This window comes from Hirundo rustica, chromosome 19 (assembly GCF_015227805.2).
Source record: "Hirundo rustica isolate bHirRus1 chromosome 19, bHirRus1.pri.v3, whole genome shotgun sequence".
NCBI lineage: Eukaryota > Metazoa > Chordata > Aves > Passeriformes > Hirundinidae > Hirundo > Hirundo rustica.
The window spans coordinates 1090590-1313578 of record NC_053468.1 but is presented as its reverse complement, the minus strand read 5'-3'; the positions used below and the strand labels follow the sequence as shown (position 1 = coordinate 1313578).

The 222989-nt window shown below is 53.4% G+C and overlaps 10 protein-coding genes and 2 long non-coding RNA genes across 26 annotated transcripts in view; 5 read left to right on the top strand and 7 right to left on the bottom strand.

Moving 5' to 3' along the window:
• Positions 1 to 782: 782 nt before the first annotated feature.
• Positions 783 to 3592, bottom strand: LOC120761369 (uncharacterized). 4 transcript variants are annotated; one of them, XR_005703614.2, is made up of 3 exons: positions 3380 to 3592; positions 1238 to 2930; positions 783 to 1103 (listed from the first exon to the last, which is right to left on the bottom strand). It is a non-coding gene; the product is annotated as an uncharacterized LOC120761369 (long non-coding RNA). The 4 variants fall into 4 exon arrangements; XR_005703616.2 differs by having other exon boundaries at positions 783 to 2487; positions 2597 to 2930; XR_005703613.2 differs by having other exon boundaries at positions 783 to 2721; positions 2815 to 2930.
• A 784-nt stretch (positions 3593 to 4376) lies between these two features.
• TADA2A (transcriptional adaptor 2A) lies at positions 4377 to 25994 on the top strand. 2 transcript variants are annotated; one of them, XM_040082366.2, is made up of 16 exons: positions 4377 to 4425; positions 5475 to 5650; positions 6297 to 6403; positions 6668 to 6727; positions 7274 to 7365; positions 8011 to 8168; positions 9511 to 9599; positions 10560 to 10632; positions 15748 to 15811; positions 17155 to 17198; positions 17697 to 17807; positions 19103 to 19174; positions 19783 to 19915; positions 20737 to 20780; positions 22956 to 23029; positions 24376 to 25994. In XM_040082366.2, exons 2-16 carry the CDS (start codon positions 5626 to 5628, stop codon positions 24559 to 24561), a joined length of 1332 nt encoding a protein of 443 aa, XP_039938300.1. In that variant the 5' UTR covers positions 4377 to 4425; positions 5475 to 5625; the 3' UTR covers positions 24562 to 25994. The 2 variants fall into 2 exon arrangements, with proteins under 2 accessions (XP_039938300.1, XP_039938301.1); XM_040082367.2 differs by having other exon boundaries at positions 4389 to 4425; positions 5408 to 5650; positions 24376 to 25939.
• Positions 25995 to 32080: 6086 nt separating this feature from the next.
• DUSP14 (dual specificity phosphatase 14) lies at positions 32081 to 43626 on the top strand. Its single transcript, XM_040082368.2, has 3 exons — positions 32081 to 32205; positions 40215 to 40311; positions 41624 to 43626. The coding sequence occupies exon 3, from the start codon at positions 41726 to 41728 to the stop codon at positions 42320 to 42322; it is 597 nt and encodes a 198-aa protein (XP_039938302.1). The 5' UTR covers positions 32081 to 32205; positions 40215 to 40311; positions 41624 to 41725; the 3' UTR covers positions 42323 to 43626.
• Positions 43627 to 44637: 1011 nt separating this feature from the next.
• SYNRG (synergin gamma) lies at positions 44638 to 81053 on the bottom strand. 7 transcript variants are annotated; one of them, XR_009208430.1, is made up of 24 exons: positions 80983 to 81053; positions 77353 to 77393; positions 75920 to 76038; positions 74570 to 74700; positions 74199 to 74304; positions 73808 to 73919; positions 72389 to 72679; positions 71434 to 71661; positions 69899 to 69976; positions 69030 to 69226; positions 67964 to 68260; positions 67085 to 67212; positions 65007 to 65125; positions 64750 to 64812; positions 62375 to 63316; positions 54941 to 55534; positions 54420 to 54583; positions 53651 to 53704; positions 52860 to 52956; positions 52444 to 52592; positions 49707 to 49817; positions 49137 to 49172; positions 47495 to 48206; positions 44638 to 45375 (listed from the first exon to the last, which is right to left on the bottom strand). XR_009208430.1 is itself a non-coding variant. In XM_040082218.1 (23 exons), the coding sequence occupies exons 1-23, from the start codon at positions 81051 to 81053 to the stop codon at positions 48075 to 48077; spliced, it is 4260 nt and encodes a 1419-aa protein (XP_039938152.1). In that variant the 3' UTR covers positions 44638 to 48074. The 7 variants fall into 7 exon arrangements, 6 of the variants coding, with proteins under 6 accessions (XP_039938152.1, XP_039938155.1, XP_039938156.1 ...); XM_040082218.1 differs by having other exon boundaries at positions 44638 to 48206; XM_040082221.1 differs by lacking the exon at positions 49137 to 49172 and having other exon boundaries at positions 44638 to 48206.
• A 1398-nt stretch (positions 81054 to 82451) lies between these two features.
• Positions 82452 to 88428, bottom strand: DDX52 (DExD-box helicase 52). The gene is made up of 15 exons (XM_040082428.2): positions 88322 to 88428; positions 87967 to 88183; positions 87545 to 87675; positions 87160 to 87345; positions 86789 to 86932; positions 85907 to 86018; positions 85580 to 85652; positions 85300 to 85503; positions 84838 to 84928; positions 84542 to 84664; positions 84165 to 84315; positions 83829 to 83904; positions 83586 to 83657; positions 83375 to 83467; positions 82452 to 83130 (listed from the first exon to the last, which is right to left on the bottom strand). The coding sequence occupies exons 1-15, from the start codon at positions 88406 to 88408 to the stop codon at positions 83043 to 83045; spliced, it is 1848 nt and encodes a 615-aa protein (XP_039938362.1). The 5' UTR covers positions 88409 to 88428; the 3' UTR covers positions 82452 to 83042.
• Positions 88429 to 95356: 6928 nt separating this feature from the next.
• Positions 95357 to 117411, bottom strand: HNF1B (HNF1 homeobox B). Of its 2 annotated transcripts, none has more exons than XM_040082464.2 (9): positions 117074 to 117411; positions 112629 to 112828; positions 111136 to 111400; positions 110269 to 110510; positions 103619 to 103782; positions 100242 to 100374; positions 99963 to 100154; positions 99450 to 99568; positions 95357 to 97171 (listed from the first exon to the last, which is right to left on the bottom strand). In XM_040082464.2, the coding sequence occupies exons 1-9, from the start codon at positions 117409 to 117411 to the stop codon at positions 97151 to 97153; spliced, it is 1674 nt and encodes a 557-aa protein (XP_039938398.1). In that variant the 3' UTR covers positions 95357 to 97150. The 2 variants fall into 2 exon arrangements, with proteins under 2 accessions (XP_039938398.1, XP_039938399.1); XM_040082465.2 differs by having other exon boundaries at positions 111136 to 111322.
• Positions 117412 to 126965: 9554 nt separating this feature from the next.
• HEATR6 (HEAT repeat containing 6) lies at positions 126966 to 150078 on the bottom strand. 2 transcript variants are annotated; one of them, XM_040082146.2, is made up of 20 exons: positions 149957 to 150078; positions 141567 to 141674; positions 141062 to 141202; positions 139857 to 139972; positions 139363 to 139477; positions 139040 to 139141; positions 138498 to 138635; positions 137349 to 137632; positions 136879 to 137056; positions 136387 to 136593; positions 135638 to 135737; positions 135107 to 135453; positions 133812 to 133934; positions 133217 to 133303; positions 132317 to 132451; positions 131163 to 131285; positions 130023 to 130147; positions 128971 to 129067; positions 128386 to 128590; positions 126966 to 127973 (listed from the first exon to the last, which is right to left on the bottom strand). In XM_040082146.2, the coding sequence occupies exons 1-20, from the start codon at positions 150041 to 150043 to the stop codon at positions 127423 to 127425; spliced, it is 3369 nt and encodes a 1122-aa protein (XP_039938080.1). In that variant the 5' UTR covers positions 150044 to 150078; the 3' UTR covers positions 126966 to 127422. The 2 variants fall into 2 exon arrangements, with proteins under 2 accessions (XP_039938080.1, XP_039938079.2); XM_040082145.2 differs by lacking the exon at positions 149957 to 150078 and adding an exon at positions 142311 to 142438.
• A 1426-nt stretch (positions 150079 to 151504) lies between these two features.
• DYNLL2 (dynein light chain LC8-type 2) lies at positions 151505 to 158446 on the bottom strand. Of its 2 annotated transcripts, XM_040082144.2 has the most exons (3): positions 158311 to 158446; positions 154970 to 155108; positions 151505 to 153384 (listed from the first exon to the last, which is right to left on the bottom strand). In XM_040082144.2, the coding sequence occupies exons 2-3, from the start codon at positions 155099 to 155101 to the stop codon at positions 153247 to 153249; spliced, it is 270 nt and encodes an 89-aa protein (XP_039938078.1). In that variant the 5' UTR covers positions 155102 to 155108; positions 158311 to 158446; the 3' UTR covers positions 151505 to 153246. The 2 variants fall into 2 exon arrangements, with proteins under 2 accessions (XP_039938078.1, XP_039938077.1); XM_040082143.1 differs by lacking the exon at positions 158311 to 158446 and having other exon boundaries at positions 154970 to 155122.
• A 13899-nt stretch (positions 158447 to 172345) lies between these two features.
• SRSF1 (serine and arginine rich splicing factor 1) lies at positions 172346 to 175875 on the top strand. 2 transcript variants are annotated; one of them, XM_040082351.2, is made up of 4 exons: positions 172346 to 172694; positions 172895 to 173079; positions 173293 to 173465; positions 173721 to 175875. In XM_040082351.2, the coding sequence occupies exons 1-4, from the start codon at positions 172501 to 172503 to the stop codon at positions 173913 to 173915; spliced, it is 747 nt and encodes a 248-aa protein (XP_039938285.1). In that variant the 5' UTR covers positions 172346 to 172500; the 3' UTR covers positions 173916 to 175875. The 2 variants fall into 2 exon arrangements, 1 of the variants encoding a protein (XP_039938285.1); XR_005703593.2 differs by having other exon boundaries at positions 172352 to 172694; positions 173293 to 174452; positions 175371 to 175875.
• Positions 175876 to 186755: 10880 nt separating this feature from the next.
• VEZF1 (vascular endothelial zinc finger 1) lies at positions 186756 to 201717 on the top strand. Its single transcript, XM_040082737.2, has 7 exons — positions 186756 to 186833; positions 192377 to 193074; positions 193775 to 193838; positions 194829 to 195012; positions 196476 to 196697; positions 198787 to 198831; positions 199192 to 201717. Exons 1-7 carry the CDS (start codon positions 186801 to 186803, stop codon positions 199617 to 199619), a joined length of 1674 nt encoding a protein of 557 aa, XP_039938671.1. The 5' UTR covers positions 186756 to 186800; the 3' UTR covers positions 199620 to 201717.
• A 1572-nt stretch (positions 201718 to 203289) lies between these two features.
• LOC131378681 (uncharacterized) lies at positions 203290 to 206364 on the bottom strand. The gene is made up of 2 exons (XR_009208432.1): positions 206330 to 206364; positions 203290 to 205539 (listed from the first exon to the last, which is right to left on the bottom strand). It is a non-coding gene; the product is annotated as an uncharacterized LOC131378681 (long non-coding RNA).
• An 11666-nt stretch (positions 206365 to 218030) lies between these two features.
• CUEDC1 (CUE domain containing 1) overlaps positions 218031 to 222989 on the top strand; it is a 7191-nt gene continuing 2232 nt past the window's right edge. Inside the window, exons 1-6 of the mRNA XM_040082738.2 lie at positions 218031 to 218364; positions 218862 to 218989; positions 219661 to 219787; positions 221162 to 221345; positions 221888 to 221971; positions 222757 to 222846. Of these exons, the coding sequence (XP_039938672.1) occupies positions 218074 to 218364; positions 218862 to 218989; positions 219661 to 219787; positions 221162 to 221345; positions 221888 to 221971; positions 222757 to 222846 (904 nt within the window). The 5' untranslated portion in view covers positions 218031 to 218073. The remainder of the gene's footprint in view (positions 218365 to 218861; positions 218990 to 219660; positions 219788 to 221161; positions 221346 to 221887; positions 221972 to 222756; positions 222847 to 222989) is intronic.

Genomic DNA, 222989 nt, shown 5'->3' with positions numbered 1-222989 from the left:
CGGGAATACCCGGGATACCCGGGACCCCCGCCCCGCCAGCTTCGGGAGCAGCGCTCCTGGGAGGGAAGGCCGAGAGGGCTGGGCCTGCTCAGCCTCGCCAAGAGGTGACCGAAGGGATCTCGTCGATGCCCATCGGTGGGGGTGCCAAGCTGGACCCGGTTCTTCTCGGTGGTGCCCAGCAACAGCACGAGAGAAAACGGGCAGGAAGCGATGCACGCAAAGTTCCACCTGAACGCGAGGGAGAACTTCTCTCCTGTGCGGATGGTGGTGTGCGGGAACAGAGACCAGGCAGGGTGAGGAGTGTCCTCACTGGAGATATTCCAGGATGGTCTGCACGCAGCCCTGTGCCCTGACCCTCCTGCAGCAGGGAGGTGGGAGCAGGTGTTGCCCCCGACCCGTGGTGTGAGTGTGGAGACCCCGGCCCGGTCCCTGCGCACGAGGTCCCCGCGTGGATCGAGGACACTGCCCTGTCCCCGCCTTGGCACGGGCAGGGAGGACAGAGCTGATAACAGGTGCTGAGGGCCAGGCACTGCCAGTGCCTCTCCTGCTTGTCTTTGACCTTCAGCGGCTTGTTCTGTCACAGGACAATGGCTTAAAGAGCTACCCCTCTTCCTTTTTTTCACGCTTTGTGTTTTATTTAAACTCTGCGGGTCGCTGAAATTTCAATGAAATGAGCAACGCAAGTTTAAATCGCAGTGCTGCTGGATCTGGTGATCTGTGCAGGCTGATCCTGCTGGAGGTGCCAGGGACCCCAGGGATCTGCACAGAAGTGGGATCCACTGTTCCAAACTACAGATAATCTCCACCACGGCACTGGATAGGAGGTGTGAGACCCTGCAGGAAACCACACTGACCTGGGAGCACGTGGTGGGATGGGTGCCCACTGCAGGCGAGAATTACCCAGCCAGAAAATCCGATTTGGGGCTTTATAGTTAATAAAATTATTGGGGGAACAGACCATAATCTCGCATCCACTTGGCCTAAATCTGGAAAATCTGGGGGCACAGACACTTTTATTTATACCTGTGTAATCATAAATACATAGATATAGATGTGCCTTTTACATAAAGAATCTTCCTCTGAGTAAGCATTTCATGAAGGAGCTAAAGAGAAGGGGTTTGGTGTGAGTTAATCATCTGCAGCGCTAAATCCCAGCTCCTGCAGAAGTGAGGGGGAGTGCGTGGCTTGCTGAGGGGCTGGTCCCAAATCACCGATAATAACTATATACAGAACTTACCAAACCAGGAGGTTACGACAGGTGCTGAGTTCATCCTGGCCGCTGTTCCCAGAGCTCCAGGCGTGCTAAAACCTGCACCTGCACTCTGCCTGTCTGCCCAGCCCAGCGCATCCATCCAGGTACAAACGCTGTCCAAACACTGCTGGGGGAGGGATTGCTTCATACACCGAAATCCTGCAGCAACGCTTCCACTCAAGGGCAGAGAGAGGCTCATGCCACGTGGAAAAGGGCAAGTTAAACACATTAACCTTAAAAATCCAGCATGGATTTGGAAGGAGCTTTTTTTTGGGCTATGAAGACGGTGAGGGGAAGGCATGTGAGGAGAGGCTGAGGGCACCTGGAATGATCAGCTGAAAGTAAGGGTTGATCCTTGTGGGTCCCTTCCAAAGCAGGGGATTCCACGATTCCATTAAATTAAACTATTAACAGTGGTGGAGTCCCCATCCCTGGAGCTGTCCAAGGAAGGCCTGCATGTGGCACTCAGTGCTCTCAGTGCCAGGTTGGACTCGATGATCTGGGAGGTCTTTTCCAACCTAAACGATCCTGGGATTCAAGTCTAGGCAGGAACAATCTGTGTTTCAATTGTTTCACAGGGTTCAGACACACTTTCCAACAGTTTTCTTTTAAATTTTTGAATCATAACCACGTTCTGCTTTGGAGGAGGAGTGGTAACTGCACATCCTTTTCCTGTCCTTCTCCAAAACTGGACGGGGTTATATTTACTCTCACTCCATGACTTCCAAGCATGTGCACACTGAACTCATGCCACTCTGTTTTCTCAAAAAAAAGAAAAAAAAAAGAGGAAGTTTAGCCTTAGTTAATAAGCTCCAAAAAATACAGGGGAAATGTTTTTACGTTTCGTGACGCCAGGGGCCGGTTCCACCTCTCCTGAGCAGGCTCTGCTGACACCCCCAGTGCAAACACAGCACAGATCACCCCGGGTGAGGGGTCGGTGACACTGCCAGCCTGGCACCACTCCTGCCCTGGCAGCCAAGGAACACAAAGGTCAGATTGACTTTAACGTGAAATACCGACACACCGGCCCTCCAGGCTCCGTTTGCTTGCTCTTGTTTTAAACATAAACACCTTAATTTAAAGAATATCAGTGCTGAGGAGAAAGTTTTCTGGATTCTCTGGAGCCTCGGCCACTTGAAATGTCAGCGGTTTTTCGGGATTGTGCAGAAATGTTCCATCCTCCCGTGCTCTGGGACACTCAGGTGTGGTTACTTCGCACTCCAAGGCCCGAAGCTCTGGAGGAAAAGGTGATTTCCATCGCCACCGTGTGTCCGAGGCAGAAAACGCGGATGCCACAGAAAACCCAACAGCGTCGAGAAATCCCACCAGGACTTCGTGATTCACCTGTAGGGTGAAAATCCTGATAACGCTCCCACTGATTTCTCTGTGTGTGGCCTGGGTTTGCTGGGCACAGCTGCCCCAAAACTGTTGTGTTTCACCTGGAGCTCAGCCTGCACTCCTGCACTGGACTGCGGGTGAGCACAGGGAAGCGGAAATTATCAGCAAATAATTTCAAATAGCAAATGAAAATGACCTCATTCGCTTCAGGACAGCATTTTTACCTTGCAGATGCATCACCTTTCCTGGGAACAGCAGGAACCAGCTGCTGAGAAGGCTCCCATATGCTGATTCCTACCATTTACCACCCAGAGTCCTAATTCCCAGATGCAGGAAAAACCTGTTAGCAGAAGCAATAAATATTTCATTGACATTCCAGACTTTGCCTCTCCCAAATTCTTAATTTTTTTCCCCGTATTTTTTTCACATGCACTTGCAGCCTGGGCAGAAGGAAAAGGAAATAATCGCCAGCATTTTTAATCTTGTTGGTAAATAGTTCTGACAAGGAGCAGAGATGGAGGAATGGCTTCAGACTGCCAGAGGACAGGGTTAGATGGAATACTGGGGAGGAACTCTGCCCTGTGAGGGTGGGGAGGCCCTGGCACAGGATGGCTCCACATCCCCGGCAGTGTCCAAGGCCAGGCTGGATGGGGTTTGGAGCACCTTGGACAGTGGAAGGTATTCCTACCATAGCAGGGTGTGGGGCTGGCTGATCCTTAAAGTTCCTTCCCACCCAAACCTCTCCGGGATTCTCTTATATCCTGTTCTAATCCCCCACGAGAGCCCTACCTGCTTCACAAGGCCATCCGCAGTGCCATGGAGAGCCCTTTCCCCATGGGAATCACCCCTTTGCCACCCGGAGAGCTGGCAGGATGCCCCCGCAGGCCGAGCCCCGTCGGGAACCGGGGGAAAGCTGCTCGGGTCACTGTGGGAAGGAGCGCGGGGCTCTCTCGAGCGGTCAGCGGGGCCCTCGAGGGCTCTCCCCCGCGGGACACCCGGCTGGCACGGCCTCCGCCGCTTCCCCCGTGCGCCGCCCGGACCGTGCCCAGACCCCGGGCCCATCCCGGGACCCCCGGCCGGGCCCATCCCGGGACCCCCGGCCGGGCCCATCCCGCGACCCCCGGCCGGGCCCATCCCGGGACCCCCGGCCGAGCCCATCCCGCGACCCCCGGCCGGGCCCATCCCGGGACCCCCGGCCGGGCCCATCCCGGGACCCCCGGCCGGGCCCATCCCGCGACCCCCGGCCGGGCCCATCCCGCGACCCCCGGCCGGGCCCATCCCGGGACCCCCGGCCGGGCCCATCCCGGGACCCCCGGCCGGGCGCATCCCGGGACCCCCGGCCGGGCCCATCCCGGGACCCCCGGCCGGGCCCATCCCGGGACCCCCGGCCGGGCTCATCCCGGGACCCGCGGCCGGGCCCATCCCGGGACCCCCGGCCGGGCCCATCCCGGGACCCCCGGCCGGGCCCATCCCGGGACCCCCGGCCGGGCGCATCCCGGGACCCCCGGCCGGGCCCATCCCGGGACCCCCGGCCGGGCGCATCCCGGGACCCCCGGCCGGGCCCATCCCGGGACCCCCGGCCGGGCCCATCCCGGGACCCCCGGCCGGGCGCATCCCGGGACCCCCGGCCGGGCCCATCCCGGGACCCCCGGCCGGGCGCATCCCGGGACCCCCGGCCGGGCCCATCCCGGGACCCCCGGCCGGGCCCGGCGCCCTCAGCCCCCCGGAGGGGCGGGGCCAGCCCTGCGGAGAGCACCGGGCCCGCCAGGGGGCGCCCGCCCCGGCGCGTGCGCACGGCGGGGCGCGCGCGGGCCCGACCCGCCGCCCCGAGCGAGGTGAGAGGCGGCCCCGGCGGCCGCGGCCGCCCCCGCCGCCGCCAGCGGGCCGCAACGGGGCCGGGCCGGGCCGGGCCGGGGGCGGCGCGGAGAGCGGGGCTCGGGCAGCGGGGGGGGCGGGCAGCGGGGCGCCGGGAGCGCGCGCTCGCCTCACGGAGCCTCGCGGGCCGCGGCGGGGCCCGGCGGGGGCGGGGCGGGGGCGGGGCCGGGCGAGGGCGCCGCCTGTCGGTGATGGGGAGAGGGGGCAGCCGGGGCTGGAGAGGGGAATGGGATATGGGATATGGGGTATGGGATATGGGATATGGGATATGGGGTATGGGATATGGGGTATGGGATATGGGGTATGGGATATGGGATATGGGATATGGGGTATGGGATATGGGATATGGGATATGGGATATGGGATATGGGATATGGGGTATGGGATACGGGATATGGGGTATGGGATATGGGGTACGGGATATGGGATATGGGGTACGGGATATGAGATATGGGATATGGGATATGGGATATGGGATATGGGATATGGGGTACGGGATATGGGATATGGGGTGTGGGATATGGGGTATGGGATATGGGATATGGGATATGGGGTACGGGATATGAGATATGGGATATGGGATACGAGATATGGCATACGAGATATGGCATATGGGATATGGGGAGTGGAGAGTGGGATATGGGAAATGGGGATTGGGATATGGGAGAATGGGATATGGGGAGCAGGGACAGGGATGTGGGGGAGTGGGAACTGGCATATGGGAATTGGGATATGGGAGAGTGGGGTATGAGGGAGTGGGGATATGGGGAATGGGGATTGGGGTGTGGGGATTGCTTCTGGGAGGTGCAGAGCACTTCCTTGCCCACCAGCTGCTCATAACTCTCCGCTCAGCACACCCTTTCCTTTCCCACTGAAACCCTCACTTGGGGGTTGCAGCCCCGTCACTCCACATCTCTGTGTTTAATTTCTCCCCATACCCAGAGAGCAGACTCTGATCCGTGTGGAGTGGGGTCTGAAGGCTGCTGACACCCTTCTGCTTCCTGCTCAGGACATCCTGGGAGGATCTCAGCTGCGAGGGCTGTGGAAGAGGCGGCTGCAGGGAGAGAATTCCCTTTGGGATACACAGTTTGGGACAAGGCTCACGCTCCAGTTGCTCAGGCCAGACGAGTTTTACTCCAGACCAGCACCAGGGGGGAGGGATGGAGCGCCTGGCCTCCTTCAGCAGTAAGTGCCATCAGATAAATCAGCTCCCACATCTGCTCATGAAAAACTGGGATGGTACAAGGACTTCTTGGAGCAATGGGATTTGGGGGGTCACCATCCCTGGAAGTGTCCAAAAAATGTGTGAATGTGGCACTTTGGGGACCTGGTTTAGTGGTCACACAAATGATTCGGTGTGAGATTTGTCTTATTTCTCTCTGCTTACAATTGAGCTGGTTCAAATCCATTTTGTTGGAAAAAATCAGAATCCCAGAGTGGTTTGGGCTGGAAGAAACCTTAAAGCCCATCGATTACGCACCCTGCCAGAGCCAGGGACACCTGCCACTATCCCAGGTTGCTCCAAACCTGTTCAGCCTGGCCTTGGACACTCCCAGGGATCCAGAGGCAGCCACAGCTTCTCTGGGCACCCTGTACCAAATCCTCACCTCCCTCACAGAGAAGGATTTCTTCCCAATATTCCAATCTAACCCTGCTCTCTTTGAGTTTATAACCCGACAGTCGTATTTATTTTGAGTTCCTTTAAAACCCATAGAATCACAGAACATCCCGAGCTGGGCCCACAAGAACCTGGGCTGGGCACAGGTGAACTTAGGGGCTGCCAAAGCATTGCTGTGCTTGTGTCACGGGAGATTTGCTTCTGTTTTCCCAGGTGACCCTTTTGATAAGCCCCCGTGCCGAGGCTGCTCCTCGTACCTGACGGAGCCCTACGTGAAGTGTGCCGAGTGTGGCCCTCCTCCCTTCCTGCTGTGCCTGCAGGTGGGTGCCAGCAGCAGGGCAGAGCCTCTCGTGGCTCTGAGACAGCCCTCCAAGGCCTGCCTGGTGCCAGGCTGTGCAGGGACACGTGAATTACTGCCCTCTCCAAACATGGATCAGCACATTTTGCTCAGGGACAGGGAAATGACAAACGGGGTTTGGAGGGTGAAGGATTGAGACGTGGGCAGAGAATGAAAGTTTAAAAAGGGACCAGTCAAAAATCTTCTCAGGGCAGAAGTAACACAGTTCTGGTCTTTTGTTCTGCAGTGTTTCACCCGAGGATTTGAATACAAGAAGCACCAAAGTGATCACACTTATGAGATAATGGTAAATATTCCTTTTGGATAACACCTACTCAATCCTGGGCTCTCACAACTTCCCAGGAGTTAGGGACACTTGCTTACTCATATTATGTTGAAAGGTAAAGTGATGCAATTCTTTGATTCAGAGGTTCAAAAATATTAAAAAAAAAAAAAAATATCCACCTGGAACAGAGTGGAGTAGTGGAGTAATTTACTGCTGCATCTTTTTGTTGTGCCTGGATAGCACAGTGCACCTCACTAGACTTACAGTACATTGACTTCTGTTTCTCTAGGCTTGGTTCTTCTTTCTCAAAATTAATAATTGTTAAAGTCTCCAGTCATTTTACTGTGTTTCATAGTACAGCATTGTGGAATTGCAGCTGGGAGACACGACATGTACCAGCATTTGTGTACTGTGGTTGACGACCCAATGCCCTAAGTAATCCAATAATTATTCAATCGGGTTTTGTGAAAGTTTGAAACTATCAGAATCACCTCCTGTATCACTCTGCCCTTTCTGAGGTGGGTTGGAGCAGAGGATCACAGTTTGTTCTGCTTTTCTCTTCTCCAGACATCCGACTTCCCTGTCCTGGATCCCAACTGGACAGCTCAGGAGGAAATGTCTCTCCTGGAAGCTGTGATGGACTGTGGATTTGGGAACTGGTGAGAATTCAGTGTTCAGCCAATTTCAGCCAATAATGGGCAGTTTTTTCCTCTCTTTTCCCTGGATCTCACTGTTGAATTCATCAGTGCACATTGACTCTTCAATGACTTATTGTGAGTCAGACACTAACTCAGCAGCTAAAGTGGAAGGCTGGAGTATCAGATCCTGTTTTCATGAGTTATCTGTCTTCTCCTTTATTAAAAATAGCTGTGTTAAAAGTACAGAACGCCAGAATTCACAGAAGCAGAACTGAGAGCTCTTAGATGCACATTGACTGATAACTGGTTACAGAGTTTATCATTACCTGGAGTCAGTAAAATGTGTAAAAAGCTCTCAAATAACATCAGTAAATTTCAAGCCTGTTAAAGATGTGGTACATTCCATCAGCCAGAGAGTTTCCCGTATGAAAACAGTGAACTTCATTGTTCATGGACACCCAAAAATGCTCCCTGGCACAAACCATGTGAGTGTTGGTGCTGAGAGTGTGAGTTCAGACACCACCACAGGCCAGTTCTCTGCACACAACCAATCTCTTGTCCAAAATTATCCTTTCCCATTTAAAATTTAAAGAAATTTAAAGAAATTTTAAAAACCCCAACATTTCTGTGTTGCTCACACGAAGCCTCCCCCTCTCCCCGCTCCAGGCAGGACGTGGCCAACCAGATGTGCACCAAATCCAAGGAGGAGTGCGAGAAGCACTACATGAAACACTTCATCAACAACCCCCTGTTTGCCTCCACCCTGCTGAACCTGAAGCAGGCAGAGGAGGCTCAGCACCACGAGACAGCCATTCCCTTCCACTGTGAGTATCCCTGCCCTGGGAGCTGCCCTGCCAGCTGGGATCAGCAGCTCTGGGAAGGACAGGCACCACAGACCCTGTCTGCTTTCATTCCCAAAGGGATAACCTGTTCTGATAACTGGCTTGGAGAATGTCAGGAGTAGGGTTCTCTTCACGCTGGATTAATTCCTGAGTGCCAGTTCCGTGGGAAAAGGCAGGACACAGCAAGGTCTGACACAAACATCAGGGTCTCAAAGGCAGAAGTTTCCTCCACAGCCAGAGCACACAGGAATCACCCCAGCAGAAACCTGGATGTTTTATCCGTTGGATTACAATCCACCCCGAGCTCCTTCACGTGTGTCCCTCAGGACAGATACCAGTGTGGGTCTCACCCTGTCCAGCCCTGCACAGCAAAGGCAACTGAGAGGGGATTTCTGCCTCCAGACATTTCCTCTGATCGTGTGCACACTGCCGTGTACATGCCGTGTCCCAGGCCTAGCTGCTGATTTAATTTGTCATAAAATCATTCCTTTCAACGGTGCTGATTTCACACCTCTCTCTTGAAAACTGCCTGTTCAAAGTGTCTGCAGCAAGTTAACAAATTCTCAGTTTTCCTTGCATTTCACATCTTTAGCGTTCCCCCAGTCTGGCAGCTGTTCATTCCAGAGCTCCCCAGCCTCTCTGGGCGAGGCAGTTGCTGGCTGTCTGGAGGTTTCCATCTCCCAGTAAAGTGGTTAGAGCTAAACAGTAGGAACCGGGCAATTTTGGTTCTGTCCCTGGCTGTTACTGATATTTTTATGTGCCCCGGGCCAAGACAAACTCTCTGTGCCTCAGCCTGCTTTATCTGTGCCGTGGGACACACAATGCTCAGCTCCTGCACAAGTGCTTTGTGAGCCTCAGACTATTATTGTCTGTAAAACACCGAGCTCCTCAGCTGGGGAGTGCTGTAAAAACTGGGAGTTCTCTGGCTTTAATTGCAGCTCTGTCAATAGCCCCCAGAAGACGGCAGATTTAACACTCCTGTTGCTATTAGCTAAAAGAACCTGCACGCTGAGCCCCAGGGATCTGCAGAGGTTTAGAGGGGGATGCTGAGCTCCAAAATATAAAGTTTTACATTTTATTACCTGTTTATTACCTTGAATTTGTGTGTGACTCCTGAGAATACTGCGGAGATCTCAGATTGCTGCATTTTTCTCAGGATGAACTCTGTCTTTTCTGACTATAACACTGAATAAAAGCCCAATCAGGGTATTTTTCGTCAATTAATTATTCCCACTTTTCCTCCAAAGTAAACACTTATTTATAGATCCTTAAAAAAAAATACTTCAAGCCCTACTCACCAACTGAAAACCTTTGTTTTTTTCAGCTGCTGATGATCCCCCACGGCCCACCTTTGACTCCTTGCTCTCCAGGGACATGGCTGGGTACATGCCAGCCAGAGCTGACTTTGTTGAGGTGAGAATGACTCTCCTCCCGTTATTTTAAATTTGCTGCTGGGAGCGAGCTCAGCACACACAGCCCTGTTTTGCCCCTGCCTGTCTTTGCTCTTCATTTAAAAGCGTCACAGGAGGGCACAGGACTGAGGGATGCGCTTAGTCCCGGGGTTTAACTGAGGGTTATCCCGCGAGGAGCAGGGAGTTGGGCTCTGATCCTTACGGGTCCCTTCCAGATTGAGATTAAACCTCTGGATTATTTGAATCTCGCGATTAAACCTGGGGATTAATTAAGGGTTTGATGCCAGAGGTGGCGCTGGCGGCCTGCAGAGCCGGGGGAGGCGGCAGAGCTGCAGGACGTGCTGCTGCCGCCAGATGTCCGGCTGTCCGTCTGTCCGGCCGGGGCTGGCCCTGCAGCGGGCTGGGCGCTGGGCATTGGCTGCTGGGCCAGAGGATCAGCTCCAGCACTGTCCCCTGCCTGAGGAGAGCACACACAGCCCTGCTCCAGACATCACCTGCGTTGCTTTCCGTGCTCTTGGCTGGGGCCCAAGGCCCCAGTTCCTGCTGCTGTCCATGGAGGAATGAGTTCAGCCCTAGAGGGGCTTGTTTGTGTACCTCTGAGCAGAATCAGCAACCCAAAATCACACTCAGGGCTCTCAGGGGACTCTTGGGGCTGTCCTGAGCCAGGCCAGGAGCTGGACTCGGTGATCCTTGTGAGTCCCTTCCATCTCAGGACATTCTGTGACTGATGTCCAGCAGAGTCAGGGAGTCATGGCCCGATTCATTCCCACTGTCCTGTCACAACATCCTGCTCCAGCTGCAGCCATAGGGTGCATTTCCACACCTTTTCCCCTTGTTGCTCGAGGATGGAATCTCGTGCCCTGAGTGACTATCTCTGTTCCCAGTCCTTCTGCACGTTCTGAAACCCGAGGCCAATATTTTTGTGCTCGTTAGTGACAATGTATTAATCACCTCTGAACAGGAGTTTGACAACTATGCTGAGTGGGATTTGAGAGATATTGATTTTGTAGAAGATGATTCAGACATTTTGCATGGTAAGTGCCGTATTTTTGTACCCAGTCTGAAAATTGTTTCAGGTGCCTGTGCAGCTTTTCATTTGCTCTCTTTCTCCACACACTTCAAAAGGGAACCTACACTTCTAATGTATGGGGTTCAATGTTTGGGTTTTTAATGCATTAAATCTCTCAGTGTAGGTATTAATGCAGGGAGAAAGGAGGTGTGTAGTTATGTGAAACACATTAAAAGTGTTGGACTCGAAGCTGTGTGATTTTTCCCATGTTCAGCATGCCCTGGGTTAGAGTAGCATCAGCTGTGTGTGACAACTTCCTTTTTATTGTCAAGATTGTATGAGCCCAGTCCCTGCTCTGAGTTTCTGTGAACGTGGCTGCCTTAATAACACAAAATACCATGAGTTACTAAAGTGACATTTTAATCCCCAGAGAGGAAAAGATCCTGCTTTTCCCCACATCTGTAAGTACACGCAGGATTTAAAAGTCCTGTGTTTATGCCTCAGAATTCTGCCATCTGTGTCAGGCAGTTCTAAGCTAAAGCCTTTGCATCCCTTGGAGACAGACAAATCCTGTTACGTACAGACAGTCTCGGCAAAGTCCAAAACACCAGTTTGAAGTTGAGCAGCGTATGCAGCAGCTTTGGGAATGCAAACTCCCCTGGCTCAGGGAGGGTTATGAGAGTCCTGTGTCAGCCTCTCCCCTTCCGGCATTTATTGAGAGGGGGACTGGCTTGAGGCCATGGCAGGGATTCCTCGTGCCAGCCCTCTGCTGTTTCATCCTATTCTGGGTCCCGGTGAACTGAAAAAAGCAAAATAACCTCCTGCTTGTGCACGTTAACCGACAGGTTCACGTTCAGTCGAGCGGGTTTTGCAGCGCTCCCCCTCGCCTGCCTTCCTCCCAGGCACAGCTCGGCCATTTGGGGTCTCTCCTGCCAGGTCCCACCCTCCAGGAGCTCTGCTACCTCCAGCCGGGGCTGGATCAGCTTGTGCTCCTGCACATCCTGCAGCAGGGACCTCCACAATCCAATTAGGAGTTCACAATTCAATTATGTGTTGTGTGAAAAAATACTTCCCCCCTGTCCGCCCGACGTTTTTGCCTGATAATTTCATTGGGTGCTCTCTACTCCATCCTTCAGTCGTCTTCGGCGTTTGGGCAGAGCTGTCAGGCATTTGCTCCGTGCAAACTGCTTGGCAGAGGTTGTGGAGCGTGACCAGCTGCGTTTTGGATCTCTTAGCCCAGGAACTCTGGCATCTGCCTTCCCACAGCTGGCCCAGATCTGCCCACGTGAAGAGAGAAAGCCTCGCAAAAATGAAGTCCCAGGCTGCAGCCAGCTTCCTCCCTTTCACATGTGGCGTCTTGGGGAGAGAAGGAATTCTTTTCTAAAGAATCTGGAATGAGATCTTTCACTTCTGCGATTTAATACCAGAAAAAAAGGAAGGAGCCACATCCTCCCTGTCCTGCAGTTTTAAAGGGCTCCGCTGCCCACTTTGCTTGAGAGAATTTTGCAACCCGAATGCAGGAGCCCAGGGGACAGGAAATGGCTCAACACGTGGCTCCTGAGAGCTGGGGTGGTTTAAGGAGCCTTTGTGCTGTGTAGCTGATGGGCAGAGGGGCTGTGAGGCAGCCTGGGTGTAAAGGTGAAAATGTCACACGGGGGTTTGGCACATTTTATAGCCCAGAGAAACCAAGTGGGGCCTCACAGCCAGGAGTAAGGCTCAGCTTGGGAAGAAAACCCTCGGCTTGTTTTCCTGCCTCTCTGGGTTCAAGATTAATTCCAGAAAACTACTTTCATATTGCATTTGCTGTAGTCACTCAGGCTGGGCCCTGGTGCACCAGTCACTGCTCGGTGCTGCACATCCCACAGGAATATTTGTGCTTCCATTGGAGTGGAATTCCCCCTTGTTCCCTTTCTCCCACATCGCTTTCCGTAATATTTTGTAAAAATATATTTTTTCAGAAGTTCTAGGTCTGAGCTGCTTGACCTCTGTTTCCTGATGTATTATATATTTTATATTATTTATATATTTATATTTAGATATTTATGGCTTTATCTCATGTATTTTACCTGTTAGATTTTCCCTGTGTCACTCTGAACAGGTTCTAGGTATTCCCACAAGAAAATGCTCTTTAATACAAGGTGGGAAGGCTCCCAGGCAGCTTTTGTGAGGAACACAGAACCTGTACCTGCTGCCTCCCCAGCTCTCCCCACCTCACAGGAGGTCACAGGCGTCACTCAGTCACTTCTTGGTATTAGTGAGATGGCAAAAAATTGTATGAAATCTATCACATTTTCAATTAAATTCTGGAACTGTTCTCTTTTGTTCACCTCTGGCAGTACAGTAAGGGCATGCAAATATATATTGCAGTTACACAAAAAACATAATGGACAGATCAAAAGCACCAACCAGTTACAACCCTAATTCAGCCCACAGTGCCTGAATATTTCATGAACTACAAGTTTTCATCAGGCTGAATTAGAACCTTGGTAATTTATCTTTTTCCTGGCTTTTTTTTTTTTTTCCCCCCTTCTCATGTAAATGATTTTTTCACTTCTAACACTGCAAAGTAATTGCTGAAACCACAGATTTAGAAGTGAGTGGAAATAGGCTGCAACTGGCAGGGAAATTTGATTTTAAGCAGCGAGGCAGTCAGCGTCCTTCCTGACAGAACGTGGTGTTTGTTCTGCTGGGGAAGCTGCTGCCGTGCTCCAAAGGCAGATAACCACGGGTCCTGCTCTGCTCCAGGGTGGGTGAATTTGGACTGCAGCCCTTCAGCTTGCCCCCAGCCCAGCACACACTGGTCCCACAGGCTGTTTACTGGGATCACTTTGCATCCTTCCCGTTATCCCTGCCGAGGCATGGATATCGCTCCCGTGCTGCAGAGCTCTCACTCATTAGCGCTCAACGAAGTTTCCTGCAGACAAGACCAGAGGAATGAAAAGCAAAAAAACTGTTTTGGACTGTGGAGAAACCAAAATATTTGGAGGTTTGGTGGGTTGTGTTTTTTTGTTGGGTTTTTTTTCTTTTTTTTTTTTTGGAATGGAGGAAGGAGCCTTGAATTGCTGCCTATCAGTGGGGCCTTCAGAGCTGCAGCGAGCACGGCAGAGAGTCTTATCAGAGCCCAGAGTGGACACTGAGCACGGTGTCAGCCTGGATTATCTCTCACTGCCAGCACAAACAGCTGCCTCCCCGCCAGGATCCGTGGGGAAAAGCGCAGGCAGGTCATTCTCATTCCCCCAGCATCTCCTCTCTCATTTCCATGCAGTGTGTAGCAGCGTAGTAGTCGGAGTTATTCATGCATTCCAGATTTGGTAATCGCCTGCTCCTGTGTGAATATGCCTATTAAAAACAAAAGCCCCTCCAAAAGGCCATGTGGCAGCAAATACTAATTTCACTGGAAGCAGAAGCTCCATTTTTTTTTTCCCTTCATTTGTTCCTTCCTCTCCCCAGCTGATCATCATTTCGTTAGAATATTGTGCACGCAGGTGAAAGCATCAAAACTCCGTGGTTAGAGGTGCATAATTACTTGTGATATTTATAGAGGTTCTCCAGTGCAGTTTCTGCATGTACTTATTAAGTTCTGCCCACACAAACCCCAGAAAATAACAAGTTGGCTGAGCCTGCGGTGGGTTTCAAAACTACGAAAATATTTTCCATAAATTGGCACCAATTCCAACCCTTCCTAATGGATTTCATTCATGTTTAACTTGCTGCATTCCCAATTTCTCGTCCCCACATCTTAGCACGAAGGAGAATTTGCTATCTCTGCTCCTTCTTAAATTAGGAAACTTAAAATCCCTCGCTACGAAAACACACGATGATGCTGGAAAACGCAAGAAATTTGGAAAAATAAGTAGGAATATTGCAGCACCCCTCCTATCTCATACAGAATCCTTTACTCTTAATGTCAGATCAGTTTGGGATGAACTGAAGGGTTCTTTCTTGGGATCAAGCTCCTGAGCCAATCCCCACAGCCTTTGGGCTTCAGCCGTCCCTGTTTGTATGAAATTTGATTACCCAGAGGGATGCAGGGATGAATTTCCCAGAGGCTGGGGGCTTCCTGGTGTTTACACCAACATACATATTTAAAATCGACACATAACCACACTTCTTAATTGCATCATTAATTATTAATCCAAGAGTACAATCAATAAACTGCCGCTATCAGTTTTGCTCTTTTTGTGTAACTACAGAGAGAAATTGGATCCTGGGTTCTGTTCTCCTCAGGCCACCCCGGTTCCCCTTTTTCCAAAAACTGGTTGTTGTGTCACAGCCCCTAAAAACCAGTGCCCAGCCTTGAGCCTCTTCCTCCTGAGAGCACATGGAAATTATCAATGTAAAGTTAAGAAAATAAAACACTAAAAATCAACCTCTGCACTCAGTGCCCTAGAATTTGTGTGTTATCTAACAGAGCGAGGGAAGGGAAGGTGATAGGTGTCTCTTTATCTTGTCTTTCCAGATTTTACCCCCTGCAAAAAAAAGTTTATTAAGCTAATGGCTGCAGGAAAAAGGAGCTGCAGGCTCAGCCAGGCTGCAGACAGGTTTGATTTTGGGAAGGATGTGATTTCTAACGAGCCTGGCTTTTTCCTGGGCTTTTTCACATTGTCCTGAACTGTTCTTTGTTCTCCTGGCAGACAGATGAGTTTGGAAGTTAACAAGCTGGAATTTTCCAGATGTTTTTAACAACTGTAGCAAAGGCTACTTACTTTGAGTCCTCACAGTTCAGAACTGTGTCTGCTTTTTGGAGTTCCTTGTTCTGGGCAAGGAAGCCTTTGCCCAAAGATGACACCTGAGATCCTCAAATCTTTTATCAGGAGGAGGAATCGTTGGCAATTGCATGTGTGAAGGAACAAGTGAGTGCTGATAGCAAAACAGCCCAAGAAGGAAGAGGAGAGGAGTTCTCAGGGTCTGCCCAGGTTCATGTTTACATGAGTGTGTTTACAGTGATGAATTTGGCAGGAGCAAGCAAAAGAAACCTTCCCCAGGTTTGTCTGTAATGAGCTGATGCCACTGGAAAATTGCCTCAGGATTTTTAAGCCAGCAGAGCAGTGACCGTTGCAGCCTAATGTGAACATAAAAGCTTGAAATTCAGCCTCCTGCAGTGATTGCTTATGAATTCTTTAATCTTTGTGTTTTGCAGCTCTGAAGATCGCAGTTGTAGATATCTATCATTCCAGGTTAAAGGAAAGGCAGAGACGGAAAAAGTGAGTTTTGAAGCAGGGACTGTTTTTTCCTTCCCTGTGCAATGCTGATGGATTACACATCATTAATTTCCTACTTCAGGGGAAAAAAAAAAAAATCCTGCCAGACTGTGACTGATTGCTGGACCCCCACTTTTCCCCCAGAAATATTTGCATCAGTATTTTTAATTCCTGGTGTCCCCAAGTTCTTTTTCCACACAGAAGATAACTCTACTGCTGACGTGGGCTTGAATAATTTATTCTGCTCATTTGACAGCATTCTGGGATGACTCAATCTATTAATTAAATTAAGTTTTATTATAACTTTGAAATACTTTGTTCAATATTTAAAATTATATCTTGCTGGCAGAATTAGTGATTTGAAGTGAGGCTGCTCCAGTCCTTCTGATGAAACTACACAGTTCTGCTGAGTGACAGGGAGGATTGACCTGGTTCTTTATAATTCATAAATAAAAAAGTATTTATGTGGTGTAATTTCCACGATGATCAGTCTTGTCACACTGAAGGAAAGTGCTGCAGGGCTCTTCGTAACTCTCATGGTTACATCAGTGTCAGGTTTCGTGAAGTTTCAACAGCAGGATGGGACAAAAATCTGGAAAATTAACACAAAAAGTGCTGCTGTCACTCTCAGAAAGGTGACTCTGCACGGGACAGGAAGGGTTTGTGCACAGCAAAGGAAATGTAATGGATTTTATGGAGCAAGTTCTGACCTGACCTTGACAGCCCAACTCCGTGGTACGTCATTTGCCAAAGTGGAGTCGCCACAGAGCCATGAGCACGTGGCACTGCTCACACTGGTGACAGAGGGATTTTTCAGGCACCTGCTTTTCCCTCTGCTCCTTCCCCTGATCCCGTCAGGAGCAGTTCAAACCCAGAGTCACCTCCATCATCTCTTCAAAACCCGAGCTGCCATGGGAAAATGCCTTTCTCTTGTTCCCAGCGCTGGCGTTTACAGTCCAGCTCTACCCTGTGCTTTAGCAGAGGGATGTTTGTCTCTCTCTGAAGCTGGAAATCATGTTCATGACACATTCATTGCCTCTGAATTTGGAAGGACAAGTTATAAGATGTGAAATCTGTGCCTAAAGAAGTAATTTCCAGACCTTGAAGTGATTGCAGCTCCCTTTGTGCTCAGGGCTAATGCACACCGCTGTCCAAAATGTACCCTGATTAAAGACACACTGCATCATGTTTCCATCCCAGCCAGCCCAGGGCTTACGGAAATTTCATTCATGTTTAGTTTCAGACCCCTCTGATGGTCTAAATCAAAGTTTCTTCTGAAGCCTTTGTGTTTGTGAGGCAATGCAGGAGTAATGGCCTTTCTTAATATAATTTTCTTTCATTTCCAGAATTATAAGAGATCATGGCCTGATCAACCTCAGAAAATTTCAGAGTGAGTATCAGGTGTAACTGCTTCGCTTCAAAGTGGCAAAACTTCACTCATTCACCATTTCCAGGTCACCGGTGTGGTTTGTTCATACTGGAACATACTCAGACATTCTAAATTCCAGCAGATTTCCTGCCCCAGCTGTTTCCAGCCGTCTGCTTCTACCTACTCCCAGCTCAGTGTTTTAGTTATTGCCTCAGAATCGCTCTTCAGAAGCGTTTTGGGCTCTGCTGAGCGGGGAAAAGGGGGAAGGTGAAAGCCAGGCCTTTTAAGCGCACCTCTCTCTTGTGAGCAACGACCGAACAACGTTTAAATATCACCTTTTACGCCTTAAGGATTTTGAGGGCTGTAACTTCCGTTGCTTTTTGCCCAGCAGTTCGTAGCTGCGACACCAAACCGTGGGGTTTTTAGGCAATCCCGAGGCCGGTGCTCGCTGCAGCCCCCACAGAGGTGCTTTCTCCTGGCAGCAGGAGTGGTAACGTGTGGCACTTTGCCCCGCTGCAGTTCTGGAGAGGCGCTACCCCAAGGAGGTGCAGGACCTGTACGAGACCATGAGGAGGTTTGCCCGGATCCTGGGGCCCGTGGAGCACGACAAGTTCATCGAGAGCCACGCGCGTGAGTCCCGGCGTTCTGGCGCGGCTTACATCACCTGTTTTCCTAAGTAGATCCCTCTCCCGGAGGGCAGGAGGTGGTTTTTCTCCTCCTCCCCCATCTAACCACCTCAGGAAAACAAATACATTTGTGGTTTGATACGTTGAATGGGCAGCAGAGTGGGTTTTTTCCACTGAACTGTGTCCGAGCTCTTCGTTTGAGTTCGCAGCCGACTGAGCATTCTGCTCATGTGTTAGAGGTGATATTTTTTTTTTTTAAATCTAAAGACCACTGTTTATTTACTGGCACTCTATACTGGGGGAAGAATAAAATCCCTGTATTGCATCTGTGTGGAGAGATGGGGAGCTGGCAGCAAACTGAATTCTTTGAAAGACACAGGTTAAGCTATTATATGTCACATAATTACATAGTGCAGTGGTCATTATGTCCTTACCTTAGGGGAGAGGCATTGTTCCATCCCTGAATCATCCCACAGCCTGCATTTAGGCAGATTCCAGGCCGAGTCACCACATCCTGCTTCCATCTGTGACTTCAACCGGGAGAGTTGTTGCTCGTTAGAAAGAACAAAGCGTTTACGCAGCTGTGCCCGTGTTTTCAGGACAGCCTGTGTGAAATACCAAAAGCATGATCCTGCAAAATCATGAGTCCTACCTGGGAGTGCTGCTCCTGGGACCTGGTTTTGTTGTTGTAGTGGCTGCAGATCCTCAGGTGAACCTGACAGTCAGGTGCAGGCACTGCACGGGTCTCCTGAGCAGCAGCAGGAAACAAATTCACGAGGAAAAACTGGGCAATGCAGGAAGGCAGCTGATGAAAGCAACAGACAGGAAATATCTCTGAGCAAAAGAAACATTTCATTATTTCATCTTACCGACTGCAGGAAAAAAAATTGCCTGCAAGGAAAAATTTTGGAAGGTCCAGCTCGGAAAATCATAGTTCCAAGAGAATATTTGATGTATAAGGAGCCTGGTTGGAGTAGTTCCTCAAACCAATTGAAATGCCTTCTAGAAATGCCACATTATTGTTACTTGCCTTGTCTAGGGTATGGCAAAGGGGCTGTCAAAGCATGAAGAGAAAATGCCTTTTCTGAGCACACAGATGCTAGAAACCAGCTGAAATCTGTGACCAAGGAGCGTGGGGACACGGAGAGATTGAGATCTCGTGGAGGGAGGTTAACCCTGGCTGTGGTTTGTGTGTCCAGAGCTGACCTGTGCAGGCAAAGAGCCGCGTTCCCAGTCCACCCCACTGACCCACTTTTGCTTTCTTGGCTTTCCCTCCTGCCACCTCGTGGGGTCCAACAGTGGAATTTGAGCTGCGCAGGGAAATAAAGAGGCTCCAGGAATACAGAGCAGCAGGCATCACCAATTTCTGCAGTAAGTACCTGATGCATTATTCAGCCCATTCCCATCCATCAAGGAAGGGAAGGATGATTTTACAACATTCAGGACGCGTTGAATAAAAAGACACTTAGTTCAGAGAGGCTCTGGAGCTGAGCAAGGCTTCAGCAATGATGCACAGTCCAGCTGGGCTGGTTTAGAGCTGATTGGAGCCAGCAGCTTGGAGATCACAGTGTCTAACACAGCTGTGCTCTGGGCACCACTCTGCAAAAGGCTTCATTAAAAAATATTTATGGCATGGCACAGTGGTCTCAGGGCTTTATCTTGGGACACTCTCACTGCCTGTCAACTCATGTGCTATTTGGAGAGAGGCCTGAGACCTCCACATCAACGAAATGGCCTGTTTTATCCTGGGATTGGATCATGGAAGCCTTTTTTGTTTGTTTTTGGCCTGAAATGACCGGGGGGAAGGGTGCGGGGTGGAATCTAATCCCTTCTGGTGCCAAGTACTCATTGCGAGGGGAGAACAGCAGAGGTTTGGGCCAGAGCTAGAGAACTCCCCAAGGTTTCCCGAGGCAGGGAAAAGCCATTCTGGCCTTTCTGTGCCAGGCAGGCGGTGAGGGCAGGGTGTGTGTGTGCCACAGGTGCCCGGACCTACGACCACCTGAAGAAGAGCCGCGACGAGGAGCGGCTGAAGCGCACGATGCTCTCGGAGGTGCTGCAGTACATCCAGGACAGCAGCGCCTGCCAGCAGTGGCTCAGCCGCCAGGCAGACATGTAAGCACTGCCACGGGGCGTCCAGGGAGCCTGCACCATCCTGGGAATGCTCACAGCCAGCTCGGATGGGGTTTGGAGCAGCCTGCTCCCGTGGAAGGCGTCCCTGCTCGTGGGGTGCCGTGAGCTTCACGGTCCCTTCCAACCCAAACCTTCCTGGGATTCTGCGGTTTCGTTTGCATCAAACTCATTTTCCCGCCTGACAGTAACAAATCCATTCCCAGTTTATCAAAGCAAGAGCAGCCTGCAGAATTCAGAAGGGCAGGGAAGTGGGTGACAGCAGTAATGCCTGTTGAGAGCAGGCGAAGGAGGGACTCAAACCCCTCCGTTTTACATTTCAGGAACTGAACTTCTGTTCATAAAGTCACGGAGGGAAATGAGCTCTTTATGGATATTCATGAGGGCACAGCTGACACCTGAAATATTTCAGATGATTTTAGATGTAGCAGCATTATTAATGTGTCATCACCCTGCACGAGCACTTGGATTTAAGGAGCAAGCTGCAACGTAAAGGAAGTGCATCCTGTGTGCAGGAGATGGTTTGGAATTTCCCCACTCAGTCTCCACTGGATTTTTAATTGTGTGCTCTTCCACGTTTCTTTGTTGGTTTTTTTAACAGACATAAACAGACAGGTTTCAGACATATTTTTCAATGTGGGAACACTAAATATTTATAAATCCCATTGACTCCTAGTCAGGGTTTGGGTTATGCAAGTTGAGTTGTATAATTATTACAAGTTGTGGAAGAAGCACTTTCAGGGCCAACACATGCAGTTATTCTTAAAAAACACGAAGGCAAACTGAAAATTTCCTTTCTTTTTCAGCGATTCTGGCCTGACTCCCACAGTTCCAGTTCCTTCAACTACAGGTAAGTGTTAGGTGATGTCTGCTAACAACCCAGTGATCTCTCTGTGACAGCCTTTTCTGACTCTTTTTCACGAGTGCCACAGTGTCAGTCCTCAAGCCTCACGGTTAAGCGCTGCTTAAGTCAACATTACATCAATCTGCAAGTCATTCCACTCGCACATCCTGCAGGATTTTTTGCTGAATTTCTAGATTTTTATGACTAGAGGTCAAAACCCATCCTAAAGCTACATTGGCAAGGCAGGAAACAGAAGAAATTTCACAGTCTGTGAGCACAAATTAGGGGTTTTTTTCCGTCGAGAGGATCCCATCTTCTTTCAGTGCCCAGAGAGGACAGATTCCGGGGTCAGTCAAGGTCCTCATGAACAAGGCTTAAATAAATTCCCATCCCGTTTGTTGAGGTCCTGAGGTGACTGAGGCTGGGATAAAGTTTTACTACGAGGTTGTTAAATGTTGCCAGGGAAGATGGCTTTTGGCCTACACCCAGTTTTTATGGGGATGCTGTTAAACCACTTGAATCAAACCTCTCAGAGGTGGACACTGGGTCTATCTGTTCTTCCTCATTTCTTCCAGGAGCCTCAGAAATTTGGGTCAGGATCCCAAGCAGTGAGTCAGGGCACCACAGACTGTTCCAAACCTATCTGGTGATTGCTAAGATCTGGTATTTTGGAGGAAAACCAGCTTTGTGTATCTCAGAGTCCATGAAGGGAGGACAGTGTCTTCCAGCTGAAGGTCTGGAATGAGGGATGCACTTCCTTTTTTCCTCAAGGATCCAGTGTCCCATGAAGGGGATTGTGTTGCCTGTGGAGCTGTGATAGCTCAGAGTGTTTACAAGCAGCATCACATGTGGAACAAGACCCAAACAAAATACCATAGAGTTGCTAATTAAGCAAACATCCTGCCCAGGGATGCTGGGGAAGAGCTGCCACGTGGCTCTAATTAAAGGCTGCATCACTCTGAATATACAAGAGGGCAAATTAATGCTTCACTTCTAGATTCTAAGCCCTTGACTTTGCGGCCTCGATATGTTTTCTCTAACGTGGTTCGTGTGCGTGTGTGGCGTTTTCTGGGTTCATAAAAGAGTAAAACTGAATTCTGTCGTGTCTCCTCCTAGCACAGTCGCCCCATGCCACGGGAAGAGGGAGCAGTGCTGAGAAATAACTTCCTTTACACCTCCCACAGACTCACACTGCAGCTCCTCCCCAGTCCCTCCGCTCTCTCTGCTCAGGCTCCTCACACCCAGCCAGATCCCGTCTGTTCCTGCAGATGCCCAGCAGACACAGAGACTTCCCAGTGCCAGGAGCAGGGCCTGGGCAGGGCAGGGTCCTTGGGAAAAGCAAGGAAAACATTTCCCAAGGTCTCATCGCTTTGCCGAATTTGGGAGGTTATCCTGGGATAGAGACCTTCTTTAACAGTGCTAAACACGCAGCCCACAGCACAGGGGTGGGAGACTTATTCCAGTGTGAATAAATAACCCAAACTTTGTCCTGAGCTCTGCAAGTTACAAAAAAAATTATATATATACAATCAGGAGAAAAAAAAAACCCAAAGCTGCAAGCAGACAGCCCTTGTGAAAGTTTAGGCTGTGCCAGGTAATGTCCAGCACAGTTACAAACAGAAATGAAAGTGAGAAATACCAGATGACCTTGTGATAAATATTCCTTCAGAACTGTTTACCGTAACAGACAAAAAATAAATCCCCAAACTGCATTTGCCTTGCAGTACCTGCATCATATTTAAAGGCATTTGAAGAAAGCTCTGCCTCATGGAAGTTGTCAGTAATGCCAGAGAGGAATTGGCTGCTTAATCACGCCAATAAAAAGTCTCAGCATCCTTACAAGGTGCCGGTTTCAGCACACCTGGCACACCCTCCCTGGAGCTGGGGTAGTCAGGAGGCTCAGCCCAGCTGAGCCATGCCCAGTGCCAGTCTGACACAAAGCTTTTGTCTTGCAGTTCCTCCCAGAAATCAACAGCTCACGAGTCTCATGCAACGTTCGCAGCGGTTGAAATTGCAAAACCAAACCTTTTGTCGCATCAGCAGAGCTTTGTGCTGAGCCCTGAATGACCCTGCCTGTAAACACTTGGCTCAAACTGGGTTGAATTTCCTCCCTAGCACCCCCCAGGAGCAGCCACCTCCAAAGTGCTCCAGTTCTCCAGCATTTCCCTTCTCATCCCACAGGCCGACGGAGCGCCCCACCGCTGAACCTCACAGGCCTGCCAGGCACAGAGAAACTCAACGAGAAGGAGAAGGAGGTGAGGAAAGGATGGAAGGATGGTCTCTGTAAACTGTGTCTCCGCAGCACAGGGCTGCCCACACCGCGTCTGGGGAGCTGTGAATATCACCTCACTTACAGGCCCCGACTACTCTTCCTTTCTCACAGAAATCATTCAGGTTTTCCACTTGGCTTCTGAATTTCCTGTGCTACACATGCAGCACAAACTGGTTTATTTAGCAGAGAAAGGAGCAGAGCACCAGGGTGTCGCTGGGTGCTCTCACAACATCCATCTCCCTGCCTGCACTGTCAGCCTGGGCTCTGCAGAGGGGTTAATTTTCTTAATGAGCACTGGTTGTTTTTCAGCCCAGCGAAGGCCTGTCCTCTAACTCAGTGAAAAACTACTGAAACAAGAGATTGTTACTTCTTCACAGAAGTCCTAAGGTGTCCTTAGGCTGCCCCAGGCAGGTTGCAGTGGCCATGGAGCACAGCTGGATCTCAGCCTCCCCTCCGTGTGTGTTTCCCTTGGCTGGGGCTGGCAACATTGGGAATCGGCTCGGCTCCGTGTGGAACTGGCATTTCTGGCTCCATTCAGCACGGGAATAATGGTGGCAGGGCTTCAGAGTGTGTGTGTGTGTGTGTGTGTGTGTGTGTGGAATCTGATTTCCTGGTCAGCTGAGACAGAAAGTCTGAGGTCTGAGGAATTCTGCAATTTCCTATCCGTGAGGAACGAGCATGAAGCATTTCCTTATTAAAGGGAGGAGGCAGACAGTTTCTCCAGCGGCAGCAACGCCGTGCTCCTGGAAGGCAGCTGGAATTCGGGAGCTGAGCAGGAGCCGTGCAGCCAAAGAGCTCAGGGGGCTGTGCAGAGCCCCATTCCTTAGCAAACCTCCGAGCACGGAATGCCTTCCCTGCACAGCCTCCGTGCCGGGCTTCTGGAGGGGGCCAGCAGAGCTGCTTCTGTGGAAGGTATTGGAGCCTGAGTCTGCAGGGGATTGGCAGCCAGATGCCCTCCCTGGCTCCCGGCCAGCGAGCCCAGTTGCTGCTTCCAAGTCTGGCATGTGTGCTTCCCGAGCTTTGGAAGGAGCGCCGCCCACACAGGACACACTCAGAGCCGTGCTCCTGCGAGCCCAGGGCTTGCTTCCATCCTCCCCCTTTGTTTTTCCACCAGGAATGTTTCTGAACGCAGCAGCCAGCAGGCTCCTCCCCTCCCTACCTGTGGATCCAAACAGCTCCTCGTGGCATTCCCGAGTGCCTCCCCTGTGCAAAGAAACGCTGGAAGTGTTCTCAGGAAAACATTCCCTGTGTTCCTCCCCCGGCAGGGCTCTGGGAGTGGATGAACATGACGAGTGTTGGTGTTTATTAACTTCACCTTTTGTCTTGCAGCTCTGTCAGATGGTGAGGCTGGTCCCCGGAGCCTATTTGGAATATAAAGCTGCTTTAGTGAACGAGTGCAACAAACAGGGGGGCCTGAGATTGGCGCAGGCTCGAGCCCTCATCAAGATTGACGTGAACAAAACCAGGAAAATCTATGACTTCCTGATCAGAGAAGGGTACATCACAAAGGCCTGAGGACAGGCAGCAGTGCTTGGCTGGAGCAGGCAGATGTGGAGAAGCTTTGAAGTCGCTTTGACAGCGCTGAAAGATTTTCACCAGTGTTGAATGAAGGACATTTCCTTTTGTTTAAAACCTTTTCGGGGCTTTTTTTTTTTTTCCACTTTTTCCTTTTTTTTTTTTTTTTTTTTTTTTTTTAAACAAGCAGGGAGCTTTGTTAAATGCTATGAATGCTGACATTTGTCTGGGCTCCTTTAGACTCTGCTGCTGTCAGGATTCCGCTGCCTCGCAGCGCTGGGAAGGATCACACGCCGTATAAGCTGATCTCAAACCTGAATGGGCATTCATTCCTCACACCTCCTGCGACTGCAGACGGGATCACGGTACTTTTGTGCTGATGGTGACAAAGAATAAGGACAGAGTCACACTTTGTGCGGTACAGGGCTTAGAAATGCAGTTCCTCCCTCCTCGTGTTCCTTCCTAAATCAGCAGCAGCTTTCAGAGCACGTGCCCGAGGGTGTAAAAATACATCTTGCAGTGGTCCGGTCTTTTTTAACTTAATTGTGATAAAGGATGGGGAAGGACGTGGCAGGGAAGCTCCTCGGCGGTTGGTACTTTTATGTGGTATTAGCACACATCCCAGCAGGAGGGCTCTGCACAAACCCAGGAGCTTCAGCTGCTCCCCCGTGATTTGGGGGTGTCAGGTTAGGGATAATCCCTCGCTTTCAGCTCGTTGGGAAGGCTGGAGGCTACAGCCACTGCAGCTTTTGGGAACAGCAATAAAAAAGTTCTGGGGACCCTGATGTTCCCCCACAAAAAAGGAGTGCAGAGCTCCTGTTTGTGGGGTTTTATTCCCTCGGCATGCCTGAGGAGGTGCCACAAGGAACTGAGCCTGAGCTTCGGCACCACACGTTTGGATTTGGCAATCAGCTGGAGGATGGAGATGGTTCTCTGCAGACGCAGCTTGTCTGTTTATTGAACAGTAAATTCTTTGTCAGGCAGCTTCCTGCTAAGGTGTAATGCTGGAATAACGTCCTGCAGGAAACCCGGGAGCCAAAGCAGGTGGGGTGTTGGATGCTCCCAAGTTTGGGATCTCATGGAAGAGCCTGACTGAGCTGCAGCTGCACCAGTACCTGTCTGAGGCGTTCAGGTTCGGGTTGTTGTTTGTTCCCCAAGAGTAATTATCCTGTGCACCCGAGGTGCCATTGAATGTGAAGTATTTTGGTTTGTAATAAAATCAAAATGACTTGAAACAATCTTACATCCACATCCCTGGGCTCGGAGTGAGACTGTAAAGGTCACACAGCTGCCTGGATCTATATCCATCAGCTCCTCACCAGGAGAGAGGAGAAAAGCGCCCAGCAGCGGCCGTAGGGATGCGGCCGCTGCATTTCCGAGCAAATACTACTATTTAAAGAAAAGCAGCAGTAATAAACTACGTGTTGAAGATTAAAGTCTAGCAACTGAGACTGGGAATTCCAAGGGAAAGGGCACAGTAAGCTGTAAAACCTCGGGAATGCTTTTCCCACTTGCCTTTTAACATTAAACAGCCAAGCCTCCTTTCTCGTGCCCGGCCTTTCGGGTGATTTGCACCGAAGGCAGTAAAGGAGTGCCCTGGAACCGTCCCGGGATCGGCCGGGGTTGGGTTTGGGTTTGGGTTTGGGTTTGGGTTTGGTTTTGGTTTTGGTTTTGGGGGCTGTGCTTTGGGAACGCCGGCCCTCGCTGCGCTCCGAGCTCACGGCCGGGGGATGCAGATCCTTGATGCCAGCCTGGGGTGGACATGGGACATTAAATGCGGATCAGGGCTGGAGACTGGCGCTTTGGGACCTGCAGAATCGGTGACACCGGGGCCGGGGTGACGCGGGGAGGCTGCGGCTGCTGCAGCCCAGCGCGGGCTTAGTCACAGCGCTGAGGAATGAGGAGCGAGCGGAATGAGTCTTCCCGGGGCTGTGTTATCCGCCCGTCATTAAAGCATCAGCGCTGGGGGGTTTTTTTTGGGACTCACAGCTGCCGTCAGCCCAGCAGCAAGCGCGCTGGGCCCGCGGGTGACTCAGCCCGGGAGGTGGGGGCTGCCCGGAGCTCCTCCGGGGGCTCCTGCCGCCCCACAGCGGCTCCTGCTCCCCGCCGAGCAGATAGCGCCGATAAGGACGGCGCACAGGGAGCCCTAGTTCTAGTGCCTGCTCGAATTCCCATCGGGGAAACCTAAACCGCCTCCCTGGGAGAGAACACCGGCCGGAGCGGCAGCTTTCGAGCCGTGCTTAGAGAAAGCCCCGGCTGCCGTCCTGGTGGGAAGGGAAAAGGGGAAAATCCGAACGGTGATGGCCCGTAGTGATCTCTGGCCTTCGGCAAACTGGCTGGGTGAGCTTCCAGGAAAAGCCAGCACGGATTTGTTAGTGGAGAAAGCACACGCAGTGGCACAGGCAGAGCAGATACGCTCCCACAGCCCTCCCTGTGACCGGAGCCGATGGACAGAGCTGGGAGGGAGCCCATCGGCAGCACCAGGCACAGGAATTCCTGCAGCCCCCAGCCCGCTCTTCCCCCCCGGCTGCTGCCCAGGGAGGAGAACACGCTTCCACAGGGGACACACGGCCAGGACACGTCCCGGCCGTGTGCTGTCACACCTGGCAGAGCTGGGTCAGGACCAGGGGAACCCAACAAGGAGCAGGAAGAGCACGAGGAGCTCAGAGATGGGCTCAAGCAGCAGCTCAGAGTATCCAGGTGTCCAGCATTTTGGGTCTCATGGAGTGGGAGCTGTTGGACGATGCCTGCCCCCACCGCAGGCCCTCCATGGCCACAAGCGAGGACTGTGAGCACCCTTAGCTCCAGGGAATGCACCCTGGCATCTCCTGGGCTCTCCATACAATCACCAACACCTCATTTCTTTTGCAAAGCCTGTCTGGAAAGTCAATGTTGTATGAACCAGGCGCCAGCACTCCCCAGTGGGAGTGAAATGGGAACGGATGGGAGCTCAGAGCACCTCATGCAGCGCTGCAGGGGCAGGCACAGCCCCAGGTGAGCCCCCAGGGGATGGCCGGGGTCCCTGCGATGGGCCAGCCCCCAGCTCCGCTGCCCAGGAGGCGGGCGGGGATGTGCGGGCCGGGATGGGGAGGGAGCAGCGAGGGCCCTGCGGAGGCTGAGCTGCGAGGCCGTGTCCGTGTGCCAGCCCTCGCTGCCAGCCCAGCCAGAGCCCGGCCCCGCGCTCGGGGCGGGATGAGGAGCATCCCCGGCTGGGCTGGAGGCGCGCAGGGCACGGCTCAGCCCCTGACTCAGCGGGCCAGCGCAGGGTGGAACTCACCCCACCCTCCCGACACAAAGCAGCACCCCGGCACCCCTCTGTGCCCTGTGTCTCGCTGAGGGAGCTGCCAAAACACTGCACTACGCAGCATCCCTGCATCCCTCTGCCGAACGAGGGGCCGGTCAGCGCGATAAGGGGATCCCAAACGCAACAAACACAAACGGCAGAGCTGCTCCTCCTGACCCTGGAGAGCCCACGGTCACCCAGAGTCCATCAGAGGGAAACTGGCCTTGGGGGACAGCCCTTTCCTGGGTGGGCAGGAGCAGGCAGGGGTCCTGGCACGCAGGGCAGGGCACAGGGATTGCCCCGGTGGTGACTGAGCTTGTGGCACACGTGTGGCTCCCCACAGCCCAGCACAGCCGGGCTGTGGAAACACTTCCCATTTCACCCACTGGCCCCACGGATCAGAGCACCCCGTGGATTTGGAAAGGGTCACACCCTCATGGTGACATCCTGGGAGCCCCTCAGCCAAAATCCTCCTGCACAGGGAGCTTGGATTGGAATACGCTCCCCTCCTGCTCCTTGTGCCTCTGGAGAGCGAACAAACCCCTGCCGTGCTTGACACCCCTGCAGAGCTGTGACATTCCTGCCTCCTCAGCGAGGCCTCTGCTGACCCACATTCGGCCACTGAAGCCCCACGTGGTGACCCAAGCTCGGGGTTTGTTCTCGCCCATTAGGGAGCCGCAGCCCGAGCGCCTGCTCCGGAATCTCTGCTCCGCGCTGTCACCTCGCATCGAGCGCCAGGCGGCCGATGGCCCCACGCTGGGATTTATCCCCAGAAGATCCTTCCTGCCTCCCCTGGGTCCCTGCTGCCGTCAGGGAGGAGAGGAGGGGAGGGCAGCACCCCAAACCAGCCCCTCCAAGGCTCCCTCAGCTGGGCTGGGGGTGCTGCCGGGGCGCTCAGCGCCTGTCGCTCCACGGTTCCACCACCCTGGATGCAGCTGTGCATCCAAAACAGGAGGTCCCAGCCCCTGGGCTTTTCGCCTCACACAGGGACCTTTTTTACATCACCCCGGTGCAGGTGGTCGAAGGCAGGGAAGAGTAAACTCTGGTGTAGCCATGGAAACTGGAGGGGATGGATGGATGGATGGATGGATGGATGGATGGAGGGATGCAGGGATGGAGGAATGCAGGGATGCATGGCAGCTGTGTAAAGCTCCCCTCTCAGCAGTCCTGACCCTGAGCACACCCGGAGCAGGGGAACACCCGTGATTAAGATAATAGCCCTAATGACCAGCTAATGGCCCGTGGTCATGCGCACCCTTCGGGAATGTGCCCGTGCTCACCCCAGCAGGTATCTGCCAGGCTGGGCTGGGTAAGGTGTGTTCACAGAATCACAGATTATCACGACCCACAAGGATCAGAGTCCGAGTCCTGACCCTTCCAAAGCCATCACCCCCAAAGGCACCGCGGGATGTCATCGGCCACCACTCCAAGCATCTTGTCCCTACACAGTCTTCAGAACTTTTCCAAGAGATGCACAGTTGCTTTGGAAAGGGGGAAAAAACAGTGTCTGCTTTAGAGGAGAGCTGCTGCTGCCCCACAACCCCTGGGCTGTACAGGTGGGCGCTCAGGCTGCCTTCCCAGAGCTGGGGGTCCCACAGAGTCCCTGCTGTCCCCCCCATGCCGGGGCAGAGAGTGAGCAGCTGTCCCAGGAAGCACCCAGTGCCTGACACCTCCCCCGTGCTCAGGATCAAACCCTCATGGTCCCGCCTGCCCCTCAAACATCCATCCTGGACAAAACAGCTTTTGGCAGGACATCAGCCCTCAGCAGCCCCAGCCACCCACCGAGTTCCCCCAGCTCCTGTGAGTGAACCCCTGGCCAGGGCTAGGGTGGGAAGGAGCTGACATTCCCTTTTAGCCTCGTTCCCTGCTGTGTCCCCGGGTCAAAGGCCTCCCAGGTTCCCCTCTTTGCATCCTCTGTCGCACACCAAACGCACATAAATCTCCTGGCAGAGTGAAGGTTAAAAGCACAAAATGTACCAGCATCAAAACCACTTTTAGCTGTGTGACTAGTTAAAAACTGCCCAGGATGAGCAGTGCAAGAGCCTTTTTCTCATTCCGTGGCGGTGAGGGGGAATGAGGGGTTTAGACGCTTGCGGAGGGAATCCCACAGGCTGCCACTCAAAACCCATCCTCGTCTCTCCCTACGCTGCCCGTGGCCAGTAAACACCACCCCAGGCTTGCCCTGCCAGGGACCCCAGCTCTGGGGGACACCCCGGGGGCTCGGCTGTCTCTCGGCTCCTCACACACTTGTGGTTCCCCGGGGATTCATCGCTGCCCCTGAGACGGTGCAGCTCCAAGGAAGGCAGCAGAACTGATGCAACGCGGAGGCAAAGCAAACCTTGAGCACAGAGAGCCAAAACCCTCACATTTTCTTCTTTTTTTTTTTTTTTTGGCCTTTTGAGGTTTTCTTAATTTGTCTATTTTTGTTCCTCGCCCACCTCCGCGCTGAGTGTGACGCGAGCCCTCGCTGGAGAGGCAGGGTTTTAAGGGAGAGCTCTGGCTGTTACAAAGCAGCGAGGTTCTTGGAAAAACAGCCTCTGGAGCAATAAACAGATTTGGAGCTGAGGGCTGTGAGGGACGGCTCCATCTGGGCTGCTGAGTCATGAAACCTGCCCGAGCGAGATACCAGCCGAGGGCTCGGGCTGGGGGAAGCTTCCTATGAGGGATCTGGGCTATTTCAGTCGGAGCGTGCGACAACAAAACCAGAAAGGGAACAAAAGCGGGCTGGGGTGGCCACGCTTCGCTCCAGTAGCAGCGGGGTTAAGGCAGAGGCTGCCCTCCTCCTCCTCCTCCTCCTCTGCCAGTGCCAGCCTTGTCCCGTCCCTGCCATGGTGGTGAGGTGGTGGGAGCAGAGTCTTCACCTTAATCCCACAGTTTGCAGCCAAAGACAAGCTCTCTCTCGCCTTTGCTGTGTGGATCCCCTAAGCCATGGCATCCCTCCTTGGGGATCCCAGCCCACGGCGGCTCTCCACGGGGACCTGAGCCCAGGCTGCCCTGGGCACGGCTCCAGCCTGGCCCCCAGGATGGTGCCACAAGAAGCCCTGGGAGCCTCAGGACCACCTGAGCTTCCTTCACTGTGCTCCCGGCGTGGGGAGGGGCTGTGGCTTGGGATGTCCTGAGTCACAAAAAACAGGTTCCTCCCTCTTTCTCTCAGGGCTGGCCCCCTCCCCAGTGAGCACCCATCGAGCCGAGGGACTCTGGCACCCCAAAGAGACCCCTTCTTGTCCCCACACACTCCGGCAGGGTCCCCACGGGGACATGGCACATCCCACCCCTCACAAGGGATGTCCTGGGCCCTGCCACATCCCCACACGCCGTCCCATCCTCACTGGGACCCTGCCACATCCCTGTGCCCACAGGGACCCCCTCTCCCTGCCATGTCCCTCCACTGACTTGGACACATCCCATCCCCACAGGGCACCTGCCGTGTCCCCACCGAAACCCTCCCTTCTTTCCATTCCCACTTGTCCCCACACATCCCCAGCGGGACCGCGATGCGCCCCGCAGGACGCCGCACTTTTCCCCTTCCCTGCGTTCTCTCCACGGGGACGCTCAGCTGTCCCCATCCCCGGGGCCACTCCTGCCTGACCCCACACACATCCCTGTCCCTACACCTACACACAGCCCTGTCCCCATACACACAGCTCTGTCCTACACACACAGCTCTGTCCTACACACACAGCCCTGACCCCACACACACAGCCCTGTCCCTACACACACAGCCCTGTCCCCACACACAGCCCTGTCCCCACACACACAGCCCTGTCCCTACACACACAGCCCTGAACCCACACACACAGCTCTGTCCCTACACACACAGCCCTGACCCCACACACACAGCCCTGTCCCTACACACACAGCCCTGTCCCCACACACAGCCCTGTCCCTACACACACAGCCCTGTCCCTACACACACAGCCCTGTCCCTACACACACAGCCCTGACCCCACACACACAGCCCTGTCCCTACACACACAGCCCTGACCCCCCACACACAGCTCTGTCCTACACACACAGCCCCGTCCCACTGTGAGCCCCCTTTTTCCCATCCCCACAGTGTCCCCACAGTGTCCCCGCAGTGTCCCCTGTCGCCCACGGCGTGTCCCGTCCCCACAAACACGGCGGGCCGGGCGGCGGCGGCGCCTTTAAGCGGGGCCGGTCTCCCGGAGCCCCCGCCCGGGGGCCGGGCCGGGCCGGGCCGCCCCCCGTAGCCTGGTAACGGCGGCTCTGCGGGCGGGGGCGGCCCCGGCAGCCGCGGTCAGGTGGCACCGCCGAGACGGAGCCGGCCGAGCACGATAAAAGTCCCGGCCCGCCGCCGCCACGGCCGCGAGGGAGCGCGGAGCTGCGGCCCGGGAGCCATGGTAGGGACGGGCCGGGCCGGGGGGAGCCGGGGCGTGAGGGCTGAGGGGCGAGGGCTGGGGGGGCCCGGCCGTGCTCGCTGTCCCCAGCCTGCCCCGCTCGCGTACGGAGCCCCCGGGGCACGGGACGGGAGGCGGGGAGGTTCGGATCCGGGGGTAGCGGGGCCGTGCCGTGGGACAGCGGCTCGGTGCCCGGCCGGACGGGGCAGCGGCGGCGCTGCCGGAGGTGCCCGGAGGAGCGGCGGAGAACGCGGCGGCCGCCGCTCGGAGCCCGGCGGGGGAGCGCGGGGCTCCTCCGAGCTGCCCCGGAGCGGCCACGGGCGCAGCTCCGGGGGTTCCTCGGCGCGGAGCCGGCCCCACCGCGGGCTGCGCTGTGGCAGGGCTCCATCCCTGGATCCTGCTGTCGGCACCCGTTCCTGGCTCAGCGCCTGTCCCCTCCGCACCCCCGGCTCCCGGGGCACCGCCGTGCCCCCAAAGCCCGGCGGCTGCCCGGCCCCACATCCAGCCGGGTTGCGTGCACGGCCCTTGACTCAGCTCCGGAGAAGCTGCTTTGAGCAATACCAGTAATCAATGAGCGGCATTTGGCTGTAGGGAGATGGGGCAGGATTATAACCTGTTCGACTGGGCAGCAAATGAACCTTTTATTCTGGAGGTTTGAGTGCTGGCGGATGCCCTAATATCATGTTGCAGGTTCAGTTTATCCCTAATGCCCCTGCCTCAGGAATGGTGGAGGATTAGCACTGCCAAAACACTGTTTTCCCTTATGATACACCGGATCAGCTGCCCCTGCTCTGGCAGGGAGTAGATTCCTCCCCCGGGCCTCGCTGTAAACCTTGGTGTTTGCTGTGTTCCCGGTGGCTGGGACGGGCTCTGTGGCGCTCTGCTTCCCCAGGAATGAGAAGGAAGGATCCCTTATTTGGGGGACATGTGCTGTTCCCCGCTGGCTGAGAGATCTGCTGCCACGACTTGGCTGACGTGACCCTGGTGAACGTCTGGGGAGCAGTAATGCAGCAGGTTTTAATCGATTTATGCCTGGAAGGTGTGAACGTGCAGCTCTGCCTGTCCTTCCTGCCCCCGAGGGCTCGCCTGAGTCCTGGACAGGGACACAGACATCCCGATTTCCTCCAGGAACAAAGGTGAAATCCCGGGGATTTCATCCCAGCCCTGGTCGCGCTGCGGGGTCTGCTCGGGGCTCTGGCACTGCTTCCTCGTTGGTCAGGGCAAGATGGGAATTTGCATGGCTTAATTCAATACCTGATCCCAGCTGGAACCTCGGAGCTGGAAAGCCAGAGAGCTCGTGCTGCTCTGGTGCTAGAAACGTACAGGGTGAGGGGGGAGATCTGCCTGAGCCAGGCTCTATGGGAGGGAGGAAAGGGATGCAGAGCCGGCACAAAAAAGTCTCAGGTCTCTGCTCTGGGGGCCAGAACCGGCTTTGTCCCAGGGAACCAGCTACCCGCTCGCCTGGGCATGCAGGAGGAGGCTGGGAATGAGGAGTGGGGAGAAGGCACCTGGGCAGGGCAGTGGGGTCTGGGGGCACCACACGCTGACCCCACCAGAGCCATCTGCTAAAGGCTGTTCACCGGACAAGCCTTCCAGGACCTTCCTTCCAGGGTGGTTTTCCCTGGAGGAGTGGGGTAACACCTCAAAGCAGGCACGGGAGCTTCTCCCAGCCCCTCCTCTCCAGGTACACAACCCTCAGAGCACACACACACCCATTTATCACTTCGAAAACACTCCGAGCAACCGTAGCACGAAGGGAAACATCTAGCAGAGAGGGCTCTGGCATTTGGAAATAGCTGAGGAATCCCTGAACAGGAGCCCCAGCTCCCTGGATGTTCGGGAATAAAGCCAGGAACTGGGAGGCAGAGGCACTGCCCACCCTTCCCAGGGCACCTGTAGTGCAGGCAGCGCGTGGGCTCGGCTCACACAGCTACTCCCCTGCTTTAAAAATAGCATAAAACCATAATAATCAGGCAGGTTTGGGGTTCCCAGTGGGAAGGATCAACAGGTGCTGCCGCAGTCACCCCAGGGCCAGGAGGGACAGGGCTCCCAGGCTCATGAGAATTAATTCTCATTTATTTTCACCATCCCACCCTGCAGTGTAGGGGGGGTTCAGCAGGTCCTTCCCTTCGGGGGCAGGAGTCCTTCATGGAGGAAATGTGAATTTGCACAGCATTCCTGAAAAAGGGAATTTCCCCAGCCAGGAGCAGCCAGAGCGACCTCCTGGGAGCTGAGGGGCGCTGGCCCCGCGCTGCTCACAGGGGAAGCTCCACACCTCAACTCTATTTCCCCCTGATTGATTAAAATTGGCCTTGCTTTCTGTTACCCTACACAACCCCACGGATGTGCTCAGAGGTGACCTCATTCCTTAAGCTGCTGCGGGCACGTCCCGCTGCTCCCACCCTGGTGCAGCCAGGCCTTGGGAAGCGTGGGGAAAGCGTGGGCAGCCCCTGCCCGCCGGGAATTCCTCTGGAGGAGAATGTGTCGCCATCAGATTCGTCAGGGTGCCAGCTTTGAGACCCCCTGAGATGCCGGGCAGCTGAGAGCACGCAGCAGTTGGCACTGCCCCTGGAAGAGGCCCGGGTGAGGCCAGCACCGAGGCACCGGAGCGTTTCCAGCACACGTTGCAGTGAATTTGCAGCTGCCTTCAATTTTACGGGCTCTGGGGCAGAGCCCCACGAGCAGCAGGCACAGCCCTGGGCCCGGCAGGGTCGCTACACACGAGCAAACGCACCAGGTCCCGGTGTTTTGTTCTGCTAACAGGGGAGAGATTGTGTCCCTCCTGTCAGCTGTGACTGCGCAGGGCACGGCTCCGGAAAAAACAAGGCTCCATCTTGCAGCACCCCGGGAGCCGGAGCCAGGCGTGCTCCCTGAATGTGCCCCCCCTGCTCCCCATCCACGTCCCCCGGGGTCACACTTGGACTCAGGCAGCAGGGGATGGAGCTTCCTGAACTCCACCTGCAATCCAGATGCCATCAGCTGGCGCTGGAATAACCTGTAGTGCTCCAGGAGAGGCGGTATCTCCACTCGGGGCTGGAAAACAGCCCTCAGTGCTCAGCCGAGTAGGGAACTGATGCTGCACGCAACTGTTGGGCTCCCGTTCGTGCCTCCTCGCAGCTTGGTTGCGGTTTTTAAAGCATTTCATGCACCCACCAGGAGTTTTTGAGCAGGATGCAGGTGGCTCCGTGCTGGGGAGCCCCGTGCCCCCGCTGCGCTCTGCCAGCGAGCAGCGCGCAGAGCGTGGCGCGCAGAGCCCGTGGCTCTGAAAGCACAGACGTGGCGTTTAGAAGAAGCGGTTTGTTTTTCTTGCATCAAATCCTCTTGCTGCTTGCCGAGGGAGGCTTGTCCTCGGAGCAGAGCGAGGATTTATAAATACCAGCGCGCTCCGGGTTGCGCCCGCTGCCCGTCTCGCTGCGTCCCTGCGGCCGGGAGCTCTCCCTGTGGCCAGAGGTTTGGCTGGCAGCTGGCAGGATCCAGCTGGGGAGGGAGCGGTGCCCGCTCCTGCTGCGGAGGGGGTGGCTGCGTGGCGGGATCGCAGCGGGGCCGTGGGCAGCTCCGCCGTGGCAGGAGATGGTGGCAGCGGGAATCCAGAGGCGGCCGAGCTGCTGCCCTGCCTGGCAGCCTGGCGCCCTGCCCGTGGGGCCGAGCGGCATCCTCAGACGGATCTTTGCATAAACCTCACCGCCCGTTTTTCCTGCTGGGAGAATGGCAGTCGGGGAGCGAGGCGGCAGAGCGCTGGCCGGGCACCCGGGGCCGGGTTAGAGTCACCGCCGCTGAGCCCGGTGCCAGCCCCGGGAGGCTCGGAGCTGCCGTGGGGGCAGAGCCCGGCCGAGCGGCGAGGGCGGCTCATCCTCGGCCGGGGCAGCGGCTGAGCCTTGCCCGGCCCTGGCCTCGCCCAGGGCACCGCGCTGCTGCCGGCGGGAGGGACGCGGGCCGTGGCGCAGCAGTGTCGGCTGTCACCCCTCTGAAGGCAGCGGGCTGGGACCGCTCCCGAGGGATGGCCAGCCCTGCCTCGGCTCTGGGAGCAGCCTGGATTCCGGGCACGGGCGGAGGCAGGACTCCGTGCTTGCGGACTAAACTGCCCGATCTGGGGTCGTTGAGCTTCCCGGGAGAGCCCGGGACTGTTTGCAGGGTGTCTTGTTGTGCGTTTTGGGCACGATTCCCCTCTTTGTGGATCCTCTGGGAAGTTGCTGGTGTGTTCTGGCGAGCGCGGGGACCCGGCTGTGCTGGGAGCTGCACAAGCAGCCGGGGCTGCTCGGAGCTCCGGGCAGACAGATTATTATCTTGATTTAACATCTGACAGCTCCCATCCTGCTCGGAGAGGCCAGCACAGGCTGCCAGCAGAATCAATCAGGGGTTGGTCACAGCATCCTCTGTCTCAGCCCGCATCACCCCGCCTGCTCCCCTTCCTTTCCCATTCCAAACCTGAGCCTCTCGACCTTTCCATCGTGAGGATGTGCTGATGGCTCTGACCCCCACCAGAGGAGCCTGTAATGGCTCCAGGAGCAGAAGCAAAGGCAGGAGAGCAGAGCCCCGGCAGAGCAAAGGGCTGGAAGAGGAGCCGGCCGCTCCCACACATCCTCTCCCCTCCCGGCTCTGCTTTGGGCTCCCTTGGACTCAGCACAAGCGAGCCCTGACCCGAGAATGGCTGCAGTTTGTGCTCTCTGCTGAAATTTATTTGAAATGCCACTCTCCAGGACCATTTCTGAAGCAATTTGCTGTTCAGCCTGGCTGGGAAGAGCCCTGAGCAGGCTCGTTCATTCAGCGCCTGCGATATTGACTCTTCTCTTTACTGCAGGATTAGAGAGCATTTGTCATCTCCAAAATGAATAACTTTTCCTCTCCCGGGAGGGAGGGGGGAGAAGCCTTGCCTCAGTACTGACATTTTGCACACCCAGCCCACGAACCTGCTTCGAATCCCAGATGATGATCTGGGAATTAAACCAGGGGCTTCAGTGTCTCTGCTCCTTGAGCAGAGCAGGGCCCACCCTGCACTAAACCCACGTTCCAGAGGGACAGAGAGGCCTGGGGGAGCTCTCACCTGCCCAGGTACCAGCCCATGGTTGTGTTACTGCCACACAACCCAACAGAAACTCAACTCCCTCAGGGACAAGCCACAGCCTCTGCTCTCAAGCAGAGGAGCTGTGTTCAAACAAACAAGCAAACAAACAAAACCTTAAAAATCAGAGCAAGCCACCCAGCAGCAGCAGAATAAGAAGGCAGAAGCTCAGACTTGCCAACTCATTGTCTAGAGCCCAACCAGTTCTCCCTCCTGTCCTGGAGATCACAGTATTTAACTCACAAACTCACCCTGTTTGTCATTTGAGCTTCCAGAGGTGTTTTCAAGTCTTTCTCAGGAGGCCCAGGAAGGAACCAGCAGTACGTTCCCATGGGAATTTCAGCCTTTGTTAACAGGACTGCGTTCCCAGGAATGAAAGCAAGAGAAACAAACTCCAGCTGTTGCAAGATTTGGAAGAGCAGAGCGTTGCCAGCAGCAACCTTTCCGAGGGGCTGCACCACCGAAACACCAACCACGGCATTGGGATTGCTGCGCTGCTTTGGAAATCCTCTTACCTGGAAAGGAGCTGCTCTGAGGCCAGGAGATCCGGCCCTGGTGCGATACAGCCGGCCTTCCGTGGGAGCAGCTACCCCGGGCCAGGCACCTGCACCTCCTCCTGAGACTGGGGAGCCACAAAACAGCCTGGAGGTGCAGCAGAAGGACCCAGCGGAGAGCCAGGGGTGCAGGATGAGATCCAGGCTGGGTGGGTGCTGGAGAAGCATCCCCTCGCCATAAACCTGAGGATGGTGCTGGCCAGGAGCGCTGCGAAAGGACCTGGAGGCTTTGAAGAGCAGAGTGTTCTCCAGGCTGTAATTAGCCACTGGCTTCCCCCACCCCTGATTATGCAGAGGAGGGAAATGGCAGAACCCACCAGTCTGCCGGCGAGGGAGGAGGCTGCTCCTGTCCTGCCCTCGCTGCACCAGGGTCCCCAGGGTCCCGCTGCCACCCCGGGGTCCCGCTGCCACCCCGGGGTCCCGCTGCCACCCCGGCATCCCAGCGCATGGGCAAGACCAAGGCACAGTGTGGAAAGGGATTTGGTGTGGGTCAGGTACGAGATGAATTCATTCATTAGCTGGAGTCAGCTCAGAGAAGGGAGGATGTGATGGCAGGAGCTCCTGGTTGGTACCAGCCCACTGCCAGCCAGTCTTCTCCCGAAGGACCCTCTGCACCCTCTGGGGGTGCTGGCCCTTTGCAGGAAAAGGAAACCCCAGTGACATTCCGGCTCCTTTGGAAGGGGCTCCAGTGCTGCTTTGGGGACAGTTGTGGGTCCAGCCCCAGGGCAGGAGAGTCAGCACCGGCTCCAGCAGCCCGGGGCACCGGCTCTGGGCTGCTGTGACTCCCCAGCCAACGCCATCGCTCAGAAACCCCAGCCAAGGAGACGTGGGAGAAGAGGTGGGGTTTTTATTTCACGTGAGGTGCTGCACCCTGGCAGTGCAGAGGCTGAAGGGGCAGCTGGTGCCCTTCCCTGTGCCCCTCCAGGAGCCTCTTGTGCCATCGGCCTTCCCAGGCACAGCCACGCCAGGCTGCGTGTGCGCTTTGTTCCATCTTCAGCGATTTTCTTCTTTTTTTTTTTTTTTCCCCTGTGCTCAACAACGGCTGGGCAGAGGCTTTTCATTCCTTTTCTCTTTCTCTGCCCCAGCACAATGACGGCAATGGCTGCGTGAAGAGCAGCAGTGTTGGATTTCAGCGGGGTGCGCTGGGAAAGGCAAAGGGGCTTTCACGGGAGCCAAAGGGGGCTGTGGGGCAGGCGGGAGGGATGCAGGGGTGCAGCCAGGCAGACGAGGCCCCTTCCATTCGCAGCTCCCCGCACGCCAGCAGCTGCTCAGCCCCGTGTGTGTGGGCAGCAGCGTGGCTCTGTCACATGCCCGAGACAGCGCGTCGCCGTCGGTGCCATCCATCCCAGCCGGCTCCCGCTACCAGCGCCGGAGCACGGGAGGGGACCGGCACCCACATCCCCCAGCGCCGGGCACAGCAGCCTCATCTCCCACTGAAGTCATGAGCTTCTCTCCAAAATACTCCGTCCTTCTGGCTGAGAGCTGCTCTGGACTGGGGGGGAGCTGTGTCGGCCGTTCCGAGCCCTGGGGATGTCGGTGTAACTGGGATTAGCAGGTTGGATGGAGGAGCTGTGGCTGTCCCTGGATCCCTGGAGGTGTCCAAGGCCAGGCTGGACAGGGCTTGGAGCACCCTGGGACAGTGGGAGATGTGATGGGATGGGATTGGGTGGGATGGGACGGGATGAGCAGGTGTTTGCTCCTTTGCTGCTGGCGTGGCAGCCCCAGAGTTTGCAGAGCGAGCCCAGCCTGTCACATGCAAATCCCCGGATAAGTTCCTGCCTGCAAACAGGAATCACTTTATGGAAAGCAGCAGAGCCCTTCCCAAAGCGCCTCAGGAGCACCCCGGCTCCCCCGGGAGCAGCTGGAGGCTCTGCCTCGCTCACAGCTGCTTTGGGCCAGGAGCTGCTCTCTCTCTGCCCAGGTCCAGCAGCGTTTCCCAGGTGATTCACCTCCACTCTGGGGGCTCCTGGGGAAAGAAGGGGATGTTGGCCCCTTTTCGGGAGCAGGGTGCTGTGGCTCTGGCATCAGCTCTGCCCCTTCCCACTCACAGGGAACAGGGGGCCCCAGTTGGGCACTGTCAGAAGGACACAGACCTGCCCCAGCTTCTGGGCCTGGGTAGATGCTAAAAGAGACATTACAGCAAATTAATTACTTAAATGACTTAATTTTTTTTTTGCGCCGTGATTTCTGTGCCAGCCTGAGATTCCTCCGGGTTCACCGTGATTTTGAGCGCTGTGTTGGCAGGAATTGGTGACATCGCGCTGCTGGCAGCAAATGCCACCCCGAGTCCTCAGTCTCTCTGTGGGGAAGCTGTGGTCCTCCCTCCCAGTTCTTGGACACCCACCTCATTAAAGTCCAGCACAGATCCCAGTAAAATCCATGCTCTTTTCTCTCCCCAGCTCAGCGTTGGACACACTCCGTGAGCCATCCCAGCCCCAGCAGCCCAGAGCGCCCAGGTGCCACTCGGTGATTTAGAGCAGGACTTTGTTACCAAGCGTAAGTGCCTCAATCCTTTGCACTGTCAGTAAGAGCTGCTTGAGAGCAGGGATTTCCCCTGCTCAAAGAACTTTATTCCTTTGAAAAAACCACACCTTCCCTTGCTGCTCCAGCTGGGTGACTGCAGTGGAGAGGAAGCTGAGCGCTTGTAGCTGCAGCAAAAACCTTGTTGGGGCAGGAACTTTTGCAGCTTTGGGTCCACAGCTCCAGGAGCTGCTCAAGCAGCCGGGAAGAGCCACGGAAGAGGCCACGTTATGCTCATTAAGTTTCTGTACCACAGAGCCAAAAATCCTCTGGCAGCACCACCAGCCACTGCTGGGACCTGCCAGTGCTTCCCTGAGCATGACATGAGGGCAGACAGCTGAGGGGTGGGGAAGCCACAGCCCCTTAAAGGACCCTCTTAACATAATTAAGAATTTCCCAAGGCCCTGAGCATCCCCCAGGTGACCTCAGGTCTGCCAGTGCCACCAGGGTGGGCTCAGAGGTACCTGGCAGGGACTGCCCAGCCTGCACAGACAGGAGCCTTTCCTGTGGCCCTTCTCCAAACACAACAGACTGGCAAATGATTGATTCTGCAGGGCTCATCCCCTCACCTGCAGCTTCTCCCCTGGCTTTGGAGGCGCCCCAAAGGCTCAGGGGGGTCAGAGCAGGGACCCTCCCAGGCCTCTGCAGCGCCTGTCTCTGCCGAGCATTAGTCAGGCATTAAAGCAGGACAAGAGCCTCCCCTGTCCCAGCCTCTGCTCTTGGGTTTTACTCCCAGCTTCTGACATAACCAGGTCACTCTTTCCACACTTGCCCTGCCTCCATGAGAGCTGAGGACTGATGAGGATGGACGTGACTCACCGCCTTTCCTAATGAGCGACTTTCCTCTGTTTATGTGCTTTGGCGGGGCCTTTCCTACACCTAAAAAAGGAGAAGGGTGGCACTGGTAAGAGGGCAGCGTGCTGGAAATTGCTGGCATCTGCTGTTCTCACCATCCCTTTGAACTGTGGCCAGCTGTGAAGCTGTTGTGTTTAAGCATGGAAAAGGTGTAGCTCATCTTCCACGTGCTGGTCCGGGTGAGATGCTGTCCGGGCCCACAGGTAAACCCTTGGCGAGTAATTGGAGCTAATTAGGCTGGAAGATTTTTTTTGTTGCTATCTGTCCGGGCAGCGCCTGGGGGACCGTGGTAATGAGCACTGTGAAAGCAGCCCCACGTTCCCCACGGAGCCGTGCCAGGCCACAGCAGGGCGAGCTGGGCTTTCCTGTTCCCCGGCACAGACGCGGGTCAGGGACGGCTCCCCGCTCACGCGGCCTCACTTGTGTTTTGCAGTGACTAAGTGTCCTGCCACCACCAGGCCAGACGATCCCTCCCTTGGCTGAAGATCCCCGTGGCTCTCTTCCCATAATGGAAGCCTGAGTGCCGAGATCCTCCATGACCTCCAGAAGCCACAACTCCCTGCCGAGAACTCTGATGGCTCCGCGAATGCTCTCCGAAGGCGCCCTGGGGGGCATCGCCCAGATCACGCCCTCGCTGTACCTGAGCCGGGGCAGCGTTGCCTCCAACCGGCACCTGCTGCTGTCCCGGGGCATCACCTGCATCATCAACGCCACCATCGAGATCCCCAACTTCAACTGGCCGCAGTTTGAGTACGTCAAAGTGCCTTTGGCTGACATGCCCAACGCCCCCATCTCCCTGTACTTCGACAGCGTGGCCGACAAGATCCACAGCGTGGCGCGGAAGCACGGGGCCACCCTGGTGCACTGCGCCGCCGGCGTCAGCAGGTCGGCCACGCTCTGCATCGCCTTCCTCATGAAGTACCACAAGGTCTCCCTCTTCGAGGCCTACAACTGGGTCAAGTCGCGGCGCCCCGTGATCCGGCCCAACGTGGGCTTCTGGAGGCAGCTGATAGACTACGAGAGGAAGCTCTTTGGGAAGACCTCGGTTAAAATGGTACAGACGCCCTATGGCATCATCCCAGACGTTTACGAGAGAGAGAGGAGACCCCTGATGCCTTACTGGGGAATTTGATGGGACTGCAGACGGGAAGCACAACAGAAGGGACGCGCTGTTCCGAGTCGACCAGAGACATTCCCTTCTCCTTCTACAGCCAACCTTGGTTCTTTACCATACAGCAGAACCTCAGTTCCCACCTCACCAACCTGCAAGGCCAACGATTCCCTTCGAAGCATTTTTCTCTATGGGGATTTCCCATCTGCATCTCTGATTTAGCAAAACCAGGTCTCATTACAAGTTTATTCCTTCCATAAAGCCTCCGTCTTTTTTTCTTTCTTTTCTTTTTTTAGTCAAGTTTATTAGGATCCTCCGAGGAAGGGCCCAAGAGGCATTGGGCAGAGTTGATGACCCAAGTGCGCTTCGTGCTGCAGTAGTAGCCTGGATATTTTGTTATAGCTTGTTTGCTTCCTTGCAAAAACCCTGTAGTGGCTCAGGAGCAGCACTAGCGAGGCCCTGCTCCACAGCAGGTTTTCCAAGCACCAGGGAGGCAGGAATACAGGGGCTGTGGTGCTAGTGCTGGTGTTTTCTTTAACATCCGTAGTGACTCTCGGTATATAGTGTTTGAGATCTTTAGTCAGCTCTTAATCATATTCAAAGTTAAGGGGAAAAGGGAAAAAAAAAAAAAAAAAAAGGAAACAAAAAGAAGTGAATCAGTCCACAAGTAAAATAAAAATCGAGCAATTCAAAACAAAAAAATACAAGATCTTTTTTCACTCATTTCATGCCAGGAATGGTCCTGGAATACACTTCAACTCCTGGAAAATGCCAGTGTGGCTTGTGGGTGGAAAGTTGCCAGATCTTGTCCAGATGTGGCTCAAGACAGAAGCGAGAGGGTTGAAGCCGCTGGGCAGCCCAGGAGCTGCTCAGGAATTGTTGGTGGCCCCTGCCCGGGGCTGGGCTGTGCGTGCCACATTCCAGCAGCCAGCCCAGCCCCAGGGGAGTGCGGGATCCGCGCAGTTCCTCAGCTCCGGCTCCGCTCGGGACCTGCCTTAGCCCACTCCTGCCTCTCTCCATTCCGTCCTCAAGGTTATGCTGCATCCCAGGGTTGCTCCTCTCTGTCCCCAGGGTGGGTGACGGAGGCCTGGCCTCGCTCCAGCCCCAGCCCTTCCCTGGGAGAAGCCTTCCCGTGGCTCCAGGGGCAGGGACTGGTTCCTTGGAGCGTGACTGGAGCCCGGGGGAGCCCCACTCCTGAGCAGGCACCCGAGTTTCTGTTGCCTCTGGAGGAGGAGCAGGCAGATTGCTGCGATCGCTGTCTGATTTAAATGAGATTCTATACTTGTAAAAAAAAAAAAAAAATCAATAAAGATTAAACCAGAACATGTGTTGGTTTCCTGTTCCAAACGGTGCCAATGGAGCTCCAGCAGCAGCCCAAGGCCCAGCGGTGCCTTTAAACAATTCTGGCTGAAGGATGTTTTCTCCTGCTTCTCCTGATGAGTGTTTGGCCGCGTTGAAATAAAGGTGAGGTTTGCCATCAGCTGCTCCCAGCTCAGCTTCCGTGGCTGGATCCCAGTTCCAGTGGCAGGCAGACACAGGAGACTCCTCTCCCTAATTTATCAGGAGCTAAACTTCATCCGGGGAAATGGTAAGTGAGGAACTGGAGAGTGAAAATCAAGATTAATCACTGGTCTGGAGACTTTCCAACACATGACATTTTAAAGGGAAAAAAATGCTAAAAACTGAAATCTGCTCACAAAATTAAACTTTACCTAAAAATGGGCAAAGAGGGATTTAACACCATTTTTGGTGCAAAAAAGGAAAAGTTAAAAATTCTCCACTTTGCATTATTCTATAGACGTTATACACACACTGCCTGAGGAGTGAGGGGAGAGGGAGATGCTGATGTTCAGCCAAGAAGGCACCAGAGGCTGACTTTAAACACAAGGGAAAGTCAGACCTATAAAAAGTGAAATTACCTAATAAAGCTCATGAGGAAACAAAGAACTCATCTGAAATCCCCATTCAAGGTTTTATTACAGTGTTAGTGTTTGTGGGGATTTCACTGCAAAATCTCCCCTTGTATTCGCTTTTTTGTGTAAAAAAAGATTTTACACGAGTGTTTTCCCCCCTAAAATCCAGTTTTTTCTCCATTCTCAAATCTACGGAAACCAAAGAAAAGAGAGCCCTGGTTTAGCTCGGATTGCTCCAAGCACACCCAGTGGCTTTGAGGGGAACACCCCTCCTCCTGCTCCCCACAGGCTTTTCCAAAGGGTATTTAATTGTCTGAGAAATATTTTATATCTTCCAATATTTGGTGAGACACCTTCCCCATCCCAGCCACAGAGCAGGTTTCACTAACATTATGGTATAAATATTTCAGCTTCCCAGGCTGGTCAGATATGAAACGAGCTTTTTATTGAACACCAGGTTTGAATCTCAACACAGGATTTATAAATCATTGCAGGAATTAAGGGAGTAAACAAGGTACTAAAGTCAATTAATAACACTTACTCTCATTGGATTTAAAATATCAGCAGCAACTCTAGCACAGCACAAACCCAAACCGCTCCAACTAATAATCACAAAACCACTTCTGGAAGAAAAACAACATTTGCCCCGAGGGCAGGAGAAGAATCACAATAGAAAGAGGAGTTTTTCTGATCGCTCTTCTTCATAAAATTACGACATTCCTATTTTAACACTGAGAACTGGAATTAAATACAGGTGCGGAATTAAAAGTAAATCCAAAGCAGCAGTTTGTACAATAGCAGCTTTTATTGGAAAGGCAGGTTTTGTTTCAAGTTTCTGATTCCCAGTGGAGCTGACAGGACTCGGAGCATTCCAGGGGTTTCCATGCTCAGCCTGGGGCTGAACTTCACCCCGCTCCCACACCCTGCAGGGATCTCCGGGAAGGAGCTGCTCCCACCAAACCCAGCCAGGAGAAGCTGCTGCCAGGGAGGAAGGGTCCTGGGGAGGAACGGTGAGTGCAGGAGGTGACAATTCCCAGGGCACAGGTGACCTCGGAGGGGCTGCAGGGACTCACAGCCAAACACCAGGAAAGTGGGGCAGGGAGGAGGCTGGAGCAGCGCCAGCACCAGGCACAGAAGCACCAGGAACACAACGGGGTTAAGCTGTAAATACATTAAATAAGCGAGCAAATATTTCCTCAGAACTCCAAATATACACAAAGAGACAGAAACCCCACTTTCCACGGGCCGGGGCAGCCCCTTTCATCTATCTACACATAGATTAAAAAAAAACAAAACACAAATAAAATCTCGCTTCTCTTTTCCAGTGAGAGAATCCATGCAGGAAATGGAGTCAGAGGTCTGAAACTGGACACAAGCAAAGGGAAGGCAGCGTGTCCAGGGGCCTGCAGCAGAGGCAGCGGGGGAAGGTGGGCTGTGACAATCCTGTCACCTTGGACACAGCTTGGAAGGACACTGGGCTTTGGCTGGCAACAACATCCCAGAGGATGCCGAATGCTCCAGTGAGTCACTGGAATGACTGGGAGCTGCAGCTGATCCTCCTTGTGCAATGCCTTTATCGAGGGGATCTCCACGCAAACCCTCCCTGTGCTCCCCTGGCTGAAGCTGCTGGGAGCAGAGCCCTTCCTGCTCCCCACAAGGCCAGGCGTGGTGCCTGCTGCTCGCCCTGCTGTGGGAGCAGGAGAGCAGCAGTGTCACCCTTCGGTGAGCTCTGCTGCAGCTGGAATTGAAAATGTCCATTCCTTTTTTTATGGTCCAGAAGACACCTCGGCTGCAGCTCAGAGAGGGGCTGACCCGGTAACACGTCCAGAAAAATCAGCACTGGAAGATGCTCCTGTGACAATACAGCTGGGGCTTTAAATTTCACACCATGACCTCTTATTTGTGGCATTTCCTTTAAACTGGGGGGGGAAATTCCTCTCTAGCAAAGTGTTGTGGAGCTGTGGTGGAAACCCAGGCTGGCAGTAAACTCCCTTTTCCCAACACAGCATTCCCTCAGCCCCAGCCTCTCCCAACCACTGGAGAACACCTGCCAGTGGCTCCCTGTCCACAAACTGCTGTGGGAACACTGGTGAGGGGCACAGCAGCTGGAAAACGAGGGCTGTGGGCACAAGCCGTGGTGCTGGAGCTCTGTCCCACCTAATAAATGAAAGGGAGAGAAGCAAGGAGTTGCCTCGCTGGTTTTTTGGTAATTCCTGGGCAGGATGTGGGAAGCACAGCATGGGAAATCTGCCTCTGGATCAGCTGGAGGCACAGGGTGCTTTATTTCATGAATGAGCTAATTTGAGGCAGCAAGGAGATTTATTGTAATTGGTGTAAGGAAGGAGCCAGACACCTCTGTGCCAAGATTCTTTCATTTGGGCTAATTAATAGTTTCATATAACTAAGCCTGCTTGTTTTTTAAATACAAAGCATCGTTTTCCTCATTGTAATTTCTGTTTCAGCAAATAACCACAGGTCAGTGTCAGGTACTTGTAATGGGGGCAGGATTAACTTGGAGAAGCTGTTGAGATCTCTGGAGGAAAGCGACAGATCTGAAAGACTGAGCCAAAGAACCAAGGAGAAAGTTGTACCCTATGGATTTACACCCCACTTCATTCCCTGCAGACATAGACAGGCTCATGGGATGATTCTTGTAACACCATGAAGCTCCCACAGGTTTAAAATCCTGTAACCAGCACTCCATTGACGGCACTGTCCTCTGGATATTGGAGCTGAAGGAGGAACCAGCAGATGCACAGGTAACATTTAGTGAGAGTCTGTGACACAAACCTGTCCACAGAAGCACCTACAAAAGCCACAAACCATCAGGGACACAATCCCTGCTTCAAACACAGCTCGCTGAGCCCACCAAATCCCAGGGTTAAATCCCTTTGGGTGTTAAATCCCTGCTGCAGCAGCCAGGGGCCACCTTGTGCTGCCAGCTCTGAGTCACAGGAACACGTTGCTACAGGTAGCAGCAGACTGCACACACAGCCATCCCATCCCATCAGGAACAGCATCTCCACAGCCAAAAAAGGTAAAGATTCTACACAGCAGCAGATGTGCCGCATCAGCAGAGTCCAGCCCTCAGCAGCGCTGCAGCCACGCAGCTCCCAAAAGGTCAGGAGGGACAAAATCATACCTGGAGCTCAGGACAAATCCAGGGAAGTTTAACTGTATTTACAACAAAGACTGTGAGTTTTAAACTCCAGCTGCCTGCACTACAGAATCCACACAGCACAGGGAAAATTACAAATTACAGCAGTTTTCCAGGCCTCACCTTCCAGCACTAACCAGTCCTGCATCCAGCACAGCTCCCAACACAGAGCAGTGGAAGTACAAACACCCAGCAGCTTCTTCTGAGTCAATAATTCATTCTGCCTCGGTGCTGCTGTGACTCATGTGCTGTGATATCACAGCAGAAAATGCTTAAAGAACATCAAGGTCCGTGTCCCAAAAACGTTAAGGGGAAGATTTGCTTGCAAACACAGACTTCAAGTATTTAAGTGGTTGTTCCCATGCAAATCAGCCCAGCATTCCAGGTTCTCTGGGAAGCTCCATGCTGGCATCTCCCAGGTTTATGCACGTGGTTACCAGGCTGCTTCTACACAGGATAACGTTTTCATCTTCAGAGACACTGAAATGCCACTTTTTTTTTTTTTTTTGCCATATTTTCCAGTTACCTCTGAAACCTTGGCCATTACAAGTGAATCCTTCACCATCTGTAACAGTGGCTTCAATCCGTCGATTTCTGGACCAAAAATCCACCCCAAACATTTCAAACCCTGACTCCAGCCCCTCCACCAACCACAGCAGTTACCCCAGGTCCTGCACGATCAGAGCCAAGGCTCCACCTGCTTTCAGAGCAGGTCTGGCAGGATGAGACCTGGAGGTTTGGGCTCCACGCAGTTGATCCAGAAGTTGGCACAGCTGGCGTGGTACTGGTGCCCTCCGTACGCCAGCTTGAAGTTATCTGTCTCGGAATTAAAGGCCTGCAAGAAGAATGGAAACAAGTGTGACAGTCTGACCCCCTGCAGGGTCTAAACCCAGAGCGGAAAACAGCACAGGACTCTCCCCTGAGCACTCCACCCCATCAGATCTGTTTGATTTGAGTTGCAGGTGGACAAAACCTTCGGCCATCACACCTGAGCCAAGCTACACCTGCAGGAAGGGAGCCCTGGCCTGACCCCTGGCAGCTAACTCACCTTGTTTCCCGCATCTTCTGGTTCTGTTCCACCTCCCTACCCAAGGAAAAGCTTGTCCTGCTTGCCAGCAGACAGCTCCTGCATTAATTTCCCTGGCTCCAGCCTGGCTGTGGGTTAGGCAGGTGCAATTCTTGCTATTAGTGTTATTTCAGGTTGAATTTGATCTACTTCCTCCTGTTAATTGAAGCTGCTTTACAATAGGAGCCTCTGAGCGTGTGAAGCCATGAACAGGCTGAAACCACCTCGCTGTTTGTTGCTAGGAGATACTTTCCAATGCCTCACAGCTCCACGTTTAAAAAAAATATCCCAGCCCTGCTCTCCAACACCCTGGATTTCCTGCAGAGATTTCTAAAAATGCCACTGCCTGCTACACAAAGCCAAAAGTCAGTATTTCTAGCACAAAGCCCCTGAAATCCCCCCTCTCCTGCTACAGACACAGAGGCAGCACAAATTCAGGAGCTCGGGGATTTTCTACCACACGACAGAAGGAGCACAAAACCAGAGAGCTGGGCACAAGGCACAGGCATGCAGACAGACAGGGGAGGCTCTGGAGCATGTTAGTTGATCAGATCGAGAGTTAACGGCCACAAAACACGACTGGAGAAGAGGATTAATGATTGGTACAGTTGAGAATGACAGCTGAGAGCCCATCAGCAGCTCAGCCTTCCACACTCAAGGAGAATGAGTCTAGAAAGGATGTCTTTTACAGGTTCATACTTTTTTGGGAAGTTCTTCCACAGGTTTCTCTTCTTTCTGAAATAACGTTGAGACCAAGAAGTCAGGAAAAGTGCCTCTGTTTTTAACTGGCTGGCACAACTCTGCACATGTCCTGGGAGTCCCTCCCAGCTCTGCTAATGGCAACAGTCCCCTCTGCTGAGCCATCTCATGAAGGAAAGTCATTAAAAGATTTTTATCTGCTAAAAAAATATCTATACTTTTTAAAATCTTAGTAACCCAGTTTCTTGCCCGTTACAAACAATTAAACTCAACCCTTTCTCCACAGCTGTGTCGCACCAAAGCCCAAGGAACACTGGACATTCAATTTTAAGGTTTTACTGAAACCCAGCTACAGGTCAGAGTTTACAAATTATAACCATGACAATTTTTTCAACACACCCATCCCTGGAAGCGTCCAAGGCCAGGCTGGAGAACCTGGGACAGTGAGAGGTGTCCCTGCCATGGCAGGGGTGGCACTGGAGGAGCTTTAAGGCTCCTTCCAACCCAAACCCATTCCATAAATGGAAGCCCAGACTGGAAACTCAAAAGGAGTTTAAGCACCGCACTTACTTTGCTTCTGGAATCCACGTTTAGGAGACACACTCCACAGGCAAGGTCCTGGGCATTTTTAATCCCTGGGCGCAGCATACAAGAAGAGAAATCCAGGGAGTTTTCATCTGGCTAAAGGAAGGAGACAGGAACATTTAGGCATTTTCCAGTGCCTGAGAAAGTTTCAGACATCATGACAAGAACTACAGCGTGTCACGTGGCACGGCAGGGGTGACAATCATCAAAGCTGTCAGGATGGATTTGCCATCTCCATCAGCACTGATTTATAACACTCCAAGTCTTAAAAAAAGGGCCTCAGCTACAAAGGAAGGAATTCTTGAGCTGCACACTCCCACATGCAAAGGGGAAGGAGGAGCACTGGGAACTGGGGGAAGGCAAACAGAGAATCTGCAGGTGTTTGTGCAGCTGTGGGGAGGGAGCTCTCCCAGCCAGCCCTGGGGAGGTGGCTGCAGCAGGGTTCATTGTCCTGGACTCCCTGGTACTGCCTCAGAAAAAAAAGGGCAGCTGGTTTTCTCTTTTTGGGTTTTTTTTTTTTGAACCTACACTATGGCAGAGCAGTACAAAATGGGATACGAGGGTTAAGCAAACCATGGAATTCAGGCCACCAGCCACACACACGCTCAGGGTAAAAAGGGCCAAAGGGTGGGAGAATAAACCTGTAAATAATAAATTACTGTGGTCACTTTTCCAGCACTTAACCTCCCATTCCAGCCACAGGATAAATGATCAGTTAAAACACTGCATAAGGATGATATAAAACTGTTCACATTTTGCATGAAAATAGTAATGCAAATAAAAGCAATGACTAGAAATGCAAGGAGCTTAAAAAATGGTGTGATCCCAGGCCATTTGTGTCTTAATCCACACTCTGGGTATGCTGCTCACGCTGCCCTGCTGAATGGCTGGAGAATAATTGGAATCCTGAAAAAAAAACCCCACCCTTTAATCTCTAAGTAGATCAATCAAATTAATAAAGGCACTCTAATATTTGTTTACCAAATGCATGAGTGAAGCAAATGAGAAGGTCATCCTGCAATTTGCTGTGAAAAACCACAAGGCTGTGCATAAAATTACCTTGTAACAAAATCCTTTAAAAGATAAAATTAACCTTTCCAAGCACATGCCTGGGAGCTGGAATCCTTCCCTGCAGTTAATTGGCACTGCTGCATCATTCAGGATCCGCGGCTGTAACACCAGAGCTGTGGGTTCCACCCCTCCCAGTGAACCCCGTGGGGAAGAGAAGCAAGGAAAGGGGTGATCTGGAGGATTACAGGAGTCACCAGTCCCTGGGTTTGGGTAAGTTCAGCTGCACTCTGTGTGCATGTGAGGAGTCACTGTTTGCAGCTCCTGATGTGCTTGAACTTCAGCTGGAGCTACGAGCCAGGAGCTGCTGTGGCTCGGAGAGCACGGGGCCAAGCTTTGGACTCTCAGGTAATCCCTGTAATCTTCCAAGGAAAAGCACTTTAGCAACCGTGCTTTAATCCACCTGTTTAAATTAGGAAAAGATCCTGACAGCTCTTGGGATTGTTCCTATCAACAATGCCAGAGTTCAAACAGGTGAATCCAGGTCTATCAGCTCCCTCTGCCAGGCAGTAAAATACTGGATATAAATTTCCTAGGATGGCAGGCTCTGTGCATCACAGGGCATCACCAAAACACCTGGGGAGGTTTGAAACATGCAAAAGGGGCTGCTCATTTATAATACCTGCCTTGCAGGGAACGACAGTGAACTGAGATGGGTATTTCAAGCAGAAACCAAGAATTCCAAGCCTCACTTATAAATGAGTGTTTATTGGGAAGGAGAAACCTTTTGTGGGCACAGCTGCAGCGCAAGGAGGAAGCCACAAATTAAAACGCTCAGTGGAAACCTCCCCATGGTGATGATCTGCTCAGTGATGCTTGGTGGGATGTGCTGATCCTGAAGGCTCCTTGGATATGCACTGAGTCGAAGGGATCCAGTGTCAGTCAATAGAGAGCACACACAGATGGGTGAGTCCCTAAAATTACCAGCTTTTCCGTGGTTAAAGGAAGTCATTTTACACACTGTATCTCCTGCAACACAAACCCCACAAGGTATTTGATGGCAGGGTGATTTCCCTGCCCTCTACCCGCGTCTCCTCTGCACCTCTGTGTGCCCCTCTCTATCTCAGCTCCTCTGCAGACCCTTCCCATGGGATGCTCCTGCTCCAAAGGGCCCCCCCTCAGCCCATCCCTGCCTGCTCCCCCCACCCAGCTGTGGCCAAAGCTCTCCAGCTCCTACCAGGCTGGCTGGGAGCTTTTCCTGGCAGAGCAGAGCAGGAAAAGCTGTTCAGTCTGTGGCAGGCACCAAAACAGACTCGGGCATTTCCAAACGCAGAGAGAAGGGAAAACGGTTTAGTAGTTCCTCCACGGTGTGTTATGGAACTGTGAGCATTAAAGCCAATTGCAGGGATATTAAAAAAAAAAACAAAACCAAACAAACACGTCCATGTCATTCTGGCTTCGTAAAATGGCTTGTTTGGATTTTGTTAGACTGTCCACAGACACCCAGGACAACACCTAAATCATTAAGGTACTAAGACAAGACCATGTTTGTGCATAAATAACAGTTTTTTAGAGGGTTTTAAACTGGCTTTCACAAGTAAGTTCATTTCCATTTCCCAAGAGAAGAAACACAAACTGTCAAGTCAGCACACCCTGCAAAATCTTGAAATAAAATGATTTGTTTTAGTAACCAGGCAGCTTGTTTGGGTCTTACCGTTAGAGCAGCCAGGGACATGAAGCTGATCAGGTTGTTCCACACTTTATCAATGTCCTTCAGCAGCTGCTGCAGCTTCTCACTGCACACTGCAGTTGCTTTGATGCCCAGCTCCACCCTCTTGGTTACTCTGTAGACTTCAACAACCCCTGTGGATGTAAAACAGGGGAGGATTGCAGAGAATGCACTGCACCCCCAGCCTTGAGCTCAGAAATGGCAACACCAGAGTGCCACAGGAGGGGTGGCCATGCAGGGTCAGCTCAAAGCTGGAGTTACTTTTATTTGGCAGAAGAGCTCTTCGTTGTTCAGATGCAGGCAAAGATTACAAACAATGCCATTTGGGGAAGAGGGATTCTATATTCCTGTTTTTTAGGGAAAAACTCTCAGTATAAAACACGTAGAAAATTAAAACATACCCTGTAAGTACTCCATGCCTTGAGCAGACTGGATAACTTCAGTGCAAACAGATGAACTGCTGATTCCATTTAAGGTGTCGTTTGCTTTCTTTATGACCTGGTGGAGATGAATTTCATAAAATGATGGGGTTTCTATCTTTAAATAATCATTACAAACAAGATTGCCCCCAGAAGAAACTGTTATTCGGAAAAGGAGGCGAATTAAACAAGAAATGATTGCCACACTCCATCACATGTTTTAATACACTCCCGCTTCAGTAGATCAGGGGAAAGTATGAACATTTAAAACCTTAATGTATTCCCCCCAGTACTTTCATTACCAAAATAAGAGTTTTAAGAGCACGCATGCCTTGCTGTCTAATTTAATAAGAGCATTCACACTTTGGGCTCTCTAATACTCAAATGCAAAGAGGAAATGTTAAGGAGCACTGATCTGGCTGTGAAAGATCTGACAGCAGCACGTGAAGGGTCCCTGGGCACAGCACAACAATTCTGTCCCTCAGGAAGCCCTGAGGAGCCAGGCCCTGGTACCAGTGCCCTGAACACACAATACTGGGCACCCAAACACGGCACCACCCCGCTGCCCAGAGAGCTGGAATACCTAGGGGAAAGCCAAACGAATCCCCAGTGACAGGGAGATTAGTGCAGGGTGTTCAGCTGAGGAGGTGGCAGCTTTTGGGTTAAAAACTGTAATTCCCAGGGCTGATTCCCACACTTTCTCAAGCAGTGAGTGAGGCAGGTCCTGCAGGAAGGAAGGAAGGATCTGGAGGAGGAGGAGGTGCCACACTCACCTGCAGGGCACTCTCCAGGCACCTCTGCCACTCGTAGGCGTACCTCTCGCTCTCCTAGAGCAAAGACAGGGACAGGCTCAGTCTTGTTCCTACACACATTTCCCTCCCTCTCTCCTACACAACAGACACACAGCAGACAGGTATTTTTAAAAGACTATTTGCAGATCAGCTGTTTGGACTTTTAACAGATCTGTTCCTAATGTCTCCCCCTTCTTTCAAGAATTCTTTCAAGATTCTCGATGCACCTGGACTCTAAAATTTCATTTCTGGGAGTAAGAATGAATTTCAAAAGGAGAAGATACAGGAGTGGGTAAAAGGTTTCGTTGCGCACACCTCCTCCTGGCACATTTGTTACAGTCTGCTGTTCTAGCAATGGGGATTAGCAGAATTTAATCTGAGTCCTTTTCCCATCTCTTCTCAGGATGAGCAAGAGAAATAACTACCACACAGCCAGAACTGTGATGCCATTTCCCAAAGTAAACAGTCTCTGCCAAAGCTGGGATTAGATTTAAACTGTAACTAATTTCAAGTCATGAGCTTAGGCTGCAAGGTCAAGTGATTCTGTGTTTCAGACAACATTCTGTGCTTTCCCACTTCCCTTTAAAGACATGACAGAAGAAACTTCCAGGTTCCACTCACAACACCCAGCTGTACCCGGGCACCATCTCACAGTCACACCCACATTCCAACAGGTGAAGCCCCCAGAAGTTGGATACTGCATCCCCCCGATGTGAGTGCCAGCCCAGGTGTGTCCCAGACAGTTCCTTACCTCCACCTCCCCCGTCAGGTCCTTGTACTTGTCCCTGATCACGGGCAGGGCTGGCTTCTCGCTCAGCGTGTTCGAGCGGTCCCTGAACGGCTGCTCCAGAGCTGGCAGAGGTGAGGAGCGGCTGATTTCTCTGTCCCCCAGGCTCAGGCTCCTCTTATGAGACCCTAAAAAAGTCAGGTTGGAAAAAGTTATTCCTTTACTCCAAAGACCCAGGCTATTTAAAATTAATGAAGTGGCAGCAAGGGGTGTCCCGTTCCTCCAGAAGAACAAATATTTCTCTTTACTCAGCGACCGCTGCAGATTTCCCCAGTCCCTCAATTCTTACAGGTTTTTGGCACAACAAATATTTTCCTTGTAGAAAAAAGACCTGCTCCAAATGCCACAGAAATCAATGAGAAGATTCGGGTCGTTTCCAGCAGCCTTTGGAGCAATCCCCATCAGCTAATTTATAATTCAGTTAAGAAAATCAGCCTTTGGGAAGCACACGCACCGTGAGGCCCCTCCACCGTGAGCAGCCTTACCTTGCACAGACAGGTCAAAGGTGGCCAGCTCACTCTTGATCATCTCCTCACTGGATTTCACCTTGCCTTGGGAAGTTGCCACCAAGAAGTCGAACTTGCTGATTTTTGGTTTTTCACTTTGGAACTCTCCGAAGTCATCTGTGGCCTCTCCCCGCAGCTCAGAGGAGACTCCGGCGAGGAAATCAGCACCCAGGGCTGCGTCAGCTGCTGCTGCATCCTGAGCTTCCGAGGGAATTCTGGCGAAATCCCCGAAGCCCCCGACGTCGTCGTCGCCGGACGCCGGCCCCGAGTCCTTAAAGTTTGCGAAGGCTGCGAAGGAGACGTCCTGCAGAGCATCCTCGCTGGAGAAGGTTGTCACTTTGGAAACCGTCGTCATGGTGATGTTTTCTGAGCTGCCAAACAAGGTCTCCTTCTTCTGGAGGACAGAGGTGGCCGCGGAGGAGCCGCTCCCCGAGGGCTGCGCGGAGCAGGAGAGCTTCTTGCCCTGCTGGACGTCGTCCCTGTCGGAGCCGGACCAGTCGTAGCTCGCCAGGCTGCTGACTGCAGAGCCACTGTGACAGCTTCCAAAGGGGCCACCCTTTATGTCATCCACATCTGAAACAAACCCCCACAATTAGGAGCTGAAGCTCAAACCCCAAACTCTCTACGCCGCCTAAGAACCACTTGCTGAGAGCCTGGAGGAACTGCAAGAACGAACGCAGTGGATTGTTGTCTCACTGAGGCTTGAACTGGAGTTTGCACAAAATAATCTGGGAAAATACCTCAGGGTTTCATACAAAAATTTCTCTGTTCAATGAATGTAAGCTTTGGCCTTTGAATGCCGTCTTACATTTTAAGCTGAAAGTCACCGTACCACTATGGTAGTGAAGACCCACACAAAAAAAGAGTTTCTGGCCAGTCCAGGCTGCACAGATCACCAGTTGAGTTTTCTGGCTGCAGCATCTACAATCAAAATATAAATGTTACAACTCAAACACATTTAATGCATTATTTCACCTTATCAAATCCAACCACACAGAAGGCCAGGCTGACTTTTCCATTCCTCTGATAAAGCATTAATACACTTTAATTTTATGTTCATGCATCGATACAAATAACGTGTAAAAACGTGCTGCAAGGATCTAAAAAAGCCCAGAAATCCTGTTTGAGCTTATCAGGGCTCCTGCAGCGCCGCACGGCCGACTCGTCAAACTTCCAGGTGCCAGCACTGACAGGGATATTGCAGAGATCATGTTTTAACTGAACAAACAGTTTGTAAAAGCTAAGTCTAGAGAAAATCCAATTATGTTGCAGAAAGCTCCAAACAATTTATACCCACCTGGTGATTACATGGCCCAATAGGTTCTTCTCCCTGCCAGGGGCAGGGTGAGATCAGAGCCTGCAGTGCCCGGGGGCTCCGGCTGCTCCCACCTCACTGATCTTTCACCTCCTCACTGAGGCTGATCCCCGGTGAAGGCACACGGAGCCTGGGCAGCTTTCCCTGGAGCACGAGCCCCCCTCCCCAGCAAACCAGCCCTCCTAGCCCACATTTGGCATTTGTTTTGCAGCAGGAACAACTGTCAGCTGGCCGCTGCAGGGACTGCAAAGCCAGACCACAAAATGTTTTCCCTGAGCCTCAGTGGGGCTGAGATCCTGGTGCTGAGCACCATGGGCTGGCACATTGGGCTCGGACAGGGGGACAAGCTGACTTCCCAGCTGTCCTTTTTATTATTCACTGCAGCCACACCAGCCCGAGGATTAAACCATCCTAACAAGCCCTTTCTGCCTTGGTTTGTGCATCTCACTGGAAGGGGAGAGCAGGCCAGGCTCCAGGCTGCTTCCCAGGCATGACCCACATGCATGGCTAATGGAAAAGCTAACAAACACACAGCACAGCGGTGGAGCGTAATGGTCACTGCCACGGGGCAGTGTCACAGCGTGTCCCCCATCAGCTCCTCCCTGCAGCTGCCACTTTGTCCACCACAGCATCCCAAATCCACACCTGAGCCCCCCTGCACGCAGCCAAGATCTCTGAGTGCCACTCGAATGAGCAGCAGCTTGCAGAGGTAAACAGGGATGAAATCCCCTCCTCCCGGCACAGAAGGCAGCTCTGAGGTGAAAGGAGCAGCCTGCTGAGGGGTCGGCGGTTTGTCACCGCACACCACACCCTGTGCTCTCCAGTTTTTGTTTATAGAAGGGAAACGAAAGCTTTGCATGAAAGAGAGAGCCAGAAGCACACGTGAGGCAGCTGTAATTAATGCTGGGATCCTGCAAATACCACCAGCTACCAGGCAACCTCTGCTCTCCCTTCACTGTGCAAAGACCTGAGCCTCGCCCTTGTTCTGGAGCTCCTGGGAGAGAAAGGGAGGAGTGATGATCCCACCCCGAGGATCTGCACACTCACATCCTGTTGGGAATTATTCCTTTGATAACCGCTAAGATTTTGAGCCGCAAACGCATCCTAAAGGCCCCGGTCAGGGCACTGCTGATCCAACCCCGGCTCAGGCACAGGCAGGATCAGCGGCAGGCTCCAGGGGGAATCCTGCAATCAATAGGGCAGGGCAGGGGAGACAGAACAGTAGTCTAATTATTCACAAACTAAGAGTCAAGATTCTCTGTGTGTGAATTCAGGCAGACGCAAAACCGCTGAAGAGGTCAGGTGAAATGTGACGGTTCGATTTTGTACATTTGATTTTTTTTTTTCCATAATTCCATAAGGATCACTCCAGTGAGTAAACTTTCTCCTAGGAATATTATATTACAGGGAAAACACTGCACCGAGAGTCAGTGTTAACAGCTCAAGCAGTCCTAAAACAATTTAGTGAGAAGTATGAAAAGTAAGAATGTGGGAGCCAAATCCAAGCTGCCTGATCACCACCTGGGACCAGGCGCTCCTGCAGGAGCCAGCCACGGCAAAGCACCGGCTGCAAGGAACGAACAGCAGGATGAAACACAGGGGAAATACTGCTTCCCAGTCTTATCTCATCTACAGAAAAACTTGCCACCCCTGATTTGAGCCAACTATAATAATTTATTTCAACTACCAAGGATTAAGTTATGGCTGGAGGCAAATTACAAGCTGGAGCCTTCAATGTCAACAGTTTAATCATTTAAGGAAAACCCTTGACAGCATTAGTGCCTGCCTGAAGAAAACTGAGAAAGACAATTCAGGGACATTGGAATAAATTTAGGGATTTCAGCCAGCACCGGGAGACTTTCAGGTTTTCGTATTTCCGCGGATATTAAGGCCTGATGAATAAATCCGACTCTGGTGCCACGTTTCGGTTGTTAGGGTGACACAGGTGGTAGCTGTGGAGCTCTGCTCCCAGCAGAGCAGCAGCAGTGCTGTTACCCTGGGAACATCCCCTGCAGCCTGAGCAGGAACCAGAGCCTGCAGGGGACAGGCAGCACCTGCTCGCTGCTTCCCGTGGGGCTCCACCTGAGAAAAGGAGATCAGACTGCAGAACACAGAGCTTCACGCACTGCTGCTGTCAGCGTCGTGCCTGTCAGCAACCAGAAAAATCCAAAGCCCATCTCTCAGCTGGGGAAGCTTGAACAGTTAACAATAAGGGAATTATTCCCATTTGCTTTCTCTAAAGAATGGCCGTAGCTAAGGTGGAAGCCATCAATAATGCTGACTGTAGGATACATGAAAATCAAGGAAATAGGAGAGAAAAGCCTCCAAACCGTGTGGAATTACAGGATGTGCTAATTATTTTGAAATGATCATGATAAACAACGTCTCACAGCAAAATAAAACCCCTGAGCTGACACTGGGAGCTCAGTCCCACAGAGGCCCTTGGGAAGGCCACGGCAAACACATCCACACCCTCCCTGCCAGAGCCTTCCCGGGATAAACCAGGGTGGATGAGCTCTTCTGTGTGCAGAGTTAACCCAGAGGAGGGCAAGGGAGGCAATCTGACTGTCAAGTCTGGACAAAAACATAATAAATACAGTCGTGAACGTTCCTCTCCCTCCTCCGGGAATAATTGGCTGAGCAAACACAAACTGCACGAGCCCTGCAGAATTAGGTCTCAGCTTTATGTTCAAAGCTTTGGTTTAAAAACCTTTAGGGCTGGGCACGACCTGCTGATCTCCAGAACCAAGGAGGGGCGTTGTGGTTTTCTCCCATTTTCTTTTTTTTCCCTTTTAAAGTCTCTCCAGCTCGGTGTAAAGAAGAAAAGCTACATTCTGCTTCCTGGGCTGGTTTCTGCTCTGGTGGCAACTCCAAAACCCCACAACATTTTAACTATTCCACATCTCAATTATTTTTAGCTTTCCACCTTGTCTGCTAATTTCATGCTAATCCCAAGCTGTCAGTGGCTAAAGAGCTGGAGCAATTTGAAGTGACATAACTGCACGCCACAAATTTGCAGCTGTCACTCATGTTGGAAAGTTTCAATATTTAGAAGGCAAAACTTCCCAAATGGAAAATTTACTTTGGAGTTCTCGCTAACTCAGACTGGATTCGCTAAATAAATATCAGAATATTATTGAGTGGGCTTCTACTTGTAAGTCCAGACAGCAACACAGATTTTCAGTGCCAACTCACAGAAACAACCCTGCCACCACACGTTTCCTCCACTCCATCCTTCTCAAACACAGATCTTTGGAAAAATATTATTTAGGCTGATATGTAAAGATTCAGAAGGTCACAGGGAGCGAGGTCAAAGCACTGGAAGAGGAGAAAGCAGCTCAACCCACACCCTGCTCCGCAAGAGAAAGGCACCCGCCAGCTTAAGGGGATACCAGAACCTTAAACTCTGTATTTTTGAGGAAAGAGAGATACATTGCTGGTTTGCAACAAATCACACACATCCCCGTATTTTCAAAATATGCCAAGATAATATTTATTAACACAGCAGGACTTACAGATCACAAAAGATAGTGATACAGAGGAGCTCGGAAGGGCGGTATCAGAGTAAAGCATGCAGGTCAATACTTGCAGAAGAGAGATATCAAAGCAGATCTGAAAAGGCACATTCACACAGGAAATGTTTAGTTGAAATCAGACATTAGAAAAAGCAGCGAAAAAACCTGCAGTTGATTAAAATATACAGAGAATCTCCAGTAATGCCAAAGAAAAAGGTACTTTACAGGTGTGTCAGTGCAGCAGATAACCCTTTGAGGGTGCCCGGGGCAGGGCTCCTCTCGCTGCAACCTTTGGCAGGAAGAACAAATCAGGTTCACCCAACAGGAGCAGGTGCTCATTCAAATGCTCTCAGCTCGGAGTGAAACGTAAATTTGGTGTAAAAGAAGCAGCCTGGTTCAAACTAACAACATGCAGCCAGGGCTCAAAGGGTTATATGGAGTAAATGCAAGAGAAATCAGGCAACATTAGTATCATCTACCTTCCACACAGAGAGTTAAGAGCCGAGTTTAAAGAGACTGTATCCCCTCTGGAGAGAGAAAAACTGGAAACCTTTCACCCCTCAAGAGACCAGAGGGCCCTGGCATGGGAAGCAAGCCAAGGCTTTCTCCCTGATTCCCAGCGTAAGCACCTACCTGCCCATACCTGGAAGCTACAAAAGTCAAAGCTCACAGCCCAGGGACAATCGCCTCTGTGTGGGCACATCACCAAGTGAAACCATCTCTCAGCACCTCTGTCCTGCTGCTGTTCCCCTGGAGATGTGACACAGGGCTTGCACACGTGCAGCCCCCCGGGACAATCTCCCACTTCCCAGCAGTGAGGTGACAAAGGGATACTGTCCCTTTTTGACATTACATTTACAGATCGAAGGAACCGATGAGGGAAAAAGAAAAAAAATCTGCTTTTTAACTTCATGTAAACTGAAAAAAAAAAAAAAAAAAAGAAGAAAACAAAGGACTTGACCATCAGCAGTTCACAGTTTGAAATGCATCAAACACACGGAAAGGAACACACGAGCACAGGAGTGTTTGTAGCAGAGTGTCCAGAGCACGTCCTGCTACCAAATCCAAACAGTCAAATGGAGCAAAAACTCTCCCTTCTGGAATAACACCTAACTTGGCACCATAAGAGAATACAGAGTTGTTTAAGTTTAATAAAAATAGCTTCTAAGTAATACTTCAGAGTTCAAAAGTTTAGCAACAAGCACATGAAGGGCTAACCCCTTGAAACAAACCAAAAAGAAGAGAGGCTTTCCTGCCACAAACGGCAATTTTTCATCACGGATTGCTGTGGCAAAAGCACACGTCCTGTAAAGAGCTACAGAAGTCCAACTACCACCAAAAGAGGCTAGAAAAATATTAGGAAAAAGTGCTTTCAAACCCAAAGTAAACATTCAAGAATACACTGTTGGTGCTACGTTTTGACAGCTCACTCGGAGTTTTCCCAAGCAATATGAAAATTAAATGTCTTTTGCTAATAAATTATTCCTGATATTTTGTACCCTGTTAGAGAGTATCTTCCACATCGAAGTTGCCGACTTAATTCTCTCCCCTACTTAAAAATATCATATAATGCAAAATTACAGTACTGTATATTTTTTTTTCTCTACCCACATCTGCAAAAAACGGAAGAAATATCTCATGTGGAAATAACCAATTCTTGCAGTAAGAGCTTTTACATTTACAGTTCGTATGTTCCCCCTGTTCAGAAAAGCCTTTGACTGCACAAAACTTGCCCTAGAACACAGTAATGGTTCCCATGTTGTTGAAGGCCACAGAACATTTAACTACAGCTTATCTCCTATGTATACATGAAAAGAAAAAGCAGGACACTTGGGAAATTTGTTTTATGATATGAGAACAGGTCAGAGATGGTCAGTTCACTCCCTCAGGAACGTTGTCATAAAGGGAAATTAAAGAAGGTGGAAACCTGATAAGGATAAAGTGAAAGTCCCATGGTTTAAACTTAGGTCCAAGAGCTCCCAGTCACGAGACCAGCACTTGCAGCCCCTTGGCACAATGATTCCCACGAGGGATTTAACACTGCAAGGTGTGTGAAACGCTCTACTACAGTCCTGCAAAACCCTGGCTACCCAGACTGAGCCGCGCCCTAGGGGGAATACACTGGTGTTGGTGATTAGTCAGCTTCTCATTAACAGCCCCAATTAGTGACCCTTGGGAAGCGCCCGAGCAGGGGAAGTCCCCAAGCCAAATGCTTTGTGGAAAACAAGAGATTAAAGTGAGACTCTGCCATCATCCTGCTGATATAAACGGAACGACATTGTTTGCACTGGAATATTTTTTCCACTCGAGTCCCTTAAGAGCCAATAGCGAACAGGTACCAGTGTGATGATGTTAAATCTCAAAAATAAACTGGCCTGGAGTTCAAACTGTTCCAGCTATTTATATTTATAGTCTTCTAAGACAAAAACTAAAGAGTGCCCTGCTGAGGGGCCGTGGCTGGCGGGGACACACACTGAGGAGTCTTCCACTACTGAAAGACGAGTGCATAATACTGTAATTGAGCACAGAGAACACGGAATGTGCACCACCTACGTTACCAGAGCAATCTAACCAGTTCCTCACCTGCTGCTGGTGGATGCTGGCCACTAACTGTTGGCAAATCCAAAGAGCTATCAGACATGACATGCTTAAGATCTCCTCCCACATCAGCCAGTTTCATGTCAAACTGAACAGACAGCGCGTCTTCGGAGTCCTCCTTGCCCACGCTGCTGCCTCCGATGGAAGGCAGATCCAGGGATTTCACCGAAGCAGAGTCCTCTTTGGCCTGCTTGAAAGCCGCCACTTTGTCCACCAGCGACTTCTCGGCGCCGCCAGAAGAAAACTTGGAGTGGAAGTCAGCAAAGTCATCGTCGCTCTTCACTGAGGAGAGCGCGCTGTCCTTGGCCTCCTCGAAGCCCGCTCCGGAGCCTTCCAGGGACAGCTGCTTGAAGATGTCATATTTGGTGGGCGTAGCAGCGGCGGCAGAGCTCTGCCCACCCTTCGCTGTGCTGGCTGAGGAGCCAGCCTGAGCTCCAGGGCCGGCCTCCGGCTTGAGGGCGTTGTATTTGTCATCGGGTTTTTGTTCGGAAAACCCCCCGCTGTTGTTGAAAGCCATAAAATCTGCAAAGTCATCCTGTCCGCCGGCCGATGCGCCGTTAGAAAATTCCCCAAAAAGGTTGAACTCTCCAAAGTCATCAGCTAAGCTTGAAGTTTTGCCGGGTGCTGGCTGGGCAGAGGCGGATGGAAGGGGTGGCGGGGGAAAGGAGCCCGCTTTTGAGGTGTTAAAGGCAGGTGGGAAGGATGGCTGCTTGTTTTCTCCAGGAGAGGAAAAGAGCTCCAAGTCTGCCAGATTCAAAGGGGTCTTGGCTTGTGTTGGCTGTTTTGGCTGGGCGGGCAGAGGAGGGAAGGGTGCAGGGAAGGTTTTGTCTTTGGAGGGCGGCTCTAACGGGGAGATGCTGTCAGCGGTTTTGAAATCTGTGAAACCATCATCAGCTCCTGTGGGCTTGAACTCTGCAAGGTTCTCTCCTGGGAATGAAAACGGGGAGAAAACAACAGTTAAACCCTGCACAACAAAACGCAGCACATTCACACCATGCAAGCAAGCAAATTATTTCATGCGGTGTCAGAAGGTTTCACACAAACTGTTTAAACCAAAGACCTCGGGACGCACACGGAACTGCAAACTCAACTTCCACGAGCCACACAAGTGCCAAGGTCAGCGTCAGTGATTCTACTTTTCACTCCGGCAAATGCTTAATTCTCTCAAATAGCCTCAGAGTCATATTAAACTCCCTTTACACCGAGTTAGTATCAAAACACACCACGCCAAATAGGTTCAAAAGGAGATCAATACTGCCTTGTTTGGCCTCCATGCAAGTTCTTCTCCCCACCTCATCCTCTTCGTGTTTGCCAAACAATGAATGTAATTTTGAATTTCACTTATACCAATACAGTATTTGCTTCTTAGGGAAGCAGTTCCTCCCTTCCTCCCTCTGAAATACTGCAGCTTTTTCAGGGGGGATCACCAGATGGCTGAGACAAAACCAACTTGAGGTAACAATGTTTTCATTGAATTTACATTAAATATTTTGTTGTGCTAACTTTATAACTTTCTTCTTTTGAACATGAAAACATTGTTTAACCCATTCACCAGCACGTACATTCTTGGACTACTTGTAATTTTAAAGTATTGATGCTTACTTGCAGACAAGCATCCAATAAACAGATTTTTTCTGTTTTAGAAACACACCAATAGCATTTAATTCTTAAGCTACCACAGGGTCACACTTTAAATCAGTTTAACCAAGATTTAAAAGAATACTCTTAATAATGACAGGAAAAAACCACAACTACACCTGACCTTTTATTCCATTCTCCCTCCCCTCCAAACCAATTCATTTGGCTCAGCAACAATACAAATAATTCCTGAAATTGCTACTCATCGATCAAAACTGCAACAGCACAGCAAACTAAACTTACTGAAGAATTGCAAACTTTTCCATTAGAAATGTAAGCTGGTGAAAGGGTTAAGAGTGGTCAGAGCTTGACAGCAGGCAAATACAGCAACTTTCTATATTTTAGAACATGTACAGAAAGAGATCAAACGTTATTTCATTTTACTGCAAGCACTTAATCCTGAAGAGGTTCCAAGCGTGAGAAGCTCACAAAACACCACAGGGGTTTCATAAATGAACGACTCCTTACTTAAAACAAATTCCAACCACATCATTATTTTAAAATAAAACTCAGGAGCACCCAGAAGAGATGCCAACCTTCCAGAAATACCATCAGCACATTGTTCCAGTAGGATATTGCCCTGTTTTCTCAAGATACTTCCTACCAAGCTTTTTAGAGAAGCAACACCACCATTATTTTAGAATAGCAGAGACAGAAATTCTGCAGCTCAAAGAGAAATGCTAAAATTGATAATGAAAACACAATAAAGCCCCAGTGCTTACCCAAGTATTTGCTTTCTGCTGGTTGCTCTAATTCCCGGAAAGCGCTGTACTTGTCCCCTCCATCTAGAGAAGAGGAGAAAAGAAATACTTTTACACAGAGAAATGATGAATTCATGCAGCAAAATTATTAATTCATACAGCAAACGTTACATTAATTGCTCTCATTTTTAAACACTAATATCTTATCAATGCCAAAAAGAAGATATATGAAATTGTACAATAAATTGCTCATAGTGGTTGTGTATTTGTCCTTTTACCTCCAAAAGCAGCTGCACTCTCAGAAGGTTTCTCAGCTGCCATTCCTTTAAACACAGCATATTTATCAGCTGGTGAGAGCGGCTTAGTACCTGGGAGTGGCATTAGTAAAGAAGGAACACTAAAAACAAAAGAGATAAAAGCAAAGTTCCTTAATTTATCCGTAAGAAATCTGCATTTCCAGGTTTTATTTAAAGGAGCCTCTTATTATGCCTACACAATTTCGTTCCTAAACCTAAGCTTATGCCTTAATGAGTGTTTAATCCAGCCCCTGATATAAGCGACCTCAGCTGGGTAAATTCCCACTTTATCTCACCTAATCATATTTCTTTGGTTCAAAGTCAATTTGCACCATTCTTGATTTTAATTTCTATCAAAACCATGAACAAAACACTCCAGAACTTTATACCAAGGAATTTGTAGCCCAGGAGAGAATGAACACACAGACATACCCCAGGAATCACTCCTGCTTCATTTGAGAATTCCCCCTGATAGAACTAGATACAGTGAAGAGTTAAAACTGCACGAGATTTTGACAGCTCCATACTTTCAGCTTATCTAATTCCGATGATATCTCATTACATATTGTAAAATTAGGATAATAAAGTGGGAACACTGTTCAAAGGAAGGGAAAGAATAACTTTGAACTTCTGTCAGTGCCAATCAGTGAGTTTAGGCAGGTATCTAGTCAGCAAAATAAGGATTACTGCACAGTTACACAAGCAAGTCTTTTTGCATAAACACACTCTATTTTATCCAGTAAAACTGCCACAACAACCTAACACCTTGTTAGCAAACGCTGGAAGATTTAGGAGGGAGCTTTGCTCACCCTCCACACAAGCCCCGTTATCAGACCTTGGCAGCTCCACACAACAACATCCTTTACATATGAATGATGCATTCTACCTCCAGTTTGTGTCATTCACATTGAAAACCTGAATGAATTTCTATTGCATTCTTCAGCCTGCAGCAAGAATCTTTCCAGAGCCATTTAAATCTCCTTATCAGCAGCCTACAAGCAACACACAAACGAAGCACTTGCACACATGTGCTGATGCAGGTCTGTGATGCTTGCAGACAGACAGCGCAAAGGCAAAAAAAATAGAGCTTATGGTAATATAATTAAATTTCCCATCCCTGCAAAGCAGGCTATTAGATATGCAATCTTGGCAAATGGAATGGTTAATCAGCTGTACTCCACAGATGGCTTTTTTTTAAATAAAGCTCCATAAGCAATTAGATTATAGCTCATTGTAACATTTTGTTCAAAACTGAACACTTTCACAACGGAATAAAGAGAACTGCTGCAGTGAAAAAGAAACACCGGTTTTTTAAAATTTTTTTTTTTATGATCCTCTACTTCCCATTGTGCAATATACAAACAGTTTTCTGTCAAAACTTTCAGTAACAGCTGCAAAATGACAACTAACACAAGATATACCTAAATCAGCACCTTCAGATCCATGTGGCATGGACTGACATCCCTGGGAGAGCCCAAGGCAAGGCTGGACAGGGCTTGGAGCAATTTGGTCTAATGGAAGTGTCTCTCTGCCCATTGTAGGGGGGGAACTGCTGATCTTTAATGTCCCTTCCAAACCAAAAGATCCTGGACTTCTATGCCATCAGCAAAATTCTGTTTCTTACACAAAAGCCATTTCCAGTAGTGTAAGAGAACAATTGCGCTGAGCATCCCCATTTCATGTCACAGCTGAGGAAGCACCTGGTAATCAGGGCTCACATGGAATTGAGAGCTCTGTTTGCCACTAAGAACAGCCAGTTCCTACCCAGAAAACGTGTCTGCCTACAATCAGACACCTGGGAGGTGCATAAAGGGGAAAGAAGGCTGAAATTTCGTAGTCTCTGTAGACCTTGCAAGGTTGATTGTAAACTATCAAAGGGAGGAAACGTGTTTATTTATTTTGTTATACAAAACCTGCCTGATCAGGAATTACATCATGGCTCCCAAAGGAAAGGCCAGGATTGCTGAAGTCTGAACGATGTTTCAACTGAGATTTATAGTCAGGTATCAAAAGTTTAGGCACTGGCCAGAGAAATGACAGGAACACCAAGGACCTGGTACCTGCTCCGGTGCTGTGAACTGGCTGCTTTGGCTGCATCCCCCTGGAAATCAGTGAAGGAGTCATCCAGGGAGCCAGACTTCGAGGCATCCTGAAACTCCTGGAAGTCATCATCTTCCGGTTTTACTGCCTGAGTTACAAACAACACATGAATTGCTATGCTGTTGGCTCTTCAAATTGTCATACAGCACGAAAGCAGCCCGGAGCAGTGTGATTAAAAAAAAAAAGGAGGAAATGAAACTTTCAACACCAGCATCATCAGCATTTCCACTTTGTCTGCACCTCATCCTACTCAAATACACAGAGGATTACAGGGAGCAAGAATGAACAACAGAGGAACTCTACTCCTCCCACAATAAATGTGATATTGATCACAGCCATGCCATCTTTTAATACAGGAAAAATATTAATAATTTAAATCGATGAATAATTTAAAATTAATAGCACTGCAAAAAATATTTTCTGAAGGATGAACCATGTCTGCAAACAGCAAAAATTATCCCCACATGATTTACCTCAGCAAACTGAAGGTTTTCAGTGTTCTCAGCTGCTCCTGAAACTCCTGTTTTACCAGCTATTAGTCTGTTGTGCAGTTTAACCTAAAATTCCATTTTGTGTGCATTACAAAATCCTAACTACAACTAAAATCCTCTTTGCAGTACAGAACACTTTTGTACCTCTCCTAATGCCACCAGAAAGAACTAAAAAAAAAACCAGAACGCCCTTAGCGGCACTTCACATTTTCAGACATCACATGCTGGATTTCAGCTCCGGTTGTTTTGCCAGTTACTTAAAACCTGTTATCACCCTGCAAGTTTGGAAGCGCCGGGCTGATTTCCCTCGCAGGGAAGGAGCTTTTTCAGGCCAGGGAGCAGGCTCACCTGGCCGGGCGGGTAGGAGGGCAGGAAGGCTCCGGAAGGTTGTGCTGCAGCTCCTCCCGCTGGAGCCGGGGCCGGGGCCGGGGCCGGAGGCGCGGCCGCGGCCGGAGCAGGGCCGGGGATGCTCATGCCCATCACGGAGGGCCCGATGCCCAGCCCCACGGAGGCCGGGGGAGCGGCGGGCAGCAGCGGGGGCTGGCTCACCCCGCCGGGCAGCGGCACCGGGAAGCCGGACAGCGTGGGGACGGGCGCGGCTGGAAACTGGTTGAGCACGTCGGGGCTCACGGCAGGGATCCCTCTCTGCGGAAGCAACGAGCAGACGCACAGTTAGAAGTGCAGCCTCGATAAAAGGGCGTAGGGGGTTCTCAGTTCCAGTTTGCAGCTTGTGGCGCCGATGCCAGCAATGAGCAGGGTACCGGTCAAGCTCCCAGTAAACCTCCCACATCCCAAGATGCCATCAGGCATAAGTGCATTATATTCAACACAGAATTACTGTGGTAGGAAAAGGCCTCCAAGGCCATTGAGTCCAATCTTTGACACGCCCTGTCACCCAGGCCAGAGCACTGAGTGCCACGTCCAGTCGGTCCTTGGACACCTCTGGGGACACTCCACCAGCTCCCTGGGCAGCCCCTTCCAGTGCTTAATAACCCTTTTCATGAATAAATTCTTCCTCATGTTCCAGCTGAAACTCCCCTGGCACAGCTTGAGGCCACGTACTCTTGTCCTGTTGATGCCTTAAGTCTTAGCTTTCATATTTTTCAGATTCTGTGCTGCCTTGGTGTGTAACTCTGAACTTCATATTAAGTGTTAGTAAGTTCTCTTCACAGAGCCTCATTTGCTGCATTTGATACTAAAAATATATATACATGTGTTTTGTAACTATATCTAAGAATTTCAATTGCCACTAAAGACAACTGAAATGTAAGCGATGAAATCGATAAAATTATAATCCCGCCGAAGTGACGAGGGCAGTTTCTCCTCTGGACTTCAGGAGAAGCAGTGTTTTGCAGGAGGTGCTGACACACAGCCCAGGGCAGGCTGCTCGGGGGCTGCCAGGGGAGAGCCGTACCTGTGTCACTGCTATCATGGCCAGCACGGAGTAGAGCTCCTCCTTGGTGAGCTTCCCGGGCGTGGTGCGGTTGGCCAAAGCCCAGATCTGCCCCAGGGTCTCCCTGGGCAGCCCTGAGGACATCAGGATGGGGTAGAGCTTGGCTGTGTCAATTCCAGCAGGAGTCAAAGTGGTTTCTAAGATTTTCTTATACAGCTCTGTTGTGGGAGAGGCAGTGTTAGACAGTGACAACTGCTCTTTTCAAATATTATTGCTTTTTTATGTTGTCTCAAGCTCAACATGATATCAAATCAGGAGCATTCTGGCACTGTATTGTATCAACATGTTTCATCTAAATGTGTTATTGGATGGTCTTTACGGACAAGTTTAACTCAAGCAGAGAAATATTTTATATAAAACACACTTAGTGCTGCATTTCAAACCACGTTTCTTTAATGAAATTGCAGGATAACTCATATAAAAAGATAGTTCTAAGAGCCTTATGTATTTAAACCTCAGTGTAATCAATATTTACTACAGCAATTCATTTTCTATTTACTGTTATTTACACATAGAAGACAAATAGCCTTCGGAAATGAGCCTGCCTAATTATAAGACATGCCAAAAACCAGAATATCCATGAAAGCAGCATTATCAGCAATGCATCCTCTGCTGGGATAAACTGCTGCCACAAATGTTTAATCTAGAATTTGATAACATGCTCGACTAAAACCCCCATTTCTTCAAATGCAGATAAGACAATGGATATGTAACAAACCAAAGATTCCTCTGATAAGGGATAAGACTTTGATCACTAAGTGGCCACGCAAGCACAGGTCTGTGCACACCCTGCACTGCCCACCTGGCCAAATGCCCACTGGTTGCTTTACCTGGGACCAAGCTGTCGTTGTAAATCCAGGGAGGCATAATTTGCTGGATGGGGTCCTGGGGAGGGAACACTCCAACTCCTAAAGGTATTCCATTCAGTAAGAAAAATAGTTGTATTAGGATACAGAGTACAGTGATCTTAAGAGACTACACCAGAGCTGGGTAGCATCATTCAGCATTTCAGGCAAAGATTTCAGACAGGAATCATTGTGCTCAGAGAAGAAACAGATACTGCAGGAATATGAAATAATAACTAGAATGATTTGGCAGTAATAGATTATAGTTATATATGTAATGAAATAAGGAGCTCTTCACGTGCCTCCCTCTTAACGTCCAGATGTACAGAACCTAAAATCTCACTGTCTTCAAAGTTCCACAGCTGTTCTGTGTCACAACAAATTCAGCTTCCCATCAGCTCTCTGCTATTAGGGCTATCTGTGGAATAAATACATCCATACCTACCATAAACCCCACAATGCTCCCCCAGAACATCCTCCCCCAGGAAATCCACGAACAGCCCACTGACTCAACCTCAGCAAGATCGTATCCCACGTCCACAAACGCGTATCCACTGCTCCCAGTCTTCAGCTCCAGGGGACACCACAGCCACCTACACTACCACAGGCTTTCCTAACATGATCTGCCACGCTTCACTCCCTGAAAATCCGTTATTTCCTTCTCCACTATGAGGACTCTTCCCATCAGTCTCCCTCAGCAGATTTTATCCTCATCCTGGACGGAGCTCTGACCAAAATCAGCATAATTTCAGATTTCATTGTCTTTCCCAGTAGCCTTTCATCTCCTTACCTTCTACATGGATTACCTCCTGACTGCAGTCTAATTTCTAATTATCCCACAACTACAAGCACACTCTAATATAAGCAATTCCTTCCATTTCACCAGGCAAGTAAAACAGATTTGCCACTTCCTCAGATCTTGTTATTCTTCAGTTTCTAACCCCCAGTCCACACTAAGTCAACAGTTTTAACAAAATCCAAACTGGAACAAAACCATGTTTAAAGTTTTTATCTAGACCATCTTTTGAATATTCATCCCTAAAGCACAAGTCGTTTTAGATATAATGTGTATGAGCAGCAAATACTTGAAAAAGAAGTATTAACTGAGAGTTTTAACCTGGCAAGATTTTATCCCCCCAAGGTTAAAAGATTAAAACCCACCATGACATTGACCATCTTTAGTGGTAAGTTTCCCTAAACAGCTTTTTTAAGATATCTTTAGACAGCAGAACTTCTTTTTCCCAACTTCTTTTTCCCCAAGGCAGGATGGAATATTTTAAAACAGTGAACCAGATTAAACATGTTAAAGGTGATTACAACAATAAACTCACATGGAGAAAGTTCAGAGCAAAATCGTGGCAGTTACACTTTGAGCAAGGAGCAGGAGGCACTGACATATTATTCAAGCAGGCATTCAGAGCAAAATTACGCAGGGTTGGCCTTGGAATTAGTGAACAGAGCGTTAGCACCAAGCAGCATCTCATTAGATTGAAATTCTGTCAAACGTTTCGATTGCTCACCACACTCTTCAACTGCTCTGTTTTGTTCTGAAGCCTTGTGCACCTCTGCAGCAGCAGTGGGACCACTTTCATGTCCACCTACAACATCCCAGTCACCGCTGGTGAGACTGGGATAGGCTTGGCTTGCAGCCGAGGCTTTGTGCCCAACTTCAGATGTTTTAAGTTTGGTTTGCTCTTGTTCAGATTCATCTGAGCCATTAGCTAAGGCTTTCTCCTCCAAGGAAGAGCCTGAATAAACAGCAGGAGGAATTATTCATACTTTGTAATGAACTGCCCAGACTGCACTTCCACACTTTTCAAAGGAGAAGCACTTCTGGTACCGCTGATGAGTTAGAGATAACCAGCCCCAGCTCAGACCAACAGCACCACTCTTCTCTGGACGCTTTCAGAGCCTGGTTCTGCTCTTTACTTACCACAAACACAACAAATTCAACAAGCAAAAAACAAGAGGAGGAAGACACAAAGCTATTTCCTGTATTAGGATTATTGTTGCATAATCATTCAGGTATCAGGAGCAGAAGTGCTCAGTATCTACTTACATCTCCGAAATTCTTCATGTTCATCTCACCAACATCCCTTCAGCCTCCAAGGGAGGAAGCACACAAGTGCTCCACAGCAGCATAATCCTTATTTCATACACCACCATCTCAACTGCATCTTTTTCTACCACACTGACTTAAGATTATGCTAAAACACACGATTTAATTCACCTAAGATCAGGCATGTGTATATTTAGCAGTATTTGGATCCACACATGACTTGCTTTTTCAGGCAGTTCTAAGGGAAGGGAGAAAGGGATTTAAATCATCTTTTCCCATGGATCAGCAGGTTTCTGCTTAATTGCCTAAATTATTTTTTCCAGCCAGACTGAAAAAACAACAACAACCCAACAGATTAAGTAAAGACTCTGTGTAGCTCAGAGGGTGACATGTAAAAGAAAATACTTTAGAGTTACCTGTTTTATGGGTATTGGATGGAGATGCAGAGGTAGGAAAATAAGGAACCTGCCCAGTTGTACCATGCAGGGTGGATAATACTGGAGCCTGGGCTGGAGGGACAGGTTGGAGCACAGCCCTCTCTGAAAGCAGCTGCCCAGCCTCAGTGGCAGGATGGAAAGGCTGAGAGGTGGATTGAGGCACCAGTTTGGGGGTTTCAACAGGCCCTTGCATAAAGTCACTAAATTCTTCATCATCGAGAAAAGCAGAATGGGAAACAGATACAGCACAATGGGATGGTGTGGGATGATCTGCAAACGGAATGAACACACAAGGCAAAGTGATGAGGAATAAGGGTCAGGTGGGAACGTGGGAAGAGTGGCAAACACTGGGAATACACAGCAAATGGGCGAGGAGGAGCAGCGTGGAGTGTGTGTGGTGACAGATGTGAAGGGTGTCACTGTCAGTGTAGCAAACACAAGGTAAAACTCAGCAGCCACTTCCAACCACACATCTTCTCTCCCGGGTCTTTAGGATGTGAACAATGAAACTTCTTAACACTGCCTGTGAAAGCATTCTGTCTGTTTTAAGCAGACAAGGCCAAAACAAATCCAGAGGTAATATTTCACACTGGGCATAATGGGGTCTGTCAGGGGGACATTCTCCCTCAGAGGAATGTTTTATTCACAGAAACTCAGCAATGTATCATAAGATACAAAAGAAATGTCTGCTCCTGTAGACAATTTTCTGCTTGGTCCTTTTCCAGTGTCACCCATTTTAACAGAACTGGCGAAGGACAGGCAAATCTACAGACAAAGGGAAGTTGTCAGAGACCACCTGTAACTGCAAACTTACCGAGGAGTGAATCCACAGCAGAGACACAAATTTTATACAGGAAAAAGCTTGCCTAGACAAGCTTTGTTTCAGGCTAGACACTAAAAAAACTACACCGTAAGAAATCTTAAGTGGCAATTGTTGCCAGTGTAATTACTGAGAACACAGAGGCTTGGTTTGACCATGCCCAACGACACATCAGCCAGCTGTGACACTCCCCTCAAATCTTTATACATGGTTTTGATCATTCTTAGCACTTAAATAGCACTTCTCATGTTCAAAAGCACTCTACAAAACATTAATTAATGCATTGACTAGAAAAGAACAGACGCTTTATCAATTTCCTTGATGTTTCACATTTAGCACAGCACATGAGGCTCTCTGTTAAAGATTTCAAGTCTTTTAATAAAGACTGATAGCTAATATTTCACCCTCATACCCTGACCAAACAAACAGTTGCCAGAATGACATTTGATTTTACAAAACTGTTAATCCACTCGTTTTGTACCACCAAATAAAAATACTTGTTGGAATTAGTTCCCCCTGCTGAGGATTTCAAACGTTGGAGTTTTATTTTCAGTTGGAAAATGAGGAAGATTACAAACCTGGCTTTTTTGGATGTGTTGCTGGTGTTGGGTGCATTTTAGCATCTCTTGAAAAGCCATCTAAGTTCCCTTTAATGGCTTCCAAAGCATCATCTCTGCTTTTTTCACCTGTCTGAAACAGCACAGAAAACATTTTGAAAAAATTCACAGAACAGCTCCGTTTTCTTCCCATACCCACACTTCTTCAGTACCAGAATTAGCAATGCCTGCTGCTGGCAGTGTGTAAAGGACTGACTCTTCCAGAGGCTTTTCAAGCCATAGTCTGGCATCTCATGCAATTTCCTCACTGATTTGCTTGTGGAAACAGACCCTCCCACTAAAAGCTATTAAAAAAAAAACCCAAAAAACCCCAGCTGAATAAAGAAACACCCCACTCATTATCAGGCCATACCTTGGGTTTCACACTGCTCAGGAGTCTCAGCTTTTGTTTCTGCTCTTCAAACTGCCGCCGTTTTCTTTCCTCCTCTAAGAACTTCTGCTGGTGCTCAAACCTCTTCCTGAAGGAAAATGATTTTAAAAAGAGAGATATAAAAAAATGTTGTGAGGCTTTTCACATCAGTTTTGTGCTTGATTTCTCCATTTCTACTGTACCGAATTCAGGTGGTTTGGCGCACACGCTCCTGCCTTTTCTCAGACCTGGACAAGCACTACAAACTTCAGAGGCAGTGGAATATCCAGCAACATTCCACGGCCCTGAACAAGAAGAAACCACATCTCCCCCTTCCAAAGGGACTCCCCAAGGGCCAGCGAGGCGTCACTTACTGCTGCTCCTCTGCAAACTGCTTCTGCATGTCGGGGGTGTACTGCGGGGCGGCCGGGCGCATTCCCAGGAAAGAGGCCTGTCCCATGTAGGGCATTCCAGCTGCTGGCATCGGCCCCAGGGCCATGCCACCCTACAACCAAACACAGCACACAGCTCCAGAGGATTGGTTTTTCATCCAGCTCCGGTGTATTTATTTTTTTTTTCCACAGGAAAAGCCAAGCTGCTGGCAGTGCCCACGGAGCGCGGAGGAGCAGTGCCCTCAGTAGATGGCACTCTTCCTCTCCACAAGGACTCGGAGTCCTCACAGCACTTGGGAAAATTCCCAGAAATCAGGCCTTCAAATCCGACCTGCCCCAAGAGCAGGAGGGCTACAGCCATCCTACACACTTCACTACGGCTTTTCTCGGGATTTTTTGGTTCCTGTTCTAAGTGATTTCGTAATACTCTTATATTCCCTCCTGCCAACCACGGACGCTGGAAAACGTGGTCTAGGCATTTCCCAGACACATCCAGGGAATCAGCAATATACGACAACAGCCAAGAAGAACCTTGACTGAATAAACTGCATTAGAAGCATTTGCTGAGAAATATATTCTGGGACATTTAGAGCACCAAAACTGCCTGATATAGAAGGAGACAGAGAATCATTTACTTTTCTTACCGTTCATTTTGCATTTGGTCTCAGAACACGTAGGAAGAGAACAAAAGTTGTTTATTATTTTTAGACCAGCTCTCATAAAAACATCTTCCTACTATAAATTTTGCCAAAATAACATAATAAATTCCAAGTGGGGGAGGGAAGGGAGTGTAAGGAGATGGCAAAACACAATAAATTCAATTTGTGACACAGCAATTTGGTTAGAAAGTCATGCAAAAACATTAAATTTCAGCAAAGTGCAAATTTGTACATAAGCACATACGGTGCTAAATAGAAAACAATAGATTAAAAGAGAGAAAACATAATATTAGCTGCTCGTATTTCATTCTCATTCCTCAATTAGCAACAGCAGCACCAAAGACAAGGTTACTTTAAGGGAAAAGAAAAATGATAGTGATACAACAGAGGGAATGGCCTTAACCTGAAGGAGGGCAGGCTGAGACTGGATATTGGAGAGAAATCCTTCCCTGTGAGGGTGGGGAGGCCCTGGCACGGGGTGCCCAGAGAGGTTATGGACTCCCCATCCCTGGCAGTGTCCACGGCCAGGCTGGATGGGGTTTGGGGCACCCTGGGACAGTGGAAGGTGTCCCTGCCCGTGTCGGGGGGTGGAACGGGAGGATCTTTAACATCCCTTTCAACCCAAGCCAGTCTGGGGTTCTGCAGTTTCAGTCCACGTTTCACTGCCACACACCTGCATGGTCATGGCTCCAGGAGGCATCTGAGAGCCATAATTCATTCCCATCATCCCTGGCATATTGGTCTGCATGACAGGAACCATTGGAAATCCTTGCTGTTGCATAGGAATCATCCCTGCAATGAAACATCAAACAAGGCAAGCGCCCAATTAATGTTAAAAGGTTTTTTTCCTCCCCATTCCCTAACCCTGCCCCCATTTAATTGTTCTTTTTTTGTTTACTAAACCAGCAAAGGAGTGGTGCTGACTGTTTAAAAATAAAAATAATAAAATTTGTTACACTGCAGGCAGCCACAGCATTTCCTTAGTTTAGACACTGGTCAGTCTATAGGGAAAAAATGTTACAGGGCTTTTCAGTAACTAAGCTGATGAATTCTCCCACCATCCTAAAGATTCTCTGTGGGTTTCTTCCCATATGATTTTTGGAAGGGTCATTTCCAATTAAAAAGATTTAATTAACCAGGGTGTCTGGTGCTGGTAATTCCCATTTCTCTTGAAAGCAGCAGCTTCTGAAAATAAATCTTGGGAAACAGAGTCAACCTTTCCCAAAGCAACTTCACACTCTGACCTGGCTGGATAACTTGTCTGTAGGTTAATTAGCACACTTGAAGTTAATTAGCCCGCGACATGTGTTAGAATGGTAACAATATTTGCCAGTAAAAGCTGAACTTGCATAAAATTGGACATATCAAGCTGGAATGTATTAATTCACTGAATAAAGCAACTGTGTTGTGTTTCAGTATCTTCCTGTCTCACATTTTGTTGTCTTGGGAGACAAACACTAACACGCACTTGTTACCAGCACACCATGAGATAATTATGCAAAAACCCTGCAGGAGGGCATGACACAGGCAGGAATAATCCATGAATCAGTGCCTGAGATTTTAATTAAAAACTCCCTGTTTTCCCCATAAGTTCCCCGCATATTTTCCCCTAATTAAACAAACAGCACTGCATCAGGAATGAGAACAAAGGCAATTTAAGGCTGAGGCTCTCCTATTGTATTAATACTTTCCACACAGGTTGTGACTCTTGTCCCGGGGTCTTGATGTGCTTTGTAAATATTTACCAGGTCTTGCAACACCCACACAGTATGGGCAGACACAGCTGGGAGATGAAGCAGAGAGAGGAGAAATACCACACTCAAAATAACACCAGAATCTAAAAGGCAAACTCAGGTTAAAAAGGGAGATGTCATTTTCCTGGACCTTTAATCCAGATTCTGGTGACGCTGCTTCAACAACACACAGGAGGTTTTCCCAACAGAGGGGTGAGGGTCATTTGAGCAGAGCTGAATTCAAAGTGAAAAAAACAGCTACAGAGCTCAACTAATAATCCCACCTCTGAACATCATTGCAGGCCTGGTTTAGGTCTAATTTATCTAAACAAGGTAAAGAACTTTGTGCTCAAAATGTGAAGCTGGTACGTACCTTGAGGGGGACCTAAACCGCCTGCGACAGGAAACATGAAGCTGCAGGAGGAAAACAAGAGGAGGTGAAATTCTGTCACTTTAGTGCAAATATCCGTAATCGAAAATCCACCTCGATTTCCACACCAGCACCATCACCAGGGGCCTCCCACCCCCTGGTCAGCACTTGCATCCGCTCCTGCAGGTGCCACGGAACCCAACCCCATCCCAGGGAATAACGTCATCCCTCAGCGGGATCCCCCAAAGCCGGGAGAGCCCCGGCAGCACCGTCAGCGCTGCCACGGGCTGCAGAGCCAGGAAACACAGATCTGATCCTCCCAGCAGCCCTGACTCATCCACATCACCCACAAGAGACTTTCGGCACCCACGCAGCTCGGGAACAGGTCAGTTTCTTGTGTAGGCTAAGCTCGGGATGAATAAACATCTCCTCTTGGAAGTATCTGACTCAGCAGGACCATTAACTGCACCAGAGAACGTTTCTCAGCTGCTTAGGAACAGCTTTTCTGAAGAAAAATGAACTACCCATAAAACCCCATTACTTTTTGCCCCCTTTAGAAACATTAAGTATCACAGAATAATGGAGTTTCTATTTTCTCAGTTATCTAATTGCAAAAAAGCACCTTGGAGAAAACATTCATTCACGTATCGAGGGTCAAGTGCACCTGGAGGAAGAACCATTAAAATTTCAACTAAAATCCTAATGGAAATTGCTAGCCCTCACTCTCAAACAGCTGCCAAACAGCAAGAAAGGACCTAGTTTAAAATTCTCATTTGCAAGCAAGTTGCAGAAACTGACATCAGCAGCAATTTCCCAAACAAGATCCTCACTCAGTGTCCCAGGCAGTTATTACATCAAAGTGCTGTGGAAGAGAAACACTCTTATAGATATCCAACGTTCAATTCCAAGGGTGGATGTGAAAGAAGCTGCCTAAGAGCACAAGAGAAAATGCCATCAGAAATGGCTGCAGGAAGTCCTGAAAGCCAACCTGGTTTATAAATATAAAAGAGCCGTGTAACATGAGCACTAAGATAAAATAAGGAAGTTAAATTATGCATTTATCCAGGAGCAAATTGCACCTCCCCACTGTACAGGCAGCGGGTCACATGGTCACCAAGACAACCCATTTGCTCTTCACTTCATCCTCTAATCAGGATCTTCATCATCCTGAAGCTTCTTCTTCAGCCCTGACCACTGTGTGCTGATTTCTCCTTCCACAACTATCACACACCTGTGCTTTCCCAGAGTCCAGTCTCGCCATCCTCCACCCTCATCATTTGGGGTTCTCCCTCTGAAGAACTCTGCAGACTCACACACCTCAGCCCCAAACACGTACAGGGCTTGGTTCTCACCACAGCCAAGGTCTGTCTAACTCAGTTAAGTCATTTTAATCCACAACTTGGCATACAGTATCCACATGAAAACAAGCAGTTTTACTTTAGTGGGAATGATGAAATATTAAACGTAATTTCTGAAGATCTCCTAAGCATGTAGAAGTGTTCTAAGCTTCGTGTTTCCCTTCTTGTTGGGGGACCTGGTGAATAAGAATTCTCCAAACCAGCAAATGCAATGTAAACTGAACAAGCATTGGGAGGTACCACTGCTTGTTGGAAGCAAGCAAAGGTCAAACTATTAAATATTTATCCCTTTCTACAGAGCTCCTGGTTTATTTATAAGTCTCTGCTGAAAAGAAATAAAAAGAAACAATCGACAAAAAACCCTCAGCTAATTAGAGGGCACTGGAAGAGGAGCTAGTCCAAAGCAGCAAAGCAAGCTCTGGCAGCGGAGCCCCGTACGTGCCGCTCAGATTCACCACGGACTCACTCCAGGATTCAGCGTGCAACTGCCAGCACCAGCCACACTGGCACGGCCACAAACCATTCCACCAATGGGAATTTATTACTGAACTGCTTTTCTGCAGGTGCCAAAATGCCCAGAGCAGTCGGCGAAAGCAGCTGGCTCTCGTGGCTGAGGGAGCCAGCGAAGGGACGGCCCCGTGTGAGACCGACCTGGGGTACGCTGCACAAACACAAGAACGACAAGGGAGCAAAGTGACCACCCCAAACAGATGCTGTAAAGCAGTACTGTAAATCTGTAAATACCTACTAAATTCCTATTATAATTATGGAGCTTAAAAAAGAAAAAAAAAACACCAAGAAGCCCCAAAGCAACCAAGCAACAGCTTCAGCCAAAACGCAGGAGCGTGGGGAGAAGCAACTCCTTTTCTGAATTGAAACTTCACCGTAACAGCTCCAAACCACATGGAACATTCTCCCATCTACAAGTGGATTTTTAAACCCCTTAATTCCCAAGCAGTACAACTCTATCGATGCAGCAGACTGCCAGAGTGTTTTTGAATGGCAGAAATGCAGAAAAATTGAAGTGAAATCAGGCAAAGAACCCACACAGACACAGAAGAGAACTTTTCCTCTACCTCCAGACTTTGTCCTCAAAGAAACCCGAATACTATCAATGGGCAATGGTGATTTGCAAATACTTTTATTTTTCAGAACCTTTATTTCACTGACAACATTCTTAATAACACTGACAAAACCGTGGGCTTCGGATATCCAAGACAACTCAATGAGCTTAATTGTGAAATGCAGAATTTCCTCAGCCTCCCTAGAAGTAGGACAAGAGATAAATAGCAGACAAGAGCCTACATCACAAAAAAAACCCATTACTAGAATCTTCAAAGGTGGTGAAATCCAGTTTTCCAACATTTCCAGAAACACAACAACGTCTCTTTTAACACTGGTTCTTTCTCCTGACAGGATTCCTCAGTCCTCCCTCTGGCCAAGGTGCCCTTTGTGAGGAGGAAGGGAAAAGGGAAGTCCCCAGGGAGGCTCCGTCCCAGGAGGCCACAGACAGACCTGCCCGGCAGTGACAGGAACATCCACAGCTGCAGACACCAGGGCTGGCAGAACCCCCAAATCCTTCCCACCCCAATATCTGAGATTGCAGCTGCAGAGCCTGATGGCAAGTGGGGCACAACTACCCCAGCCTAGACGCACCGGGGGAGATCAGCTGGGCCCCCAAAATGTGAATAAATCTCAACAAAACGTAGAGCTGCCGTGGCTGCATCCCCAACAACACACCCAGGACCTCCCCACCCCACGCAGGACCTCACCACATCCTGCCTGGGAGCCTGATGTTCCATCCAGGACCATCACAGGTACTACACCTGAGACCCACACACCCCAGCCAAGACCCCACAAAGCTCACCTGACAACTCATGAACCCTACCTGGGACCGCCACCCAAGATCCCACGTACCTCACCTGAGACCCCACGTACCATGCTTCCGACCCCCACATCCCACCCAGGACCCCACGTACCTCACCTGAGACCCCCACATCCCACCCAGGACCCCACGTACCTCACCTGAGACCCCACGCACCCAACCTGGCACCCTCACACCCCAGCCAGAAACCCCGCACGCCCCACCTGGGCCCCGACCCCTCTGCCCTCACATCCCACCTGCACCCCGAGCCCCCAGCCCAGCTTCATCATCGCCCCCATCTCCCGCCAGCTCTGCCCCTCCCCGCGTCCCTTTAATTCTCCATCATCGCCCTCCTGTTTGTCCCCTCCCTCTCCTCAGCCCCTCGCCCGCTGTCCCCCCGTCACCACCGACCTGGCGGCCCCGGCCGCTCCTCCGCCCGCCCCGCCGGCGCCCCCCGCGCCGGGCCCGGGCCGCAGCGCCATCTTCGCGCTCGGCCCCGCCGTCTGTCAGCGGAGCGGCGGCGGCGGCTTCCGGGGCCGGCCCGGGCAGGCACCGCCCACGGCCCCGCCGCTCCCCCGTCCGGCGGCTCCTCGGTGCCTCCGTTCCACGGAGCCACAGCCCCTCGGTGCCTCCGTGCCACAGAGCCACGGCCCCACAGAGCCACAGCCCTTCGGTGCCTCCGTTCCACAGAGCCACAGCCCCACAGAGCCACAGCCCCTCGGTGCCTCCGTGCCACAGAGCCACGGCCCACAGACCCATAGCCCTTCGGTGCCTCCGTTCCACAGAGCCACAGATGCACAGCCCCGAAGAGCCACAGAGTTACAGCCCCACAGAGCCACAGCTCCTCTATTCCTCCGTTCCACAGCCCCACAGAGCCACGGCCCCTCTATTCCTCCGTTCCACAGCCCCACAGAGCCACAGCTCTTCTATTCCCGCGTTCCACAGCCCCACAGAGCCACAGCTCTTCTATTCCTCTGTTCCACAGCCCCACAGCTCCTCTATTCCTCCGTTCCACAGCCCCACAGAGCCACAGCTCTTCTATTCCCGCGTTCCACAGCCCCACAGAGCCACAGCTCTTCTATTCCTCTGTTCCACAGCCCCACAATTCCTCCGTTCCACAGCTCCACAGATGCACAGCCCCTCTATTCCTCCGTTCCACAGCCCCACAGAGCCACAGCTCCTCTATTCCTCCGTTCCACAGCCCCACAGCCCCTCTATTCCTCCTTTCCACAGCCCCACAGAGCCACGGCCCCTCAGTTTCTCCCCTCCACAGCCCCTCAGCCCCTCGATTCTTCTGCTGCACTGACCTAAATCCCCTCAAGTTCTTGGTTTGACAGCCCCTCGATTCTTTGGTTCCACACACCCCTATCCCCTCCATTCCTCGGTCACTCAGGAAAGGCCTGGATGGGGACGAATGGCCCTGGCTTCCCCCCGGGAATGCCGGTTTCCAGCATCCAAAGCACGGCTTTTTCATAAAAAGGAAAAGAAAGTGCTGCCTTTCCGCCCCGGGCCTGTTCCGGGGTCACCTGGGGACATGTGACAAGAGCCTGAAGCGACAGTACAAGGGGCAATGGATTCACACCGACATAAGGAAGGTTAAATGGGATACTGGGAAGAAATTCCTCCCTGTGAGGGTGCTGAGGCCCTGGCACAGGCTGCTGTGGCTGCCACATCCAAACTAGATTAAACCAAGACAATCCTGTCCAGAAATTCTTCCTTAAAGGACTGTAGTTGCAAAGGAGCCATTCCTGCTTGACTGGAATTCTGATGACAAAACCAGGGTGGGCTGAGAACATGTTGGGCAGATGAAGACAGGGAAAACACACAGAGTTGGGTCGTTTTTGCCTGCAAACTCATTCCACTGAGCTGCACAGACACACAGGTAGACTAATTAGCATCTTATGACCTTGTTTGCTCTGGTTTCAGGCTCAGTTATAAAACAGTACAAAATTACTGGACATGTAAAGTATTGGTTATTTCAAAATAATTTTATAGAACAGTAGGAAGAGCAAGGCTTTACTTTCACATACAAGTGGGTTTGTTTTAGCTTTTTTAAGTGTCCAGAGAAGTTCCTGACAGCTGCGTTTACCAAACCTGATGGTAAACATTGTGTGGTTTTTGTCTCTGAATCACCTGGAAGTATCTAAAAAGTGTATTAGGGGCAATCTTAACACAAACAATATTTTCAAGGAGCAATACAAAACTGTGTGAAAATAACACAAACGGATGTTGGTGTTGAACTCTTCTCAGAAATACACGGCATTCACTGCATGAGCACATGCTCCAGCTTCTATAAGAAGCATCCAGGAATTCTCTCCTGGCATTGCAGTAGAGACTTTCTAGCATGTAAACCTTCACCCTCACCCCAAAGGAAACATGAGAAACGTTTTTCTCCCTTCACCATCACTGCCATCTTCATTCTTCTGTTCCAGCACACACAGAGGTGTCAGCCCCAGCTCACCAGTCTGAATTCAGCTTTCTGAAGCAGTCTGTAATTTACCGCCCTTTTGGCCTTCTTTACCTTTCTTCTTTCCCTTAGTATTTTCCTTTGTAGTTTTCCTACAAGAAACACATTGGAGATCAGGACACCTGAACAAAACCAGTGGCTTAAACTCAGGCTGCTGTCACCTGACAAAGGTAAAATGCTGTCATCAGTGCAATCTCCAGTAGACAGATACTGATACTAAAACCATTATGTCTGGGTGGTTCATCCCAAAAAGTAATCTGCTACTTTGCTTAAATTTTCTGGGCTGCTTCTGGATAAACAGCATCTCTTACCTCCTTTTCAGCAAAACCAACTTACATTTTTCTTCTGCCTTTTTTCAAGAAGCACTTCGGGGTGGTACAAATGGATTCTCTTGTCAAAGGTTTCTTAATGAATTTCTTCTTTTGTTTGCTGAGAACAACATTTAGTGAAGAAAGATGAAATTACTAGGGTTTCTAGCTCTAGAAACTACGATAAATTATTAAAAAGCACTGGTAAAATGACTGGTTAGCTGCTTAAATGAACATACCTCTGCAGTTTGGGCAAATGTTTTATGTATTCTGGCACAGGACAGCCAGCTCGCTGGATAACATTGGCAATACTGGAAAGGAGAGGAGGGAAGAGATCAACTCCAGTGCTTGGACAAGTGATCAATATTTTTTGTGAGAAACAGCAAACCAAACAAACTGGCTGATTTGTTGTTGATCTTTTGTTTTGTGGTGATTTTTTTAAAAAGCAAGAAACAAAGACAATATTAATGAAGTCACATTACCTCCGTAATAAAGGTTTGTCATCTTCTGTAAAGAAAGTGACTGCCTTTCCTCTGTGTCCTGCTCTTCCAGTACGACCTGCCAAGCACACATTTTGCACAGTAGAGATTTTACTTTAGACATTTCCCTTTATCCCTCCTCGCAGTCCCAGCCTCCTGATGCATGTTCACAGACTAAGGATATACCAAGCAGCCAAACCCCAAACATTGTTCCCAGTGAATGAAAGCACAGCTGTGTCTGAAACATCTAAATAAGGTTCAGAGAGCTGACAAAAACGAGAGCATCTGCATTAAAGACCTCAGACATGGGGAAAAGGTGATTTGTGAGCCATGCCTCACCTATCCTGTGGATGTATTCCACTGCACTCGTTGGCAAATCGTAATTGATGACCATATTCACACCTTTGAAGTCAATCCCTCGAGCCAGTAACGCTGAGCAGATGAGCACCCAGATCTTCCCAGCTCTGAAACTCTGCACTACTTTGTCTCTCTAGGAAAAGAACAGAAAAGATATTTGGAAACAGACCAAACTGCAATTTGAGAAAGGAGGTGAACTTGTTTCCTTAGAATTGTCATGATGTTAAGCAATAAAATTAAACCTCTGAACAAAAACCTGAAGGACTTTGCTGCCACGGTTACCTGGAGTTACATTCCAACACTCTTGCTTTTACCTTTCTTTCTAAAGCTTTTCTTGAAAAGAAATAAACTCCTCCTACCTGTTGCTGAGTCTTGTCTGCATGGATGACATCCACATTGATGCCTTCATAAATAAGCTCATGGAAAAGCTCTTTAGCTCTCTCAATAGACTGTACAAAAACAAGGACTGGAGGAGCAAAACCCTGCAAAAGAGTAAATTCATCTCAGGTTCCAAAGTCCTTTTCCTTGCAGAAACTGAAACATAGCAGATTTGGGCAACAGTTTAACATGTGTCATAGAGAAGTGGAAACTGGAAGTCTCTGACAGAACACAGCTCAGTTGAACAGGAAGAAGATGTTCAGTCTCTCCAAAATACCTTTTTAACAAGCTCTCTCATCGCCGTAAGTTTTCCTGTCTCAGATCCAACAAACAGCAGCTCTTGTTCTACTGTCTCCGCTGCAGAGTTTCTGAAACCAGAAATCCAAAAGAAACACTTCAGTGTTTTTTATATACATTAACAAAAACTTATATATTAATAAATACACGTAGCATATATATAACCTCCATTAAAATATTACCTGGTGGATGAGAGATACTGCACAACAAAACCTATTTCATCAGTGCACGCTCCTAAGAGTGATGTTTATTTGATGATCAAGTAATTGGCAAAGGAAAAGAACACTTTCATCAACACACGAGAAAGATCTACGTGCCTACACAATTTTCTCTGGAGACACACAACCTGCAGTGCTGACTAACGACAGCCACAAAACCAAGCAGGCTGATGATGCAAAGAAAACCATTTCCCAGGAAATAAAAAAACCCAGAAAACACCTACCTTGCTCCAACAGACACCAGCACAACGTTGTCCAGGTTGAGCTTACACCACTCCTCCACGTCGTGGGCAAAGGTAGCGCTGAACAGGGCCCTCCTGACCAGGTGGGAGGTGCATGCCAGGAAGATGGAAGCCAGCTGGTCCCGGAATCCTGACTTCCCATCCTCAAACAGCTTGTCTGACTCATCCACCACCAGCCACTCCACGCTAGGAACAGGGAGGTTTGATTTTCAGGAGTGCCACTTTTGAGTGGCAAAGCAACATTTGAATCAGGCTCCCATACCTGCTCAAGTCTATCGCTGGAGGATCTTCTTTCAGCAAATAAATGAGTCTGTTGGGAGTGGTGACCAGTATATCTATTAAAAGAAAAGAAGCAAAATGTCAAAAAAGACACAAAAGAAGCCAAACAAACACAGCCCTGAGAAACAGCAGTTCCAACCCCATCTGCCAGAGGCACAGTCTAGCAGAGCCCATGGCAGGCTCACTTCCCATTTCCTCCCTGCCACTTTTTAACCATCTCTTTAAAACCACAAAGCCCAAAGAGCCCAAAGAGAATGGTCAGTGGCACTTTTTAATTTTTGAGAAGTACCTCAGTCGTTACAATAGTTACCAAATTTCTTGGAAGACTTGGGCCCAAACTTCTTGGCTGCCTCAGCTGCCTTGTGGATCATGTGGATTCTGAAGCCCGTGCCCTCAGCCAGCTTCACCAGCTCCCGGTGGGTCTGAAATAGCAACAGAGATTGGATTTTCAAACTGACCTGATGAGCTTTTCTAACCAAAAAACTGCTGCAATCACAGAGTCATGGAATGGTTTGGGTTGGAAGGGACATTAAAGCTCATCCAGTTCCCTCTGCCAGGGCAGGGACACCTCCCACTGTCCCCGGGTGCTCCAAGCCCTGCCCAACCTGGCCTTGGGCACTGCCAGGGATCCAGGGACAGCCACAGCTGCTCTGAGCAACCTAATCCTGAAGCAAGAGCTTCAAACCTCACCCTGATTTCAGTGTTAAGAGAAAGCTCTCTGGTTTCCTTAGCATAATAAAAATGCATCTCTCTAACAGGCATTAGTCACATCACTACCATACGTGGCTCCCTCTCTCACGAATAAAAACTGCCCAAAGGTATCATTTTAATTCCATTCTAATAGCACAGCTTTGTTATAAAGTTTTTCCTTGAAATTCCAAGTTTGGGACAAACAGATAAACCTCTCATGGCAATCTCAAGTAGGAAAGGAGGTCTTAAGAGCACCTGACCATCGGGCAGTTTAAAATATGATCAAAGAACCTTGAGCTTCTAATCTAATCATTTAGATTAGACTCAGATAATAGATATGTACCTACTTCACAGAAGCCAAAAGACTTGAAAGAAACATTTAAATTAGCTTTCTCCGATATGTGAGGGCAATAAAGGAAAAAAATATTTACTAAGCTGCTATTTTGCTGACGCAGAGTGAAAACATTGAAGTCCATCAGTGTGAGATTCCCCCAGCACACACCTGGCTGGCAAGTTCTCGGGTGGGTGATATGATCAGAGCCCTGAACCCTTTGTTCCTGGGTTGTTTCAGATGTGTTAAGAGAGGGATACAAAATGCCAGCGTTTTTCCAGACCCTGTAGGAGCTGAAGCCAGAAGCTCCCGACCCTGTAAGAAAATACAAGTAGAGAGAAAAAAAAAAACGAGTAAAAATTACATTCCCATAAATATCAGTGCTGCAAACTGACCCAAAATACCTCAGGAAAAGCACAGATGAGGAAAATTGTGAAAGACAAGCTTTCAATTCTGATGCAGCTGATCCAGCTTTAAAAGTGCCACAAACGCAGCCATGGCCCCAAATTTTGCCAGAATCCCTGAAATCCCAGAGAACTCACATGCAGCATGATGGGAATCGCCTGCATCTGGATCGGTGTTGGGATGTGGAAACCCGCAGCCTGGATATTCTCCATGACTTTAGGGTGGACTTTGTACTCCTTCTGAAGCTGATCAAAGGTGGCAATGGGGTCAGGGAGATCTGTTCCCTGAACGTTGATCCTGTGCTGGTTCCTGAAGCGATTTATCTACGAGGGAAAAGACAAACTCCTTCTTTTTAATTTTACACCACAGAACTCAACACGTATGGATTCATCTCCTGGTTCTTTCCAGCACACTCAGTCACCCTCCTCCAGTGAGGAACCATCATAAATAAACCCCAATTTTAGATCAAACACCCACACAACACCAGGAACCTGTTGTTGCATCAGAATTCCCTGGTCCCACCTTTTCTCTCCTCAAGCGTTCAAGCTTCTCTGCAGTGGGTTTTTTGTCTTTTTCAACTTCAAATTTTGCTTCCGTAGAGGACATCCACTTTATTCCATTGTCTTCTGACAGCTCTGGCATTGATACTGACCCTGGAAGTTGCAAACAAATTGAAATTTCCCTTAGTGAAATAGAGACAGGCACTATTTGGGGCAAAAAAAAAAACGTTTATTCTCCCATTATCAATAAAATTAGTGAAGACTCCAGAAGGATGGAAACCACATCCTCAGCTCTCAGCACTGAATCCTGGCCCAGTTATTAGATCAGCTCTGAGCCAGGCAGCCAAGGAACCCAGAACTGGGTGGGCTTTAAGGTTCCTTCCAATCCAAACCACTCTGGGATTCTTTGATGATTTTGCCAGGGATATGTGTGCGTACAAATACCTCGTGTCTTTTTCTTTTTTCTTTTCCCTTCACTGCTTTCTGCCGTTCTTTTCCTCTTTCCATCGTTTTTCCCAGCTCCATCTACCTGCTGCTTCACCTCCTCTTCAGCCCCTGTGAGCCCCCAGCCCTCCTCGGCAGATGCCTGAGGGGTTCCCTCCTTTTTCCCGAAGAAGTCGAGGTTCTCCAGCGAGACGCTGCCGCGGTTCTCTTTAACCACCTGCGGGACAACGGGGAAAAGGGTGAGACACCACGGCCAGGCCCCGCTCCTCAGCGCCGCGGGCGGGGCGGATCGGGGCTCCGGAGCCCGAACCGCGCAGGGGCCGATCCCCGAGCCCTCCCCTCGGTGTCCCCGCACCCCGAAGCGCCGCGCGTCCAGCCCGAAGCGCCGCACGTCGAAGCGAGCCCCGGCACCCAAGCGCCGGAAGAGCTCGTGGGTCTCCATGCTGCCGCGCTCCCAGCAGCCCCCGCGCCGCCGGAAGCCGGGAGCACTTCCGGCCGGGACCACGGCAACGGCCCGCGGGCGTGATGGCGCTCGTTGCCACGGCAACGGGCCGTCGGGCTGCCCTGGGCCGCGGCGGGCCCGGGAGATGCCGCGGGCGGATGGGAGCGGCTGTCGCGACAGCACAGGGTGGCGACGGAGGATTCCTCCCCCCGATGCCTCCATCCGGCCCCTTCCAGCTCTGCTGCTGTCCTGGAGTCTGGGGCGGAGTAGACGGGAAGAGGTTTTTGCCGCCCTGTGCACAACCGCTTTGCTTAGTCTGATTTATACTAATACAATCCAGCCTCACGAGTGTGCCCGAAGAAAGAAATGCTGGAGGCCGTGGCAGGACCAACCTGGCAACTGGCTGAGCTCCTCAGGGCATTCAAGAAAGTTTGCCCAGATTAGGATCAGAATTTATTTAATTAATGTATTTATTAATTATGATAAACTGTGAGATCCAATAGTGCAGGTAAATCTAGTGCTCTCTATCAGATCAAACAGTGCAGATTTTTCCTGGTTGTTGACCAAGGAAAAGAAACAGAAATTTAATTAGCCACAAAAAAATTATTTAATGTAATAAAAGTCTCAAGGGCTAAAGGTTTATGTTTCTGAAATCCAAAAGCTCTAAGACATATAGGCCATGGCTGTTCCTCCTGTAACATTCACTACTTTAATAACAAACTTTGAGATGAAAAATTGGGTAAACCCGATCCTCCCCTCCGCCCTTCTCTGCCTGATTTATAACGCTTCTTCTTTGCCAGCCTTTTAACTCCCAGCAAATGGGTGGAAGCAGAGCCAGGGACCCGGGTGCAGAGCTCCACACGGTGACAATTCTCTTTCTCATGTCCTCAGTGGTGTATTTACAGTGGGTAAGGGCTCAGCTCTACATCTTTCGTGCAGTTCCCAGGCTGAGGCTCCTGCTTTCTGCTGGGAGCGGTGACTAATGGTTGCTGCGAGAGGGTGGGGAAGAATGTGGGGGCATTTGTGTAACAAAGAACTATAAATCATCTCCAATGCCCATCACTCACCAAGGGATGCTGTTGGCAGATTCAAGAGCGAGGAAACAGGGAATATTCTCTCCATCGGTCAGCTGGGAAATCCCTTTGTGTCAGGGCTGAGGAGCTCTGCTTCCCAGGGCAGAAAGCCCTGTGCCAGGAGCGAGGGACCATGGAATATCCTGAGCTGGGATCCACAAGGACCATCCAGTCCAACCCCTGGCCCTGCACAGACATCCCAACAATCCCACCCTGTGCCTGAGAGCGTTGTCCAAAAGCTCCTGGTGCTCTGGCCGTGCCCATTCCCTGGGGAGCCTGTTCCCACCCTGACCGCCCTCGAGCTGCTGGGGCTCTCATCACTCTGTTGCCCCTGCTCTGAGCAAGGTGACCTCTAAAGCCTTGCAGGGAAGGGCCTCCCTCAGGTGCCAGCAGCAGAAACCCCACGAGGCAAAGGATGCCTCGCTTTGTTCCCTGTCACTGATCCAGACCTTTAAGGGAAAGCACAGAGCCTCCTCACAGGGAGTTCCCTCTGCAGCTGCACCACAGTGAAGAGGAAACATCCACCTGTGCCAGGCTAAGGGGGCATCAACCCCCCAGCCACAGCCACCTGGAGGGGGCAAGAGCCTGTATGGCAGCAGCTGTGTCTTTCCTTGAACCCCCTGCCCTGGCTGGGAACACGGCACCTCCAGCTCACCAGGGCTGGATACAGCCACAGCAGAGGAGGAGAGCACTGCCCGCTCTGCCTGGAGTCACTGGCAGGATGCCCATGGGCTGGATGGGGATGTGGGGGAGAGCCCAGGCTCCTGGGGTCACTGGCTATCCTCGCAGGGAGCCCCTGGGACCGCTGCAGGTACAGGTGGGTGGGGAATAGCCAGGTGCTCTCCTGACCCCAACACTGCCCCATCCCTGCAGGGCTCCGGGGTCTGAGCAGAGCAGCTCAGGTGAGATGTGCCCAGATCATTGGGCTGTGCCCCAGGCATGGAGCTGGAATAAAATCCCATAAAAGAATCAGGTGAGTGCATTTATTCCGTCACACGCACGGCCAGGCCTGAGTTCCTGCAGCCGTGGGCTCCTGGGGAAATCCAGCCAAACCAACATTTTCTCTGTGTGTGTCCATCTGTTCCACAGGTGTAAGGCAGGGATCACGGGACGGTGGGGCTCCTGCACGTGTGCCCCCCACGCCCTGCCCTCCCGCCACATCGTCATCGCTAATATGCACATCACAGTCAATTAGCCCGGCCGAGCGCACTGCTGACCTCTGACCCCTGCTGTGTCCCCCGATCCATTAACAGGCCCTCAGCCCTCAGCTCTCAGTATGAATTGATGTAGCATCCATTCTCTTGCAGCACAGAAACATGCGTCCTCATTCAGCTGTCCATTTCCACTTTCTGTTCCTTTGTGCTCCCCTTCTGTTCCCTGTGTTGCTAACCTGGTCACCACTTCTTGACCCCACGTCCTCGTCCCTCCCAAGGGTGTTGTAATCCCAACCATTACCAAAAAACTTTTACTTTTCCCCCCTTTACTCACATCTTATTTAGCGAAAAATGGTTTCCAGCGGTGTGGGAGCTTTGATCCCCTATTCAAGAAATCCTTGCAATGTTTTTTTAAAGACTTTCTTTCTAAGGCAAATGAATTCTTCATAAAGGGGGAAATGCTGTGCTGGTTGGGCTCTGTTCATCTGAGGAAGACAAATGACCTGTTTTATTACTTGAAAAGCATAACAGTTGAGTGTGTAGATTTGTGATTTATCTGTAATTAAGAATCCATTTGAGCAGCATATTAATTACAGAGAGGAGGATTAGTTTTGCTGAGTAGAAAAGCAAAATCAAAGTTCCTTGAATTAGACGACAGCACATAATGCCTGAGGCTTTGCTTTTCCATGGCTCTGCATTACGCCTACGCTGGGCCAGGACCACTCTAGGGTTAAGTTTTCTGACTTTTAAGTTTTCTCTCTGGCTCCGAGAAATAAAGTCCCGGGGCCCGGAGACTGGTCGGTGCCGGTGGCTCCCGCAGCGCTCCCGTTCTGCCGGGGCTGCTCGCACTGAGCCGCACACGCCGCTCCTTTGCCCCGGGGCCGCAGCAGGGGAAAAGGATCCTGCAGGATTCAGCGGTGCCTGGGCTGCTGCGGGGAGCCCGGGCCACGGCAGGGCAGCACCCGGAGCTGCCGGAGCGACCGGAGACGCGCTGGAGCAGGCAGAGAGGTTTTCTCTGGATGCCGAGTGCCTTTTGAAGCGTTTGGGCGCAGCGCAATTGCTTCGGGACAGCGAGCTGTTGCAGAGCTGTTCTGCTGGTCTCCCTGGCTCACATCAGACCCGTTCACGGACTAGAGCAGGTGTGCTGCGGGCACATCACGGACACTCCCGTCAGCGGGCGATGGCATCAGCGCCAGGCACCGGGCACAGGGACCGCTCCTGCTCCGGCTGCGGCTCCTGCGCGCCGCCAGACCGCAAAGAGCCCGGCCTGGCAGGCGAGCACCCTGCATTCCTCCCTGCGTGCTCCTCAAACTCAGCCCGACCGAGCCCGCTCAAAGGCTCCAAAGGCTCAGCCCGTTTGCAGTCCGGGAGAATGACAACGCTGTGCCCTGTGACCTGCCTGGCATCACTGGGAGCTCCGGCAGGGAGAGCGGCACAGCCTGGGCACGGCACGGCACAGCCTCGGCACAGCCTGGGCACAGCCCAGCCTTGGCACAGCCCAGCCCAGCCTGGGCACAGCCTCGGCACAGCCTGGGCACAGCCCAGCCTTGGCACAGCCCAGCCCAGCCTGGGCACAGGCTCAGCAGAGCCTCGGTACAGCCCGGCACAGCCTCGGCACAGCCCAACCTGGGCACAGCCCAGCCTCGGTACAGCCCAGCCTAGGCACAGCCCAGCCTGGGCACAGCCCAGCCTCGATACAGCCCAGCCCCGGCACAGCCCAACCTGGGCACAGCCCAACCTGGGCACAGCCTCAGCACAGCCCAACCTGGGCACAGCCCAGCCTCGGTACAGCCCAGCCTAGGCACAGCCCAGCCTGGGCACAGCCCCGGCACAGCCCAACCTGGGCACAGCCCAGCCTGGGCACAGCCTCGGCACAGCCCAACCTGGGCACAGCCCAGCCCTGGCACAGCCCAACCTGGGCACAGCCCAGCCCAGCCCCGGCACAGCCCCACGCTGCTCCTGCTGGCTTTCCTGCTGACATTCCCGGCAGATCCGGCCACCCGGCTGGACTGGCAGAACGGGTCTGGAAAGCCAGCCGTGTGTGTGCGAGCCGTGCTCTTGTGCAACTGCGCCTTCCTTACATGTGCACGCCCTCCCAGAGCCGATTTACAGGCACTGAAATGGCTCAGCTGCAGTTTGGGGTCCCTGGAGAGGCTGATCCGATGCTTTCATGCCAGCAGAACATCAGAGGGATGTCCTGGGATTCCTTAGCAGTCCAGCTGTTTGCTGCTGTGAGCCCGACTGGCTGCAGCCCAGCTGGCACCAGAGGCCCAGGATGGCAGCTGAGCCCCTGCCCTGCCCTGGCAGCGAGGAGGGCACCAGCACAGGGCTGCTGTCACACACCTGGGGACAGGGACCCAGGCACCTCAGCCCTGGACAGGGTTTCCCTGGCTCTGTTCCTCCCGCAGTGATGGAGGTGATAAGCCCAAGGAGCCCTGCTCGAGGGACAGCCCCGTGCCCAGGGCTGGTGCTCAGGTTTGATGAGCCCTGGGGTGGCTCTGGGGTGGGCAGTGAGAACGGCTCATCTGGTTTTGACCCAGTGACTTTGCTGGCACACAAACAGGAGGTTGCCAGGGCACGGGACAGCCCAGGTCACAGGTGTGCTCTCCCTGGAGGTGAAGCAGAGCTCATGCTCCTGCCCAGCCCTTCACATCCCACCTCTGCACATCCCAGGCTTCCTGTGCTCCTCCCCTGACCCTCAGCCCAGGGACTGGGGAAGGAGTGTGAAAACACAGAGAGCTTTGGGTGACACCTCCGTGGATGGAGCAGGTCCTTGTGTCACACAGACCAACAGCAGCCCTGACCACGGCTGTTTCCTTGGCAGTGCTGGGATTTGGGGGATTTTTTCCTTTGTACTCACACCTGCACCTGCACTTTAAATTAAATGCAGCCTCGTCCCTGTGTCCATGAAGGAGGCTGCAGCTCACGTGAAGAGACACTGCTAAAGCCTCATGGCAGCCTGTGGATCCTCACGTGCAAGGAATTCCCTTATAGGCAGCTTTGAACTGTAAAATAATCACTCGGCCCTGTAAAACTCCAGTGGTCATAAATGAACTTTGTCATGGTTCTGCTGCTTTCTTTGCCCCATAACAACTGCATCACACACAAACACCACGTGCCTGACAGAAACAGGAGGAAAGAAGTATTTTCCAGGAGCTTCATTTGACATGACATTGCATTTTCCAGCAATTTAATGAGGCAGCCAGGGCACGTGTGGGAGCAAACACCCCACCCAGGGCTTCCCCCAGCAAGGTGAGGTCTGGCCAGGGACAGTCCCAGCCCCAGCCCAGCTGCTGCAGAGGCTGCTCTGGAGAGTTTTGTGTGGTATTTGCCATCCAGAAAGGTTTCCTCAGCCAGAGATTAACCCAAAATCAGAGGAAGTTTGTCCTTAGCACTCTGTCCAGCTTTCCTCCTTCCCACATCCTGCTGCCCAGGGATGGGAAGTGACAGCACACCACACTCTGTCCAGCAGCTTCATAAATCCTCACCTCTGGGGAAAGGATCTGTTAATTAATCATTTGTTCTACTCACATTATTGACTTTTTCCTGTCTGCTTCATCACACTCTGCTCCGTGGGAGTCACCTGCTCCATCTGTGTCTTCATTTGGATGTATCCTCTGGCCTTTTCCCCACCTTGTTTTTTTGGCTCTGTCCTCTTCCTTCACCACATCCCTCTCTGGTGGGGTCAATTCTCAAAGCCTTCTTTTCCCAAGGTTTTCACTTACCTTCTCTGCAGAGCTGTCTGGAGAGCAGCACTGACCCTGGATCATTCACCAAAGTGGTTCTTCACACCCCGAGCTCCATCCTTTCAGTCTGTGCCTCTCCTACAGCTGGTGCAGAAATCAAGCCCCAAAAGGTTCTGCACCAGCTCAGCTGCAGCAGGTCTAGTGCCTCTCCCTCCCACCTGCTTCCCCCTGGATTGTCCATTCCTCCCTCTGCAGGGCCGGTTCAACCTGGATTTGCACCAGCCAGGGAAACTTCAGCATTACTTCACATCACCATTCACTTCACAAAGGTTCCACCCTTCCCCAGTGCTGCGCTCTGAGCCACTCAGCTCTGTTGGCTCTCCACAGTCAAGGATCCTCAAAAGCTTTCCAGCCCCTAGAGCACACCCTGGCACCTCCCCCTCGGGCTGCTCTGACCCAGGGGCTCAGCATCCCAGGCGGATGGGGCTTGGCTTTGGCACTCCCCTCCTAATTGGTTTGCTTAGCACTCGGCTGCTAAAGTCAGCAGGGAATGAGGGAGAAACCGTGCTGGGCTGAGGGCAGCGTCATTAGGGCATCATTAGGAGGGTGAGGACATGGGCGTCCCCACCTCCAAAAACCTCCGGTGATTCCTGGCTGATATTCCTGGGGATTCACAGGAAATGCTGGACTCCCCATATCCAGGCAGGATAAATATATATATATATATATATATATATATATATATATATATATATATATATATATATATATATATATATATATAATATTATAATAGATTTTAAATATATATATTAAATATTATAATAGATGTGTGTGTATATATATATATTTTTATATATATAATCTCCATATAAATGGAGATGATCATTGCAAGGGACAGCAGGAGGGACGTGCCACCAGCCTGTGTCCCTGTCGGCCTGACCCCTGCCCAACCACCACACAGGATCGCTGTGGAGCTCACAGACCACGCAGCAGCAAGGACTCAGAAGAAATGGTGTTTAATTATGGTGTACATTAAATTAAATGTAATTCTGAATATTGGTCTCCAGACTCCTGCTGGCTTGTTCACCGTAGGGCAGCTCCTGTCAGTCCCAGCGAGGGTGAGGGTCCCACTGTGCCAGACAACTGAGGCAAAGCCCAAAGAGAGCATCCAGTGTTCTGCTTTTTACCACTGGTTCTCCATCCATGGGCACCTCTGCTGCTGTCCATCTCTCTAAATCCCTCTCAGCAGTTGGCACATGCCACAAAGTCAATGAAAATCAGCTCAGCCAGGGAGGGTTAGATCCATTTACAGAGCAGCTCGTGTCTCACAGAGGGCAGACGATGTCTTTAACAGCTTCTGTGGCTTTGGGAGGTTGGACTTGGGCACCCAAACTCCTCCAGGGCTCTGGTGTGTGTCCTCAGCGGGTGCCTGAGGGGCTGGACGTGCCCTCACCACGGAGCTGGGATCATTCACAAGCTGGAGATCTTTCTGCAGAGCTTTCCACGAGGGAGCAGCTGCCAGCTGAGACAAGGCAGCAGCTGGAGCGTTCACACCACGGCCCTTATTCCATCCATCCATCCGTCCGTCCAGGGCACCACGAGGACGAGAGCACCCTGGGCACTGGGAAGGGTGGAGCCAACAAGGTTCACCATCAACTGCAGAAGGTGGAAAGAAGCCACCTGTACTGGCCATTTACTGGGCAGGAGATGAGGCAGTAACTGGGCACCCAACCCCTTGTGTGCCCTGAGGGAGGAGGAAAGGGAGACAGTCTCTGAACTCCTCTGGGGAAGATCCCATCACAGTTCCGTGTGGCCTCATTCACTCTGTAGCAGCGGATGCTCCAGGCTCACCTGGAGGCAGCTGACACTTCCCAGCAGCTGGGTGTGTCCACCAGGCTGCCGAGTCCTTCCCCGCCCTGCCAGAGCCCATCTCAGAGTCCCCAAAAGCAGGGAAGTCCGTGGAGATTAATTTGTAGTGGCAGTTGTCCGCACATGGATCATCCAGGTCCTGCCAGGGCTCCGCTCAGCTCGCCCTGTGCCCTTCCTTCACGTGGGATGTCACCGTGCAGGGGACACGTGTCTGCCTGTCCCCCTGCACGGCAGAGCCCAGCGCTGCCTGACCAGGGTCCTCACCAGCCCCAGGATTGGAACGAACTCACTTAAAGGGAAAAGAGAAATACAAAACCAAACCCATCCTCAGCTCTGACCTTTACCATTAAAAAAAAAAAAAAAAAAAAAAAAAAAAAAGGAGAAAAAGAAGATATTCAGAACCAATATATACAGATGGGAGAATTGCACTTAATTACAGTAGTTTACATCCATTTGACAAAATTTACTTCTTTTTTTATATAAATCTCTATGTATAGAAGTGGGGAGGACAGAGCAGACTGTACAGTTTAATTGGCTCAGTTCAACAACACATGCAATTCCTCCCTCCAAACGCCAAGTAACAGACCCCGGTCCCTCTCAGTGCGCCGAGTGGAGGAGCATCACTTAAACACGATCCATCTTCCCCTTCTGCCAGTTCCCAGCACAGCTCGTGCCTTGTTCCTCGGGAGAGCCTCTCGCAAGGCACAATACTTCTCAGGAAAAAAAACAATCCCCAAGACGCATCTCGGAAATACTGCGTGGAGGGAAGGAGCGGCAGGTCCCGGCTGGGCTCCGCGGCTCCGGGCGGGTCCCCTCGAGCCCCGGCCCCGTGTCGGGCTCCTCGCTGCTGGGCTGCGCTCCGGCAGGCGGCTCCGGGCTGCGAGCGCAGCTCGCCGGCGGGACGATGTGGAGAAGAAGATCCCGTTGCTACGTGCAAAAGCAGCGAGCTGTGGAGCATCACCAGGCTTGCAGGGGACACTGGGGAGGGAGAGAGAGCGGCACAGTGAGCGGCGGGGAACGAGGCAGGAGGAGGAGGAGGAGGAGGAGGCATCACCTCCTGCACCGCTCCGCAGCCTTGGCGCTGCTCCGCTCAGCCCCGAGCCCTCCCTGGCACCCCTGTGGGGGAGGCAGTGGGAAAATACTTTCTTAGCCAGCTATTGCCACCCTCTCCCAAAAATAATAATGCTAAAAAAGGTCCTGTTTGTGCCCAGGCTGTGCCACGCAGCCCGGGAGCAGCCAGGCGTGAGGCCGGGCTCGGCCGGGGTGGGAGCGGCGCCGGGGGCTCCTCGCCGTCCCTCAGCATCGTCCCCATCCCCAGGGACAGAGCCAAGCAGCCTCCCCTGCCTCATCCATCCCACTGCAGAAGCCCCTTCCCCATCCCTCTCCACCCCTGGGGTCCCCCCAGTCCCCGGTGGGCGGGGGGCCAGGGCTGGGGGTGACCTTGCGGGCTGGAGCGCACAGCAAACATCGTCAGCAGGAGATAAGGAGACGCCAGGAGCCTCCCGTGACATGTCATTAGGGACTGGCCGTGGCTATCAGGTGTTTGCCAACGTAATAAACATGGTGGCTCGGCCTCAAGCGTTGTCAAAGGAACAGGGAGGTATTTGCCCCTTCCAGGTCTCATAACAACATCTGATAAGAGACCCACAGCAAGCGAGGGGACAGCTGGGGGGTGAGCAGGGACCTCCCTCCAGCTCCGTGCTCCCCGCAGGACCCGGAGCGGCCACCTCCACCACAGAACAGCTTTTGGGGGCTGGTGGGGGCTGCCTGCCTTGTGCTGAGGCAAAGTGTGGAGGAGCCAGGGCACAGCCCCTGGTAGCCCCAGTCCGTGATAGAAACCCAAATCACCAAAAACGTTCAGGTATTTGAGCAGTTTGGGTGGTGAGCAGCATTTATGGGCCCCCTAATGCTGAGTCTGTCACACTTGATTCACCTCTGGCTAATGAAACTGCTGACCAGCAAGAAAGAAATCCATGTCCAAAGATAATTTTTTCCAGCTGCAGCTTGGGCATCGAATGGTTGGTAGGAAAAGAGACCCTGGGGGCTGGGAGGGTCTGCTGCTGGAGACCCTGCCCTGGTGCTCGAAGGATGTTTATCGTGTATTGGGGGTAATGGGGGGGTGGATGTCCCTTCACCAGAGCAGGTGAAGGGTCCTGAGCCCATATCCCCCTGCCCCAAGCCATGACACCTCCTCCTGCTTTAAAGAAAAGTGCAAAATCGCGACGGAGGCGGAAAGCCCCGGGAGCCCCAGCCCCGCGGGCAGGGTGATGGCGGGGCCGGAGGCAGCAGCGGGGATGGCCGGGCTCTATCTCCCTGCCAGGGACATTTCCTGTGTCCCGGGGCTGCCGCGGCCAGCCCGGCATCAAAGGCAGGAGAGCTCGATTAATCAGGGGCAGTTCGGGCTGAGCGCGCAGCAGATGGGCCGATAAAGCCGCACGGAGGAAATGGAGCTCGGAGGGGCGGCCGTGCCTGAATGGTCACCCTGAGACCTGCACACAGAGGCATCCCCGGGGGGGTGGCGTTCGTCACCCCTTCCCGGGCACCCCGAACCCCCCGCGTCTCCCCTTTGCCGCCCCAGCCCCTTCCTTCACCCTCACTAAGGGTCTCACAGCGGTGCTGGGGGGGATTTCACTGCAATCCCACTCTGTATTTACTCTGTGGTCATTGCAGACATTTTTTTCCCGTCCCCCTGTCAAACCTCGGGAAGAAAGTTTATCTGAATGCAAGTTCAAGGCTTCTCTCTTATTTATCTAGCGATCAATAAGGGCCACATATTTCCCACAGTCCCCAGAACTGGCTCTCAGAAAGGGACTATTGTCTAAGGAAAGCCTCACACACCCGATTTGAACCTGGGTAAGTCTGGCCTTACACCTGCAGTGGGCAGATGATAAAGGTTTATGGGCTGGGGGAAGCTGGGGAGCCTTGGACTCCACTTGACTCCAACCAGGGTCGATCCCCCTGGGCACGGGCGGCAGAGCCTGCTTGGTTCTACCTCCTCAGCCCCGGCAGGATGCTCCCACTCTCACGGAGCTGCCCCACGGATGAGCAGGGCCTGCCTGGGGCCACCGAGCGTTAGACAAAATCGCCCAAATCGCCATCAGTTTCGGAAGGGGCTGGAGCGTGGTCCTCGTCCTCAGCTCCCCACGTGGCTCTCTGCCACTCCCACCTCCAGCCCCATGTCCAGAGGGGGAGAAGCTCCCCTCCAGCCCCACGGCCCCACCCCGTGCCCCCTCCGCCTCCTCGCTGGGGCCATTACCTGCTTGCTGGAGGACATGTTGGTGAGCGTGCTGATGCTGCTGGTGTCCGTCACCACCATGGCCGAGGGGAAGCGGGAGGTGTGGGAATACTGGGGAGGCTCCTGTTTGTGTGCGTACACTGCGGGCAGGAGGGGACAGGTCAGGGAAAAGCCGCCCCAGCCCTCGCTACGGCAGCTGCAGGGATGGGAACGGGCAGCAGGGAGACAGGGATGGGATAAAACCAGCCAAGGGAAGGACCCCCGCCGCTTCCCTCCAAGCCACTGCGTTCCCAGGCAGCAGCTCGCCCCCAGAAACCCGTGGGGACTGAGGGGCTGCGGCTGGACCAGACGGATGGAGCGGGGGAAGGACGGGATGAGGCAGGACGTGACCACCCTGCACCGCTGAGCATCCCCTGGGCTGGAACCGCGAGAGAGGGGCAGCAGCTCGGGCAGGGGAGAGAGGGAGCAGAGCACAAGCCGATTTCCCATCTGAATTCGCTCCCGGGGCCCTTGGCAGCTCCCCCCAGCCCTTACTGTGTGAGTTCTGCAGCTGGGTCACGGTGGCCATGAAGGGCTGCTGCGTCATGTGGCCAGGGGACTGCTGCATCAGCGGCTGCTGGTGCGGGCTGTGGAGCTGCTGGGAGAACTGCACCGGCTGCAGGGCTGCCAGGCTGCCGGCCACGCTGTTGATGACGGGGACGCTCTGAGCCTGCGAGGTGTTCAGGCCTGGCAGCAGGGAGAGAGCAGAGCGGGGCGTCAGCGCCGGGCAGCGTCACCCTGGCGCGGGGACAGGTGATCTCGGGGCGCACTTACTCTGGGCGATGGCCATGACTCCCGAGAGCGGCGTCATGATGAGGTTCTGGGACTGCTGCGGGTTGTGGTGGGACAGGCTGTGGATGTTGGTCAGGGTGCTCACCGGGGGCAGCCCGCCGCCCGACACCGAGATCTGCGGGGAGCAAGGCAGGCCAGGCACCGTCAGAGCACGGCCAGGCGTGCCCCCAGCCCCCTCTGCTTCACGGGGACAGCGAGGGCACCAGCAGAGCCCCCTCTGCTTCACGGGGACAGCGAGGGCACCAGCAGAGCCCCTTCCACCTCACAGGGACAGCGAGGGCACCAGCAGAGCCCCCTCCGCTTCACGGGGACAGCGAGGGCACCAGCAGAGCCCCCTCCACCTCACAGGAACAGCGAGGGCACCAGCAGAGCCCCCTCTGCTTCACAGGGACAGCGAGGGCACCAGCAGAGCCCCCTCTGCTTCACGGGGACAGCGAGGGCACCAGCAGAGCCCTCTCTGCTTCACAGGGACAGCGAGGGCACCAGCAGAGCCCCCTCTGCTTCACAGGGACAGCGAAGGCACCAGCAGAGCTCCCTCCTCTTCACAGGGACAGCGAGGGCACCAGCAGAGCCCCCTCTGCTTCACAGGGACAGCGAGGGCACCAGCAGAGCCCCCTCCACCTCACAGGGACAGCGAGGGCACCAGCAGAGCCCCCTCTGCTTCACAGGGACAGCGGGGGCACCAGCAGAGCCCCCTCCTCTTCACAGGGACAGCGGGGGCACCAGCAGAGCCCCCTCCTCAGAGGGGAGCAGGCTGCAATCCCACCACGCTTCACCCCATCCAGCCCCTAGAGCCCCAGGGCGCAGACCCTGACTGCAGCACCTCAGCTTCGTGTTAATGTACAGCAAAACAGCATTGGGAAAGGCTTTGCTGGCACCGGCTTCCAGCTCCACTGGAGCATGGCACCGGAACGCGGCACATCCCAAGCCTTTGCTGTTTTGTACCCCAAGTCCAAGCTCCAGCCCACGGGGACAACTGAGGGCTCTTGACACTCATTAACTTCTAACCATGGTGCTTGTAGGGGAAAGTGGGACCTATAAACTCGGGAGAGTGAAGAAAAATGACAGAAAGCAGGTTAAAAGGGCCTCGTGGTGATGATCTTAGTCACCAATCTGGCAGGATACCGGTGAGATGGGGCGGGTGTGTGCAGCCAGAGCCAGTGCCCGGGATTTTGGGCCAAAGTTTAGGGATCAGACAAAAGCACTTGGCATGTGCTGCGAGGACTGGAGCTGGTCCCCAGGACATGTAAATGCCTCATTTCTTTAATGGCTGCACCCTCCCCTAATCCGTGTCGTTAGCCCTCTTGCACTGAGTGACCTCAATCCCAACTCAGAGCCATCCCTGCACCCTTCAGGTGACATTTCTGGACACCAGTTCCGAGCACCTTGTTTGTTTTGCACATGTGAGCTGGAGATAGCAATTGAAACAAATCCATCAATAAATTCCAAAGCCCGGGAGTGACTCACATTTCCTGATCCGGTATTTTCCACTTTCAAAGTCCCTTCAAGGCCAGATTACACCACACTCGGCTGCACAAGTCAAACAGCTCCCGGCAAGCACACGCCGCTCCGCTCGCCTGCAGCCCCAGCTCCTCTCACAGGCTGTTTAGCCCCAGAGCGCTGCACCTGGACTGTGCATGACTGGAAAAGACCCTCCAGGCCCTGCAGCCTCAGGGCAGAGCCTCTGGCACTAACACACCCAGGCAAACCCTGCAGCACAGCGAGCCACGGCAGATTGCTGGAGCCTCAGCAACGCTCTTTCCTGAAAGATGCAGCAACTTCCTTGGCAGCTCCTTGTTTCATGCAGGGCATTAAAGGCACATGTTTACCTACCAGAAACCACAGCCTACAGCATATTTCTATTAAATCACTTGCAAGCACCAGCTAGCCCTGCCTGGAGATCAGAGATAAGCTGGCAGAGCCGCTGTCCCCACGGCGCTGGGCAGCGTCTGTGCCTTGGGGGGAACTCAGCAGTGCTCCTCTGCTGCGCTTTACCAAGGGGCTTTTACCAGTTTAATCTGCTCCTTTCCCTTCTCCCGTGCTGCCCAGCCCCTTCCAGGGGTCTCTGCCCCGATCCCCGGAGCTGGCGGGGGGTGCTGGCATTGCCGGCTCCTCGGGGACCCCCACCCTGGGCATGCGGTGCTGCCGCCGCAGCCTTTATCCCTGACTCATTTTATGGCTTCCAGGCTGGGGGTTGTGAGGCTCAACACACCCCTGAGGCGATCTGGGCGTGCTGGGGCAGAGGGAGAGGGCTGGGGGAGCCGGGGCATCGCTCTGCAATGTCCCCCGGCTTGGCAGGGGACGTTTGGCTTGGTAGGGTGAGTGCCCGAGCCCCAGGGGCTGCACAGAGACCCTCTCCCGACAGAAGGAGGGCACAATGGAACGGTGCCATAGCTGAGGAAGGGGACAGCCAGCCCCTCCACGGCCACCCGGCTGTGCCGGGAGACCGACGGCATGGCCCAGGAGGGACAGCCCTCTGAAAATGGAAGTGAAAACCGGGGCAGGACCGGCTTGGCCCCGTCACCCAGTGCCATGTTTGACTTTCGATTTCAGCAGGGGAAAAAAAAAAAAAAAAACAACAAAACCTCCCGGAAAAGCAGCAGCTGCAGGCAAACCTCTGCCAGCCTGCTGCAGGGACGGGCTGTGCTCTGCTATCCCATCCCATCCCATCCCATCCCATCCCATCCCATCCCATCCCGTCCCGTCCCGTCCCGTCCCGTCCCATCCCATCCCGGCCCCAGCCCCTGCACCCCCTCCTTGCCCTGCTCCCTCCCCACTCCTCCAGGGGCTTGGCACCAGGAGGGGCACCCCGAGCTCTCGGGCCCTGCACGGGGACATGTCCAGCTCCACGGGGATGCTGATGTCCCATCTCCGCTCCCGCCACGCCGATGTTGGCAGCTCTGCCCAGCCAAGCCCCCAGGACACGGCAGAGGGGAGGGGGACAGGCAGGAGCTGTGGGGCCAGAGCCAGCACCAGCAGCTTCAACCCCCTGGGTGGAACCCGGGACGGGAAGGTCCCTGCTCGCAGGGAAAGCTCTTCCCAAACTTGGGAGGGCTTCGGGGGAAAAGTAACGAACGAGTATTTTATCGATAGCGTGTCACGGGCAGGGGAAAGCAAACAGCGATCCACCCAGCGCCCTGAGCCCGCGATCGATGAACCCCCGGGCCCTGCCAGATCCATCTCGGAAAACACTCCGTGTCCCACCGCTCCCGCGGGGACAGCGGCACCCGGGTCCCCCCACAATGCCCCATTGTTCAGCCCGGGCCGCGTGTGAAACCCGGGGGAAAGCGTGTTTGCTCTGCCCGCTGGGCCCTCTTATCTTATCAGCGCCGCCGCCACAATGGGCCAGGTGTACTCACCATTTTACCTTCGGGAGAGAGCAAACCGTGGCCCGGGTCCAGGCCGGCCGGGGAGACCTGCTGCAGGACAGCCTGGCTGGTGGTGACCATGGCACCGCTGCCGTGGTGGCTGATGGCCCCCGAGGACGTCGCCTCGCCGCTGGCCGCCTGGCTGTACCGCACCCCTGCAAAACAGCGGCCTCGGCATCACCCGCGGGCGCCAGAGAGGTGTCGGGGTCCTGGCCGCCCCCGGGACCCCCCGGCCCTCCCGCAAGGACGCGGACGGGCACGAGCGATGCCCGCGGATGGCAGACGGGAAGGGGAGCGCTGAGAAGCGTCGGAGCGCCTTCCTTCCTGCAGCTTCCCAGCTTGTGCCCGGCCGCATCTCCTGGAATTACAGTGAGGAGCTTGTGGCCGGAGCTGCCAGTGCCATGGGGGGCAAAGGGAGCCCCACGCCCGCCTGCCCCCCTCGTGCTTCCATTCGCACGGTTCACAGCCGCGCTGCAAATTCCTGCCCTTGGATATTGGACACTGCCCTGGGGACCCTGCACCCTCTATCTCACCCGTTCCCTGCAGCCCCAAACATCCCGAGCTGCCCAGCTCCGTGGCTCCCACTGTTTTCTCAGGCCCTTCTGCACCCGATTCCCTCTCAACACCCTCTCCACAAGTGTATGATTAACAGGGCAGCGCAGCAAGGCAGAGGGACCAGACACACAGCAGCCCCCCAGAGCAGACCCCAGCCCTCCACCGCCCCGGAGGGAAATCTGGCCGCAGCACAGGTCTTCTATATAAATATATTTAGTTTGGCTAAAGCACCCCAGGCTGATAACCATATGATCGGCCGTGTGTCATGGAAAGGCATCTACAGATCACAAATAATTAACTGAGGAAAACCCATGGGAAACAAAAGTGTCTTTTACGGGGCTGCCTTGACAGCTACGGTGAAAAGTCATTTATTAGGAGGAGTCCAGCCCTGTGCTCCCAGCCAGGTTTACTGAACTGGGATCGAAGTGGTGCGTGATGGACGGACAAACCACGGCTCTCCGGGGGAAAAAACCCCGTGGTGGCAAAGCCCACCCTGCCAGCCACCAGGAGCATCATCCCCCCGTGACCACTGCACAGGGACACTGGGGACAGCTCCTCAGAACGACCCTCACAGGGGACCTTCAGCCTGTGGCTGGCTCCGCGAAGGATGCTCCAAGGGCTGCTCTAAAACTGATCTCCGAACCAAGGAAAAGCAGACAAATAACAGCTGGAGTCCGGGAGCTTTCCACCAGCTCCAAAATCATCTGCCCAAGCACAGAGCCCCCCACACCCCCTCCACCAAAACCACAACACAGTCACCCCGTAATCGCCTCCGAATTTTCCCCATCAGCTGGTTAAACACGGCCCGCAGATAGGAATCTCCTCCCGACGTCTGGGTCCTGATGATTTCCCAGCAAACCCCTTTATCCCCTGATAATAAAAGAATGTCCTCTGGCAGGTGGATATTTGGCGGCCCGAGTGGACGTCCCTGCCGTGAACAGGGTAAACATTACTCAACCCGGGCACTGTCACACACATTCCTCCCGCGGCCCCGGCCCCGCTCAGAGGGTGCTTCACCCCGGGCCGGGATCCCGGCGCTGCTGAAACAATGGCAGGGGAGATAAAGCAAAGCCCTTTCTTCTGGGCGTGATCCGAGAGATAGAGGAGAGCAGCAGACGGCTCCTCTCGCAAAGGAAATCACAGTTTCTGCCGTCCTCAAGCTCTTGTGGGCTCAGTAAGAACAACAGAAAAAAAAGTCAATTTTAAATGCAAAATCATGCCCTGTCCAGCTGAGGGGGTGGTAACTCGTGAGCCAAGCCACCCGAAGCTGTGAAGTCGGCTTTAAAACACACAGGAGGTTAAACGCTGATTTTCAAGCTCTTCCTCGCAACCCCAAGGACGAGACTTTGATTGTTTGAGGAACAATAACCAGCGCCGAGATTCCCAGATAGGCTGGGGACTGAGATTTTGGGTCTCCAGATAAAACCACTGAAGACTCTGTGTCTTGATGAGGAGTCTTGATGAAGATTAACTCTCCCCAGGAGAGCCAGGCTGGGCTCTGGAGCCGGTGACAGCCCCACCAAGGACCCTGCTCAGAAGCCGCTTGCTGGGCAGGGAGAAGCCTTCTGCTTCCTTTAGGAAGCATCTCTCCCCACTGGGCTTTCCCCATTCCCACAATGGCAGGGAGGGCTGTTGTTATTTATGTGTCCCCAGGGCTGGGTTGGATTTGGGCAGACCAGATCATTAATATCTGGAAGCCACCACAAGGCATTGTTGCTGCTGTCACTGCTGTAACACACGGAGCTCCCTGATGATGGGGGAGCCTTTCCTCTGAGCTCCCAGTCCTCCCTCAGTCACTGAACCCCGGGATCCAGCCCTCCCCTGGCAGCACAGCCTCGGGGAGCTCCCCACAGAGCCCCCAGAGCCGGGGTGAAGGCAGGGGCACAGCTGCTTGCACCAGGGCTGGAGGATTCCTCCCGGAGCCAGCCGGGGGCTCCGGCACGCTGGGTTTATGAGCTGGGCTCAGACAGCCATCAGAGCCCAGCACAAGGGTTCTCCTGCTGCTCTCCTGTGCCTCCACAGCTGGACACAGCCCTTGTGCAAAGGGATTTATTCCTCCTCAGTCTCCTCCTCAGGAGAGGAGCCTGGATGGGGATCACCGGGAATGGGTCTGGCCATGAAGCCTTCCCTCCTCAAGGCTTCTTTTTTTTTTTTTTAACTGGAGCTCCAGCCATAATATAAAAGTCTGTTTATGGGACGGGCCATTGTGTGGCCCCTGAGCTGCACAGCCTGTGAAATGTTTTACTGCTTTCCCCTGCCCCAGACGAGCCGCAGGGTCCGGCTGCCATAGCCTTAACCCTGTTCCAGCCGAGGCACGGGGACAGCAGCGCCACAGCCCCGGGGCAAGGGGGGCCTGTGCACCCTCAGACAGCCCCAGCACCTCCCTGGGGTGCCACACTCATCCTCCTGACTCGGCTTTGGGGGGTAGTGGAGGCGCTTTAGGGCAAGGATCACTCTCTTTATCACTTTCATCACAGCCTTGTGCCATTTCCTCAGAACGCACCGGTCCCCTGCCTTTGGCAGGCACCAGCAGCGAAGCAGTTTGGTTGTGCTTGGCTTTAAGTCGTGCTTGATATAAATAAATTGTATTTTAAATAAAACCTCATTGTACTTTTAACTGTCTTTCCCATGCAGAGGGAGCCCTGCTGCCACCGTGCCCCAGGCTCCAGCGTCTGCCCCTTCCCCCAGCTGCAGGCTGTACTTCTGCCCAGACTTCACCAATGTCCTGCACATCACCAGTAATGCCAAACCCCAAAAACACCCCAAAAATCTGATCTGGTGGTGGCGGGGATTCAGCTCTGAGCCCCCAGGATGCAGCCACTGGTGTGGACCAGGGTGTGAAAGCGGGGTGAGAAAAGCAAAGTGTAATTTTTGGGGTCATGCTGGACTCGGTGATGTTTCCCCCACTGACGCCGTGGAGAACTTCACCCTCCCAAAATTCAGGTCCGGGCAGCGCCGAGGGCAGCTCTGATTTTTGGGCTGCCACTCAAATTGTCCCTAAAGTGTTAATCTTGCTCAGTTACAGAGGTGCATAGTTTATATCCATTATAAACCCGTTTATGGGGACTAGACCCTCCCATTTCGCTGCTGTCATAAAGTTCTAATTACCCCCATAAAACGGGGGGAAAGCTCCTAACAGAGCACTGTACCCACCGAGCCCCACAATGCGCCCGACAGTAAAATATTACAACTGCTGGCACCGGGTCCCAGCCAGAACCAGCACCCCAAGGAACACCAGGAAGGATCCAGGTATAAACCAGGGTACCCCCGGAGCGAGGCTTTGCTGATGGGTGTTGGAGCCCTGGGCACTGAGAATTCCAAAAAGCTCTCCTTTAAAAGGAAAGTTAGAACACTTCCATTGCCCTTTGGGTTTTAGGAAGAATCTCAGGGGTGGCACTGGGTTATTTTTATGTTTATCTCCATCTATAGAGATATCTAAATGTGTATATATATATATATATAAAAAAGCAATGCATTTTAATATACATGTGTATATATATATATACACAATATATACACAATATATACACCTATATATGTATGGAAATGTGATTATTCTGATACTGCTCTACTACTCTGATTTTTGCTGAGCAGGGATGGAGGGATGGATGGATGGATGGATGGATGGATGGATGGATGGATGGATGGATGGATGGAGGGAGGGATGGATGGATGGATGGATGGATGGATGGATGGATGGATGGATGGATGGATGGATGGATGGATGGAGGGATGGATGGATGGATGGAGGGATGGATGGGATGGATGGATGGATGGATGGATGGATGGATGGATGGATGGATGGAGGGATGGATGGATGGATGGATGGATGGATGGAGGGAGGGATGGATGGATGGATGGAGGGAGGGATGGATGGATGGATGGATGGATGGATGGATGGATGGATGGATGGATGGAGGGATGACACCCTGACCCCAGGGTGGAGCCCCCCAGGACAGGCTGAGCTGATTCCTTGGGGCTGGGGCTCTGCGGGGCGGGCGGCTCTTTGTATGCAGGGCGGGCTCGGGGGGCGGGCGGCGCTTCCCCTAATCTCATCAATGCCCCGATTGTCTTCGGGGCTCTTCAAGATAAAAATGGCATAAGCCAGAGTCTACGGCATGGCACCGAGATAAAGCCCCGAGTCACCTTCAAATCAAACAGGGAACCAAGATCGCTGATAAAACCCAGAGTAAGGGAAAAGTCCAGCCTCGGAGAGGAGCCTCCGAGATAGAAAGGCTTTCAGTATTTACCTCCAAATAGTTAAAAGCTACAGCTCCAGGCTGGACAGATGGGTCCCCAAGAAGAGGCCGGAGGATGTTTGACTTTTACAGCTCTCATCCCTGCCCCGCTGTCATTCCACCCTTTTGCGAGACCCCATTGATGTCCCAAGGAGAGGCGATCCCTCTTTGTCCACGGGCACAGGAGAGGTTTGCAGCTGCCCCACAGCTCCAGCCCCATCGTTTCCTGCCGGGGACGTCACGGGGGCCGGCCAGGGCGGGGGCAGCATCCCGGAGCTGTCATTAAGCTGTTAAGGCATTGAGCGGCCCAGACGCCGCCACACCGGGGCAAGGACAGTTCAAATCCCAGCATGGACAGCCAGGATGGGGTCAGCCAGGCAGCGGGGCCAGCTCTGAACCAGGAGCAGATCCCCAAACATCTCCCGGAGGAGGCTCCAGCAGCCATGCACCCGGGGTGGTTTTTGGGGAGCCAAAAGCCTCTCGGACCCAGCTCGGTCTGAGCGCCCTGAAGCAACCACGGCTGAGCTCCATCCCTGCCTGCCGCCCCCAAACCAGCCCTAAAACCCCGCAGTGTCCCTTGTCATGCCCATCTCCTCCTCCTCAGGATGGATACAAGCACCGACCGGCAAGAAATTCCCGCAGCCAAGCCCTCCTGACCCCTCCGGAGGGGCTCTTCTCCGCAGCCATCACTCCTGCCCCGCTCAAAAGCCCCTCGGGACGGGCTGTCACCGGCCCTATAGCCACGGCCGGCCCCTGCTGGCACCGCTCCGACGGGGAAATAAAGGTTGGGGCTTAAGGGCCCTCCAGCCCCAAGATAAATGCCCGCGGTTACAGTAATTGCTGTCCCCTAATAGAAGAAAACAAAGGCTCTCGGGGGGTGCCCCATGTGCGCTGGCAGGCCGGGGGCACATCAAAGGCACCGGGGTTCGTTCAAAGCCCCGGCTTAATTGTCAATTAAGCATGCACGGGGGGGGACAACGCCGTGACAATGCGGGGCTGCATGCTGGTGGGGCATTGTGGAGCCCGCCGCGACACCGAAAACAGCTGATTCTGCTGACAATGTGCTTGTAGGGCACCTTGTAAGCAATCAGCCGCTGACAGGAGGGCAAACGTCCTCCCCGTCCCCGCCATTGTGCGGGGCATTCCTGGGGCAGGGTCACATTTTGGTCACCGCTGGCCGGTCCCCGGGATGCTGCCGCTGCCTCCCAGGGGGATGGGATGTGGGATGTGCCCCGGGTAACCCCTCGGGAGGCTGCACCGGCGTCCAGCCACCCCTGGCAGCGTCCCCGGGCTCCTTGCCCTTCTCCGCCGCTCGGGCTCCTTTTGATTTGCCTTTGGAACGAGCTGGGCGTGGGTGACGAGCCGGGCAGGGTCATTTCCAGGAGGCGGCTGGTTCCAGCCTCCCCGGCAGGGCTGTGCCAGCGCCAGGGACGTGGGGCAGTGGGGACACGGCACTGAACCCCCACCCTCGAGCCCCTGTCCCGGCGGCTGCAGGGCGCAGGTGAGGGACAACGGGGATTGCTCTCCCAGCAAAGCCTCTCACCCCTGCCCGCCCCGATGAGCCCCCGCGGTGGGCAGCGCCCTCCCCACGGCGTTATCTCCCACTTTAACCCCCCGGGAGTGTTCGGCGGCTCTGCCCTGCTCGGTGCCCCGCGGTGGGCTGCATCCCACGGCTCGGCACCGGCACGGCACGGCAGGCACGGGGCGGCTCCTCCTGCCCGGCCGAGCCCACGCGGAACTGCCGTCATTCAAACCGACCGAGCATCCCCGCCCTGCACACGCACAGCCCCGCGGGCTCGGCACCCCCGAGCTGCGCCGCCACCCCCCGGCCCCCGGGCGAGGGCTCACCTGGCATTTTGCTGGGCGGGGAGGCGCTGGGCTGGTTGTGGTGCGGGGAGCCGTGGGACAGCAGCAGGTTCATGCTGTGCGGGGGCTGGCCCGAGCTGTAGGCGTCCATGGCCAGTTTCTGACGGAAAGCCTCCTCCTTGCGCCGGTTGGCGAACCAGTTGTACACACGGACCTCCGTCACCAGGTTGGAGCCCAGCCCGTGCGCCTTGGAGGGGGACACTCCTCGCTGCAGACACTCGGCCCTGCGAGAGCAAGGGGACACGTTGGAGCAAGGCTGCTGCTGGGTGGGGGGGCAAGCAGGGGGCTGGGGAGGCAACAGACCCGGGGGAGTTCCAGCCCTTCCTGCAAGCCCGCCTGCTCCCTTCGACTACAGCCACGCTGTAGAGGTCATCCCTGCTCCCTCTGATAGTGCTGGAATGCTGCAGCATCCCTGTGGTACCCCTGTTAAATCCCTGTATCATCCCTGTGGTACGCCTGTTGCATCCCTATTGCATCCCCGTAGCATCCCTGTGGTATCCCTGTTGCATCCCTCTATCATTCCTGTGGAATACCTGTTGTATCCCTGTATCACCCCTGTATCATCCCTATTGCATCCCTGTATCATCGCTGTAGCATCCCTGTGGCATCCCTGTTGTATCCCTGTATCACCCCTGCATCATCCCCATCCCAGCCCTGCCCAAGCATGGAGCTCACTGTGCCCCAAACATCCCCCAGAGAGGGAAATCACGGCAAGGAGAGGCCTGGCAGCCGGGCAGTGCCGTGCCGGGAGCCGGGAGCCGGGAGCCGGGAGCCGGGAGCATCTCCCGCGTCCTTCGGGAGCAGTGCTGAGGCCGTGGGGCAGCCCAGGCCGTGTGGGGCAGCCCTTACCTGTTGCACTCCTCCACCAGAGTCTCACGCTCCTCCTTGCTGGGGTTCTTCTGGCGCTCGTAGGCTTGGTACAAGATTTGCTGGGAGGCCGGCCCCCACTTGAAGCGATTGCGCCGCATCTTCTTGCTGGGGGTTTCGGAGCAGGCGTCGTCGAGCTGGGCAGCCCCCTGGTTCTGCTGATTGAACTCTGGAAAGAGAAACAGCAGCTGATCCTGACTGCCTTTGTCTGTCCTATTTCCACAACCCTGGACTGTCTGGTTGAACTCTGAAAGAGAAAGGAGCAGACGTGAGCCGGCCTGTGGCCGCCGCTCGGAGTCACCGTCCCGCGCCCAGGTGACCCCCCCGCGTCCCCTCCCGCAGCCCCCCGAGCCCAGGGCAGGCTCTGGAGCGATCCAGGCGCTCCGAGCCACCCAGCCCGGGCCGGGGCCAGCCCGCTGCCGCCCCCGTTTAACGGGGAGGCGTGTGCGGGGCATGCTACGGCCGTGCATATTCATGGGCAGCGCTCCTGCCAGCCCGCGCTCGCTTCGGGGGGATTTTTCCGAGCCAGGAGCTGGGCGGGATGGCTGCAAAGCCCCCCGAGAGGGTGCCCCTCTCTGCTCGCCCACGGCCCGGTGGGACCCCGGCCCCGTGCCCGCGGCGGGCGGCACCAGAGGTGACCTTCGACGGCCGCCCCGGCCCCGGCGCTTGTCACCGCGGCAGTAAAGCGAGATTAATGGCAGGGTTTTATTATTCCCAGTTTTGCAGGGGAATTCTCCCTCTTTTTATAATGGCTTTTCCCCCTCCGTGACGGGAGGGGAAGGCACAGGGCAAGGCTGGAGCAAGGCTCTGTTTGCTCTAAACGTCTCAAGGTGTGTTTTCAGAGCAATGGCATTCGGTGCTAAACCCTTTTTCTGCGCTTCCCGCCTGCTGGATGTCGCATCCTTTCGGAGAAGGGAGGCAGAGCCCTTTCCTGGGGGGTGTCAGGGCCACTCGGGGCTGCTCTGAGAGCTACGGGACACATCCCAGGGCAGGGAAGAGCGGGAGAGGGGCACAAAGGAACAGTCTGTGTGCTTGGTCAAAATCATCTGCATTTTAAACAGCGCAGACGGCCCCAAACCCTGCTCCAGACAGCAGCAACTCAGGAGTTTTTAATTTTCTTTCTCTATAGTTTTTGAGTTTAGTTGAAAAAAAAAAACAAAAAACGAGTAGCCTGAAAAATAACAAGGAAGAGGGGCAGAGGTGGGAAAGGCACCTAATTGTGAGCCATCATTAATTGCTTTCCCAGCTCTAACAAATACAAACACCCAGAAATTCGGCCGTGAGGATGAGCTGGTGGGGAACCCTTGCCGCCAAGAGGGGCTCTCACCCAGTTTTCCTGCACCTTAAATTCATTTTGCTTGGAAAACTGTTTTGGGGAGACGCTACCCAGCTGGGGTCAGGGGGCTGTGCTGGCGCCCAGGGCGGGGCAGGGACGCGGGGACCCCCTCAGCCCCCCTGTTCCCACGGGTACTTACGCCGGAGGATCTCCCGCTGCTTGCGGACGTACCACGTGTACAGGGCAGCTCTCTTCTGGGTCTTCATGGGGGTGCCCTTGTTGAGGTGCTGCGAGAGGTGGGACTGGTTGAGGCCGGTGACATCCACCACCTCCCGCTGCGGGATGTTGTGCTGCTGCATGTAGCCCTTGATCATCTTCGCCGCCCGCCACGGGTCCTCGCTGTGGGCAGGGAAAGCGAGGGTTAATATCTGCTGCCGGGGAGAAGCCCCCAGTGTTTGCTGCTTCCCAAAATGGAAACCTTCCATCACTATTATTATTATTATTATTATTATTATTATTATTATTATTACTGTTTCAGAAGGACACAAGATCCTTAGAGCCCCCCGAAAGAGCCCAATCCCACCGCGGGGCTGGCGGGATGGGGGCTCACACCCACCCCAGGGCTTGCCAGCCAGACTGTTCCCGCAGGGAGGGAGAAGCAGAGAGGATCCCAGTGTCCTGATGGGACACACCAAGGTCTCCTTAGTGCCAGCAAAGCTCCTCCAGATCCTCCATGGAGGAGCTCAGCCCATCCATGAACTGCTGCCGGCGCGATTTCCCCCGCGGAAGACGCGCACACGCGGTGGATACGGACCTGGACGGGCATGGGAAGCCCATCCTGGCCTCCCGGTGAAGAAAGAGAAGAGCTGGGGATGTTTTTCCTGCCCCTGCTCGGGGGTGCAGCACCCACACTGTGCCCGTGTCCCCGGGATCGCCAGCAGGGACCCTGCACAGCCACCGGACCCCACCCGCCGCGCTCCCTGTGCGGCTTCTTCCTTCCATCCCCGCAGGGAATCTAGAAATCTCAATATCCCCCTAGAAGGGACCTATTCCCTCGCCCAGCTGTGCGTGCAGCGACCACATGAGAAAGGGTGAGGAGCCGAGGTCAAACCAGGCACAGAGACCCCAACCAGTCCCCGAACACAAAACCGAAACCAAAGCCCCCAAATATTTCGAGTCATTCCCGATTATTATTAAACACTTGAATTTGGTTCCTGTAGGATCCAGGTGTAAATGACCCTTCTGTAAATCACACTACTTTACCTTGGAGTAGCTGATTTAGGGTGTGCTGATTTGGGTCTTTTTATTTTAGAACAAATAGAATTGCAGCAGAAAATCCAAATGCTGCCCATGGTCTTTAGCCCTACCAAACGCCCAGTGTGACAGCAGAGGAACAGGGAGCGCACCTGTGCTGTACCCAAGACCCCAGGGTTTGTTCTGGGCTAAAAGGGAGCACTTCCAGCACTGAAAAATCGGTGTGAGCCCAGAGCTGGTCACAGTCCTGCACTCAAATAATGCGATACCTCAACGCCGCGCTTGGAACCGCCGTCCCACTCCTTTCCCAATCCATTACTTATTTTGGATCCTTCAACTTGTCAAGTGGAGGGGAAAGAAAAAAAAAAAATAACAAAAAAAAGCCCAACAAGTGAATTTCTTACTTTTTTTTTCCTGAATGCGGCCTGAAAACAAAGCTGGTTGGATCCACAGCAAGAGTACCGGAGCAGAGCCAAGCAGGGCTTTGTCACACCCCGGGAAGGAGCCACGGAGCCTCCCTGGAGCCTCTGAGCTTGTGCCCAACCCTGCATCCTCCAGGCAGGGGAACCCCGCTGGTTTGGGGGGTTCCTTCCCATGGGATGGTTCCCAGGAGAAGGTGGGAAGAAGGAGAAGGATGTGGAGGAAACGTCCTTCCAGCGGCGCCGGGCAAAGCCGCCGCGCCCAGCTGAGGGGCTCGGGCAGACCTTTGGCACAGGAGGTTCGTGTCACCTAACTGATCCCACTAATTAGTGATTAATAACAAGTTAATGAAACTAAGCTCATTTTCATTTCTAAGGGCGGTTTGGTTCACAGCCGAGCCCAGTTTTTGTCGGAGTGAAACCGTGAGCCAGTGCATCCGAGCACACTTGGGAAACGTCAAACGAGCGACTCGGGGGCTACAGACGAGATTTTGGAATTTGAATAAAATTCGGCCACGTTTTGGCTGGGGAAAAATATCTGAGAATTAGCAAAAAAAAAAAAAAAAAAAAAGGTCCCAGAATTTCCCTCCGTTTATTTATTTAATTATTTTTTAAAAAGGCTTTGCCCTTACATTTCCAACGTGTCTCACACTTACACTTTCAAAACAATTATTCAGCTCTTAATTTCTATGCAGTGATTTTTCCTTTACAAATCAACTTGACCGTATTCAAAAGGGTTAAACAACCTGAAACCAAACCCAAACATTTGTTTCACGTTAACAAAATGTTTGGACTTGACCCAAAATGAGTTTGAGTGTTTGTTTGGCCTCTTTTTTTTTTTCCTTTCTTTTTTGGTAACCCAAAAAGCCAGAGAGGAAAACCTTTTGAATCAACACCAGCCCTTTTTCTTTGATTCTGCCACCAAAATGAAATAAAACAAACATTAATTGTCCAATCTGCAACGGGACTTTACTTAGAAACAAAACCAAAACCCTGACCCAATCCAGGAGTGGCCTCTAATATTGGAAAACCAGTTTATAGCCCTGGCTCCATGACCCTTCTCCACCAAAATCATGGAAAGGTGTTTTTCTTGCACAAAATTAGCCCCACAAAGCCCGGCTGCCAACGCTGCCCGAGAAAGACTCGGAGGATTTCCCCATTCAGCCTCACACACAGGCGGGGGGCAAATCCTGTTCCTCTTCCCAGGGACCCCCCGAGCAGCTCACCCATTTTGTCAGCCTCAAAACCAGGTAAATACACTCCACATCCTCGGAGAAATATGCCAAGAATTTATAGGGATGGATTATAAACCCGGCTCCCTGCAGAAGCGACGTCCTGGTCAGCATCTCCCTGCACACCAGGACATCGGCTGTGCCGCACTTCTGGGGGTGGCTTTGCTGGGTCCCCAGGGCTGGTGGCGTCCCCAAAGTCCCCAGATGGGATCGGGGTGCTCCTGGGATTTTTTATTGCTCTGGGTGAGCCCTGGCAGTGGGATGGGGCAGGGAGGGAGCCATGGGAGCTCTCAGGGTGAACCCACGGGGACACGGCACCCATGGGTGGGCAGAAAAGCCACGGTCCCGGAGAGCTGCAGGGCTGAGCGACCGCAGGGATGAGGGAATAGCCCGAGGGTGACTCCAGGGGATGTGGGAATTCCGGGACGCCGGCGCAGGAGGAGAAGAGGGGGCTCAGCCCCCAGGCACGGCTGCAGTCGGTGTCTCCCGGCTCCCCTGCCCGCTCCCTCTCCAAGTACAAAGGCCTCTCTCAGAGCAAACACGAGCTCTTTGCAAAGGCTCCTCAGGGACATGTGCCCGCTCTTGTTTGCACCCAAGGCAAACTTTGCACAGAAACACCTGCGGGAGCGCAGCGATCGCGGGGCTCGGCCCGGCTCCGCGCCCCCGGCCACCGCGGGCACCCCGGGCGCGGATGTGGCCGGCAAGGAGGGCGCTGGGGACGGGCGGGAGCGCCCAGGGGTGCAGGGCTCCGTGCCAAGCGGGAGGGGTGGGAACCCCTCGGGAGATGGATCCTCCCTGGCGCCGAGCCCCCGCGGCACCCCAAGGCTCGCAGCCCGGGCAGGCGCGGGTGACACCGCCCCGTCCCCAGAGCTGCCGGGGCAGGAGCGCAGCGCCGAGATCCCGCGGTGTCGGGGGAAGAGCCGGGGCCGTCCCCGGGCTGGCAGAGGGCACGGGCACACACGGGCGGCAGCACCGGGCACCGCGCTGGGCACGGCAGCGCCCGGCGGGGCGCGCACGGACCGACCCCGCCGCACTCGGGGCCGTCCCCGCGGGGCTCCCACCTGCTCACACCGGCGCGGCCGCCGCTTTCCCGGGGCTCCGGAGCGGCGTCGGTGCCCCCACGGGCCGGGGGCAGCGCTGCCCGCCCAGCCCGGGGCTGCCCCGTTCGGCCCGGCCCGGTTCCGAGCGGAGCCGCATCTAGGGATGGGCCGGAGCGGAGCCGCCGCCGTCGGGGGTTCCCTCCTCCTCGCCCGCTCCCGGGCCGCTTTACAACCCCGGCAATGAGTAACCCTCCGGCCCGATCGCCCTGATCGCGGCCCTTTGTGTATCTTTCTGTTGATGATTTATAGAAATAAATTAATAACGCCCCGGGCTCCACGTGGTGCGGTTTATGTTTGAGCCGCCGGCGCGGAGGGACGGAGCGGGCGGCCGGTCCGAGTCCCCGCGGCCCCGGCACCCCCGGAGACCCGCAGCCCCGACGGGGCGGGGGAACGCGGCCGAGGGCTCCGGCTGCCCCCTGCCCGCTCCCCTCCGCCGCGGGGTCCCGTCCAGCGCCGGGCGAGGGAGCGCCGGGACCCGCACCGGGAGCGACCGCGGGGCGGGCAAGGGAGCGCCGGGACCCCTCCCCGCGTCCGACACACCGGGAACGACCCCCGGGCAGAGCGCTCGGGGCCGGGGCCGTCGGAGCGAGCGCCCGCGGGCGGGTCCCGGCGCGGGCGGGGAGCGGCCGGTGCCGGTACCTGATCATCCTCTCCACCTCCGCCCGCTGCTCCACGGCCTCCTCCGTGTTGAGCGACTGCAGCTCGCGGAGGATCTGCGGCGTGTCGAAGTCGTCGCCGTCCTCGGAGCCCTCGTCGCCCGAGAGCTTGCCCTTGCCGTGCCCGTTGGCCAGCGCCGGGAGGGCGGCCCTGCCGTCGGGGGCCCCGCCGGGAGACAGCGGAAGGCTCTCCAGCTTGACGCCGAAGCCGGCGGCGGGCACCATGTCCTCCAGGGCGCGGATCAGCCCCTCCTTGGTGGCCCCGGAGCTGAGCAGGGCGCCCAGCAGCTCCCGTTGCAGGGCGCTCAGCTGGGACACCATCCTCCCGGGTGCCCGCCGCTCGCCTCCCTCCTCCCCGCTCCGCCCCGGCCGCGGCTGCTGCGGGCCGCGGGCCGCGCTCTACCAAGCCATGACCGCCACCATAAGGCATTATACCTTATGCAAATCAGCGCCAAGGCCTCTCCTCCGGCCCCCGCCCCGGCCCGGCACGGCTCGGCCCGGCCCTTAGCGCCCGCCGGGGCGGACTTTGCCTCTCCGCCGGCGGGAGGCCCCGGGGGAGCGGCGGGGGCAGCGCCGGGCGGGACGGAGCGCACGGCACGGAGCTCCCGGAGCCCCGGAGCCGGCTGCCGTCGGGGGTCCCGGTGCCGGCCGGCGCCCCGGGGAGGGAAACGCCTCGCTCTGCCCGCTCCCCCCGCGGCCACGCCAAGACCCCCGGTGGGTTCGGCTCCCCCGGGCACCGTGCCCGCGCTGGAAGGGAGCCAAGCCGAGAGCCCCTCCGAATCTCAGAGAGGAGATTTCGCCCCCCCCGTGTCCTCTAAAGGGTGGGGTCCTGCTGCCCAAGCCCCGGCACAGAGCGGGAACAGGCTGTGAGGGTCCAGGGGAGCACCCCAAGGACGGGGGCTGCCAGTGGGGGCCGTGGCCCCCCAGTGAGAGGGGACAGGCTCTGGGGACAGGCTCTGGGGACAGGCTCTCTCCCATTTAGCTGTGCAGGACATGGAAGGACACCCGGCAGCAAAGGGGACACTGCGGGGACGGGGGTCACAGGGGACACGAAGCCCCCGCTGACCCTTGGCAGCGGTCAGGGCCGGGAGCAGGGAACAGGTTTGGGAACGGGCAGAGGAAGAAGAGATCCGAGCCCTGGGATCTAAACAAAACCTGCTTTTCCTACCGCTGTGAAAGCACCAAGTCCCAGAGATCAACAAATTCACTTAAATCAAAGCAGGCACGAGACAAGAGGCAGGCACAAGTCCACACCCAGAGCACGGCACAGACGAGCCTGGGACCCTCCAGGGCAAGGCAGGCCTGCAATCTCCACTCATGACTGCCCAGCTGCCCAAAGCTCTGCCAGTTCCTGCTGCTCTCGGCTGGCACCGGAATGGCAAAGGCCAACAGCTTTAAACCCAGTGTTCCCAGCCTGGATTCAGACTTCTCCAGGGCACCCAGAGTTGCCTGTCCATCTCAGACCACACAGAAAATCCTGCCAGCCACCAGCGCCCATGGGAGACCCCAAACGCAGCCCCAGAGCCCCTCAGGAGCTCAGCTGCTGGTCCCTGACAGCGCTGGCCGTGGATCCCCTCTCAGTTCAACGCCCTGGGGAGCTGGTGGCAGTTTGGGCTCCTGCAGAGCCAGGCAGAGGGAAGGGAAGGGAAAAGCCCCGTGGCTCGGCAGGGAACAGCCTGTGCCCGCCAGCGGGAGCGGGTGTTGGAGCTGCACGGGCTGAACAGGCTGAACTGTCCATGAAACCATCCCTGCTCCTGGGACAGGAGCAGCTCGGGGGCAGGATGGCAGCACAGCACCCTCAGAGCCCCCCTGCCCTTGGGGGCAGGGGCAGAGCCACAGGCAGGGGTGGGGTGCTGGGGATCAGCCGCCCAAAGGGAGCAGGAAACCTCCCCGTGCCTTGGGAGGGAGGCTGTGGATGAGCACACGGTGGCCACGCAGGGTTTGCAGCCTGAGCACAACCTGGAGAAGAGAGGACTGAAAAACCCCACGGAGCCCCTTCCTGGCTCCCAGCTTGGAGCCCTCGGCCCAGCCAGCAAATGCCCAGCTCTGGCGCCGCGTGCTGAGGCTGCACAGGGAGGGGACAGCAGCTCCCTCACACCCAGCAGCGTGTGAATGCTCGGGGTGAGGGCCAGGGGCTCCCCAGCTCCGCTCTGCCCTGCACCCCAAGCTCTGTAGGGTGCAGGGACCAGCTCCCAGGTGAGTGTTCCCCCTGTGCCCGGCTCTCCCACCTCTCAGGGTGCCACGTGCCCGCTGCGTCCCTGCACCCACAGGTGCCCTCATCCTCCACACCTCGGCAGCTCCCCGATCACCCCAAAATTCCCCAGATCCCAGGTGATGGAAGAGACACCAAGCCCACACCCGTGGGGGCCTGAGGGACTGTGCGGGGCCTCTGCCAGCCCTGAGCAGCCACTCAGTGCCCCCAGGACCTGTGTGACACCCGCCGTGCCCCCAGGACCTGTGTGACACCCGCCGTGCCCCCAGGACGTGTGTGACACCCGCCGTGCCCCCAGGACCAGTGTGACACCCGCCGTGCCCCCAGGACCTGTGTGAGACCCGCCGTGCCCCCAGGACGTGTGTGACACCCGCCGTGCCCCCAGGACGTGTGTGACACCCGCCGTGCCCCCAGGACCTGTGTGACACCCGCCGTGCCCCCAGGACCTGTGTGACACCCGCCGTGCCCCCAGGACCTGTGTGACACCCGCCGTGCCCCCAGGACCTGTGTGACACCCGCCGTGCCCCCAGGCTGAGCCCCTCCACAGGCCCCTGCCCCGGGCGGGCTGGGGGAGGCTCTGCAGGTGCCAGGGGACAGCAGGAGCTGGGCTGAGCGCCCAGAGCCCCCGGCAGGGCTGCGACACCCCCTCCCTGCGCCGGCCTGGGAACGGCCTGGCTCCTGCTCCGAGGAGGTTCCCGCTGTCCCTTTCAAGTGGGCTGGTGAGCTTTGACTCGGTCTTTGCACAGGCTTCATGGCATCGCATGATAATAATGTTCTGTCACAGTGGGTGACCTGGACCTTGTCCTGTTTCCACACGTTTGGAACCACCTGGCTAATGAAGTGGATATCGTTTTCTGGTCCATCTCTCTCACCCCATCGCTCTTCCCCTCGTTCCACGCCCCGCTCCTGAGCGATGTCAGGAGCCGCAGCGCAGGCGGCCTTTTCCCATCGTTGTCCGGCACAGCTCATTAACTCCTCTCAGCAGAAGAGCGCGGTCATTACGGCTCGGGGGGCCGCCGGGTGCCCCGCGGGGATGGGAGCACATAGTTTCCCAGCCCCGGCCCGGCGGGAGCATCAGCCCGAGCCTTCAGCGGGAGGTGACTGCGGCTGGGAATGCAGGGCGGCAGCACCGGGAGGGAGTTTTTAATCCGAGCATGCTCTGCTCTGCCCCTCAACCCTCCGAAGCCACCTGGTTCGCAGCCGGCCCACCTCGCCCGGCGGCTGCCCGGGCCGGAACGGCCTCACCTGCCGCTCCCCGTCACCTCAGAGCCCAAACCAGCGGTCCCTTGGCGCTGTCCGCAGCCCGGGAATCACCATCCCGCTGCGGCTGCCTGGTCCGGGCTATCCCGTACCCGCGGCCACATCCTCCATCCGTCCATCAGCACAGGGGGCCAGCAGCGCCTGCCCTGAGCCGGGCTGCGGCTCCCTCTCGGCGGCGATGCCGGCGGTGCCAGCCGCCAGCCGCGGGCGCAGCTCACGGCTCACGGCTCGGGGACTTTGCTCCTGGCACCGCACGGCCGCCGGAGGAGCCGGGCACCCCCCTGTCCTGGCCGGGGCAGCGCCGTGCCCCCTCACAGCGGGCAGAGCGGGGGCACAGCAGCCTCGCGGCGCCCGTGGGACCTTTCCCGCGAGGCGCAGCGCCGGGGGATTTCTGCCACGGACGCGCTTACGCATTTCGTATCTGCCTCTCGTTTTTTCCTCACGGTTTCATTTAACGCCTGAGCGCGTGCAGACACCGCCTCTGACCTCGCGGGCAGTGGGCAAGAGAGTTCCCACCAAAACCATGCCCATTAAACCCCCTCACGGAGATTTTTTTTTTTTTCCCTCCTCTGCCCCCACTTGCGCTGAGATTTTCGCATTCCCTGCCTGCCTCCGCCTCCCCCACACCGGGGTGATGTAATGTTTTGAAGGCTTCTCCCATCCCCACCTTTATTAAATATGACCCGCGGTTGATCCCCGCGCGGGGCGAAGGGAAGCTGTGGTTTCGGGAGGGATCAGACATGAAAGGAAGAGCTGCCCGCCCCGCCCGGGGCTCGCTCAGCAGAGCCCTGACACGCCACCACCCCGATATTCACAGCCTCCAACAGCACAGAGGTGCCCCTTCCACCCTCCGGGGAAGTCGGGCATGCTGGCACCTTTGTTTAGGATGCAAATTACCTTTTTGCTTCTCTTCTCCCTCCCAGAGCCTCGGCTCTCCCTCTGCGGAGCTCCTGGGAGAGAGAGGCTCAGTCGCAGCGTGCCCCATCTCTGCGCTGAGCCTTGCTGTCGCCGTCCCCTGCAGTCCCCAGCACAGAGACCCCTCTGACAGCCTACAGGCGCCCCATCACGGCCTGTGCCACACAGCCCGCTCAGCCCCCAGGGAAGGGACGTGGCCAAGCTGTCACCAAGCTGCAGAGCGAGGCTTTGCTGTGGAAATGGCTCCTCTTCCACCTGCGTGCCCCCTGCTCCAGGCACGGCAAACGTGAACCGGGGCATCACCCAGGAAGAGAAGGGGCTCAGCGATGGATTGAGGGGAGTGGATTTATCCCCGTGTGGTGCCCACCATGTCCGGTGTCACCCCACAGAGCACTCGGGCAGGGCTGTGCTGGCAGCAGCGTCAGCACCGGGGACACCACGGGGACCCCCCCCGTTGTCCCTCGGGCCGTGTGGGTGCACCCATGCTGGGGACACGCATCACCCTGGGGACATCCATCGCCCCGAGCCCCGCAGGACCACCTGGCACGGCTGGAGGAGAGGAGACAGGAGCTGGGGCTGGCGCAGGGGGGGACAGGAGCCACCCCGGACCTGCGGGGACAGGGCGCAGGGTGGGCAGGAGGACACCCGGCAGCAGTGTTTGTCTGTCATGCTGATAATTAATGTTTCTCCCCTACACTTTGCAAATAACTCGCGACTCTCTTTGTCTGGTGATAAATGGCCCCTTTGAAGTTCTCCTTTCTCAAAAGCAAAGCAAAGAAACACTTTCATAATCCGTCTTCACCTCCCGTCCCGTGCCGAGGCTCTGCTGCTCTGGGGGGCGCAGGGGGCCTGGTGGCCCCTCACCTGCAGGTGGGACCCCTCTGGGGCTGTTTGGTGTCCCTTCACTCTGCCAGGGGACAGGCAGTGGGGGTCAGGACCGCCTCAGCTCGTCCCCTGCCCGTGGCCGTGACAATGCGTCCTTCTGCTCTGGTGGCCTTCCCATCACATTCCCTGCCCAGCAGTCACTCTGGGTCCCCCCAATACCCCAGAGCCCCCATTTTCGGAGCCTGGAGCCCTCCCCACGTGCCGAGCTGGAGGGGAGGGCTGGAGCCGGGCAGCCGTGGGGAGCAGGGCCCCGCTGCAGGGGCGCTGGGGGCTGCGGGGCTGCGGACGTGACCCGGCACCCACGGCGAGCCGCACGCACGTCCCCCCGCAGCTCCAGCTCGCACTCGGGTTCTGCTTCGCTGCCACAGCAAAACAAGTTCTGCTGGGCTATAAAAAGGCGCTGGGAGCGGGGCAGGCCGGGAGAGCGGTCGGAATCCATGCCAGAGCTCTTGCAGGTTGTCGCTGGCTTACGTGTCAGGGCAAACAATGCTATCTGCCCGCGGGATCGCGGCGCAAGGAACACCACAACAGCGGCCCGAACCCCAAACACGGGGTCACGGGGCAGAGCGGGTCCCCGAGCAGAGCCAGGCTGCCCCGTGCCCGCGGGGACCGTCCCGCGCCTGGCTGTGCCCCGTGGTGGGGTGGCAGCGGCCCGGTGGCTCCTCCCGATGCACCCCGAGCCCGGGGCCGGGCAGAGTGGCACCGCCGCGTCCCCACGGGGGCAGGCATTGCGCGGATGCCATTCTGCTTTGCAGCGCGTCCTCTGACTCCTGATGAATTTTAAGGCAAAGCGGAGGGAAGCGAGCTGGAACCAGCGTGGAGGTGGGGTTGTTTTCTGGGAAAACAAAAGCAGCGTGGCCAGTGCCAGGGCCCAGGGGATGCTCAGGGCTGGAGGAGCTCCCCGAGGACGGGGGTCCCAAATCTGGGGCAGCTTCAGTGCGAGCCCCAGTGGCCAGCCCCGCCATCCCATGTCACCCCCTGGCCAGGGGTGTCTGTGTCACTTGCCCCTTCGTGTGACAACGGTGGCTCTGCACAGGGGGGTCCCCACTGGTGGCTCCCCAGGCTGAGGGCAAGAGCTCCGACAATGGAACCAGAGAAATCCAAAAGGTTCCAAGAAAATCAAAATCCAGCTCTCCATCTCCAAGGAAATGCTGTTGGAGGCTGGCAACCTCTTCCCACCTGTGGCAGGAGCCCCCCCAGGGCACTGCCCGGCTCACCCCAGCCCCTGTTGCAGGTGAGACCCCCAGTCCAAGCACATTTCTCTGCCCTCCCTGGGAGGGTCCGGCCCCCAGCGGGGTCCCCGCCGGGCCGTGGGGGGAGCCGGGAGGGCAAAAATCAAAAGCAAATTGCGGGAGTCAATGGTGCGGAGCCGCGGGCGGCCTCAGCGGCTGCCGTGTGACTTTGATTCCCCTATCATAACCCCGAATTAAAAATTCAAGCAATTACTTGCATGGCTTCCCCCCGATTAGGCTGGGCCTCGCGTTCATTAATGCGGGCGCACAGAGAAAAGCCATTAGGGCGGGCGGTGGGGACGGTTTCGCTGAGAACAGTTCCGCTCCAGGAAGGAGCTGGGCCAAAGCCGAATTTCACACATCTCCGAGGCCGCCCAAGCACGGCCGGGGCCCTGAAAGCCGCCTTTGTCCCCCCGGCAGTGCCTGGGATGGGTCCCCATGGGATGGGTGGCACGCAGAGGGGCATTGCCCGGGCAGGCAGCTGCGAAAAGCCTCAGCTCAGCGGCGGCAGCGACTGACCCGAGTCACGGCGATGTTTCCGGCAGCACCGAGCTTGTGGGACCCCAAAATATTTCCCCGGCCCAAGCCCGGGGGTGCGGAGCGCGGGGACGGGGTGGGTGTTGAATCGCCCAGCCCGTCGAAGCCGGCGCTCGAGCAAGATGCGGCAAGCCTCCCACCCGGCAAGCCCGGCTTTATGAGCAAATTTCAAGTTCCACACGGTTTTTCCCTCCCATTCCGGTGCAAACGATTTTTGCTGCCGCTCCAGGAGCGGGGATCGGGGACGTGGCCTGCCCGGGCTGTGCCCCCGCGGGCACCCCCCGCCCTGCGGCTGCCACCGTGCCAGCGTGCCCCTGCTCACCGCCGGGCCATCAAGGAAACCTGCTGGACTGAAAAAATACCAGCACGTCTAGACTGAAATACCAGTCTGGGCTCCCGGGCAGCCAGAGCACCCCCCCGGAGCAGCGTGGGCTCCCTTTTCCCGGGGGTGGCACAGAAGGCATGACCCCAGGGACAATCCCGCTCCCCGGGGCTCGCCGGGACCCTGGAGAATCCCCGTCCCCAGCCGCACCCGGCGCTGCGGGTGCCCACAGCCCCGGGGTGAGCACGGTGTTCTCCCGCGCTCCTTCCCTCCTCGCCCGCACCGCTCCCGCTGGGATCCGAGCCCCCGGGAGGAGCCTGGCCGCTGTCACAGCCGGGTCGGGCCCCGAGCGCCGGGCTGTGCCCAAATCGCCTCCTCCGTGCCGGCTCCATCCATCAGCGGCGGCCCCGGAGCCGCCCGAGGGGGAGCGCCGGGAGGCTGCAGAGGGGAGAAAAGGAAAACAGACAGGATAAAAATCACCGAATTAGCGGGTCCCGGGGAGGGACGGCCTGAGAGATAGCGCGGGGCCATTTTTTACCGGGGAGAGACAGCAGGCATGGACCGAGGATCAGCCCCTTCCCTTTGACCCCGCCACTGGAAGTCACCCCTGCCTCCGCCGCGCATTGCCCACGGGCCGGTGTCGCTGACCCCGCGGTCACGGCCCCGCGGAGGGAGCACCCGCACCCCCGGGGCCAGAGGCACCGGCAGGGAAATGTTCCATTTATGGCAGGGGATATCCCCGTGCCGGCCCCGCAGGGACCCCGGGCTGCGGCACCCGTGTCCTGCCGGGGGACACCCCGTGCACCCCGCCACCGCAGGGAGGGGACACGCCGGTCCCCACCGCGGGGACACGAGCGAGCGGCGCCGCCGCTGTCGCCGTGCCCGGGGACGTGGTGCCACCTCGTGGCCCGGGGACCGGGGCCGCCTCGGGACGCTCGGGATGCTCCAGCCGCGGGGTGACCGCTGAATCACCGTCTGTGCCCCCCGGTCACAGAGAGAGATGCTGAGGAAAGGAAAAAAATAATTTAGAAATAAAACTAACAACCGCGATGCAGGCGAGAGGGGGTGTTTGACGGCCCGCAGGGGTGAGCCGCTGTGGCTGCTGCTCGCTGCGCTGCCCAGGGCGGAGCCCACGGGGCTGCAGGTGGGGAGAGCTCAGGGAAACGCTCCCTGGGGCTGCTCGGCCGCAGGAGACATCCCCGGGCTGGGACTGGGCCGGGCACTAAAGCCCTTTTGTTTTCCCCACCCAGTGACCCCGCGGAAGAACGGGAGGATTGTCTTTCAAACGGAGCCGATGCGGAGCTTGAATGTCCCTTGCCACCTTGGCTATAAATCATCCCGCATGTGATAAGGTAATTACCTTCTCCTTGGAACTATTCATAGGAAAACCTATAAAGGGCCGGGCTTGTAAACACGACAATAAAGAGGCAGCACAATAAAACCTTGGCCAGGGTGGGGAAGGTGCTGCCCCGAGCACCCAGCACCCTGCGGCTCTCCCTGGCAGCGAGGGGTGGCACGGGGCGCACGCAGGGCACACTCCTTTGTCCCCAGAGGGTCGGCAAAGGGTGATGCCCTACTGGGAAAAGCAGCAGCTCCCACCTGCTTCCTGGGGAGCACAAACCCAGAGATTTCTCCGTTCAGGGAATGGCCTGACTCTGGATGGGGCTGCTGGAGCACACCCAGCTCAGGTACACGCTGCTCCCGAGTCCCACAGCGGCCTCAGCACCACCTCCGCAGGACGGAGGCAGCTCTAGAGATGTCAGCAACTTTGGGAAAGAAATCCAGGCAAAGTTGTGCTGTCAGTGGCTGTGGGCCAGGGCCCAGCAGGGATGCTCAGCTCTGCCTCCATCCCAGGGGTTTTCCCTGCTGGTACAGCAGGAATCCCTGACAGAGAGCTGGCCCCATCCATCCCCTGAAAAAGGCTCCATTAGTCCAGGAAGTTTTGGATACTCTCAGCCCTTGAGGCCTGCTGAAACCAGCAGTGAGAGGGTGGAAGAACAAAGCAGATGAATTTTGTATCCCCCAGAGGTTTTACGACAGGCAGGGCTGGCCCTGAGCTCTGTTCAAACATCCAGCCTGGGGTTAGGACAGCAGGCACTTAACTCTGAGAGCCCCAGAGCCCTGCTCATTCCTGGAGGTGCTGATTTGTCCCCAGCAACATCAGAGAGCTCAGCACTCCCCCCGCTATCAGCAGAGTAAGCACAGAGCAAACACAGAGTAAGTAACACCAGCGGGAAGGAATGGGAGGGGACAGAACTCCAGAACCAGAAACGAATCTCTGTGCTGTTAGAACATCACTGCACCTCCCACAGAGGTGCTTGGAGAGCCAAAATTCGAGCCTTGGAGAACCAACTTTGAATTTTCTGGCTTAGGCAGCACAGTACCATCCACTTGGAAACAAGGAATTGTGATTTTTTTGGAAGCGAGGATGAGTGGAGGCAGCAGGGAGGCACAGGCCAGGTGTACCACAGGGAACACAGACAGGTAAAGGCAAAGGGTGTTTGCTCTCTGCTATTCTTCAAATATTGGCGTATTTGGGTTTATTGCAGGAACACAAGAGTGACAACATTTGCAGTGCTCTGAAAAACAAAATTCTTCCAGCCCCCTGCTTTACAAACACGATTCTGGATCCTGCAGCAATAGGAACAAAATGCTTTGAGATAAGCTGAGGGAACAGGCAGCTTTATAAAATACACAGAGGAGGAAAAGGAGTTTGTTTTCCAAGTGGCGACGCCGTGACAGCAAAGCGCACAAACCAGCCCCAGGGAGGGCAACGGCAGAGCTTAACCAAGCACGGTAAAAAAGGATAATAATATAAAAAAATGAAGTCCTGGAGGCATTATTAATAAAGTCTGAAAATATTTAATATCAGCAGCAGGAAACTTCTCCTCCTCCACAGATATCCTGTGCAAGGGAACACGGTTCGGTGCTCCCTGTGGAAGTTTTGGTCACTGGAACGGGCGCTCCCTTCACGCTTCCGTCAGCTCCGTGGCATTGGTGTGGTTTGTCAGGACATCCTCCAGGTACAGGGACACTCTCACCCTCGCCTTGCCCTGCAGCTCCCTCTCCACCCCACTGAGATGCTCGATGGCTCCCTGCACTCCTCTCTCCCTCTCCCCCAGGTCCGTGCGCGTCCCCGCGTCGTTCTCCTCCCCCGAGGACCTCAGGTACTGCAGGACGTAGGGTTTGATGGCGTCCCCGTGGTCCCTGAGGCTCCCCCCGATGAGGGGCAGGTCCGTGCTCCTCGCCAGGCGCAGCAAGTGCAGCAGAGCCCGGCAGATCTGCGTCCTGAGGCTGGAGCTGTACTTGAACTCCAGGAAGTCCTCGGTGTCCTCGCTCCTCTGCAGGGCCACCACCAAGGCACTCCAGATTTGGCAGAACTGCTCCGTGGAGCCGTAGCACTCCCTCTTGCTGGGGATGGACAGGGCCATGGCTGACTTGATTCGCACTTTGAAGTTCTTGCAGGACTTGACTACAGAGGAAAGGGCACTGAAAGCTTGCGTGGCCCAAGGAGCCTCTCCTGAAAATAACAAAACCAAAAAAACCCTTTTTAAATCAGCCAAAATATGCACAACTATACATGTCTCCTGAATATTTAATGGGCTGACATTTATTGAATTTATTGTGGATTAAATGAGAGAATCATGAGTTATGAAATGAAATATTAGTTCAAACAGTTAATCTCCCAAAGTTTTACAAGAGCACATTTGGCATTTACTCACACCTATAACCCCACCCTTTCCTTGCATCACAGACCCAGCTGAACACCGCAGCTACACCTGCACTGGCACTGGAAGGAGCTGGGTCTGTTCCACTGGGCAGAGCCCTGGGAAAGCTGTGACAGCAGGACTCAGCTTTGTTGGCTTCCCCCCTTCCCCTGCACCCCGGCGGCAGCAGAGAGGATGTGATCAGCCCCACAAGCAGGCTCTCACCGAGAGGCAGGGCAGGGTTCTTGAACACGTTCCCCAGCGCGTAGCACGCGTTCCAGCGCACCTTCATGGTGGCCTCGCTGCCCACCGTGGCAATCAGGGCCTGCAGGGACTCCTCGATGGCCTCCCTGAACCTGGGGTTGGCCACGTGGCAGGGCTGCAGGAAATGCAGCACGTTCCCAAGGGCACGGACAGCGTTGCTCTTCACCTGGAATGCACAAAAACCCCTCCGGTTCTCGGGCTGTGGGCAGGCAGCGCCAAGCCTGCTGTGAAATCATCTCAGAGGCGGCAAGGAGCACAGCTGGAACCACACTGTGCCTTCCCAAATGCCACCAGAAAGACTGTTCCCTGCAAATGGCCACAAACCAAACCAAAAACTCCCTGCCCTGTGGAAAAAGCCCAGTCAAATTCCCCGCAATTCAAACAACACGGGAAACCTCTGGACACCAGCCCTCAGGGGAGGATCTGAGCTGCAGCTGCCCTCAAACGTTGGGACAGAGACCTAAAGTAACTGGTGCCTTTTTCCTTTTCTCTTTTTAACAGAGGAATTAACTACACCATCCCCACCCTCCTTCCCCTCAGCCTTACCTTGTCTCTGTCCTTGGATGCCTCCGTGGCAGACCGTAGCAATTTCAGCAGCAGGAGATCAGAAAGTTCCTCCTGGAAGCTTTGTCCCATGGTTTCCCTGGCAGGAGAATCACCCTGTGAACCCCCAGCTCGGCTGCTGCACCCCCAGAGATGTGACAGCACCCTTTATAAAGGCCCATGAACAACCAACCTTCACTCTTTAGAAGGCTAATATATAAGGGAGACCTTTCTGCATGTGACCACCACGTTTATTAATTTAAAACCAAACTATCAATGCAAGAAAGCTGGTTAGCAATGGTTAAGTCTGTAATAAAAAACAGAGGGCAAGGAATCGCTCAGGGGCAATTCTGTAGCAGGAATATATGATAACTGTTTTCCTGTTAAAAATGTAACAGTAGGTTGGGCTTCCCTCAGTCTCTGGCTTGAGGAAGGGTTAAATATTTATTAATTTTACTTCTGTGTTATGTTGAAAGTAAAGGAACCATGTAATTACACCAAACAACACACAAGAAATGGAAAACTGAAAAGTGAAAAGTTTTAAAGAGTCATTAGAGTGACAGGACAAGGGGTCATGGCTTCAAACTGAGAAGGTTTAGATCAGATGTTAGGAAAAAACCTGATCCCTGTGAGGGTGCCCAGAGAAGCTGTGGCTGCCCCATCCCTGGAAGTGTCCAAGGCCAGGCTGGACAGGGTGTGGAACAACCTGGGACAGTGGGAGGTGTTCCCAGATGGATACAGGATGCTTAAACAGTGTCACACCACAGCAGACACGCAGGCAGAGGGTGGTTAAAAAGAAGGACCCAAGCCAGATTCCAGCCTTTTTTTGATGTTAACTATCACAGAATCATTTTGGTTGGAAAAGCCCTTCCAGAGCATCGAGTCCAAGCTGTGCCTGACCCACCCCCAATGCCTGACCACCCTTTCCATGGAGAAACTCCTCCCCGTGTCCAACCCGGAGCTCTCCCGGCACAGCCTGAGGCCGTGTCCTGTTGCAGACCATGAGTCTGCTGTGTGTGACACTGGGGACAGGGTGTGCAGGCTGTGCCACCTACATGTTGATGATCAGGGTGTCTGTGAGGTTGCCCAGGGACCAGGCTGCCTTGGCACGGACGTTGGGAGACTTGTCATGGAGGGAATTCAGAATGGCATTTGCTGTGTCTGCCACAAACATCACATCCTGTCAAAGCAAAAACTGCTGCAGAGTTACAAAGGCCTCAAAACAAAGGTGATTTCCTTAGTACTGCAATCTGTTTTTCCCAGGGAAAATGGGAGAGAGACCAGCCCTGTTCATTTACTTTTCTAGGTGACACCTTTTAACGAGCTCATGGCGCTCTCTGCAGCTCTGCCTGACCTTTAATTAACAGTCCAAGCCTGAAGGCTGACCAAGTCCATCACTCTTGGGTAGCTGTTGCTAAAAAGCTTCAATGGATTATTTAATTCCATTGGTGATTTAGTTACTTAGGATTTTAACATAATTACATGAACTGCCAACCTTATACTCATCAAATCCCGCTCTTAAAGTAATTGATTCTCCAGGCTCCCTGTTGAGCTGTCTGTCTAATCTTCTCCTCTATGGCACTTTACATGCGCCTATGGTAAAGGATTCTCTTTCAAAATGTTTTGGAATTAAAACTCCAAGCTCAGCTACTGCTTATTTTTTTTTTTATTAAAATCATTCACTTAAAGGTTACCTTGTAAAAACTAATCTTCCAGCTCAGCCAAGCTAAGATGATATTTTGTAGAAAAAAATGGCTTTTTTTTTCTCCAAATAAGCTTTATTTCTTAAGTTTTAAGCAAACTGAAGGCTTCATGTTAAAAACTTGTTACAGAATCCTGAAAGTTGGAAAAGACCTCAAAGCTCGAATCCAACATCAAACTCCCCAGAGCGCTATAGAGCTGCTCCCTTCATCCCAGCTCCTCTGTGCCAACCCAACCACTCCAGCCTCCATCCCTGAGAGCCCGGAGGATCCTGGCCTCTCTCCTTTTCCCCTCACTTCTGTTTCACCTCCCTGAAAGCTGCACTGACTCTGCTCTCACACCAAAGGCAAGAGCAGGTCTGGAGCCAGTATGGAAAATGATATAAATATGCTACGGGCTAAACATAGAGTGAATTAATTTCAAACAAATCCATGTTCCGCATCTTATGGCTCATTACAAAATGGCTCAGAAGAAGGGAATGGGCTGGCTCTGACCTGCCTGAGGCACGGGAAGAGGATGTAGACTCCCAGGGCACGGGCAGCAGCAGCTTTCACCAGAGGGTTCTCGCTGTGGTTCAGGCCAAGCAGCAACGTGACACACAGGATCTGCTGGTCACCCTGCAACGAGGAGCAGCAGTGCAGCAGGGCTGAGGAGAGCTCTGCCCCACAGGGACACACCAACCCTCTGAAAGACCCTGTATCTGAAGGAGCTTCCACTCAGAGCATGCTCCAGATAAAGTGAATTGAGCAGAGTTTCAGGAGCCCACCCAGGAAACTGGATCTGTTAGGTAGGAGCACGAAGGAAATCAAACTATTAACTCCCCTGCAGAGCAGAGGGAATGGCCCATCAGAGCTAGCACAGAGAGCATGGGCTGCTCCTGCCTGGCTTCCCTCTCTGCCCCTCAGCAGCCAGGACAGGCAGGCAGGGTGAGCTCAGCCTGGGCAGGGTGTCAGCTCACCAGCCCGTGACAAAAGGTCAGAGTGGGCACTGACTGGACCCCACCTGGCCACAGGGACGGGAGAGGGGATGGGATCAAAGTACAGGGGGGTGAGGTACACGCTGTACTTGGAGAATTCCAGAGATACTGCTGGACCAGCAATTCCTGGGCAAATGAGATCTGGCAGAGCACTCCCCAGAAAGGGCACAGTGACACAGAAGGAGCTGCACAATGCAGGGGGGATCCACTGCCAAGGCTTTCATGTTTAAAAGCGTATTTCACGTTGCAAAGGGATAAAAACAAATGGGTGCACATCATCATGCCCACATTTGCCCACAGCACGTTGTGCAAATGGGAGCACAACATCAGGCCTTGGCCTTTGGCTCAGCTGGCTCTTCAGAGAATTAACCAGCCCTCTCTCACACCATTAAATTCCTGTCCTCCATCTCCTGTGCATCACTGCCAAGGCTGGGTATTCACAGCAGGCCCAAACAGCTGCTGTGACCCACAGTTTAATTGTTCTGACAGGCTAATTACTCCTGACATTGCCCTTCCCAGCCTTCAACAATCACAGTGCTCAGAATGAGAAAAAAAAAAAAAATTGGGAAGGTTTCTTTACTTTGTCCTGGTAAGTTTTAAAAGGCTTTACACTGCTGTAATCTGGCGGACAAGGCCAAGGCCTCAAAGGTAAAACTGAAAGGTGTGTTCTACCTGCAGGAGGCTGAAAGCCTCTGGTAAGATCGAGGACAGGGCGTCGCAGGCACTTGTCTGGAGAGTGGGGTGGGGGGAGTTCTGCAGAGTGCCAGGTAAAGGCCCATTTAACATCAGTGTCCAGAAGGTCACAACCTGCAGGAGAAGCAGCCAGGTTCATCTTTTAAACTCAGCAATGAAGCCCAAGTTCTTGTCTCAGAGATGATCATCGCAGCCTGAAATTTAAACTGCATTAAGTAGATCCCACTCCTGAATCCACACTGCTGAATGTTTTCATTTGCCTGACAATTTACATTCATAGCAAATAAAAGGAACCTGATGCTACTGAACACATTTCCTGTCTCGCAGGCTCAAAACTTAGCATGAGCCAAAGAAATTTTTAAGCTTGTCTTCTGTTCGCAGAAGGAACTTAAACAGGCCCACATTACTCAGCTTCTGCAAATGCAGCCAACAAACTGCTAAAGAATTTTCCTAAATTCACATATATTGTGGTTCTGGCCACTCTCTCTGCACTTGTGACCAGCCAGAAAATGTAGGTTGGCTCTTTAACAATGGAAATCCACCAAAATTCTAAAAGTTTTATGCAGCAGTAATGACACACACAAAATCAGTGCTGTTCTCCCAGCTCTCTGAGCTACAGCAGGCTGCAAGAGCTGGGAAGAGGAGTGGCAGAGACACAGGGTTAACATCCTGTAAAAGAAATAAAACCCAACACATCTGTCTACAGACAAGAACAACTGCCAAATCACTGCAGGGAGACTCCAGAAATTGTCCATACTGGCATCCCCAAAGCTGCAGTCTGAGTCCCTTCCTGCTTCCCTGCAGTTATTTATCTGTGTCTGTGGCAGTGACTTTGCAGAGCCCGGGGGAGGAGCTCGGTGAGTGCAATCTCACACTTACCACGCTGACTGGCACCCTCTGCTCGGGGGCAGTGGGGGAGTCAGGCTTGTGCTGCTGCAGGACGCCCGTGCCCAGCTCCTCCAGAAGCTACAAGGAACAAAAAGCAAGGAGGTTTCCATCAGGGATGACTCAAGGACCACGGAACTACAGAACCTTCGCCTAGGACTGCATCCACTCACCCAGGGAACAAAAATAAAAGATTCAGTACTGGTTTGGACTGTTCTGTCCCTGCTAGTACTGAAATTAGAGGAGAAACCTTTCCTACATAAAGCCTCCAGCAAGCACAGCATAACAAACTACTGCACAAAGAGGAAATCTTTGGGTCACAGAGTCCAGTCCCTGCACCAGCTGATGCTCAGTGTTGTCCTTGCACTTCCCAAGCTTCCTGGTGACTCAGCAGAGCAACAAAATTCTGCTGAGACTTCAAGACTGGGAGCAGAAGGTGCATTTCTCAAAGTGTCAGGGTACTGCATTTCTGCATCACACACACACAGATGCTTCGAATGTTCATCACCACTCATGTGCATTTGCAAAGCACACAGACAGATAAAACTGACTTGGTAAAAACCATGTTGATGTGTTCTCCTGCTCTTACTTTGGCTCCATGAAGCTGGATGGATGGATCCATTTCTTCCATGCATCTGCAAGCCACTTCTCCAAGTTCTAGGAAATAGCTCTGAGCCATAGGGAAATAACCTTTCACAAGAAGAGCCAACACCTGAACACAGACAAGAGAAATTCCATTCAGCATTTCTTCCTTCTGTTTACCCAAAATACCCCAACTACACACCAAAATTATGTTAATGGGCTAACCAACCCTAGCACCATATACTGAACTCTGATGTAACAGATACACCCTGCAGCACAACTTCTGGAATACCACAGCTGATTAAAAGCCTCCCTGTTCCATTATCTTGTTCAAAGAGGAGCCACAGCAGCACTATCAGGTAGCGAGACCATGAATTATTTACTCTAAGTGAGGGCTCCTGTAGCCAAAAACAGCCAAGAGCAAGACATTCAGCACCTCCTGTAACACTGCTGCTGCCTTCTCTGAAGCTGGATTTAACAAATATTTACTGTTCCAGAAGAAGAGTGAGACTTCTTGGGATGCACGTTACAAAATCTTACCCTTGGCTGTGGCTACATGAATTTAAACAAAGCCAAGCCTCAGCATCCACAGGTACTCCTTGAGTCACTCCACAGCTCCTTGCAGGCTGGTCTCTGACTGCAGGGCTCCCTCCCCCTGCTTTTTGCCAAAACTTTAATTTGGATTCTGCATGGAGGAGTTTGCACGGGGAAGACTCGCAGTCTGCCAGCACACACCCCCAAATAATATTGCAAAAAAATACTGAAGATAAAACATTACAGGGAGATGAACTTGCTGCAGCAGGTTTGCAGTGGGACAGCCGTGCTGTGGCCATGGAATCAAAACGTTTCTCTCTGAGTCACTGCAGCTCGCGCTCCCCAGGCAGCAGAGGACCACCGTGAAGCTGTTAACAGACAGCAGCTGGGAGGAGAACGATAAACCCAGTTCCATTCTACTAACAGCTTTGTATCAAGAGATTTGGTAGGTGGTTCCAAAAAGTGAATGTTTTTCTCCTCACAAATACAGTGTTTGAAGCAAAGCTCAGTGGGTAAGTCACTGCTCTCACACAACACCCTCCCCTACCCAAGCTGGACTCACAGATCCATTTCTGCTCCTTTAAAAGTGTTTTTCGGTTCAACATCTGTGACCGTTCCTGAGAAGGACACACGGTGTCACAGCAGCCCAGCCTCACTGCACCAGCACCGGCCTCAGCCTCTTTCTCCCTGAGAACGCAGGGAGCAAAGGGGATCCACGAGTGAGGGAGGCAGGCGGGCGTGAGCCACGCTCCCCGTCACCCCTCCCACCTGCAGGGCCTCCAGCCGCAGCGGACACGGCTCGTAGACGCTGCACAAGGACGGGACGCTGGCGTCGCTGTCGGAGCAGGAATCCTCGCGGGGCAGCACGATGATGGAGACGCACAGGCGGAGCAGCCAGCACGGCTCTGCTGGGCTGTCCAGAGGGCTCTCCCCTGCCCAGGGCAGCGCTCTCCCCCAGCGCTCGCAGGAGAGGAAGCGCCGAGGGGTTGCGCTGCCGCTGCTGCTGGGCCCTGAGGAGCTGGGCTGCTGCAGAAGCAGCTGCACCTCTGGCAAAGGTGCCTGGACTGAAACTATCGCACCCAACAACGTGAGGCTGGAAACTCGAACGTTAACATCTGCCAGAGATTATGGGGGGAGAAGAAAAAGAAAAAAAAAAAAAAAAAAAGCTCCATTAGAACCTCAGGGATGGCCCAGCATCCTCCCTCGGCAGTTTTTGTAACACAAACATCCGCTGCTGTTGAATTATGAATTTATGGAGCACAGAGTAGGGCAGGAATGTAACAGAGAGAGAATGCAAACCTTTGTGGGAGATGTAGGGCTTGATCTGGTTCCACACCCTGGTAAGCAGCCCAGGTTTCAGTCGGCTGTAGGGAGCGTTGGAAACCAAGTTTGCGAGGCACTGAAACACAGAGAAAGGCGCTGCTTACAATGTCAGCCTGGCCTCCAACAGGTCTGTTTTTACATTTGTAATTTAGGTCACTCAGGCAGCTCATTATCTGAGGGCACCCGAAAAAAAACACCCCAATTATCTGCTGTGTGAACACTGGATACAAACTTGGCTCCTAAGAACTGTGACTGCTGTTACTGTGGCACAAAGACCAAGGAATTTTGATAGCCTGTGGAAGGATGTATCCATTTGGATTCCAGTTTTAAAGTCAATGCAAATCCTCAGAATAATTTTGTAAGTTCACTCAGCTACAAAAAAGACTAAAAAAAATGCAGAAAAAAGAGAATTGTGCTGAAGAGGAAAGAAACCCTGAGACTCTGGATGGAACTCTGAGGAACCTGGCCTAGTGGAAGGCATCCCTGTCCACAGCAGGGGATTGAAACAAGGTGATCTTTAAGGTCCCTTCCAACCCAAACCATTCCGTGTTTCCCTGATTCCGCAGGACGACTCCGTCAATGAAGTCCTGTGAGACGACAAAGGTCTGTTTCTCAGCACCACCACCACCTCACTGCTCAACAGCAGCTCTGTGCAATCTTCCTTCAGCACTCTTAGAGAGCAGTGTCACCCCGTGGGAGCACGTGGCACAAGTGCTGGGCAGTACCTTGACAATCTGTGTCAGTGTCTGAGAGGAGGACTCTGCCACCAGGGCCAGCAGCAGGCAGCGGTGCAGCTCCCGGATGCTGGAAGCAATGGTGACAGAGAAGGGGGTAAAAGCTCTCTTGTGGTCATTGGCATCTTCAGCCACAGAGAGGAACTGCTTAGAACCTTCCAGAAAGGCTGAGAGGACTTGAAGAGCACAGGCACGTGTCTGAAATGATAAAAGATTTGCGATACCTTTTAACACCTCCTTTGAGCAGGCGGAGAATTTTAAAATATATGAAATCCTCTCTAGAAAGAGAATATTCAACTCCAACTGTGGGGTTTTTTTCATAACTTTAAGCAATACAAAATCAATCCTTTGTTTCCTTAGCCAATAAATTCCCTCCTATTTATTTCTTGGGCAGTAGCCAAATATTTACTGAAGGCCAGAGAAGACAACTCCCAAGATTAATAGGGGAAAACAGAACGATTTTTGTCCTCAGAAGCACCTCACCTTTGGAGAAGGGTCCTTTAGAGCAATAGTCATCAGGGACACAGACTGGGGGCTGCCAATACCGGGGGCATCAGGAACAAATGCTGACCAGTAGCCATAAAGAACTCTCTTTTCTATTGACTTTATAGTGGAGAGGAAACAGGCCAGAGCCCCTTGGCGAACGTTGGCTTGGTAAGACCTGAAACACAAACAAAAAGATTAATGAAAACAGCAGGGACGAGACAGGGACCCCACCTCTTTCATGTGTGCTAGTGGCTGGCTGTGAGAGGAAATCTTTAGGACCGAGAACAGGAAGAGGAAGAACAAATTTACTTCCAAACCAACACAAATTACTGCCTTCCAGTTTTCTTGTATCATCTCATAAATCAAAAGGGAAAGCGGTTTCCTCGGCCCTTTTGGTTCAGAACAAAGGATGGCGTGGAAGTGTTTCACGGACCCCGCGGTTTCACGTTTACGTGCACGACAATCACCTCACTTTGCTCTGTATTCCCCCTTCGGTGTCGGAATATTCCGACTCGCTGCTGCTGATGCGTTTCCAGCCCGTGGGCTGTGGGCACAGGGGATCCTTCCCGGCACACACACCCGATGCGCCAGGCCCAGGATCCCCACAAGGGCCGCTCTGCACGTCCTCCAAGTGCAATTTCAGCATGTCTGCTCCCAGCACTGACTCATTTCCTGCATCCCCTGAATCTTCCCTTCCTTCTTCCCCAAGCTCTCCCTTCTTTTGTTTCCCTTTGCACTTTTTTCTTCGGCTCTAAGACAAAAAAAAAAATAAAATAAATTTTTTTCTTAGTCAGTACTTAACGAATATATAAATGCAGTTACATGTCTCTGCAATACTCTACACACGGAAACAGCCACTGAGTTTTTAAATTCTGCTTAACAGTAGCAACAGTCACAAAATTTCAGTAGTAACTAAATAAACAGTTTATAACTGAAAAGCCTCAAAAACTGAGCTTTGGCTTCTTCATCAGTAAAGCAAAATAGATCCAAGGAAACTTCTGACTAAAAATTATATTTCACACAAAAGTGATTAAAGAACAACACCAAATACTTCTGTAGTTCTTTTAGATTTACAGTAGGTAACACCAACCAACCATTCTTTTCAGCACCTAAGAAGAAACAAGTCAACACGACTAGATAACTTTATTTTCTCAAATGTCTTTCAGATAATCAGTAATCCAAAGTATTTACAGGGTTGAAAAATAACCTGTAGCAGGATTAAGCAGAACATATGAGGCAAGAAATCAGTCTTAAGTGAACTTGACTTCCCTAAGAAAGAGCCAAGCAATTGTGCAAGTGTTAGGAAAGAAAACATGACTTATAAAATCAAAAGCCTTGGTGAGTTTGCACGCATCAATCCCGTGCCTGAAGGCCAGGAATTCTTGGCTATGGATGAATAATTGTTGCACAGAGCTTAACTGAGGAAAGCCAAGCCCTGCAGAGCCATTTGCTCGTGTCACCTGAGTTCCCAAAGCAATGCAGAGTTTATAATCAACACCTTTGAAGCAAAGAATTAAATGTACCACATGCTCAGGACACGAAGAGCCACCGATATCACGAGAGGTAAGAAAAAACCACAACAAACAGGCTGGAGAACGAGGAGCAGCCCAGCTTACCCCTGTCTGCTTAGAGGTGGCTGGTTCTGACTGCTCCTGCTTGACAGGCGACCTTTTATCATACTGAGGTAAGGGAGCAGGGTACAGGGCCGTGGGCACCTCTATGCTCAGTCCTGGCAGCCCATGGAACATGCATTTCTGCAAGAGGAACACAAATGTTAGCATTCTGTCCCTTTCTCACACACAGATTTACTGTTATTCACTCCGGTGAATTCACTGATTTTCAGCTGTGCTCCCTCCCACAGGTGCTGTCTCTCCCATGCAGAAGGCCACACAACTGAAAGCCATCTGTGTGTAGAAGGATTTCAAGCAGGTCCAAAAAATCCCAATTCTCCCATCTTCCTCTCACATTCTGCTGTGGGAAGTGCAGTGAAGATGCTGTGAGAGAAACTCAATATATTTTCCTTTGTATCTCACACTCCATTTCCCCCCATGCTCAGGTTTCTCTGCTCCTTCTTGCTCATCCTCGACTGTTTCCCACCTAACAGCACCTGGAAGCTCCTGGTGTCTGCCTCTTCCTCCAGGTGGATTTAAGGATTTACCTTTAACACTGCCAGAAGAGCTCCAATTTGGTCAGTTTGCATCAGTTTCATCTTCCCACCGTTGAGAAGTGACTGGACACCTTTCAGTGCACTTTGCAGTAACTGAAAACAAAGAATTACTTACTTTTCCTTCCCAAAGTGCTGAAAGTTCACATCTTTCAAGCAGCTTTCTAGGCAATTACAGTTTTGCTCAATTAGGACGGTAATATGATAAATTATAGACTATTAAAGCAAAATCCTAATTGACAACATTCCAAATTCCATCTATTCCAGCAGCACAACCTCCTAATTAGAGTATTTTAGACAATTAGACTCACACTTACCATGCAAAAAGTGATGTCATCCACATCAGAGGTTTTTGAAGACTGCAGAACACTCAGGAAAGTTTGAAAACAGACACTTCTGTAGGACTCATCCAGGTATGGCTGTGCAGGGACACTAACATTAGAGCAGAAGGAGACACAAGGTTGGTTTACAGTCTGTCCACACAAAGTTACACCAAGTCCCACCCAAGCCCTCTGTTAGCCTGCAGAGCCCCAGATGGATGGATGGCTGATTGAAAGCGGCCAGCTCTACCACACAGAAGACAAAAGAAAACCTTCTGCATGAAAATCCAGACAGCACAACAACCCTTCTTCCCTAAACTAATCCCTGTAACATTATTTCTGGAAGACCAAGAATTTATGGTTTTATGCACAGGTATCTTGGAACACTGAAGCTCTGCATTTCAAATCCATGCACCTACACCCTGCTGGCCCTGTGTACGCCTTCTGGCAGATGTACACTTTCTAACCCACCTGGAAAGGCTGGTACACACCTGAGACACAGGTTTGCCATGCTGCGCACAGCTGCCCTCCTGAGCTCCACGTCTGGCTGGGCAGGGTCACTGAACTGCAGCAGGAGCCCAGCCGTGCCCAGCAGGTCTGGCAGATACTGAAAACAAACCACCAAAAGTCATTAGGGGGTCAGTGCTCCTCCCTCAGCCTCCTGGCTCTTGTGTTTGGGGCTTAAATATCATGGGAGGTGGCTGGAGCCTGGCTGGATGCCAGGCGCCCACCAAAACTGCTCCTCAGATGGGCAGAGGAGAGAAAATATAAGGAAAGGCTCCTGAGTTGAGACAAGGAGAGGTCACTCACTGATAAGCATCATGGGCAGAGCACACCTGACTTAGTAAAATTAGTTGAATGTATCCTGTATTATCAAAGCAGGATAATGAGAAGTAAAACAAACCCTAAAAATTCTCAGCTGCAATTTCAGATTCATGTTTGTAAAAGTCTGCATGAAAACCTTAATTCCTTAAGTCCTCTCCTTTTGTACTAAGAAAGGACAGAGCTGAGCACAGTTCAGCTGAGTCCCAGTTTATGCTCTCTTCCCAGACACGAAGCTAAGCTAGGAACAACTGCTGCACCAAACTGCTGCCACACGTGGGCTACAAGCCCACACAAGCTGGCAGCTCCCAAACTGTGAGCATCACCACCCCGTGCTCAGCCCAACAGCAGAGGCTGCTCTGCAAGCTGCCACGAGGTGCTGACAGCAGGAGGATTCAGCATTGCAAACACTGTCAGCTGCAGTGACAAGGAGCTTCACACAGGATTGATACCCCAGAGACTCTGCCTTGACAGGGCGCTGAGCTAAAGCCCTGATCTGGTTACAGGATGGATTGCAGCATCCCCAGTGCAGCCCGTGGAGCTTTGTGCAATGTGAAGCTCCCTGAGGTCTTCCTGCCTGAGGCACAGGGTGGTTGGTCTGCAGGCTAAGCCTGTGTCCTGTTTAATGGTGATCCCTACAGCTGCAGCCCGCAGGTACAGAGCATTCCACATGGGAATAATAATTATTAATAAATACAACTGGTCTTCAACTTCCCCATAAATATCAGCCACTAAATAAATGGGATCCAATCTTAGCATTAAAGGTAACACCATTCGAAAATGTTTTCATTCTTTCAGCAAAAAGAAAAAATAAAAGTAGAAACAGCAATGACACAAATATTTTTGTTGTTACTTTCTCTGTTTGTAAACTCACCTTCTGACACTTAGGCCCATTATTGTAAACAAGAGCTGCTAAGGCTTGTAGAATTTCAACATGTGTCCAGGAGCTGCACTGCCTCAGAGCAGAGATGGAGTAGGAGAGAAGGAAATTCAAGTTCTGCTCATCAACCATCACCTGTCGTAACAGAAAAGGTCAAGATAAACATCGTCTTGTACTGCTGCAGTCAGTAAACCCAGGGAAATTGGTCACAGGTTCAAGTGATCTGGCCGTTAAAATCACACACCAACAGAGAACACACTTGACAAGAAATGCATAAATCTGTACAAATGTCCTAAAACCAAGACATTTCCCACGGTGAATCACTTCTGACTGAGAGGAGGTTTTACAAGGAACCATGTTAGAACCAGATCAGAGCCTCAGCTACCCAAAAATAAGTAATATTGTGAAAATCCAATTAACTCTGAAGGCTGGCTCCACAGCCCTGGAAAAAGACAGAGTTCCACTGGCTTACTGAGGGACAGGAGCAAACTCTCCCTACCTGATATCTGTTGAGTAAGTGATGGATAAGCTGACAGACTTTGCTGACGAGATGTTCCTGATCAAGGGGAACCAACTGACAGGCTTGGGCAAGCACAGCACAAACATCCTGGAAGAGAAAACCTCGGTTTATTATTTAGGGACTACAAGGACAATAATAATGGCCTCAGAAAATACCAAGTTAGACCAAGGAACAAAAGAGCACTGTCCAAAAACCAATTAATTCCAAAGTGCAAAGTAAACTGCCTTAGAAATAAAATGAAGACAAAGCAGTGTAATAATAATGTACTGCGTGTTGCCAACGAGCAGCATCCATGCTGCTTATCTAGAGTGTTTAGCTTTGAAGGGATTGCTTTAAGGCTTAAAAAAATCACTATTTTTCCAACATCAGACTACGGGAATGGCCGAGGCCCACAGTCCCATCTGCTGGCGTCACCCACCCGGCAGCGCTCTGGCACAGGGCAGCAGAGCTCGGAGTCCCCAAGGAGCCGGAGAAGGGGCCCAAGGGGAGGCAGAGGAACGTGTGGCGGAACCCTCGGGGCTCCTGCGCGGGGACCCGGGGGTGGCACAGCGGGGCAAAGCCGCAGGCACGCTGTGCCCACAGCGGCACCCGCCCGGCCCCGCCATGTGCGCTGCGAGCCGGCCACAGCCGCGGCCGCCTCCTCCTGCTCCTCCTCCCCAGGCGCACACAGCCCCGGCCCGCCGGGCCCCCTCCAGCCAGCGCCGCTGCCCCGTGCCCCGGTACCTGCGGGCCGGGCGCTGCCGCGGGCTCGGGCCCGCAGCTCTCCGAGATGAGCTGGTCGAAGAGCAGGTGCAGCTCCGTGCGGCGGCCGCCGTCGGGCCGGGCCCGCAGCGCTCCGAGCCGCGCCAGGCAGCGCCGCAGCGACCCGGCCGGGCCCGGCTCCGGTTCCGCCGGCGCCGCCGCCGCCATGGCCCGCGCCCGCCCCGCCCCGCCGCTATGGCAACCGCGGCCCTTCCGGGGCGGCCCCGCTACGGCGGCCCGGCGGCGCCCGGGGCCGCGGCTGAGCGCGGCCGGGCCCGCGGCAGGTGGCGGTGCCCGCCCGCCTGTGGCTGGGGCACGGCCCGGGGCTGCGGGCGGCTGGGAACGGCAGCGAGCGTTCAACCGCGGTCACCGCGGCTGGGAAAGGCCCCCGAGAGCAACGCGGCGCTGCCAAGGCCGTCACTGAGCCGTGCCCCCCGAAGCGCCGCATCCACGCGGCTTTTAAACCCCTCCACCTGTTCCGTGGAGAGGTTTTCGCGGTGTCTCCAAAGTGAGCCTCTCCCGGCGTGGAGGGTGTGGTGGCTGTAACACAAAGTCAGGGCTGCTGTGCTGTAACACGCTGCTCCTGTGCCATAGCCCTGTCCCAGCTCAGGCCAGGCACAGCGCTGGCCAGGCACACCGGGACCAGCGGCCGTGAACAGGAACCTGCTCCCCTTAATGTCATTAATCTGCATCTCACCAGCATTAACAGCTCGCTGACAGGTAACATCAGATTAATCAATTCATGTGAACGGGACCCGGGGAGAGCAGCCAAGGCCTGGAGAGCCCAGGTTGATGGGACGCGCACTCGACCGGGGCTCAGCCCGGTGTTCCTGCCTTGCTGCACGTGGACTGCTGCCAACACCGGACCCACATCACCTGGGAAGGAACAGGAGGGCTCCAGGGCCAGCACACGGTGCCTTTTCCTTCCATGTCACAGCCAGGCAAAGTCTCACCTCTGGCTTACCCTCCTTTCCTTATCACACTGACCACCCTGAGTAAGAAAAGTACATTCTGTGCCACCTGTGCCGTGGCTTTGGCGTCCTTCTGTGCCCTGGGCTGGCTGGTTATGGGTAATTGCTCTGCTCCTTCCCTTTATCATTCCATTTATCCTGTGCTGTTTGTTCCTCAAAAGTCCCTCAAGGCCTCTGAGGCATGGCACAGGGAAACACAGCGCAGAGACAGCCAGGGGCATGTTATTATTGTGCAGGGATGATTTTCATAGAACGACAGAATATCCTGAGTTGGAAGGGATCCACAAGCATCATCAGAGTCCTGGGAGATTTCAGAGTGCTCTGTGCCAGCCTAGCCCGGACATTGCTCCAGGGAGAGCAGCTGCTTGAGATCCTGTGAGCACTCTGGGAGGCAGTGCGAGAAAGTGATGTGGCCACCTTCACTATTGATTCGGGATTTCAAACCCAGGAATGCCAGCGTTGCCCCCCCTGCCAACTTCTCTGCATAAATTCCTACTAAACCCACACTCAGGGACCTTTTTCAGTTTTTGTCACCATTTTATTTTGTGATTTATTATTTTAAAATCTCCTTAATACACATTTAAAGCTTTCTTTCTTTTCCTTTTTTTTTTTTTTTTAAATGGTGATGAAACGTGCGTTCTGACAGCAGCCCCCGCTTTGTGAGGCCCCAATAAATCCATGACTGACAGTGTCCTATGGCTTGTAAAGAGCAAAACCAGCTGAGAGCTGGGTAAGGACACTGAGGGTTTGGGGAATAACTCCACTGAAGCCAGTGATGTTACACTGAGACACATTTTGCCAGTGCCTGGCAATATTCCGGGTTTACTCACCCCTCCAAATCCCCCAACTGCGGCATTCAGCGGTGGCCAGGAGGGAAAACAGCACAAGTCCTCCACTGTTAAACGTGGGCTGCTACTATCATGCAAATCCATCTGGTTCAGCAGCTCTAAGCAGACTTCAAAGGACAGAGGAGTCATTAGAATCCCAGTTCAAAGAAAAAAGTGAGCAGCTGGTCTAGGCCATCTGGTAGGGGACACAAAATGGTCTCTTTCTTCTCCAGTCAGTCTATGAAATTTTCATTAATTGTAGGAACATCTTCCAACATTAAGGAACATCATACTGTTAAAAATGTAAGTCTTAATAAATCATTAAAACTGATGTTTTAGGGAAGCAAGGAAGCTGCAGTCTGCTGGGGTCTTCCCGCGGCAGTAAGACACCAGGCCGTAATTACAATTTTAAGTTGGTGTTTTCAAAGCAAATTAGTGGGAATTAGATTCCTCAGCTCCTCTGAAGGCCTCAGGGAAGAATGTGGGCAGGATGGTTCCCTAGGCTGCAGAGGAATCTCCTTTTCTATTGATTCCGGGAGCCACTTCTGGCTTAAAAATGTGGAGAAAGTGGGCTGCATGCTTGGGCTGGATCCCAGTAGCTGGGATGGGGGACCACCCCAGGACACCTGAGCCCTAAAAAGACCAGGGAAAGGTTAAACAAGCCCCAGCTCCTTGCACCCCCAGCAGACACCCCATTCAAGAGGAATTCCAGCTCTGGTGGGGTGAGCACAGCAGAAACCCTGCGTTAGCTGCTGTGATCTCAGGGTCCCCTGGAGCTCCTGGAAACTGATAGTCCTGTTGAATATATGGATGACTTCCTTGAAATTCAGACAGGTGGTTTGAAAATGCGGGGATAGTGACAGCTGCCACGGGAAAGCCAAACTGAACAGGAGCCACAGGAGAGCTCCAGGATGTGGCAGGGACCTGCTGAGCCTGAAAACACAGTGACCTGGAGCTGCTGCAGCTCTCCTGGCCTCCTCCTTGCCTCTCTCCCTTGCCAGATGTGTCCTTTCTCCAAAAGGCAAACTGGAAAGTTCCTCTTAACCTAATCACCCTGGGAGCACAACTGGCCCAAAACTCAGCCGGCAACTTCAGGGGTTTCAAACCCAGACTTCCAAGATGCCTGTTTCCATTAATTCTGCCTTTGCTCCTCTTTTCTGTGACTGAATTTACTGACTTTTCACTTCCTACGAGCAGCATTTCAGAGCAGATGGGAAACACCTGAATGCAGAAAAATCCCAATCTTCTGAGGTATCCCAGGGAGCCCCAGGGGTACCCACAAAGGTGCACATGCAGGTACCCCATCCCTGGCAAGGGGATTCAGCCAGTGCCTCTGCCTGCACCAGCTCCACATTTCCCACTCTCCAAAGGTATGTGCAAATTCAGCCCCTGGTGCTTAGCTGGGTGTCTCCCACCGCCTTCCTGGCTGTTTTCCCAAGCATTGGGCCAGCTGACGGGACAAACAGCACTGGCTCCAGCCTTGTTTGCCACTGAGCAACAGACACAAATACTTGAAATACTTTCCTAATCTCATTTTCTCAGGGCAAACAACTGCTGGGATGTCAGGGATGTTAATCCAAGGCAGCAGCAGAGATGGGACATGCCTGTTTGGTGAGGGAAGAACCCAGCCAGGGAGCATTCACAGCCCCTCAAGCCTCCCCACGTGGCCCCATCAGAGGAAGGTGCTCTGGACCCCACACGTGGGGACCCCACACCTGGGTTCAGGTGCCCTGCTGACTTGGGCAGGGAGGGTAATTCCTGCAATGAGGACCATTGAAATTCCTTACACATGGAAACACCCACGGCCTGGGGCCACCAGCCCTCCTGGGAAGAAGGCTGAGGATTGCAAAGAAGTTTTTCCTGGAAGGATTGCTGGCTTTACTTGACTGTGTGCTGGGATTGCAGTTGCATCTGGTGAGATTTTGGAAGCCCTGTTACTGCCTTGCCCTTGCACTTCTCTCCTGGGTTTATCTCCCCAGAGCTGGCAGAGGCCAAGATGTTTCCATGTGTGCCTTCCCCAGGAGATGCTGGGGACCTGGGGGACACCACTGAAGCTTGGCTGGTGGCAGCACAGCCTCCAAACACCTCCTCCTCTTTACAAAATAGCGCAGACCTGCTTTTTTAGTTTACACCCAAATCTGTTTTCATCCATTGCGTGTTTACAGAAGAGAGGCTTTCAATTAACACAGAAAAACAACTTGCCCAGCCCATGAGGGGTGCAGGAGCAGGGGCTGCCATCGTTACTGGGGGGCTGCATCCTCAGGAAGCTCTGTGAGCCCTTGGGAAGCAGCTGCCAGTGGAGCAGGGACCACGGGACCCAGAGCTGCAGTGACCTGCTGGGAGCTGGAGCACACTCTGCTAGCACCCTGCCAGGGATGCACACCAAACATGAGCTAATCCGGACAAAAATAGGAGTGAAATCATAATTCAGATGCATAATTCATGTGCATAATTTTTCTTGCTGTATATTCTCCTGGGATGTATTCTAGAAACTGCTTTCTTTCCCCTCCCCTCCCTGCTCCCGTCCTTCCAAAAAGTGCCGTGGATGCAAATCATTGGAGGCAGCAAGAGGTAGTAGCTTTGCTGGGTTACTAAATAAATGCTAAATTTGTCTGAGTTTCTAGCCTACATCTTGGCAAATGATGCAGATTGAAGCTGGTGTAGAGACACGCAGCCTTGTGATAATCACACGATTTTAATTGCTTTCATTGTGAGCCCTGGCTACTGATTGTATCTGCACGGAAAACTGTAACAGTTTGCACTTGCAAATGCTAAAAATGTTAAACAATAATGGCAATTAAGAGATAATTATAGTTATTTTGAGGCAAGGATTGTAGTTAAGACTCCAAGAAGACATCCCAAACGAGCAGGAAGCGTTGCCCTGTTTACTGCACAAGCTTTGAGCTGTTTTTCTACTGTGTGAGATCCACCAGATTTAATTGCCTAATGATTTTCTATAAAATATTTAAGTACCACGGTATCTTTAGCCAGCCCAGGCTCTGCTCTGTCAGTCTTGCTGAGGACAGAGGCAGTGTCCAAGCCCTGGTCTGGCACCCACTTGCTGAGTCACCCAAAGCTTTCCTCTGCAAATGACAGCACAGGAAAGCTCCAGGAGCTTCCCACCAGCACCCCTGGGTGGGCACCCTTCTGGAAGGGGCCACATGGATGCCATCCTTTGGTCCCCCCACAAGCTGTGGTTGCAGAGGAGCCCTTGCAACCGGGGTCAGGGTTTCCTCCAGCCGAGCTGACCCACGGAGGAGCAGATGCTTCTGGCCAGGTCACTTTGAACCCTCTGAGAAAGCAGGGCTTTGAAACCCAGCTTTAGGAAGAGGTTGTGTCCTTGTCGGAGCGTTCTGGGCTTTCCTCAACAACAACAAAGGCATTTCTTTTTTTTCCAGAGCCATGTTCTGGGCCGGGCGCCAGCCGGCTGTGTGCAGGCTGCGGCGAGGCCCGGCCTGGCTCCGTGTCAGCCCCGGCCATCCCCGCCGGAGCGGCCCCGGCAGCAGGCGAGCAGCGGGAATCTGTGCAAAATCACACCCCAAAGCTGTAATCAAAGCCCGCGGGGAGAGGGAGCCCGGGAAGAAGGGATTTCCGTCCCTCTGACTCAGCTTAGGCAGCACGGGGCTAAGGCTGGGGTCACACACGCCTGGCTCGACCCACCAGTAAACCCCGGGGACGCCTTTCTGCAGTGCCCTGCTCGCCCTGGCCAGGGTAAGACGTGGGAAAACCTCTTCCCCAGGGCCTGGGTGCAGCGTGGCAGGCAGTGGGAGCGCACGTCCAGCTCTGCAGATTCCAGCCCGTTGGAGGGTGTGTGGGACTGGGCTGCAGGAACAAAGGGCGTCTTTCAGAGGCTCAACCCTCACAGGGCCGCCGAGGCGAATTCCTGGGATGCTTTTATGGGCTGCTACCAATGCACAGGCAGAGCTGGGCTCCCAACAATCTCCTCCCCCTGAAAGCACTTCATTCACACCCAGCCTGGAAGGAGGTGAAAGAAAAGGCCACGCACATGGTTAAATACAAGGGGGCCCGAAGGCAGAGGGGGGTCAGAGCAATCCCCAAGAGCTCCCTGCCCCAGGCTGGGAGCGAGGGCACAGAGCCCAGGGGCCTGGACAAGCAGCCGAGCTGCAGCCAGGCTGCTCCGCAACGGCCATAAATCACGGGAGAGGCGTGAGCAAGGGAGGGAACAAAGGACATGGAGAGATGCCATGGCATCTGGCTGGGAAGGACCGCGGTGGCTGCACCAGAGGATGGCGTCTGAGGAAAGCCTCTGAGCCACCCCAAGAGGGTCCCGGCCCCAGGGCCGAGAGCTGGCCCTGCTCTGCCTCTCCCCAGCCCAGCCCTGCCAGCATGGGGCACGTGGGGACAAGGGAACATGGGGGATCATGACCTCCCACCTCACCCATAGCCCCACAGCGCTCCTGGGATGCCTCTCCAGCACTGCCCTGGCCCGCTGCTGATTTTTCCATGAGGCCACAAGGTTCTGAGCCCCCAGCACCAGGATGGAATGAGGTGGCCTGCAAAGGCCACTACAGCAGCCTGATTTCACAGGCAGTAGAGAACATGCTGCACCAGGGCTGGATAAAGCTGCTGAGCAGAGCCTGGGGCTGCCTCTGCTCAGGCCACCCCAGGAGAGGGACAGGGACTGCAGTGGGGTCTTCTGACCCCCTGTTGTGGGTGCTGAGCCCACCGGTGCTCAGAGCACCTGCCACCACTACCAAAGGGCTGGCAAAGGCACTGACCTGACGCTAAGCAGTTATTTGTCTCGTTGGTAGTGAGTTATTACTCAGCCTCAGCTAGACACTGCCTTAAGGAAGGAAACATCTGATCATCTTTTAATAAACACAGTTGGCTCCTGCGAGGCTCCTGCAGCTCCTGTATCTGTAAAGTGCTCCAAGACACATGGCTTCTGCACAGAGCTGCTGTGAGTCACCGTCTGGGAAAGGGTGTCAGGATCCTTGCTCAATAAATAGAACAAAGGAGGGAAACCTCGGGTGGGCAGGGATGGCACAGCCCTCCCTCCTTCACTGTGTGCCACCATCCTCCTCAGGATTTACCCGGCAGAGGCTGAGAGTGAGATAAAAATGATTTCCATGTTCTCTCTCATCATGCCTAATCGCCTGCAAAAGCACTGGGAGAAGGAACAGGTCTGTTGGGTACTGGGTCTTCCAGCCACACGTGGCTGGAGCACAACATTGCAATGGCAACGCTGCAGGCTGGTTGGGAGAGCAGCACAGCCCTGACCTGCAGCCTGGGTGTTCCCACAGGAGCAACTCCCAGGCCTGTGCTGCCACTTGTCCCTTTCCAGAGTGCCAGGTGGTCACAGAGAAGGGAAGAACATTGTGCCAGGCAGGCAGGGAGCAAGGCTGCCTGCAGATGGACTGACACCTTCTCCCATGGCTTTACACAATGCTCACTCTGCAGAAGAGTGAATCCCAGGCAGTGTCTAGCAGTGATACCCCCAAGCCCAGCCTCTCTGCTCTCCAGTGACACACAGCCCTGCTTTTGTAAGGCACTTCCACATCTGGAAGAAATACCCAGCATGAGGAATTAATCACTTGGCCGGTAAGAGAGAAAACAATGTGACACTCTCGCCCGCCACGAACCATTCCCTGCAGCAAATGCACATCTGCAGGCACATCTGCACCCAGAGCTCACCCACAGCAGCAGCCTCAAGACTCCTCTGCACTCAGGCACTCTCTGAGCACTTGTGAGCAGGACAGCATAAACCGAGTTTACATTTCAATAGCATTTGTTTGTTGCCCAAACACATCTGGAAGCAGTTTCTTTCTCCAGATGCAGATACATCAGACATCCCCCTGCAGATACATACCTGCCACTCCATGTCCCAGATCCTGATGTTTCCAAATAGCTTGAAACTGAGCAGCCATCCTGGGAATGCCATTGGTTTCTCCAGCATGGAAACAGTTAATGCTCCGAGGCATCATCCAGGACACCTGTGCCTGGCAGAAACTGGAGACAAAGTGGAGCTCAGCAATGGAAAAAGTCGAAGCCAAGAGCCTTGTCAGCTGCTGGGGAGCAGGAGGGGAGGGAAGCGGCACACAGCTCCATGTTCAAACCTCCCCCTGCTCACAGCTGTGTAGAGGGAAGGAATATGGTTTAGGGGAAAGACTGCTCTGTTTCACTGCCTCCTTCCTGAAGATGTGAGCAACAGCTCCTCTTCCTCAGCCTGAAGCAGGACTCCTGCTGCAGTGACACATCCAAGGAAGCACCAAGCCCACTTTGTACTTGTGTGTGTCAGCTCCAGGGCACACCATCCCTCCCAGCCCTTGCAGGGCCTCCCCATCCCACCAGACACTGATCTCCAGCAGTACCACAGCCCCTGGATACACGGCTGCAATGGGGGTTTCCCAGATGAAACTCAGGCTGGAAAGGTGTTTCACCTGAGGTTTGGATCAGCAGCCTCCCATACTGCAGCTGGGGTCCAGGATCCAGTTTCTCTCTGTCTGAGGGGCCTTGACCAGCCCAGCACAGCCCATGGCTGGGCATTTCCTTGGAGCCACAGTGTTAACCCAGCCTGGAACGCAGAGCCCCAGCACGGCCCACCTGGCACTCAGGCCCAGCAATTGCACTTCCAGCTAAAAGGCTGGGACTACCGAGAAAAGAGCATCACTGCCAGCTCCCCTAAAGTAGAAACCACCCCGGCTCTGGGGCACCGGCAGGTGCGGGTTGGAGCAGATGGCCCGTGTGTAACAGCCGTGCTGCTGCCTGCGAGCGCTCAGCCCGCATGGAGCCGCTCGGCTGAGTCACGCTGCTCACGCTGCTGTTACTGTGCCACAGCAGAGCTGTTACACTGCTGTACTCGGGAAGAGCCCACAGCTTTTCCAAAATATCACCAAGGCCACAACCCCGAATTTAGGTTGCATCGGGAGCAGGATAACAAGCTGAGGGGTTGTTTAAGGGTAAACCCAGAGCCCCCATACTGTGAGAGGCATTGAACACGTCAGATTCAGCTCTCAGCTTTCTCTCCAGCACAGGGAGGAGGCCTGAAGGGAAAACCTGCTTTCCTGAGAAGCAGGGAGACACCTTCCTGTGCAGGAAGCTGCTGTACCACCCCTCGAGCCATTAAAAGGGCAGCTCCAAGCCATTCAGATCCAGGTTACTTGGCACAAAGCATCTCACGGGATGCAGCAGGACACAATTCCCTCAATCCCTCCCTCTGGCTCAGCCTTTGAGCTGAGCTGGAGGTCAGCACCAGCACAGGGAGGCCACCTAAGCTCCTCCAGTCATTTCTCCCTCCCTGACCTACGTTCTTTGGGTCATCAGCATCTTCCAGGGCAGAGAAATTGCTGCTCATCCTCTCTGGACAAGGACAGGCTTTGCTCAGGAAAGCTGGTAAGGAAGAAGAAACCAGAGGCTGTTTAAATGTGTCAATTCACCTTTAATGTTTGAAAAAAAAATAAATGGTATTTGAGCAATTGCAGTTATGAAGGGAACAGATCTTGCTCCACGAGAGACCGTGAACAGATTCACATTAGACTCATGCTTGGAAAAAAACAAACCCAAAACATTCTCCTTTCAGACCCAGAGTGGAGTACTGAAGAGACAAGAACCACACGAGTGCCCCAGACAGTCCAAGGCACATTATCCCAGTGCAGACATTTCCATCGACATGAACTTATGACAGCTACATTCTTTCTAGTTACAACATTGTTCTACCCATAATACAAAATTAGGCATACTTTGGATTTTGCACAGAGACAAGAAGGACTTTTACTTCAGGAAGTCATCAACCTGGGTCACCAAATCATTTCACAAAGAGCTCCCTTCACTCTGCCCTTTGCCCCCAGCAATGATTTATTCCCAACACCAAATTAATCTCAGAGACACAAGCTGGGCTCAGCAGCCCAGTGGTATTGCCAATGCATTAGTCAGCAAACCAATAATTAGAGCTTGTAACAAGCACCAGGGATTTACTTGCCATCACACAGCATTTCTGCACCCAGATCAGAACTTCCTGCAGTGTAATCCCGAGTCAGTACGTACTAAGACAACATCACTGCTGAACCTATTGGAGACCAAGACATTTGTCTGCCTTTGAAGCAGATGTCACATGAGATTCCTTCACACAAACATCACATGTAAATTTAACTTCTTGGTACTGTGCTTTAAGAACAAAAGCAGATATCAGAACATGGAGGACAATCCTCCGGAAATAGCTTATTAGCTACAGAAAATAAAAGAAAAAAAGAAAATAAAAAAGAGACAGTGGCCACTTACAAGTCTTCCACACGACTAGCTTGCTTTAAGGAGAGCATCAAGTTAAGGCAGTGTTGAGACAACTGGCTACAAACATGCCAAATAGAGCTGTTGTCAGTAGTCACCAATTTGATATCCTACTCCATTGCGGGGCCGGGCCACGTGGCTTTAGACTCAGTATGGAGGTCTGAAGACTTCAGCCACAGGATTGCTGCTTTCTGCAACAAGCAGGAACTCAGGGGCTGTTTTTGAAGCCTTCTAGACCACGCTGAGTTGCTTACTCAAGTCTAGGTCAATATTTCAGCAGAGCCAAAAATACAGCGAAGGGCACTGAGCAAGAACACCGAGGGGTGCCAGCTGCAAGCCTGTATCACAGTCAAAGGTGGAGATCACCTTGGGTGTGGAAGCCACGTCACCCAGAGCCACCCCACCAGCTTTCAGAGAAGGTCTAAGACCTGCCCCGAGGGTACTGGGAGAGCCAGCTCTCTACAGTCTGCAGGGTGGGACAGAGGCTCACACTGGCTTTGCTCCTCTTTGCAAGATTAACAGTCTAACAGGACTCAGTAAGGAAGTCGGGAGCTTTTGGCCTGCCCAAAAAAAAGTTTTCCCAGCCTCAAAGAAGGAGTTACCAGTGAGGGAGCTGTTGTGGAATAGTTTTATTTCTTCCCACGTAAAGGCCATTGTTTAAGCATTTACAGGTTTCCTAGTGCAATACAACCAAAAAAAGCAGTAACAAAAAAAATGCCGCCTTCTTCCCAGGCAACTAAACAGAAGTAGATTTTTACTGCAACATATACACATTAAATATAGTATACAGTCCATGCAGCGGCATAGCCATGTTAGAGGGAGTCGTGGCTTCAGCCATCAGTGCATTACAGTCCAAATTTCAATCGCTCCTACTTCCTATCCAGACTTGAAGAGAAGAATTGCAACCTGACCCAAGTAAAAATAGATGAAGTGCTTTGTCTCATGTGTTACATAGCTGCCAAAGTTTCTGCCAACAATGCAGTGCCAAGTTGGGTTGTATTTCTTGTCAAATTCCTGAAGAAAGAGAAGAGAGGCATTAAGGCCAAGAAAGCCCACATGAAAATAGTTCTAAGCACAAAATTCTGAGCTGGTTCTGTTCACACACTATCGCCTCTCCTCCCACCTACAGCATCTTGAGATACCCCACTGCAAGACACTATTAAATTAAGCAACCAAACCTCTGCACTGGATAGCCTGAAGGACTCCACCCAACCAAAACATTTTCTGAGCCTTGGAGCACCATCAGCCCTGGGCAGGAAGAGCAGACACAAGAGCTCTCCTTGGTACAGCCCTGTGTGTAGGCTAATCAGGGGAATAATCCTCCTCTTCCATTCCAAACCCACTCACAAAAAATAAAAAAAAGTTTTGGCATGTCTACTCCAGCAAGGCATCTGAGCTTAAAGGTCACCTAAAAAAAGGAAGAAGGAAAAGCCTGGTTTCTGCTGTTTGGGACTCTTGTACACAAAGAGAAGGAAATCCACATTGAAAATAAGCAGGCAGATTCACAGGCCAGAGAGCAGAGACCCAAGAGGTCAGAGGTGAACAAGCTGAATGCTGGTTCAATAGTCTTCTCCTGCTTAGCAGGCAGCATAGGGTTAAAGACCATTTTCCTCCCTCTAATTAACACACAACTCCCAAGAACACCCTTCCCTCCCCCGAGACAGAGCCAGAACAGACTCAACATCCAAGATTAAAGCCAGTTCTAGTTCTCAGACAGAAGAAGAGTTTGAGCTCTTTGCAGGTAACCTTTGAAGTAAGGAAGAGGCTTTCTTGGCAGGGCACGAAGGTGCATCAAATTGCTTCCCTCCTCCCAACACACTCCCATGAAATAAAGGCCAAGTTCTTTTTGGATGCCTTCTGTTGCACTCCCTCACTTTACAGGCTGCATTGCCCCGAGAACTTAGAGCTCAGTCATGCCTCAAAGTGATCTGAGAAGTCAGGAGACACCTTTGAGTCCTCTGCTTTCAAGCTTAGATTACAAGCAAGGCCCAAACACCAGCCCAGGTGCCAGGACTTCACTGCCTCTGAAGTAAAACTTCCCTCCTCCAAGAGCACTTTGCCTGACCATTCTGAGAAGCTGCTACAGGGGGAAACAACTGCTCCCCAGGTGCCATCAAGCGTGAGACTCAATTACCAGGTTCCTGCAAATGGGGAGAGAACCTCACCAGCCAGGGCAGCTGCTTGCACTGTTTCTAACAGGGCAGCTTCCACAGCCCCAGCAGCCAGCACAAGGCCCATCCCAGAACCACACATGCATTGCTGCCCACCAAGTGAAACATGGGGGTGATCCCACCTGCACTGGTGCTGCAGGTCTGTGGAACAAGTCCTAAGCAGAGGCAGCCACCAGCCCTTTCCAGGCTGGGAAATCCTGAGGGACAGCACTTGCAGGTTGCTCAGAGCTTGCCAGAGCTCTGCCACAGCCCTCCCCTGACCTTGGAGAAGTGACTCCATCCTCTTGAAAACAGCAGTAAAGCAGCCAAGAAGCCAAGTATCTTCTCCCTCCCAGCACGCAAGCATGAAGCCTCAGCCACTCAGCTCCTGACGGACTCAGGAGCTTTGGGAAGTCGCAGCCAGCACAGCACCCTCATCCCGGAGTTACCTTCTTGATATATGCTGCAATGTCCTTTTCTATGTTGTACTTCTCCATGGCCTGTGTAGCACAGTCTACAGCATCCTGCTGCATGTCCTCGGACATGTCCGCATTCTTGATCACAGCCTTCCTGTCAGACATCGTGAACCTAAGGCAGAACATAGATTCCTTTAATCCCTTCCAAGCAGGAGACGCTTCCTGTGCATCAGAGGTTGTCCTTTCCGTGCAGGCTGCGTCACAAGGCGATACCACAAACCCCTGTTACGGCCAGAGTGACTTTATCGGGGTTGCCTCCAGCAGCCCCAGGCCAAGGTGCCCCTTAGAGCCAGAGCACCAGCACTGGCTGGAGGTTAGATCAGAGGCAGTCCAGCATCACCACCTGCATTAACCACACGCAGGAAAAGCTTATGTGTGGGAGGAGACGGGATCTGCAGAGAGCCACAGCCCTCCTGTACATCAATAGGCTACAGCCAAGTTTGCCTTCCAGGTGTACCAGTGTTTTGGAACATCCCCTGCTCAGAGCCTTGCAAGCAACAGATCCCAGACTGTCACGAGCACAGAGGCTCAGGAAGCACATTCAAAGCAGCAGTGCTTTCATTCTTACCCCATCCCAGGTGTCACAGTTCCTACTGTTAGTTTAGCCCGGAAGGAGCATTGCTCCACATTCAGCCATCATCACACCTTCACTTCCCTGCTGCTCTGCCATGAAACCCAGCCTTCAGCTGTTCCCAGGGGACAGAGCCAGTCTGCTGAGCCAGAAGCAGGTTAACACCACAGTGCAGCCTGGAAACAGGGCAGGGGAAGCAGGTCCCACCACAGAAACAGAGCTTGGCAAACCTCTCCTTTTCCTGCCCCCTCCTCACTAGGGAACCACAACACAGACACCAAAACCAGCATGCTACTGCAGTCCAGAACTTGTTCTGGACTGAGGTGTGCAGCCCGCTTTGTTCTCAAAATTAAACTGCTTTGTACCAGCTGCTGCAGCCATTAGATCTGACATGGCCTTTCCAGGGATGGGAACTTTCCAGCACAGTTCATGTTATCCTAGAAAACTGGGATTTCACGATCCCAACACTGCAGTCTCTTTTTCTTCAAGCCCTGGAGAAGGACCACCATGAAGTCCTGCTCTGGGCACCACAGCCCTTGTTCCCATTCCCTGCTCCAGGCCTGGGGAGGCACACGTTACCTGGGGATGCAAGTGATTGCACCAAGGACCACAGGTGCTTACCCTGCAGCAGCTCTTACCCCAGCACATTGAAACTCTGTGGGAATAAGCTTCTTAATGGCAAGGAGTTCCTCCAATTAAGCCTGCAGAACACTACTAAGTTTCCTAAATCCTTTTACAGCACTCTAAGTCTTGAGTGATACTACCAAGTGTGTTTTGAAACAGTGAAACTACACATTTTTAGCTCTGCTGTGGAGTGAAAAAATCTGCTGCAATGATCACTTCCTGGAAGAGCCCCAGAAAACTGAAGGAGTAGCTTTGTTACAGCAATTAAAGGAGCTTGCTACCCAGAGAGAAAGAGAATCCGGTTACATAATTGCAGCCCTTTGATTACAATACTTCAATTCTTCCCTCTGCCTGCACTTGAAGACTTCTATTGCCACCTTAATTTATACAGTTTAGATATAGTGTTTAATAGAGAACTGCTATTAACACACACTAAGCGCATAGGGAGGATGACAGGAACTGAGCTCCACTGCCAACAGAGAGCACATGCCCCTATCACAGCCCTGGAAAAGGCACTTCCCGGCACTTTGCTCCTTTCCATGCTGTGGTTTCAGCCCGTGGGGGTTTGCCTGCAGCCCAGAAGCCGAGGGAAGAGAAGGCACAGCTCAGAACAGCCTGTAGATTTGGATTCACCACTCAGGAATCTGATAGTCCCTTGGAAAAGTCTTCTGGGTGTCCAGTCCACAGGAAGAAGGAAGCAGCAGAAATCCACTTGTAGGTCATTCTTCTAGAAAACCTTCTTTAGGGAAAGAGAGCAAGCAAGCCCTCACACACACACCTGCACTGCTCACAGAGTTCAGAGGGCACCTGCCATTATATAACCAGCCACAGAGTGACCTGCAAAAGGCACCTTCCCTCCTCATTGTTTAGGCGAGGAGCATCCCAGTGCAGGCCTGTGCTGCCGCGTGCGACAGCGCCAGAGGAAAAAATTATTATCCTTCAGAAGGGCTGCACGAGCTGGCCAGGAGGCCTTCTGTGGCCTCTGCACTGCTCCAGGGCACAGCATCCCCCATGACCAACCACGGCAGGGGCTGGCAGCGGCTGTGCTGCTGCACCTGCCACAGGAGTGTCACACCCTGCGCTCACCTGAACACCAGAGCAGGGCCCCGGTCTCTGCTCATTCTCTGGGGGAGTTACAGGGCCACCCTCCCCACGAGGCAGCCCAGCAGCACGGCAGACACATCACAACCCTAAACCACAAGATCACAGGTGGCTCTCGGGGTCTCACCACTCAATCTGGCCCTCTTTAAGGAAAACCACAAAGCCCCAGCAGCCATCTCAGGGCAAGATGGGCCTAGGAAGGGGTAACACTACAGCTCCAGCAGCTACCCCTTTCCCCCAAGGGCAGGATGTGGTCTGTGAGGAGGAAGACCACAGCCCCAGCTGCCACTCCAGGGCAATGTGAGGCCTTGGGAGGGAAATTAGGCCCGAGGCAGCACCCAACCCTTTTCCTACGAGGGTAGGATAAGGTCTTAAAAAGAGCAAAGCCCAGTACTCCAGCAGGACAAGCAGGGGCTTTGGGAAGAACATGGGACACAAGCCTCCGGCAAACACTCTTTCCCTCTCAGGGCAGGACAGAACCCTGGAAACGAGATGGGGCTTAAGTCCAGCATCCACCACCTCCCCCATAAGGACAGCATAGATAGCGAGGATGGGAGCACCCATCAGTTCCCCACCAGGCCAGCACAGATCCCATGGCTCGGAACGGGGCCCAAGCCCAGCACCCACCGCTCCACCACCAGGACAGCATGGATTCGCGACTGGGGACGGGGCCCAACCCCTGCACAAACCGCAGCCACCACCTTGGCCGAAAAGCGCCCTGGCAGGGGGTGCGGCACAGCCCCTTCCCCAGCAGAGCTCCCGAGAGCCGGAGCCCTGCGTGACCTTCACGGGGGGAGCTCCGGGGGCGCCCGAGGCCGCGGTGACCTTGCCTGGAGCGGGACCGGCTCCGCAGCGGCACGGACCCCTAGGCAGAGCCGAGCTCCGACCGCTCCCCAAGGGCCGGTCGCACCCAGCAGCGACCTCCGCCATCGGGGCGGCCCCGCCGCCACCCCGCACACGGAGCGTCCGGTACCGGGCGAAGCTTGGAAAGCCCCGGCCCAGCGGAGACATCGCTCACCTTCACAGTGACAGGGCCACCCCGGGAGGGCGAGGCACGGCACCGAGGAGGAGAAGGAGGTGTGAGGAGGCCCGGCCGCGCTGCCTCAGCCCGCTCCGCTCCGCTCGGCGCCCCGCGCGCTCTGCGCCCCGGCGCCGCGCCGCGCTCAAATACCGCCCCGCCCGCTGCGGCGCGCGGGCCGCCGCCACCCCATTGGCCGCGCCGCCCCGCGCGCCGCGCGTCCATTGGCTGCGGCACGGCGCGGCCCGCCGCGCCCGGCCCGTCCGCCCGCGCTGTTCTGCCTACATCCTGTTTCATCCCACAATGCCGCGGGGCGGCGCGCGGCGGGGAGGGGCGGGGCCGGGGGGGCGGGGGCCGTGAGGGTCCGTGAGGGGCCCGGGTCGGTGTGAGGGGCCGGTGGTACTCCGTGGGCTCTGCGCCTTCGGCCCCTATCTCCGGGGGAAGAGCTTGATTCCCTGGAGCGGCTGATCCCTAGAAGGACATTTGTTGTCCTAGGGGTCATGATTCCTCTGCGGGGGTCCCCTTCTGCCTTCTGCCTTGGGGGATCCCGATCTCCGGGGGGAGCCTGAACCCTTCTAAGAGGAACTCACTAGGCTGGGTCATACACCATAGTGTTCTCGGTCAGAGAGCTCAAACTGAGTCAAATCCAATTCTGTCTTGGTGGCGAGTTGCAGCTTTGCTCCTCAGTGGCACCTTTCACCTGAGATCTCCGACCTGTGATGATCATGGATCGCCTGAGCCTTGGGGTGTCCCACAGTGGCACATATTTACATCTGAAAGGCATTGGCGGGAGAGAGGGACTTGTGAAAGGTCCCTGATGCTCTTAGGACCCCATTTGAGACAGGTCTATATTCCCTGGAGCTGGACCACATTCCCCAAACGCCCAGGTTTTCAGTCACAGCAGGCAGGTGCTCAGGGTCCTGTGCAGGACTCAGCGTCTCCCCAGACACATTTCCCCCTACTGAACACATCTAAAGTGTTTCAGTGTTTCTTAGGGTTTTCTGACAGGGAAGAAAACAAAATCTGGGGAACGACCAGCTTTCACTAAGCTGCCAGCCTCATATCCTGTGGGAGTCACCGCTTTTCCCCTGGGATGTCTCAGGGCGTCCTGCCAGGTCCTTTTCCTGCCAGCCTTGTTTTGTGTAGGAAAGCTGATAAAATCCCAAACCTGGGTACTGCGCTGCTGAGAATTGTCCCTGCACACCCAGAGGCTGGGGGCCACATGTAGCGCTTCAAGCTGGTTCCTCATACATTCACCCCAAGAACACGCAATGTTCCACAGACACGTGAAAGCCAAGAGGGCAGAATAAAATCTCTTCGTTCACACCCCTGCTCATGAGCTCTCAGGATCCTGTGCCGGGGCCAGCAGTGAGGGATCACCAGGCCAGCGGGAGCCTGGCACACAGGTGTGACCTCAGTGCTTTGCACACTTGTCTTTCCTGCAACACAGGTGTGACCCTGGCACTCCAGACTTGTCTGTCGCACACGGGGCTCCTGCCCTCGATAGCCGTGCTCCAGGCACACACCTGCCCCCCCCGGCTGCCCCCACACGCCCGTCTGCCGGGCTGGCCGCCAGCCAGCTCCCGCTTTGGTTGCTCCATTTCACTCGAGCAGCAGTGCCAAGAAGCCTTTGCAGAAGCTACCTGAAGAAAAGCCCAGCAAAACAAAAAATCCCGATTCCTGTGCTGTCCCCGTTCCCACGCTGCAGTGCCCAAACAGTAGTGAGAGAGAGAGACAGCACTGTCCGGGCTCAGCTGCCTCTTAACAAGACCAGTTTTAATTGCCTGCATAGCCTTGAGAACCAAGAAAACCACTCCAGGTCCTGAAACCTCCCTGATTTGATTGCTGAATGAAGACAAGCTTACAGCTGGTTACAGCACCCAGGAGACAGGCTGGGTTCATTCCACGAGCCAGCAGCCCCGGAATGGGCCAATCCTGTTTGCTAATGAAATGGATATTTCCTAGTGTGACCTTTGTAACCTCTGAGATACTGGTCAAAACTCCAACAGCCAATAAAATATTTACTCTTCCTTAATGGGTCCAGACCTGAGCTCCTGCTTTAATAGAGAAGTCAGCAGCAGAAAATCAAGTGAGCATGAATGAACACTGCGGTGCCCAGCACCGAGGCTGTAGGAGCACGGGGTGGGACAAGGCCATGCCCGGGCAGGTGACACAGTCTTGGCCGGAGCGGGTCAGCTCCTCAGGCCGTGCAGCAGAGCGGCCGAGCCGGCCGTCCCCACACGGCTCCCGGAGCGCCTGCCCGCCAGGGCAGCCGGCTCCGCTCAGGTTCGCTGCACCACGCTTGGCTGGGCTATTTATAGCTCTGCCGAGTCTCTGTTGAGGCAGCAGATCTGAGCCGTGTGGATCTGTTTTATGAGCTTTCCAGACCGGGCGGCGCAGAGCCTTGGAACGGAGCCGCCGTTCGCATCGGGGAGGTTTGCGCTCTGCTCTCCGCGCTGAGCTGAGGCAGGGCAGCTGATGGGGCCCGGCAGGTTTTAGGGCCAGAGGCAGCTGCTGAGCGATGCTCATCCTGTCTGTCCCACCCAGTGGGAGCCCCTGGCTTTCCCACGAGGGCTCCCATCACAGAATACTCTGAGTTGGAAGAGACTCATGAGAATCATTGAGTCCAGCTTTTAACCCTGCACAGGACATCCCCAAGAGTCACACCACATGAACCGCCTGGTATTTTCCCAGTGCAGAACCAGCACTTGTCTCCCTCCTGTCCTGGAGAAGCCTGTGGGCACCTTCAGCCCAGGAGGCAGCTGCCCTGAGGAGCAAAGGGACAAGGTATCAAAAATGGCCCTGAACCCAAATGGGACAGTCTACAGCCCCCAGAGCTGGCTCCAGAGCTGGTGGCTGCTTCTGTAATCCCAATGTAACCCTATCCCAGTTACATCCTGCCTCTCCCAAAGCATCTGCAGCAAGAGGAAGCAGAGGAGCCCTGCTCCTTGCACTGGAAGGAGCGTGGCCTTGACAAGAAAGTGTTTGGAGGATTGATGGAGGGAGATGCATTCCTGAAGAGTGACAAAAGGCATTTGTTTATAAATTCCTCTGAGTGAACTATATAAAGCACTTCACAGAGATTCACAGGAAAAGGGCCTGGCGTGAGAAGCAGTTTGCCATCTAAGGCTGTGCTCCTCCTGCCCCGTGGCCACATGCTTCCCCTGGGATGTGTTTCCAATCCCAGGAGATTACAAGTAAAAAACCACAGACTTTTTGCCCATCTGCCACAAGAAATGCAGAGGTCTGAGATTGAAATGCAAGGCTGACAGCGTGAATGCGGCTGCAGCATTCCTTCCACCAGCTCTGCTTCCATGCTGTACCTCTGCAGAAACATCCCCCACAGGAAATTTTTCTTCTTTAACCTAAACTCACTTTGATATGACTCAGCCCATTATTTCTGCTCTGCCCAGCCATGGACGTGGCACACTGACTTATTTTATAACACAGATCCAAAGCAGACAACGGCTAAAATGTCACCTTCATCCCCTTTCACTGCAGGAATTCCTTCCCTCTCTCCTCTCCCACGTGTCTCCTGGACCTCTGCCCCCCTCCTTTCTCTAGACTCCACCATCAGTCACTCTCCTTGCCAATAATCAATAAAAACAACAGCAGCAGTAAAGCACCTTCTATTAATTCCCCTCTGGAGTGGAATGGAGGGTGTGGGCACCCTGGAGCAGGACTGCTGCTCCATCCCAACAGAGCTTTGGCCACTTCATCATATCCACAAAAGCCCTTGCTCATGGCTGCAGCCCCCCACCAGCATTCTGGCTGCTGGAGCTGGGTCCCTCCCTGGCACAGCCCCCCAGGGCTGTGTTATTTTTTACCAGGAGTCAATTGTTTTGGCAAGTGTTTTGCAAAGCACATTCCGGAGGGTTTGCTCTCCATCCTGGGCTGCTTTGATCAATCTTGTTTGCAAAGCAGTTTCCACCGCTCTGGTTAATGTACGTTATTATCTCCCCGAATCCCTGCTATTGAACCTGGATAAATCCCGTGGAAAAAAAAAAAAGCCCTACAAAAGGAAAGGCTCTAAAACCTCCCGCGGGAGCTGCCACCGCTGAGCGGAGGGTTTGGACACCGTGAGTGGTCCTTTAACAGCAAGAGCAGCCCCAAGTCCCCCGGTTTATTGCCTGATCTGCAAAGGCTTTCATCCCAACATGAAACCAGAGTGCAGGAATACCAGACCTGGGACTGTCCCCCAGGTTTCCCAGCTGGGAAGAGTGTGCCTCCCTGTAACTGCTGTGGAGGCAGCCAGGCAGTGGGTGCAGAGGTTGAGGTGTCCCTGCCCAAGGAGAAATGCTCCTCTGTAGAACTAGATCCCACACTTCCCAGCAGCATCACGTACTGGGGGCTCTGAAAGCCCAATGCCGTCCCCAAAGCCAGCATGGCCTTTCCCTGGCTCCAGCATGCAGGGAGACATCGCTCCCCATCTCCCCAGGTCTGGCCCGGAGCAGAGGCAGCTGCAGCGTGGCAGGGCAGCCCGGGCTTATCTCCAAGGCAAACGGGCTTAAAAATGTGACAGGCTATAGACGGCTTTTTGTCTAAAGCCTGCGTGCCACAAGGCAGCGCGTTCCTGCCATCCCACAGGCATGAGAGAAAACACTCCACGACTTGTGAGCCTTATTAATATGGATTCAGGTCAGCTGCTCCCTGCAAGTTTTTGCGAGTGACTCGCGGTGTGCAGTTCATGCAGGATCCATAAATAAGGACGTCTCTCTGGAATCTCAGCAGGGTCGTATGAGCACAGGGATGTAAGAACTGCCTCAGTGCATGCAGGGGGACGAGGGGTGAGAAGCGACCCAGCTCTCTGCTCCCAAAAGCACCTTGTCTAGCTTGTCTTTTTGTCAGCTCCCACCTCCCCAGCCCGGCCTCCTGGACCCGATGGATGCACTGAGAACTGGCAACTCCCTTTAATGTGATCTCTCCTGAACAGAAAAACCCGGTTTGGAGACAACATAAACACTGAAGGAAAGGTCACATCAAAGCCATGTGTTCTGTGACTGTGTCTTGTGGCTTCACTCCCACAGTGGGCTGTGCAGGGCTCTGAGTCGACCATGGTGCAGGGGCTGGAGACACAGACTCAGACTCAGGGCTTGCAGGGCCAGGGCCAGGAAGATGGCTAATTTCATTTAGAGTTTCTCCATTCTTCTTTTTCTGTGCTCCCTCTCTTTGGGCTGGTGTGCAAGGCCTATACTACATGTGGTTTATCTGCAAGGCGTCCTGCCTGCACATCAAAGGCTTCCTTACATTTTTAAGGCTGAAAGGGCTGTTGTGATCATTTACTCCACCCTCCTGTGAGCCACAGCACTTGCCAAAGCTGGGTTCCTGTGGTCACGCAGAGCACGGTGCTGCCGTCAGAGGAGCTGGGAGGTGCCAAGGCATGCCAGTGGCTTTGGGCTGGCTGCAGGGTGGGGGTTCCTCCTGCCCCACATCCACGTCAGCCATATCCCTGAGCTGCACTCCCCCCACTCTGCCACGCTCCTTGCTCCTTCTTCCAGCCACAGGCTGCAGACCCCCGGGGAGTCCCTGCTCTGGGAACATACTGGGTGCTCACCAGTGAACCTACTGGCAAACCATGTGCAAACCACTCAGTGCTCATGCATGGGATGATTGAGCAGTCATGCACAGGCTAATTGGGCGTTTGTATGCCAAATAACGGGCGCTCATGCGTGAACTGCCCGGGTGCTCATGCATGCCCTGATCGGGGCTCATGGGCACGGGAAGGAGCCATGCACGGACGTGCTGACCCGGCTTCCCTGCAGGAACAGCCCTGTGCGAGCTCTAAGTGTGAACCTGTGCGTGCTCAGGCAGGGTCAGTTTGGATGCTGATGCATCACCTCCTTGGGTGCTCAAACGCAAATTATCCGGGCACTTGTGCACTCCCTGATTAAACACATGTGCGTGACTTAATTAGGCACTGCGTGCTCACTGGGAACAAGCGGAGCCCGGCACAGCGACAGCCCCACAGAGGGCAGGGAAACCTGCCAGCACCGAGCACGGGATGGTGTGGCACCAAAAACCCCTGCTGGCTCCCCCAGCGTGTGTGAGCTGGTGGCTTTGCCGCCCCAGCAGCCTTGCTGGCACACGCCAGCCAATCTCACACCTTCCCCCGAGCTCCCCAGGGCGTAGGAAGGAGCTACTGCTGTGCAGACAACTTAAACCCTGTTCTGGCACTGCTTAAATACAAGAATCTCCAAAAGCAGGAGACAAGGTCTCCACTGTGAAGAATAATTTAGGTCAGTCTCACTTTTGCAACGATTTATTTAAGATTTAGCAGTTCCTGGCCCAAGTGAGGGAAAAAAAAATGAGGGGAAAAAAATAGAATCCCCCGTATTTACACTATTTTTCTGTAATGTTTATCTTGTGGAAGGTACAGCCTCATCTGCCAGCGCCACTTTAATCCAGGGCTGCAGACATTTCCACCACACACTCACATTTCTTAGGATTGAGCTTCAAATTGAAGCAACTTGCTGAGCACAAAATCTCAGCCTGCAAAAGCTTTCGAGTGGTTGCTTCTCCCTGGAAAGTATGTCCTGTCCTTCGAGGTTTTACCAGAAATGCTTTTACCTTCCTGCAATCGAGAAAACAGCCATTTGAGTGGGCTCAGGAGCAAAGCAGCCAGAAACAACCCCCTGTGGTACAACTCCACAAACCAGGGAACAGCCTGGGAAAGCAGGACCCAGATGGGTGTTGGAGGTGATGCCTAGCTGGGCAGCTGTGTATTTCGATGTATATTAATGTATACAAACGGGTATAAATGTATCTACAGCAGGCCAGTACTCAGGGGCTCACCCTGGGCTGGCATCACTCAAAGCTCGGGCCAAACCCCCTCCTGCCCTCCTCGCCAGCCCTGGTCACGTTGATGCTCTCACAGAAGGAGCTGCAACAGTTGATCTGATCAATAAATACAGATTTTATACAACCCTTAAGTCTGTAATATCTGTGTATAAGAGGCCATGAGGGATTTTGTTTTAATTAGAGGAATGCTTAAGGCTACTCTGCCTCCTGCTTAATCGGCCTTGGAAATGCAGAGGGAAGGGCTGTCCTTGTGCAGGGCACTGCTCCGAGCCAGCACAACCCAAAAGATCAGCGAGGGCACGAGGGCAGGAGCAGGGAGAGAGGGGAGCACAGCCCGTATCCACCTCCATCTGGCATCTCCAGAACGAGCCAGGAAACTCCTATCTGGAGCTGCGAGTGTGCCCCATCCCCTGCTTGACAATCCCCAGGGTGGGAGTTTCTGGGCAGGGTCCAACCCCATCCCTGGTCTGAGGAGATGGTTATCGTGGATACGCAGGGAGAGGTGTCAGGAATGCACTTCATGGCCAGCAAAGAGCAGAGGCTTCCAGCCAAACATTGCCAAAGTTTGCAAAGGTGGTGCTTTTCTTATGGGAGTGTTACAGCTGCTTAGGTCCCACAGCACGGAAATATCCATGGGAGGAGAGCACAGCTCTGCACAGACACGTGGCCTTGGGAACAGCCCTCGGTGCCCTGGAATGGCTCTGCCTCTGTGCTGGGATCCAGGTGAGCCTCCGTGCCGGGATCCAGGTGAGCCTCCGTGCCGGGATCCAGGTGAGCCTCCGTGCTGGGATCCAGGCCAGCCTGTGCTCAGCCACCAGCACACACACCTGGCTTTGCTGTGGAGCACCCAGAAGCCAGCAGACACCAGCAAAACCCAAAGCTGTGCCCTCAGTGTAAACCACCAATGTAAGGGTACGGAAGATGTATTTCCAGCTCATTCCAGTCCCACCAGTGCCCAGGGACACTTCAGCCCCAGTCCATCACAGCGCTCAGCTCATATTTAACTGCAAGCAGGCGTGCAATCAGTTTGGGAGGATGAGGAGGAATGAAAAGGGGAATAATAAACAAAAAATGAGCCCTAGAGGAGAAAAACTGCGCACTGGCAGCATTGATGCTCTCAGAGCAAACAGAAGGGGAGGCGCTGCTTTGTGCTCACCCTCAGCTCGGCAGCAGAGGTATTGTTTGCTGCTAACAGCAAAAAAGCCTCACGGGGATGCCACACATGTACGTGTATGTGTGAGTGTGTGTGTGTGTGTGTGGTGAAACCCTCTGGAACGGGAAGACAAATGAAGAAGCAGTAAAGTCCTTGGTATGCCAGGACATCATCCAAAGCCTTGGATTTATGGTTAACTGGTTCCCATGAAGGAACTGCAGCTTTTACTGGTGCAGCAGCTCCCTGCCCTTGCCAGCCCAGCTGTCCCAGGCTCCTCATCCCAGGCAGCTTCTGCTCCTTGGATCCTTCCTTCCTCACGTATATTTCAGAGGATAAAAATATTAATATCCTTCTTGGGAAATGATCAAATTAGTATCCATCATTCATGCTCTAAATGACACAGCTGACAAAGACCTGATATTCCTATTTACTGCCCTCAAGAAACGGCACCTAAAAGACCTATTAGGAAATGGAAAAAAAAAATAGGTTCTATTTCATGTTTTAGTTGGGCTACTGTGGTACAGCAAGTCCAGTATTATACATAAGTCAAATTGTCTTGTTTTTTCTTTGCACTGCAGAGCAGAGCATGGAGCAGCTGCTGCTGGGGCTCCGCTCCTAATTTCTGACACATCTTTTAACCTGCTCATTTAAAAGCACTTAATTTGCATCCTTCTCCTTAAGAATTAATAGGATATGAACTATGAGGTTTCCTAGATGAGGAATGTCTGGATAATAAAATGCTGTGAAACAGGATTTCCAGTGTGAGAAGGATCCTTTCAGCAGTACCTGGGCACTGGGATCAGCAAACTGCTCTGGACCTTGGCAACTTCTCCCATGCTGGCCCTTTTGTAAACATTGAGTTTATTTTTCCTCGTTTATTTGCCTTTCATTGAGCTCTGACAGGAAAAATATATGGCTCAGTGTCCCTCCCACCCTGGTCTCTGTGAGTTTTTGTTTCACATGGTTATCACAGTCCCTTGCCTCTTCCAGTGTTTACATAAAGTTACAGCGCCAATGAAACTGCTCCAAAAAATTCATTTGTATTTAAAAATACTCTGCTTGAAACCAATCTTAATGCATTTCTCTCTCGTTGCAGTTCCCTGCATTAAATAAGATCAGCAAACCCTCGCGGATGCCACAGGGGCCGCGTGGCGCTGAAAGCCCCGACTCGGGGACGTTGGCAGCGCTGCCAGCGGCTCTCCACGGAAAGCTAATGGAAAACCTCCTTTTAAAATCCACTCAGGCCTGGCAAATTTGGGTTGTTTTTGGAGAACAAAGAGATCCAGCTCTATCCACGCTCCCCAGGCTTGGCTCGGTGGCGTGGCCCCCGCAGAGACATCCCCGGGATGTGTAAGTGCAGAGCTCCCGCTGCCCGTGGCTGTGCCACAGCCCTGCCGTGTCCTGGCGGGGATGGGGACAGATGACACGCACCAGAGAAGGAGAGAGAAGGAGCTGTCAGTACCTCTGATGGACAAACACCGTTTCAGTTCCCTGCACCGGGATGGCACCGCTCACTCCGAGTTGGAACACAAGCGCTGGGAAGCGCCGGTGAGCGGCCGCTGCCGGAGCTGTGCCACCGGAGCGCTGCGGCAGTGGCTCCTCACCGGATCCCGCTGTGGAGGGCTCCGCTGGCTGTGTGCCACATGCCTGGAGTGTGGGAATGCATGGAGGGGAAAGGAGGCAAGCCCAGGAAAATGCACAGGGGAAAAAAAAAAAAAAAAACAGCAAAAGGAAAAGGAGCAGCTGCAGGAAAACCCTCGCTGCCCAGGGCCTGCCAAACCACGAGGTTCCCTCTGGAATGAGCGACCCAAATGGATTCGCTCCTTTCCACTTATTTATTCCTTAGCAAAGGAACCTGTTAGCAGGTTTATTTACATTGACAGTTTGCATTTATTTTCCTCCCTCCCCACGTCAGGCCTTGGAGCATCCCACCAGGCAGGGAGAGGGAAGAGCAATGCAAGCAGCTGCCACGATATTCGGTGACAGCGGGAGGCAGGGAGCAATGGCAGAGCTCTAGATGAACAGAAATGTCTTCCCAGGGAAATAAATCCACAAAAATTGATTGGTGGGACGCACTGAAACTTTCTGGTCCATGCTAACCGCTGCCCCTTTCCCTCCCAGCCCCAGCCATGGTGTGCTGGCAGGTGGGAATAGCTGCAAATCCAAGTAACATGAAAAGAAGACAGCAGAAATCACAGCAAACCCATTATTTTTATTATTTTAAATTTTTTTTAATTAACCTTTTATTGCTACCACTCACAATTTAACTGATTCTGCTTCCCTGTGCCCCATCACTCTGCTCCAGGGACCTTGGATCTGGGCACGCTGTGGGGCCAGCTGTACGGTGTGGCTGTTGTCACAAAGGAAAAACAGCAGGGTTTTGGAAATTTAAAAAAAAAATGAACATTCCAAATCCACCTGGATTTGAATTCTGGTGGTGTTAGCTCTGCTCGTCTGGCTTTTCTCCTTTAAGTCTCCACCCGTGTGTGCCCTTTTGGGCTGGCTTCCAGGAAAAATTCCCACTGGCAGTGTGCTGTGTTTTCTGTTTGCATCCAGACATGCCGCAGCATGTGCAGAGGAAATCTCCTTGCTTACAGATAAATCTGCATAAACAAAACGAGCTCTGTCACCATCCACTGCTATGGGAATTATTTTCAAGCTTACACACACTTTCCTTGTCTTATCTTTAGCTCAGAGTTTCTCTGAAAAAGTCAGACTCGTTTTTTTGCATCTTTTTCCTACAAGCAAAACAGTAAATTTGAGAACTTTGAAGCACCATTTAAAAGGGACGGACACACACCCCCCCCAGAATATCAGCTTTGTCTTTCACCCCCAAAGACACAACCTGTGTGGTTTCAAGTTCCCGGTGAAATGCCAAGGAAACCCCTCCAGCAGCAGATTCCAAAGGACTGTTACAGGAGGGAAAGGACAAGTTTGGACAATTCATTGCTCAGTTCTCAAAAAAACCCCACATTACAACTTCAGATGCCTCTTAAAATACACGACCCTTTTCCTCCCAAACAATATGAGCTTTGATGAACTGTTATTTTGCAACACAGTAAGATTAGTCAGGACTATTCCCAGCTGGATTGCTCTGTAGCAAGGACTAGGACAAACAGGTTCTCTGTGACAAAGCCGGGCGATGACAGGCCGTGGGCCACAGCCCCAGCTCTGCAGCTCTGCTTGGGAAACCTCCTGCTGCCCAAGATTCATCAGGAATAACAATAAGCAGTGATGTTATATGGGTAATACTTGCATTATTCTACCTTGGAAAGTCCTGGTTTCCACGGCTCCCATTTTGAGAACAAAAACTTATCATTTTATAGTAGTTGACTTCTTTTTTTTTTTTAGCAAGATTATTTGCCTTTGCCTTCCCAGTAATTTATTTTCTACATAACTTATTAATTCCCCACAAAAAGTGTATTTTGCTAGAAAGACAAGAAATACTCCGAGAAATAAGTATTGTGCAGCGTATCCAACTAAACACTCCACTGATAACGCAGACCTAAGGAAGGTAATGAGGAAGAAAACATCTAATACTTCTATAAAGAGACACTTCATTAAGGTAATTAAGAGAATCATTTAAAGCAGTTATGAGGACTATTAAGACACAAAAGAAATTATGCAAAAAGGTTTTCACCAAGCAACCAGACTTACCATTGGTTTATGATGCCTTTAAGAACAATTTTCAGCAATTTTAATATGTTTTTGAAAATACAGACTCATTTCTTGGCAAAGGGCAGAGTTTCCCTACACCTGGGAAAAACATAATCAGGATCTTTGTGGGGTTTTGGTTTTTTTTGTGGGGAGGGGACTTGTTGGTGTTTTTTTTATTTATCACAGAAAGGTTTGGGTTGGGAGGGGCCTTAAAGCTCCCCCAGTTCCGCCCCCTGCCATGGGCAGGGACACCTTCCACTCTCCCAGGTTGCTCCAAGCCCCGTCCAGCCTGGCCTTGGACACTTCCAGGGATCACAGAATCCCTGAATCATAGGTTGGAAAAGACCTCCAATATCACTGAGTCCAATCCTTGACCCTCACCACCCTGTCACCCAGACCACACCACTGAGTGCCACGTCCTCACACTCCTTGGACGCTTCCAGGGATGGGAACCCCAAAAAGTGTCCCCGCTGAGCTGCCAAAGAACTGACCAGCTTGTTAAATTGTGAGTAGCTTGTTAATTAACCTTAAAACCCCATTATTGCCCCCGAATCACCCACTGAAGTTACATAGATCACGCTGGAACTGCAGGGGCCGCAGTCGCTGCTCACCACGTTGTGTTCCACTACAAAGAGAACTGTGAAACCCTAAAACCCTGCCACAGATGCAGAACATCCCCAGGCAGTTGGGAATTTACCCTTTGCCTCTGGGGAAGATGGGCTCTCTCACCCCACCTGGGCTGTTCTTTAATCCCTTGGTGACCCAACAGGGACATCCCTCGTTAAAAACCCTGGAGCCGAGGCATCGCTGCCCCTCCACCTCAGGGGGAGAAAAATGGGCAGCGTTTGTAACAGCCACACAGGTTACACTGCAAATACTTTCCTGTCAGCCACCTGGTTGCTGTTTTTCCAGAGGAATATGCATTTTTCATTAACGTGTGAAAAATGAGGGCAGTACGATGGGCTCCAGGGAAGAGGCAGGAGGCATTTTTCACACTCCCTTAATTAACTCATGATCCTGAAAGGGTTTTCTCCGCACTTCAACACTGTTTTAAGCCCTCGTGGAGGTTCCAGTGACTGAACCTCTCCAGCACCACAGAGTTTCTTGTGCTGATATAAACAACGCTCAGGGATCAATCAGTGAGAGACACCTAGATTGCACAAGATCATTCACTTCAATAATTTTTAACACAATCTCACCTATATTTTTGTATTATCTCATGGACATGGGCACACTGAAGTGGTTTCTCACTCTAAAGCTGCTTTAACACATCAGTGAGGGCTTTGTGACAATGCAGAGTACTCCAGTGGTATTTTAAAGTGTCTTTATTCAAATTACAGCTTATAAACATAACATATTTGGATATTATCACCCTGCTTCTTCCCCAGAATATAATTTTATGCCTTGAGTCTGTTTTTCATGTGACCCTACATTAAACCTTCAAAAACGCACTATATAGAACATTCTTCTGCAGGAGCATGCAGCCCTCAGCCGTGTTCTCAAACAGATCCATTTGGGATACGACTTTGCCTCAATTTTTAATGCTTTTTGTCACTCCATTTTTATTAACTTAGACACCAAGTCAAGCCCATTCTTTTAAGTGTTTTGCCCAAGCTCATCATGCTCAGCTGCAAATGTCGGATGCCAAGAGCCCCCAAGAACCATCCTATGGGTTCAGGAATGGGAAAATACCCCACGAGTGGGGGAGAAGTCCCAGACCCAAGAGATTTAAAGCCGGACTCCATGTGCTGAAGGAGATGCGTGAGCTGGGTGCCCCTCTCGCCCCAGGGCGGCCATTTTGGGTCCTGACCCCAGGGAGCGGGCAGAGCGCTTATCTCCAGCGGCCCCGCGGCACGGCACACCGGGACGGAGCACTGAACGCGAGCCCTTCGTCCCTTCAGCCCACGGCGGGGACACCCGGGTGACACGGTAAGGACAGCGCGAGGACACGGCGGGGACACCGTGGGGACACGGCGGGGACAGAGGAGGCCCCGCCGCCATCGCCGCCCGCGGTGCATTGTGGGAGACACCCTGCGCTTGGCGCCAAGCGCGCCCGCCGTCCCGCGCAGTGCATTGTGGGGCGCGCCCTCCCCGGCCGGGCCTAAAGGCGCGGGGCGCCGCACCGGACGTGACGTCACGCAGCCGCCGCTGTTTAAGCCGCCAGCGGGAAGCGCGTCTTTCACTGGCCGCGGCGACCGGAGGCTCCTCACGGTGTAACGGAGCTGGCGTAGCCTCGCGCCCCACAGCTGCGCCACCCGCACGGGCTCGGCTTCGCCGAAGCGGCAAGGAGCGAGGGACTACTTTGCGGCGGAAGAGCGCATGCGCAAGGCGGAAGAGTGAGGGCGCGGCGGAAGACGCGTGCGCCGCTGGTCCGCCGTGAGCGCGGGCGGTGCTGCGGCCGGTGCTGCGTCCCGGGGTGAGATCGGTGCGCGCAGAGGCAGCGCGAGCGGAGCCGCGGGCGCCATTTTGAAGCGGCGGTCGGGGGAGGTGACGAGCGCTCCGAGAGCCCGGCCCGGCCCCGCCACCGCCGCCCCGCGCCGCCCGCACCGCCCCGCGCCGCCGCAAACATTGCCGACCTCGCCATGTCCGGCGGCGGCGTCATCCGCGGCCCGGCCGGCAACAACGACTGCCGCATCTACGTGGGGAACCTGCCCCCCGACATCCGCACCAAGGACATCGAGGACGTGTTCTACAAGTACGGCGCCATCCGCGACATCGATTTGAAGAACCGCCGCGGGGGCCCGCCCTTCGCCTTCGTCGAGTTTGAGGACCCCAGGTGAGACCCCCTCTGGCGCTGCCCCGGGTCCCCCCAGCCCCTGCGGAGCCGCCGCTGCCCGCCCGGGAGCATCGCCCCGCGGCCCGGGCCGCGCTAACGGGGCCCGGCGAGGCGGCGGGCGGGGAGAGGCGGGCGGGAAGCGGGAACAAAGGCGGGGGGTGCGGCGGCCGCGCTCACCGCCCGCCCCGTGCCGCCCGCAGGGACGCGGAGGACGCCGTCTACGGGCGGGACGGCTACGACTACGATGGGTATCGCCTCCGCGTGGAGTTCCCTCGGAGCGGCCGCGGCACCGGCAGAGGCGGCGGCGGCGGCGGAGGGGGAGGAGCCCCTCGGGGCCGGTACGGCCCCCCGTCCCGGCGCTCGGAGTACAGAGTGATCGTCTCGGGTGAGTCATTGCTCTCTCTCAGCCTGAGTGCTCCCCCGGGGTCCTGCGGGCGCGGTGCTGCTGCGAGCTGCTCCTTAAAAAGCATCGCCCTGTGTGCTTTGGGAGGGGAGGAGTGGTGTGCCTTCCACGCTGAGCGCTCCTCTTCTTCGCTGCTGCATTACAGGGGCTGAGGCTCTAATCGGGTTTTAAAGTCACGTTTTGGTTTTTCTGTAGGGCTGCCTCCAAGTGGAAGTTGGCAGGATTTAAAGGATCACATGCGTGAAGCAGGTGATGTATGTTATGCTGATGTTTTCCGAGATGGCACTGGTGTCGTGGAGTTTGTGCGGAAGGAAGACATGACCTACGCTGTGCGAAAGCTGGATAACACTAAATTTAGATCTCACGAGGTAGGTATCACACTTACTTTCTTTGGCCAGAATTGGATACAAGGGGCTTAACAGTAGGATTTGAAGGTAAGGAACGTGTGGTGTTCGTTGTTCGGTTACGAAGCAGCTAAATAAGTGTGTGGTCAGGCTGGACATAGACGTGTAAGCTCTGCTGTCTGTCCCGGCCGTAGTAACGCTGTCTGCAGTCTGTCAGCATGCCTGAAACATGGCCCTGAAGCCTCGACGTGTCAATCGAAAGTTCTGTCTATTCAATAGGGAGAAACTGCCTACATCCGTGTTAAAGTTGATGGCCCAAGAAGCCCAAGCTATGGAAGATCTCGGTCCCGCAGCCGTAGTCGTAGCAGGAGCCGTAGTCGAAGCAACAGCAGAAGCCGCAGTTATTCCCCAAGAAGAAGCAGAGGATCTCCACGCTACTCTCCCCGCCACAGCAGATCCCGATCTCGTACATAAACATCACTCTAGCTCTGATCTTTTTGTAGAACCCCATGTTGTACACAGTTTTCCTTTACTCAGTACAGTCTTTTCATTTATTTTTATTTTTTTTTTTTAATTCCAACTGTTTTACTCGAATTGGCTGAAGTGTTGAATTGCATTCTTGTGTAAAATCCCTAGTGAGTATTTGCTCCTCGACACCGACATTCCCCTCCTGTCTTTGGTAAATTGTATTTTAATTGCTGTCAGTCAGGATTGTTCCGGTTTAGTTCTAGTTCAATACCAGCATTCTTGGAGCTGTGGTATTGCTGTGTAAATGTCTCAGTGTTCCGCTGTGGTCGAGACGAGCTGGGGATGTTGGGATGTTTGTGGCTAACTTGTCTCTTCTGGGGGAATCTTACATTTTATCTTGCCTTTTCGTGTGTCTTTCTGTAGACATATCTGAAGAGATGGATTAAGAATGCTTTGGATTAAAGGATTGTGGAGCACATGTCAATCATTTTAGGATTGTCAAAAGGAGGATTGAGGAGGATCAGATCAATAATGGAGGCAATGGTATGACTCCAAGTGCTATTGTCACAGATGAACTTGGCAGTATTGACCTTATACTGAGAGACAGGGGAATTAAGGCCGAGCACCTACGTGTCCCCACGTGTCGCTTCAGGCGTGTTCTCGTGGCCGCAGGCTGCGATTGCTCTTCTCTTTTAAAACTTCCTTTTCTGGGGGGGGCAATTGTGGCCAAAATCCCTGCTTTTGTAATTCTCGATTCCATTCTAGTTTTTTAAAGGAATGACCCGGGCCTGGGGGGGAGCATTGGTTTATTTGTCCCACGGCGTTTGGTTACAAGTGTCCATGTCCGTAGTATCCGTACACTTGTAGTAGAACTCGCAATCAGAGTATAATATCAATACTGCTAAAATCTGCATGTCCTCTGTGTGACTGATACAGCGTGGCTGTTGCATTTTTATAAGTACCAGAATGAAAGCAAAATAAAAATAGCAAACCTAGCGGGGAATAATTTAAGTCTCAGCCCTGCCCCCTCAGACTAATTCACGATTGACTCACAATCCGTGTGAAAACACCGATTGTTAACGTTCCCTCCAGCTGGGAGTGCAGCTGTAGTCCAGCCATTCCATAGTAGGTGGATAGACCGAGCAGTTAAAGCTTTTCCAGTTTAGTAAAACCATTTTTTACAACCACAAAACCTCGTACCCACCAATGCGCTGAGTATGTTGGCGTTTCCGGTTGACATGTTGTAAATATTTACAATGTTTCCTCCGCATAGTAATTAACATTTCTAAAGAAATTATCTGAGCATCACCATTGGAAAGTTTGCTTTGGGGAATTGATAGTTATTACTGTACATCTGAATTAATTGATGGCAAACATAACTGATCATTCCCCAGAATCCTATTTTTTCATTACAGTATCTAACTTTTTGCCTCCTCTTTTTTGGTTTTGCTGGTTATAAAGGTTTGGATTGGAGAGGGCTCACTGGATCCCAATCCTTGGAGCTGGATCATTGGATTCAAATCATAATGTGGATAGGATAGGGAGGCTGAATTACAAGGATTCATGGAGCGGGATCAAATTACCAGGAACATAGGAGTGGATTCCTGCCCCAACCAAACCGCATTCGTGTGGATTTTTTTTATTCAACTCAATTGGCTATTCCAAAGATTTTTTTTTTTTCCTATTTTTGACGATTGGAGCCCTTAAGATGCACGATGGAGTTTTGCATTTTTTTGGTAAAAGGAGCAAAGCGAGGACCTGGAGAGGTACGCTGGAGCAATCTCCTTGGAAGGATTCAGCACGAGTAGATGGTAAACCTTTAAGGGGAAAAAGGGGGGGTTGTTTTAAAAAAAAAAAAATGTAATTTCTCTAAATTTAAAGACCAAAAATTGGAGTTAAAGTTGACGTAGGTTTCAATTGGCCATTGCTTTTTTTTCTTTGACAAATAAAATTTTTACAAAAACGCGCCCCGTGTCATCGTTGGTCGCAGAGCCTCGTCCTCGCCCGCCGCCCTCGCGTTGGGGATCCGGACAAAAGCCTTTTGTGCGGAACAGAGCCCGGAGTGTTCCGCAGGAAGCGTCCATCTTTGAGCTTCTCCTCAATAAAGGATCAGTTCCCTGGGAAATGGGTGGAATTCAGTGGATGGGGAGGGGAAAGGAATGAATTCTTCATGCTTAAAGGAGGGAGCGTTGTGATAGGCGATCACATGGGGAAAGTGGGAGACTTACGGGCTTGTCCTGGGGGTAAATGGGGGCTGATCTCCGTCCCTGGGTGGGTGGGCGAAGCAGGGAGCGGGAGTTGGGACCTCGTGCGATCCTCGAAATGCTGTGCCCCTGGGCAAGGGGGGGTGGCTGTTGCCAGGGGAGTTTGTCAGGATCTGGGAAACAAGTGAGGGCTCCATGGCAGAGGGGTGTGAGCTGGGGCAACAAAGGAGTTTTGCCCCAAAACCCCAAACTCTACTGGGCATTGATCCATTCTATCACTCACGGTGAAGGAAGGTGGGAGTGATTTTAAGGGGTACAGGCGTGTTCAGGGTGTTTAACAAAGCAAAACGGAAGAGTTTGGTGTGCCAGGACTGAAGTGGAGTTTGGAGAGGATCCCTCTCCAAAGCACCCCTAGGGAGGAGGGGTGAAGGACCCTGGCACAGCCGAGGGATCACTGTGTCCACCGTGACGTGCAGGTGTTAGTTCTGAGCCAGGGAGTCCAGGCAGAGCTGGTGCCTCTAAGCAGGTTCACCTGGAGCTCATCGACGTGTGGAGCACCAATTTCAGGGGCAAATGACCAACAAGGACAAGGAATTCCCTGTACAGAGAGTGTGCTGGAGGTTCTGGAAGGCTGCAACTGGGAATTCTGTGTACAGGGAGCGTGCTGGAGGTGCAGGAAGGCTGTAACTGGGAATTCCCGGTACAGGGAGCGTGCTGGAGGTGCAGGAAGGCTGTAACTGGGAATTCCCTGTACAGGGAGCGTGCTGGAGGTGCAGGAAGGCTGTAACTGGGAATTCCCTGTACAGGGAGCGTGCTGGAGGTGCAGGAAGGCTGTAATTTCTCAATCCTGCTTCTGGCACTGGGGAGCCGGTGGGTGCAGGATGTGCTCCAGGTCTCACCTGTGTATGGATCAACTGGAGCAGGAACTACGTGAGGATTGTTTGCTGTTGAGATTATCCCCGTGGTTTGGATCACCCTGCGGATGCTCCGGGAGGGCACTGACTCCCAGGAAGAGGAGGTGGGAACACCGTGTTCTCTACTTTGGGATTTATGGAGTGTCACCTTCCTGGAAAGCTGACCTGGGGTCTCAGAGAGCTGGTGGGAAGCACACCTCTGCCAGAAGGCTGCCATCCTCCCCGTGGAGTGGAGAGGCAGCCTTTCCATTGCACCTGGAGAACGGGAGGGAGCAGAGCACTCCTGGGTTCTCTCGTGTTTTGGTTTTCCCCCTCCAAGGGAAGGGCTCAGGTCACTGCAGGCAGAGCTGCTGGTCTGTTCCTGCCCCAGCATCACTCACTCACTTTGTTCTCCGTGTCCCAGCTGTGGTGTTCGTGGAGCACTTTGAGATCCTGTAACAAACCTGTTCCCAGCGTGGAGCTCTCGTGCATTCCCTTTTTTCCTGTAGAATTGTTTCCAACACCGTGCTGCAAACAGCCAGGCAGGCAATGCTGGAGCAGGAAACCACAGGGTGAAGCAAGGCTTTCCCCAGGTGCCCTGTGTTTTAATTTCACATTCTGATCCGGCATGTTCCACCGTCCTCGGGGGGAACATCATGTTCTCTGATTGACATAAAATAGAGGAATTAAATTAATATCTCAGAAACGTGCTATGAACCAGGTTTGACAGCATTAGGAGAAGTTAACTGGAGGAGGCTGTGCCTCCTGACACACTCTCAGTTTTTAATTATACCACGTTATGAGTTCATTAACATTGTGACAGAGATGGTGACGAGTCAGTGAGTTTTGGGAGCAACACTCGTGCCTGGCACTACCCAGGGAGCCCGGTGCCATCCCCTTTGCCCTTCAGCTTCTCCGAGGATGAAAGTGAATCTGAGTAAGCGCCTATTCCACTTCCCCCGTGAGGAATCTGCTCCCTGGGAGCCCTCCACTCGCCCGGCTGGGGCTGGTGGGTAAAGCTGGCGTTGATCTTAGTGTGCCCGTGCATGAGTGGGAAGGGGCAGGCAGCCCACGGCGGCTGTTCCACCAGCACCTCTTCCGGAAAGGTGTTTGCTAGGATTTCAACAGATGCCAGCCGAGGCGCCAGGTGTCCTCTTTCATGAGTGTGTTCTTCCTGAAACAAAATGTTCTGGGAGTCCATTCTCTCTGAAGAAAGAGGATAGGGGTAGGGAAATGGAATGGCCTTCGTTAAAGTGGAGGAGACGCCCATATGTAATCCCTTCTCCTAAATCGTTTTCCCACCCAGAAGCGGGTGGGTTTCTGCTGCAGGCAGCGTTCCCTCCCCGGTGCTTCCACCCGGCTGAGCTGCACCATTCCCGCGGGGAATCTGCCTGTTCCGATGCTCCTGCGCTTCCGATAGTGCCGCTTTGTTGGTACAACTGAGGGCGATTGTGCGCCCCGGGGCCGGGTGGCCCCTCCGTGCCGCCCTCGGCCGCGCAGCTGCCCGGCAGCCCGGCCCGATACTGCCTTCTTTGTGCGAACGCTTCGGGGAGCGCCCGGGAGAGGGAGGGAACCTCTCCTCCTTGATTACACATCGTCCTGATAGCCCCGTACTTAATAAACCCAACACTGGCTCCGAAATAGAAACGGATAGAAAACTTGTGGTTTCTAGGAGAAACCACACTTTGGGGTTTTTATTCTTTTGTTTGTTTGGGTTTTTTTTTTTTCCTAACAGAAACTTCTGCTTTAGAACAGGGGATTCTTTCATTGATCTGTGAGTGTTGGTTGTGCCGTGAGGTTTCTTGCTCCTGATAACAGCAGAGTTTTTAGCTGTGCAGCGAAATCAGAGTCATTTCTAGATGGGCTTAAAGCAGCCCCAGCTCTGGTGAGAGTCCCCCATGCCGAGTGCAGAACGATCCTCGCTGCACCTGCACGGGAAGAGCAGTTTATCTGGAACTGCAGTTGGAGCGGTTTCAAAGAGAAAGCTGAGTTACGAGGAAAAATGAAGATTCCAGGCAGTTCCCTGTGTAATAAACGTTCCCTGAAATCCCTCTCCCGCATGCCTGAGGGTGAGCCAGTGATGTACCCACCCACACTGTGTGCTCCTTGCAGGGCTTTGTCCTACCCTGGCGGAGCTGCGGGATGGGGTGGGATGGGATGGGATGGGATGGGATGGGATGGGATGGGATGGGGTGGGATGGGATGGGATGGGATGGGATGGGATGGGATCCATGGGATGGGATCCATGGGATGGGATCCATGGGATGGGATGGGGTGGGATGGGATGGGATGGGATGGGCATGGAGCCTGGCAGAGTCATGGGACAGAACGGGCATGGAGCCCAGCAGAGCCACGGGATGGGCACGGAGCCCAGCAGAGCTGCAGGGCAGGACGGGCATGGAGCAGGGCAGAGCTGCAGGATGGGATAGGCACAGAGCCTGGCAGAGCTGCGGGATGGTCCTGGAGCCCGGCAGAGCCGCAGGACGGGCACGGAGCCCGGCAGTGCCGCGGGATGGTCACAGAACCTGGCAGAGCCGTGGGATGGGCATGGAGCCTGGCAGAACTGCGGGACAGGACAGGCACGGAGCCCGGCAGAGCCGCAGGATGGGCTGCAGCCTCTCCTGGCGCTCCCTCACCTCGCTCCTGGGTGCTGAGGGGCACCTGGCTCACCTCTTCATCCCCTCCCGCCGGGCTGGGTGCATGTGCTGCCTGCAGAGCCATTAACATAATTTTATGCACTAATTTGTGTAATCATTAAAGAGTCGAGCAGGGCATTGTTCACATGAGTAATTACCTCTATATTCTAATAGCTCTAATTCATCCCTTTAGTGAGTTTCGTGTTTCAGTGACTCAGCCACGATCCACGCTTCGGGTCCTGTATTTTTTTTTAAGAAATGCCCGTTTCTCGCATGACTCGGTTGCCCTCTGCGCAGCGGATGACGTGACAGATCCTGACGAGCTCAGAGCACGCAGATGCCGACCTGGGAAGATTTGCCAGCGTGGATCCGGGGCTCTGGGGCTGGCTGCATCCCACGGGGCGTTGCACTGGCTGCGGAGAGCAGCTGCCAGCGGAAATTTAAACATGAAAAACTTGGCAGTTTGCTGAACTCGGGGTATTTCCCTTCTGACAAAGGGCAGGCCTGTGTTTTTGTAGTGGTTTTTTGATACAAGATGAAACACGGGGAATAAATTCCGCTGTGCAGGCTCTGGATCCATCGATTCTCCATCCTCTCACGTGCGTGTCTTTACAGTACACAGGGTGCAGGCAGGAGGGAAGGCACGGGGAGCATCATTTTCTGCCTGATTTGCAGGATGACACAGGATATTTTCCCAACGGCACCGAAATTAATTTGAGGCAGAGCTGCCTGCTACCACCAAAGGTTTTGTTTCCCCTTTGGAAACGTGGGGCAAAGTTGATTCCTTGGCCAGTGAGAGCAGGGATGCTCTGCCCGAGGCTCCTGCCAGGGCTGGATGCTCATCCCTGTGGGATCAGCTGAGCGATGCAGATGAATGCACAAACATTGATTATTTTGGAGACAATCCATAACTGCCAAATGAGATTAAACACCACCCAGGTCCCAGGAAAAAAAAATACAAAAGTAAATAGCAAAGAATAAAGAAAATGGGGCATGGCACTGGCAAATGGTCCTGGGGGACCTTCTAGCCGAGTATTAATCCCTGCCATCCCCGTCCCTGAAGGATTTTGGAGCTCTCTGCTGCTATTAATCGCAGCAGCCCTGCAGGGAAGGTAATGCAGCATTATCCGTGTTTTCCAGCTGTGGCTGGGGAGGAGGGAAGCAGCCGGCTGGGCCCAGCTCTGCCGTGTGTCAGTGAAAGATCAGGGATTAGCGGTAGGATTTCCTCACTGGCTCGGCTGCTCTAATTCAGTGGTCGTGTTTTTCCCTAAATGCGCTGACCTTATGTGCCTGCTGCTGTACACCCCGTGCCCGGGAGAAGCCGGGGCAGATGGTGGGAAGGGGAGCAAGGCAGGAGCGGATGTTTCCCTGCAGTCCTTGGCCCCGCAGGAATTATTACTAAAAATGGTCACTGGTGATTAACCGGAGCAGTGCGCTGCTAAGTAATTGGTACAGCCTCTGGCTCGGGAAGTTTTTAAATCAAACTGGGAAACAGTTTTCCTGGAGAGCAGCAGGGCTCAGCAGGTTCAGAGGCAGAGTGCTGAGGGCAGGGGGTGAGCAGGGGTCGGTGAGCACCTGCCAGGAGGGCTCTGAAATGTCCCATGTGACAGAAAAAGCTGTGATCTCCCCGTGCCTGTGCACACCCTGTAAATCATAGACACACAGGAGCTGTGGCTGCCCCATCCATCCCCGCAAGTGTTCAAGGACGGGGCTTGGAGCTGCCTGGCCTAGTGGAGGGTGTCCCTGCCCATGGCAGGGGGGTGGCACTGGGTATCTTCAATGTCCCCTCCAGCCCGAAGCACTCCACGATTCTAGGGTTTGGTATTAAGGGTGAGCAGTCCCCACGGTGTGACACCAGCGCCCAGCGCGGTGCAGCCCCTGGGGTGTCCCCAGGGTGGGCAGAGATGAGCACGGGCAGTGACCCTGGGACCGCACCAGCGGCACCCGGCGGGGCAACCGAGGGGCGGCTCTCCTGGCCCGCGGGGCGCGGATGACAGCGGCCGTTTTATGGGGAAAAAAAAAAAACACAAACCAAAACAAAACAAAAAAAACCCCCTCGTGTCGGAGATTACTAAAATAACAACAAAAAGCCGCTGGGTGCCGGCGGCGTGGGGCGGCTGCGGCGCTCAAGGTGCCAAGCAGAGATTAGCCCAGGCACGGCTGAGGACAAGGAGGTGGGAAGAGATAAGGGCACTTCCCGGCGTGCGGCCGCGGGGCTAAACATAGCCCGGGGCTCGCTGTCCCTCGGCCGGCGGAAGCTCCGAGCGTGTCCCGCCCGGTCACGGCGTGTGCTGGGCCCGCACGGAGCCCGGGGGAAGGCGGCCAGCCCCGTGCCCTGCCGGGGAAAGCCAAGCTCAGGCTGGAGGAAAGAGAGAATCCGCCCGTGCGGTGCCCCGGGGAGAGGAGAACGTGATGGATTCCCAGCGGGGCAGAGATTGGGGGGGGTGAGGAATCCCAGGAGGGCAGGAAGGGTTTGCCGTGGCAGGTGCTGCAGCGTGGCTGGGGGTGCAGGAGGTGCAGGAGGTGCAGGGGGTGCAGGGGGTGCAGGAGGTGCAGGAGGTGCAGGGGGTGCAGGAGGTGCAGGAGGTGCAGGAGGTGCAGGAGGTGCAGGGGGTGCAGGAGGTGCAGGAGGTGCAGGGGGTGCAGGAGGTGCAGGGGGTGCAGGGGGTGCAGGAGGTGCAGGAGGTGCAGGGGGTGCAGGAGGTGCAGCAGGGAAGGAAGAGCTCGGGAGCGCTGCAGGGAAGGGAGTGACCATTGCAGGGCAGTTTGCCATGGGAATGCTTTCACCAGGGAATGCTTAAAGCATGGAGTAACCGCGAGGCTTTTCCTGCCTGGCGGGAGCACGGGCATCGCCCGGCCCTCGGGGAGCCCTGAAATGGTGAGAGAGTGCTGGGAGTGACATCCAGCTCCGTGCGGACCCGGGGGTCTCCCTGCTGTCACAGCGGCGTGTGGCCCTGGCAGCACAGCCCCGCTTCCCCAGGAATCCCCCTGGCATCCCCCTGGCATCCCCCTGGCTTCTCCAGCTTCCCTCCCTCCCTCCTCCTTACACATCACCGCAGAAACGCCCCTCAGAGTCTGGGGCTAAAGCCAGGAAAGCGGAGCCGGAGCAGCGCTCGGCCATCCTTGCCGAGTCCCAGTGACTTCCCCTGGAGCAGCTCCTCGCTCGTTCCCCACTGATCGCTGTCCTGCCTCTCAGTGCCTCAGCCGAGCTGGCTGGTGATTTCCTGCATCCCATTTCCCTCTTTTGAGAAGTGAAGCGATCCTTCAGCTGCGCTAATTACAGTGGCAGCGCTCCCGCCGAGCGCCGGGGCCCTGGCACGGGCAGGACAGGGCATCGCTGCCACCCTCGAGGGCAGGATGGAGACTGTGACTGTGGGCAGACATCTGGCAAGAGCTTTTCCTTTTCCTTTTCCTTTTCCTTCCCTTCCCTTCCCTTTCCTTTCTGCCCTCATTTCCATTTCTCTCTGCCTAGTGAATGGGTTCTCTGTCCCTGCAGCACCTTCCACCCTCGTTTTGCCGTGGGTCAGGGGTGCTCGTCCAGCAGGTGCAGGGCAGTGGGAGACCTTGGGATGCTTTTCTGAGGATGCTGGATCATCCCACGGTTCCTCCCAGCAGGCACACTCTGCCTCCACACCTGCTTCCCGCAGATGTAATTCACTGTCTCTGTTTAGTGTCCCCGATCTCTTTGAGAGGGAATCGAGCCTGCAAAGAGAGAAACCAGAGAAGACAGAACTTGGGAAGCAGCTGAAGGGAAATTGCCTGCGGGGAGCACATTCTCAGCACCATCAGCGCGGCTTATTTACACACTCGAGGGCTCTCCAGCCCCACAGAGCTGCGAAATTCAAACCCGCTGTGGCACTCAGAGCGTGAACAGAAAGGGGTTCCTCTAAAGCTGAAATATTTGACCACAATTTCTATTGTAAGTGATGCAAGCACACGCTGGCCCAGCAGAATGGGAGCAGGGACTGTCAGCAGGAGCTGGGGGACGCGTGGTGCCGGCCCTGGGCACAGCACGGCTGTGGCACCGACGGGCAGCTGGCCTGTCCCTGGGAGGCTTCCCCCCACCAGCCTCGGCGCTGGGGACAGGAGACACCCAGCAGCGTTCCCTTCCTTCCTAACAACGTGGGAAGTGCCAGGGGAGAAGGAGGGAAGATTTGAGTTTGGAGAGGCAGAGAAGCGCAGCCTGCAGTAAATGGGCCACACGGCTCCCAGTGCCCTAGAAATTCCCCGTGTGCTGCGCAGCGGGGTGGCTGCTGATGCTATCGCTGTCCCAGCTCCATGACTAAGGGAGCTGGAAGGTATAAATTAAATAACACAACACTTCAAGCCGCCTGTTATGTGGGTTTGTCCTAAGCAGTGCTGCTTTAATTAAGATGGAGAGTTTACAAATCCAACCTTTGTTTATTCTGCTTTGGGGCATATATAATGTAAATATGTGTTTTCAAACACTGCGGCTTTTTAGACTTCCAGTTATAATTCTGGGTAAAGGAAAGTTCGTCAGGTTTGGCACAGACTTGCCCTTTCTAAACAGAGCTCCTGCGAGTCCTTCCCCGCGGGGACTCTCAGCGCCGCGGCTCGCTCTGCTCCCAGCCCCGCTGGCTGTGGGACGTGTCGGGGTAAAAGAGGGGCTGGGAGGCTCAGCCGGGCACTGCCGACAGGGAAGTGAGTTCTGACTCCGTTTCCCTCTGGCCTGACTTAGCTCCGAGTCTCGCAGGTTTTGTTCCTGTGTCCCCTCTCGGTCCTTTAGCTGTGAAAACAAGAACAGGGTTTAGGCGGCTACGTGCTCGTCGGGATTTCTCCGATGAGTCAGTGATACGCTTGGGTAGTTTTCTTAGCCTTTAATTGAAGTGAGTGTGAGCCCTTAACAAAGAGCTCTCCCAAGTCTTCCTTAATAAGCGTTAACAAAAATAACTGAGCCACCGGGAGGGAAATAACCAGGGGCGGCAGCGGTGTCCCCTCTCCTCCAGCGTGGGGTTCCTCCGGGCTCTCCCGGGGGCAGGGCCGGGGTCAGGACACAGGGCAGGACAGGGACACGGGGTGCACGGGGGGATCCAGCTGATCCCGTGCCACGGCTGGGAAAAACATCTGGGATGAGCAGAGACCATCTGCAGGCGAGCCGGGCCGGTGGGGTGTTGCCCCCAAACCCCTTTGGCTCCTTTTTTTTTTTTTTGTCTGCTTTTCTCAAATTAGGAGCTTCTGCAGAGCAAGAGCAGTATTTTGCAGTTTCCATCAGCACAGAGCTCTACTGTGATGCAGACAGCGGGGTCAAAACCAAGCAGGCTCCAAACTCCCCGCGGCAGACGGACCCTTGGAGCTGCAGGTGCTCCCAAGCAGGCTGGGCCACTCCAGGCGGCCAAGCCCCTGGGCACGTAGTCACAAACTTCCCTCTGGGGTCACAAGGCTGAGGAACGCTTTTTTGTTTCAAATGCAAACACGTTTTGACATAACCACTTGACTCTGGCACTGGAGTTTCAAGAGAAAAAGCCTGAGAGGCGTGAAAGAACCGCAGGCATCTCTCGGAACAGAACGACGGCTGTTTTGCAACGCTCTGGGAAGGTGAAGAACCGCCTGGGGAGGGCTGAGGAGCAGCGCTGCAGGAGCCAGGTGACCTGCCCAGCGCTGCACAAAGCCACAGCTGAGCCGGCGGGCTGGGACCCCGCTGCTGAGTGTCCCCTGCCCTGTCCCCTCTGTCCCTCCTCCCTGCTGCGCCTTCAGGACCGGCCTTGCGTTATCTGCCACAGGAGACAAGAAAAACCACCCGGCTGTCCCACACGGGAGGAAGTCACAGGGGCCAAATTTAGCCCTGCACGCTGCAGCCAGGGCGCCCCGGCCGCTCCTCCCGCTCCCGGTGCCGCCGAGGCCTCGGATGCTCGGCGGGGATCCAGGCCTGAGCAAAGAGGATTGACCAGAGCTGGGGGAAAATAAATAATAAAGTGCTGTAAGCCAGTTCTCATCTCCCCATTGCCAGGGAAGGCGAGGGGAGGTCAGGATTAAAACCCCCCCCCGACAGTGTTAAACCTGCCACGCTCAGGTGTCAAAGAAATGCTGGGTGTCCCTCAGATGCCACCTGAGGCACGGCACAGATGTCCCCCGCATCCTTTCCCTGTGCTGGGAGCACCAGGGAGGCGCAAGGAGCCGTCCCTGGGCCCCGTCCTGCTGCCTGTCAGGGACGTGCTTGATGTATGTAAACACGTAATTAACGGTACGTATGTATTTAATTGCTCGTGGCTACGATTTGCATGCGCGCGCTGCGCCGAAGATGCCTCAGGTACGGGCGAACGCACCCGGCTGGCCCGGCGCAGGGTCACGGCGCGGCCCGAGCCCCCCGCGGGGAACACGGCCCGGCCCTCCTGGAGCCCGGCCAGGCGGGGTGCGAAGCGGGGCCGGCCGGGGAGGCGGCGGCGGCCCCGGAGGGCTGAGGGCGAGCCCGGGTGGGCCGAGGACGAGCCCGACCGTGCCAAGGCGGTGGCGGCGCCGGGCGACCCCCGGGGCGGCCCCGAGTTCACACACACACACACACACACCGCCCCCCCCCTCCGCCCCCGGCGCTGCCGCCCGCCCGCACCCGCGGGCGAAGCCGCCCCCCGCCGCCCCCGCGGCTCCCTCCCTCCCTGCCGGCGCGCCGGGCGGGGGCGGCGGGCGGCGGGCGGGGAGGGGAGAAGGGGCGGGCGGGGCGGCTCGGCGGCCCCGGGGCCGAGCCGGGGCTGGCGGCGGCGGCCCGGACACCTCGGCCGCTCCTCCATCTTCTCTCGCCACAGCTCGGCTTCCCCAGCCCGGGACCGGCCCATTGCCAGCCCCGCGGGGGGGGCGGCCGGCCCGCCGCGCCGCCCCGGCCCCCGCCGCCCGCGCCGCCGCCCCGCCGCGCCGCCCCGGGCCCGCCGCCCGCCCCGCGGCGAGGGGAGCGGCGGGGGCGGCGCCGCGGCCGCCCGGGCCATCGCCGCCCCGCCGGGGCGCCGCGCCGCCGCCTCCCCCCTCTGGGCCGCAGTGGTGCAGCCCGAGGTTAGCGGAAGCGGCCGCTCGGCGCTGCCATGTTGAGCCGCCGCCGCCGCCGCCGCTTTGTTGTCGGCTCCATGTAGCTGCGGCCCGGGGGAGGGAGCGACGGGGGGACCGCCCGCCGCAGCCGCCGCCGCCGCCGCCCGGGGCCGCGCCGCCCCCGCCATGGAGGCCAACTGGACCGCGTTCCTCTTTCAGGTGAGGCCCCGCGGCGGCGGCGCTGCCCGCGCCCCCCCCCTCTCTCCCTCCCTCCCTCACGGCCGCGGCCCCGCCGGTCCCCGCCGGGCCGGGCTGTCACTCAGCGCGGCCGCCCGGCCCCCGCCCGCCCCCGGCCCGGCCCGGCCCGGCCCGACCCGGCCCGCCGGGCAGCGCCTCACCGGCCCCGCGGCTCCGCTTCTCCCTCCTTCCCTCCTGCACTTTCTCCCTCCGCCGCCGCCCCGCAGCGCGCTCCCTTCCCGCTTTCATTACAAACCACCGGCGTTCGTGTTTGTATTTTATTTTTATTTTTTTTTTTCCCTCGCAAAACATGAGATCGCGCCTTTTTTTTTTCCCTCTGTGTTTGCTTGTTTTTCTCTCTCAGCCCCCCCCCCCCCGCCCAAAAAGAAAAACAACAGAAAAAAAAAACCCCAACAAAACAACAAAACCCCCACGAACAAAAAAGAAAAAACAACCCCAAGCTTCCACCGGGCTCCAACAAAACCCCGATGGAACAAACGCCGTGTCTGGGAGAATAAATTAATCCCTCTTTAAACAGCCTGACTCAGGGCCGGCTGACGAGGGAGCTTGTTTTCTTTTAAAATAGGACGCGAGCGGGCCGGATTTCTGTAAAAACTGGCGAAATCCTAACGGGAATGGGGAGGAATAGGGACGGTGGAGCGTGCAACCCCTCCCTTTGCCAACTGAGTCACAATTTTCCCCCTTTCTGTCGGTGAAAGACTGACTTAAAAACACCGCTGTTTATGTAATTCCGAAGAAAATCCAATGTACCGAAAAAAAAAAAAAAAACCTAAAAAAAGAAGAAAAAAAAAATTCTTTGCCTGGCTTTTGTGAGCCTTGCGAGCCCTTTCGCACCAGATTGTTTTCTCCTGGTTTTTTTTAGGGTTTTTTGGTTTTTTTGGTTTTTTTGAGCTGGAAAACATAAAATGTGTGATTGCAGCAGCGGCAGTGGGGAAAAAAAAAAAAAAAAACGCGGCCAGCACATCACCTTTCTCAAGGTAAAATAATCCTCTTTGCACGTTCCCGGTGGCGGCCGCTCGCTCCCTCCCTGTCCTCCTCGGAATTAAACCCAAACCCAACCCGTGACACGAGTTTGAAAACCTGAGTTGAATGAATAAATCCGCCAAGAGCGAGCACCATTCCTTTAGGGAGGAAAAATTCGTCCCTTGCAAGTACCAAGGGATGAGTCACTCGCTCGGGTTCTCTGCCTCCGAAAACACGCCGGGAATGTTCCGGGGAGCCGGTACCGGGAGCTGGGCACTGGGTTTTCCGCCTTTTCGTGATGGATGCGGGTGATGCCACCGAGTTTGGCTGAGGTCTGGTGAATTATTTCTCACTCTAGTGGGCAGTTGTGATTCGCACGTAGGAAACTTCACGCTAAGAAGTTAATCTCCTTAGTTTAGGGCCATCTCCCTCCGAGCCGGGGCTGCTTTAGCGCCTTGCTGCCTCCCAGCTGAGCGTTTTCCAGGGGAAATTTTTCCTAGGCTGGCAGGACTGTATTGCAGCAGGCTGAGAAATGCCGAGTAATGCTTTCAAGTACGTGTCCAGCTCCTCGCTGCTCGTCCGAGTTTTTTTGAAGGTGCTGAGTTTTGAAGTAGTGATGTCACACGCTGATTTAGGAGTCGGCTTTGCTGCTTTTAATTAAGGAGTCAGCAGTTCACTTTCCGAACGTGCGGCTCGGAAGCATCTTCATAAAACTGACGTCGAAATTTTCCTCTGATTTTTTTTTTTCCTCCCCCCTCTTTCTAAATAATAAAGCTTTCAGAGCTCATAATAAATGCTGGACATTGTTTCTTGAGTGGTTTTGTTCAAATCGATGATTTGGGGTGCGAGCATGCCAATGCACCCAGGAGAAAGCAGCTCTGAGGTAGTCCTGATGTGATTTTCATTTTTTCTCCTTCCCTTTCTCACAGCAGCACATCAGCCCTGATCCAGCTGATTAGTTAAAACTAGTTAAAAAGCGTGGATTTAAAAGCCTCTCCCCAGTGTCAGTTAAATAACAATTGGAAGTGACTGAATATTCACACTCGTTCTTCCTGGAGGGAGTGTTAAACCAAGTGTGTGTTCCAGCTGGGACAGGATTCCTAAGGGACGGCTTAATACGTGGAATATAAAGTTGTATTTTTTTAGCCAAATGCTTTTAGAGGAGGTTTCAACGTTTTAATTTTAGTCCCGTAGCAGTGGGCTGTGCGACTGTAAATCGCTCCTTCCAAATAAAGTTGTTTGATTGTTTTTAGGTGGCATTTTGATGAATTGTATCCGTTTCTAAAGAAACAATCGTGCTACTGAATAAGCAGTTCTCGTTTGGATCTTCTTAGTCCCCAAAATGCATAGTTTGAAAACCACTTTTAGGATGTGCTCGGGAAGCGAAAGTTGTATCTGTTAATGTGAGGAGGACTCATCCATCAGATGGAGTGTTCAAGATATGACTCACGCTAATTTGTTGCTCTCACATTAAGGCTGGAGCACAAAAATATTTTAGCCTCTGGCATTGGAAGTTCACAATGCCACATCCTACACTCTGGGTCACGAATTGCAGGGGTTTTTTTTGTTTACTGCCCTGCCAGGAGCGAAGGAATTAGTGACAGAACAAGGGGATTTTGCACGAGAGCCTGTCCCAGGCCATCAAAATATCTCCAAAACGTTGACTTGACGTTAATGCTGGGTCAAGTAAAGCCGTGGTCGGAGCCTGCATAACTGCGCCTGCCAGAGGCGTGCAGCAGGTGCTGGCTTCCCTTCTCCAACAGGGAGTTAAAAAAAAAATGCTGCCTGATCCTTTTTTAAAAGGCTTTAACGGCCCCTGGAAACTGAGGAACACGGCTCGTGGCAGAGGGGCTGCGAGGAGCATGGTGCTGCGAGTAATGCTGGCTCCCTGGGAACCAGGATAAACAGACTTATATAAGCAGCAGCTCCATGGCCTGTAGCTCGGTGAATGTACTTTGTTTTATGTCCACCGTCTCCATCGGATCTGTAGGAATAAGTGCATCATTACCTTGAAGTGCTGACGATTCTTTGAGGCTTAAAAATATCCATAAACTGCCTAAGTTTGAACCTTGTCCAAAGGATTTGGGCTCTCCATTATCCGATCTGCTAGCTCTGCCTTTGAAATTGTATCTCATGGAGCTATCATTAGGTGCTCTGCAGTGTCTTCTGGTGCAGTTTAACAACATTGTTTCAGGCTGATTTGAAGTTGTGAAACATTTCAGAATTTTTTAAGTTAAAATTGTGTTGAAGTGCACAACCTGCTCAGTATTGTGCTGTCAGTGTGTATCATGCAAGCTCTTATTTTCGTGCAATGTAGAAGTGTCGAAAGCTTTTTAAAAACATGGAAAATAAATGGTTGAAACCCCACAATTGCCGCTGAAGTCAGGGAAAAGTTTAACGGAGCTGCTGGAGCCTGTGCCGTGCCCTGATTTAGCAGCGTCGCCTCCAGGAGAGTTCTGGATCCAGCTCTTCGCAATCGCTCCCTGAAGTAAACCAGCCCCTTGGGCTGTTGTTTGAGGTGGCTGCAGTGGCCAGGCAGGTGTGGCAATACCCAGCCTACCTGCTGCGTCCCGAGCTTCGGCACAGACGGATCTAAAGAGCAGATGCAGATGGACAGCCTGGCCTGGCTCCTAATGATTCCCGCAAGTTTTGTCTCCTGTTAACGTCCGGAGTCCAGGCTTTCTCCTGTGAACCGCTTTCCTGTCAGATAGGCTTGGAGCGTTTGGGAGCTTGTATTCCTTCCCACGTGGGTTAGTGTTGGTATCCACCCGCGGCTTTTATCCAAAGATCACCAGCATCACGCTCCCAAAAAGTGAGATTGGGGCGATGCGGGAGCTGCACTACAGCAAGGGAGAGATGCTCTCAGGGGGCTCTGTAGTCCCTGCTGCGATCCAGAGAGGCAAAGCACCCAGGATACAACTAGGAAAAAGGCCCAGAGTGAGCTTCTAGAAATACTGCCTTGTCCAAAGGACGTGTTGAAATGGATTCCCCTGGGAAGAGCATTAGCCTGAGTGCGCTTCCTAGTGTACTGACCACCCCAGCAGATGTAAAAGTAGACAGGTCGGGGTCGTGCACTGACACAGTGTTTTATTGAGCTCTCATAGCTTTGAGTCGTGTTATTTTGCGAGGAAAACCATAGGAAAGGAGTCCTGGAAGGCTGCAGTACTGATCTAATGGGAATGCAAGTTTCCCCAAACTCAGCTCCAGGCCTGGCACGCTGTGTTAATAACGAGCCTGATTTAAAACTGGTCTGATGAGACCGAGGCACATCTTGAATACAGATGCACTTAAACTGGCTTAAGGTGCTGGAGTGATTTATTTTAATGCTCCATTAGGCTGAATTGGTCTGTGTGGTTTCTAAACCACATTAAAATTGTATCTGCCAGGTTTTGTCCCAGTCTGACTGGATGAGTTTTAATAACAGTGTTTCTGCCTTAGAATAACCACGCGTGGTGCAGCACAGCCCATGGCAGGCAGGCTGCAGCTCAGCTGAGCGGTGCTGGCTGCGGGCTCCCCCTTCCCTTCCCTTCCCTTCCCTTCCCTTCCCTTCCCTTCCCTTCCCTTCCCTTCCCTTCCCTTCCCTTCCCTTCCCTTCCCTTCCCTTCCCTTCCCTTCCCTTCCCTTCCCTTCCTTCCCTTCCCTTCCCTTCCCTTCCCTTCCCTTCCCTTCCCTTCCCTTCCCTTCCCTTCCCTTCCCTTCCCTTCCCTTCCCTGTAGTTTCTGCCACAGGTTCTGTAGTTCAAAGTTAGTTGGTATTGGCTGCTTTCAAACAGCTTTCAGGGGTAATTCCCAATGCCCCCGAACCGTGTTCTCCAGCATCTGTAGATGTCTCCCACTGTGTATCGATCAGCTTCTCTTCCCGAGCACAAAGTAGCTGCTGACGAAGAGAAAAAGGCTGTGCCGCTATTCTTGTTAGTTCCAGGCACAGGGAGCACAGTGGTCAGTGGATAAATGCATCAGGAACCTGCTAAATATAGAGATGTGGCTTTAGACAGCTCCCGATTCCAGTTGCTTTGGTTTCAGTGCTGGCACAGGGGTATGAACACGCTGTTTAAATAAGACGCCTTATCGCATCCTGGCTCTCTGTGGCTGCAGTTCAATTCTCAGTGTGCGCTAAGCTCGGCTTAAAGGTGGGGCCTTATTTTGCAACTCCTGTCAGTACCTTCATCCTCTCCAGAGATAGTCCTGAGGTGCCATCTGATACGATCGTTAGCAAACGAGTTATCTGTTATGTAAAGATGAAATGCTGTTACTAAAAGATCCGACAAGCACCTAGTTGTCTCCCATAAAAAGTTGCCCTCCAGTAACTTAATAATTCCTTGACGGTGGTGCTGTACCTACACTTACCACAGGATCTGCACAGCCAGGGCATTCGCAGCGCGAGCGGTTTATCTTGTCCAGAACCAGCATTATGTAACCTTCCCCTGTTGTTCCTTCCATGGCTTTTGGTCTAGAATGCGCTTCCCTGTCGTTTGTAAATGTTCTCACCGTGCCAGGGCGAGCACCCGTCCAGAGAATTTAAGTGTGAATGTTTGGTTTTAGGCACACGAAGCCTCCCATCACCAACAGCAGGCAGCACAGAACAGTTTGTTGCCTCTCCTGAGCTCTGCTGTTGAGCCGCCCGATCAGAAGCCGATTCTGCCCTTACCAATAACGCAGAAACCTCAGCCTGCACCAGAAACATTAAAGGATGCTATTGTTGGGATTAAAAAGGAAAAACCTAAAACCTCCTTTGTGTGCACTTACTGCAGCAAAGCTTTCAGGGACAGCTACCATTTGAGGCGTCACGAGTCCTGCCACACAGGGATAAAGTTAGTGTCACGGCCAAAGAAAACTCCCACCACAATGGTGCCCCTTATCTCGACCATCGCTGGTGACAACAGCCGGAGTTCACTGGTTTCGACTATCGCAGGCATCCTGTCCACAGTCACTACGTCTTCCTCTGCCACCAACCCCAGCAGCAGCGCCGGCGCCACGGCCATGGCGGTGACGCAGACGGTGAAGAAGCCCAGCAAGCCCGTGAAGAAGAACCACGCCTGTGAGATGTGCGGAAAGGCCTTCAGGGACGTCTACCACCTCAACCGGCACAAGCTGTCCCACTCGGACGAGAAACCCTTCGAATGTCCCATTTGCAATCAGCGCTTCAAGAGAAAGGATCGCATGACCTACCACGTGAGGTCTCACGAAGGCGGCATCACGAAACCCTACACCTGCGGTGTTTGTGGAAAAGGCTTCTCAAGGTACCACGTAGCAAATCCCAGGCATGCTCCGCTGTTGGCCGTTCATGAGCAGCAAGGGTTGAGCTGTGGTAGTGAGGAGCTGGGAGAACCAAACTTCCGAGGAGAGTGGTGAGGGGACCAAGAGCCTTGTCTGCCTTTAGGCTAGGGGAGTCTCCATCTGAGCAAGGTTAGCAGTGGCCAGAAGTGGTCACTTTTTTAGGACAGTGGTTTGAAATGGTCCCATAAGATGCGTGTCTGTGTCACCGGGGGTGGGCACAGAGCCCCTTTGCCAGCCTTTGCCATGGTCTGTGACCAGATGGGGCAGGGCAGGGAAACTGTCTCCTGCTCTTAGAGCAGGTAGAGGACACTGACAGAGCACAGGGGGAGCTTGCACTGCTGCTGGCTCTGTTTGTACCTGTGCTTGCAACAGAGGAAACTTCAACCTTTAGAGCTGTTGCGCTCTCACCCTTACACGAGGTATGACCAAACTGCCATTTTCAGGTGTGTGAGGAGAACAGAGTTAAGTCTGAAACCGCAGGTTGGTGTTAAGCCGTGAGATGTTGCAGGTGAAGCCCCTGGTAGGTGAGGGGAGGGGATTTATCCTGATTGTCAGAGGGATGGGGGCTGCAGGGAGCGACCAGCGCGGTGTCAGCGCCGCCAGCCGAGGTGTCGCCACTCTGTGTTTGTAACAGTGTGCACTTTTCTCCTCTCTTTCTTGCAGGCCTGATCATTTAAGCTGTCACGTTAAACATGTTCACTCAACAGAGAGACCCTTCAAATGCCAAGTAAGGGCTGAAATGGTTTATTAAGAACAATACCTTATTGTGTCAGTAGTACTCAGGTGAATCTTTCCAGAGCTGTATTTACTGCTGGACTTTTGAAAGGCAAGTTTAGGAGTAAAGCCACATCCGCCACCAGCACCACAGTGCTGGAGTTCTGGTGGAACTTAAAAAAGATGCCATGGCTGCTTTTTTAGGAAGATTAGAGGCTTTCTGCTTTCTTGGAGAACAGTGTAGTTGCTCTGTTTTGCCATATGCTTAACATAGTAGTGGGATTGTAGCAGCATCCTCAGCTCAGTGCTCATTTCTGGGGGAATGTGCACAGTGTGTTTCTCAGCATGTTCAAATCAAATGTCTTTCTCAGCACATCTATTTAAAATGGGTGGGAATGGTTGATTCTGGATCTGTTATTTTGCTGGAAGGGGAAAGCAAGTTGTCATAAGTTGATGACTGAGTCTAGGAGAAATAATTTGATTGCCCTTGAACAATTAACTGTTTTGTTTGGAATAGCCATGCTTATTCCAACCTGTGTTTTTGTGACTCATCTTATTAAATAAAAGCCTTGGGTAAAAAGAATAGTGTTAGGAAAAGGTTTTGTTTCCTTGTTCTGGATGGGAACAGAAGTAACTGAGCAGTGTAAGGTACCAAGTTCATATTTGTACAGTAAAATTACATTAAAAACCAACTTTGCCTGTTGTAGGTGTTTTTTAATAAGCTTCCTCTTGCATTGGTGGGTAAGGCAACCCACTGTTTTAAGAAAGTTAAAGCAGTATAAATTCTGATTTTTGTCCTGATTGTCTCAGAAGTAAATTCCATTCTCAGTCTCTGCCGGGTAGTTTGATTTTTGTTTCTCTGTAAATACGGGTAAAACTTAAAATTGTCAATGCACTTAGGATGCTGTTAGGGCCTGTAAGGTAACCTGGGCTCCCCGTGGGCCTGCAGGTGATGCTGTACTGCTCTGTCTGCACCTCAAGTGTAACTTTGTCCTTCATCTAGACGTGCACTGCTGCCTTTGCCACCAAAGACAGACTGCGGACACACATGGTGCGCCATGAAGGAAAGGTATCGTGTAATATCTGTGGTAAACTTCTGAGTGCAGCATATATCACCAGCCACTTAAAGACACACGGGCAGAGCCAAAGTATCAACTGTAATACCTGTAAACAAGGCATCAATAAAAGTAGGTGAACGTTTTACAAACATTTCTCATAACAATGTGTTTGCGAAGGGAATTGCCTTTGATGACGTTAAAATTCAGCTACGTGTCTGTCAGTCTGGGTGGTCACACCTCTTAAAAGTAGATCTTTAGTAACAGAATCTGCTTCAGCTCAAGAGTTGGTGTGTGTGGAGTTGGTTTGCTGCAAGACTGTGCTCTTATCCCTTGGGAATGCCCCGCAGTTCATGACAGTGACCCATCTCTTGAAGAAAAGTTTCCAAGTTTTCTCGCCTTTTAAGTTCAGTGCTGCTTCCTGAACTGTGCAGGCCTAAAAGTCCAACAGATAGCTTGGAGATTTTAGACTATTTATGAATTGCTAAGGTCTGCCAGGTTTCAGGTCCGAAGCCTCATCTAAAGCTCATCAAAATCAGGAGTTTTCTCTGCTTTCTCTGAGCTTTGGCCCTGGGGCTCAGTGTTTCCTCCCTCAGGCAGTAGCTGACAAGAAAAGGATTTAAATCCAGCCCTGATATATTTCGGGCATTAATGGCATATGACTGGTGCTGTGCAGGAGGTCAGATGAGATGTTTGTAATAGCTCCTTCTAGACTTAAACTCTGTGGAAGTGCTGCAGTCTGGACCTAGGAATGCCTAGCAAGCAAATGAAGACTTGACTTCCAAATTTTCCCTATTAAAATACCTGTAACTTAAGTTAACCCACATAGTTAGTAATATAAAACGGGTTTTCAGAGGAATAAAGAGGCAGAAGTAAGGAATGTCTTTGGAAACTTTGTCCTTCAAGCCTTTTAAACTGTATTAATTTACAACATCTTTGCAGTTCCTGTTACTCCTGGATAATTTGAAGATACTGGGAAATTGTCTGAAATGCCTGATTGTTGAGCTTAGTAGGAAATTTGGATGTGAAGTATTTTTCAAGGTATAGGGTTACAACTCTGGCTTCCCAAGCCAGTTTGGTGGTGCTAAGCCAGTTCACATGGGGCATTTAGAGCAGTTGTTAGAGGTGGAAATGATGAGCTATACTGTGGCCAGAGAGTAATGACAGGCTGTTCTGTCATGTAAAGGTAAACTGAAATTTTTAAGTCATACTTGCAATAAAAAGTAAAAAGGCTTTTTTTTTTTCCATTTTTAAGCTGGAGCTAAAGTTTAGAAAAAGCGGAATCAGTTTGAGTTCTAGAGACTCATTGGAGTCTTTCATTCTTCCTAAATACAAACTAAATAATGACAAAAGAAGTCCAATTTCGGCATTTAAAGTAGATGTTCTTGACTTTCTGTTCATGACTGGTTTTTAGCTCTTGGAAAGGTAATTTTATGAAGCACAGAATTAATGATACTCTTCTAAACACCTCTGTGATTTTGTTCTTGGAATCCTGTGAGATTCCACGTGCTCTTTGTAGAAGTTGCCTGTGTGATCCCAGCAGAAAACAGAGTAACTTTTCAAGGTGAATTTGTGTTCTTACTTGATTGGCATAGCATGCATGAGTGAAGAGACCAGCAACCAGAAACAGCAACAGCAGCAGCAACAACAGCAGCAACAACAACAGCAACAGCAGCAGCAGCAGCAGCAACAACAACAGCAGCAACAGCAGCAGCAGCAGCAACAGCAGCAGCAGCAGCAGCACGTAACAAGTTGGCCTGGAAAGCAGGTAGAGACCCTGAGATTGTGGGAAGAGGCCGTCAAAGCGAGGAAGAAAGGTAAAACAAACCAATATTGACGCAGTTGGGTTTGTGAGAAGTGGAGTTTACAGTCATACAGGGAGTTTTAGGTGTCAGGAAGGATGTCTTACATGACAGTTTCATTCTTAGAAGTCATAGCTGAGAGAGAACAGGAGGAAACAGGCCCCAGCTGAGGCTGTGTTAAATGACCTGCTCGTGACTTGCTCCCCTGGTGTCTGTGCTTGCCTGTGTCCTTGGAGCCATCAGTCACAGAGGGGAGCTGGTGTCTGCTGCAAGGCAGGAGTGTGGGCTTTGGCTTGCATGTTTTGTGCTGATTTACCCTGTTCACTTGTGCACACACACACACACAAACCCTCTGTCCTTGCATCAGCACCAACACCACGCGTGTGCTTGCTGTGTCCTGTTCATCTTCTCTCTCCCAATTTATTCCTTCTGCTCTATCATCATGTAACTGTCTTTGCATGAACTTTTCTACACCTCAGAGAACTTTCTATCTGTTGCTTTTTTTTTTCATTACAAAATGAGGTAATCAGTGATCCTGTTTCTCATCAGTGCTGGCTCACAGCTTACCTCTGCCTGTGCTGCTGTAATTGAACTGGAATTGCTGTTGCTGGTCATTGTGTCAGTTTGTAGAGAACAAACTGCTTCAGATTAGTGGTTTTAGGATGCAGTAGTTTAAATTCTCCCATTACTGCTGCTTATTTGTTTCACAACAGTTTGATTATTAATGTCCATCATGTGACTTCATGGATTACATGTTTTAGAAGTTCTTAATAACCACTGCTTACTGTTTTTCACTGGCTGTTTTTAGGAATGTTTTTGACTCACCTTGTTTTTTCCTTTTCTCTCAACCTTCCTTTCAGTTCTTCAATCTGTTTTTGTTTTCTAGGTTGTTGTTTGTGTTTTAGGCTGCTTGTTTCCTTTCCCCTTGTTATGCCAGTAATTGAATTCTGTGATCAGACAGTGCAGAAACAGCTTATTCATGTTAAAATGTAGTGATAACAGAAACATTACATATCATCAGGCCACTAAGTAGATAAAGCAAATGATGCTGCATTTAGAAAATGACGGAGAATTATTTTCTGCTTGTTCTTTCCTATGTCTTGTTTCCTTTTCCTTTCTAACTGAGTGTGTTGAATATGATTTACCAGTACAGTGGTTTGGGGCGGGATGGGGCTGAGGGAGGTGGGTGGGTGGGTAGCAGTGGTGTCACACTGGTGCTTTTAGCTTAAGGTAACTGGGGAGGGGGCATGGGTGGGATGTGTCTTTGGGTGTGACTGTGCTTGAAGGTGAAGTTAGACCAGTCAGTGCCATGCCTGAGCTGCTCTTTCCATGCTGGTTTTCCTGTGCTAGTTCCACTTGTGGTGGTGGCTTTACAACAGTAGATGTTGTTTTGGGTTTTTTTTCCTTTGGTCTAGACAATTTATTTTCACAATTTTTATTTCATTTTTTTTTACTCTTTCCCTTCCTCTCCACCCCTCCTAGCTATGGACTTTGAAGAACCAACAGTAACCCTTGAATGGGGCTAATGTTGCTTTCAAAGTTACATTTGTATTGCCCCAGAGGCAAAGCGGACTCTTTGCACACGTGGGTGTAACTGAGCTTGGGGTCCTGCCCTACAGATGTGGAATCAGACACGGCTTAGTAACGTTGGTGCAGAGCGTGTTTCCCTGGTTTCCTTAGCAGCCAGCCCCTCCCCGTTCCCGTTCCCGCTGTTCCCGTTCCCGCTGTTCCCGTTCCCGTTCCGGAGCCTCCCGGTGTGGGTAGCCGGCAGGTGGTGCTGATGGATGTGGAGTGATTCCCGTCCCCCCCGCGGCCCCCCGGCCGGCCCCGCTCCCCAGCCCCGGCCTCCTGGGTCTCCCTTGCTCCGCACTTCAGTCCTGCTTGCTCAAACGCCCCCAAACCCCCCAAACCAACATGGTGTGGAGCTGTAGCTCATGGGAAAGCTGAGGAGCTGGTGGGGCTTCAGGGGTGTGCTGCTGGGGTAGAGGTACTGCGAGCAGTGGAGCAGTTCAGTAGCAATAATTTAAGACTGAAATCGGCAGGTAGATATCGAAACGAGCTTTGCTTATCAGTCCCTAATAATGACTTTTTAAAACCTTCACAGAATGTCAGTTCACCTTTGAGAAGGCTATAGAGTACGTACCATTCGGTATGTACACTCTCTCCTCTATTTCTACTGTTCCTCTTGGGAGGATTTTCTTGATTGTACGATACTGTTTTTATGAACGTGGAAACCCTCTTGCTAAGACAACCTCACTTGACTTCTTAGAAAAAAAAAAAAAAAAATACTCAGTTGAAATATCTGCATGAAGCGTTTGTATTGTCCTGTAGGCTATAGAACGTTAACAGTTTTAACTTACTAATAATACCTAAAGAAAATTATTCCGGAATTTGTACCTGTTCTTGTTTGGCTTTTGGGTTCTTTGTTTTGTTTTGTTTTGTTTAAATCTTGTCCATGGTTTTTTTTACGTGTTAAAAACCTTTTGTCTTTTTTATGTCTCATTTTTAGAAGCTGCTAACTTGTGCCAAACCTCCACTGCTGCTACTACGCCTGTGACTCTTACTACTCCATTCAATATAACGTCCTCTGTGGCTTCTGGGACTATCACAAACCCAGTCACAGTGGCAGCTGCAATGAGCATGAGAAGTCCAGTAAATGTATCAAGTGCAGTTAATATATCCAGTCCGATGAACTTAGGGCATCCTGTAACTATAACCAGTCCTCTGTCCATGACCTCTCCATTAACGCTCACCACCCCGGTGAACCTGCCCACCCCGGTAACCGCTCCAGTGAACATAGCGCACCCCGTCACCATCACGTCCCCCATGAACCTGCCCACGCCCATGACGCTGGCTGGTCCCCTCAACATAGCCATGAGACCAGTGGAGAGCATGCCTTTCCTGCCCCAGGCCTTGCCCACCTCTCCGCCCTGGTAAACAAGTTCGAAACAGTATTAAAAAGGATTAAAATGGAATCCTTACCAGCAGTTCTTTTTTGGGTTTTGTTTGGTTGGGGTTTTTTTTTTGTTGTTGTTGTTGTTTTTGGTTTTGTTGGGTTTTTTTTTTTCGGTTTTGTTTTTGTTTTGTTCTGTTGGGGTTTTTTGTTTTGTTTTGTTTTTAGTTAACAATAAATTCAGGCTAAGACACTGGGGCAACACCATCAGAGACGACAGTAGCATCTTCCCCTTGATTTGGCTCACATGGTTCAGGCTTGAGTTTCACTGGAGCACTTCATTTAAAGTAAGTTTTACCTTGTAGCTGACTGATGCTGAATTAGAGCAGATACTTATTTGCCAGAGTTTAAATTTTAAAAAAAGGAAAAAAAAAAAAAAAAAGGTAATTAAAAAAGACCAGTTTTCTGTTTTATCCCCTCAAATTATAACTTAGAAAATTATTTTAATCTAAACACTAGCGAAGACCCCTCTGTATCTGTGACAGGGTGGATGGCTCATTTTAACCTGCCAGGCAAGTCCACTGTTTCTGAGCTAGTGTAGAACCTTTGTCTGTGTTGATGTTTCGTTTTTATTTTTTGGTTTTTTTTTTTTTTTTTTTTTTTTAATGAGTAAATGCATTACAATGTTGTCATTAAAAAAAAAAAAATGCATTTTTGGAGAAAATATGCATTTTACCTTTGGGAATATGGTAATTTCAGGCAGCATTCCCTATGGGAAAGGTGATACCAGCTCTGATATGCAAAGCATATGATAACTTATCATTCTAACTTCAACATATAATAGGGATTGTGACCTGATATTTGGAGATGTAAATATTACCCAACATATTACCCTAAGGGAATAGAGCATTGTAGTCAACATTTTTAAAAAAAAACCTGTTATTGTTTGGTGAGAAACAGCCATGGCTGACAGAAGAGGAGTCGAAATGTATGTAAACATGGTCTCTGAACAGTCAGACCCCCATGGGACTCTTATCTAGGAGCAAAAGGAGTGCTTGGAAACTTAAGGAAAATTGCTTTAAGCTGGAAGATTCTGGAGGCCCTGGGTGTGATTTTTATGCCCTCTGCTTCCCAATCAGAGCCTGCTGGTGTTTCAGCAGGGGACAGACGTGTTAGTTGTTCACTAGAAGTTTTGTCTTATATTAAATTGTATACAGTTTTTATTCTAACCACTAACTAGGTAGGATGCCCCTCCAGGACAAGCAGAGAGCGTCTTTTAATTTCTCCCCTATTTCTTAATCAAGTGTTGTGCAAATCTGTTCAACTTTGTAAATATTTGCAAACATCATCATTTTTACGTTATTCTTCTATTGTGTTAACACATTTCTATCAATTTGTGGGAGTTCTGGGGTGCTGATCTGTCCAGCCCAGAACTGCTCATAAATGGTCACACATGTTTAAGCTACATGTGCTTTTTTTTCTTAACCTGTTTATCTGTACATAAAGTAGAAAGCAAAGTCTAGGGAAACAGATATACTTTTTAGACTATCATGTCACATATTCACATTTTTAAAACTTTGTTTAAAAGGAAAAAAAAAAAAAAAAAACAAACCACCCCCCTAAACCCAACCTCTACATTAAATAAAAAAAAAAAAAGAGGAAAAAAAAAAAAGAAATTACAGCTGAGATGTTTTTATCTTAATGAAGTTGAGAGCTCTGGAGATTAGCGTGTGCATTTTCACAGAGTGCTAGCAGGACTGACCAGTCACACTGGACTGCTTCCGTTCCTCCCCGGCCGTGTCCGTGCGAGCAGTGATTGCCAGGCTGCTGGCTCAGGTGACAGGTATCTGTATCCTTACGTGAAACTGTTCTAGGGGCTTGGACTACATAGTAAAACAAAAACAAAAAAAAAAATAATAGAGCTTAGTGTAAAATAATTTTATAAATGATCTTTTGTACTTTAGGACATCAAATTGTACAACTTTTGTATATATAAAAGCTTAGGAACTTTCTGTTTAGCAGAAAGGAAACACATTCCTACACTTTTAATGTATATGTTTGTTATAATGTCCATGTAAACATATGCCCTATGTTTGTGCCTTTTAATTAGTTTGTCTCAATAAACAAAAATGTAGAGAAGAATATGTAGCTATGACTTTGTTACCACTGTTCTTACTCCAGGTGTGTAGAGGTCTTTGTTTTGGCCCTGTGTAGAGCCCGGCGTGCACGGCCAGCCCGCCAGAGCATGTCCCCAGCCCCGCTGCCCCGGCCCCGCTGCCACTCCACACCGTCCTGCATGTTGGGACCCGTAGTTCCCCAGCCATCTCCGTCATCCCTGGCCACCACACCACCTTGCACCAGTTTCCCAAAGTAGGTATAGCCTTCTGGGTCTGGGTAACCACACTGATGACCCTTAGATGAAATTTGGGTATCCCTGAGCTTAAAACAATTTAAAAAAATAAATAAAAAAAGAGAACAAAAGCATTAAAAGCCAGTATGAAAATGTGTACTAGAAGTGGTTATCTATGAATTACTTACAATAAACAGGTGTGAGACTTAATTGTATGTTGTCAATTACTGCAGTATTGACAGTGGGTCCCGTGTACAGCCAGCTGTTATTTTATCCCAGCAGTGTAGCAGTAGAATAAACACATTAAACACCGGCGAGGAAATTTCTCACCGTGACAGAAGCTTCCCAAACCACTAACCACGGTGCTCTTAGTGTGGCGTAGGAAAAGGGCTGTTTCCTTTTTATTTTATGTTGGTTCTGCTCGACTGTACCTGGTTTATGTCCACAAAGCTGCATTAGCTAATTGTCGACCTGTTTCATTTGTACTTGGGTAAACATTTGCTTTGTACCGTGTATTAATGGGTCCGAGGTGTGCTCCTCCGCTGTCTCAGTGAGGACGTTGACTTCGCTCTGTAATGCCATCCTTGCAAATACATTAAGCTGTTTTTCTGACAAACAAAAGCTACCTGGTCCAGTAGTTTATACGACGTGTGCATGCTCCCTGCTAATCCGTGTCCGTGCCCGCGCCGGCGCGGCCGGGGACCCGCCAGCACCTCGCGCCGCCGCAGCGCCGCCGAGCTAAGGCTCTAAGAAAATGGTGGATGCGAAGAACAGATGCTGCTGTTACACCGAGTTAGTTTCTATGCAGCTGATGTGCTTAGCCTAGTTTTATTTCATGGAAACTTTTAAGCTGGATCGAATCCAACATCCAGGGAAGCCTATTGCTGCCGCTGGTTCGAGTGGGGTTTATATCGAGCCCATTCAGGTCTCCGATTGCAGGGAGTTCAATAGGGGGTTTATTTTTTTTTTTTCCCTTCTGAAGTTTCCGTAAGCATTCAGCGTGAGGTGAATGGCTTAGCACCGGCCGAGAGGTTTGAGAGTTGAATTTTCCCTTGGAAGGATGTGTGCCGTGGAAAGTCAGAGCAGTCAGATGGAGGGCACGGAGAGGCGTCCTCCGGGCAAGGAGAGCCGCGGGGCAGCGGCCACAGGGACGTAAGTATTGCAGCACAGCCAGCCACGCTGCCAGAAATGGTGTGCAGAGAAGAAAGGGGCTGGTTTTCTCTTTGTTTGGAACACCCTGACTCTTCCAGAGGGTGCTTGGGGTGGAGAGAAATTTGGGATTCGGCCTTTTTTTCAAGAGTTACGCCTGAGTCTTGTAAATTGGGAAGATTCTGTTCTGTCATGACGGAACAGAGAGAAACACGTTTTAGTCTCAGCATACGAGTTTAATTCTATTAGCCCTTGATACAAAAAAAACAATTTTTTTTTTCCCTCTTACAGCATTTTTTTTTTTCCTTAGAGAGGCAAAAGAAAGAAGTATTTAATGTGTTTGCATTTGTCCACAAGAGGTTTAAAGAAAACCACCCAGACCCCAGTAAGCTGTTGAGCTGCAGCAATCCCAGGTTACATAAAGGGGCCGGGGCTGCCGAGGATTAGCCGGGGCATTCCGGGTGCTGATAAGCCTCCAAGTTCTGCTCGCTCTTCCCTCACTTTTATTTTAGAAACAGCCACTCTAAGCCCTATCCTGAAAACTGCCTGGGGTTCATTTTCAAGGCTGCCGGGGTTATATTCCCACCAAAGAGAGAAAATTGGAGTTTAAAGGACGCTCAGGTTTTTAAAGCATCGAGCACTGTGGTAGTTTTTATCTCAGGGTCCCTGTACAGGAGCTGAGTTGTTGAGAAATGAACGACAGTTTCTCACTGCTGGGCCCTTCCAAAAACTCCTGCCCTGCTTCATTGGTAGCTTAGTTTATCCATCTCAAAAATAGATTTAACAGCATTTTCAAAAGGCAGCTATTAAAAGCACTTCAAGTTTTTAAATGCCATTGGGGTTTCAGTGCTTAAGTGGACCTTTTAACCAGTGCTTTTTAGGAGAAAAAGTGTAAAAATAAATGTCTTCGTCTCCTAACTGTCAGAGAATAAAACAAATTAAACCCGATCCCCCTTCTACCTATTTGTGTAATTCAGCATGTTTATACTTCTTGCTTATCTTTGGATTGTTCACTCACAGCTCCCAGCGCAGCAGCCGAGGGATGACAGAGGAACTACGTGCTAATTTTTATGTCAAAAATAGCTTTCACCTTTAAAGGCACACGGCTCAGTGGCTGTTTTCTAATTACAAAAGGAATGCCAAAGCTTCTCCCGCGAATCCGTTTTACAGCTGTGTTCAGATTGGACTGTCAGCCCCTGGTTAAAATTGAGTGCTGAGGTCCTGACCTAGAAACAAACCTTTTTTGGTATTGCTCTGGAAAGAGTGTTCCAGTGCTGGAGGAGCTGAGCCAGGCTGCCCAGCCAGCTCCCTCCACACGCCTGGCGACAGCCGCAGCCTCGCGTCCTCTCGTCGGACTCTGCATCGCCCTGAAGCCCCAGTCAGGACCACTGGGCAAGCCAGGCTTATGATGCTTAAAACACAACGGATTTGTTGTTGTTGTTGTTCTTCAGGTTTCTGGGCCAGTCTAGTGGAATGTGTCCCTGCTCTTGGTGGGCTTTGAGTTTCCCTTCCAGCCCAAACCGTTCCGTGTTTCTGTGATTTTTAGAAGTCCCAGCTTTTCCTTTAGGGAAGCTTTCTGAGAACCAGACATTTGGCATCTGCAGTCACTGGTTGTGTCAGAGCACAGACCCGTGCTTTCCTTGCAGAGCATTTACAATCACTCCCTCCCAAACCGACCCATTTAGTAAAAAATAGGGCATTTTCAGGATGTGTGAAACCTTTTGTTTTCCAGAGAAGTCAAATGTATTCCATTCACCTTTTCACCCAGTTGTTCTCACCAGCTGTCAAGATGAAACCATTTCTCTTTTCTGTTTTTTGTGCAAGGTTTGTTTTTCAGGGAATTACCAATTTTGTTGGAATTGGCTGAATTAAATTCACTCTTTTAATTCTTCCTAGTTGTGTATTTCTATGCCCATTTCTTTTTACTTCCTAGCATCATTAGCAGCCAGACCCATATCAAAGGGATATAAAATTGCCTGTTTTCCCTGAAACAAGCCTGGATTAGGAGGAGATTGCAGGCACCAAAGCTCACTGTAAGGCACTGTGCCTCGGAAGAGTCTGATCTGCGCTAACTTGGAGAAGAAAATGATGAGGCACATGTTGGGTAGGCGCTGAAAAGCGAAGATTTGCCTCCAGTATTTCCACTCTTACTCTGTGTTCCCTGTCACAGCCTTCCACATCTTTACCCAGGACGGCTCAGCTCCCGGACGCAGATGAAACAATGGAGTGGGACAAATCTCAGCACCAAGAGCTGTCCTGTGAGAGCTCTGGACCATCCCACACGTGCTCGAGCTCCAGCACCCACAGCCGTGCACCCGAGCAGTCTCTGGCTGTGGCAGGGTGCTGTGGGAGGCCGTGGTGCCCAGAGGAGTGGAGTTCTTCCTGCAGCATGTCTGGAAGGTTTGGAGAGCCGCGAGGGAACTGGAGGCTCTGAGCTACTGCCGTTCGCGGTCTCGCTCTGGTCTCTGTGGAACGGGAAGTGTTTGCCCTGTGTAAACTGGCTCCTGTAATTTGTAAAAGGAGATCGCTTCCCGTCCTGAGCTGTCAGCCAGAGCGTGTGATACCGGGACGGCTGTTTTATGTCTGCTCCGAGTGATAACTTGGTTATAACCTGTCTGGGGTGTTCAGCTGTGGGGCAGCAGTGCTGTCTCCCCTTCCTTACCACGAGACTGGAGGTCCAAGCTCCAGGACACTCCAAAGGTGTGGAAGAGGCTGAGAGCCAGCCTGGAGAGCTGGGATTCATCCATCCATCCATCCATCCATCCATCCATCCATCCATCCATCCATCCATCCATCCATCCATCCATCCATCCTCGGGATGCTGCTCCCTCCACACACTGGACCCCAGGCCACTCAGGGCCGGAAGTGTCGACCCCATGGCTGGAGGCGCTGGGGAAGCCAGGGGACAAGGGGGGGACCCCGAGATGCCCAGGCCCCCGTCAGGGCTCTCTCTCGGGGAGCCGCGGGGCCTGTGCGGTGCCGCCCCGCGATGCCCCTGGCCGGGCCGAATCGAGCTCCGCGCTCCCCACGGGGGTCTCCGGCCCCGGGGGGACACAGCGGTTCTGGGGGGACACGGCGGTCCTGGGGGGGACACAGCGGTCCCGAGGGCCCCGCACGCCCCTCACCCCCGCAGTCTCTCGGCACGGCCCCGCTCCCCGCGCCCCCCCGGCCCGGCCCGGCCCCGGCCCCGGCCCCGGCCCCGCCGCGCCGCCCCCCGCTGCCGGGCACGGCCGCCCCCGCCCGCCCGCCACGTACGTCTCCCGTCCCGGCTCCTTTCCATGGTTCCCGGCGTGACTGGAGCCGCCCGCCGCCGCCCCCGCAGCGCGGCGCCGACCGCCGGTAAGGGGGGGCGGGCCGGGGCTCTTTGTGCGCCGGGCCGGGCCGGGCCGAGCCGGGCCGGGCTGGGGCCGGGGCCGGGGCCGGGCTGGGGCGGGCGGTGCCGCTCGGCCTGCGCGGGTCGGGCCCGGAGCCGCGTGGGCCCCGCCGGGGCTGGCGGGGAGCGGCGGGGCTCGGCCTCTACCGGGGACCGGGCGGAGCGGCGGGGCCGGGGCCGGGGCCGCGCCTGTTGAGGCCGCCCCTGCGGAGCCGGGCCGGAGCCGAGCGCCGGGGGGCCGCAGCCCCGGCACGGCCCCGCCGCCGCTCCGGCTGCTCGGCTCCGCCGCGGGCCTGCGCGGGGCTCGCCGGGCTCGGGAGGGTCCCGGGAGCGGAGCGCGGGGGCGGCCGAGCCGCCGGCCCGGTGTGGGGCCGAGGGTGCCGTCCCCGCCCGGGGCCGGGCGCGGCTCCGCAGGCTCGGCCGTGGGGCAGCGCCCGCGTCCCGCTCGGCCCCGCAGCATCGCCGCTCCCCGAGCGTGAGCCCTCCGTGCGCTGGGGCTTTGGATTTGGTGGCTTCCTGCTGCTGGACATCGTCCCTGTGCCCTGGGGCGCGGGCACGGAGCGGCACTCCTCACAGCCCGCCGTCCCCGCCCGGTGGGTCGCGGCTCGGTGCAGGAATTGGCGGGGCCCTGGTGTGCCACAGCGCTGGTGGTCACCTCCTGGGTGACCAGGGTCATTTGTGAGCCCCCGACCGGGTGCCCAGCGCAGGCACATCTGTCATCCTCCACAAGGATGGAGGGCACCGTCCTGCCAGGCTGATCCCCAGCTAGGGTTCCTGTCCGGCGCTGAAACTGATGTCAGTGGGTTGTGGGCAGGCAGCGATGGAGGAGTGGAGTGCAAGCCACCTCTCAAAGCAGTGCTCTCCTGCACTGTCTGTCTTCGGCGAGTTGGAAAGTCTCTTTTTTATTATTTTCTTAAAAAGCAGTGGAGTCGCACCTCCTCCTCACACCTCCTCCTGCTGCTGCCACTGACAACAAACACGGGGGCTGGAGCCATAAGGATTTCCACGGGAGAACCTCCATCCTGGGCTGACCCCTGAGGCTGCCGCTGGGGCTTTGCTGGCGGGGCTGCCCTGCGTCTGGGGAAGCTGTGGCTTTCCTCACATCCTCCTCCTCCTCCTCCATCTCCAAGAACACAGGCTGAAGCGGCATCTGCTCCGCTGAGAAGCTTTTTGTGGTTTTCACCGAGGTTTTCCTGTGGAAGCGCTCGGCGGGAGCGCGGCGCTGGGGCAATGAGAGCCCAGGGGAGCCCTCTGGGAGTGCAGATTGCCTGGTGCTGGTGGTGGGGCCAGTGGGAAGCTTCTGGTGGTCGTCACGGCAGAGGAGACCCTGCCCATCACCTCCTGGTAGCTGTGCACCTGTGGCCTTTCCCACCACTGTGTTATCCAAACACCCCATGGTGAGGATGTGCCTGATGCTGGCGGAGCCTTGTGCACCAATCCCTGGCTGTCCACAGCCCAGTCCTGGTGTCAGAGCCTCTGACGGCCCAGACTCTTTCTGTCAAAAGTGTCCATCCTCTTCCCAGCCACAGAGTTCCTGGGAAAGTTTGGACTTGCATTACAAAAGAGCTTTCAAGCGAGATAAAAATGAAGAAAACGTGCAGACACCTGACCGCGCTGGCGGCGTGGGCGAGCGGCTTTGCCGTGGCACCGGTGCTGTGGTTCCCCGAGCCCCGGGGAGCGGCAGTAGCAGCGTGACGGGGGCTGCTGGTGCTTATCTGCCTGCAGCAACACCCTTGTGGCAGCGCAGATAACGGGGCATGCTGTCCACGCTGGCATTCGGAGTGGGACAGCCGAGAGGGGATCCAGAGGGTCGTTCATGGTCAGGGTCGGTGTCGTGAGGGTAAAATCCCGAATCCTGGGGTGGGATGTGTGGGAAGGGGGCTCTGCCTTAACCCTGTGGGGGGACTCGCCTGTGGGTTGCTCGTTGTCAGAGCTGGAAAGGCTTTGGGGCAGCACAAGGTGATGGTGGTGACAATTGGTAACTATAAAGTAAGAAAAAAAGTTGAAATAATAGCACAGAGCCCTTCACAGGTGTGCAAAGCAGAGACTGGTCCCTCTCTTGTGGTGGCAGCATCTCTGTCACTGTGGTCAGCGTGGTGGAGGGAGCTGGAGCCTCACCTCTGCTCACGGCACTGGCCTTGCAGCAGGCGTGGGGAGCAGCTTTTCCCAGCTTTGTCCCTGTTTCGGCTGCTCGGGATGGGCACAGCAGCGAGCGAGACGGTCCCTGAGTGGAGTTGGAGGGAGAAAGCAACCCACCCGGCTGGGTGGAAAGCTGGCTGAAAACAACAGGAAATGAGAACAGGGGGAACATCTGGGTCCAGCTCTTGCACCACTTCCGACGGGCTGTGTTACTGCGCTCCTCCATCAGGCAGCCTGACCGCTGGCATGTCCCCACCGCTGGAACCGCGGCTGTCCCGGCACATCGGCCACCAGGCACCCTCCTGGCCCGGGGCTGGGGGAGCCGGGAGAGCCGGGGAGAGCCGGGGGGAGCGGGCTGCGCTGCCCCGGCCGCCTTTGATGCGGGTGAGTGGCAGGTCCATTGTGGCCTCTTTGTGCCTCCCTCGGTTCTCCGGGTCTGCACAAAACCTGCCATGGAAACCGGAGCCGGCCGCTGCCCCAGGAAACCCGCAGGCGCAATTAGGAGATGCAAATAGGAATGCAAATTCTTGCCTCGCCTTCCAGGGCTGGGGAAAGTTGTTCCTTGGGCCACCGATGTCCTCTGGCCGCCGATGTGCCCAGGCCCCTCGAGTGCCCATCTGTGAGGATGGGGAAGGTGTCAGAGCAGGGCAGACAGGCAGAGAGGGCTGGAGCCAGCTGCTTTTGGGGTGCTTCAAGGCCTTTTCCTGTCTCCCCACGCTCGGCGGTGGCAGGACCGGGCCATCTCTACCCGTGCTGAGCGGTGACTCATAGGTGACAATGTGACATTGACATTTTTTCCATCCTCTCTGTTGCCCAGCAACAAACAAACAAACAAGTGTGTCTTAAAACCCAGAGTAACTGCCTCGCAGGAACTGTCCCCTGGCTGGGCCCAGGCACGTCCCAGTCCCTGGGGTCTGCCTGCATCTCTGGGGGTTGTTTTGGGGAGGTAGAAGCGTCTCACACCCCTGCTTGGAGGGTGCGAGCCTGGCAGAGGGAATGCAGGCTGCCCACTCGGCAGTGAGGACCCTCCTCACCCAAGCACACTGGGAATAGATGGGAAAGGAGATAAAATCCACCCACAGTTAACTACAGGAAGAACAAACTCTTCAGGTCTTCCTTTCTAGGTGGCATTTATGAGCACTGGGGATGCTGGCTCTTCCTCGGGCGGGGATGATGGGGCTGAGGAGGATGGAGAGGGGAGTAGTTAAGGGCGGATGCTGATCTGAGCCGTTCCTCTCCCTGGAAGGAGGCAGTGAGGTTTTCTCTTCCATCTGCTGGAGGAGCCATAACTCAGAACCAGGAGCTGAGCTTGGCATTTGGGGGGCATCAGCCACAGCAATAATTCGTGTGGGGAATGGCAGATCCTTTATGCCCTGATTTGGGCCTAATCTACAGCTCTGCCACTTAAAACCGAGCCTTGTTGATGGTTTTTATTCAAGCTCCAGCCTGTGGGTACTTTCCTATCGGCTGCTGGAGTGGTGTGGGATGTGCAGCCCCATTAGTGGTACTTTTTTCCCAGCCCCAGCCTGCTTTTATTGCTGGGAAATGAGCTCTGACTCCTGGAAGAGGTATTTCTTCCTTCTGCCTGACAGCTGGTCCATCCCTGCCCTCGCTCTCCCTTCCCCAGGGAAGGCACACACCGGTGGGCACACAAACACTCTGCATGGAGCCTGGCCGCTGTCCTTGGCGCAGGAACGCGGGGCTGAGCAGGGGAAAACAGGGAGATCATCACCAGAGAATGGAGAGCACGGTGGCTGGAGCTCTGGTGATGGAGATGGGTCATGGGGGCACGTGCTGGGGCCCTAAGGCAGCGGTGGGGATGGGGGACAGTCTTTGGGGAGGATTCCCAGCTTCTGGAGCCTAAACTGTTCCTTCTAAAATCCTTGTGGCTTTTAACCTCCCTGGCTGGTGATGGCCACGATCAGTGCAAATCAGCTGGGATGGGATGTACCTGAATTAGTCATACAAACTTGAAAATAATGAAAGAGAAGCGAGAGGGGATTTTGAAGAAGGATGTGACCCATTGTGGGGGTTGTTGGCAAAGGGGGGCAGCAAGCAGAGCCACTGCTGGGGGTCTGGGTCCCTTTGCCTCCCAGAGCTGGGCTGTGCTGGCACAGCAGTGACTCTGCTGCTGAGGAGACTGAGAGTTTCTCTGAGCCTTAGCCTGGCTTCAAATCCAGGTCAGTGTCCCGTGTAATTTCTGTGATGTGCTGTGATGGAGCAAACTCAACATTCCTCCTTCCAGGGCTTTTCTCTGCCCCACAGTCCGGGTTGTGCCGGGATGGAGCAGCCTGTGCTGGCTGGCAGGAGGGCCCTGACGTAGGGCCTTAATTAAATACCTGTCCCTGATAGGTGTAGCCTTTCAAGCAGGTTCTCCTCCGCTGAGCAATGTCACCCAGCACCAGGGAGGACAAAAGCCCGGCGCAATTCCGGTGTGACGCTGTGTCCCAGTACAGCCAGGGATGGATTCTTGGCTCGGTGCTTTCCCGGGATAGCTTGCATCTGCCATGTGGCTTAGTGACTCACAAAAACCCTCCTCTCTCTGTGACTTCATTAGTCCCTCTCTTCCCCGGCCCTTGGCTCGCGGTGCTGGGAGGTTTTGTGGGATGAGCCAGGCTGTGGCTGCTCCTGCCCTCGCAGGCTCGTCCTGGCTGCCGGGGATGGGTGACCACAGGGTGCGTGGCCGGTGGACATCGGGCAGTGACGCTTTGTGTGCTCCTGCCGTGCCCTGGTGCACGGGGCTGGGAGCAGGGGAAGCGAGGGGGGCAGCCCTCATCCTCTCCCTGGGGACCCCGGGGGCTGTGGATGTGGTGAGGGCGGTGCAGGACCTTCCCACCACGCACATGGCATGGAAACCCAGGGCCTTTCATCCTCCCTGGCTGCGGTTTGGTCCCCGAGGGAAGGGGGATCACAGCAGCCACTCTGTGATCACCTTTAAATCTTCTCAGCAGCCCCTCTGGCCAGGGGCCTGTCCTGGTGAATAATTCACCGCGTGCTGGCAGGGAGAGCTTTACTCCACTAATTTTGTTTCCATAGAAACTCGTGCGGTCTGTGCTCCAGAGCTTCGGGTGAATCAATACGGGATTTTTCCTTTGCATAGTGAGCGACAGCCCTTAAACCCTGGTGGCAGGAGATGCTGGAGGCTGGGCCTGCTCTGCACAGCCTGTCCCTGCCTGTCCCTGCCTATCCCTGCCTGTCCCTGCCTTTCTGGGATGCCCAATCCTGCAGAGATGCTCTGCACCAGCCCGGGGCAGGGTCAGCCCAGTCCAATCCCAGTCCATTCCAGTATGTTCCTGCTATGCAGAGAGATGGAGGGGAAGGCACTGCCTCTACTCAGGCTCTTTCTCCCTTTTTTCTTCCCATCCTATAATTTCTGTGACCCTTGACCTATAATGGCAAATTAGCAATTGGAATCAGCCGCACTAATTATCCAGGGAGTGGGGGGGTCAGCCCTGCCCCCAGCTGGCTTCATGTCCCACTCCCCTTTATCATCACTGCCCAAACCTAGCCCAGAAATTGCCCAGCAGCGAATCCTCCACAAGCCCTGCCCCAGGAAATGCCACGCACCTTTGTGTCCGCAGGAATTTTTATTTTCCTTCGCTCCCAGCTGTTTCCCGGCGCTTCTGTGCCGAGCTGGGAGCACAAAGGGGGAGGAGGCGTAAGCAGTTAAAGATGGTTTGTGTGTGACACAGGGCACGAGGGCTGTGGCGCTGGGGCGATGCCAGCGGGCACAGGGCTGCCTGGGCTTCCCTCCTGCCGCCCTTGGGATGGGTAAACTGAGGCAGGGAGTTCGGGACGGGCCGTCCCGTGGGACGGAGGCAGCGCTGGCTCCCATGCCGGGGTCGCGCGCGCCGTTCCAAAGCTCTGAGCTGACGGTTCAGCTGGGCCCCGTGTGTTTGATGTCGGCGGTGAAAGCCGGGGGAGGAAAGGTCACCGACACTAGCCACCTCCCTCGATAATCTTATATCGGCCTCTCTGCTTTGGGCAACCTCTTGGATCTAATTTATTACACCTTGATGCAAGATAGAGTTGAACGGAGCCGCAGTTAAACTGTACAAAGGGATGCCGGGTCACTTTAATCGCTCGCACTTGCTTGACCTATTTTTTTTTTTTTTTTTTTTTTAATCCCTTCCTGGAAACCTTATTTCATGTTTGAATTCCCTCAACTATTTTAGGAATGTCGTCCTGCCAAGATCAAATTACCTTCATTGAAACCAGCGCAAGGCGGCCTCGAAAGGCGGGCGACTTTTGGATGAGGATCCAGTGCTACCTCATTAATGTGGGCTTAGTTTGGGGCGGGGGCTGCGGCCCTGCCTTGGAAAACGTGTGAAAGCCGGGGATTAGCGCTGCACAATGCCGAGGGGCAGGGGGTTGGCTCTGCCCGGCTTGGCACGGAGCGCTGGGGGCCCCGGGAGCCGCTGGCAGGGTGAGGTGGGTGCCCCGCTGCAGCCCCGCCTGGCTCTCCGCTCCCAGCCCAGCGTGTCCCCCCGGGTTTTACCGGGCTGTTGTTGGTTTAGGAGCCAGCTGGGCGCTGTGGAGGGCCGACATCTGTTCGGCTCACAAAGGGCTGCCATAAATCTGTCCGGGAGGAGGGCACGGCCGGCCGTGCTGGGGGAGCAGTGCGCGCCCCGACGCAGCAGCAGCAGCAGCAGCCGCTGCATCTCTTGGACGCGGATATTGAGTGTTCCGAGTGCTGCGGTGGCCACGGGCTCCCGGTAAAGCTCAGGAATGCCCGGGGTGCCGTGTTGGGATGGGGAACGCTCCGTGGTTCCTCTGCGCCTGCCCTCGGAGCCGAGCGGGGAATTTCCTGATAGGTTCCCAAGCTGTGCTCGCCTCCCTGATTGCTTTTGCTTTTGAAAAGGGCTTAAACCCGGCCGTTTTAATATCGGTGGAACAAGTATTAAAGGAGATCCTCAGGTGCTTATTTGTTTCCATGAGAAAGGATTTGCTCGGAGCAATTTTCCCAGGCTGTGGGCCCAGGAGGGGTGCACAGCATCCCCTGAGGCAGAGAGGAAGGTGACAAGGGGATTTAGGAGAGACTGGTAGGGGCCCATCCTGCACATCCTTGGCATGTTTGGAGGTAGAGAATAGCATAATTTCTGTTCCTGATCATTTACTTTTCATCCCAGTTTCAGTCCTATTGCAGTCACACCTGCAGCTGCTGGGCTGCACATTCCCAGACTTCTTGTTCCCACGTGGAGCAATCCCTTTGCAGGGGCCTGGCTGCAGCAGGACTCAGCACAGCTGCTCTGGACAGAGACACTATTTCTGGTTTAACGTCCTTGAGTTTTGAGACTTCTTCCAAGAGTCTTCCCTCCAGGAACTGGGGGAGCTGTCAGCCCTTTTCTCCAAATAATCCCGAGCATGGAAATGCTTCTGCACGTCTGTTCTGCATCCCCAGCCGAGGCACCACAGGCCTGGGCTTGCAGCCACCACGGGATGAGTGCCCTGAGGGCTGGGGAGCGTGGGGCTGGGGGGACCCAGCTGTCAGCCCCGTCCTGCCTGCAGAGAGGGGTCCCAGCTCCAGCGTGTTCTCAGGGGAGATCCACGAACACAGCGTGGCCATAGCAGGGGAGAAGGGGCTGGGCAGTGTTTGAGCAATCCCATCTGCCGTCTGAGCCGCAGCACACACTGGGGAAGGGAATATTCTCGTTTGCACTTGGTGCCGAGGCTCTTCCCTGAGCACAGAGGGCTGCGAGCGATCAGTCCCGGTGCTTTTCCAGCTGCTGGCTCCTCTGGTTCTCTGCGTTCCTGGCGGAGCCGAGCAACTGCTGCTTCCAGCACGACCCCCGGGATTATCCAGCTGCTCTCCCCGGGCAGCTGGCGGCCAGCAGCCTCCACTTGACACCGTGCCTGCTGCAGAGCTCCCCTCGGGCCGTCCCTGCATGGGAAGAGCCCGTTTTTGGGAGTGCCTGCTCGTGGGGCTGGGTGAGGGCAGGCAGGATGCCAGGGGGCACAGGAGGATGAGCATTATCCCTCCCAGGAGCCTGACTGAGGCGTTCTCCTGGCTCCTTCTCCTGGCTCTGGTCTCATCCGTGGCTCTGGCAAGGGTGGCTCTGAATTGTACAAGTCACTGGCAGCTCGGGTGGGAGAAGAGCAGGGTGAACTCCTGGGCTGGCAGGGGGGAGCTGCCCCTCAAGGCCAGCTTGTGTTTGGTTGTGTTTTATGGTTTTGCGTGGTGAGCTGAGGGCAGGGGCTGCAGCCAGAGGTGTGCCCTGAGCACAGTGTGCAGTGAGGCAGCAGCGGTGGAGGTGTGTGGGAAAGCGCCCTGGGCTGTCCTGGCTGCGTGGTGACGCCAAAACACTTCATTTTCAGTGCCAGCCCCGTCCCAGCCTGTGGAAGCACTTGGATAAAAGCTGGTGTGGATGTGGCATCGTGGCAGCCCTGCCTAACCCAGTGCCGGCTCTGTGCCTGGCATTTTCCCCATGGCACAGGTCAGCCGGGGTGAGCCAGGACCCTGCCAGCACAGGAGGATTTATCCCGTGCTGCCAGGCCTGGTGGGTGCAGACGCGGAGCAGGAGCCTGCAAAGCCTTTAAGCTCCTCCTGGGCCAGGCGCAGCAGAAGGACGAAGGATTATGCCTGTGCCTGGCTTCGGCGGATGAATAACAGCATTCAGGGTCCTGCTGCGGGCTAACAGGGCTGTTGATGAGGCAGCAGCCAAAGGAGGCATCGCAGCCTCCTTCTGCACGTGGGGCAGGAGGGGAAGAGGAGCCCAGCCCGTGCCCCAGTGCCCGCCCGTGGGCTGCAGTCACACGCCAGCTGCTTCTTTCCTTTTTGGGAAATCCCAAGGATTTTGCTTTTCCTGGCATCTTCCCAGCCCCTCGCTGACATCACAGAAATAAGGGCCAGGAACATGTTGAGCCCCTTCCCCAGCTGCCGCCGGGGTCCCGCTGCCCTCCCCACTGCTCAGCTGAACACGCTGCTGCAGACACGCAGGAACTGGGGGGGATCCTCGGAATGCAGCTAAAATCAGCTCCTGCCAACAGGGCCACTTGCTTTTCCCTGGGTTTTAACTCATGCTGATGCAGTGATTTGCATTTCTTTGGATCAGCAGCAGGACTTTGAAAAAGTAAGTTTAAAAGCCTTGAGGGCATGTGAACTGCCCTGCTCTGTGCCTTGCAGCAGCCCCTGCCAGCCCCGAATTCCTGGGGTGTATCTCAGGGCAGGGGAGGTCCCAGCACCTTCCCTCGGGACTGTCTGAAGCCAGATGTGCAGCGGAGTTTTTCCGGTGTAAAATACCTCGTCCCCATCCCTACCTTTGTTCATCTTCTGACCAGAAGATTTCCATGGCTCAGCAGGTTGCTGTGCTCAGTCCCACTCTCCAGCACTTCCAGGGAGCTGTCCCAGACTCTCGTGCAGGGTTGACTAACACCTCCCCAGAGCTGGTGCTGGCAACAGGAGCCCAGAGGGCTGGCAGGGGCATTGCCAGTGCCTGGCACACCCGTGGCCCTCATGGTGACAGGGAATCCTTTAAATACACACTCAAAGGTCAAATCCTGGGAGATAAAGATTCCCCAGGCACAGGTACTTCGGTTACTTTATGGGGATCTGGGGATTTCCAGCCGGGTTTTGGGGGGGTTGTTTTGCCATTTGAGGTTAATGGGCTGGCACAGCACTGCTGAGCCAGTGGTCCTCCACAGGAACTCTCAGCTCCATACGTGGATCCTGCGTGTGTATCCAGTATAAGCTGTGTTCCCGTGGGTGTCCAGGCTCGTTTCCCATCCTCTTGGAGTAGCCAAATCTTGTAAGGAGGTGTGTACCCTGTGAATATGTTACAACTCAATTTAATACGTGACTAAACCAGCCATGCAATATTGCAATTAAAGTATAATTCCAGAGGTGTGAACAATGCCGGCTCTTTGCTGGGAATGAGTCAGGGGAGCGGAGGAGGAACGGAGCAGCAGCGTTTTATTAATTGACTCCAGCGGATTTATTTGTCCTCAGTGAATAGAGCCGGGCAGAGCTGTCGGAATTGTTCCTGCTCTGCTCGCACAGCGCTGCTCCATGCCTGGCTCCTGGCAAGCTCATCCTGGGGATTGAGAATTACTGGGATGAAGACAGATCCTGGCTGAGTGACCAGTTAAATGGATATTATTGGTGAGCAAGAGCGAGCTGGGGGCTCCTGGTGCTGTTTGGAAATGGCCCCTCATGCCTGACAGTAATTCTCCTGCTGCTTTTCCCTGGGTCCCGTCCTGCCTGGGAGCAAATGGCTCGGGAAGGTGGCACTGGAGGGCCCCTGGCACTGTGCTCAGCCCAGGGACCGAGGTGTGGCGACTGGTTGGGTGCTGGTGTTTGCACAGGGCTGCTGTTGTGGTGCATCCAAATGCAAATGCTTCCAGGATTACAAAGGAGCCAGGGAAGGAGAGCAGATCGTGCTTGGAGCAGGAGCCATCCCCTGATTCCTCTGGTACCGAGCCAGAGCTGTCCCTGGGGATGAAGGTGGGGGTTAAGCAGTGTGGCAAAAAGTGAACTTGTTCCCGATGAGTTCCCCATGTATTGCAAGTGTATTTTGTTCTCAGCAGCCTCTGGAAGCCCCTGGAATCCCCTTGGAGCAGCTCAGGGCTGTGGGCTGGCACAGGGGCCGAGCGCTGGGGACGTGGCTGTCACACACCCTCTTGCTGGGCAGGGGAGAGCCCAGGTGACCTTCAGAGGTGACTGCTCCTCTTAATGGCTTGCAATCTGATTATACCATTTCTCTAAGAAATGTGCTTGGCACGTTCTTCTGCATTAAATACCATTTAGGGACAGTTATCCTGAACTCTCTGCCTGCCGCTTAGGAAAAAGCCTTTGAAAATGATATTATGGATCAAAAGTGTTCCTGGGGTAATTCTGTTTCAAACAGTGGAGTTAATCCAGAACTGAATTTGGCCCCGCATTTTCAAACGAGAAGCAGTAGCTGCATAATCTGTTTATGGTTTTAAAGTGAACGTTAATCTTGGATTTGGTGGCTTTTCCAAAGGGTCGATTTGCCGTGCTGCAGAGCATTTCAGCCCCCTGCTCCGACACCCTCTGAGCCGACTCCATGTTTTATTTTAAAGAGTGATTTTACTGCGTTTATAAATACACGTCAAACCTGGAAACGTTAAATCTGGGCAGCCCTCGGCAGTGGAAGTAGTGCCATTTTTCTTGCCTTGCATTCTGTTGGCACGGCTCCTGGCACGGCACATCCACGCTCCGGCGTGCCGGGCCCGCTGCAGGGATGGCTCAGTCCCGCGGGTGGAACGGAACCGAACGTCCCCTGCCGAGACCGGGGGGCCTCTGGGCACCGTCCCCTGGGTGACTTTGTCCCGTGGGTGACTTTGTCCCGTGTCCCCTCCGCAGGTGGGAGGATGCAGCCGTGCGCCGGGGGCTGAGGCGCGGAGCCGCGGGGAGCGGGACCCCCGCCACCCACCCATGGTGCGGGCTGGCAGCCGGGGCAGCCCCCCGTGAGGAGGGGCACGGGCACAGCCGGGACCGCGGGCGCCGAGCCCCCGCAGCCGCCCCGCCATGACGAGCCTCTTCCGCCGGAGCAGCAGCAACGGCGGCTCCCGCGGCGGCTCCTCCGCGCAGGAGCTCAACAACAGCCGCCCCGCCAGGCAGGTGCGGCGCCTGGAGTTCAACCAGGCCATGGAGGACTTCAAGACCATGTTCCCCAACATGGACTACGACATCATCGAGTGCGTCCTGAGAGCCAACAACGGCGCCGTGGACGCCACCATCGACCAGCTTCTGCAGATGAACCTGGACGGCAGCGGCTGCGACGACAGCTCGGACTCGGAGGACAGCATCCCCCCCGAGGTAACCTGCCTGGGGGTCCCCTGCTTGGGCTCTGGATCCCACAGCTGGGTCGCCACGAGTGGGCACCTCAGTCTCATCCTGCCTCCTCCTGCCTGGGCACAGACTCAACTGCCGCAGGCAGGGAGAGGTTTGAGTGCCCGGATCAGCTGCACCAAAGATTGTCTTGGGCAGTGCTTCAGGCTCAAGCCAGGTGCTCTTCCCACTCTCCCTCGCCCCAAAACCCAACAGAGACCCTTCTGCTGCTGTCAGAGAGACTCCCCGGGGCTGTGTGCACCTGAGGATAGGCTCACCCACCCTCTTCCCTTGAAAGCAATACCTCCAAACTCCACCAAAACCCCGCTGGGTGCAGGAGGTGCGGTGCCAGCTTGTTTCCCCATCCTCTCTGTCTGCAGCACCATTCAGCCCGTGCCATCCCCGTTTTGCCGCTGCACAGGGAGCCCCGGCCCGCTGGGGAGCATTTCCCTGTCCTGCCCTCAGCCCGTCCTCTCACCCTGCAGATCCTGGAGCGCACCCTGGAGCCGGACAGCTCGGACGAGGAGCCCCCTCCCGTGTACTCCCCTCCTGCCTACGAGAGCCAGGCGTTGGGCAGCCGCTGCCCCCGCGGCCCGCCCACGCCCCCGCCCAGGTGAGCCCAGCCCTGCACAGCTCCCGCTCAGGGCCACCCTGTGCCAGCACACCGGGCTCAGGCTGCTGGCACCTGCCCTGGCACGGCCGGCTGGCCCTGCTCCTTATAGGGTCGAGCGAGACAAAGCCACGGGAGATGAATGAAGCTCACAGCTGGCTCAAAAATCCCTGTGAGGGTCTAAACACCAACAGCTGAGGGGCCGGAAGGCCGCCTGGGCAGGGTGTGGAATGGCAAAAATCAGCTCCTGGGGGCGGGGAGCGCTCGGCTCTGCTGGAAAACACCAGGTGCTGGGCAGCCGGGCCCTGTGCTGGCTCCTCACCACACACCTCGGCTGGCTCACACTTGTCCCCTGGCAGCAGCGCCCTGGCTGCAGGTGTGGGGCTGTGGGATGGCAGATGTGAGCCCCGGGCAGCTCCGTGAGCCCCGGGCAGCTCTGTGCCAGCCCCTGCCCTCTGTGCAGCCGGGGTGTGACACCTGGTGACAGACGTTTGTCAGCTTTGTGGGCAAATCCCTGCAGCGCTGGGGCTCCACCGGGCTGGTTTTTGGGAGTCTGAGTGAAACTGGGAGGAGAAGGAAAACCCTGCTGTGCCAGGCCCTGCTGTGCCACGCTGGCACGGCAGGTGTTGGTGGGTTTCTGCCCACCCAAGGTGCTGCCCGTGCTTGCCCCGCAGGACGGACGTGCCCGGCCCCGGCAGCACCGCGGCGCCGGCGCACTACAGGAACTGGAACCCGCCGCTCCTGGGCAACCTCCCCGAGGACTTCCTGCGCATCGTGCCCCAGCAGACGGCCGGCACACAGGTGAGGCTGGGCCACCCCTTCCAGCCTGCACCCCGGCTCCTGGGGTGGGGTCCCACCGTCCCGGGCCTCGGCCGCCCTGAGCTTGCAGCATCAGCACGCTGGAAGTGTCCGGGTGCCGGGTGAGGACTAAACCCGAAGTTTTGGAGCGTGTCCAGTTCAAGAGGCTGAAGTGGGCAAGGTGTGAAAGAGCTCTCAGCAAAGCTTTGGCATTTTTCCTGCCATTATCGCAGTGATAAGTGCCAGAAATGCCACTTGCCATAGGCACATAATATTTTCAATTATTTGAAAATCTTGCCTACTGCTCTGGTGAGGAGCAGCAGGACCAGTAATGCTCCTAAGGAGAGCAGCACTGCTAGGGCACTTGAGGGCTGCTGCAGTAGAATTTGGGTGGGAAACCTAGTGCAAGTCAGAGTCCACGTGTGCTCCATGGTTGTTTTAAGCCACAAGGTTTGGGTGCCTGCAGCAGGGCAGGCAATGGGCAGCATCCCATGGGGAACAAGCGGCCCCAGCACATGCTGGGCATCCAGCTCAGCTCCAGCCACAATTTGGGGCATTCCTCGGCCCTTTGCTAACCCAGGAAGCCCTAAATGGATCCAGCACCCTCCTGGTGTAGTGAGGGATGTGGGGGCTGCAGGCACCCTGCTCCTCCCTCCCATTTCATCTCCAAAGACAGCCTGCCACGTTTTCATGAATGATTGCCCTGCAAGTTGAGCTTCGCGGGCTCTATTACCTTTCTGGGAATAGGAGCATTCCAATTCATTTGGGCTCAGGGGGAGGAGAGGAGCAGCTGCCCTTTTCTTTCCCCAGTAATTGTGTGCTTTTGCTTTTTATGGCTCTCTGGGAGCAGCTACAAATCAGATAAATATTGTAGGCAGGGATGAGGCTGTGCTGCAGCGTGCGGCCGTGCTGCTCCCCAGGTGTGAGGTGTGACGTGCCTCGTGCAGGGACGTTTGTCAGCGGGACGTTGCAGACTCTGCTCTTTAGAGATGGGAGATAAAGCAGCCATGCTGCTGAGACCCTCCTCGCTACCCCCACACCGGGTTCTGTTATGGCACAACCACACGGTTTAAAGTTAAAAATCCGTGCCAGCGTGTGCAAAAGGGGCTCCGGAAGGTTCCCACGTGGGGTGTCTGTCCCCTGTGCCCTGTCCCCCTTCCCAAGGGGCAGAGGCAGTGATGCCCTGTCCCGCTTTGTCCCTTTAGCCCTGGGCTGTTGGCTGGAGGAGGGAGGGACCCCTCTGGGGAGCAGTAGCCGGTGGCCATGGGGTGGGGGAGCTGCGGTGTAAGAGGGGCCGAAGGCTGAGCTCAGCCCCAGGTGCTGCTGCAGGGTCCCCCGGGAGCACCAGCCAAGCCGTGCCCCGTTTGCCTCCCCCAGGGCTCCCACAGCTGCCGGCAGCCCACGCCACGGGGGCTGTGCCCGCGGGGCCAGGGCTCCCTGGAGCAGGAGCGGCGATGGAAGCAGTACCTGGAGGACGAGCGGATCGCGCTCTTCCTGCAGAACGAAGAGTTCATGAAGGAGCTCCAGAGGAACCGGGATTTCCTTCTCGCCCTGGAGAGAGGTGAAAAGGGCCTGCAGAAACTTCTGCTTTTTGGGTGTGTGCCCTGCTGTGACCCTGGCTGCTGGCAGCGTTGCCCTGCCCGTGGGATCAGGGCTTGTGCCAAAGCAGGGCTGGTACGGGATGTGGCCAGGCCGGGGGCTGGTGGTCTGAGCTGCCTGCACTGGTGGGCTGCTCCCAGCTCTCCTCCCCCTGCCCACCCCTCTGCAGCATCTCTGGCAGAATCCGTAACGAGAAGCTTTGGAAATGCCCTGTGAGCCCTCCCCAGCCACGTCAGTGGTGCTTTGCAGGGTGCTGGCAGCGCTGTCACTGCAGGTGCAGGAACACCACGGGTGCTCTCGTTGCGTGCTTGTGGTGGGTGGGCAGTTCCTCTGCTGATGCAAGCTCCCGTGGACGTGCTTGTGGTCGCTATGCCGAAGCAGAGCCCCAGCTCTCTCCCTTGCCACCAGCCTGTCCCCACGGGGCTGTGAGGGGAGAGGGGAGCAGAGCCACGTGCTCTGCCTCGAGGGTCTGATCGAGCGGGCCCTGCGCTTTTTGTGTTTCAGATCGATTGAAATATGAGTCAAAAAAATCCAAGTCGACAAGCGTTGCTGTCAGCAACGATTTTGGTTTCTCCTCAGTATTATCAGGTAACTTTTAAGACACACGTGAGCGTTGTCTCTCCACAGCAGGATTCCCCCCCAGCCCCTGCATTCCCATCCTTCTGCCCAGCTGCCTCCAGAGTGTCTGTGGAGGGAGGAAACTGGCTGATCCCTCCCTGCTGCCCTCCCAGCACGGGAGAGGAGCTGGTGGGTCATGGGGATGGGTGCTCCTGCCCTCCCCAGGTGGAGGTGCTCCTGCATCCTGCCTCCCTCCATCCATCCCTGCCCTCCCGTGCCTGGGCTGGAGCAGAGGATTGTGCCTGCAGGCATAATGACTGTTCCGGGTAATCCTGATTAACCTCGGAGCACAGCAGCTGCCCAAGAGTCAGAATTAGAGCTGGTGTCTGTCGACGGCCCCGCGTGGGGCTGGGCAGCCTGGCAGGGCTCCAGCTGGGCTCACAGACCTGGGGAACGGGGACGTGGCTCTGGGGGTCTCTTGATTCCCCCACCGAGTTGGGCTTGCTCCTGATCCACTGTGCAGCACGATCCAATACCCAGAGCTCAGTCAGAGCCCGGGGGAATTTGGGGCTGCTGCCCCTGGAGGGGGACTGAGCAGCAGTGAGGGCGTGCTGCCAGCCCACGGCTCGGCACGCCCCGTCCCATCGTGTCCCCAGAGGGTCCCCGTGCAGAGCCAGCCCCACGTGCCAGCAGCCTCATCCCGCTGCTGTTGCCCAGCTCTGCCCTTTGCTGGTGCTGGAATTGGGTCACGGCAGATGTGTCCAAGCCCCCCTGGCCACGCAGGCGCTCCCGGTGAGCAGATGTTGGCCTTGTAGGTGACGCAGCTCCCTCTGCAACCAGCGAGGCCGGCGGTGCCGTGTCCGACGATGCCTTATTCCGAGACAAGCTCAAACACATGGGAAAATGTGAGTGTGTGCAGGCCCCGTGCTGGCAGGGCTGGAGGGGAGCTGCCAGCGGGGTGGGCAGGGGGAGATGGCAGCGGTACCTGGCACTCTCCCAAACTCGTCCTTGCTCTGGGAAGTCACTGCCGGCTTTTCCCACCACAAAC

What these genes read in the sequence shown, in the direction of transcription:
- TADA2A (XM_040082366.2), top strand. Translation starts at nt 5,626, where the DNA reads ATGGAGCGCCTGGCCTCCTTCAGCA. An exon ending in ATCACACTTATGAGATAATG is followed by an intron (nt 6,728 to 7,273) that starts GTAAATATTCCT and finishes TCTCTTCTCCAG; the next exon opens with ACATCCGACTTCCCTGTCCT. An exon ending in GACAGCCATTCCCTTCCACT is followed by an intron (nt 8,169 to 9,510) that starts GTGAGTATCCCT and finishes TGTTTTTTTCAG; the next exon opens with CTGCTGATGATCCCCCACGG.
- DUSP14 (XM_040082368.2), top strand. Translation starts at nt 41,726, where the DNA reads ATGACCTCCAGAAGCCACAACTCCCTGCCGAGAACTCTGATGGCTCCG.
- SYNRG (XM_040082218.1), bottom strand. Translation starts at nt 81,053, where the DNA reads ATGGCGCTGCGGCCCGGGCCCGGCGCGGGGGGCGCCGGCGGGGCGGGC. An exon ending in CCTCCTACCCGCCCGGCCAG is followed by an intron (nt 67,213 to 67,963) that starts GTGAGCCTGCTC and finishes TTTGTAACTCAG; the next exon opens with GCAGTAAAACCGGAAGATGA. An exon ending in TGTCCCTGGCTGCTCTAACG is followed by an intron (nt 49,818 to 52,443) that starts GTAAGACCCAAA and finishes TCCTTCCTTTAG; the next exon opens with CCAGATGAAAACTCCCTGGA.
- DDX52 (XM_040082428.2), bottom strand. Translation starts at nt 88,408, where the DNA reads ATGGAGACCCACGAGCTCTTCCGGCGCTTGGGTGCCGGGGCTCGCTTC. An exon ending in AACGCTTGAGGAGAGAAAAG is followed by an intron (nt 87,346 to 87,544) that starts GTGGGACCAGGG and finishes TTTCCCTCGTAG; the next exon opens with ATAAATCGCTTCAGGAACCA. An exon ending in CATTTGCCCAAACTGCAGAG is followed by an intron (nt 83,468 to 83,585) that starts GTATGTTCATTT and finishes TGTTGTTCTCAG; the next exon opens with CAAACAAAAGAAGAAATTCA.
- HNF1B (XM_040082464.2), bottom strand. Translation starts at nt 117,411, where the DNA reads ATGGTGTCCCAGCTGAGCGCCCTGCAACGGGAGCTGCTGGGCGCCCTG. An exon ending in GCAGCGGGAGATCCTCCGGC is followed by an intron (nt 111,401 to 112,628) that starts GTAAGTACCCGT and finishes TTTCTCTTTCAG; the next exon opens with AGTTCAACCAGACAGTCCAG. An exon ending in CTGGTGGAGGAGTGCAACAG is followed by an intron (nt 110,511 to 111,135) that starts GTAAGGGCTGCC and finishes TTGCTCTCGCAG; the next exon opens with GGCCGAGTGTCTGCAGCGAG.
- HEATR6 (XM_040082146.2), bottom strand. Translation starts at nt 150,043, where the DNA reads ATGCTGGAGAAACCAATGGCATTCCCAGGATGGCTGCTCAGTTTCAAG. An exon ending in GGAATACAGAGCAAAGTGAG is followed by an intron (nt 137,057 to 137,348) that starts GTGATTGTCGTG and finishes TTTGTGTTTCAG; the next exon opens with GTCTTACCAAGCCAACGTTC. An exon ending in AGAGGGTGCCAGTCAGCGTG is followed by an intron (nt 132,452 to 133,216) that starts GTAAGTGTGAGA and finishes CTTCTCCTGCAG; the next exon opens with GTTGTGACCTTCTGGACACT.
- DYNLL2 (XM_040082143.1), bottom strand. Translation starts at nt 155,122, where the DNA reads ATGTTCTGCCTTAGGTTCACGATGTCTGACAGGAAGGCTGTGATCAAG. An exon ending in TTGCAGCATATATCAAGAAG is followed by an intron (nt 153,385 to 154,969) that starts GTAACTCCGGGA and finishes CTCTTTCTTCAG; the next exon opens with GAATTTGACAAGAAATACAA.
- SRSF1 (XM_040082351.2), top strand. Translation starts at nt 172,501, where the DNA reads ATGTCCGGCGGCGGCGTCATCCGCGGCCCGGCCGGCAACAACGACTGC. An exon ending in GTACAGAGTGATCGTCTCGG is followed by an intron (nt 173,080 to 173,292) that starts GTGAGTCATTGC and finishes GTTTTTCTGTAG; the next exon opens with GGCTGCCTCCAAGTGGAAGT. An exon ending in CTAAATTTAGATCTCACGAG is followed by an intron (nt 173,466 to 173,720) that starts GTAGGTATCACA and finishes TCTATTCAATAG; the next exon opens with GGAGAAACTGCCTACATCCG.
- VEZF1 (XM_040082737.2), top strand. Translation starts at nt 186,801, where the DNA reads ATGGAGGCCAACTGGACCGCGTTCCTCTTTCAG. An exon ending in TGTGGAAAAGGCTTCTCAAG is followed by an intron (nt 193,075 to 193,774) that starts GTACCACGTAGC and finishes TCTTTCTTGCAG; the next exon opens with GCCTGATCATTTAAGCTGTC. An exon ending in AGAGACCCTTCAAATGCCAA is followed by an intron (nt 193,839 to 194,828) that starts GTAAGGGCTGAA and finishes TCCTTCATCTAG; the next exon opens with ACGTGCACTGCTGCCTTTGC.